The following is a 288,358-nucleotide window of genomic DNA, read 5'->3' on the forward strand; positions in this document are numbered from 1 at the left end:
CAACTTTACTTTTATAATAATTGTTCAATGTATTATTAATTTGATTTGATTTGTTGTTGATGGTTCTTTAATGTACATAATCCAAAAATAAAGTCATGGTCTTGCGGTTTACTCCTGAAATATCCATCTCCATATCGGAGTAAACGAGAAAGTCTAGGGGAGATCGCTCCCAATTTTTTACTCCTTGGCCCAGCTTTTAACCAAGTTTATTTTATTATTATATTTTATATAAGGGTAGTGTTTTGTCTAAGGTGACTTAGAAATTTAGGATACACTACAACAGCTGGGGGGCGGAGTGGTGGCTCTGAGGCTAAGGATCTGCGCTGGTATCCCGAAGGTTGCCAGTTTGAATCCCCGTCACTGCCAAAAGAGATCCTACTCTGCTGGGCCCTTGAGCAAGGCCCTTAACCTTCAATTGCTCCAGGAGTGCTGTACAATGGCTGAACCTGCACTCTGACCCCAAGGGGTATGTGAAAACTAACAAATTTCTAATACGAGAAATTGTATAAGGTGAAATAAAGAACAGAAAAAAATGTCTTATGATTGAACTTGGGCTGATTCAGAGATTTGTTCAGAGTCACACAGTGAGGCAGAGGCAAAAAACAAAAAGAATGAAATTAAATGAAAAAAGAGAAACAGAAGCCTGTGTTCAGACCAGAAATGCAGGCAATTTAGCACTGTGCAGGTGTGACAGTGCGGGTCCTGCTCCATGCTCCCTCTTCTAGATTTGGGAACTTCTCGAACCCAACACCATCAATAATGTAACTGAATGAGCTGGCAGATCAGGACAAATCACACATGGAGCAAGGGGAAGGTGTAAAGTGTGCAAGTGCTTTTATTAAAAACAAAAAAACAAAAAAAGTGTCCAAATAAATAGTGCAATTTTCAAAGTTCACAAATAATCTATAAAAACAGTGAAAAAACGAGTGTTTAAAAACCAAGACTGAAAACGAGAGTAAAAACAAAACAGTGCTTGCTCAGCTGGCGGAAACTTCAGGAGCTGTGGTCCTCTACATTCCAACCCCTGTCTTGACTGCCTCTGTTGGTGTCTGCCAGACTGCTTGGGCTCAGTTGTCCTCTTGTCTTTCTTCTCACACATGCAGTCTTTCCTCAGATCCCTGGAGAGGACGGCACCTTGATCACACTCACTCCTCAACTGATTCAGTGGAGATGATCTGTCCCTAGAGAGCTAATCCTTCGCTCCGCCGCAGGAACACTGTCCACACTGCCTTTCCCCACACTAGCAGGCTAGCTTATTCTCTCTCTTCCTCGATGCTGCTCTCGTTCTCTGCCTCCATTTCTTTCTCCCTTGTTTCCCTCCTTTCATTTCTCTATTTTACATTTCTTTCTCCCCCTTTTTCCTGTGCTGGCCTGTACTTATACGGCTCTGTAGGCACAGCTTCTCAATCATGCACCACAAGAAGTCAATGAAGCAATTGAGAAAGATTGCACCCTCATGTGCAGGTGCTACTCATCCCATTTACCTCATCAACTCCATACACCCGTGTGAGCGTGTCCATGAACACTTACACAGCCAATGGATTATTTAAAAACCCGGCCATTCTTTCAGAGCCTCGAACCTGCTATACCATAGCAGGACAGGATTACGATCTCAAGATACCACAGAGAGTTGTAACCTGCCGATGACTCTAGACCACACCCGATAGGGGCTTTAAACCCAAATACAGTATAATGGCTGGTGCCTGGAATTTAATTACTACCGGGATATAAATAAAAATAAAGAACAATGAGGGATGACAAAAGTGAAACAAGTGTTTTGTTTGTTTTTCAATGTGTTTCTAACAATTTTGAAAATAAATTATTTCTGGTAGTGCTATTTTATTTTTCTGCTGGTTGATGTTTTGTGTCTTTGTTGCCATGACTTTGTTGTGCAAGAGGACCTAGACATTTCAACACTTGCAAATGACATGTCATTACCACTCTGGTATAAAGGTCAGCATCAAGCACTTCTGCTGATACCAGCATAGGTGAGACATCTCCACCCACAATTACAGCAGCCCATGTGAGCAGAGAGCTGAAAAGACTTCGTGCCAGCAAAGCAGCGGGTCCAGATGGTGTATCGCCACGACTGCTGAAGGCCTGTGCGTTGGAACTGGGGAGTCCTCTACAGCGCATCTTCAACCTGAGCCTGGAACAGGGGAGAGTCCCAAGGCTTTGGAAAACATCTTGTATCACCCCTGTCCCAAAGGTATCACGTCCTAGTGAGCTGAATGACTTCCAGCCTGTTGCTCTGACGTCACATCTGATGAAGACCATGGAGAGGCTGCTGCTTCACCACCTGAGGCCACAGGTCTGTCACGCCCTCGACCCTCTGCAGTTCGCATACCAGGTGGGAGCGGAGGATGCCATCATCTATATTCTACACCGATCCCTCTCCCACTTGGACAGAGGCAGTGGTGCTGTAAGAATTATGTTTTTGGACTTCTCTAGCACCTTCAACACCATCCAACCTCTGCTCCTTAGAGACAAGCTGACTGAGATGGGAGTAGACTCACACCTGGTGGCATGGATTGTGGACTATCTTACAGACAGACCTCAATATGTGCGTCTTGGGAACTGCAGGTCTGACATTGTGTTCAGCAATACAGGGGCGCCGCAGACTGTACTTTCTCCGGTCCTGTTCAATCTATATACATCAGACTTCCAATATGACTCGGAGTCCTGCCACGTGCAAAAGTTCGCTGATGACACTGCTATTGTGGGCTGCATCAGGAGTGGACAGGAGGAGGAGTACAGGAAGCTAATCAAAGACTTTGTTAAATGGTGCGATTCAAACCACTTACATCTTAACACCAGCAAAACCAAGAAGCTGGTGGTGGATTTTAGGAGGCCCAGGCCCCTCATGGACCCGTTATCATCAGAGGAGACTGTGTGCAGAGGGTGCAGACCTTTAAATATCTGGGAGTGCAGCTGGATGACAAATTGGACTGGACTGCCAATACTGATGCTCTATGTAAGAAAGGTCAGAGCAGACTATACTTTCTGAGAAGGCTGGCATCCTTCAACATCTGCAGTAAGATGCTGCAGATGTTCTACCAGACGGTTGTGGCGAGTGCCCTTTTCTACGCGGTGGTGTGCTGGGGTGGCAGCATAAAGATGAAAGTTTAACATCTGTGGCAGAGCGACGGGCATTAAGCAAACTCCTGTCAATCATGAATAATCCACTGCATCCACTGAACAGTGTCATCTCCAGGCAGAGGAGTAGCTTCAGTGACAGACTTTTGTCACTGTCTTGCTCCACTGACAGACTGAGTAGATAGTTCCTCCCCCACACTATGCGACTCTTCAATTCCACCCGGGGGAGTAAATGCTAACATTACTCAAAGTTATTGTCTGCTTTTTCATTTTTATTACTATTTAATTTAATATTGTTTCTTTGTATCAGTATACTGCTGCTGGATTATGTGAATTTCCCCTTGGGATTAATAAAGTATCTATCTATCTATCTATCTATCTATCTATCTATCTATCTATCTATCTATCTATCTATCTATCTATCTATCTATCTATCTATCTATCTAGCTGTGTAATCTGTATGTCCTTGACTACAATTTACATCTCACATTTCGGCTCTGGTTATGTGAATTATTGTGGTTATTGACTTCTCACTCTGTTTCTTATGTTTTGATTTAATTTTCACGTCCTGAGCTGGTTTATTAGATTCTTTGCCTATTCCAGCGTTTCTCAACCTTTAAGTATTTGCGACCTGAGTTTTAATAACAGTTTTAATCGTGCCCCCCTAAGGTTTTTTTGAAAGGAGCCCACTAACACAAATTTGTTCTTTTTTAATTAATGATATATCATAGATGCATATTTTATTATACCTACTTAACTTTTATTCCCATTTATCTAACTCTATATTTATTTTGCTAGTATCAGAATGTAGTTTAAGTTAATTTGTTTTGGTTTCAATAGATATATTTTTCATATTTTCGATTCTTGTTTTCTTTTTTTCACATCTTCATGCCCCCCTTTTTGTTACTTTGCACCCCCCTAGGGGGGGCCATCCCACAGTTTGAGAACCACTGGCCTACTCAATTATGAACTTGGCTTTTTTTTTCTAAACTAAGGTTTGTCTTCCAATTCCAGTTTCATTAAACAAGTGCTGCCCCCCAGTGTAGTCAGTACACATAGGGTTTATTTACGTCAGCAATCAGTTTAACTCATAAACCTCTGGGAAATGGAAGAACATCAGAATACCCAGAAACAAAATTAAGTCAAGTCAAGGGAGAAAATGCAGATTCTACAAGGATAGTGAGCAGAATGAGATTAAAAGCTGGGAGACTGGAACTGAGGTAGCAGAACTACTCATTGTACCACTGAGTCAACTAACCTGAATATAATTCAAAAAATATGAAATAAATATTTTGTCTATACCCGGGTCCTCCCTGTGTGGAGTTTGCATGTTCTCCCCATGTTTGTGTGGGTTTCCTCCGGGTGCTCCGGTTTCCTCCCACAGTCCAAAGACATGCAGGTTAGGTGCATTGGCGATCCTAAATTGTCCCTAGTGGGTGTGTGTGTGTGTGTGCCCTGCCCGGGGTTTGTTCCTGCCTTGCACCCTGTGCTGGCGGGATTGGCTCTAGCAGAGCCCTGTGACCCTGTGTTAGGATATAGCAGGTTGGACAATGACTGACTGAAATGACTGATTTTATCTATAGAAAATGTTTCCATGTTACTGGCTTATTTACGAAGAAATATGTGTGTAAACTACCTACAATTTTAAGGTGTGCTTTCATATTAAAATAAAAAAATTATATTGATTTTTTGTTTGTGGTTGCCATAATGACAAACTGGTTAGCAATGTTGCTTCTTGGATCCAGTGTTCTGGATTTGAACCCAATGGCCAATCTTTGTGAAGTTTAAATGTTCTCCCTGTGAATATAATGGCATTCTTCATCCCCCAAAGATATGTGTACAAAGTGAATTGGCAATTCCAAGTTGGCCCTGTGTGGATACTATGATGGATTAGCATCCTGTTCAGGGATGGTTCCTATGTTGCACCTTGTCATGATGGGCTAGGTCTCTGGGTATCCACAGTGCTGAATAGGCTTGAGAATGTTGTACTATATTTAATTTGTTTTTACTTTATTTTGGTAGAGCTGGACATAGTTTTTCCAAATGGTGCTGCAAAGCTGAAACACAAAGTCGCCCAGAAGAAGCACTTGGTCAATAAGTCTGTGTTTTATTTCCATACTTTAAAGGTAACAAAAATCTGCTTACTCATTTAAAATGAGAAATACAGAAAAGAATGTGGCTCCTACATATTTAGGACTTCTGTTTGCCTCCAAACCACTCATTCCTCCTTCCTGGAATTCAGAGTCAGTTTTGCCACAAGGTGGAGACATGAGTCCACAAACCAAACACTGGGCAAACTGCGGTGCTTTTAATTGTCAGTTTCTTTGCCAGCTAAGTTAGCCTGAGAGTGTAGGGTGGGTGCTACAGAGTGTTTTCATATTTTATGGCACTTATCCATGACCCACATCAAAGACATGATTAGACTTGTGGGTAAATTGTGTTTTATTTTTTGATTTTAAAATGACTGACATTTTGGATCCTTTGTTGTTTAACGGTATACTGTCCAGGGTTTAATTAATACCAGTCTACTAATGTTGCTTGGAAATACTCTATCTATGAATCTGAATTAGATTAAAGTAAGTTTGAAAAATGGGTGTCTTTAGTGTCTGTTGCCAGCATTACAACTTTAGTTTGTGCCAGAATGAGATGCCTTTACTGTTGAGTTGGCATATCTCCTCAGTGTTTGCATTAGTTATGTTCAGAGCAAAGGCGGCCTTAGGGGTGTGCAGAGCCTAGGGCTGACTAACCCCACATGGGGCTGGTTACATCAAACGCCGTTACCGGTAGGCTATGTGTGGACTGTATAAACTTGCACATGAATTTAATAAAAATAATGTTAACATACATCAGATTTTCTCATTTCAGTATTCAGCTAAATTTTTGCAAGATAACACACAGACTTTATCAAAATATAACTGGAGAACATAACTTGACAAATCTGCTCAAACAGGATGTGCGGACCTTAAAAGTGGGGCCCCCTGAGACACGGGGCCTAGGGCGCTCTCCCCACTTGCCACCCCCAAACGCCACTCTTGGGTCAGAGACTCCTTTTTTATCTTCAATTCAGGTTCATGCTGTTAGGTTGGTTAGTGACACCATATTGTTTGGGTGAGAGTTTGTTACTGAGTAATTTCTGTGATTGTCTTGTATTCCATCAATGCTGAACACCTTACTTTTGATTATTGCTGTTGGGATAGGCTCTGGCTTTTCCTGTTTCACTCTAAAAAAGTGGAGGACATACAGTATATATAAAGTGTTTTTTTGATCTCACACTTGATCAGATGCAGGACTTGGATGTGTATTTATTTAGGTCAGTCAATGTCTCACACTTTTTCTTTGTCATCTCTAAAAAACTGTCAACTCTAACAAAAATTTTAGGATCTTCCGCATAACTGAATTTGGTTTTGAGTATTTTTAAAAGTGCACCACTGCTGTCAAGAGCTTCAAATAAATAACATTCAATTTCTGAACCTGCTCAGTTCATTTCTTGGTTGTAATAACATCAGAAGTGTGGCAGGAAACAGCCCTTGAAGGAGCACTAATCTATTGCAGAGTACACAAACACCCACACACACCGGGTCAGTGTAAAGTCTCTAAGGTGGACGTGTTAAGATTTTGTTAAGAAACTAGAATATCTAGTTAAAACCCACAGGAGCATCAAAAAAATATGCTTACTTCTCTGAGACCACAACCGGGTTGTGATTTAAATCCAAATCCCTACTGTCGTGCTAATGGCTGCACCACCCAGGCAAAACTGATATTAAATGTAGCGTTCCTAAAAGTTACCTCTCTCAGGATTGTTAATCTAGGTGCAGAATCCAAGGGGAGATAACCTGCATTTCAAAGAAGTTGCAGCCCGCAATAGTTATGACATAGGTCACAGAACAGCCACAATGTCACAAAATGGCATCCGAGTCAGATAACCCTCCCACAACCCTCATCTTAACCATAGGGTAACCGGGCATTCGATGGGTATTTCATGACTAAAGTTTTGGCATTTCATAATTTAGGGTATTATGAGACTGACCTCATAGGTACTACGGACACTCTGTTATTTCAAAGCATTTGAAAGTACCAATTTCTTTGCTGCCCTCTGGTGGCTGCATCTCAAATTGCAATTTTGGTTCTGCTAAGGCTGCATAAGGTCTTCACCTTAAATGAATATGCTGCTTCCTGATTGTGTCCTGTTGGACACCTTTACAAACTGGTGTGAATCCATCCATCCATCCATTATCCAACCCGCTACATCCAAACTACAGGGTCTTGGGGGTCTGCTGGAGCCAATCCCAGCCAACACAGGGCGCAAGGCAGGAAACAAACCCCGGGCAGTGTGAATGCAGACTGATATTTGTAGGATATATTGACACTCTGTAACTTTTATGAAAGTAGACTCAAATGCTACTAAGGTAAAACAGTTACCTGTCTATTCTTACAAGTCCAAAAGAGGATGTTGCGATCGGACCTAAACTACCTTACACAAACTTTCTTTGTTAAATTATTCAGTACATAGAATCATTTAAGTCTTGCAATTTGAGGCACCTAATTTCCATTTATTTTGTATAACACTATTCATTGAGTACACGCTCAGACAGCTCTTACTTTCAGCTGTAATGCATTAACAGTTAATTACAAACACGGTAATAGTTACATTCATAAACATATAAATTACATTAAAAGCTCATTAAAACAGATAATTTTCTTTTTTGTATTGAAATGTTTGTTGAAGCTAAGCAAGAAAATAGCAATGCAAAACTTGACATCAGTAAAAGATAAGTAGTGAATGGTATACAACACTTCCCTCTTATGGCACCCATTTCACCCATACTGCCCAAACTGCTATGTATTGTAGAGGATCAAAAGACCTTGATGTCCATGCATACTGGGGAGAGGGGCATGGCAAACATAGCAAATCCAAATCTAGAGGATAGATATTGCAAAAGAGACAAATTAGAACTGTGGTGGGCTGGCACCCTGCCTGGGATTTGTTCCTGCCTTGCACCCTATGTTGGCTGGGATTGAATCCAGCAGCCCCTCGTGACCCTGTATTAGGATATAGCAGGTTGGATAATGACTGACTGATTGAGTGACAAATTAGAAATGAAGGTGAGTTAACAATGGAGGAGAGGAAAACCAAAACTGCAGTCAGTAATATTCATGAAGAAAATAAAGCATATTGATTTTAATTAAAATACTATATAATATAATACATACTAGACATTAAGCCCATTACAATAATGGGCGCTAGAATAGTAGTGCATAAACATTAGTAGGAACAGTCTATATTAAATGGCAAGGGACCTTGTATGTGGCTGTAATATGCGTCACTGTATTGTGTGCCTTTAATTTTCTCTCTAAGTAATACTGGTTTGTATTTCCATAAAATGTCTGTAATTTTCTCTGACAGTAATACAAGTGGAGCCTCGGTTCACAACCTTAATTCATTCCAAAACTCTGGTCGAAACCCAATTTGGTCATGAACCGAAGTAATTTCCCCCAACAGGATTGTATGTAAATACAATTAATCCGTTCCAGACCGTATGAACTGTATGTACATGTATATTTTTTAAAATTTTTAAGCACAAATTTAGTTAATTATACCATAAAATGCACAGTGTAATAGTAAACTAAATGTAAAAACATTGAATAACACTGAGAAAACCTTAAATAACAGAGAAAACTAACACTGCAAGAGTTTGCGCTATAGCGTCACAAACTGCTAGCTAAAAACACTTTTTTAATGAGTTTTAAGCACAGGGAAAAAAAATGAACATTTGAAAAATCCGTAATTTAATAAACTACCAAGAAAAGTAATATTGCAACAATGCACGCGCACGCCTGTGTGTGTGTGTGTCTTTCGCGCGCCTGTGTGTGTGTGTCTATCTCTCTCTCACACGTCTGCGTGTATGTGTGTGTCTCTCTATCACGCGCCTGTGTGTGTGTGTCTGTGTGTCTCTCTCGCGCACGCGCCTGTGTGTGTGTCTCTCTCTCTCTGCACAGGGAGAAACTGAACACATGCAGCCCCGCGCATGCGCACTTCACCAGAAGACACACACACTGACACCTGGTCGCACACAGGGGTTTTATTAAAGAGGATAAGTAAATGTAAAATATTACACATAGGAAATAAAAATGTTAGATTTGAATACACAATGGGAGGGTTTGAAACTTGAATGTACACCTTATGAGAAGGCTCTGGGAGTCACAGTGGACACACCACTATGGACATCCAGACAGAGTACAGAAGGGATCAAGAAGGCCAACAAAATGTTATATTATACAGCGTGATGTGTAGAGTACAAGTCAGAGAAGGTTATTCTTAAGCTACATAACTCACTAGTGAGTCCTCACCAAGAGTACTGTTTTCAGTTTTAAACTGCTAGAGAAAATCTAGGACTAGGTTCCAGGACTGACATATATGAGGTATAAGGAAAGATTAAGCGAGTTAAGCAAATAAAGATTAAAAGATAGCATGAATGAATTGTTTAAAATTATGATGGTAATTAGTTCAGTGCATCCCAGCTTTAATCTTAAAATTAATTTTTCAATAAGAACACGGATGGAAAATTGTTAAGTGCAAATTTCTCATAAATGTTAGAAAGTATTTCTTCCCACAAGAAATCATAGACAAAGGGAATAAATTACCAATTAGTGTGGTAAGAATGGTACTTTAGGGACCTTCAGAACTCAGTATGATATTATTTTGGAGAAATTAGGTGAATAGTATTGGCAAGCTTGATTTGCTAAATGGTCTTTTCTCGTTAAAACGGCACTAATGTTCTAGTAAACAGTAACCATTTTGATGACATTGGTCAACTGCCCCCTAGGAAATTATACACAGTAAAAAGAAGAAGATGAATTCATTTTATTGTTAAATTCCAAAGCTCCCAGTTTATTTAGTGAAGAGAATTAGATGTGGAAAGGTCGTAGTGACATTCCTGCATGCGCAAGTGGCAACTAATAGATTCTCAAAATTTGTGGGCACCTGGCATAGTCAGGTAAGTTTATATTAGTTGTCCTTATTGAGGAATATGGTTCTTCTGGGCCTCATTGTTGCCATTGCAGCCACAATACAAGAGGCTGCACAATGTCCAGGTAATAGATGCACAACTGTCATCCAGCTGTATAATGAAAATACGTGGATATTGCTGCCTGCCTGCAACTAGTTTCTCCTCACTCTTATGAACACCTCAGTGTTTTGGTTAACCTCCCTTGAGGGTACTTACTTTTCCCCGTCCAAGTGCTGATAAGCATTTTCCTACATGGCTGTTTCTGGGTTTCTATAAAAGAGCTGCAGGAAGCCTATCAGTACTTTGTGTAAGTGCTTGAGGTGGGAGTGTGTGTAGGGCCAGTTCTTTATCACCCACAGCAAGCAGGGTTGGATTCAAGTGTCTGAATCAGCCACATAGAGTGGCAAAAGTGGAGCCACGTGTTCTTTGCTTCGTCACTGCAAATGGGCGTTGGTGATACTGACAGGGTCTTTGCCCATAGCCATATTTCAATGCCTGATGAGAAAGGCCAGTCCATTAGTATTTCATTCTGAGTCCCACGCAGTTTCTCTTGGAACACATTAAATGTAATCTAAAGCAAAATAAAATGTAATTAAAAAGAAAAAAAAAAGATGAAAACCAAAGTCACAGTTAATGCACACAAGATTACATAAGAAAAATGCTGTACATAACTCTGTGGTCATTTGTAATGATTTCTGTATTGATTTTTTATGAAGAAGCCCCTGTAAGTGTTTAATAATGAGCTGTTAATGTTTTCACAATGCATGCCAGTGACTGGCTGTAATTTGACTTGTCGATATGCTGCTTCATGCACTATTGCCTCACTACACTCTAATTTGGTGATTTCCCCCCTCTTTTTGTCTGCCTGCCTTCAGAAAACGTATGCTATTTGTTAAAATTCTGAGATTTTATGTATTATGTATTTTATGTATTTTCTCTCTTTCTAGCAGTATGTTCACTGCTGTGTAATACAGGTACTTCGCAGCACAACAGTAAAATCAAATCTGTTCTCTAGCTCTCGTTTATAGCGCACAGTACATTTTTAAAAAATGGAGCATGCCATGTATTTTCTATGCAAAGATAAAATAAAATGCACCAGTAAAAACAAACAGAACAAGGGAAGCCCACCTCTTGCCATTAACTTTAAGATTACAATCTCCAGGATTGTCATCATAATTAGTAAAGTGGACATCCCACTACCAGAACAAAAACATGTCTCACAGCTCAACAAAAAATATCTGCACATAACAGGAAATGACCCTTGTAAAAGAATGACATGAATATATCAAAAAAGGTTTGGTAGAACCACCCATATATTGTGACCTGGCTGCAAAAGGTTAATTTTGGTGAGTTGTGTTCAGGTTGCAGTCCAAAATAGAACTGATTTTGGTTTGATAAGATGGTGGCTTTAAAGGCGGTGACAGGATGTGGCGGCATCTGAACCGGAACCAGAAGTGATGTCATTGAGACTGGAAGTGACATCTACTGGACAGGAAGTGACATCATCCATGATGCCAGTACAGAAGTGATGTCATCAATAGCATCGGCACCTGGTGGGATTTCCCTGAGATAGTCAGCAGAGGGCCTCTAGCTTCTTCTATTTTTTAGGGCCTCTAGCTGCCTCCCAATCGCATGTGTGTGACACCCTGTTTTTTTTTTCACTACAGAACTTTAAACACTGAATGCCAGGAAATAGCTTTCTCAATTCCCACACAGGAACTTAACACTTTTCTTGTCATTATTTATGCTGGGATTCTTGGATCTTATTGCAAAGCAAACCATAATTTTGCATGAACTGGTGGCTCATCATAGTCTTCATTGTACCTCTGTGGACTGAAGAAACATCAAAAAGAAGATTCTTAGAGTAAGTTTCTTGTTGTTTTGGGTTTTATTTTTGCTTTTCAATTTTAAACTTTTAACCTTTGAACTTTTTGATTAGATATGCTTACTCTTGTAAACTGTGCTTATTATTGGTAACAACTTTGTCAAGCCCCTTTTGTTATATTTTGCCCAGGGTTCATGCTTGGCTGGTGTTTAAATACCCTTTTTATATATTTTTTGTTCGTTTGTGATTCTTTTGTTTATTTCTGCTGGTGTTAATTATTTGCATTATTCTGTGTTTCTCATTAGTTCTGTGTATTATTTAATTTCTCTGTTTCAGTGCTTGTTCTGTTATGTTTTGTGTGTTTTGTGGGTGGCCATTTGCATATCACCATCAAGGGGTTGCGTTCAGCCTTATAAAGGCTGAGCAAACAAGCAGACCCCGGTGGTCAATAAATGGGTAAGTTGTGTTGGATTTTAAAAAAAAATGTTTGCTTTTGTGGATTCTTGGGAATTTTACCCCTTTGCTCGTTTTTTTTTTTTTTTGTTTTTTGACTATCATGGGTATTATGTATTGGGACTTTGTTTACTATTGGATTACTTTCTCAGGCAACTCCTTGCAGAGAATGTTTGTGAAAAATAAATCTTTTATTTTAAAAAAGTTAATGCTTGCCCTTTCCTGATTAGCTGGAGTTTGATGGTTTTCCCCCTTTTAGTGGCTGTTTTGAGATATTTATAGACTTTTGTGCTTAGGAACCCCAAGTTAATGACATCTTTAACATTAATTTCATCTGCTGGTCAATGCCTCTCTCAAAATGAAACTCAAATAATTCTTATAATACATATTTAAACCTTGGATGGTTGTTCAGTGGTTAGCACTACTAATACTACTCAGAGCTCTAGGAATCTGGGCTCTAATCCTGTAGTTTTCTCTGTATCTCTGTGGATATTTTTTTAGGTACTCTATTTAGTATTCCAGAACCTCAAGGTGTGTGTGTTGTAGGATTGTGCCCTGTGAAGGACTAGCCCCCTATCCAGGACTGGTAATTGACTTAGGCTTGATGTGGTTAATATAGACTTGGTCATCCTCTAATTTTAAATAAGCAGGTTCAAGAAGTGGATTAATGAACATTTACTCGTTCCATAGCCTGTAACACAAGTGCATTATACAAAATGACACTTATCTTTATGCCAGGATACTTGCCATCTAGTACAACTATAAGTATTGCCCACCCTGCCATGATCCTCAGTTCACACAACTGGACTGCACATCTTTAAATGGTACCACACAGTTTAATCACTTGTTCAATATGACAAGTGCTTATCCATTCATTGAACTTTCCAATGTTTATGCTTTCCATTACAACATTACAGAAATATTAGGCACCCACGAAAGGCTCCAGTTTCGTTCAGTGATGGTTGCACACTTCTCAAGGGAGGAGTACCTGTAGATACTGTGAAAGAAACAGCCAGACACACAACAAAGGTTTGGGGCAGGCATATGTATAGTTCTCTGGCTGCATAAGGCTTTAAGTAGCGTACAGTGTGTACAGGTTAGAGTCCAAACAGAACTATTTAAGTATTGAGGATGAAGGATTTTTATAGGTGGTTCACAGAGAGTGACATCCTCGGGGCCAGGACAGTAAGGATTTCTTGTGTTTGATCTGTGGAGAGAAAAGAGCGGTTTAGTGCACACCCCCTGGCCTGGTGTGGAATTGGTGTTTCCTGGTCCCTTTGGTTGACTCCCAAGCGCACTTGTGTGACAGTACATAATACACCACTAAGACACCTGCCTGTATTATGTAGTTTGTCCTATCCACTGGATTCTTCTCTCTCAATGTCCAACAATCCTGGAGGCACTTATTTCCAAACAAGACTGTATTTAAAATTTATATGCCAAGAATCTTTGGCTTATTCCATCAGTCTTCCACAACAAGTAGTGTGTGTTGCATTGGACTCTAGCCTCTGGAGTCCAATAATCCTGTTCACTACTCCAACATCCAGATAGGACATTTCTACTGGTGCTTTGGCCTGTCACCGTAGCAGCCAAAATCCTCCACAGGTTAATTTGCTGTGTTGTGTGACTGACAAGATACCCTTCCTTTGTTCCCTGAGGTCAGTGGCATCAAGGCTCATTGCACTGACTTTAACAGGTTACCATCAGAAATTTGGCATCTTTTGTCCAGGGATGGACCCTGCTCATAGTCCGTGTTTTACATTCTTTTATTTCCAGCTACACTGTTTCTTGACAGGTTTTATAACCCCAGTTGTTTCTATGCAATCTATATCAATTAAGCTCTCTGTTTGGGTTGCTGATCACTTCCACTGATTGAAGAACTGCTGTGGCATGCCATCCTCTTTCCCTGTAAAGAGTGTAGCTCTGCTTTCCATCGACATACTGTTGTGACTGGCACTGTCATGCCTACCATCACACCATTCAGACACACTGACCATTAGCTGTAAAACTCCAGAGTCGTTTTCTGCCAGGCGGAAAGCCAGCACAAAGATGGAAGGGGAAATCCACAACATATGAAAGAGAACAGGCTGTTTAAACTGTGTGTTATTAGTAAATTTAGGTAGTTGATAAGGGCAACAGCAAAAACGGGAGACATTCTGAAATGGTTTAGAAGCAAGTTTGTTCACGATGAAGCAAACTAGGAAATTATCAGTACGTTTTGCTGTGTAGATATATTTAATTTCCCTTTGGATAAATTTTCCTTACTTTTTCTATTTGAAGGTAAAATTTTATGTATTGTTTTCATTCAGTTCAGGCACTGTTTTAATGATTCTGTTATGTGTTTAATGTTACACTTTGTATGCAGAGACACGTTCTCACTGCAGTATGTATCTAGGCATTTTGTGGTTGATAACATGTCAGATGCTAACTTATTTAAAACAGACAGAAGTCAATAAATTCCATCCAATACAGTAAAGACTCAACATAAAAAGGCAGGTTTGTTAACAATTTCAGTTAGTGGCTAAGCTCTCATGACTACAATTTTGGGTTTGCCTTTTAACAGATTTCATTGATTGATCGACATCTATTTATCTGAAGCTTATTGTTTCTGTTTAATGTGTTCTATATTCTGCCACTTTGGAAAAAATGTCTATCAGTCTTTTTACAGAATGACACTGTTGAATTAGAAAGAATAAATAATTCTGCAAAAAGTCTCAAATTCAAACCTTCCAGATGCTAGGACAAATAATGTTAAAATCTTTTATAGATTCTCTAAAGCACAATATTAGAGCACCTAAGTGATGTTGTTTTCTTTATCTCTCCATTCCTCCTACTGTACCTCATGACTGGTGAGTAATAGACATTACCAAAAAACACAATTAGATGGACAGAATCAGAGGCAAAAAACTTGTGTAAGTATAAACAGAATATGCGAGTAACAGTTCACGTACAGTTAAAAAAAAAACAGTGATGAGCTCAAGAACAAGTTGTATATTATTATCATTAAAATTACACCTTTATCCAAGTCAACTTACAACATTTGAGAGATACAACTGATTACTTTTCTTTTGTTTTTTTTGTCTCAATTGAAGCACAGGCAGTGAAGTGATTTGCTCATGGTCACACTTTGTCAGTAGGATTTGAGCCCACTGCCTCAGAGTTTGAAATCCAAAACTATAACCACTATACCAAACTGGCAGACTGAGTGGATATTTGGGGGGGCCTGGGGGGGTTGGTCAAAAATGGAGATACGGGAATGGTAAGCAGTACAGCAGAGCCCTGAACTTTCCTTCCTACTGTGTAGTAATGTCTTGGACTGTCCAATGTTAGTTGGCAGCGTTATTGATAGAGCTTTGTTGTGATGCTCCAGGAAAACTGTGTGCGTGGCTCTCTGCTCTGCAGATTTTCAGCATGTGTGGAATGGCTCCCTCTGTTCTTTTCTGTGCCAGAATTAAGTTGTCTACTCCTTGTAGTTTCCTGGGTAAACTTATATTATTTATGGGTTCTATCAAACTCCTGATGTAGTAGTGAAGTGTAATGAATAAGGGGCCTGAGTTGCCTCAAAAGCTTGCATATTGTAATCTTTTTAGTTAGCCAATAAAAGGTGTCATTTTGTTTGACTTCTCACTACATCCATAATAGATAACATGGTACATCACCCTAGTATTACTTGATGTGTGGTAGAAATCTGTGGAATATGGAGCTTGATGGACTAAATATTTTTTTTCTCATTCTTAAAATTTTTTGTTTTTATGGATGTTTTCATAATTCCTAATCTAACACTTAAACTGAAAAGATAATTTCTGGAACTACTCCAGCTTGTCCATGAGAAAGTTAACATTCCAGTTTCAGCACCAGTGCCAAACATATCTTTATTCCCTAATAGCTATTATATTATTTGACCAACCTGAGCATTTCCAGATATCCTTTCCATAAAATCCAATTGTTTAATTGCATAAGCCCTAGCAGCTCTCTCCTTCTGGCACAGGGAACTGTGGTTGCTAATGCTTGACTTAGGTGCAGAGTGACGTTTCTGTCTTCTCTGTAGGAATTGGAAGAAGGCTCTTGTATATGCCATATAGAACATCAGAAGTCCAGATCCTGATGATGTATAATGGCTAATGTATTTTTTTAATTTCACTTTTTAGACAACATTTGTAGCTGAGATAATTTAAAGAGTTTGCTCGAGACAGTGGAAAAGTACAAAAAATGGATCTTCTTGTTTCCACAAGCAATGCCAGTCGCATGTTTCTTATCACACACACTGTTCAGTTTCAAACAGCTGTACACAGATGAGAACAACAGCAACATTCATTATATTAGCCTCTCGTCCTGTTCACTGCAAGACAAACATATCTCTGCATATTCTCTTTCTTTTCCCAAAACCCATCATTCCATGCATCCCTTGTCAAGATAGTAAGATGTGTGTTTAAACAGGGATTGTGTCTCTCTATTTCACTCACATGTTTTAAAACAAATAAACCCAAACAAATGCAGTTTAAACTCAGACTAAAAAATAAGATTTATTGTCATTAAAGAACCTTTACTGACTGAACTACTGAACTACTGTATGTCAGAAACAAGGAGGGCCACAATGGACACAGGTTTTTATTTTCGGAAGACAAAAAATTATTAATTGGAAAGCCTTACATGTTCTTTATACAGTATAGCTGTTCTCTTAAAGTATATCTGCTATTTAAATAGCCTAGCATTGAGAGTTAAAATATTAGTATACATTTGTTATTCTTGAGATCAAGGACATTTACAGCCTCGTCATTTTCAATTAAATCACTTACTGATTCCAACCTTAATAAGTAAGGTTATTTCCAATGTTCAGGAAAAAAATGAACAACCAAGCAAACACATACAGGTATATGAGTGAATTTCCATTGTAATCGACAGGCATGTCATCAAGAGGTGGTTTCAGCTTTGCACATAGTTCTTCCAGAGCAGTCCGTGCAAATAGATGAAAGAATTAATTAACGAGTACTACAATAATGTATAATCTGAATACAAACTGAAGATATCACAAAAATTTTCATGAGCTATATACTATATAGTACATTCACAGTTTTATTTTGGACACTATCACGCTGCCTGTTTGTGTGGTCTGAAATAGGAGTATGGGGAAAACCTAACAGGGGAACACCATATTCTTCAAAACATGTTCTACTTTCTTTCAGGAGAGGACAAGAAACCCCAGGAAAAAAAGGTCTCATACAACAAGTTCTCCAAATGTAGAAGAGGAGATAGCATGCCCCATATAGTCTCTAGAAAAACAGACTGAACGTTTGGACACAAGATCTAGGAGCAGGATAAAAAAGAAGGAGATGATAGTCCACTTCCAGCCAACGACCCAGAAGGAACTACAGCCACGTGGGGAGAGAAGGAGAAGAGAATGTTAGCAACAGTGCCCCTTCTCGCCCTGAACTGAAAAAAGGAGCCTTACTTTGATAATCAGGTCTGAATCACATAGAAAAACAGTGAGACATTCTAATATATAGGAGAACGGTGCCTGTTAAAGGTGCCCAACTCCTAAACCGGAATTGAAAAATGTTTATCTCTGTTTATTTGATGTTTATTAAGTGAGTCACAACTAAAAAGACTCACTTGTATAGGGATGGAACAAAACATGACATAAGTATTTTCTTAGCTTCTTGGGATGTCCTGTTTGGTCACCACCCCTAAAATATATCATGGAAGAACAGTTAAACAACAAGTATAATTAACAAGGAGCTCTTGTACAAGCACATACTAACCAGTGTTTATAAGATGGGCTCCAGTGCAAACTAAAAGCCACTACAACTATTTGTGCTGTCCTAGTGGTCAGCTGTATGCTGACTCCATGTTGCTGATGCACCATTCTTTTATTTTGTGAGATGCTACAGAGGTGGGATCAGAGGTGGAAATAGAGGCAAAGTAACAGATCATCTTCTGGGTTACAGTTTTCTTGGCGGAAAACATATTGAAAATCAACAACTGAAATCTCTCATTCATAGAGATATTCAGATCCTTTGCTGCAGCACTCCAAAATTTGGTCAGGTGCATTCTTTTTGCTTTAACTATCCTTGAGATGTGACCAGAACTTGGTTGGAGTCCACCTGTGGTAACATTAATTGATTGGACATTGTTTGGGAAGGTACACGTATGTTTATAAGAACAGGATTATCAGGATTCACATCAGGATTCTCTGTAGACTCCCACAATAAATTTGAGGTGAGGCATAGATTAAGGCAGGGGGCTGAAACCATTTTTAAAGCTTTCAGTATTATTGGGAGCACAGTGGCCTTAATAACAGTGAAATGGAAGAGGTTTGGAACCACCACAACTAAGTAACCAGGCAAGAAAGGCTTTGGTCAAGGAGGAGACTAAAAGCCTAATGGTGACTCTAACAGAGGATGAGAACTCCTGCCAGAAGGATAACTATCTCAGCAGCACTACATAATTTAAGGCATTTATGGTAGAATGGCTAGACGGAATCCATTCTTACCAAACAGTATTTAAAGGACTCTGAGAGCATGAGGAAAAACATTCTCTGATCTGATCAAACAAAAATTGAACTCTATGGGCAGAACTCCAAGCACTATGCACTGCTCTTCACCTGCCTAATACCATTACTATGGTGACGTATGGTGGTGGTAGCATCATGCTGTGGTGGTGATCCTCAGTGGCAGGGAAAGGAAGGATGAATGCAGCCAAATACAGAGGGAACTTCTCCCAGATGCACATCACATCAGACTAGTGCAACGTTTCACCTTTTAGCATGACAATAACCTGAAGCACACTGCCAAGACAACACCGAATTGGCTTCAGGATAATTCTCTGACTGTCTTTGAAAGGTCTACTCAAAGCCCAGGCTTTAGCAACAGAGAATGTCTGTGGAGAGACCTGAACATGGTAGTTTATAGATGTCTCCCATCTAATCAAATGGAGCTTGAGAAGATCTGTCAGTCAGAAGGAAAAAATTGCCCCAATCTAAGTGTTCACAGCTTGTAGAGACGTATCCATGAATAATCAAAGCTGTATTTGCTGCTAAAGGGACTTCTATAAAGTATTGAATAAAGGGTCTGAGTAGTTACATGAATGAGAGATTTCAGCTTTTGACTTTTAATAAATTTAATTCAAATTTGTCTGAAAACATCCTTTTACTTTGTCATTATGGGTTATTGAGTGTCAACTGATGGGCAAAAATGGCAAATATATCACTTTAAAGTTAAATCTACAAGACAATAAAGTTTGCAGAAAGTGGAAGGGTATGAATGCTTTTTGAATCCTCTGTATATAAAAATGCAAATTGGTTATCTTTGTAAGGTAAAATCTATTGGACTGATTTTATTCAGAATAAATACACTTCTCGAATTTTACACTGCTAATAACGATGCCAAGTTTTACTCAGATTGCTGGATCATTTATGAGATACTGTGTGAACAGACTTTCATCACCAGAAATACACATAGACAGACATTATTGGATAAGCTGTGAAGTTGTGTTCAGAAATGTAATTCTGTTGAAACAGAAGTTGAAATCTTGACCCTAGTATAGTACTTTCCTTATAGTTTATACTGTACATATACTATATATATATATATATATACTGTATATGCAGGGAAAATAAAAATACGTTATATAGAGCATAATCATTAGCACTGTCACTTTCAAATGCGAGGACTTGGGTTCAAACTCTCGCTTGGGGTATAGCATTGCACCTTCTCTCGGTATCTGCATGCATTTTAGGTATACTGGTTTTTCCACTGAATTACATAAACATGTGTTAGATTAATTAGGGATTCTCTGTAGAGGTGGCGAGATGGAAGATCACTTAGGAAAAATGAATCCAAGGTGATAAACAATTCTATACTATTGTCACATTACACTTTAGGTGTTAAGGACTGAATCTATCCTGAAAACTAGGACAGGTAGCTCAAAAGCACCCTCAACATGTTCCCTCTGGTTTATTTTAGCTGTGGATGATTAATACATTTACAGTGTATATGAATGAATGAATGAACCCATTCATTTGGTATATTTATTTTTTCATACAAATGAAAGATAAATGTCTTATCAGCCTTCCTACTAATTAACTGTCAGCCGTGACATTTTAGCAAATCATTACCTTAGTGAACGAGCTTAAACGTGCTAGCGTAGCCATTATCAGGCCAAGTACATGCAGATGTGATCTTTCTTTCCTTGCCACCGATAAGACAAGCAGTCCTTATTAAGCAGCAATGTTTATAATGAGATAGCTTTGCAAATGCTTGTCCATTAAGCCAGTGACAACCACTTTCAAATCAATGTTTCCCTTTTCAGGTTTTACTTAGAATACAAAGAACATGATTTCTGTTTTCCTGATTCATAAAATCCATATCTGTAAACTCTAACATGTTGTGTTAAATCACTCCATAACTGCACTAAGAAACATCCACACATTGCCACCTGGTGCTATGGTCTGAACAACTGCTAGCATTTTTTGCAATTAGACCCTTTAGGAGAAATGACAGGTGATTATGGGTTTTACATTTGGTTTAGGATGATTAACTGCATGGCATCAAAACTCTAACTTGTTGTGAAGAGGCGATGCTTTGCAAGCACTGAGGAGTGCTAATTTTACACTGCATAATTGTCTGCTTATGAATATTAGGCATGCTAGAAATAACAACAAAGATGCCAATGAATCATGAACTGTGGGTTCAAGGAATTGTATTTGTGCAACTGTGTTTTGGATTTATAGTACCAGTGGTTTTAGGAAGCCTAATAATCCCAATGGGGTTTGATTACTTTTCATTCATAGGTGAGTATCACAATTCTATATTTTGCCAATAAAATGTGAGCTGCTAATTTAGTCAATTCTCATTTATTGCAAATACCTTTCAACTGTTGAATATTTTGTTCAGGTGCATCCAAGACAAGTTCATCTACATTCAAAGCACAGGTAAGAGACACATCATATTTCATAAGAGGACAAGGTACTGTATTTTAAACAGAAAACCCCTCCATATTACCTACAGGTTTGCAGAATGTGACAGTCCTTGTTTCATATCCCTTATTGTTAGTATTTCATTACATTCATCCAACATGCATACCCAGCTGTAAATAAGATATTCTTATTATATTTCACAGATTGCATTGAGGATTAATAATGCATCATCATCACATTTAGAAAATGATGAATTGATCAACCCTCTAAGATATTCATGTAACTATTTTCTTTATAATGCACTGTGTGCTGTTTATTTTCAGTGCAAATACATATGTTTTATGTAAATGCACCAAGTTAAAAAACACACTGCATTTTAAAATGTAGCCTATTGTCTGCACAGAAACATGCTGGTCACAGTCTTGGTGTCTGATGATTAATTCCTGTTAGGAGTTGTCTGGAGAGATATGGAATTAATGAGTGAATGACAAATGTGAACTTATTTTTTCTCTCCACAAAGAGAATTGTAAACATATTGTTGTTAGCACTGTAGCTCAAAACAACAATTTGAACACAGTTAAGTCCTGATTTGATATTATTTTATATATTTTACATGATGGTGAATTGATTAGAAGCCTCCTTAAATCATTCATAAATTTAAGTAATTAAATGCATAAGTAAGAATTAATTCAGTGCAATACAGTAACAATAAATGAAAAAATAAATACACTGTAGTGGCTGCTTTTTTAGCTACCCAGTAGGACCCCTTTTGCCCCTAGGTCAGGGGTCCTCAATCACAGTCCTGGAGAGCCGCAGTGGCTGCAGGTTTTTGCTCCAACCCAGTTGCTTAATAAAAGGCACTTATTGCTAAAGTAACACTTCTGCTTCACTTTAGTGATTTTGAGCCCTTATTGCTTAATTTTGTCTTAAACAGCTATTTTAATTGCTCCTTATTATCAATAACATGCAAATGACAAGAGAGAGCAGCATTTCTCCATTTAACTTATTTACATTTACACCTGTGTGTATTTATCTGCACTATTGGGTTTAATTAAGTACTTGGAAGAAAAATGAAGAGAAAAAAGTGAAGGACTGAGAATTACTTGTCCATTTTAGCCTTCAAATCATTTGCATGATAGAAAGGGAAAGAAAATCTAGGATATGAGAATGACCTGACATAGCAGAGTTAATTTAATTTCATAGCTTGTTAGTGCTTTATTGGCAAGAATTGCTTTCTAATTAAGCAACCAGGTCAGAACAAAAACCTGCAGCCACTGCGGCTCTCCAGGACTGGGATTGAGGACCCCTGCCCTAGGTCAACCATACACTTCAAAGAGTGGATTTAGCAAAGTTCTGGAAACATTCCTAAGAGATTTTGTTCTATGCTGAATCAATAGCATGAATCAGTACTTGTCAATGTTTGGCTGCATATTCATGCATTAAATCTCCTTTTCATTGCAAAGATGCTCTACTGGACTGAGACACTGTGCAGGCCATTGGAGTAAACTGAAGTCTCTGTAATATGGAGTTTGAGATGATGCATGCTTTTTTAATGTATACTGTAGTACTGTTATTTGTTGCAGATAGATAGATAGATAGATAGATAGATAGATAGATAGATAGATAGATAAAATACTGTCTTTATACTGTATAATATATATTAATAATACACCAACTGGGCCGTCCCCTTTCAGTAGTCCCTTTTAATAAGTCTTTATAGCGGAGGGCTGAAAAAGGGCAGAGACAGTTGCCCTCAAAGGACTGTAAGGGTAAAAAGTAATTTTACTATCAGCAACAGCAGCTCCTCATGTACCGGATATATATATATATATATATATATATATATATATATATATATATATATATATATATATATATATAACATAACACCGAGAAACCACCTGCCCTGTCTGGCTAGTGTTATGTTAGGAGCCCAGCTACACAGGAGGAGGCATCTTTTGCACTAAGAGCAATCTGCCAGATGGAGCTTCACTGACTGATCTCTTATTCTACGGCAAAGAGCTGAATAATTTGTTGTTTTACCCTAGAGGCTATTTACTGTGAAGTCAAGAGGCATGATTCACTTTTATTAAACGCGACAACCCAGTTGGTATCCCAACTTTTCATCTATTCGGTGACCTGTCATTCCTGCACTCTGACATAATATATAAGGGCAGTACGGTGGCTACATTTCTAGGAGCTAGAACACAAAATCTTAATACAGCTATTGTCTTTGAGGAGTTTCTGTACCATTGTTTGCTTGTTTTTGGTTTTTTTTTTCTCCTTATATCCTGCTTTACCTCCACATTTCTAAAAACACACATTCCAAGATAACTGGTGACTCAAAATTGCCCAGTACTGGGTATCTTTGAATGTTCTTCCTTTATGAACTGATGTCTCATCCAGGAATTTGCTTCCATCTTGCGTTCTAAGTTTCCATGGGTAGTCTATCTTTTGACTCTGAACTGAATCGGCAAGTTACAAAATACAGTGGATTGAAGGATGGATACATTGATTTGAGTAGCTGTAGCAGCACTCACTTCAGAATGATGGGGGACTGAAGCCCATCCTAGCAGACTTGGGTACAATGCATGGACCGCACAAAGAGGGTACCAGTCCACACCCATTCACACCACACCTGTTTTTACCTACAAATAAATTTAAATGCATATTTTTAGGATAAGGGAGGAAAACCACACAGTCAGGAAGAATGTGTGAACTGTACACATTGTTCAAGTCAAAATCTGAACCCATAATGCAGGATCTGACAGCTGGCACTGCTATCCAATCCACTGAATACACACTCATATAGTACTTACAGTATAAACTGACAAGACACAAGCATATTTATATCTGTGTGGCAGGTAGAATGGTGACTAATGAACTGGACTTTTTACCATTAGGTTGCCAGTTAAATTTCAGTTTCTGACAATGTGATATCCAATACGGCATTAAACAGCCCAGTGCTCCAACTGAAAGAAAGCAAGTGTATATACTGTAAAAAAAATTGCCTGCAATTTAATAGTTAAACAAATGCCACCTAAGTCAAATCACTGTCAGGGGATAGACCAGTATATGGGTTGTTTTAGTAAAATGCTTGCTGTCAAAAATTACAATTTTGTTACTATTAATATAAAATTGAACTGTTTAATTCCATTTCTAATTGCATCTTACGGTTGTCTTCAATTTATAATATACTTATAATACATTTTTTCCTGCATTAGATTAAAACCAACACTAAACTATATTGAAATTTAAAAATATGTAAATAGACAGTTGGTTTAGTGATTAGACGTAATAATTAGATGTATTTCAACCCAACTCCTGTAGTCCAGTGGAGCAGAAAATGTTGATTTTCTGATAGAGGATTTATTACCCTTTCAGCTTCCATAACCACAAATAGAAAACACTGCAAAATTATTTTAATATTGGTAACCTTCATTAAATTGTTCCTTCCCACAGTGCAAAGAGATGGGGCTTATAAGGAAAAATTAGCAACTTTGCTGCGAGGTGGGCGTTCCCTTATGCAAATAAGCTAACTTTATGCAAATTTAGAATTCTGTACCATTGTGAGTTTTCATCAATGTATCAATTATTCATAAAATAATCTTGTACACTGAAACAACTAATGGATATTAACAGCTAAAACACTACTTAAATGTATATTTTCGTGAATTTACGCATTTAATATTATTTTAACCGTGTATTGTAAAGCAGTTTTTAATGTGAAACTACACGATAAATGTAATGTATTTTGGCTGGTTTTTTGCATGTCGTCTTGGGTAAAATGCATCCACTAAACATACAATAAATGTCCGTGCAACCATTTTCTGAAACTGCTAAAACCAATAATTGTGTTTTGGGGAGTAAAACCCGATTAGCATCACAGGGCACAACCACACGTTCACCGAACCTCACTTCTACCGTGCCAAAGTTTAGTTTCTAATTAACCCATTATGCGTGACCTTGGGAAATTGTAAGAAATCAATAGATTTGAATAACACCCACTAGCACACGTGAAGGGCGTGAAATTTTCACAAAGAAGCTGGAGCTCTGCGACAGACGCACTTACTCGTCTGAGTGTAATTAAATATTCCGTACCTGGAGAGCCCCCTAAACGCATATAAACCAACACACAGGAATCATACGCGTCTCTTACTGCACTATATAGCGGAAGATCAGATTCAGCTCTATAAATAAACGGACCAAAAGTCCGACTGTAAATCCGTGTAGTACATTCAAAATCAGGCGAAGTCCAGCATCATAACTGCGCTTACAAAGCAATCGAGAAATTCGACAATAGTGCTTATGAATACAAGAGGGGATAAGCAGATCCTTAGAAACCACTTGTATGAACAAAATCGCACAAACCGAAAGCTATCTAAATTAAGTTAATGTACACGTTCCTCCAGATAAATACCATCTCCCAAATTGAAGTGAGTAATGTTCAATCAACAAATCCATAAACATGAGACGCTTGGCAATTTAGTGGCGTTAATAAAACGTACTCTCTTGAAATAAAACGGGAGGAATCCATTTTATCGATCAATAAATACAATATACACATATGATTTAACAGAAAAGCGTAGTTAATCGTGTCTATAGATCCTACACACGACTTTGCCTAGTAAGGTCATATCAGGAATGAATCGCTGCTCTGAGAAAAACGCGACGGGTAAGTAAATAAGTAGGCACTCGACTGCTACCGCATCTGACAAATACGTGCCATCAATAAACTGTAAAGGAAAAGACGAAATGGTAAATAAGCGCACAACGGATACAGTGATCGCAAATTTAAACCTGTTGCTTTGCAGTGATTGAGCAACCAATTCAAATTTCAGTTTGCACACCTTTGTTATGGTTAGGCGCGTTAAGTGAATTATTCATTCCATTTTTTCCCCGAAGTTGACGTGGATGTTTATCAACAGGTCATTTTTCTTTTTCTTCATGCAGAGCCCTTAAAGAATCAACAAACCTCCAGATAAAAAGAGGCCAAACGGTGGGCACATCACATCGTCTCGGACCTGCGCAATGGCTACATGTTCACTCAATTTTCTTTGAAACAGGCAGACCGTGAGCGTTAGATGATGGGAGGGGACAGCAATTGGGTGGGGTGAGGAGTCTCAAAACGCAGACTGAAATGACTTCGTCTCTTTGCAGGAAAAAAACGGGCTCCCAAGGCTTTGGAAAAGACGCAACGTAAATACACACATACATGCTCACATAAAAAAGACACGCCACCCGGGTGGCACAGGCAAGCCGATCCGTCAGACGCGCTCATCAGGTTGCAGACGGCTGTAGTTCCCTTGAAAGTAAAAGCAACACCGGCGCCTATTTTTAGAACATCTCCCTCCCCAGTGCGATTCGGAGACTGGAGGTGTGGGTGGGGAGAAGGGGAAAGAATGAGTAAGTGAGAGAGAGAGCGCGGCTATGCAAGCTGGAAGCGTCTTCCTAAATTTCTAGCGCTGTTACCGTAATCACGAATGCGACGAGTGGAATTACAGTTTCACGTGTGGGGTGGGGGAGGCTTAAGTGTCTCTGGTGGCTGAAGAGATAGCCTATATAACAGCAGGGCGTGTTTATTTTCTCAAGGAGTTAACACTGTCCCTGCGCTGGAGTATATGATGTGTGCTAATTGATCGCGAAATCTGTTCCGTCTACATTGAACCTACTGTTAAATATTCTGGAAGCGGAGAAGCCCCCAAAAGAAGAGACGAGGCGGCGCATTTTGGATTTTTTCCCTCTCTTGTTCCCTTGTTGCTTGTATTCGTTTTCGTGCCGCATTTGTTTGTACATGTACTTATTCCATCTGACGCGTCTAGGCTACTGGAAATAAGGATTAAGTCAATCTGAAGCAAAATATTTCTGTGGAAAAGTGACTTACTTCTCTTTCTGACACTTTGCAAACGATTCAGTCATACATCGTGAAGACTTTTTAAGTTTTAACAAATAAATGCAAGTCTGAAAGCCTCCAAAATATTTTTTGGTTACTTTTAAAAAGGTGTAGCGGATCAACAGCGGATGATGCAGAAGAGACTGCGCTGAGCTTATGTGGAGATAGAGGATACGTGCTTTGGGGGGTGTGATACTATAGTTTAGTGGCTACATTCTATTTCAAAATTCTATCGGAATTACGAAAAAGTTGGGGGATTCTATGAATTTATTATAAGGTATTTATGCTTTTTAATATAGTGTCCGACCCTCTTGAACGCTGAGACGAGTAAAGAGGTGAAAGCGGCATCGAATCGACTTTCAGCCAAGTAAATTTATGTTACCTCATTTTAAACATATATGTAACAAATGTATTGCCTCTAATTTTGCTGTTAAGAAATTATTTAATTAACCGTTGTAACCATAACTAAAGTATTTTACTACACATATACTGTAATAATACATACAGTTCTATTTTTTTACTAGAGGACGTTCAAAAGTTTAAAAGAATCCAATTTTGATTTATGAATACACATATTTTGATTACCTCTATAGGCATTTATTTTTGTTAGGTTTATTCACAGAATATAAGATTTTCATTTCTATCTTAGCTATTAGCTTATTCAGCTGACCTTAAGTTATTAATGAATTATCCTGGTGTTGCTTAACCAGCAATTTATTCATATTGATAGTTTTATTAAATGCTGCTTTTTTACATGATTTCAGAAAGAAACTGTAAATCAAAGGAAAAATTAACAAGAGAGTCAATTATATTTGGATGGGGGTGTACATCCTGTTGCAGATCGGTTATCAAGGTCAAATGAGAGACACGTCTTGGCTCACAGACTAGGTGAGACGGTCATTAACTAGTAGACACAATACGACTGTAAAAGGGTGTAAAAGGTAACCAGCCCACCTAAATCTATGATCAGTTCAGTGTGTGTTTCATCCTATCGTGGACGCAAGTCTGGCAACAAACCTCCCTCTAAAACATGTTTGAAAGAAGAAATGGGAAAGGGGGACGAATCCGACAAAGTCATAATCAATGTTGGGGGCACTCGGCATGAGACTTATAGGAGTACGCTTAGAACGCTGCCAGGCACGCGGTTGGCTTGGCTTGCAGACCCAGATGCCCAGGGTAATTTTGACTTTGACACACGGCAACATGAGTTCTTCTTTGATCGCCACCCGGGCATCTTTGCCTATGTGCTTAATTACTACAGGACAGGCAAGCTACACTGCCCAGCTGATGTCTGTGGACCCTTGTTTGAAGAAGAGCTGGCTTTCTGGGGTATCGATGAGACAGATGTGGAGCCTTGCTGCTGGATGACCTACCGGCAACACCGTGATGCTGAAGAAGCCTTGGATATCTTTGAGGCTCCTGACCAGGAGGACAGTGGTAGTGGAACCGTGGATGAAGATAAAGAAGTGACCAGGCACCTGGGTGTTGAGGGTGGCCCAGACAGGCATCGAGGCTGCTGGGAAGTCTGGCAGCCTAAAATATGGGCACTCTTTGAAGACCCATACTCATCACTGGCTGCAAGGGTAAGTTTGCATGCAGCTGCATTTTAAAAAAATGAATTAAAAAAAAATGTGCCACTCTTGATTACTGTTGACAGCTAGATAGCTTTGCACTTTTCATCCTCCTCACATTTGCATAACAACCCCCCCCCCCAATTCCATCCTTCAGCCAACCTTTCCTAAATGTTAGTGATTCCTTCTATTGTGGAAAATCTCCCCAGTTAAAGATGTGTGGTAAACAGCATGCAGGCAAGACAGCAGGCGCCTGCATGCTGTGCAGTTATTCAAAACACAATCATCTGAGTCATTATTTTATAAAGGTGATACAAAATTGAATTGTCCTGAATCACCTGGAAAGTCACAATGACTGCAAGACAAATCGGTTGTCTATGTTGCAGGGATCACTGGGTGGCAGAAACCGACAAAAGTAGAATAAAATAAGTTATTGAAAGATTTTACACCACACCTGCAGGGCCTTTATATTTATCTGTTTGTTTATCCATTTGAATACCATGATGGTGTCTCACCACTCTATAGACATAGGCTTGATTCCCATGCCACTCAGTTTACCTTCAGTATCTGAAGTATGTTGTACATCTATGTTAGGTTTATTGGTGACTCTAAATTAGAAAGGTATGAAAAAGGCCACGTGGTTGGTCCCTGAAAGTACTCAGCAGTGGAGTGGAATCCCAGTTAAGCCTGATTTGTTACTTGCATTTAATGCTGCCAACATGGACTCCAGTTCCAAAAACTTTTTGTATGAAATTAAATGGAAGTGTATTGATATGTACTTGCATCTGTGTATATCAACTTCTTTATTTTCAGAACCCATTTTTTCCTGCTAGAAAAAGACTGGGTTCAAATCTTTGACTACTCATTGTCGGTATGGGATTTCCTCCTACATGCCAGTGGAGTGCATGCTGGGAGTTGGCAACTTTGGAGTTGGCACTGCATGAGTGAATGTCCATGTATCTTTGGTTGTACTCTGTAATGTATTGGTGCCCTATCAAGGTTTAATTCCTGCTTTGCAGTCAGTGCTGTCAGAATATGTTTTATCCACTTGCAATCTTAAAATTGGTTTGTTATTTAGAAAATTAGGTAGATTATCAATTAATAACATTATCATCTTGATGTATGAATTAGTGATTTATTTGTCTAGGTTAAATTTGACTTATCTGAAATTACAGCAAAGTCATTAGTAAAGCTGCCCCATGTCTGCTGATTCCTGTATTTCAAATCCAAGATCCAGGTGTTATCTGTGTGGAGTATAATTGTTCTTCCCATGTCGTTGTGAATTTTTCTCCCAATTCCAAAAAAGATACTATTAGTTTAACAGGAAACTTAAAACTGGTGTGAAGGTGGCGTTGTGTGAGTGTGTGCATTATGTTGAACTGGTCTCATATCCAGGGCTGGTTCTCAACATGAGCCATACTGCTGCCTGAAAGTGCACCAGCTTCTTGTGAAGCTAAACTAGATAAGTGGGTTAGGCATTAGGTGGAAAGATTTGATATTGGCAAAAGCACATTTTAAATGTGAATATTGCATTTCTAAATAAACATAACGCTTAACAGTAAGTAAGAGCCTAGTGGCACAGTAGTTAGTGCTGGTATTTCACAAATCCTGTCTTAAACAGAATTTGGAATCAACAGGCTGCAACAATTATGAGTTGCAAAATGACTGATTAGACACTCCTAGACAAATACAAAAAACACTGGCAATGACTTAGATAAAATTTTCTTTGTTCCTGGGGGAAATTTTGACTTTTGACATTGTTATGAAGGAGCAGACAATTCTTTTTGCATCAAGAAACAAAGTTCTCTTCCTGACCTCTGTATTCTATCTCATCCCCCTTATCATTATACCCCTTAAGTGCAGAATCATTGTAGAAATTCTGCAGGTGAAGTGACATGGTGTTATACAGTATTTACAGTTTGAGGTGTACAGAGTAAAGTGAAAAGGAGACAGGACTGCTCCTTGTGGTGCTCCAGTGTTGCTCATGTCCATATCAGAGACACAGTCTTCTGTGTTAGAAAACAACTGGGCTTGGGATTCAATGTGGAGCTTGTATGTTCTCTCATTATTTGCAAGGACTAATTTGTTTCCTCCCATATCCCCAAAGACCTGCTGGTTTGCTTCACTTGTGACTCTGTGTGGGGGTGTGTGTCTGCCTTACAGTGGACTGACACCCTGTTTAGGGTTTTCCCAGAGAGAATGTATACATGAGTGACTAAACAGGTAGGTAGATAGATAGACAGATGTTAAGAAAGGGAATTCTATCTATTGTGACAGATAGGGGGCGCTGTTGTCCCCTTGAATCGCCAGACACAAGATAAAAGTCCAATAATTATTTTTATTAGGATAATAAGGCGCACAAAGCACCCTCCACTCCACTATACTCATAAATCTACACAATACAATAATCAATAAACAATCCTCCTCTCCCAGACGCATTGCCACCCTTCATCCCGACTCAACTCAACCCTGGGATCTCCCACAGTCCTTTAAATAGTCCTTGACCTGGAAGTGCTTCTGAACCCTCAGTCAATGTGACTTCCTAGCATTTCTGGGTCAGATCAAAACTCCTCTTCTTCATACCAGAAGTATGTAATTTCCCCTGTCACTGTCACTGTCTAATTATTAGTACCTTTCTGGAAATTTACAAAATATAGAAGTATATTGTAGTGGTTCTAAAATCAGGCTTGTTAATTATATTCCTCTTTTTAGATTTTTAAGGCAAAAGTGTGTAGTCTTATTATTATTAGGAAAGTGATATAACTTTATACCTAAAGAGACTATGAAATTGTAGCTCTATTTTTTTTCTTTCCATCTTGTTTTGCCCTCTTAGCAACTGATATTGTAGGTACTTGGTCAAGCTAGGGAGACAATATGCTGTCTAAAGAGGGGAAGATTTCCTTTTAAATGGGTGGGATTTAAAATTCTTTATTTTTATTAGCAAGTGTTATGAGACTACCTTGCATTTCTCCTCAGACTCAGCTGTCCCTTAACACAGGTAACCTTAAACCCAAGCCCACCTTTATTTCTGAAAATCAAGTGGTGAGGGGAAGAATGGTGGCAGAACTGATGCCTAGGACTTTTTACAATAAGTATTCCACACCTTATGTTCTGGATCAGGTGGTGAGTTACTATAGTGGCAGGTAGTGGAGTGGAGCCTAGTTCAAATTCTAAAAGATATCAGCCGTTGAACATTGGTCATTGATCTCAGCTGTTGAACATTGGTCATTATCTCAAATGCTAGTTGTTTATTGTATTGAATATGGTCAGATGGCACTTTCATTGTTCTTGCCCACCTGTTTTTAACTCTATTACTGACCCTAGCTATTGTTCTACACTTCATACATGCAAAGAGTCTGGAGTGTTAAGAACTTACTGTGCAGGGTCCTGAAGATGCAGGAACCCCCTTTTTTTATTTTAAATATTGCAATGTTTAAAGGAGCACTCTGTTCTTCTTATTACTCCATTTTCACATATTTTTCACCCTGGGTTTCCAAAGTACTGGAAACACAGTTACATGATAAATATAGACTAAATTCCATTCATCGGCTCTCTTCCACATGTCACTTTCTCCTAATTGAGTTAACCCTAATTCAACATGGGTGGGCACATTTTATCAATGTGGAGTTACAGCTATATCTGGCATAAAGACACCTACTGTATTCTGTATTTGCTGGTTGGATTTGTTGCACATCTGTCTCAAGCTACAGGTTACTTCATCAGTATTTCAGTCTGATTGTTCTGTTATTTGCGCTTTGATGTTAAAATGGCCCTACATTTTGAATACCCTTTTCAAGATGCCTTCTCTTGTGTTGTGCTGATATGACAATTGCCTGCTTGGTGACAGCTCAGGGGCCCATTCTGCATGCAGCAGATTAGCAGGCTGCACAAAGCCTTGGTGAATAAAGCCTGCATTTTGGTGGAAATTGGATCTGCTGCTTCCTCAATGAAATTCTCACGGGAGCGCTTTTCATTACTGTTGCCCACCTCCAATAGAGAATTACACTAAAGCTGTGGGTGAAGGATTGCATTTCTGCGTTGACATGTATTTTACAATAAGTCACATAGAGATAGTAAAAAAAAAAACAAATTTGCGTTACACTCTGAGTATTCATAAAGCTTTTATGTGCAAAAATGAATTCATTGAGGGTGGGAAATATATACTTATGGGCAGTGTTTGTAGTGTGAAGTCAGAGTGTTTTTCAGATAAGCAAGAATAGAGATTGTCTTTCTCTTGGTTGTGCCAGGAAGACCAAGGATGGAGAGAATGGAGTCGGAACCAAGGTGGGACAGACAACATTATGTCACTTTAGAGTACAGTATCACTAGGAGGCCATGGTAATGTACATTAGTGGCTTTGACACTGAATTTTAATATGAGGTTGCCTATTCAGTTTCCTCCTCTGTCCACTATAAGGCCCTGTGCTAGTCACTTAAACTGCCTGTGTTTCTATGATCTGTAAACCACTGTAATATATTCTGATCTTGTAAGCCACACACAATAAATGTGTCTTCTAATACACTGTGATGGAAATGGGGGCTTCCATGAGACCCAAACCCCAACGTGGATGCACACAGAGTCCCAGGTTCAAATGAAGGGTGGTTTTTATAACAAAAATACCTCTTCCAAGTAACACAAGCACATATTTTCTCTCCTACAATCAGCTCTCCACAATTCCCCTCACAACCGCACTACTCCTCTCCAGTTGAGTGTTGCTCTCTGTCAGCCCTGACTTACCTGGATGAGGGAGTGTGGTCCCTTTTTATTGAAGACCTGGGAGTACTTCTGGTGCCAGGGATGCTGCCTGTTGGAAGTACTTCTGGGCCATATGGATGTCCAATATAGCAGGGAGCAGCTCTCCCTGCAGCGCCCTCTTGCGGCACCCCCAGACACACCAGCAAGGCTGTGCTACCAGGTTATAACTCCTGGTATTCTTTGCTGGTTCCTGAATGGGCGTCGATATGGAGGGTTGCTGCCATCTACCGCCTGGAGCAACTAAATATCTTTGTGACAGTCCTTCCCTGTCCTCTTCTTTAATCCCGGCTAGGGAAGGTACTGGAATCATGTCCGGCCGGGACACCTGTCCATTTGCCTGGGGCCTCTCATTCCAGGAAGGAAATCTTCTCCTGCTGGGAAGTCCATCTATCCCTTAGGGCAGCCTTGTCTAGGATGCCTTTCTGTACTCTCGGGCCTCCCATCCATGTAAGGGATCTTCCTGACTTCTTGCTGGGATGCCAGTCCATCCTATATGCCCCCTACAACACTAATAATAATAGGTAGAGCTATTAGATGGCAGCATATCACCCCAGAAGTCACCACTTTGGGTCAAACATCAAGAGATATGGTCTTTAATGTGTTTCTTTCAGGTGGAAGTGTGTTCACTATGTTAGGAAACAAGAGACAATGATATGAGAGGGAAAGAAGTCTTGTCTGCTGGGTTTTACACTGTTAAAGAGCTGGGTCTACTTCCCATACTGGGCCAGCAGTATGTATGGATTAGCTCTACTCCAAAATTGGAATTGGACATGGCGCCCCATGGTGCCAGCATTAGCATAATGTAGTCTAGCTTCCTAGGCATTGGACCATAAATCACAATCTTACCCTTCAATTCCATGTTACAGCTCATCTTGTGACCAATTCATTAGATTACCTAAAGGTATGAGCATTGGTAGTGTGTGTGGTCTAATGAGTAAGACACCATGCTATAGCTCTTGCTCCAGTTAAAAAAAAAAAATACATATACAGTTTGTCTTGTATACTGCCCTTCACAGAGTGCTGTCATAAATTCCCTGCTAAAATGCAAGTATTGTACAAATTACTAAATACATAATTAGTATATAAAAAGATACAGATTTTTAGAGAAAACAAAGTAGAAACTGATTAACATTAATGGAAACAAACAATATTTGTCCATTAATTAATTGATGAACTATGGCTATTTGACAATGGAGGAAACAGAATTTTAAGAGACAAAGTCCAAGACCTTGGTCAACTGGCTGCCTCCTCGGCATTCTTGTAGTAGAGGCTGTACTGAACCATCCAATCTATTGACAGAATCTTTCCATGATTCTGATGATTCCAATGCTGCTTTTTTCTGAAATTATTTTTCCATGGGCAGGCAAATAGCTTGGCAGTAGAGCAGTGGCAATAAATGCCACATCACAATACCAAGAACAGGAACAGAACAGAGAAGGGTTGGTAACGTTTTTTTAAAATATTTTATTACTTCTGTTTTGGTACAAATTACTAACAAACAAAAATGCAGTGTGCACAGCTAATCAGCAGCTCTAGTCAGGGTATACTAGACTAAAGTATACATCTTCAGCCAGGATTTAAAATCTGAGACTAAAGGAACATCCCTTGTAGTATTGGGCAGATTATTCCACAGCTGTAATTAAAAGCTACTCCTTACTTTATTAATCATTAGAATCCTAAGTAGGCTGGCATCTTAAAGGTGTTAATGTGTTCTCTGGTTTTAAAGTAATAGTAAGTTCAGATAAGTAAGCAGGGCCTTGCCCATTTAATGCTTTATACTGTTAAAATGATGATTTTGAAAGTATAACTGTGAGTCAGTAAGAACTGCGAACTGGAGTTATGTGTTCATTCTTTCTGATTCTTGTAATAATTCTTGAACAGCATTTTGAAATAAATGGAGACTGCAAAAAGAATCATTTGAACTGTCAGTAAATAATACATTGCAGTAATCAATCCTACTATAATGCATGAATTAATTTCTCAGTATCCTGCATATTTAGAAACAAATTTAATTGTCCAACATTTTTACCATGGAAAAAACATGTTGCGGATAGTTTCATAATGTGTGTTGTTTTAAACAATATGCTAGTGTCAAAGGTAATGCATATATTACCCACTGATTCAGCAATGCTAATGCTAATAAATATGACAGAATGTTGTTTCAGTCAGCATCTTTCCCTAGAATAATTAATATCTTTGTTTTCTCTGCAATCAAAGACAAGTTCTCATCCATCCCCTCCTTTTAGTTCACTAACACATCTAATTAAGGACAACATCTGAGAAACGTTATTTGGTCTAAAAGAAAGGTAGAACTGGGTGTCGTCTGCATACGAGTGAAAATTAATGTTATATTTGCTAATGATAGATCCCAGTGAAAGCATGTAAAACGAAGACAGTCAAAGTCCCAGTATTGAGTCCTGTGGGACACCATTTTAACTTCTGAGTATAATGATGGAGTACTGACAGCACATTTCTGCTTGTAATAGACTAAATTTTAAAATATGAGCTCAAAAAGGCAAGTACATTGCATATGAGCCCAATTTGATTTTGTAGCTTATGTAATAAAATAGAAATAAAATATAGCTATAAAGATTATTTTTTTAATACTTTTTTTAGCACTCTCTGTCCTTGCAGTTCAGAAGACCTGCAGCTTGGTTACTCTCCATCTACTTTCTAATTTTTGATACTCGAAGAGCTTGAGTATTCTCATTAAATCAGGGTGAGCTTGTTTGCTTTTCAATAACCTGTGTTTTAATGGGAGCTACTGTATCCAAAAGCCTCTTTTAAAGTCACATTATAATTTTAATGCTAGTTGATCTAAATTCTTTTCATTAATCATGCTTGAGTTTCTCAAAATATCCACAACTTTTGATGCAGTTACAAACTAGATGTCGCATTGTCTTTATATTAAACAGTGAGTGTACTGTATTGGAGAGGGCATAACCAAATCACACATAATGAAGCTGGGTACCCTGCTTATCCAGGGCAGGGTCAAAGGACAGATGAAGCCTACCCTAGCAATCATTAGGAACAAGACAAAAAGAACACCTGGACAGTGCACCACTCCATCACAGGATGAATACATGCGCGTACGCACACACACGTCAGTGGGCAATTCAACATTGGCAGTTCATCTAACCTGCCAGTCTTGGGGTCATGGGTGGAAACTGCAGCAGCTGAAGAACACCCACATGGCCATGGGGGAAGCATGCATATGCCATGCAGGAAGCACCCAGCGCATGAACCCTGCTCTCCTTATTGCAAGGTGGTAACACTATCCCTGTATGTTTGATTTTTATCTTTAGTTATTCAGATGGCCTTGTACGAATAAGAGCTGACAACCAGTCAATGGTCATCTAGAAGTAAAATGCATAGAATTCGGGGACAAGGAATAAGGAATGTGGGTGCTTTGGACTTCACAAACCGAAGAGAGGCTCATCTGTCTAATGTCTTGTGTGTTACATATCAAAACAGAGTGGGGGAAAAAAAGAGCAGAGCAGAGAGCAGAGACTATGGCTGAACTCTCCATACCTGTTAACTATTCATACAGCATGGGTTCTATAAACCTGCACACTATTGGCTGTTACAAAAAGGGGCAAGCATGACTGTGCTGGAAGGTTGACACGCAGTCAATAAAGTTGACATGCCCAGCGATACTCAGTTGTATAAACTGATGTGGTCCGACGATGAGATCAACCAGTGCAGTCAGCAAATCAGACATACCCTATGACTAGGAGTCGTGTATTGTGACATCAGCTATTTGTTAAAAGACCTTGGAATGTTCTTTACTATAGCAAGTGTGCTATTTTTTTTTTTAAAAAAAAGGTCTAGTGCCCTGTGTTAGCAATGCTTTCATAAAGTATGCAAAAACATAACTTGCTAACTAACTAACACAGGAGATTGAGAGTTTTGTGATGATTTATTGTATGATTTGATTAAGACATTAATCACGTAAATTATTCTTATTGAATCAGGAATTCACCTTAAGTGACAATCATTCATTTAAACAGGAATGTAACAAATCAGAACCCAATTCTTGCGCAGAATCACTTTCTGAGAAAGGCATTTATTCCAGGTGGCAAAACATCTGACTACTCGTCTGTCATCACAAACGAGTCCAGAAATACGAAAGATAGTTATTGCTTTGCACATTTCTATTTGCTTTGCAAGGGCCCTCAATTACAGGTGATTTGAGAGTCAAAATATCAAGTTCATTACATCTACACTGTGAATTACAGCAGAGAGCATTGTGAAACATTGAAAAGCATTCCAAGTAGATTTTAATAATGTGGTTGGATCTTTCAGTCAGTGCTAGCCTACTGTACATGATCCAGGATGGCTATTTTCTCAGTGCTTTAACCAGTAATGCTCTTGTAGTGAGGTTGAGGAGTAGTATTTAGATGAATAATCTTTTTGCAAAGAAAGTTTTTCAGGCTTAGTTCCAGTAGAAATAAAATATGTTACCTCTTAAAGAAGGCTTTGCTTGATGAAGCTACTCTCATACATTTAGGCAAGTCCATTTTTTATCTCCATAAAACTCATGAGAACCATACAACTTCTTGGCAGAATGCAGGTTGTGGAGGATTCAAATATGCAAGAAGGGGGAAAAACAACTTAGTATGTATATAAATTGTGTTCATGTAAATATTTGTCATGTGTATATTTTCTTTCCATTTGCTGTTGACCTCACAGATTTGCCTAATTCCATTAGACTGCTCGACACACATCTTTTATTTACCCACCACTGTTTTCTTTAGAAATCTTCCTTGAAAAACTTTGTTAAAACAAGTTTCTTATAATATTTTCTTACTGAACCTGTTTGGGACTAGCTCATCTCTGTCAACGGAAACATTTTAAAGGAAGTTTAAAATACAGCTTGAAGACTTTAACTGTTAAAATTTTGTGTGTAGCCACATTTTTTTATCCATCTGTCAACTTTCCTAACCAGATTTATCAAAATTTGTGGCCCCAACAAGTAAAGGGCAAGAACTTTCACTGGATGGGTCTCTGATCTGTCACCAGCTACACCCATGCATCTACACAATCTAACACATATATTGGGCCAATTAATATTCATCAATATATCTAAAATGCACCTCTTTAGGATGTGGGCTGAAAATAAGAGAACCCACAGAAAAAAAAAAACATGGACGGTGACATGAAGCAAGCATCCACATATTCATCATAGAATTCCCCTCCTGTGTGGATTGCAGAATTTTCGCGTGGGCTCTTCTTTCATCCTCTTTGTCTTACTCCTGTCTGCTGAAGTGCCAGGCCCCTCTTGCAAAGGCTAGGCAGCCTGATCTTCAGGTTACCTGGGGATTACTGCTTATCTCATTGCATTCCCCAGGTGATCTGGAGTATTTCCAGCATGAAATTTTAATTTTAAAGCCTAGTGGACACTTAGGAGTGCTGCCTAACAATTATTTTATGCAGTGATCCTGAAATTCTGGCCTACACCATTTAAAGCACTAGGCTATAAGATCTGTCTCATGGCTGTCTGTGCTCCTATTCAGATAGAAGAATCTTCAGTGCTATCTATTCTATGTCCATGTCCATGCGTGACTATACACTGTTGGTACATATAAAGATACAAGCACAACCCAGTGGTTAACTGCTGCTTTAGTTTTATGGACTATTACACTGCTGTGATGGAGAACACAAAATTATGGTGTGGTATACAAGACTTGGATTCCAGATTAGCACCAGAGATTAGTGCTTTCCTAACCAAAAGGTATCACTAGATATAAATCCTTGTTGTGAGTCTGTTATTTGTTATAAAAAATTTTGCAATATCTATTGATTTGGATGTATTTAACATTGAGGCACTGATGACTATGTTACATTTTCAGGATGGCAATGTAAAGAAAGAAGGCAGTAAAGCAGCTGGTGAGAGCAAATAATGGGATTTGTTTTCAGTAGATGCCTCTTGATATGTACTAAGTGTGACTGTTTGTTGCTATTTGACATAATAAAGATATGCATTCTATCCATCCATCTTCTAAACCCACTATATCCTGCGCAGGATCACAAGGAAGCTAGAGCCAAACCCAGCCAGCACAGGGTACAAGGCAGGAACAATCCCTAGACAGGACACCACTCAAGCTATGTTGTAATATTGATAATTTAATCTATATAATGTATTAGTCACAGTACCCAGCATTGCCAGGGTATCTTTCTTGAATTGGTTAATGAAAGAAAGCAAAGGTTTATGTGCTTTTTAAATGTTTTTGTTTTTGCGAGCTGTCACATATGCCATACTCCGTGGCCTCTCTATCAATGTGTCTGGTCTCATTCATTGAGAATTTGTACTTTTTGGGTCTGATTGGATTCCATGCTTGTAATAACTCCTTGCTGGGTTGTCCCCATGAATGTTGTCATGTCTGACCTGTCCTCTTATTTTAAGGTGGACAGTTTGAAGTTCTTAAATTATGAAGAAAAGCCAATAAAGCAGGAGTTAAAGAACAACCCTTTTGATTTATTTTGCACTGTGCAGCACTTCCACTCTTGGTGTAGCCTCGCCCAACCATCCCCTGCAAAAGTGCAAGATAGTTCTTTTTATGTTGTAGTACACAGCATTTCCTGGGTAAGTAATGTTAAGCTCTGGTCATATATATACACTAGCCGTCCCCCGCAGCTCTACCTGCGTAGTAATGAAACAGGACAGTGAGGAGGGCCCTGCCCACAGCCTCTGTCTCAGATTAACGCAAACAAATCACTCCTGCAAGCAAACTATGATTCTTAGCGCAATGAGAGAAGTCGCAAAATCAGCCGGAATTTTAAGCAAATTGCAGAAAAAAACCTGATCTAAATCTGCTAAGTAGTTCTCTCGTTCACTAACTAAGTGGATGTAAGATGCACCTTGAGGCTGGCATGTGAGTGAGGAGGGCCCCGTGTCTCTCGGCTTCGTGCAAATAAATCAGTACTGCAAGCAAATTATGATATATAGCGCAACGAGAGAAGTTGCAATTTGTTCAAGCAAATTATAGAAAAAAACCTGATCTAAATCTGCTAAGTAGTTCTCTCGTGAAAAGACATACAGAAAGACATTGGATTTAATTATATATATATATATATATATATATATATATATATATATATATATATATATATATATATATATATATATATATATATATATATATATATAAATATAAATCTAAATATGTCTTTCTGTATGAGAACTACTTAACAGATATATATTTTATATATATTGTAACAGAATAAGATGCTTCTCGCACCCTTGCACCCTCAGACACCACGTCAGACACTAGGTAAAAGTCCAATAATTATATTTATTTTATAATAAAGTGCACAAAGCACCCTCTACTCCCAAATACTCCAATAAACAATGAACAATAACAAATCCTCCACTCCCAGACGCTTAGCCACCCTGCCTCCCAACTCAGCTCATCGTCTGGGAGCCCCACAGTCCTTTTATATTCCCTGACCCGGAGGTGTTCCTTCCCAACAGTCCACAAGTCCTTATTCCTTCCGGGTCAGGGTAAATAATGTTTCTCACCCCGAAGCCGCCGCTCTTCCTATGACGAACTTCCGGGTCATAGGGCATGAAGAATTCTTGGTCCTCCCTGCAGCTCCTCTCGTGGCCCCATGGCATCCAGCAGGGCGGTGCACAAAAACTACATGGTCCATAATGCCCTGCTGGTCTTCTGGGGACCTCCATGCTGCAAGGAGGGCTCCACCTGGCGGCTTGGGGTATTGGCCGGGTACATGGCCGCCATATCTTACAGTACTCCCCAGCGGCAATTATAAAGATTCGGAGCGGCCTGCCCCGAGGGAAGTCTTCCTCCAAGAGGACGCTCATCCGGGCTCTGACTGCTGCCCCTGTCCTCGAGCAAACCTTGGGGGGACGGTGTACCTCCTGTCTCCCCGGGGACATTGGCGCCACTCGTGACCCGGTCGCTGGCAATTGTAGCACCGACGCAGTCCTCCTGGTTGGCTCTTTTCCCGATACCTGAAACATCTCGGGAACTCGGTCAGCTCCACCTTTCCCCGCCAAGGAGGGTTTTCTGGCCGCCTCGCTGCTCTCCGCCTTTTTCCCACCTTGTCAGGAGACCCCTCTTTATTCTAAGGATCTCCAGTTTACTCTGGGGCTTGTCCACAGTTTGGGTCTCTATTTATGAAAGAGAGCCCTTTTACTGTCTGCACGCCTTTGATTTATAAACAACATGGGTCGGGTCTTTAGGATCGAATCGCTCCAAGAGACAGCACCAACCAGCTGCTCTGGCTCGTCGGTCCTTCCCCGGCCGCTTGTGAAACATTGAAAAGCATTCCAAGTAGATTTTAATAATGTGGTTGGATCTTTCAGTCAGTGCTAGCCTACTGTACATGATCCAGGATGGCTATTTTCTCAGTGCTTTAACCAGTAATGCTCTTGTAGTGAGGTTGAGGAGTAGTATTTAGATGAATAATCTTTTTGCAAAGAAAGTTTTTCAGGCTTAGTTCCAGTAGAAATAAAATATGTTACCTCTTAAAGAAGGCTTTGCTTGATGAAGCTACTCTCATACATTTAGGCAAGTCCATTTTTTATCTCCATAAAACTCATGAGAACCATACAACTTCTTGGCAGAATGCAGGTTGTGGAGGATTCAAATATGCAAGAAGGGGGAAAAACAACTTAGTATGTATATAAATTGTGTTCATGTAAATATTTGTCATGTGTATATTTTCTTTCCATTTGCTGTTGACCTCACAGATTTGCCTAATTCCATTAGACTGCTCGACACACATCTTTTATTTACCCACCACTGTTTTCTTTAGAAATCTTCCTTGAAAAACTTTGTTAAAACAAGTTTCTTATAATATTTTCTTACTGAACCTGTTTGGGACTAGCTCATCTCTGTCAACGGAAACATTTTAAAGGAAGTTTAAAATACAGCTTGAAGACTTTAACTGTTAAAATTTTGTGTGTAGCCACATTTTTTTATCCATCTGTCAACTTTCCTAACCAGATTTATCAAAATTTGTGGCCCCAACAAGTAAAGGGCAAGAACTTTCACTGGATGGGTCTCTGATCTGTCACCAGCTACACCCATGCATCTACACAATCTAACACATATATTGGGCCAATTAATATTCATCAATATATCTAAAATGCACCTCTTTAGGATGTGGGCTGAAAATAAGAGAACCCACAGAAAAAAAACATGGACGGTGACATGAAGCAAGCATCCACATATTCATCATAGAATTCCCCTCCTGTGTGGATTGCAGAATTTTCGTGGGCTCTTCTTTCATCCTCTTTGTCTTACTCCTGTCTGCTGAAGTGCCAGGCCCCTCTTGCAAAGGCTAGGCAGCCTGATCTTCAGGTTACCTGGGGATTACTGCTTATCTCATTGCATTCCCCAGGTGATCTGGAGTATTTCCAGCATGAAATTTTAATTTTAAAGCCTAGTGGACACTTAGGAGTGCTGCCTAACAATTATTTTATGCAGTGATCCTGAAATTCTGGCCTACACCATTTAAAGCACTAGGCTATAAGATCTGTCTCATGGCTGTCTGTGCTCCTATTCAGATAGAAGAATCTTCAGTGCTATCTATTCTATGTCCATGTCCATGTGACTATACACTGTTGGTACATATAAAGATACAAGCACAACCCAGTGGTTAACTGCTGCTTTAGTTTTATGGACTATTACACTGCTGTGATGGAGAACACAAAATTATGGTGTGGTATACAAGACTTGGATTCCAGATTAGCACCAGAGATTAGTGCTTTCCTAACCAAAAGGTATCACTAGATATAAATCCTTGTTGTGAGTCTGTTATTTGTTATAAAAAATTTTGCAATATCTATTGATTTGGATGTATTTAACATTGAGGCACTGATGACTATGTTACATTTTCAGGATGGCAATGTAAAGAAAGAAGGCAGTAAAGCAGCTGGTGAGAGCAAATAATGGGATTTGTTTTCAGTAGATGCCTCTTGATATGTACTAAGTGTGACTGTTTGTTGCTATTTGACATAATAAAGATATGCATTCTATCCATCCATCTTCTAAACCCACTATATCCTGCGCAGGATCACAAGGAAGCTAGAGCCAAACCCAGCCAGCACAGGGTACAAGGCAGGAACAATCCCTAGACAGGACACCACTCAAGCTATGTTGTAATATTGATAATTTAATCTATATAATGTATTAGTCACAGTACCCAGCATTGCCAGGGTATCTTTCTTGAATTGGTTAATGAAAGAAAGCAAAGGTTTATGTGCTTTTTAAATGTTTTTGTTTTTGCGAGCTGTCACATATGCCATACTCCGTGGCCTCTCTATCAATGTGTCTGGTCTCATTCATTGAGAATTTGTACTTTTTGGGTCTGATTGGATTCCATGCTTGTAATAACTCCTTGCTGGGTTGTCCCCATGAATGTTGTCATGTCTGACCTGTCCTCTTATTTTAAGGTGGACAGTTTGAAGTTCTTAAATTATGAAGAAAAGCCAATAAAGCAGGAGTTAAAGAACAACCCTTTTGATTTATTTTGCACTGTGCAGCACTTCCACTCTTGGTGTAGCCTCGCCCAACCATCCCCTGCAAAAGTGCAAGATAGTTCTTTTTATGTTGTAGTACACAGCATTTCCTGGGTAAGTAATGTTAAGCTCTGGTCATATATATACACTAGCCGTCCCCCGCAGCTCTACCTGCGTAGTAATGAAACAGGACAGTGAGGAGGGCCCTGCCCACAGCCTCTGTCTCAGATTAACATATATATATATATATATGTATGAGTGTGTGTTTTTTAACTGGTTAGTTAATTGTGTTTGATGGCATTCTTTGAGAAATAAGAGCACACCTTACTAATAACAGCTCAGTGTAGCTCCTTAGTTTCCCACTTCCGCATTGAGAGTCTCATTATGGTTCTTTTTGTTACAGTCTCTAAAGCAATTAAGTCTACATCTTTAACAGGTTTCAAGTATTTTGTTTTCTAAGTTAAACCTGCTATAAACATGGTTTAAATGGCAAATTACTGTACAAAATGATTCATCAGTTGAAACACACACGAACACTTCTACTAAACATTTAAATCTGTTATACGAGTGATACGTCTGTAAAGTGAGTGATGTCCTGCTTTAAATTGCCTCCTTAGTTTCTGTCAGCTAGAAATTGCTCTGCTCTCAGCTTTGCTCCACCCTGAGCAAAATTCTCCACAGCTTCCTCATTTACAGTATATATAATTGCTGTCAACAACAGTGTTAATTAAACATTTCTTCAATTTCACTCTTGTGCAATAAGGGAGGGCATCTGCAGAATCAGCACATCCATTTCCGAGTGGATTTTTCTCCAGGTAGTTTAGTTTTCTTATGACATCCCAAAGATGAATGTGCTCTGTTAATTGGTGAGACTAAATCTGATGATTGTGGACATGTACATTCTGATGAACCAATACCCCATCTAGGGCTGTTCCCCACCTTATGCACAATCCTGCTGAGATAGGCACTGGCCACTTGTGATCTGAACTGGATAAGTGGGTTCAAAATTAGATGGATGAATAAACTATCACAGAAAGGCCAGGTAGGTAACGAGTGACATTACTGCTGCAAAGCACTTGGGTTTCAGCTTGATTCCTTGTTGAGATTCCAGTTGTGTGTGGTTTATATGTTTTCTCTATTGCTAAGCACTTCAGTTTCCTTCTACAGTCTAAAGAATTTTGCTAATGTTAATAGGCATCTCTCAACTACCATGACACGTTTGAGGTTGAGCTGGATTGGAGTGGCATCATCCTTAAGACTGGTTACTACCTGGCATATGAGAGTTTGCAGTAAAGAATGGAAAGTTTAATGTAGAAAGACCTATTTGGAAGGAATTGACATTGAGTGGGACACCATTGGATGGCAAGACATTCTTACTCTTCCAGTTTGCATGGCCCAGTCAATTTAATAAGTAACTGTACATCTTTAGGATGTCCAACAAACTAAGAAAAAACCCACTCAGGCAAGAAAAGAATGTGTAAGGACAGCGCTGTCAGGTAAGAGGAAAAGGGGAAAGCCTAAGAGAAGGTTTATGGATGTAGTGAGAGAAGACATGCAGGTGATGGCTGTTACAGAGCAAGATGCAGAGGACAGGACAATATGGAAAAAGATGATCCGCTGTGGCGATCCCTAACGGGAGCAGCCGAAAAAAGAAGAAGAAGAAACTCCACATGAGTTTTCAGTCAATAGTGTACCACCACTCTCTCTCAATTTATTGTTCAGCATGGTAAAACACAATATTTCACAGCTGTACTTTTTCATCTATTATTAAACTGCATCAGCAAAAGTAGTTACATTCAACATTTCAGTGTAATGCACAGACTAAATACGGCACTTCACACTAAAGCACCATCTGTCATATTAAACCATTCAATTTGCCAAGTCGTTTAAAAAGTGGGTAAGTAGAACACTTCACTGTCACTTGCCATCTGGTTATTGAAGTGCTGCTGCAAATCCAGGAAGCCAAAACCAGTCAGTGACAGTTGTGCACAATCTGTTGTATTTAACGGGGCACCACAATACCTAGGGGAGGATGATGGTACAAGCATAAGGAAACTGCTTGGACACCAGGATGATACAGGGAACAGAGCTGGTATGGCAACTATTGCCCTGATTGTCTTTTTGTGGCACAGAAGTGACAAAATCAACACCCGAGTTCCATAAAGGATGGGCTTGTCTCATAGGCTTAGTAGTAATACAGTCTTAGCCTTTCATCATTTTTAGATTTTGTTTTGTATTATTGTGAAGATGATATGTCAGTCAATGACGCCTGATGAATTTATTATCAGTTGTGCCTCAGTAGTGTTGTGATTAGCACTGTTATCTCATAGCTCTAGGCTGATAGGTTCAGCTTTTAGTCTGTTCACTGTCTACGTATGGATGGTGCATCCTGTCCTTGTTCATGTAAATGTTTTTCTGGGTAGTCTGGTTTCCTCCCACATCCCAAAAATGTGCAGGTTAGGCAATGGAAAACTGGCCTGATGTGAGTGAGAGTGGGCAAGGTGCCGGCCCATTTCAGAGCACAACCTTGTGCAAACTTCCATGAATTTGGTGTTCCTAGGTTAGTCTCCATCTCCCCGACACCCTGTTTTGGAATAAGCAGGTTCAGTACATAACTGGCAGTACTTAGCAAGTCTCAAGTACTAGGAGGTGACTCTCCAGTGTCAAACTAAAAATAATATTGTGGGTAAATAATAAGTCTGCTACTGAATGTGCCCTTCTGCCACAGAAGGACACTCCAATTCCAAAGAAGGAAAATGCCTCAGGAATAGCTTGATCGTCTGAAGGGATTTGGCTGTATTTTTTTTTTTTGTCTGCCCTGCTATTTATGGAGTAGCATGTTGCACATTGGTTTGCTCTGTTGCCTCAAGGCTCCATGGACATGGATCCAATTCCTTACCTGATCATTGCCCTATGAAATTTGCAAGTTTCTCTATGTCCATATAGTCTTTCTGTTAATAGTGTAAGTTATTTGGATAAATGTTCCCAGTGATAAACTGGGTGCCATCCAAGGTTAGTTACTGCTTTACCCCAGATGCTCTATAACCTTCGAATGGACAGAGCTGGTTAATAATAATAATTATCATCAGAATGATAATAATAATGACAACTGAATGAGTGTCATAAAATACTACAGCATAGTCTGTCATTTTATGCTCACAACTGATGACCACTCCTGGACCACCTGTTCATACGCAGTAATTACATTACAAGTTGGAGTCTCAGTCATCCTACACACAACTTAAGCTCGCCAATACTTTATAATAAGGCACAATTGGAAATTGAATGCTATGCACCAGAAAATGACTGAGGCCATCATTGTAGCAAAATGTGATTAAGGGGAATCTATATTTGCATGATTAATTCTTTTTATCCAGTCAGAATACTCCTTCCACTTCAGTCATGGTTTCCTGTGATTCTATGTGTCTACTAACATTAAATAAGGTGCAAGGTCAGACCTTGCAAATAGTTGGCAAAGAAGCTGTGGTCAAACTGATTTTCTCCTGGACCACCATGCTGTATGTCTAATGGTCAAGGGTCACTAGTGGTGTTTATTAGTGCCTCTGACAAAGTAAAAAATGTAGGTTATGAGGAAGCAATAAATTGACTGCTTCCTCCCCAACTAGAAAATGGTACAAATCAGAATCAATTGAATCAATGATTTGGAAATTATTACTATACTATAAACTGGGTGGAATAATGTGCAGATTCAGTCACCGAATTTCCCAGAAGAACTTTTGGCTCCAAAACCAAAATTTCACTGATGAAGCCCACCATGGGGTGAAACTTTTCACACCTGTGCCAACTCCCCAAAATGCCTCCTAGGGGAATTTCCCTAATAAAGCGTGGGTGTGGTCACTAAAAAAAGTTCCCCAAGGGGAAACATTTTGGAATGAAGCCTAGCCTATGGTCTCTCCCTGTACAAATGGGGAATCTTTGCGAAAACTGGTGGAGATTCGTTCAATAGTGTGAATTTACATCAAAAACACATCAATGCACATTCATTTTTATTTATTAGACCTCCAGACAGTCCTAAATCACCGTGGTAGATAGACTTCTTTATATTCAGCATTCTGGTACTCAAAAATGGTTTTATAAATTACCTTCAAAAAGTTTAAACACATTTCTTCTGAGCTTTTTTAAGTGCACATGAAGGATGGCAGTACTATGATCAGAAGATGTGATTCTGTTTCATTTTTGTGTGTCTTTTACTTAACTGTTTTATGAATGCTTTGAACTCACTTCAGTTTTTCTTTTTTTTTGTTTGAGAAAACCCCCTCATATGATATACCATTTGACTCGTTTTGGTATGTAGTTATACAAGATGTCAAGCTGTTTGGAGTTATCCCCATATTTCTGTCACTTTAGGCCTCAAAAGTATTTTTAGTCCATTTTTTGACAACATTTTGTGCAGGAAATGACACTCTTATGATAAAGAGTAAACCAGTAAGTGTCTGCAGCAACAGCAAAAATGATCAAAAGGACTTGTAGTTATTCATACCACATCAATTGACCCCAGGGGTTCACCTCCTAAGGGGTCAAAAACACTTCTTTTCACAAAACTTCAAAAAAAAATTATCAGTGATACAGGCATGTGGAGTATCATTTTATGCAATTTTGAAGTTGTTAATCACAATTACGATAATAATTTCGATATCTGATGCTTTACTGGTGGTTCTTGCTCTCTAAGAGCCACTCCCATAAGATTAAAAATGATAAATTTCAAACCTAACCTTTTGGGGTATTGTTTAAGGCGATTTCAAGGTCAATGATTATAAATATGATGTTATTTTTGATGCAATACTAGGAATATAGCTCTCTATGGACCTGTAGCTGAGGCTGAATGAGGCTGAAAATGTCAAATGGCTATTACATTGAAAATATTTAGGCTTTCCTAATTAAAACTGAAGCACACATTTCTATATTTCAAATATTCCATGAAACTATTTTTTGTATGCACAAACGTATCACTACATTTCTTATGAATTAGAGTGGGCTACGCTAACAGTCTTTTTCAAAGATCAGGGATCTTTTATTGTCATTCCAGCATTCATGTGCAGAAACTAAATTTGGTACTCAGGTCCCAGTAATTAACCAGTGTCCACGATAACTCCATAATAAAAAGTATTAAAAACTTCATCATATAAGCATAGTATACTAAAAGCTATGCAATAAAAAATAGCCCTTTAACCCCATAGACTTTGTGATAAAGGTATCACAAGTAAACAATAAATAGAACGGAATAACACTTATACATAAATACAGTAAGGTAACTGTGGCTAAAGTAAATATTTTCGCAGTATGCCTGTAATTAGCACTAAGTTGAAAGGTAGTAGCAGTAGTTTAGTACATGACACTACTGAAACAAAATGCAAAGTGCTGAGTAAGTCACACAGAGGGTACAGTCAGATTTAGTGATGTCGTATTCATTAGTCTAAGATGATCCAAGAAGAAGCTGTTCCTCAACCTGGTAGTGTTAACCCGTAAGCTGCACAATCTCCTGCCCGATGGGATGGAGGGCAAATAGTCCATGTCCAGGATGAGTGACATCTTCCATAATGGAGGAGGCTTTACTTTTGCACCTGCTGGTGTAAACGTCCTCAATACTGGCTGCCAATGATCTGCTGTGCAGACTTAACCACCCATTGGGGTCATCTCCTGTCTGTGGCTGAGCAGCTGCTGCACCACACAGAATGTAAGGATGCTCTCTAAATTCACCTGAAAAAGGAGTTCAGAACAGAGGGGCACAGACCAGCCTGCTTCAGCCTCCTCAAGAAGTAGAGGTGTTGGTGGGGCTTTCTTTACCAGACAGGCTGTATTGTAGCTCCAAGAGAGGTCATGTGTAATATGTATACGCAGGTATTTGAAGCAGGTGACAATTTCAACCTCTTCTCCATTGACATAAAGGAGGGGAAGGAGGGACAGTGACAGTCCACTGAAAATCCATAATCTTTTCCTTAGTTTTCTTGACACTGATGCAAAGGTTGTTGTCCTTACATCAAGCCTCCAGTATAGCCACGTCTATCCTGTATACTGACTCATCATTATGAGTCCTACCACCACTGTGTCATCTGCAAATTTCACTATGTGATTGTTTGGATAGTGTGATATGCAGTCGTAAGTAATCAGAGTATATAGTAGGGGGCTCCAAAAGCACCCCTGGGTTGTGCTGGTGTTGAGAATGATGCTAGAAGATGTAATGCCATGGATTCTGACTGACTGAGGCCTGTTTGTTAGAAAATCCAGAATCCAGTTGCAAAATACTGTGTTTAATCCATGTAGGGACAGTTTGTTCACCAGTGTTTGGGGGATGATGGTGTTAAAGGCAGAACTAAAATCCAAGAAGAATAATCTGACGAAGGAGCCATTTCTCTCCAGGTGGGTGAGAGCCAGATGAATCACAGAAGAGATGTCGTCAGCAGTGGAGTGGTTCTTCCTTATAAGCATATTGATGGGGCTCAACTGCAGCATCAACAGTCTTTTCTTATCTCTTCTTCTTTTAGCTCTTTTCACTTTTCTTTTTTTATTGAAATTATTAAAAACATTCCATGCAGTAAAGTCAAACTTAACAAAACTAAATTCAATTAAATCCCCACTCAAAACAAAGAGAGAAAGGCTGACAGCCAACCTTCCCCCCCCCGATATAAAAACTTATTGTAAAATGTTATTAATTAGATCCTGTCAGGTTTTAAAAAAGTTTTGAACGGATCCTTTTTTTATCACATCAAATGAGGGCAAGTAAAATTTAAAACAATGTTTTGAAACAATACCTATGCAATAGTGGATAACTAAGCTACTTCTATAGTATATTACATTGTAAATGTCATTATTTGTCATAAAGGTCTGGCAATATTGGTGTACATTTAAATTTGGCTGACACCTTCATCCAAAGTGACATACAACATCATTTATTATACAATTAGTTCTATTTCCTTTGGTTTTCCAGTTAGAGCAGAGGCAGGTCACATGACTTACTCATGGTCACACAGTGTTAAGATTTGAATCCTCAACCTCATGGTTTAAAGTCCAAAGACTTAACTGTTGTCTGACAAGGGGGTGGGGGAGGTTGAGAGCATGCGCTGATTATAGCACGTTGCCGGACCCACCACACGGCCCACCACCCGGATTGACATCAGAGTGCAGCCGTGACGCCTCAGCACCACACTGAACAGTGTGAGTTTTTTTTTTTACAGTGGCTGGAGTGCCAATCCTGCCACCATTGCCCAAGTTTTCCCTGTAAGTTGGAGGACCTGCTTGCAGGGCTGGTTGTAGATGAACATCATACCCAGGATGAAGCAATTGTAGGTTAAGGGCCTTGCTCAGGGGCCCAATGGAGTAGAATAATTTATGGGATTCAAACTGGAAACGGATTCCTAGCCTCACAGCCACCACTCTGCCATGGTCTGTCTGATAAGGGTCTCCTATATTCCTAAACAATGTCCAATCAACTCAATTTCCCTGATGCAGTTACAGTATATAAGGTATTGTACAACATTTGAGATACAAGCAGTTGCATTTCTTTTGTTTTTCCATTTGGACCACAGATTTGTAAATTGACTTGCATATGGACACACAGTGTCAGTAGTGGGATCTGAACACACAGCCTCAGAGTTTGAAGTCCAATGCCTTAACTACTACACCACAGTGTAGAATATTGTTGATCAAGCTGATGACACTTTCTGTAGGGCGTCTAAGTTGCTTTGATAATGATGTGGTTGTGCATAGTGCCACAGCAGGAATGAAAGGAAGAAGAAAAAGAAATTGAGTCAATGATTGTTGACCACACTAAATGAGACAAATTATATGACACATGAGCACAAGCCATCACACAGCTGTACAATTCGAACTGTGCAAAGCCATCTCTAAACTAAGCTAAGTTGTAAACCTTTGCATTTTTTAATCAAGCAGTAATAATACTTAAGAAAATACATCCATCCATTATCCAACCCGCTGTATTCTAACTACAAGGTCATGGGGGTCTGCTGGAGGCAATCCCAGCCAACACTGGGCGCAAGGCAGGAAACTAACCCTGGGCAGGGCGCCAGCCCACCACAGTAAGAAAATACAATACTGAAAAATTTGTTTTAGCAGCTTTCAGTAATGTGCTATAGTCCTTGCTGGATATATCTCTATTGGTGAAATATTCACTGTTGTCAGAGATTGGATAATAACTTTTGCCAAAAACCCCCGATGGCAGGAGTTGCAGTGTGTCTGAAATGGAGACAAATGGTTTTTGGCAAGTCCAGTATTCCACCTCTTAGGTTCTTACCATCACCTGGTAAGCCGTGTCTGTCACATCCATCTATCAAACCCATTCCCACAGTTGTCTACTCACCCTACACCCAATGCTGCCATTGCAGGTTCCAATTCTTCACCACAATGAATGGGTGTAAATAACTTCATAACAAAGGTGGTTAGATAATATTTTTGTTCACTTCTTTTTAAATCGTGTTTGAATCGTGTTTCTTTGTGTTATTATTATAATTATGTGTGGTATACTGGTTAGCACTGCTTGGCCTTATGGGTACACATGTCATAGGTTCAAACCTCATGCCCAGTTGTAGTCTGTATGGAATCTGAATGTTTCTTCTGTGTCTCTATAGATAGATGTACATCCATAGATGTACATATCCCATTAACTGGTGAGTCTGGCTTGGCCAATGCATGAATGGCAATAATCATAGATGGTAACCTGACCTGGGCTGTCTTGTGCCTTGTGCCCAGTGCTTTTAGAATAACTTAATTAAGTGTATATGGAAATGTTTTGTTAACATAATTTGTTGTGTATTCAGCTAACTCCTTTTTAAAAGGCCACAAGTTTAGGATACATTAAAATTGTTTTTTTACATTCTTTTATAAAATTAGAACACAGGCAGGTTAAGTGATTTGCTCAGGGTCAAACCGAGAGATGGAAGTATTATGAATTGCACTGATTTTCAAATCTATCTTGTTTCTTTCCAAGCTAATTTATAAGTGTTTGTATTTGGTAGTTTTGTAGAGGATGACATTTTTTTCCAACTTGTCTCAAATTGTGTTACCACATTAGGCATGACTGCTGCAAGGTACATTGCGTTAGCTCATCACTGAGCACCATGAGGCTCACATAATTCAATCATAGGAGAGAAAGTCAATCTTAATTTTCCATCAGCTATCATGCTGCTTGCCATCTAGAAAATAAGGGCAGCAAGCTTAAATAAATTAAATAAAAATGCCAAACAGTGATATTTCTGAAGGTTCTCTTAGTTACTTATTGTTTACTTGCAGAAAAATAAAAAGAGTGGATGAAGACAACAGATAGTTTATGTATGATTAATCTTTAGTAGTGCAAGAATATAAAGACTTGTCGACCTAAGGCCAAATGGTGTCCACACCACATCAGGTCATGCTGTTATAAGTTAAATCTCCATTGTTTTCATCTATCACACAATAAAGGTGATGTCACCAGAATCATTGTAGAAGTACTGCTCCTCAACCCAATGATATGTCCAATGGGAACACTGGGAACACTGGGAAATGTGGTGGATCACCATTGAAGGAGAGAACCTACAGTAGCAATGTTAATCCTCTGACTCATAACCACTAATTTTATCATCTGTACTGATTGAAGAAGTATACTTCCTGAAATGAAATGGTAATATCCAGTAAATCTATAAGAATATATTATATACTAGAAGTAGCACTTGGCATTGCACTAGTCAGTAATTCTGAGCTCTGGTCCATTTGTCTGCTAATCTTGCTTTTGACTGGTCTTATCAAATGATGGAGGTGTGCAAATGTTTTGCAGAGATTGCTCCCACAGTTAGGATTTGTATACTAGACATTAGGTTTTCAGAAACCAGGGACTTTTTAGAAACTCAGGAACATCTGTAACATTCCCACTCCAGGAACTTTGGTCGTTTGTATTTCCTAGTAGGTACATCTTGGTCATTTGTTTAGCTCATACTCCAGGGTATGTGCTTTTCGTTCCACCAGCAACTACCATGGGTGAGGCATGGCAATGAATTGTGCTGATTGGTTGACCATCATACAAATCTGTAAACAGTTTGGAGTTGAAGAGTAATCAGTTATCCTTGGCTTGCCATGCTATGCACTGTATCGAAGCAATAATCTCCAATTTGAAGTCGTGATCAGTTAGAAACATAGAGGTTTGGATGTTCCCCATGAACTCTCGCACATGTATCACTGTTCTTTGCTTGTTACATATTTTGCATAAAGGTTACAGTTCCTGCTGTGTGGTGGGAACACAACTCACGAAAGTGACCAGAGACCACAAGTGGCTTGGGCATACATTGTACAGGAACTCATTGGTTGTGAAAAACAAAGTTCCTGTGCTGATAAAAAATCTGTACATACACACATACACACACACACACACGCACACACACACAGAAGGTCCACTCCTGATCAAATAAGGAAGGTGTGAAAATTTTGACAGAGATTGGTCCAGCAGTGTGGATTTGTATACAAGATGTGCGCTCACATAGATTTTGAGCTATATATTCAAGTACAGCTTTGTCAATAAGCACCACTAGTAAATATTCTGAATATTAAAATTTTAATACATGTATTCATTATCTAGCCTGCTTAATCCAATATAACCACTCAGGTGCTCCACTAGGCCCCAAATCACAGACACAGCAATGACCAAATCAATTCCAGGTTCAAATAAATTATTTTTATTTAACAAACCTGTCACAATTTCTCCTTTCTCCTCCAAGAGAGCGTCACCTACTGCCTTCCGAATCTGACATGATTTCATTGAGGAAGAGGACTTTCTTATAAACTAGATCCGGGAACTGCTTCCAGTCTCCTGTCCAGGTTGTCTGAAGCACTGGGTCATGCGGAAACCTGGACTGTCTTCTCCTGGCAGTACCCTCTGGTGGTCCCCAAAGGTGTCCTGATCGGGTTTTGGTCCTCAGGAACACTGCCACCTGTCATGTAAATAAACTGATCCAGATTCTCCCATGCCATCCATTATGGCCTCCTGGTTGGGAATGTATCCTTCTTTTATCCTGGCCAGGATGCTTGTCCTTCATCTTTGGTACCAGCACCATGGGGGCCAGAGCTATTTCCACCTGCACTCGGTTAAAGACAAGAAATATCTCTCTGCAGGTTGCAGGGCATTTTATCAAATTTAATTTGCAAGAAGCTACAGTCTTTGCTGAAACCTTTGATGAAACTTTGGACACAAAGCAGGAACTTTCAATGGATTAGGCACCAGTTTATTACATGGCACACTCATGCACTCACAATTTAAATACAAAGATTACAAAGAACAATATACATGGTGGCCCATATTTATATATATGACATTTCACAAGCTGTGGCATTTAATCTACTGCGTGAAAAGTATTGAAAATGGCATCACTGTGTAGTCGGAGAATGGGAGTAACAATGTGCTAGATCCCACCAGACGTTTTCCTGTGGTGTTACCTAAAAGGCAAGGTGTATCAACATTGCATCCACAATGAGACTGAGCCTCATTGACAGAAGAATTTCAGAGGATACCATTACAGATGAGACAAGTCACCTGTGACAACATTGCTGTTCGTCTTCAGGCGTGTATCGATCTGGATACCGCATTGTTGGACCATGCCATGGAGGACAGGGGATGAAAAAATATTTAAGGTTCTTAATGTTCCTTTTCCATTATGTTACTTGATAATAACATTGGTAGTTTCCTGATAATAACACCTTTTCAATAATATACATAAGCCACCCTGTATTGTAGGAACAGTAATGATGATGAAAGAAATTGTGGAATATTTATAAGACTCTTGAAGAGAATACATTGTGAAACAGATTTAATATTACAAAAAGCCGACATCCATTCAGCATATAAAGCAATCCAGTATAAGACAGAGGAAATAAGTAATGAGAAGTGTTAACATTGCTAAGAATACACACATTCTCAAACTTACTTAATCCAGTTCTGGTTCATGGGGAGCTGCAGCCTCTCTTGCCAACGCCAGATTTAAAGCAGCAACTAGACCTGGACAGGTTGTCAGTTCATCAAACAGAACCAATTAACTTAATATGCACTTCTTTGGGAAATGCTGGATCAGCACAGAAACAGTGATAGGCAGTGCACCACCATGCTGCTCCTCAAATTAAGAACAGTAGAATACATATGAAAAGAATGAAATTTAGGAAGCAGATCTAAATGGCAAGCCAGACCAGTAGATTTCCAGTCTTGATGTGAATATCATGACTAATGAAGCCTCATTGACAAACCTAATGGGATGCTTCCCTAAGTCCCTGACTGAGTGTTCCTCGGGATCACTTAACAGACTCAAACTAGAAGGTCTTGGGTGTGTATTATGTAACACTAGCAAAATACCCGCGCTTCGCAGCGGAGAAGTAGTGTGTTAAAGAAGCAATGAAAAAGAAAAGGAAACATTTTGAAAATAACGTAACATGATTGTCAATGTAATTGTTTTGTCACTGTTGTGAGTGATGAGTGTTGTTGTCATATATATATATATATATATATATTTACACACACACATAAACATATATATATACATATCTATACATATACACATATATACATACATATATATCTACATATATACACATACATATACATACACACACACATATATAAACATATATACATATACATACATATCTACATATATACACGCACAGCTATTTCATATCAGTGCAATACGCTGCTTGTTAAAATGGATAACTCCCGCTCTTACGTGCAAGTCTGCGTGGATATTATGAACTATCGTATTTGTTCAAGTTCTATTTAAATTTTAAATAGAAGGAATTTTTATTTAGTCGACAGAAATATCTTTGGTAGGAATGGTAAAAACAGACAGGAATATTATTCCTGAATAAATCAACTCAAACCTTAAATAACTTATAATATTTTGCTCTCCATAAAAATATATCCTGTCTAAATTATACAAGTTAGAAATAAAGTAAACATTAAAAGAACAAACATTCAAATTTCTTTACTCTTATGTAATTTTATATAAAAAATAAACTTAGATTTTAAATATCCCAAAAGATTTTGCTCTCCATAAAAATATATCCTGTCAAAATTATACAAATTCAAATATGAACATGCTGCATAACAAAACCTGGAAATATAAATAAAATGTGTTCCTTTCAGCAATAACAAATCAAATCATTCAGTTGTCTTTGCTCATATGTCATTTTAGAGCTGGACGCCTGGCATCTTTTTTTGGCCACAGGTTCGTTTATGTTTGCTGTGAGGTTCTGTGTTGTGGAGATTCTCAGGATGGATTGCAGGTGCTCATCAGTGAGGCGACTCCTGTGTGCTGTTTTGTTAGTCTTTATCACTGAGAAGAGCTTCTCACACAGATATGTGCTACCAAACATGCACAAGGTTCGAGCCGCATGTAGACGGACTTTTTTTGTTCTTCAAAGTCACCAAAGCGCCGTGCAAACTCAGTGCGCTCAGTTTATCAGCAAAGTGCGTATTTGGGAACACCGTAGTGACGACTTGGTTCAAGATTACTTGGCAACAGGGAAAGTAGGGCAAGTTGCACTGGTGCATTTGTGTCTCCCATAAAAGTAGCTTCACTTGAAATCACTTCACAGCTGAAGCGCTGCATTATGGGATCTGTAGTTTATTGTGGTACCAGCGCTTCATATACCCGGGCCATTAATAACAATAATACAGTATATAAAATGATCTCGCGGGCCGGATATAATTACACGCCGGTCGGATGTGGCCCGTGGCCCTTGAGTTTGACAAATATGGACTAAATAGAACTTGAAAAGATATATTTTTTGAAATGTGATCGCGCAATTCAGATAGAGTTGACGTGTACTACAGCCTGCATCCTCCCCTCGCTCTTACTTTTTTACCGTTCATCTAATGAATACACTGAGTATGGCTTTACCAAAACAATCATTGATGGCGAATAAAGTATCCATTATTCGAATATGTAGATCGGGATATATATATACATATATATATACCCGCGTATCGCAGCGGAGAAGTAGTGTGTTAAAAAAGCTAGAAAAAGAAAAGGGAACATTTTAAAAATAACGTAACATGACTGTCAATATACAGTATTTGTTTTGTGAGTGTTACTGAGTGTTGCTGTCATCAAGGATTTGATTATCATTATTTCTTTCAATCAGGTTCGTATTTGTAGGATGTGTTGTGTTCAAGTTACATTCCGTGTTTGTCAATCGTTGTAAAGATGACAGGTTTCTTTCATCGATTCGTTTCTTACTGCATCAATAAACAGCTCGTCTTTTTCTTTATCTGAGACCTGACACACTGCATGCACGGGTTTTTTACACTGTCTTCCTTTAGCGGGACATTGACTTTTTCCACCGTGTGCTTTGTTTCCGCAGTAGCTGGATTTATGAATATGCTTATCAGACGCTTCATATTTTTTGCTGCCTTTTCAATTGTGTAATTCGGTTTTGTTCAGCTCTTTGGAACTGTTGCCTTTTATCTGTGCACTGCGTCAGTTCACGTGAGCCGCTCGGTGTACATGCATCGAAGGTTCCCAGCTGTGCTGGTGCCATCTCGTGCTATGTCCATGGCTGTATTTAATGTTACCTTAGTCCTGGCACTTAAAATTTTCTCTCGCAGTTTCGCTGAGTTTGTGTCAAACACCACCCTGACCATCTCATCTTCCTCTCCATAAGCACAGTCCTTCACCCGTGAATATTTACCCGTGGCAGTTTGCTATTGGATTGCCGCTGACGGACGGCCTTATATGGGCAGGCACTAAATTACAAACGCCAGCAGCAGCCTGTCTATGAACTTAATTTAAAGTGTAGGTTTACATCGTGCTTTGTTTCCGAAGTAGCAGAACTCATGAATATGGTTGTATATGTCACTCGCTCGCTTCTTATTGTTTCGCTGCCTTCTAAATTATATAATGCATGTTTTCTGCAGCACTTTTTGGAGGTCTTCCTGGTTTTCTATGTACTGCGTGATTACGTGGGAGGTGTGATGATGTCACACGAAACTCCCCCCCACGGCGTTGAAGCTCATCTCCATTACAGTAAATGGAGAAAAACCGCTTCCAGTTATGACCATTACGCGTAGAATTTCGATATAAAACCTGCCCAACTTTTGTAAGGAAGCTGTAAGGAATGAACCTGCCAAATTTCAGCCTTCCACCCACACGGGAAGTTGGAGAATTAGTGATGAGTGAGTGAGTGAGCGAGTGAGTGAGTCAGTGAGTGAGTGAGTGAGGGTTTTGCCTTTTATTAGTATAGATAGACTGGGATTTTCAAGTGTTGGACTTTGTAAGTTGCTAAAAGAATTTTAGACATGGTAGACAGGTCAGTAGTTTAATAAAGCAAGGTGAATTATTGTGAAGTGACTGCTTTTTCTAAGATAACGCTGTGCCAGCAGCTTTTTGAATCGGTTGCAATGCAACAGTGGGATACATGGGATTTGAATCCAGGAATATGAAGAGTACTTGCATATCATGACATTTTCTAAGCCTGCTTTATCTTGTGCTGGGTCACTGGGGGCATTCGTTGAAGCCTATACCAGGGAAGTCGGTCCATGGAAGGGGCACACACTCGCACACACACACCACACACCCACTAGGGCCAATTTACTGTTGTTTTTCCACCTGATCTGCATCATGTCACATATTGCTGTATTACAAGTAGTTTCCTGTTAATATTTACTAGCCTGCTATTGTTTCATTTAGGATTTATTTTGACCTTGTTATATAATCAAATTCATTATTATATTGTCTTTAATGACAAATGCAGTATATTCTGAGATTTTTTCATGTGAGAAAGACAAATTTCAAGAGAGAGAGAGAGCAAGCAGTCTAAGTAGGACAAAAGCCCCATGTAGCCATGCAGTGACTGATACACATAAATATGCTGCTTTTCAACCAGCATGAAGAACAAGTGTAAGGATGAGTCATACATGATTTCCATTAGCTGCTTCCAGAATGTTCTTAGAATACCCACATAACTGGCTTTTGCTTTCGTATATAGAGCCCATATCGTGGTGATCACTTGTTTTTTTCCATGTGTGTTATTATGCACATGACAAATATTTTTTTGCTCTGTGCCCCTTTTAAACACTGGCTTTGTCTGGATTTATTTAGTTTTGAGAAATATGAAGTCATGGCCCATAGACTAAGTATACCTACTGCTGTTTAGAATTATGACATCTGTTCAGCGTGACATAGAAACTTTTTGATCTGCCATGTGAAAAGAAGTTGAAAGAAATGTGAGCTGTGTGTAGTATAAAATTGTTCCAATGGAATCTGTAAAGTAACTAAACTAACCGCACTGTAATAATTTCCTCCATATTTTCCCTATGAATAAGCTGTTGCTTCTGTTTGATATAATTGTACACGTAAGACCCCCTTAAGTATCTTAGTTATATTTGGAAAAGCATATGGAATGAACTGCGGTGGGCTGGCAACCTGTCCGGGGTTTGTTTCCTGCCTTGGGCCCTGTGTTGGCTGGGATTGGCTCCAGCAGTCCCCTGTGACCCTGTAGATAGGATATAGCGGGTTGGATAATGGATAGATGGATATGGAATGAACTGGAGAGTCTGCTTCTGGCAGGGGATGTATATTAGGTAGTAGCATTTTGAGGAGGTGGATGGAGAGTCAGCATTTAATCACAGAAAACATCAAAAAGGCTGATAAGGTATAGGGCCAGATATCAAAAAATGACACAAATTTGCTTGATAGTTTGTATGTTTTTCATGTGAAAATTAGAACATGTCTCCTAGTTTATGATAGTGCTGCTACTCCAATTGCACAGATAACATGCATAATGTACATACAGCCATATACTGAAAGCGTATAACAAAAATCATCATTTTGAATTTTTTTTTATTTTTAAAGTTTACAGTTCTGCTTGAAAGTATATGAACTCTTTAGAATGTTCTATATTTCTGCATAAATTTGACCTAAAACATCATCAGATTTTCACTCAAGTCCTAAAAGTAGATAAAGAGAAACCAGTTAAACAAATGAGACAAAAATATTATACTTGATCATTTATTTATCAAGGAAAATGATCAAATATTACACATTTGTGAGTGGCAAAAGTATGTAAACCTTTGCTTTCAGTATCTGGTGTGACCCCTTTTGCAGCAATAACTGCAACTAAACATTTCCGGTAACTTTTGATCATTCCTACACACCGGCTTGGAGGAATTTTAGCCCATTCCTCCGAACAGAACAGCTTCAACTCTGGGATGTTGGTGGGTTTCCTCACATTAACTGCTCGTTTCAGGTCCTTCCACAATATTTCAATTGGGTTAAGGTCAGGACTTTGACTTGGCCATTCCAAAACATTAATTTTATTCTTCTTTAACCATTCTTTGGTAGAACGACTTGTGTGCTTAGGGTCATTGTCTTGCTACATGACCCACCTTCTCTTGAGATTCAGTTCATGGACAGATGTCCTGACATTTTCTTTAGAATTCTCTGATATAATTCAGAATTCATTGTGCCATCAATGAAGGCAAGCCGTCCTGGCCCAGATGCAGCAAAACAGGCCCAAACCATGATACTACCACCACCATGTTTCACAGACGGAATAAGGTTCTTATGCTGGAATGCAGTGTTTTCCTTTCTCCAAACATAACGCTTTTCATTTAAACCAAAAAGTTCCATTTTGGTCTCATCTGTCCACAAAACATTCTTCCAATAGCCTTCTGGTTTGTCCGCGTGATCTTTAGCAAACTACATACGAGCAGCAATGTTTTTTTGGAGAGCAGTGACTTTCTCCTCGCAACCCTGCCATGCATACCATTGTTGTTCAGTGTTCTCCTGATGGTGGACTCATGAACATGAACATTAGCCAGTGTGAGAGAGGCCTTCAGTTGCTTAGAAGTTAGCCTGTGGTCCTTTGTGACCTCTCCGACTATTACACGCCTTGCTCTTGGAGTGATCTTTGTTGGTCGACCACTCCTGGGGAGGGTAACAATGGTCTTGAATTTCCTCCATTTGTACACAATCTATCTGACTGTGGATTAGTGGAGTCCAAGCTCTTTAGAGATGGTTTTGTAACCTTTTCCAGCCTAATGAGCATCAACTCTTTTTCTGAGGTCCTCAGAAATCTCCTTTATTCATGCCATGATACACTTCCACAAACATGTGTTGTAAAGAGCAGACTTTGATAGATCTCTGTTCTTTAAATAACACAGGGTGCCCACTCACACCTGATTGTCATCCCATCGATTGAAAACACCTGACTCTAATTTCACCTTCAAACTAACTGCTAATCCTAGAGGTTCACATACTTTTGCTACTCACAAAAATGTAATATTCGATCATTTTTCTCAATAAATAAATGACCAAGTATAATATTTTTATCTCATTTGTTTAACTGGTTTCTCTTTATCAACTTTTAGGACTTGAGTGAAAATCTGATGATGTTTCAGGACATATTTATGCAGAAATATAGAAAATTGTAAAGGGTTCACAAACTTTCAAGCACAACTGTACTTCTGAATTAATATAATGGTAGTTGTTGACTTACAACCCATGCGTCTTATGACTATTCGACTTACAACCGCTACGTGTCTCATGACAGTTTTCGCCACGCCAGCTCTGTATCCTGTGACTCGCTCATCTCAATCTAAGTTTATTACCTGCAGCAGTTTTACTTCTTTCAGTTACATTTGTCTTGCAATTATAGGAAAAAAGGCAATTTTTCTTGACACATTAATGAAGGTGATGAAGCAGTATGAGTAAGGAAATAAAGTGAATGCGATCGCATGTGACTTGTTATCACATTGTAACCAGTGTTCACCGCAACACTGTACTGCTGCACTTTTGCTTTGAATCTGGTTAACCTCCTAAGGCTTTGCATTGCGTCTCACGATGTGAAGCTTCCTACAAACTGCTACAAAGGAGTAATCAAAGCAAACTGAACTCCTTTATTTGTTAATATTTATCATTAAGAGGCTGAAATGTTAAAACAGAAAACATATGAGTGCTCCAACTCTGCCAGTAAAGTTGCTCCTCTCACAGGTAACACAATTAACATTGGGAGAGGCTCACACTGATGACTTAACATAACACAGACAAAGAAAGAATTTGTGAAGCTGTTAAAGGTTTGGCATCTATGCAAGCAACAGTAATAACAAAATAATACAAATTACAAAAAAAGATGAAAAGTCTACACAATGTGCTAAGAATGATGATAAAAAAGGATATGAAACAAACAATATGACTTAAGGGACTTATTATACAATACAATACATATAGTCAGGTTGGAATACATACATTGATCTGTCTTAAATCGAGATTGACTTGTGACCAGTCTGTCAGAAGTTCCAAACTTGGTTGTAAGTTAACCACTACCTGTAATGCAAATATCTTTTAATATTTTAGAGAAACTTCTTGATATTTCATAAATTATCCTTTCAAGGAATTGTGCTCCTCTTTCAACGAGGGTGATTCCTCCTGCCAAGCTCCTTTCTTCTCTTTCACAAAGAAAAAATCTCTTGTTCAATCCATTAAAAAAATGACATCCAGGTGGAAAAATAGAGTTCCCTGTATTCTGTGCATATGTGGAGAGTAGTCAACAGTATTAATGCTTGTAGGACTGATTATGTGTTCACAGTGTGTAAAAATTGTGCCAAGATGTGCACATTGCATTTATAGAACTGCATTCCATTGGTGATCAATTGCTGTGCAGTTCAATTATGACTTAATGTGCAGGAAACTTTATTCTTTAGCTACGTTAAGGTTTATGTAATTGTGTGGAAAAGGTTCCATTTATTGTAGGTGAATGGCAACTTATTTCCACAATTTCCACTGATTGCTACCCCAATCATGTGGTGGCATTTGTAACTACTTTTCAGCTATCATTATGGACATATTTGCAGGTCTTCATGGCTGCTTACTTGACTGCGTGATGGTGAGTCATATACTCAAATTGTGGATGTTTCTGGCAACCGCAGTCCATCCCCTTAAATTATAACTAGCATAACAAATTTTGAATTGCATTGACCCAGATTGTTTTTACAAATGCAAAACATCAGACTACAAAGCTTTCAGGAAACAACTTGCTGACATCTTATATTTTCTACAGGCTGGCTGTGAATAACAAATAATATCATGATACAGCACTGGTGCTGCAATCCTGCTGTTCATTCTTTATGACTACATAACATAGCTGAAAAAAATGTTTGTCCGTCTTAATTAGCATAAGTAGGTTTGGTTAGAACACTGATGACAATTTAGAGATTCCTAAAAGTGAGCTTAGGGATAGTTGGAAGAGTACTCAAATTGAGAATTGGATATTTATCCTTAGCCCTTTATAGCCGGGATGCCTTCATATTGGAAAGTCCAGGGGAGAGAGTGTGCATATAGCATTATCTCTGCTGGTATGCTAGATGGCAACCCCCTGAATTGCTGCAGAGCTTTGGATTCCCACAGGGCTTCATGGGAGATGGAGTTTGGTTACTCAGTCCTGTTGGGTCCCATGGGTGCTGCCAGGAGGAGCTGTAGGGACCGCTGAGCCCTATTTTGTAGGGGTCCCACCTCTTCCAGAAGTGCTTCCAGACCACAATTACAGGACATCGGAAGTACTCCTGGGCTTAATATAAAAGGGGCTGCTGCCACAGAAGAAGCTTACCAGGAGGAGGCAGATTAAAAAAAGGCAAAGAAAGAGAGAAGAGTGCTTTATTGCTGTGTGTTATAGTGCTTTGGTGGTGGGAAACGCTTGAGAGAAGTGTTTCCCACAGCAAAATAACAGCCTGTGTGTTGCTGGACTTGTGCATGTGTCTGTCTGTGTCAGGTTTGGCGAGTTGCAGCACCCCCTTCAGGCCACACCTTCTATGTCAAGAGTTTTAGTTTGACAGACATTTTAAAAAAGGCAGACCCTCCTTCATGAAGATGTTATCCTTAAGGATTGTTGTGTGGATGTAATATGATAGCTGGATTATTAAAAGCACTTGATCATATTATTGAGCAACAAGTACAACTGATACTAGTTAGTCATATTATTGACCAAAAAAGTTGGCCCTGAAATGTGCAAACACATTTGAATGGAGACTATGAAGATTAAGGTAGCATGAATAATTTTTATGAATGAGCCTATTCCAAGATGGGGTTATGTATAGCCAGAGCCTATCCTGGCAACATGAGACACAACAAGAACCAGCTTTAGGTAGGGCACCAGTTCTTCACAGGGCACACCCTCACAACAGATAAAATCAAATTTTACACAATTCTGATCATATTTTACTTTATCCAGACAAGATAAATTGTTCAATAATATTAATGTGGAGTGATATTTCTGATTTTCATAAAAATTGTGCAAATCATTTTCATAATAATAAAAGATTGCAAGCAACTATACAAGCTTCAAAGTTTGGCATAGCAAGCACAGCAATTTAACACTTAATTCCAATAATTAGCCGTGGATTTCTGAACTCTTCTTTTTGTACATTACTTTCTATTAAGAACGCACTCCAATAGGTCCTATTTGAGCTTTACTGCTGCGAATGATTACATTAAGCTGAAAAGTGATCCTCATCTACAATGACATTTTAAAGGCACAATCAACAGAACATTATCTCACTGACTTAGAAACGTTTTAATATGTATGTTGATTATATACTGTAAAAGCTGCAGGATTTACCTTTAACACACCAAATTATACAAATTAAGAGTACAAGTGAAATCACAGTTTTGCATAAACTCTTCACATTTATAAACCTTATCATTATCTTATAACAATTGTACTAATGACTTATACAAGAGTCAAAATGACATAATTATTCTGTGCTTTTGTTTAATTAGCACAAAACTGATGTACTGCTAAATGAGGAAATTATCAAAGAAAGAAACTTTCTTAGTGAACACTGTCATTCAGTGATCTGATTTAAAATGCACACTCATCACTAGCATACATTGTGTACTCACTAGTTTAGTAGGCATGTTATATTTTCAGCAGGTTGCGCATTAAAGGTGCTTCAAATCGGGAACTATGCCAAATATCATATTTGGCCTAAGAGTTAATTATTAAGCTATACTTAAGCATTATGAGTCTGTAGTCAATGCAAATAAATGTAGTTATATCTCCAGGCCTTGGCATGTTGTGTCAGAGTAGGTTTTCCACTCAAAACACAATGGTAAGTATTTTAGGTTTTCTGACAACTCTGCATTTGCCCTTTGTGAATGAGTGCACTGTATACCCTCTGATGGACTCACATATTATCAATGTTTGGTTTCAGCCTTACAGCCAGTACTAATGAAATGGGCATCTGGTCAAACAAGTCCCTGAAATGGATAGGTGGGGTTTAAAATGGCTAGATGGGTGGATGGAGTTTATATCTTTTACTTGGTTATAGGTACTGGCGCAGTGAAGCTCATAACTTGGCAATGACCTCCAAATTTTATGATACAGTTGGACAGAGTTCAATCAATCAGGATTTATCAGAAGTACAGAATCATGCTATGAACTTTCTTAAGAGACAAAGTTAAAGAATAGTTAAAAGCCAAAGCTAAAGTCTCTCATACCAGTTTTGTTTGGAATAGATACTAAAATCAAAACTCTAAACAAAAATCAATAGTCAAAACTAAACAAGACTCTAAATTATTAATTATAGGTACAGTTTTTTTTCTTTATCTGAGCACTAGTTTCTTATGAATCTTCTATCATATTTCTCATAGTTAGGGCACAACTTAATATATGTGGCCATCAATAATCATACGGATGTGTGAGGACTCCATCAGTGCCTCACCCCGTTTGCATTATATTTTGTATAATGTGTTTTTATTTTCTTTCTTATCATGTTTAATTTTGTATTTTGTTGGTATATCCCTAAATACTAATTTCCATCATCGTTCTGATTTTATGGGGAATTCGTTTTCTTAGATGTTGGAAAAACCTAACAATACTATATGAGTCTGCTACTAAGCACAGCCACAGTGTGTTCTGTCCCTCCCACAAATGCTCCTTTCCTCTGGAATTGGTTTATTTTTCTTTTGTTTCTCTTCAGACTTTTGTTTAGAGTTATTATATTTCAATATTCTGGACTTTTGTGTATGAGAAATGTGTGAATTTTGAATAAGTTTCAAACAAAATTGGAATTTTGGAATTTGTATTTTTGATTTGGATAATACGTAATAACTGTTGTGACATATAAGGGGCTTTATCATCCCCTTGAACCCTCAGACCATATGCCAGACACCAGGTAAAAGTCCAATAATTTGTTTTATTACAATAATAAAGTGCTCAAAGCACCCTCCTCTCCACAATACTCATATAAATAATCAATAATCAATCACAATGCAATCCTCCACTCCCAGACGTGTTGCCACCCTTCCACCCAGCTCAGCTCCACTCTGGGATCTCCCACAGTCCTTTAAATAGTCCTTGACCCGGAAGTGCTTGTGACCCCTCAGTCCATGTGACTATCCAGCACTTTCAGGTCAGGTGAAAACTCCTTTTCTTCATCAGCCCGGAAGCACTTTATTTCTTCCAACCATGTGACTGGGATGTACTTCCGGGCTGTGTGGAAAATAAACGTCTCTGTGCCTCCCTACAGCGGCCCCTGGCGGCCCCGACGTTATCCAGCAGGGCTGTGTATTAAAACTCCAAAGTCCTTTGTAAGTTTTGATGTTTCTTGCATTTTGCAATTTTATCACTTGTTTTATTTTTTCTTTTCAGTCTGTTTTCCTGTTTTAATAAAAAAAAAATTATCTTCAATTAAGCATTGAGTTATTTTGTCACTTTAGAATTAAGGGTAGTGGTGCTTCCCTTAATGGTTTGTATTGATGGATATCTCTAAGGGGTAATCACAACAACATGGATTTACTGCTTCCTAGTTAGCTACCATTTTGCATTAAAAGTTGTGACTAAGTTTAATGATGTTTATAAGTTTAATATTTTATTACTGGGTCTATTTGGGGTGGAGTGTTGGCTCTGTGGCTAAGGATCTGTGCTGGTATCCAGAAGGTTGCCGGTTCGAATCCCTGTCACTGCCAAAAGAGATTCTATTCTGCTGGGCTCTTGAGCAAGTCCCTTAACCTGTAATTGCTCCAGGGGGTGCTGTACAATGGCTGACCCTGCGCTCTGACCCCAAGGGGTATACGAAAACTAACAAATTCCCAATACAAGAAATTGTATAAGGTAAAATAAAGAACAAACAAAAAAAAATCATCTGTGCGCGTACCACTTAGGCTGGTACTGCCACCTGAACCTGACACAGACAAGCGTGGGACACGCTTTTTTACCTTGTGGGAAATGCCTCCTCCTGTCTTCCTCCTCCCTACTCTGGCTCTCCGAGTAGTGGCTGCTGGCTTCTTTAATAAGGCTCCCAGAAGTGCTCCAGGTGCTTGATGACTCATTTCCGGCAGCACTTCCAGGTGTGGTGGAAGAACTGCCCATAAGGGCTCAGCAGATCTTGCGGGAGTCCGAGGCATGTCTGAAACCAAGTCTTACTTTCCAGTATGGGCGGCACGGTGGTGCAGTGGTAGCGCTGCTGCCTCACAGTTAGGAGACGCAGTTTTGCTTCCCAGGTCCTTCCTGCATGGAGTTTGCATGTTCTCCTTGTGTCTGCGTGGGTTTCCTCTCACAGTCCAAAGGCATGCAAGTCAGGTGCATTGGCGATCCTAAATTGTCCCTAGTGTGTGCTTGGTGTGTGTGTGTGTTCCTTGTGGTGGGCTGGCGTCCTGCCCAGGGTTTGTTCCTGCCTTGCACCCTGTGTTGGCTGGGATTGGCACCAGTAAACCCCGTGTTAGGATATAGTGGGTTTGAGAATGACTGACACACTGACTGACTTTCTAGTACAGATACAGGTTATCGCAGCCCTTTCTCCCATGCAGTCACCAACAACCTCTCATACTGCCTTATTTAGTTATCATGTGACCAAACCAGCATGTCTTCCAAATGTGAGAGAAAAACTGGTGGAAAAAATAGGAAAAGAACTCCCCATGATGCAAGTAGATTCTATTTGATGAGATTATACTTTAGAGCATCCAAACTCACCACAAACAGTGACTGGATAGCTGTGAGACAACAGTGCTAAAAACTGTGCAACTAAATAAAGTCAATCCCTTCAGATTAAAATGCTACTGTTAAGATTCTGCTTGGCTCTGAAGCTCAAAATGAGATCTAGCTTCAAAAATGTAACTCCATGCTTCAAATGCAACCTAGTGAACAGGGATCAATCTTACTCCCAAACTCAAGCAGACTTTTAGTTTGCACAGGCCCAGCAGAATTTCAAAATTTGAGGAGTGGGAACTGTAATAACTCCTGGTTCAGAATGACAAAAACTTCAAGAAATATCTTTATATTTGAAAGATTTGGTAAGGAAAACATTCTAAAAGAATCATAAAAGCAAAACCCAAAATTAACTACAAAAGAATGCTAGTCCACAGTCCCAAATAGCTTCTTCCTAAAATGAGCCAGAGTTCATTATACCAGAATTAAAAAAAAAAACCAAAACACATAAATACACCTGCAGCCATCTTACTTCTGTTGTAAACTTAAATAGCCCAGATGCAGCATCGGGGGGCCTGGCCCTTTTAGTCTAAACATATAGAACAGAAGAAGCATACTGGGAAAGATTCATAAATACATAATTAACATAGTACAACAAATTAATAGTAAAAAAACACATGGAAATGTAAACAACAAACTACAGTATATCAGTCAATACACTGAGTTAAAAGACAAAAAGAAACCGAGCCAGAAATAAAACCCTGGCAACAACAGCCACCCCTTATGCATTGTTTCGTTTGGAAATTCCCAATAATCTTAATTTACTGTTAATATATTTTTCTTTACATTTGAAGAGTTAGTTTTGCTAATAATTTGGTATTTGAGGTGTGAAAGAATGAAGTAAATTTTTTGTTTCAATCTTACTCTACTTAATAACATCATACAACCTCTGATTTGATAGCTTATCATCTTTGTCTGTGGAAGTTGGTTTTGGTGTATATTTGGTCAGAATTCTTTTCATGTTAAGGATTTTTATTTTTGAAAGGTAATGTGGGGAGTTATTTTTTAATTTGAGTTTTTTAAATTTATTTTGTAGCGGAGTCTGATTTATTTCAGTTGTGTCCTTTGTGAAGGTGCAAAAGAGCAGAGGAGTCCTCAGAAGAAGTTGAGGGACCAACACAACCACTGAATTTAATGTTAAAATCCAAGAAAATTAACTAAAACAAGTGTTTGTTGGTGCAAGAACAGGAAATAGGCATAAACACTGCCTAAATAGCCTCTTCAGATGGTGAAGCACTGTTGAGCAGGTCAAGTTTGGGAACGTCTGGCATGCAGGATCTCTGCTTCTGTTTCTGACACCATTTCTTCTGGGAATATCGATAATTATAGTGCAGGACTGGAAGGGGTGGGGTTTCTGGACGAGGCTCAGTTGCCCTCACTGTGTGGTTTCTCAGCGCTGCAGAGGAAGAAAGGGATAATAAAGTTGGTGTAGGTGAAACCTTGCTAGTCTGAACAGAGTCTGGTGTTATTATTTGTTATTGCTACAGTGACATTGAGTATAAATGGCTGACTTTAAGGATCATGTTTTTGAGGACTGTCTTCTCTAAGGGAATTATACATTTTTGCTGGGCTTAATAATCAAATGACTGCTATTGGTGTGTCTAGGAGTTCTTAACTCTCTTGTTTATGTAGTGAAGGAAGGCAGTTGCCCAGGTTCATCTTCATAGACCCTGATCACTGGCTTTGATCCCATTCTTCATAGTAAATCATTGATAGTAGACACCATAGGTCAATGCCATGGTGAAGGACTGGCAGAAAGATGCCTTCTTAAACTTGTATTAGACTTAAGAAAATGTGTCAGAAAGTAATATACACTGCATGGTTTATCTTTTTAATCCATTAGATGCCATGTTGAAAGAGCAGGATTGTCTTATTTATAAACCAAAGAAGGTATAAATAAGCTTTATTCATTGTGAAGTGCTGCCTGTTTCTCCATACCTCTGTAGCAAGCTGCCCATTCCAGGGCAATCTGTTTTCACATTGACTAATTAATGTGAATAAGGAGCATCTAGCATGTTAACAGACGTAACTGGGGAGCTCAGCTGTTTAATTATAACAGTCTGCTAGCCAGCAGTTAAGGCTCTGGTTGGAGATGAAGGACAAGAGAAGTAAGCGATGAAAACTGAGAAAAAGAACCAACAGCTTTGATAATCTAACCTACATTAGGAAATACATTGCCTTAAAAAAATTTACAAATGTTTTATCTATGTTTTTGCTGAATGCTATAAGCAGATCTGGAGTTAAAGTAAGGATATAGACAATCCATGCTTCATCTGATGGGATACAGAGATGGTGGTTTGATCCAAAAGATTCTTCTAACAAACGTTTCAGTTTATATTTGAGTGCTCATTGCCAATGAAGACTTGTGAGACTGAGTTCACTGACATGTAAAATGTGGCTTAAAGAGTGTTCTTTTGATAATATGCCTTTTTTAAGTAAATACTGTATAACTATTGGTAAACAAATTTAATACTGTGTTTAAATAATGTAAACTGTCCTTTGATTAATTATTTATTTGGAAAATGGGGGCATTTGTAAGGGATAGTGGGGCATCCTGGTAAACAACAGGAATTCTGAGTGCCATTATATTGTCTGGATTCATTTCTTGTCTCAGTTTAGTGCCAGAGCATTACTATACTCAGCATAAAAAGAAATGTCCCTTTTTCAGGACTGTGTATTTGAACAATAATGTTTTAAAAATCCAAATAACTTTACAGATCTTCATTGTAAAGGGTTTAAACAATGTTTTCCATGCATGTTCAATTAACCATAATCAATTAATTAACATGCACCTGTGGAATGGTCGTTAAGACCTTAACAGCTTACAGAAAGTAGGCATTTAAGGTCACAGTTCTAAAACGCAGGACACTAAAAAGACTTGTCTACCGACTGTGAAAAACACCCAAAGAAAGATGCCCAGGGTCCCTGCTCATCTGCGTGAACGTGCATTAGGCATGCTGCAGGGAGGCATGAGGACTGCTGATGTGGCTAGGGCAATAAATTGCCATGTCCGCACTGTGAGACGCCTAAGACAGCGCTACAGGGAGACAGGAAGGGCAACTGATCATCCTCGCAGTGGAAGACCACGTGTAACAACACCTGCACAGGATCGGTACATCCAAATATCACACCTGCGTGACAGGTACAGGATGGCCACAACAACTGTCCGAGTCACACAAGGAACACACAATCCCTCCATCAGTGCTCAGACTGTCCGCAATAGGCTGAGAGAGGCTGGACTGAGGGCTTGTAGGCCTGTTGTAAGGCAGGTCCTTACCAGACATCACCAGCAACAATGCCGCCTATGGGCACAAACACACCTTCGCTGGACCAGACAGGAGTGGCAAAAAGTGCTCTTCACTGATGAATCACGGTTTTGTCTCACCAGGGGTGATGGACGGATTCGTGTTTATCGTCGAAGGAATGAGTGTTACACCGAGGCCTGTACCCTGGAGCGGGATCGATTTTGATCGATGGCTAGGGCCATTCCCCCCAGAAATGTCCAGAAACTTGCAGGTGCCTTGGTGGAAGAATGGAGTAACATCTCACAGCAAGAACTGACAAATCTGGTCCAGTCCATGAGGAGGAGATACACCGCAGTACTTCAAGCAGCTGGTGGCCACACCAGATACTGACTGGTACTTTTGATTTTGAGCCTCCCTTCATTGAGGGACACATTGTGAAACATTTTTAGTTTATGTCTTATGGTGTTGACTCTTTTAGTGTTCATACAAATATTTACACATTAAGTTTACTGAAAGTAAAAACAGTTGAAAGTCAGAGGACGTTTCTTTTTTTGCTGAGTATATTTCAGTGGGTCTAAGCTGTATTATGGAATCATTTCTTTGGGTGTTATTAAAAAAGAGTCATCTGTAAAAGTAAGGGTAGCCAATTCTATCATCTCCATATATGCTCTGTGTCTTATGGTTACTGCTGCCATCATGGGTTCTAGCATCTCCGACTCTGTTGTGACAATTGATGGCTGGAAGCCTGTATACTGTAGAAGTGTAGTCAGCTGTGCATTCATTCAGAGGAAAACCAATTCCACTTTTAATCATGATCCAGTGCTACAAAGGAAAGTCTAACATTGTGGCATTAATTTCTACCCACAAGCTTGTGCAGGTGACAGTTTATACAGTAGGCCTGGCAGTTGGTTAACCTTTTTCTAGCAGATTGGCACTACTATCCTTGGTTTTCATTGGCTTTTGTCGTACTCCCTTTTTATTACTGCACAGAAAAAAAAACTTCTAAATGGATTTTTATGAAATTTGTTTGGAAGGTGTAGTACAATTTTTTTTTTACCACTGTCTTGAAGTAAAATTGTGTTTGTACATACACAATAAGTCAGACTACAAAACACAAACTAGTGACTGCTTGATTACCAGGTCAGGTTAAGTATTGTTAATAAGAAAGAAAAAAAAATATGTATGGTTATTTTATCTTTCCAAAATTGTATAAAGAGACATAATTAAAGATTTAAACTGTTCACCAAAATAAGATTGAACTGAAAAAGTTTTAATGGGCTGTTCTAAGCAAAGTCATGTTATGTCATCAAAATTGCCTTAACTAGACTTACCAATTTCAGATCAAAAATAAGTTCCCTCTTTGAGTGTCCTCTGCCATAACAGTTCTTTTGCTGAAGGGCCAAACCTTGAGAAAATCTTCTGTTGAGTTATAGAATTACATATTCTATGGCCAGATTTATGTAGCATGTTTGCAAATAACCAGCAGCAGGGATCTGCTTATTTTTACCCCTAAAATAAGTAAAATTGTAGTGTAGAAACTAGGGGCATGTACATCTGCCCCACCCCAACACTGACAGGTAGAGACACAGGTGCAACACACAACACTCTTTATTCACAGTGGGGAGACACTTGTTTTGCTCCCCAGATCACTGCACAACAGATCACCACAGTAGACAAAGACAGTCCTTTTCTTGCCAGTCCTTCCGTCTCTACTCCTCCTCACAAGCTTCATCCTTCTTCCCCCTGACCCTGCCCCTGCCCCTGAGTAGTGGTGGCCGGTCCCTTTTATAGTCCAACAACCGTTTTCTTGCAGTACTTCTGGGTTGACAGAAGTGCTGCCAAACAAGGCCCAGTAAACATCTTGGTGCCCCCCAGCGGTGGCCACAGGCCCCAGCAGCATTGAGCTTCGATGCTCTATACCCGTGGACCTGCTGCAAACCAGGGGGGCTGCCCTCTATTGTTCCAGGGGAGATAATGTCCTGGAGAAGTTCTCTCCCCCAGTCCTTCCATTTTCAATGCATCCCAGGCAGGTAAGGGCCCCGGCCATCCACCACAGTAGTTTACTGGGACTTTGTTCATGAAGGTTCATTACCTGACACACTATATACATACATTCCCTAACCTGCTTAATCCAGTTCAAATTTCAAGTAAAGAAACAACCCTGGATAGGGTGCTAGTCCATCATATGGTACACACCCACACACAAGGGGCTAATTCAGTGTGATCAGTTAACCTAGCTTGAGCGTCTTCTGTATGCGAGTGGACAATTGGTGTACATAGAGGTAAAGCATTGCTGATATGTGGACAATATGCGAACACCACACAAATAACAGCTAGGAAGAGGATTCAATAGTGTAGCCAAATGTGCCACCATGTTGCCCTGACACTACATAGTATATGTACATCAGACCTCCGTGGCTATGATTCTTTATCCCAAACAGCTGGCACTATAATATCCTTTCATCCATTTCTGAACAACCTTAAATCCAGTTCCAAGTTATGAGGGTTAATGCCCATCCTGGCAGCATAGGGCATATTGCAGAATCCAAAGCTGGATGGGGTGGCAACCCATCACATAACTCACTTGTCCATTGTTGTGATGTGAGATTTTGTTGATAAATATCTTGTATGTCTTTATTTGTAATTTAGGCAAAGCAATTTAATATTAGTGTTACATTAGTGAGAAGCATTCATGTTTACCCCTGCCTTTTAGGAATGGGTCTCTTTGAATTTTACGACAGAGTTGGGGGGAAGTGCCTTAAATAAGTTTGGCTAATGTTCCTCTGAAGTCTCTCAGTCAGCCCCCATATGAAAGTCAGGCTGCCTAATCGGCAAACTTTAGCTCAACAAATGGTTTTGGGGGGTGGCAGGTGTGAAGATTGTTCTATTCCCCCATTGGTCTGAGGTATGGCTGTTTGGGACTGGCTTGTATCAAAAGCCTTTAAGTATCACAACGTCCTATTGGCTCTAGGGGCTGGACAGAGAATCGCTCACTCCCTCACTCTCTCTCTTGCCAAACTAATGAATGACCATCTCACACCATGAACTGAAAAGGACAACATAATGAAGAGCATAGCTAGGCAGCCATATTGAGACATGCATGTGGCCTGTTCTGAAGAAAGCTGACCACAAATGAACTAGAGACATTATTAAGTAACTAACAAGTCTGTGTGCCACCTGAAACTACACATCAACATTTATCAGGTTGTATGGTTGCCAATATTCAAATGTACTTTGCATATTGTTATTATTTATTAATACATTGGAACCTCGAGATACGATCACCTCTGTATACGAGAAATTCAAGATAAGAGGAAAGTATGAGTGAAAAATTCGGATCTAAATACGAGCATTGGCTCGCGAACGAGCCACGAGCCAGGCTGTGGTTATGCGTGATGCGTTTCCCGATCCGCCTTGACTCGGGGATTCACCCAAGCTGACGCTGTCCGCCTGTCAGCTCACTCAGTGTTCCTTGTTCTCCCGTAGTGTGAGGATCTACACGTTTGTGCGCTTGTGATTTCATTGTTTTTTTTGCATTTATCATGAAAATAATTATTCCACGATGCCTCTCAAGAAGATTGTTGCCTCAGGTAGTGCCTAAAGGAAAAAAAGGAAGCCATGGCCGTTGAAATTAAGAAAGAAATCATAGATAAACATGAGCGTGGTGTAAGAGTAAAGAAACCTGCAACTAAAAGAAAGTTAAGTGATTCTGACCCAGAACCTGCTTCCAGTGGGGTAAAATTCCCAAGAAGAGAGAGGAGAGCCTTCCTGAATCAGAGGGGGGCTCTCCTTCCCCACAGTAACCCGTTTTATTTACCAGTATTATTTATTAAAGGTAAACTTTAATTACTTTAATTAAAGGTAAACTACAGTATATATCATTTATCAGGAAAATTGATTTTTATGTTGATATTTTTGGGGGTGCGGAACGGATTAACTGGATTTCCATTATTTTCAATGGGGAAGTTTTGTTCTAGATACAAGAAATTCGCTATAGGAGCTCAGTGCTGGAACAAATTAAACTCGTATCTAGAGGTTCCACTGTATTATCAATAATACATTGTTTAAATTGTAACTTAACTCCTGCTTGTCTTTTACTATACCTAATTGTCTGAGGTTATAGATATAGAAGGGAAGGTGGGGATAAGTTATATGGTACAATACCTTATAAACAGTGGTAAGTCTGTGAGATTTGAGGCATTCTGACAAAGGCTACATATTAATAATACAAAAGGGGAAAGTGGAGCAATATATTTCTCTACCAAGACAAAACACTCATATAGGGCAATTGTTTTGAGTTACCAGTTAAGTCTAAGCCTATATTTTTGGGATGTGGCAGGATCCCCAGAGTACCTGGAAAGAAACCCAAAGGAAGAATTTTCACACTTCACAAAGACATTGAGTGGGTCTCTGTACATGAAGGACAGTGGTGCTAAATTCAATGGTACTTGAATTTTCTTCTAAAAATTATTTGTAATGAAATTTTTAAGTAGTATTTACCAGTGCTTATATCAGGTACATCTGCAGTTTTATTCCTTTTATTGCTTTTTTATTTCTGATTATAATCATTGTAATGTAATTATTGTATTAAGGAAGGTTTTATTAGTGTTTATTAGAATTTCTGATATAAATGTGAGCAACAGTGGAGCACTACAATGAACAATCCAGTCTCCTTTTCTCTTCACTCCACACACCTCCAACTATAAATATAACACAAGCTTATGTCACATGTAGAAATTCTCAGGTGATTCTACACTAATGGAGTGCATTGATAAGGAGGATGAGACAGAGTATAGGAGTTGGATGGAGAACATGGTTTCTTGGTTGCAGAAAGAATTGTCAGCAACTTAACATCAGCAAGAATAAGGAAGTGGTTATTGACATTCGCCACACCTCTACGCCCAGTCTTTATTCAAGGAGTGGCTTTAAAGGTGGTGCACTCGCACAAGTACTTGGGAGTCCACATCATTAACAAGTTGAACTGGTCTTGTAACACCGAGGAAGTATATAGGAAAGGGCAGAGCAGGCTCTTTTGTCTTAGGAGACTGCATTACTTTAATATGGGTAGTGACACACATCCTTCACATCTACAGTTCTATGATGGCCACTGTGATTTTCCATGCCATGGTGTACTGTGCTGGTAACATCACCTCAGGAGAGGCCCATTGAATCAACAAGCTAATTATAAGAGCAGACTCAGTTATAGGGCACACTCTGCACCCCCTTGAGGTAGTAGTGAAGGAGAGAATTAAAACAAAACTAAGTGCCATTATGAACAATTCTTCACATCCTCTCTCTGACACACTAACACCTACTGCTTTCATCCAAGAGATCATTTAGCAGAAGTGTGTCAAGAAATGCTGCCACCCTTTTCCGGCAGAGAACCATGGCCTCAGATTTAGAGGTGCTGACTCTAATCCCCGCTGCTTCACACTCGGCTGCAAACCGCTCCAGTGAGAGCTGGAGGTCAGTGTCCGATTAAGCCAACAGAACCACGTCATCTGCAAATAGCAGAGACAAGATTCTGAGGTCACCAAACCAGACCCCCTCCGCTCCTTGGCTCCCCCTAGAAATTCTGTCCATAAAACTTATGAACAGAATCGGTGACAAAGGGCAGCCGTGGCGGAGTCCAACCTCAACAGGAAATGAGTTTGACTTATTACTGGCAATGCGGATCAAGCTCCTGCTCCTCCTATACAGGGACTGAATGGCTCGTAACAACGAGTCTTGTACCCCATACCCTTGGAGCACACCCCACAGGATGCTTTGAGGGACACGGTTGAATGCCTTCTCCAAATCCACAAAACACATGCAGACTGGTTGTGCAAACTCCCATGCCCCCTCCAGGACCCTGGCCAGGGTGTAGAGCTGGTCCAGTGTTCCACAGCCGGGACGGAATCCACATTGTTCCTCTTGAATCCGAGATTTGACCATCAACCAAAATCTCTTCTCTAGCACCCCGGAATAGACCTTACCGGGGAGGCAGAGGAGTGTAATCCCCTTATAGTTGGAGCACATCCTCTGGTCACCCTTCTTAAAAAGGGGGACCATCACCCCAGTTTGCCAATCCAGAGGCACTGCCCCCAATGTCCATGCGATGTTGCAGAGAAATGTCAACCAGGACAGCCCCACAACATCCAGAGCCTTGAGGAACCCAGGGTGAACCTCGTCCACCCCAGGGGCCCTGCCACCTCAGAACTTTTTAACTACATCGGTGACCTCGGCCCCTGATATGGACGAGCCCCCCCTGGAGTCCTTTAGCTCTGCTTCCTCTAAGGAAGACATGCTGGTGGGATTGAGAAGATCTTCAAACTATTCCTTCCACTGGTCAATAACGTCTGCAGTTGAAGTCAGCAGGGCCCCATCTCCACAGTGTTGGTGGAGCACCACTTTCCCCTCCTGAGGCGGTTTGCCAGAACCTTCTCGGTGCTGACCAAAAATCATTTTCCATGGCTTCCCCAAAGTCCTCCCATGCCCGAGTTTTTGCTTCTGCCACAGCTGATGCCACCACACGCTTGGCCCAGTGGCACCCCTCAGCTGCCTCTGGAGTCCCACTGGTCAACCAGACCTGATAGGACTCTTTCTTCAACTTGACAAGCTCTTGAACCTTAGGTGTCCACCACCGGGTTTGTGGATTGCTGCCACGAGAGGCATCGACAACCTTGTGGCCACAGCTCCGTCTGCTGCTTCGACAATGAAAGGCTCGGAACATGGCCCATTCAGACTCAATGTCCTTTGCCTCTCTCGGAATGAGGTTGAAGTTCTGCCAGAGGTGGCAGTTAAAGATCTTTCTGACTTGTTTCTCTGCCAGACGTTCCCAGCAGACCCTCATTATACATTTGGGTCTGCTTGGTCTGTCCCGCCATCTGATCCAACTTACTACCAGGTGGTGATCAGTTGACAGCTCATCCCCTCTCTTCACCCGAGTGTCCAAGACATAAGATCGCAGATCCGATGACACGATTACAAAGTTGATCATCGAGCTGTGACCTCGGGCATTCTGACGCCAAGTTCACTTTTGGACACCCTTATGCTCAAGTATGGTGTTCGTTATGGACAATCCATGACCAGCACAGAAGTCCAACAACTGAACACCGCTCGAGTTTAGATCGGGGAGGCTGTTCCTCTCAATCACACCTCTCCAGGTTTCACTGTCGTTGCCGACATGAGCGTTTAAGTCTCCCAGCAGGATGATAGAGTCCCCAGGAGCTGTGCCTTGCAGCGCCTCTTCCAGGGACTCCAAGAAGGTTGGGTACTCTGAACTGCCATTCGGCGCATAAGTGCAAACAACAGTCAGAGTCCTTCCCCCAACTCAAAGGCGCAGGGAATCAACCCTCTTGTCCAACGGGGAGAACCCCAACGTGCAGGCCTCGAGCCGGGGGGCGATAAGCAACCCCACCCCTGCCCGACTCCTTTGACCCATAGCGACTCCAGAGTGGAACAAATTCCAGTCTCTCTCAAGAGGAATGGAAGATGAATGGTTCCAGAGCTCAGACCATGCGTAGAGGCGAGCCCTATATCTAGCCGGTATCTCTCAACCTCTCGCACCAGTTCTGGCTCCTTCCCCGGCAGAGAGGTAATAATTGTATATAATGTATAATATATATAATATAATTGGATTACTATTATATACATATATTGTCTAACATACAAATCTGTTTTTGCAGCAATTGTGAGGCATCTTCAAATAACACAGGTTTTATGTATAGACATGTGAAAAAGTCAGCCATCTCTTTCACTTTTATGGTTTTACATATCAGGACATAATTAACAATCATTTAGTTGTCATCAGGTCTTAAAATGTATATAAATCTAATCTCAGTTGACAAATACAGAACACATTTTTGTTGAGCACATAATGACAAAGTAAAATGTATAATGTATTGTGTCATTTGAGGAGATGATGGTTAATTATGTCATTGTATGTAAAACCATAAAATTAAAAGAAGGGGTACTAACTCTTTAATATTTGACTCCTATATTTTACAACATTTTTGCTTTGTTGAATTAATGATGGTAAATTGTAATCTGTTTGTCAGTAAAGGGGAGATGCATCTAATGTTTAGATTTTATGAAGAATAGATCTCCTGATATGTAATACCATAAAAGTGAACGAGAGTGTGGGTGCACTTTTTTTTCACATCACTGCATGTGCTTGTAATCAAAGTTTTTTTTCCCTCGGTTCATCGTTCCATTTTTTTTCATGGTATGGCTTTATTAGGCAAAAATCATTCCTTGGATTTCAGAGCCAGAAGCAGTTTATATTAATGAATAACCTTTTCCATAATGTGTTTTTCCTTCTAAACAATCAACCTTCATGCTGATTCTGTGGGCTCTTTCCTGCAGTTACGGAAAGGATACAGTGTAATCTCTTGCAGCCTGGGGTATCATACAAAAGCAAGCTCTATGAATTTACTGGAGAGCGGCTCTTTAAGGTCAGCTCATGCTGTGCTGCTGAGGAAACATTAGCTGCTTTTTTCTGTGTATGTGTTTGTGTGCGAATTTTGTTCATCAGCATTCTGGCAAATATTGCTCCTTATTGAATTATTTGTTATCTTTTAATTGAATTACATTTCCTACATTTCACTCTATGTTGGAAGACACCAGCAGCACTGTATATGCTGGTCAGATTTGTTCTTTTTGTGATAAAGTGTGTGTCTGTAATGTTCTTATTTTATGAATCACTCAAAATGATTCCCCCTTTAATTGCACTGAGCAAATTATAATAGAGAGAATGTGGCAGGTTGACACTGTGTTTACTAATAAAGTTCATTGCAGTGAAATTGTATATTGAAAATTTTGACTACTGGATTTAGTAATTAGGCAGCTTAGATTCCCCCGAGCTCAAAGCACAAAGAGTCTTTATTTGTGGCAAACTCTTCCCAATAAGTGTTTCCCACCACAATCACAGCCACAAGTACAATAAAGAACAATAGCATAATAAATTACTCTTTGTCTTCTCTCTCTCAGTCACTGACTGCCTCCTCCACTCATCCTCACAAGCTTTGTCCACCTTTACCCAACTATGGCTCATCCATGTGTGGCAGTGGGCTTCCTTTTATGCCAGACCTGGGAATGCTTCTTGTGTCTTGCCATGTCTTCTGGGGAGGACTTCTGGACCATAATCAAAATAGGGAGGTCCTCCCCTGACAGCACCCTCTACTTGAATGTAGGGATCCCTAAAGGGCTGCAGTTCCGGACTCCATATCCCAAGCACCCCGTGGGTGTCCCAACTGGGTTCCCATATAAGGACTGCAGTCACCTTGTGTATGGGGGATGGAACCTCTCTTGAATCTCAGCTTCCGCTGGCTGTCCATTATCTCCTGCAAGTCAGACACAAAGTTATTTCTCCACTCTACTGGTCAATTTGTCATCGTTCTGGCCTCCCGTTTGGACACTATATTTTTCCTTGTCCCATTGGGGAAAATTCTGTTATAATGAAAATGGGGCAAATACGTATAGTATTGTGACTGGGGCCGCTGGCAATTCACCATGTCTAACGGCAGTGGTGCAAGGACAGCTCCGTAGCTGCTCTGTTGCTTCTGGGAAACAGTAAACCAAGGACAAAACAATTGGTTGTCCTCTGCAGGATCAGGGTTACCGCTTTTCACACAATGTTTAACATTTAACACCAGGCTTTGAACTGCTCTTTGTCACAATCTCCTGATGTCTCTTCTCCAGACCACGTCTGCCACAGTGGTGATTCTGAGCCACTGGTGCTCTTCTGATCTGAAGATGGGAGCTAAAGCAGGATGATCACCTATGCCGTGGCTCCTAACAGCTCCTGTTATGACCGAAGTCTTGAAATTGTACTGGCCTTCTCTATACAGTAATAAAGTACCTGTATTTTCTTTGAAAACTTGGACTTACTTTTCTGTCACTTGTGTAACTGTGTGACCCAAGCTTGACAATACCTGAATTAAAAAAAAACAAAAACACAACAACATCAACAGCAACATTTATTTATATAGCACATTTTCATACAAAAAAGTAGCTCAAAGTGCTTTACATAATGAAGAAAAATAAAAGACAAAATAAGAAATTAAAATAAGACAACATCAGTTAACATAGAAAAAGAGTAAGGTCCGATGGCCAGGGAGGACAGAAAAAACAAACAAAAAAAAAACTCCAGACAGCTGGAGAAAAAAATTAACTCTGCTGGGGTTCCAGGCCACGAAACCGTCCTGTCCCCTAAGAGCATACTACCTAGTATAAATTAAATAGTCCTCTTTTTATTTAGGGTTCTCACGGAAGGAATTGATAATGATAGTCATGTAGATTTCTGGCTTTTAATCCATCACTGTTGGAACATCACGGTGCTTTGAGTAGATGGTGGTGGCAAAAGCCACCACCAAAAGGACACCGGAAAAAGAAACAGAAGAGAGAGTAGGGGTTAGTACAGATTTTAGGGCCACCATGAATAGTTATTATAATGAATTGGATATACGGAGTATTAGGATTAAATTACAGTGAAGTTATGAGATGACCATGTTAAAGTAATGTGTTTTCAGCAGTTTTTTGAAGTGCTCTACTGTATTAGCCTGGTGAATTCCTATTGGCAGACTATTCCAGATTTTAGGTGCATAACAGCAGAAGGGTGCTTCACCACTTCTTTTAAGTTTTGCTCTTGGAATTCTAAGGAGACACTCATTTGAGGATCTGAGGTTACGATTTGGAATATAAAGTGTCAGACATTCCAATATATAAGATGGAGCGAGATTATTTAATGCTTTTAAACCATAAGCAGAATTTTAAAGTCAATCCTGAATGACACAGGTAACCAGTGTAGTGACATCAAAACTGGAGAAATGTGTTCGGATTTTCTTTTCCTGGTTAGGATTCTAGCAGCTGCATTCTGCACTCGTTGCAAACAATGTATGTCTTTTTTGGATATTCCTGAGAGGATTGCATTGCAGTAATCTACTCGACTGACAACAAACATGTGAACTAATTAAAGCAGTGCTTCTTAAATTGCAAAATATATTTTATTTGAAAATGAGACATTAGATTTAACTTTTTTTATATAGAAATACAGGCGCTCAAATACAGAATGAAAACAAGACTTTATAAATATATTTTTAAATAGAAATACAAGTATGAATACAGAATGGAAACAAGACGTTAGAAATAACTTTTTTTAATAGAAATGCAGGTACGAACACAGAATGAAAATGAGAAATTAGATGTAATTTTTTTAAACAGTAATACAAGTATGAATATTGAATGAATACAAGTATTTAGATGAAGATGAGGGCATGATTCTAAAATTCTTTTGCTACATCATTTTTCTTCTGAGATTTACATTTCGTTAAAAATATTCTATGAACATTTGCCTGAGACCCTAAAAAGTATTCATTATTTTGAAAATTTCGTTACTTCGGTATTCTCTATAACAGGATTTAACCTGTGTGTGTGTGTGTGTGTGTGTGTGCGTGTGTGGGTGTGGGTGTGTGTGTATGTATGTGTGTATACATATATTTATATATTTAAAGGGGTGGGCAACAATGGGTTTACAGTTCATTCGTATGGAAAAAGACATGCAGGCTATGATTATTACAATAGCTTTGTTAATTTCAAGGTAATAATAGTTTCATTAACTCATATTATTGTGAATAATTCAAAATTTAGTAAATAAATACTACTACAAGAATAAACTCTGTGTTTTGGGTACACACAACTGTAAACTTACTTTTGCCTACCCTTGTACATATACATACACAAACTCACTGAGTAAATTCTTAGGGACACCTGATTTTAACTGTGGCAAAATTGTTGGTGCCAACCAGACAGTCAGGTGCCAGATAATCTGGTTTGAGTATTTCTGTACCTACTGGTCTCCTGGGACTTTCACACACAACAGTTGAATGCTGCGAGAAACAAAAAAAGTCCAGTGAGTAGCAGTTCTACAGATGGAGTGCCTTGCAGATGAGAGAGATCACAGGAGAATATCCATCTCAAAATGCACAACATGTCCAACCTTAAAGTAGATGGGCTACAACAGCAGAAGACCACGCAGGGTTCAGCTCCTGTCAGCCAAGAACAGAAATTTGAAGATGTAGCTGAGGACTGGAAAAATGTAGCCTGATCTGATGAATCTCAATTTTCAATAGCACGAATCCATGCACCCAATCTGTCTTGCGTCAACAGTTCAGGCTGGTGGTGGTTTTGTAATGGTGTGAGTAATGTTTTCTTGGCAATGTCTGGGCCCTTTAATAGCAATCAATCATTGCTTGAATGCCATGACCTATTTGAGTATTGTTGTTGATCATGTGCATTCCTTTATGGCCACAATAATGCACCATGTCAGAAAGCAAACGTCATCTCAAACTGGCTTCATAAATCTGACAATGAGTTCAGTGTTCTTCAGAATCTAATAGAACATGTTATGGGATGAGGTAGAATGGGAGAGTCTCAGCATGAATATGCAGATGATAAATCTGCAGAAACTGTATGATGCAGTCATGTCAATGTGAACCAGAATCTCAAAGGAATGCTTCCAACATCCATGCCACAAAACATTGAGTCAGTTTTGATAGCAAAAGAAAGCCCTACCTAGTATTAATATAGTGTTCCTAAGAACTTGTCAGCAAAAGTATACACATATGTGATGGAGAGGTAAAATGAGTCATATCTACAGTAGCATATAGGTTGAGCAATATTTAACATTTAGCAATATATAACCTGGTTCTGCTTCAGCCTCACTACAAACAAAGAGTGAAGGCTCTACCTACAACCACACGATCATTCAGAAAGTGGTCCCCTGAGGCAGAGCAGGCTCTGAGAGGCTGCTTTGGAACCAATGACTGGGATATCCTGCAAGGGTCACATAGTGAAAATATTGAAGAGGCTGTTGACTGCATTACTGATTACATCAACTTCTGTATGGACATTGTAGTTCCAGTAAGAACAGTACACTGCTATGCTAACAACAAGCCATGGATTACAAGTGACATCAAGGGTCTTTTGAACCAGAAGAAAAGAGCTTTTAAAGGCGGTGATAAGCATGAGCTGAAGCGCGTGCAGAAGGAACTCCGAGTCTAGCTCAGGGTGGCGAAGGAGCAGTACAGGAGAAAGCTGGAGCACAAGTTGCAGAATAACAGCATGAAGGAAGTGTGGAATAGGATGAAGATCATCACTGGCTGCAGCTCTAAGCAGGGTGCCACCATCAAGAGAGATGTGGAGAGAGCAAACGAAATGGACAACTTCTTTAACAGGTTTGACCACCCTAACCCACTCTCACCTTAGAGTACTGCATCCTCCAACCATCCTTCTGCTGATACCAGCATAGTAGAGACATCCCCATCCACAATTACAGCAGCACAGGTGAGCAGAGAGCTGAGGAGACTTCGTGCCAGAAAAGCAGTGGGTCCAGATGGTGTATCGCCATGACTGCTGAAGGCTGTGCGTTGGAACTGGAGAGTCCTCTACAGCACATCTTCAACCTGAACCTGGAACAAGGGAGAGTTCCGAGGCTTTGGAAAACATCTTGTATCACCCCATTCCCAATGGTACCACGTCCTAATGAGCTGAACGACTTCTGGCCTGTTGCTTTGACTTCACATGTGTTGAAGACCATGGAGCGGCTGCTTCTTCAACACCTGACGCAACAGGTCCGCCATGCCCTCGATCCTCTGCAGTTTGCATACCAGGAGAAGGTGGGAGCAGAGGATGCCATCATCCATATGCTACACTGATCCTTCTCCCACTTGGACAGAGGCAGTGGTGCTGTAAGAATTATGTTTTTGGACTTCTCTATCGTCTTCAACACCATCCAACCTTGGCTTCTTGGGACAAGCTGACAGAGATGGGAGTAGATTCACACCTGGTGGCATGGATCGTAGACTATCTTACAGACAGACCTCAGTATGTGCGTCTCGGGAACTGCAGGTCTGACATTGTGGTCAGCAACACAGGAGCACTGCAAGGGACTATACTTTCTCCGGTCCTGTTCAGTCTATATACATCAGACTTCCAATATGACTCGGAGTCCTGATGACACTGCTATTGTGGGCTGCATTAGTAGTGGGCAGAGGAGTAGCTTCAGTGACAGACTGAAGAGATTGTTCCTCCCCCACACTATGCGACTCTTCAATTCCACCCGGGGGGGTAAACACATTATTCAAAGTTATTGTCTGTTTTTACATGCATTTTTATTACTCTTTAATTTAATATTGTTTTTTTTTGTATCAGTATACTGCTGCTGGATTATGTGAATTTCCCCTTGGGATTAATAAACTATCTATCTATCTATCTATCTATTTGTCTGTATTTGTAATAAAAAAAAGAGTCAGCAAGCTGGACAAACCAAATTTCTACCCCCAGAGTTTCATTAATAGAGAAAGCACCATCTAGGCCACTTTTCTGGTTTAATTGTTTAAGAAGTTATCCATCCATTATCCAACCCGCTATACCCTAACTACAGGGTCACGGGGGTCTGCTGGAGCCGATCCCAGCCAACACAGGGCGCAAGGCAGGAAACAAACCCCAGGCAGGGCGCCAGCCCACCGCAGTGTTTAAGAATAATAATATTTTATTAAATGCTAGATTGGGGGTTGAGTTGCTGTGAGATGTTTCATTAGTGAATATTACATTTGCACTGTAATGAAGCTAAACTGGGAAAGAGGTTGTGCATGACATTTTTCATTGGTAAATGGCCAAAGAAAGTTTCCAAGTGGATGTGTGCCAGGAGATAGAGGGGGGCAATAAGAAGAAGGCCTACAAAGGCATGATCTCTCTGGCATTTTTCCACCTTGAATTGAATGTAACTACAGGTTTATGTGCTGCCTGAAAGTACACAAATAGTTTGGTTTGGTTTATGAACAATATTCCTTTTTGGAAATATTTAGTCCTTTGCAGTTTTCCCAGGAAATTAAGAACGTTGATGTCGATTTAGCTCATTTTCCACCAAGGGGACTCCTAGAGACTTTTTGATAGCTGAAGTTCTTTCAGGGTTGGTGTGGAAATGCTTAGCTGTTGGATTCCTGTCATACATGTGTGCATGATTATAATCAACAGGTTATCCTGAGGATCACTTATCTAAAATGAAACATCTTTGTCTAATTCAAAGATTAGTAGTTAGAACTTTATTGATTTATAAAGTTCTGTTTAGTTTAAAAATATAAGAATAAGAGTTGAACTGTTGGTACCCCCTCTTAATTTTACAAACTAGTCATGTGCAATAGTGCAATACTTCTGGGCAAAATGGGAATCAGTCATTTATTTTAGCATGGCTGTCACAAGAAGCGTCTTCCCCAGTGGATGTGATTGCAGATTTGCCATCTAGATGTAGCAACAGGCAGTTTATACAGCTGTAGTATGGTTTGGTTGCATAGAACAATTGATCAAATCACCTGAATTTTGGAGCCCCCCCCATTTCAGGATACTGTATCAGGAGATAATCGATATATAAAACTGCAAAAAATTTAAGCAAGGTCATGGGTCATTGAATTGGAAGGACGTCATTGCTACTGTGCAGATTATACACTAACAAGAAAGAATGAGTTTCATTTTAGCAGCAGCCAGCAGACAAACTAGGCAATCAGTGGATGTCAGTCACCAGACAATCGAAGGATTTAGATGGAGGCATCATATGGCAGAGGTGCAGTCTGGCCGACTGCTTTTTGATATGCTGTGGAATTGAGGTGATATATAGGTGAAAGACCCTATGACTCACCATTCACTTATATATGTTAAAGTACCATCCTCAGGCTTGCTTTACTTTTATAGTTACCAAAGTAAATGTGCAGAGATTATTGTCGAACCATAGACCACCAACAAAATCTTTATCATTAGAGGACATGGACACCATGTATCTAGGATCCTGGCCCCAGGTTAGCTGCCACAGAATGTGTCTCAGAAATGGCCTTATGGCAATTGAGATGTTTTTTCAAGTAAAACGCACCTTCTCTTTGGTGAACAGGGGGTTTGTTTCAGAAAGAAGCAGCCGTGATCATTTAAGGCTGCAGTGACTACAGACTTTCTTTAAGACCCACATCTTAATTAGATACAAATTATTTGGTTTATGAAAGATCAATTTTGATCAGATATTCTGCATCTCATTACCTATTATCTTGCTAATGTGTCCAGAAGTTCTTCCCAGCCTAAACAGGAAATTTGCCAGTGTTGAAGTGTATACATTTTTCCATCTGTATAAAGTTTTCTGGGCTACTTTAACACTGTAAGAGGTAGTGATTACATCTTGCCTAAAGAAGGGGCCCAAGTTGCCATGAAAGCTTGCATATTGTAATCTTTTTAGTTAGCCAATAAAAGGTGTCATTTTGCTTGTCTTCTCACTACATTCATAATGGCTAACAGGTTACAACGCCCTAGGTACAATTTAACATCTATAATTTTATATAAAACTTTTCTGGGAAAATAAGGAAAATGCACTGGGCAGATTGAAAACTCCTCAATCTTTGAACTTTTTTCTATTTTTTTTTCCCAAAATATTTCAATAAAAGGAGCTACTTACTATCTATCCATCCATTATCCAACCCGCTATATTCTAACTACAGAGTCATGGGGGTCCGCTGGAGCCAGTCCCAGCCAACACAGGGCGCAAGGCAGGTGTAAAAGAAAGCACAGACAGTATAAAGGGTTGGGGTTTTCCGGCCCCATATATTGCGGACACTCCACAATAATCAAACAAAAAGGTCAAAGATATAAACAAAACAGTTCATATGCGCGACGCCGTTCAGAGGCGTCGGGCCATTTTATAGGTGAGGAGCCGGAAGTGGAGGAATGCTAGGAAGGAACCGTGAGGGAGGATGGGACTGCTGACGTCAAGGAAGATTGCGGAGGAAGGGTGGAAGTGGACCTACTGCGGGGAAGATTACAATGGCGGAGCGTCTTTTTTCCTGGAAGACAAAGGAGAAAGGTTAGTACCCCGCCACTCCCTACCGGCGAACATCTTTCGAAGCGGTGCAAGGTCCGTCCGCGGCCTCCTACTCGCGCATGCGTGACACAGGAAACAAACCCCGGGCAGGGTGAGCACACACACACACACACTAGGGACAATATAGAATCACCAGTGCACCTAAACCTGCATGTCTTTGGACTGTGGGAGGAAACCGAAGCACCTGGATGAAACACACACAGACACGGGGAGAACATGCAAACTCCACGCAGGGAGGACCCAGGAAGCAAACCCGGGTCTCCTAACTGCGAGGCAGCAGCGCTACCCACTGCGCCACTGTGCAGCTCCAGCTACTTACTAGTAACCATAATAACCAATTTAGCAGGTGTCTACCATTTTATTTGAAATGCATAGTGCTCTTGCTTTCTGGTTAATAAATAAAACAATAAAGAACTTAATATTCTTGACAAGCATTGGTCTGAAATGAAGCAATAAAAGAGAGTTAGAAAATTAAGAGACTCTTGTTCACTAAAAGTGAAGGAAGCAGTAAGCATCTTTCTCAATTTCTGAGGCAGCAGAGAGAGAGCTAAAGAAAGCTGTCTGGTTAAACGAGGAATTCATTTGACAATATTGACATCAAATTACAAAATTTGCTGTAAATAAAAGCCTGAAGCCACTGCCTCCAGGACCAGGATTGCCCATTCTCATCCATTTCCTTGTGACAAGCATTCTCTTGCTGCCCCCTGCTTAAATGGGCCTATTTGCATAAGAGATGGATGAATGCATTTCCGACTCTGAGCCCATCAGAGACCCCAGGGTATGCATTGATTGAGTTTGAATGTGTACAGTGTATGACAGAAATTATTTAATAAGATGGCAACGTTTGCTAGTTATAGACAGCATATGAAATAAATAATTTAGCATAGTGCTAGTATTTGTTAATAAAGGAATCATATACAGTTAAATGTTACTTTTCAAAGCCTTTTGTGGATTAAACTTGCTATGAAAGGTGCTATATAATGAATTGAAAGTTGCAAATGTTGGATGGCAGGGGGCACCCATGAGTCATCCTCAAAACCAAAATGAATGGCAAGAAGGCTAAAGTTAATAAAAGAGGTAAACAAATGAAAACAAGTAAAGTCTTAATTAGAGTACGCTGCCCTAATTCAGGGTGTTCACAAGAAATGTAATGATTTACTTCATGCGGTGGAAGTACATAATAAACAGGAAGAGCTGTATCAGATATTTAAAATATTAAAATGTGTGTTTCAATTAAAATGAAATAGAGTCTAAATGTCCATCCATCCAACCATCCTCTTCCGCTTATCCGAGGTCGGGTCGCGGGGGCAGCAGCTTAAGCAGAGAGGCCCAGACTTCCCTCTCCCCGGCCACTTCTTCCAGCTCTTCCGGGAGAATCCCAAGGCGCTCCCAGGCCAGCCGGGAGACATAGTCCCTCCAGCGTGTCCTGGGTCTTCCCCGGGGCCTCCTCCCGGTTGGACGTGCCCGGAACACCTCACCAGGGAGGCGCCCAGGAGGCATCCTGATCAGATGCCCGAGCCACCTCATCTGACTCCTCTCGATGCGGAGGAGCAGCGGCTCTACTCTGAGCCCCTCCCGGATGACTGAGCTTCTCACCCTATCTTTAAGGGAAAGCCCAGACACCCTACGGAGGAAACTCATTTTAGCCGCTTGTATTCGCGATCTCGTTCTTTCGGTCACTACCCATAGCTCATGACCATAGGTGAGGGTAGGAGCGTAGATCGACTGGTAAATTGAGAACTTTGCCTTATGGCTCAGCTCCTTTTTCACCACGACAGACCGATGCAGAGCCCGCATCACTGCGGATGCCGCACCGATCCGCCTGTCGATCTCACGCTCCATTCTTTCCTCACTCGTGAACAAGACCCCGAGATACTTGAACTCCTCCACTTGGGGCAGGATCTCTCCCCAACCCTGAGAGGGCACTCCACCCTTTTCCGGCTGAGGACCATGCTCTCGGATTTGGAGGTGCTGATTCTCATCCCAGCCGCTTCACACTCAGCTGCGAACCGATCCAGAGAGAGCTGAAGATCACGGCCTGATGAAGCAAACAGGACAACATCATCTGCAAAAAGCAGTGACCCAACCCTGAGTCCACCAAACCGGACCCTTTCAACACCCTGGCTGCGCCTAGAAATTCTGTCCATAAAAGTTATGAACAGAATCGGTGACAAAGGGCAGCCCTGGCGGAGTCCAACTCTCACTGGAAATGGGCTCGACTTACTACCGGCAATGCGGACCAAGCTCTGACACCGGTTGTACAGAGACCGAACAGCTCTTATCAGGGGTCCGTACCCCATACTCCCGAGCACCCCCACAGGATTCCCGAGGGACACGGTCGAATGCCTTTTCCAAGTCCACAAAACACATGTAGACCGGTCGGGCAAACTCCCATGCACCCTCCAGGACTCTGCTAAGGGTGAAGAGCTGGTCCACTGTTCCGCGACCAGGACGAAAACCACACTGTTCCTCCTGAATCCGAGGTTCGACTATCCGACGGACCCTCCTCTCCAGAACCCCCGAATAGACTTTTCCAGGGAGGCTGAGGAGTGTGATCCCTCTATAGTTGGAACACACCCTCCGTCCCCTTTTAAAGAGGGGGACCACCACCCCGGTCTGCCAATCCAGAGGCACTGTCCCCGATGTCCATGCGATGTTGCAGAGACGTGTCAACCAAGACAGTCCTACAACATCCAGAGCCTTAAGGAACTCCGGGCGTATCTCATCCACCCCCGGGGCCCTGCCACCAAGGAGTTTTTTGACCACCTCGGTGACTTCAGTCCCAGAGATGGGAGAGCCCACCTCAGAGTCCCAGGCTCTGCTTCCTCATTGGAAGGCATGTTAGTGAGATTGAGGAGGTCTTCGAAGTACTCCTCCCACCGACCCTAACGCCCCGAAGTGAGGTCAGCAGCGCACCATCCCCACTATATACGGTGTTGACACTGCACTGCTTACCCCTCCTGAGACGCCGGACGGTGGACCAGAATCTCCTCGGCCGTCCAAAGTCGTTCTCCATGGCCTCTCCAAACTCCTCCCATGCCGGAGTTTTGCCTCAGCAACAACCGGCGCGTTGCTTGGCCTGCCGGTACCTATCAGCTGCCTCCAGAGACCCACAGGACAAAAAAGTCCTATAGGACGCCTTCTTCAGCTTGACCGCATCCCACACCGCCGGTGTCCACCAACGGGTTCGGGATTGCCACCACGACAGGCACCGACCACCTTGCGGCCACAGCTCCGGTCAGCCGCCTCAACAATAAAGGCACGGAGAGGGAGGCCACCCTCTCGTCCACCGGGGTAAACCCCAATGCACAGGCTCTGAGTCGGGGGGCAATAAGTATGCCCACACCTGCTCGGCGCCTCTCACCGGGGGCAACTCCAGAGTGGTAGAGAGTCCAGCCCCTCTCAAGGAGATTGGTTCCAGAGTCCAAGCTGTGCCTCGAGGTGAGTCCGACTATATCTAGCCGGAACCTCTCGACCTCGCGCACTAGCTCAGGCTCCTTCCCCTTCAGAGAGGAGACATTCCACGTCCCAAGAGCCAGTTTCTGTAGCCGAGGATCAGACCGCCAAGGTCCCCGCCTTCGGCCACCACCCAACTCACACTGCACCCAACCTCCTTGGCCCCTCCCATAGGTGGTGAGCCCATGGGGAGGAGGACGCACATTACCTCTTCGGGCTGTGCCCAGCCGAGCCCCATGGGTGTAGGCCCGGCCACCAGGCGCTCGCCATCGAGCCCCACCTCCAGGCCTGGCTCCAGAGGGGGGCCCCGGTGACCCGCGTCCGGACAAGGGAAAACGTCGTCCACAGTTTTTATTTTTCATTGGAGGTTTATTAAACCGCTCTTTGTCTCATCCCTCACCTAGGACCAGTTTGCCTTGGGTGGCCCTACCAGGGGCATAAAGCCCCGGACAACATAGCTCCTTGGATCATTGGGACACGCAAACCCCTCCACCACGATAAGGTGACGGTTCAAGGAGGAGGAGTCTAAATGTTCTCAATTGTAATAGACCTCCAACAGAAAATGAAAAATAAGTAATTTCTATTACAATTGAGTCTATATGTTCTCAATTGTAATAGAAATTACTTATTTTTCATTTTCTGTTGGAGGTCCATAGAGGGATTCCCAGTTAAGGAGCAAAAACCAAAAATAACATATTCATAATCACTGACCTTGAAATAGTCTAAAACTATATCCGATATGCTTATGTCTGAAATATGTCATTTTTAGCCTTCTTGGGAGTGTCTCTTAGAGGGTTAGGACCACCAGTATAGAATCAAATATCATAAATAGTATCATAATTATGATCAGCAACCTTAAAATAGCATAAAATGACACTCTTCATGCCTATATTACCAGAACCCATTTTACTGAAGTTTTGCAAAAACGATTAACTTTGAACTTCTCATATCCCATTAAGAGATGAACCCTCGGGGTCTCTTGGTGTGGAATATGCAAACTTAAAGTCCTTCTGACCATTTTTGCTGAAGGCACCTATTGGTTTACGCTTTATCATAAGGGTGTAGTTTCCTAGCCAAAATATGTTCCAAAAATTAGTGAAGAGACAAAAAATATGAGGAGAACCCCAAAAAAAGCCCAGAATCTTGCATAACAAGACATTAAGCCGAGTTGAATGGTATATCATATGTGGGGATTTTTTCCTAGTGGTGAGTCAGGAGGCAGCAGACAAAAAGAAACTGAAGTGATTTCAAAACATTCTTAAGTAATTCTTATAAATGTAAAAGAAATAAAATAATAAACTCTAACACCTCCCATGCCCTGTCTCTCTAGTGGGGTTGCTGACTCACATCCCATCAGTATCACAGTAAGATTAAAATTTCAATATTTTTAATGTTTTTTTTTTAAATTTAGATATAAAAATAACACCCACAGTGCGTTTTTTTATCTTCATTTTTTTTTTTTTGCTGTAGGTAACGTTTTCATTAGAGTTATACTATTAATGCATTGGCTATCAAGCCAATGTAATGGCAGCCCTAGCCCAAACTGCAGTGCACTTTTTAAAACAGATTTTAACATAAAAATGGCACAACTCTCCAGTCTATCTAAAATAAATAAAAACTCACCCGTGACATTCATTATTATTTCATGTCTTTCAAGCAGTGACAAAGTGAAAAAAAAAAGAAATCATGGAACCTTGCTGGCTAATTTCGGTTTTACAAAACTACCTAAACTGTCTAGTGCTGTTAACATTAACACCAGTGAATGCTTCCAGTACAAGCTCACCACACTGTATTTTGGAAGTTTTTGGTCAGCCAGCTGAGACTACTCGGCAGAATAGATCTACTAACCACATGAGGGCTGTAGAGAAACAGGCTGATGCCACTGTAAGCCCATTCCACACTGATTTAACAGAATATATTAAAATCCAGTTTTATGGAGAGAATAGAAAGAGAGTATTCAATGGCTGGTCATCAAAAACAGACACAGACAGACTTCTGCTTTCGGAGCACTGCATGCATCTAATTGAGATGTAGATCAATGCAGAATTAAACATCCAGACATAGAAAATGCTATAAAAGAAAGGTTTCAAAGGATTTTTATGGACTATGTCACATAAAAAGGGCACCTGAGATTGCAGAGATTAAGTAAAAGGAGTTTCACCAAACAAAGGAACTTGAAGTTAACTCTAAATTACATCTAAAATGTCGTGCACTTTTATTGCCTAATTGCTTATGATTGCTATCCAATACTAACCCTGCTCTACCCGTACTTCAAAATCATTTGGTGCTCTCCTCTATTTACCAAGACATAATCTGTAACCAATGCCAGTGCTAGGTTATTTTGCAAATTAGGCCAAGTTTATTAGTGTGCCAAACAACTGTTCGGTAGCTAACCCATGCAGCTGGATTCACCCCCTTTGTGATCTGTGCCCTAGGCAAATGCCTTAACAGTGGCGCCTGCCCTGTCTGTAACCTGCTAGAATGCTACCAAAGAGTGGTGAGGTTTGCATCACCTTACCAGCAGTTTTGTACTTCCATTTTTTGTCTTGTATGAATGGACAATGACACATGGCCATCCACATCACCTAATAAAATCACTATGACCAGACTGCTCTCCCCTTATAACAATCCTAGTCCACTGCTGAAAACGGACTGATTTCATTTACAGGAGTTAGGCATTTAATATATAGTCATCCAGGCAGAAAGGCCTTCTTACTTATTGTATGGTGGCAAATGATGTGCCCAAATTATTTTGTAATCTTTTACAGAACGCTTTAAAGACTAAAAAAGCATCATTCCTTTCCTTCAGGAGAGAGATTATCAACATCATAGTGTGAGAGAGAGTTAGCAGTGTGATGTAGTGAGCTAGGCACTATACTTTAAGCCTCAGCAAATCATTTCAACTTCCTGTGTTCGAGAACAATAAATAGATATGTTAATAAGTGTATTGAGGTTATATACTTGTAGATTACTTCAATATGGTGCTCCCTGTGAAATGGTGCTATCTCTATATATAAAATACTATGGTCTGTCCATCTGTCACACAATTACTTGCAAACTAATAGAGATAGAACCTTGATCTTGGTCTTATTTGAAATGTTATGACCTGATATGTTCTAGAAATTCAAAAATGTTTAGGTAGTGCCAACCTAGTGGCCACTTTAACAATGGCAGGCGAAGTTTATTCTAATTAAAGGACAGTCCCTGCAAGCCTATCCATTGATAATCCCCCTCGATAAGATACTGTACATATACTGTATGTTCAGAATTCATAATCAAGTATAAGTATTGATTTTACGCATTATCAAACATGAAACTTTATTAAACGTAAAGGATGGAAAAGTAATCCTGTATGTATTGCAAAGTAATAGAAATACCAAGTTTATTCGTATGTTCTTAGCCCTCCTTTCATTCTCTCAGGTGGGGTTTGAATGGTTGATTTATTAGGGTTTGCAAGTCATTTGTTGTATAAGTTCTGCCAATTTAATTTGCTTGATTGTATTCTAAGTCACTTTTTTGAAATAAAAGTATTTAAATAAAAAAACAAGTGATAATCACCATAACAGCTGAAAGAAAAAGTAGCTGACAGCTACTGAACATTAAGCAAATTATGTAAAGAAGAACAGGAAACAAGAAAGAATACAAGAATACAAGATGCTAAAGCACATTGACAAGCAAGAAATAATCCTGAATATAGAGCAATTGAGCAGCAGGTAAATATGGTGGCTCATGGGCATGCAAAGCAAAGTCCAGGATACAAGATGCAAGAACAAGAAAGAAACAGAAATGCATGGCAACAATCAAGAAAGTTGTCAAATTGTTGAAACGTCTCACCATATGACATTGCTTTTAAATCCTTAGATCAGTGTTTCTTTAAAGACCACCACTTAGCAAAGGTACATCAGCAATATGATCAATGTCAAGTTGTATTTATTTTAATTGTGAAAACAAAAGAATGTGTAATAAACCCTAACCCTACCCCTAACCAAATTAAATTTCTGCTTTGTAAATTTGATACACCAGCAGGAATACAATACATTTTAACTCCTAGAGAAACTGAAAGAAATCACTATTTAGAAAACATGAGAAGTATTAACAGCTTTTTATCTTTATCTTATTTTTATTTGCATTTTCTTTTTATTACAGTAGCTCCACGTGTATTACTAGTATACAATATTTTGACATGTTGACTTTCAAAGAGTACATTGCATAAGTTGATTTTTCCTTTATAATGCATGAACAGATATTGTTGTTTTTCTTTTATGTTAATTAATTTCTACTTTGTTTTTGATTATATTTGAACAGATCTGGATTTAGTGAGCTGTACAGAGTATCCTTGCATTTTACCTTTGTAATTTGTAATATTGTATTGTATTTCTGAGGTGGCAATAATAGATTGACCATCTAGCTCTGTAAAGAGGATAACTTGTGTTCTGTTCTATATGTTGTATTTACCCCATGTTATGACACCCATTGCACCCCAACCTACCTGGGAGGATGTCTCTCTCTCTGAATTGGCCTTCCCAAGATTTCTTCCATTTTCTTTTTCCTAAATGTTTTTTTTTTGGGAGTTTTTTCTTGTCTTCTTAGAGAATCAAGGATGTTAAGCTGTCAAACAACAGGGCCTGTTAAAGCCCATTGAGGCATTCCTTGTATGATTTTGGGCTATACAAGAAATAATTGTTGTTGCATTGTAAAATGGTTGTTGAAATAAACAATTATAAGTCTATAAAGAAGCAAATATTTTTTTTGTTAGGGAAGAGAAACATATTTCCTATATTCTTGCAGGTGGAATGCTCAGTGTGAGTAATGAAGCACATAGAAATTTCACTTGTATAACTTACTTTCCCAACAATATGCAATGGTTGGACCTAACTGAACTGCTGCCTTGGTGGACCTTACATAGGCCTTAGCACAGTGGAAATGTGAATTCTAGTAAATGAAATGTTATGTTTATGTGGCATCTTTGAGTCTACAGTTAAAGCACATATTGACTTTCAGATAGTGATACTGTAGGACACAATGTTAGGATGCACTTCTTCACATTAATAGTTTTTTGGTTACACTTCTTCACATTATCAGTTTTTTGGTTACAGCTGAGTTTCTGTATATGTATCTCATTCTTTCTCTGGGATGCCAACTAACCCCACAAATGGCTTTCTCATTAAGGAAAATCTTTTCCAGCGACATTCTTTCAGCTTAAGGATGAATCACGTACTCAAGGACATCAGTGATAATTAAGGGGAAGTGTATTTAATACTGAAGCCAGGAAGCACTTCAAAGAATTATAGGACTCTGGAACAAACTACCAAAACATATGGTTGAAGCAGAAACCTTGACAACCTTTAAGAAAAATCAGGATGAGGGATTGGGGCAGCTTAACTATTAGATGGAATAGTCTCCTCTCATTTGTCTAAGTTCTTATGTTATTTGTTATGTTCTTTTCAACTCCAGCATGTCACATTCAGTCCTAATCAACTCTGCTCAGGAAATAACAACAGCGATCCCAACAGCAAGCAAGAGATACTATTTGTCTTTTATTGCAAAGTGTCTGAGTCATCCTCTCAGATCACTCTTCATTCTGACATCCTAGTTTTGTGTTTCTCGATATTTAAAGATTAATAATGTACATACGACAAAATGTTCTATGTCTTAATGGCTAAGGCAATGACTGTAAACTGCAAGGTTGCCATTTCGGTCTCCCGCACTGTCTCTGTGTGTGACCTTGAACAAATTACTCAAGCTGCCAAGTCTCTAATTGTAGAAATATGGACACCAGGATAAACTTGCCTGTTTATTGGCTGGGGTGTTAGGCCCTACTATTGAGTGTCAGGATGGCTGCAGGAAAAGTAATTGCACCTGTAAAGCATCATGATGTTGGTTTTTATGGAAATAGAAAATGTAAAATAAAGGTATTATTGGTGTTGTGTAGTTTTTCTGCACATTACAGAAAATTTTAAACGTCCAAATGAGTATAAATTATTTTTCAAAACATTTTAGATATATATTACAGTTTTAAAAACTGCTATAATAAAAATACAGCTATTTTCATGTATGAACACTGCATTAGTTAAGATTTTCATTAACCATATTTGAGGCAGTTGAATTTCACATTAAGCTAATTAACTCTCTCTTTAACATATCATGAGCCAGAGGAACATTACTGATGATGCGTCCCAATATTCTACAAACTTCTCCAAGTCTACCATTCACCATTCACAGACAAGCATAACTGAACCTATTGTAAGTGCTTGCACAAGGATAGTAACATCTCATTCTGTGTTTTGTAATCAATCTCTAACTTAATCCAATTTAGGGTTGCATGGAGTCTATTCTAATAGTGTTGGACACAAAGCAGGAGCCAGTCCTATACATGCTGGCAGTCCATTGCTGGTTTTACTCACATATGCATCTATAGCCAATCAAATGTATTTATATCTTACAAATTACACATACAGTAAAATATGTAGTGAGATTCTTACTTTCTCAGCTTCAATGATTGTGCCTTTAAGATGAATATAAAAGGACAATAATAATACATGGCTTTAAAAATATCAAACTTCATTAATGCAAGTGTAACTAAATAACTAAATAGGTATTGTGTAGATTTACACACTTCTCTTATTTAAGATGTGAAGGGACTGTGGGAAAATGGTCCTCCTAAGTCTATCTGAAGTAGACTTTAGGCGGCAGTAATGTTTACCTGGCCACAGCACAGAAAAAGAGGCCATTATTGGGATGGCTGGCATCTGTGATCATTTCCTTTGCCCTGGTCTGACATCACCTGGGGCCTCATGTATAAACTGTGCTTACGCACAGAAATGTTGCGTAAAAACATTTCCACGTTCAAATGACGATGTATAAAACCTAAACTTGGCGTAAAGCCATGCATATTTCCACGGTACCTCATACCCTGTTGTATGCAATTTCCCCACTCGGTTTTGCAGACTGGTGGCACCCAGCATCAAAGCAGTGCTACTGTTCCTGTGTGGTTATTCTTTCTTTTCCTGACGCGGCTTTATAAATACAGTGAAATTAACCGCATATTGGTTATTAGTTTAATGCATCTGATTGTAATTAACCAGTAACAATATAATGGTCCACAGAATGATCAAACTACTCTAAATACCATAGCTGCTTTAACGTTGTTACTCTCACTGCACCTTCTTCTTCTTCATTCAGCTGCTTCTGTTAGGGGTTGCCACAGCGGATCATCTTTTTCCATATTACTCTCACTGCAACACTCGGAGAAGCTGATCAGAAAGAGAATTATCGGTATACAGCATCAAGCACACACTGTCTCAGCCATGCTTTCTATTTGAACTGCTTCTCATATGACAAACGCTTCAAACCTTTCCTGTACGGACCTCGCAGTTCAGAAATAGTTTCATCTCAAGAACTCTAAACGAACTCAATCAGTCCATCAAGTGCTCATTGCAGAACTGTTAGTACTTATTAGTACAGTTACCTCACTGTAAACTTGCAGTACAGTTATAATATTGCACAACCTGAGCCACTTTATAAAGAGTGTATTTACATATGATGACGATATCATTTTTAAGATGAAATACAGCAAAATATGTGTTTTATATTATACAGATAAAACTTTAACTTCATTTAAGTAATCTATATTGTTAATAATTAAAGGACACGTTGTTGTTACGCTAGCAAGGATCTGGCTCCGTTTGCACTGTATGCTTCACTGGGACTTGCGTGAAGGATAGAATAATTAAACATGTACTACGAAGATATTTCAATGTTCCTTAAAAGTTCTGAAGAATTGGCGTTATAAGCTTACAGATGGCTTAACGTCCATTACAGAGCTTATTGTGAGGCGATCGATTACTTGGAGAAAGAAAAGTAAGGACAGGAATTTGAGGTTAGTACGTTTGAAAGAGACAATACTGCACAGGCGGCCTTAGGCATGTGCAAACTGTGCACCTGCACAGGGCTGCCAAATCCCAGGGGCCGCCACACCAATATATATTGAATGTAAAACAGAAAGAGAAAATAACGACACAGCTAAAAGCGCAGCGGCAAATTTTGGCAAAAGTTAAACACTTGTGTCATGAGCATGAGGCGACAATGCAGTGTCCGCAACAGACGTGACCATCCGCCATGCATAAGATACCATATTGACATTGGCGGGCAAAGGAGCCACCGATTCTTCCTCTGCCCAGGGCCGCCACAAGCCTAGCGCTGCCCCTGAGTACTGCTGCAATAAATTATTTCATCGAAGTCCTGTCTTCTACACCCTAACTCCGACTAACTTGCTGGGTTTACAGCAGTCCTTTATATAGTCCTTGACCCGGAAGTGCTTCTGGAGTTCCAGCCCCGTGACTTTGGAGTACTTCCAGGCTATGTTGAAACTAGCAACTACCAGGTCTCCCTGAAGCGTTTTCTGGTGGCACCCATGGTCCCCAGCAGGGCTGTGAAGCCAAACTCCAGAGCCCATGGTGCCCTATGGGAATCCAGGGCACTGTTATGTCACAGGGAAGCTGCCATCTAGAGTCCTGGGTGAGGCAGTGTCCCAAAGCAGCTGCCTTTCCCCATCCTTCCATTCTTTGGGAATCCTGGTTGGGTTGAGCTGCCGCCCATCCATCAAAGGTGTCAGTAGTTTTGACCAAGTTAGCTCTTCTATGATGTGTCCTCTCCATCATCTCCACTTGAGTGCTGTGAATATGGTCTGACTGTCCATGTCTGTTATTTGACATCAATTATTTTAGCTTGTTTATATTGCTATCTTGCTCATCCGATAGCTGTTTCTGACAGCAAAAGACATCCTCAACACAAATAATTGAAAAAGAAACCAAAATCGAGTTCAGAACTATATTACATTCTAAAATTCTGTTAAAGAATACGTATTTATACTCTTCTAATACATGTAATTACATTTTACTCACTAAAATCTAAACAAATGTTATATCTGTCTTTAATGAAATAAATGAACAAAACTGTCAATACAGTTAACCAAATCCCCAAACAGAATGTTACTCAATGCACACATTTTCTAACTTTTTATTTTATTTAGTGCTGTCACAGGGAGCACAATCACAAGCTACTTGACAGAATGGAAGCTGTCTGTCCGTCTCTGTGGCAAGATACAAGTCAAATGGTTTACTTTTGGTTTTGTGAAGTTCTGGGGCCTCATGCATAATGCTGTGCAAAGAATTCGCACTATAACATGTTCGTAAGCACAAAAGCCGAAATGTGCTTACACACAAAAAATTCCAGATGCAGGAGTCTGTGCATTTGCCAATTTCCACGTTCTTCCGCTACATAAATCCTGGTCAGCGTGAAAAGTCACGCTCATGCACGTGCCTGCTGTCCCGCCCCAACTCCTCCCAGAATTATGCCTCTTTGAATATGCAAATCAATATAAATAGCCATTAAGATCAGCCTTCTGTGAAAAGACAATGGGAAAAGCACGGGGGAAAATAAAAGAATTTCAGTGAATACCAAGTGGAGGCAAGTAAATACGTACTATTTGTTGGTTTAAACAGTGGTATAAACAACAAAAGGAAGTTGATCGAGTGGCAGAGTGTTGGAGAAACTCGAAAGCTCAAGTTCACAAAGTCGGACAGTGCCCGAAATAAAAAAGAAGTCACATATCAAAGTCGCCTTGAAAAGGCGAGTTGTAGCCCACCTGCTGAGTGTCATATTAAAGCTTATTAGGGTACAGAGGAAAAAAAATAGGCATACGGTAGGCGAAAAAGCACAAAATGTCAACTTTAATCTCGAAATTTCCACTTTAATCACGTAGTTTATTTTGTCATTAAAGTAGAACATCATAAACTTCATCTTACAATTGTTTAATTTATTACTTTCTCAAATTTCATCGTAACTAAAGTAGCAAGTTAAATGCTTTGTTTTGTATTTGATCTTCTATGTGCCTATGTGTGTGAATCACTACTTGCTTCTTAAACCGGCTCTCTTCCTCCAACAGGACACAGAATCCATTACATTCATGATATTACAGCTCTCTGAATAATTAAAATACTGTGATGTACACATGATATCATTTTCATGATGATAGGAGTTAAATCATGTTATTAAACATGGGAACACGGTGGCGCAGTGATTGTTCATGTCTCAGATGCTTGCTGCGCCATGTGCAACCTTCGATGAAATGCTTTAGTACAGAAGTACTATGTCTTTCAAACGTACTAACCTCCAATTCCTGTCCTTACTTTTGTTTCTTCAATTACCCAATCGCCACACAATCAGCTCTGTAATAGACGTTAAGCCATCTGTAAGCTTAGAACTCCGATTCTTCAAAACATTTAAGGAACATTGAAATATCTTCATAGTACGTGTTTAATTATTCTATCCATCTATCCTTCCAGTGTCGCGCCAGTCCCAGTAAGAATACAGTGCAAGGCAGGAACAATCCGTGAATGGAGCGCAAGCTAATAGCTAGTGCTGCGGCACTGTGTCCTGGCATGTTTCATTATTGACAAAATAGAGTATGTAAATGAAGTTAAAGTTTTATCTGTATAATATAATAAACATATTTTGCTGCATTTTATCCTAAAAATGATATTGCCATCATATGCAAATATGCGCTTTATGAAGTGCCTCAGGTTGTGCAATATTGTAACTGTAGTGCAAGTTTACAGTGAAGTAATTCTACTTATAAGTACAAAGCATTCTACAAGGAGCACTTGATGGACTGATTGAGTGCGTTTATAGTTCTTGGGATGAAACTGTTTTTGAACCGCGAGGTCCATACAGAAAAGGCTTTGAAACATTTGCCGTGTGAAAGCAGTTCAATAGACAGCATGGCTGAGGCAGCATGTACTTGATGCTGTATACCAATAATTCTCTTTCTCAGCTTCTGTAGATCTTCGATTCCTCACTTAGATACAGTGATATAAATACTCTGAGTGGTGCAGTGAGAGTAATATGGAAAAAGATGATCCGCTGTGGCAACCCCTAATGGGAGCAGCTGAAAGAAGAAGAAGGTGCGGTGAGAGTAACAACGCTAAAGCAGCTATGGTATTTAGAATAGTTTGACCATTCTGTGGACCATTATATTGTTACTGGTTAATTACAAGCAAATGCATTAAACTAATAAACAATATGCGGTTAATTTCAGTGTATTTATAAAGCCGCATCAGGGATGTTGATTTAAAAAAGAAAGGATAACCACATAGGAACAGTAGCACTGCTTTGACGCTGGGTGCTGCCAGCCTGCAAAACCAAGCGCAGAGCTTGCGTACGACAGGGTATGAGGTACCGTGGAAATGTGCATTGCTTTACGCCAAGTTTAGGTTTTATACATCGTGATTTGAATGTGGAAAGGTTCTTACACAACATTTCTGTGCGTACTCACCGTTTATACATGAAGCCCCTAGTGTCCTGTATAGGGGCCGTTCCTTTGAGTCCAGTGCAGCTAGGCTAGGCTTTGGATTCATGTAATTGCAAATTTGATTCTGAACTTGGATAGGTAGATTAAAATTTGCTTTCCTTTAGATGTTTTTCTTTTTATTTATTTTGTAATTACACACAGGAGTTGGCATAATAAACAGGGTGACTCAGTGGCTCTACATTTAGCTATGCTGGAGCCCATCCAAGGACCTGGGCCCAGTTCCTGGGATTTTGTAATAAAATGGGAAAGATATAAAAACATTAGGTTTCATAGGTGCTATTACTTTAGACAACTTATTCCTCAATGATGAAAATCCAGAAACAAAGAGACGGACCATTACATGAAGAGAGCTGGACAGGGCCGTAGAAGGGCATCAGCCCAGTAGCAGGACCAGTATCTGCTCCTTTGTATGAGAAGGAACAGGAGGGACACTGCCAGAATCCTGCAAAATGACATCCAGCTGGCTACTGGTGTGCATGTTTCTGACCAAACTGTCAGAAACAGACTCCAGGAGGGACCCGACAACCTCTACTAGGACCTGTGCTCACAGCCCATCACAGTGCTGCTCAATTGGAATTTGCCAGAGAATACACAATTGGCAGCTCTGCATTCTTCACAGATGAGAGCAGTTTTACATTGAGCAAATCTGACAGACGTGAAACAGTCCAGAGATGCCACAGTGAACATTATGCAGCCTGCAACCTCATCCAACATGACCGGTTTGGTGGTGGGTCAGTGATGGTCTGGGGAGGGATATCCTTGGAGGGTTTCACAGACCTCCATGTGCTAGGCAAAGGTACTTTGACTGCTGATGAAATCATTGTTCCCATTGTCAGACCTTACGCTGCTGTAATTGGCACTGGGTTCCTCCTGGTGCAGAACAATTCCCTGCCTCATCTGGCCAGAGTGTGAAGACAGTTCAAGAATGACTAAAGCATTGATGTCATTGATTGGCCTGCATGTTCCCCGCACCTGAATCTAATTAAGAACTTCTGGGAGGTATTGATGCATCTGACGCTGCCAAGTAGCACCACAGACTATCCAGGAGCTCACTATAAAATGACCTCCAGGTAGCTACTGTTGTGCATGATTCTGACCAAACTGTCATAAACAGACTCCATGTGGGTGGCATGATGGCTCAATGTCCTCTATTGGGACCTATGCTCACTAATGCCCTGATCCAGGTCTGGGAGGAGATCCCCCAGGACACCATCCACTGTCTCATCAGGAGCATGCCCAGACATTGTCTGGAGTGCATACAGGCATGTGGTGGCCATACACACTTCTGAGTCACAATATGAGTTGCCTTGATGAAATTCACACAAGTTGGATCAGTCTGTGATTTCAATTTTTGACTTTAATTTTCAGTGTCATGTTAAATCCAGCCCTCAATGGGTTGGTGATTTTAGTTTCCATTGACTGTTGTTACATCATTTTGTTTTCAACAAATTGCACAGTATTACTCTACTGTAAAGATTTTCCGCTTGAATGTTTTATTAATCAAGATCCAATGTTTGATTTGAATGTTCCATTAATTTTTTCAGCAGTGTATTTGTGAACATTGAGGAAGAGGTAGGATAACTGATAAATAGAAATTAAAATATGAATGAGGTAAACATCATTGGTATGCATGTCTTTTAATTGTTAGAAATAGAGGTTACTGAATTGAGATTTACCTGGATTAGAGCAACACTGAAAGTGCAATCATTAAATAGCCTATGGCCTATGACTTTTATTTTAAGGATAAATGTGTGGCTTTATTATATTGGGTGGGAAGCTCTGCTGACATATTGCTATGAGAGTGTCAGAAATGCCTTTGACTAATTATTACAATGAATCTAAAGGAAGCATCCAACCTGAGATAGTTCTTTATATTAATGCTTCTGTCAAGATAAACAAAAATTAACCTATTCGGCACCAGTCAGCCAGGTACCCCAATTAACCACGGAGCGAAGCGTGCCTGCACACACCTGCATCCGATTGAAGCCTTGCATGTGATTATTTCTTAAAATGTTTCCCACCGTCACAGACCACTTATCATAGCTGCCACTCAGTTTGTAGCAAGATAGAGTGTTTAACAACATATAAGAATGGAGAACATCTAAAGTCTAAGTGACATCTTTAGGGTCCATTGAAAATGGTGTGGAAAAATAAAATACATCTAGTGATTATCAAATCTGTGGGCAAAAACGTCACCTTAATTTCAGAGGTCAGAGAACTCATTCAGGCTAATTAAGATAAGGGCCACAAATTCTACAGTAGCAGCTTTTTACATTAGTTGTTTGCTGAAAAACACACAGTGTATCAGACCTTGAAACAGATGGGTTATAGCAGCAGATGATCATGCCAGGCTCCGCTCCAGTGAGCTAATAAATTGAAGATGGGGGTACAGTGGGTATGTGTTCACCAAATATGGATGACTGCAGATATGAAATATTTAACAAATATTGATTTCTGCTGTGAAAAAAAACCATCATGAATCCATGGATCCATCCTGCCTTGTGTCAACGTTACACACTGTGATGATAGTGAAATGGTGTGGGTAAATATTTTATTGGCCCACACTGGGCTTTTTACAGTGCATCCAAAAAGTATTCACAGCGCATCACTTTTTCCACATTTTATGTTACAGCCTTAGTCCAAAATGGATTAAATTTATTTTTTTCCTTAGAATTCTACACACAACACCCCATAATGACAATGTGAAAAACTTTTACTTGAGGTTTTTGCAAATTTTAAAAAAATAAAAAAACTGAGAAATCACATGTACATAAGTATTCACAGCCTTTGCTCAGTACTTTGTCGATGCACCTTTGGCAGCAATTACAGCCCCAAGTCTTTTTGAATATGATGCCAGAAGCTTGTCACCCCTATCCTTGGCCAGTTTCGCCCATTCCTCTTTGCAGCACCTCTCAAGCTCCATCAGGTTGGATGGGAAGTGTCGGTGCACAGCCATTTTAAGATCTCTCCAGAGATTTAAGTCTGGGCTCTAGCTGGCCACGCAAGGACATTCACAGAGTTGTCCTGAAGCCACTCCTTTGATATCTTGGCTGTGTGCTTAGGGTCGTTGTCCTGCTGAAAGATGAACCGTCGCCTCAGTCTGAGGTCAAGAGCGCTCTGGAGCAGGTTTTCATCCAGGATGTCTCTGTACATTGCTACAGTCATCTTTCCCTTTATCCTGACTAGTCTCCCAGTTCCTGCCACTGAAAAACATCCCCACAGCATGATGGTGCCACCTACCATGCTTCACTGTAGGGATGGCATTGGCCTGGTGATGAGCAGTGCCTGGTTTCCTCCAAACATGATGCCTTGCATTCACACCAAAGAGTTCAATCTTTGTCTCATCAGACCAGAGAATTATGTTTCTCATGGTCTGAGAGTCCTTCAGGTGCCTTTTGGTAAACTCCAGGCGGGCTGCCATGTGCCTTTTACTAAGGAGTGGCTTCTTTCTGGCCACTCTATCATACAGACCTGATTGGTGGATTGCTGCAGAGTTGGTTGTCCTTCTGGAAGGTTCTCCTCTCTCCACAGAGGACCTTTGGAGCTCTGACAGAGTGACCATCAGGTTCTTGGTCACCTCCCTGACTAAGGCCCTTCTCCCCCAATCGCGCAGTTTAGATGGCCGGCCAGCTCTAGAAAGAGTCCTGGTGGTTTCAAACTTCTTGCACTTACGGATGATGGAGGCCACTGTACTCATTGGGACCTTCAAAGCAGCAGAAATTTTTCTGTAACCTTCCCCATATTTGTGCCTTGAGACAATCCTGTCTCGGAGGTCTACAGACAATTCATTTGACTTCATGCTTGGTTTGTGCTCTGACATGAACTGTCAACTGTGGGACCTTATATAGACAGGTGTGTGCCTTTCCAAATCATGTCCAATCAACTGAATTTACAACAGGTGGACTCCAATTAAGCTGCAGAAACATCTCAAGGATGATCAGGGGAAACAGGATGCACCTGAGCTCAATTTTGAGCTTCATGGCAAAGGCTGTGAATACTTATGTACATGTGCTTTCTCAATTTTTTTATTTTTAATAAATTTGCAAAAATCTCAAGTAAACTTTTTTCATGTTGTCATTATGGGGTGTTGTGTGTAGAATTCTGAGGAAATAAATGAATTCAATTCATTTTGGAATAAGGCTGTAACATAACAAAATGTGGAAAAAGTGATGCACTGTGAATACTTTCCGGGTGCACTGTAATTGAGCATCAGTTTAGTGTGTTCCATTGGTTATTGTTCAGGCCAAAGTCCCTGCTTTGTGTTTGATACTTTTAGGTCCAGGTGTAGCACAATGTAACTCATAAAATCTATTGCATGATGGATTTCAACATTCATCATTTACATCTCTATAATGATAGATGCTGATCGGTGGAAAATAGTTTATGCTTAACCTCCTTAACTTTAACCTCGAGCATGATTCCGGCTTGAAATTTTATGTAAATACGGTTAACTTCAAATCAGATTTGTAATGATCTGCTTTACAGTGCTGAGGGTGAAAAACTCTTGAAGAAAGTGTTTTACTACCATCTAATGAATGAAATAACAGTAAAAAAAATCCAAAAAATCATAAATATTTCTATGTGCTCTGCCACTTTATAATACCTTTGTTGTAACTCATCAATATTCGTCAGGGGGGCAACACAATGGCAAACAAAAATCTGTAAAACCAGTTTTTGAACAAACTGAAAACGAACCATTGCTTGAAGCGAGCAATAGTGACAATGTTGTGAATTGGTCATCAGATATTGACATGGACAGTGAAACTGATGCCTATTTGGTAGATGCTGACCTACCACTTTTCAGTGATGTTGGTGTTTGGTGTCGGCTTCATGCTACTGCTGACAATTCTGAACCTCCTTGTTGCCCATTTACAGGTAACCCTGATCTAAAGATATCTGTTGATCATGATTATCTGGACTATTACTGGTCCACAAACTATTTGTTGCAGGCACCCATTTTTGCCGAAGTTACGAGTGAGTGTTGTTTTTCACTGATTATGAAATGCTTGCCTTTCACTGATAATGATGACTGTTGTGGAGCCGATCACCCAGTACTGAAACTATACGAACTGTGGGCTATGTATCAGCTGATCATCAAAAATATGAACAAGGTGTACAGTATGTTTCTGATTTTGACATAAATATTAATGAAAGTCTCATGTTACAGGGGAAGGTTGTTGTGGACACAGTACATTGCACTCAAACAGGCATGACATGGTATCAAGTTCTACATGTTGTGCAAAGCAAGCTCTGGGTACATCTGGAATTCAATACTTTACTCTGATAGAGGGACCATTCAATATGCCATCCCTACATCATCTGTGCTATCATTGGCTGACCCTTTACTTGACCAAGGTTACTGTATAAAGATGAACAGTTTCTATACCTCACCTGAATTGCTTGAGATTTGACTTCAAAAGAAAAGTGAATCATACCACACTGTCTGACAGAACCACAGTGATATGCTTAGTGAATCTTGTCATGTGAATGTGTTAAGATGCAGCTTGGTGCAGTAGCTGTATAGCAAAAAGGCAAAATGATTGTAATCAAGTGGAACAACAAAAAAGATGTCTACCTGCTAAGCACTCTTCACAATGCAGCAACTGTCAATGTGTATGTCGGGGAAATGTGAAAGTTTCTATGCATTGCACTGTAGTAAGCTACATTAGCCCAATGGGCGGTGTCGATTATGGATCACTGACATTCTACCCTTTCATGAATAAGCAACAAAAGAAATATTACAAAAAAATCTTCCAGCATCTGCAACAGTGCCTGACTGTTTCAAAACATATCACATGAAGCATGTGTATGTGTACTAAATCTGCATCAGTACAGCAGTGGGGACTAGATATACCTTTCTTACTGTTTGGTATATACATATTTTTTGCTGTTAAAAACTCTTTGGCTAGTTTTTCCAGGGCTAAAAGTAATGCTAGGGAGGCTATTAAAAAGCATAAATGTCTAACTTTAAATATTATTGACATTAGAAGTTGCAGATTTAGGTACATGGATAGGATGAAATGCGCCAGCAGTGTTCAGCAAGTTCAGTTTGTAGACTACATGACCTTTGGTATGAATTTTGCCTGTATTTCCTGTTTTCATGTATATTTCCTGCCACACTCCATAAGTATACCCACAGTCTGATAATTGACTTTAAGTCACCCTAGTGTGAGAAAACTTGTGCAAACGTATGTCACTGTGCAATGAGAGCTAGTTGTTCCCCACAACAAAATTGTTCCTATCCCCACCAAGGCTCAACCACGTTGTTAATGAAATGCAGACAAGTAGCATGAAAAGGCAAACCAATCCTAGGGTAACTCAGACAGAAGGTGCAAAGTGTCTGCTCTGCTTTATCCTTCCCTGAAGCATATTGCTTCTATCACTGTGTGGAAGAGAAAGGGGGACAAGGGAGCACATCTTATAATGTCAAGTCAAACTAATGGATCGACATGTGTGTCCATCTCTTCAGGGTAATGCCACCATAAAACATAATAATACATAAACAAAAGTAGCCAGAGGCAAGCTTACCTTTCTTTAAGTACAAAAAATATTATTATACTCAGTGAATAATGGCTTGTCAAAAGTGGGAATGACAGCACAGTGTCAGTTTTGAGCTTACAGAACAAATTTATATCAAAAAAGGGAAAACATCCATCCAGTGATGTGTTTTTGCTGTGAAGGAATTGACTGTTATTTTTTCTCTGGCTATTATGAACATTTTCCCAGTAGAACCTAAGTAATGGAATATTGTATTAAAGTAAAAATTTAATCTGTAACAATCAGTGACAAAGACAGAGAGGCTGATAGAGGAAGAGAGGTGGAGTTTATTGCATAATCACCATAGCATTAATTTGATCAGAAAACCATGGCCAATGGCCAGTCTCACTGCAACAAATACACACACACATTTCTTAAAGTCAGCCAAGCATTCATTTGGTATCTAGATTTCAAATGTAATCTCTTGTAAAAGTAGATGGGGTGATGCTTAACACTGAACTTGAAGCAGCAAACATGTTAGTTCGGTCCCCACCTGTGTTACATCTACAAAATGTTATATAATTCTAAAGCACCTTTGAGTGGTATTCACTACTTCAAGGCAGTGATCACTGTTTCAAGATAAAGGATTTTTGTGTTTCATGCAGCTATGCAAGTTTAAGTCAAAATATAAGGAGCAACAATGGTAGCATCATCAGCTGTGAATTAAATTGTTTTTTAACATAAGATGCCACCACAGGAAACTTGTAGACAAAAGGAGGTACTGGCACATTAGCACAGATGACACTTCAGATGGAGAGGGAGAGTGAGGAAAGAAAAGGCCAGAAGACTAAGCATATCATCCACTATTGGGCTGAGCACAAAGTAAAACTATATATTTATCAAGAGTTGGACAAATCTTGATTCTGTTTAGCTCTGTTAATATTGATAAGAAAGATCATGTAACGCCTTCAATACATTTAATATTTTTTTACATGTACTAGGGGGTTCACAAATACAGCTTTTTTTTTTTACCTCCTCTTTGCTCGATCAGCTGCTGGATTGGAATAAGAATCTGAAAATCTAACATCATCACATTAAAGTTCGATAAATTCTGGAAAGAATGATACCAAACATATATATATGTAAGTTTTAAAATAAGCCCGATTTAAAGTGTGACAAAAAAGTGACATTAAAATGTCACATAAAATTGTTGCACAAAATCATTGCACTTTTAAGTTTAGGATTTTATATATATATATATATATATATATATATATATATATATATATATATATATATATATATAGAGAGAGAGAGAGAGAGAGAGAGAGAGAGAGAGAGAGAGAGAGAGAGAGTAGATTTATACTAACCCCCCTAATAGCCTGCATGCTTGTTCCTATTCAGAACTTCATTTTTAAGTGGACTTGTTTTAGTGCTCCAGCTAAAGTGTTTTGTGTGTGATTTCCTTTGCCAGGTGCTTGTGTTGAGTTTACATGTTGTCATGTGTGAATATGTTTTCCTCTGGGTACTCTGGTTCTTCCACAATCTCAAAAACATGTTTTTAGGTTAATTGTCAAATCCAAATTGACCCCTAGTGTGTGTGAGTGGGCCCTGCAGTGAACTGGCACTTCATCCACTGCCAATGCTGTTGGGATAAGATCTGACTTTTAAATTGGATTAAGCCGGTTTAAACATTTTATGTTAAAATCTGTTCCTGTGGTAAAATATAAAACTTTTTGGTAAATCCCATGTTAAAGGAAAATAGACTCAAGATAAGAAGTTTCCATTTTGGTACATTAAAGGAATACTCCACCCGAGAATGATATTTTTTTATGTTAGTTACCCCATGTAGTTTGTAGTGATGGCTAAGAATATTTTTAATCTCATGTTTTAATGCAGAATAGAGATTAACAAGTTCATACTTTTTTGCTAAAATATTGTTGAAGGCCCACTTCTCCCCATCATCTTTTGGTCAAGAGTCTTGTCTGCAGTTTTCAAAAGTAAAATCTATGACTCATTAGTTTTCTGTTTATGATGTAATTATTTAACAATGCTTTATGAAAAATACATGCATTTTGCTCATTGTGAGCATACATGTGGATTATGCAACATGAGTAATGTGAATTTTTTTCTTTCCTCCATGGTTCACTATTGGGTTCTATTGTATTATAAACTTTTTTTCTCTCTATTTTGCATGAAAAAAATGAGATTTACAATTTTTTTGGCCACTGAAACAAATTACATAGGGTTAGTAATATGTAAAAAATATAATATTTTTTGGTTGAAGTATTCCTTTATATGTAGAATGAAAAAATAAGACGTTCAATTACATTATGACTCCAAGTATAGGCAGAAATTATCCTTTGATTCGCAAACTGGTTTCAGCAAAAAACATAAGACAGGACTGAATATAGTAAACACTGCAATTCAGGGCTTCAGAATTCTAAATCCATGAACTTAAGCCAGTGACTAGGGGCCTCATGTATAATGATGTGCATAGAATTCGCACTATAACATGATGTAAGCACAAAAGCCGAAATGTGCGTATGCACAGAAAATTCCAGATGCAGGAATCTGTGCATACTCCAACTTCCGCGTTCTTCCGCTCCATAAATCCCGATCAACGTGAAAATTAACACACATGCACACGCCTTCTGTCCCGCCCCATCTCCTCCCAGAATTATACCTCTTTGAATATGCAAATCAATATAAATAGCCCTTAAGCTTAGCGTTCTGTGAAAAGGCAATGGCAAAAGCAAGAGGGAAAATATAAGAATTTCAGCGAATACCCAGTGGAGGCAAAGAAAAACGTACTATTTGTTGGTTTATACAGTGGTATAATCAACAAAAGGAAGTTGATCGAGTGACATAGCGTGTTGGAGAAACAAGCTCAAGTTCACAGAGTAGCACAGTGCCCGACATAAAAAAGAAGTTGTCACATATCAAAGTCACCGTGAAAAGGCGAGACGTAGCCCACCGTGTCATATGGAAGCTTATTAGGGTACAGTGAGAAAAAAAGGCACAGAGCAGGAAAAAAGCACGAAATGTTAACTTCAATCTCGAAAAATCCACTTTAATCACGTAGTTTATTTTGTCATTAAAGTAGAACATAAACTTCATCTTAAAATCATTTAATTTACTAGTTTCTCAAATCCCATCGTAACTAAAGTAGCACGTTAAATGCTTTGTTTTGTATTTGATCTTCAATGTGTTGTATGTGTGTGAATCACTACGTGCTTTCGTTCTTTCTCTTTCTCCGACAGGACACAGAATCCATTACATTTGTGATATTACAGCTCTCTGAATAATTAAAATACTGAGATATATACATTATATCATTTTCATGATGATTGGAATGAAAGCATGTTATTAAGAACACGATGGCGCAGTGATTGTTCATGTCTTATAGAAATGCTGCTGCGCCATGCGCGACCTTCGATGAAATAATTTATTGTAGCAGTACTGTCTCTTTCAAACGTACTAACCTTCAATTCTTGTCCTTACTTTTCTTTCCCCAAATACCCAATCGCCACACAATCAGCTCTGTAATAGACGTTAAGCCATCTGTAAGCTTACAACGACGATTCTTCAAAACTTTTAAGGAACATTGAAATATCTTCATAGTACGTTTTTAATTATTCTATCCATCTATCCTTCCAGTGTCGCGCCAGTCTCAGCAAATATACAGTGCGAGGCAGGAAGAATACGTGAGCATGCAAGCGCTGCGGCACCGTGTTCTCACATGTTTAATTATTAACAATACAGATTATTTAAATGAAGTTAAAGTTTTATCTATATAATATAATCAACATATTTTGCTGCATTTCATCTTACAAATGATACCGTCATCATATGTAAATACAAGCTTTATAAAGTGGCGCAGGTTGTGTAATATTATAACTGTAGTGCAAGTTTACACTGGGGTAATTGTACTTATAAGTACAACCCCTTCTACAAGGAGCAATTAATTAGGTGCTTTTATAGTTCTTGGGATGAAACTGTTTCTGAACCGCAAGGTCCGTACAGGAAAGGCTTTGAAACATTTTGCCGTGGCTGAGGCAGCGTGGGCTTGATGCTGTATGCCGATAATTTTCTTTCCGATCAGCTACTGCTGTGATTCCCCACTCAGATACAGTGATATAAATACTCCGAGTGGTGCAGTGAGAGTAACATGGAAAAAGATGATCCGCTCTGGCAACCCTTAAAGGGAGCAGCTGAAAGAAGAAAAAGAAGATGGTGCAGTGAGAGTAAAAACACTAAAGCAGTTATGGTAATTTGAATACTATGGCTATTCCCTGGACCATTATATTGTTACAAGTTAATTACAATCAGATGCATTACACTTATAAACAATATGTGGTTAGTTTCAGTGTATTTATAAAGCCGCATCAGGAAAATAAAGAGTAACCACACAGGAACAGTAGCACTGCTTTAACGCTGGGTGCCGCCAGCGGAGAACTTGCGTACGACAAAGTATGAGGTACCATGGAAAAGTGCGTGGCTTTACGCCAAGTGTAGGTTTTATACATCACGATTTGAACGTGGAAATGTTCTTACGCAACTTTTCTGTGCATACGCACCGTTCATAGATGAGGCCCCAGCTCTGAATTGAGCACTCCAAAAACAAAAAAATAAATATTATTATTTAATAATCAGTTAGGGTTAGGCTTAGGGTTCTCTTTTTTTTTTTAAAATCATGTTGATGCAATTCTATCATAGCACTAGAGAACTGCATCCAAATCTGGGTCACTGACTTGTTTTCAGGTCCACTTTTTTACTTTCACATAACATAATGTTTTGGCCTTATTTCCCACTCTGAATTGGCCCTTAGTGAATGTGCTCTGTGTCTGTACTGGAATGGCGCTCCCCTGCCTTGTGGTCAATGATGTCCAAATGGACTCTGTGCCTGGAGATAATAGTGAATAGAAGGTGATTTTCTATTAGTTGGAGAATGCCTATCAAATGTTTGGGGAAAAAACAAGCAACAAGGAGTGGCAAGGTCACACAGTGCATCAAAGATACCAGAATGAGTTTCAAAAGTGAAACAGACATTTTCCTGTTGTTCAATAATTCATTACTTTCTAAATGCTAAATGTAACCTCTGTTACATTGATCTAGTCCAAAGTCACTTATAATTAGTTCCAAACTCGCCAAAACTATGCACAAGGCAGGAATCTGCTCTGGACAATGTGCCAGTACATTGCAGGGCACAATGACACACAGTCCTATATTGGCCAAGTTTAAAGTTGCTTATAAACATATGGCAATCATTTGTGGGAAGCAGAGGTCAAATTTCATATAATCTCACATCTGACTGCTGTTTTGTGCATCACATATTGTTGATCAGTGTCAAAGGTCTCTACATGTACAACACAATTGATAAAAAGACTGGCTCATGTTTCACAAAAAAGGAATGTTTGTCCTGGAGAATTATTAAAGTGGAGCTCAAATGTAAGGAGGTAAGTTCAAAGAAGAGTCAGTCAGTAAGCATATTGATTAGTTCTTATCTGTTATGTTACCTGCAGAAGCATAAAAAAATAACAGATCTTTTGCATTTCATATTTTAAATTATAATATTTAGAATGACAACATTCGCCATAGTTCAAAGCCCGTAGTTGTTTTACTGTCATGAGAATGTGGCACTTGCATGTACTCCATTTACTTCTGTTGGTTTTCTTTCTCCAGAGTTCGGTTTTCACCCCACATCCCAAATTTGTTTGTGTAAGATTAATTAGCGAGAGAGTGTGCACTATTGACCCATCCAGTTTTCATTCCAGCCTTGTGGCAATACTGCCTCGACCAATTGGGTTAGGGATAATGTGTTATTTGGCATTGTATGCCATTCTAGCTGACTGCATTTCTGACAAAATTTTAAAAAGTAATACATGCACAAATAAATAAATAAATAAATAATAACAACATAAATATGAGTATAAATATTTAAATGTGTCACAAAGTATTTATTTTTGTTGCTTATGTCTTTAGGGCGGCGCAGTGGTAGCGCTGCTGCCTCGCAGCTAGGAGACCTGGATTTGCTTCCTGGGTCCTCCCTGCGTGGAGTTTGCATGTTCTCCCCGTGTCTGCATGGGTTTCTATGGCGTTATTTCAGTGCCACTATTCTGAGCACACGTAAAAAAATATTGAGCACACATAAAAAAGATTGCAAGTGCAAGTGTTGCATTTTGAAGAGAAATTTATTTTGAGTGTACAAAAGCTGAATTTGAGTGAACAAAATTCATTGCTGCGTGCAAAAAATGTATTTCAGTGTTTGCGCTTATCCATATATAGCACCCCCTCTCGCTCAGTTTTTTCATTTGCGCTTGCTTCTCGCAATGTGTTGCTAGCTAGCTCACAACATTCTCTGCTGCGAGCGCTCAACTCTCTGTACACCGTTATAAGTGTGCCACAAAACCAACCAATCACAGACTTGGTTTCAAAAATTCTGATTGGCTCTTACGGTCTCCAATTAGCTCGCTAGCTGCTGCATTCCAGAAACAGTCCAATTTGCGGATAATATCTTTAATTATTTTATTTTAAAATTGGGGTTTAATTGAGTTTAGCTGGATTTAGCTACATTTCGGACTGTTTCGAGGAATGCAGACTGAAATAACGCCATAGGTTTCCTCCAGTTTCCTCTCACAGTCCAAAGACATGCAGGTTAGTTGCATTGCCGATTCTAAATGGTCCCTAGAGCATTAGAACACTCTAGATGAGAACAGGCTATTCAGCCCAACAAAGCTCGCCAGTCCTATCCACTTACTTCTTCCAAGAAAACATCAAGTCGAGTTTTGAAAGTCCCTAACGTCTTACTGTCTACCACACTACTTGGTAGCTTATTCCAAGTTTCTATGTTTCTTTGTGTAAAGAAAAAAATGTGAAATATGCAAAATTTACCATTAACAAGTTTCCAACTGTGTCCCGTGTTCTTGATGAACTCATTTTAAAATAACACTCTTGATCCACTGTACTAATTCCCTTCGTAATTATAAACACTTCAATCATGTCACCTCTTAATCTTCTTTTGTTTAAACTGTATAGGCTCAACTCTTTTAATCTTTCCTCATAATTCAACCCCTGTAGCCCTGGAATCAGCCTAGTCGTTCTTCTCTGGACCTTTCCTAACGCTGCTATGTTTTTTTTATAGCCTGGAGACCAAAACTGCACACAGTACTACAGATGAGGCCTCACCAGTGCATTATAAAGGCTGAGCATAATCTTCCTGGATTTGTACTCCACACATCGTGCTATATAACCTAACATTCTGTTTCCCTTCTTAATGGCTTCGGAACACTGTTGGGAAGTCGATAGCTTAGAGTCCACTATGACTTCTAAGTCCTTCTCATAAGGTGTACTCTTGATTTTCTGACCGCCCATTGTGTATTTAAACCTAACATTTTTACTTCCTATGTGTAATACAGTACTTTACATTTACTGACATTAAATTTCATCTGCCACAAATCTGCCCAATTCTGTATGCTATCCAAGTCCTTCTGTAATGATATAACGGATTCCAAATTATCTGCTAATCCACCTATTTTGGTATCATCTGCAAACTTAACCAGCTTGTTATTTATATTCCTATCTAAATCATTTATATATATATTAAAAATAGCAGCGGCCCTAGCACTGTGGAACACCACTCTTAATATCAGCCAGTCCTGAGGAGGTTCCTCGCACCATCACCCTCTGCTTCCTGTGTCTGAGCCAATTTTGCACCCTTCTAAAAACATCATCCTGAACTCCCACTTCTTTTAATTTGATGCCCAAACTCTCATGTGGCACCTTATCAAATGCTTTCTGAAAGTCCAGATGAATAATATCATAAGCTCCACTTTGTTTGTATCCTTTTGTTGCCTCCTCATAGAATTCCAGCATGTTAGTAAAACACGACCTCCCTCTTCTGAACCCATGCTGACTGTTCAGAATAACTCCTGTCCTTGCCATGTGTTGCTCAATCTTATCCTTAATAATTCCTTCCATTAATTTTCATGTGATGCCTGTTAAGCTTACTGGCCTATAGTTGTTTGGATCTGCCCTGTCACCTTTTTTATATAATGGGATGATATTTGCCATTTTCCAGTCCTTCAGAATCTCTCCAGTGCTCAGTGACTTCCTAAAAATATGTATCAAGGCTTTATATATTTACTCACTAGCCTCCTTAAGAACATGAGGATAAATATTATCTGGTGCTGGTGATTTGTTTGATTTCATCTTATTTAATCTGAGCAGCACTTAACTGTTCTTTTCTACTAAAATAATGAAAGAATCTCTTTGGGTCATGTTTCACCTTATCTGCTATATTCCTCTCCAACTGTCTTTTAGCTTTCCTGATTTTCTTCTTAATGGTTGCCCTCATGTTCTCATACACTCTACAATTCACTTTGCACTCATTAGTCTTATATGCCTTATAAAGCAGCTTTTTCCTTTGCAACTTCTTTTTAAATCTTTATTAATCCACCGTGGAGTTTTTTTTAGTTTCCTATTAATTCCAAATTTAGGTATGTATCTGTCCTGCATTACATGTAAAACATTTTTAAACCTGTTCCACTGCTCCTCAACTGTCTCCACATTTAAAAGCTTATCCCAGTCTATCCTACTTAGACTTTGTCGCATCTGCTCAAAATTAGCCCTACCAAAGTTCAACTTAACAATTTTAGTCTTTGCATCTGCACTCTTACAAAATACTGAGAATTGTATTACATTATGGTCACTTGACCCTAGTGGTTCAATCACCTCTACACCCTCAATTCTATCCACAATTACAAAATACTAAATCCAGACAGGCTTTACCCCGTGTTGGTGCTTTAACATGCTGTGTTAAAAAACAGTCACTGATTACTTCTATAAACTCCTGCTCTTGTGCTCCTCCATCTGCAAGGTTATCCCAGTTAATATTTGGATAATTAAAGTCCCCCATGACTATAATATCTCCCTGTAAACTTGCCTTTTTGATATTACTAAAAAGATGTGTGTTGAAATTACTGTCTGAATTGGGTGGTCTATAACACACTCCTAAAATAAGACCTTTTCCCTAATATTTTCCAGGCGAAGCCACATGTCCTCACTAAGATGGGGCTCATCATCCAACTGAAGATGACTTACATTTAAACCCTGTTTGGCATAAACAGCAACCCCACCTCCTTTTCTGTTCTGTCTATCCTTCCTAAAAAATGTGTATCCCTCTATGTTACACTCATCCCCATCTTTGTTATTTAGCCAGGTTTCCGTTATTGCTATAATATCATAATTATGCTCTGCTACATACAACTCCAACTCACTTACCTTATTTTTGATACTTCTAGCATTAAGGCAAGCTATTTTTAATGTGTTAATCCTTCTATATTTAAATGTTTGCTTAGAATTTACATTACTATGCATTTTTATTTCTACACCATTGTTTGTTCTTCCATGTATAGATCTAAACCTGGCCTGTCCTAAACTCCCAGCCCCCCATTCCCTAGTTTAAACAATCCTTGACTAACTTACTCATATGTTTCCCCAGTACATTGGTGCCCCTCCAGTTCAGATGTAACCCATTACAGCGGAACAGGTCCCATCTGTTCCAAAAGGAATCCCAATGCCCCATAAACCTATACCCTTCTACCCTGCACCAAGATTTGAGCCACGCATTAAGCCTTCTAATCTCCTCAATCTTACCTGGACTGGCACATGGCATAGGCAGAACTTTGGAGAAGACTACCTTGTCAGTTCTGCTCCTCAGCTTGGCACCTAACTCTTTGAATTTGGATCGCAGAACTGACAGACTACCCTTATGTATGTCATTTGTTTCTGCATGGACAATGACAACTGGATGCACCTCCGGTCTGGCCAAGAGCCTATCCATCCTTCCAGGGAGGTCTCCCACCTATGCTCCCAGAAGGCAACACACGGTGCGAGTCTCTCTTTCTCTGGAGCACACCTGCGCTTCAATACCCATAATGATTGAGTCCCCAACTATCACTACCTCTCTCTTTTTGGGAACTGGTTTTGAGGTGGCCTGTTGGGGCTCCGCAAGGACATAACGGTTTGACAATTCTAATTCTGGGGTTGATGCCCCCAGACAGTGTGCACCCTTTACCTTACGCCTTGTGACCATGACCCATCTATTTCTACCTGTCTGGTCTGGAATCTCCTCCCGTGCCAACTTGGGGGTGTACACTATCTTTCTAAAGGACACCTGAGCCCAGTCCGCCAATTCTCAATTAGAACGCATGTCAGCCAACTCCTCCTCCAGTTCAGCGACCCTGAGCTCGAGGTGCTGGATCAGCTGGCATCTCTTGCAGATGTAGCCCTCATAGACAACTGGCTCTTTCAAACCGTCATCTAAAAAGTTCAACATCCAACAGGACTTGCATTGCACTGGTCTCATTATTAAAATTTGATGTGGGATTACTAAACTGCCTTAACATTTGTTTTTTTCTTAAAATTAAATTTCTTCTTCTTTCGGCTGCTTCTTAACTTAAATGGTAACACTAAGAACTGCTACAGATATTTGACACCTTTTCCCCTTAAGCTTCTGTACTGTCCTCCCTCTCAGCTGCCTTCTATTTGTCTTTCTATGAGGTTAACTTTACTTTTCTGTGTCTCTTCTAACTTTGCGCTCCTCTTACTTGTAAGCTCTTCACTCGCACTGTTTGTATTCCCTGTATTAATGAACCCTTACGCTGTCGCCCGCTTAACTGTTCTACCTATGGACCGCTAAGGACTGTTTAATCTAAAATAAACAAATAAATAAAACTTTACTACCTTATTTGCTGCTACAGCCCCTTGTGCCTGATCGGCGTCTTAGCGCGGGCTGCTTACCTGCGCGCTGCTGAGCCTTCCCCTTTTACTGCTTTGAAGTCAGCCGTCGCCTTTTTTTCTTTTTCTTTAAACTAAGGAATCGCTGTTACGACAACGCGGTTATTTGCTTACAAATGCCGATATCAGTTACTGCTGCTCTCTACCCCACCTCCTCGATGCTAATTCAAATACTGATAACAAGAACAAGTACAAATAACGTTCCCAAGCGCGCCTCCAAACACCCAGCTACTTTTGCTCTTGTGTGGACGAAAAAGAGGCAAAAAAGATTCCTACACGGTTCCTTAGCGGCAACCCAAACACAAGTTTTTAAAAGCAAAATGTATTTTTTTTTATTTAAATCTCAAACCACAGAACAGACCAAAAACTCTCAACATCCTCTAGCGTTTGCAAAGCACACGTCAGCACAAAAGCTTGGTGTGGGTGTATGTGTGGGTGTGCCCTGCGGTGAGCTAGGGCAGTGCCCAGGGTTTGTTTTCTGCCTTGCGCCTTCTGTTGGCTAGGATTGGTTCCAGCAGACCCCCCATGAGCATGTAGGTAGTATATAGCGGTTTGGATAAAGGATGGATGCTTATGTCTTTATGTATTTATATTATTATTTGATAACCACATGTAACATGAAAACCTGCCACTGTCATTCAGCAAGAGAAGGTGGGCTCTAGCACGTATTCTTCATAGATCTGTAAATCACCAGTAGATTGCATATAATGTGCTTGGCGTGACTTGTTTGCTCACGCTCAGTTGTGACTGTAAGATACAAGTGTAAGAAAATATTGCCCAGAATTAGTGTGCAAAGTAGCTACTGTGGACCACCAGGCTGTGCACCAGCCACCCAAACTCCAACACAGACAGACATGGGATACATGTGCAAACATACGCTTTTATTTTTTTTTTCTCTTTTCCATGTGGCAAATGTCTTTCCCTATTTCACACCTGTACAGCACAGTTCAGGCACAAGCACAGTACACCAAACATAGTTTTCTTCATCTTTTTCTTCCACTTTCTTTGCCTCCATTCCTCCTCCAGCAAGCTTCATCCTTTTCCACCCAACTCTGGCTCCCAGAGTAATGGCTGAAGGCCCCTTTTATAAAGCAGTACTGATTTACCATCTTCCTGTAGCAAGCGGAAGTGCTGCAACCCCCTGGTGGCACCCATGGACCCCAACAGAGCTACACCAATCCCCAATTCCCATGGAGCCCTCTGGGTGTCTGAGGCACCACTGCAACCCGGGGGGGCTGCCACTTAGTACTCTGGGGGAGGTGATGCTCTGGATACACTTCCTTCTCCGATCATTCCAGCATAGAGGCATCCTAGCTGGGCAAGGACCCCAGCTGTATGCCACACTATTTTAATTCAAGACGATAAATTTTAAACTTTAGGATTTTGCATCTGAAGTGTCTACTGTAGATGTAGCACTTAATGGCCAAACGTTTACGCACACTTTACTGATGGCGATTCACCAATCAAAAAACAGTACTTGGTAGGAACTGCCCTCTCAACTTTGACGAGTTAAAATGGCAGTTTTCATTTCAGGGCTTATTTCATGTTGTGTGCATGTCAGTAAAATAAATAAATGAATAAATAAGTAACACATACTTTATGTATTATGTGATATATTTAATTGTTTGTACTAATATGCGTTTAATATTGTTATTCATTATTTACACAGTACATTTATTTACTTAACTAATTTTTTCCTAAATTTTCCTCTGCAGAAGTAAAAGATGGACAGACAGTGCCCATTATTAGATAGCTTTTCTAAGCAGTCTGTTAGTCTTAAAGAGTCTTACATTAAAACTCAACTTAATTCAATGATCTAATTTAGTACTGTGAAAATCAAATTTTAAGTAATTTTTTGGTAATACTTTAGTTTAGGTAGTGAATGCATCTGTTACTCATTTCCTCTTATGTAACAAGACCATAACAAAGGCTTCTTTAGGTCTTCCTAACACTTACGAAACACCAGTAGATAGGTCATTCTGAATGAATGACTCATTCGTTTCTGTGGAGTGTGTCATAAGCACATGATGGCAAAATCACTTATTAACAAAGATTCACAGGTCTTAAACTAAATATGTAATATCAAGAGAAATGTACCTTTTAAGCCATGTCAGAGCACACCAAAGTGATGTTTTGTTACCAGGTCGTATTGCAGAAACAAATAAACACTTTTCTGATGGTTTGTAAATGTTATGAAGTGTTCTTCAGTCTATCTGAAAAACTAAAAACTAAAAAAATGCTTACATTTCCCTCAGGATCAATAAAGTATCTATCTATCTATCTATCTATCTATCTATCTATCTATCTATCTATCTATCTATCTATCTATCTATCTATCTATCTATCTATCTATCTATCTATCTATCTATCTAATATAGTTCCTTTCATATCTATCTATCTATCTATCTATCTATCTATCTATCTATCTATCTATCTATCTATCTCAGTTTGTTATGGTTGAGTCACATAATAGTAACTGAATAATAGATGGATTTTTGTTGTACCTAAACAAAAGTGTTATCAATTCGTAAGTTGTTTTCAATTTAGTTATTTAATTTTTTATCTAAACACTATGAATGAATCTCATTATGCATTATGCGGTGTTATACACCACTCAAGGGGTTAAAAGATTGATCGATGGTGCAATTATATACAGTATATGCAGCTGTCTTACATTAAAACATAACTCAAATTTTGATGTAAAATCCACTGCTATGTAAAACTAATTTTATACAATTATTTTTTTACTAGATAGTTAGCGAATCTTTTATGTGAAACCCTTTTTATTTTATAGTGCTCACTTAAGAGTTTTTTTAACCAAATGGTATGCATCAACTTTGATGGGCTCCACCATAAAGTGCTGTTCAAAGCAGTCATTAAAACTCCTTTACTTAGAACACTTTCCGCACAGAATGCTACAGCAGACCATGCTACAAGTGAATTTAATGTAGTGATCACCATAATGAAAATACACAAGATTAATATAGTGTACATTACATAATAAAGTAATTTTGCATTTATAGTTACACAAAGGGTTAAAGAATGATACAAATTTACTAGCATGGAATATTTCCATTTACTTTGTATTTTTTATAATTAGATGCTAAATTTATTTCATTTGTATCCAATGAGTTGATTTAGTCTGTTATTTTTTTTTTTTACCTTTAGAGGGTGAATCTGAGTGGCTGCTATTTTTAAAGCACGGCTGTCGCTTCCAGAGAGAAATTCCTGGTGTGCCCATGTGGACTGTTGTTTTTCTCAAAGCCTTTCCAAGCAATTGCTCCAGGGGCCAATGCAGTAATTAAAATCTTCCAATGAACCTCAAAGATTAATTCTCCTCGGCCTTGGAGTACCCCTATTTAGCTTTGTGTGCTTGTTTGGCATGTTGTGCAATTCTATGGTTTTCACTGGACAAAATGACATGTGACATTTAAGGAGATGATTTATTCAAATAAAAGGACCAACTGGATTGTGTGGGTGCTGTTTGATAGTGCAATGCAAAAATGGCTGTTTCCAATAATGTTCTTAAATTTTTGTCATCAGCTATGTTCTGTTTTCTTTAAATGAATGAATCCTAATACATTTTTTCAACAGCATAAACCCTTCTAGCAAATATCTCCAAAATTTAGGCTTTGGACTCACAATGGCTGTCAGTGTTTGGGGGTCAGATTAACTCCATAGTTGCACCTACAGGTAGAAAAATACTGACTGTGTTTAGTACCATATTTTACAAAACAATACAGTAAATCAATACACTAATGACAAGTATCACAATTTTATGCACTTATAGAGGCAATGCATTCTATTAGTACTCCCACAGCTAAAATTCCATACATTATTATTGTTATCAAACGGAATCACTTCGGTATTCCAATAAATCTATACTAATAAAAGGCAAATCCCTAACTGACTGACTGACTCACTCAGTCACTCATCACTAATTCTCTAACTTCCCGTGTAGGTAGAAGGCTGAAATTTGGCAGGCTCATTCCTTAGAGCTCACTTACAAAAGTTAAGCAGGTTTCATTTCGAAATTCTACGCATAACGGCCATAAGGGTCGACAACGTCCGCCATGTTCAACTTTCTTATTTATGGCCCCATCTTCACGAAATTTGGTAGGCGGCTTCCCTGCGCTAACAGAAACCAATGTACGTACTTATTTCGGTGGTATGATGCCACTGTCATCCGCCATGTTGAACTTTTCAATGGTCTTTGTTCCTTATGGGCCCATCTTCAAGAAATTTGGTATGCGGGTTCCCAACACTAACTGAATCCTACTTATATACATATATACGTCCATAGCCTGCAGCTCGGTCACCATGTGAGGCGGCGTTGGGTCCCCCATCCCAACGCCTCCCACGTTGTTGGCTGCCTGCCTATATAAGGCCATCCGTCGCTCCGGTCTCTAAATTCCCTTCCTTGCTTCACCACGGGATTCACATCTCCCTGCTGATAACTACAGCCTTTTTATTTAATCCACAGCTTCTCCACTGTTTTATTGTTCATTTATTACGATTATAGTTATTGTGTAGGTATTTTCGACTTACTTTACATTGTTCAGGTACCCATTTCCTTTATCATTCCAACCGTACCCCCATTAACATGTCTATCGAGGTGATCAGCATCGATCAAAGAACTGTCACTTACCGAGTAGTTTCCATGCCTGGAGATGGCGCCTGTCTTTTCCATTCTCTTTGTTACATATTGCACGGCCATATCAGGCTCACTCTTGATATCCGGAGGAACATTGTGTCTTATGTATTGAATGGCTTTGACAGGTTCAAGGTGTGGTCTGATGACGGTACAGGAGATAATTATACTACACAGGAGCACTATAAGAGTGAAATGCTTAAGCCCTTCACCTATGGATCTGCATGTGAGTTGATGGCTGCCGCTGAATTGTTCGGTTGTCGCTTTCAAGTGTACAGAAATGGCCAAATATTTTACACCTTTGGACAACCGCCAAATCCTCTTAAACATCTTAGATTCACAGGTGACAATTTCAGTAGTGGACACTTTGATGTTTATGAATGTTTAAACTCTCAAAAGCTGGATGTGAAGTTATCGATGTAACCGGTTGTATGCTTACAACGCTTGACAGATGCCGAATGTCACTTCAACACAAGTCCTGCAAATACTGTCGTAATTAAAACAAACCATGAAACTCACACTGATTAGGACAGCAGCAATCCAAGCTGTGAGATTTGAAATAAGATTACTGTTCACGTGGACAACTATACGTTGCATGCTCAAGAGTAAGGTCAGCGCACAGCTTGGTTATATTACAACCAGAGGGTCGAACTGACAACGTGGTATACAAAGAGATCCTTAACAAATAATTATTGATATATTTTCCCTCAGTTTAAAAAGGTTTAATTTTCTTAATAAAAATTTTAAGGCAGTACTTCGCCGCTGCGAAGCACGGGTATTTTACTAGTGGTATATAATTATGAAACTGCATTGCCTCTAAATTCCCATAGATGATAATTCACTAGCTGCTGAGTTTCTAATACAAAATGTCCTCTCCATATTTTAATATTTTTTTGGGTTCATTTTGGTTATCACCATTTTTCAGAGAAGAAACATTGCCAGATTAGTAAAATCAAATGCTTTGGTGCGCTACAAACTAGGACAGTATTTTACATACAGACGACCATAGTGTTTGAATGCTGTATTCTCCAGTCGGTATAGTTCTGAACTACTCGAAAGGTAGGTTTGGTATTTTTCAAATTGAAGTTATTTCTACAAAATCATAAGAACATAAGAAATTTGACAAATGAAAGGAGACCATTCAGTCCATCGATCCTGTTTGTTTAGTTAATAGCTAAGCCGTCCCAATATCTCATCCAGATTCTTCTTAAAGATTGTCAAGGTTTCTGCTTCAACTACGTGTCTTGGTAGTTTGTTCCAGAGAATCATGTTATTTATTAGTTTATCACATGTAATTGTGTAGTAAAGTGCAGCGTATTTTATAAATTGAACAAAATTAGTAGCCCACTCTTGCATTTTGTAATGGAGCTAATGGGTGCCATGGTCTAATTGTAAAGAAAAGCCTTCAAACTTACTGAAAATGTACACTATGAAGTAGCAAACGATTCAGTTTAAGAAAGCATGCATTCTACCAAAAGTAAACTGGAAATTATTAATTTGATCGCAGATTCCGAGTAGGGTCTAGCTGCAGTTTGCAATTTCTATGAAATAGATCAGGTAATACCCACAACGTCAGTCACAAAACGCCCTTTGACTGAGATAACCCTCCTACAACCCTAATCATAACCATAGTGTAACAGGGCCGTAATGTTAATTATAGTCTAATATGATGAGTGTTACGTGACTGACGTTGTGGGTGTTTCATGATGTCGGAGTACATGACTGACCTCATAGGTACTGCAGTCTGCAGTCACACTCTGTTGCAGATTCCTGGTACTATTTTCTCAAGGTAATGATAACAACAACATAATTTTATTTCTACAGTAAGATGTTGCTCAAAGTGCTTCACAGAATGTGAAAGAAATAGACCCAAGAAGAAAAAAACACATTTAAATGAATTAAGAATAATAAAGAATAAATAAATACAAATCTTACATAAAATAGATAAAAATGAGTAGATCTGTGGAGTCCTTCTATACATTATCGTATTCTAAGGGCTTGTTTATACTTCACGCTCAGAACATGTATGCGCACTCATCATGGCTGCCACACGTCGGGGGTCTTTGTTTACTATCTACATATGACAGAAAGTCACTTTGCGGATCCTTCAGGATCGATGTGCATGTTTCAAAGCAAAATGCCGACATACAAGTGCACTCGCGGTGCTTACATATTAATGCATTGCATACTCCCCAAAATAATGACACAATACATTTTAAAAGTGTCACTTACCATCTTCTGTGTCATCTTTTTTTTTTTTGTGCACCTTCACAACACGTAGCCACAGAGAAAAAAATTATATATACTGTGAAAATGTCTATTTTGTGATTAAAGTGGAAATTTCTGCTTTAATCTTGAACTCTCCATGTTAATCACGTAGTTTATTTTATCATTTAAGTAGACTGTTGTAAAATCTAAAACTGACCCAGTTGTTAATCGCTATGTGCTTCTGGGAATTTCCACAGTGTGCTACCATTTCCTTCCAAGGACATGAAGATTATGGGGATTGGTGATGCTAAAATGACGCTAGTGTATGTGTGTGCTTGTATGCACTTTATGGTGAGCTGATGCCCCGTGCAGGGATTCTGTTTCTTTCTCACGCCTGATGCTTGCTGGAATGGGCGCATCCCTGGATGGATGGATGTAGTCATTAAACATCCTTTTCAGAGGTATTGTGGCAAGGTGTCCTTGGAATTTAATGGATGTTTCAGGCAATTAACAACACTGGGAATCTCACCTTGATGATATCTCATGCTGCCATTTAGTGGCGTAGCTAGAATTCGTGCCGCTCAGGGCGAAGCTTCAATTTGCTGCCCTCCAACATATTTGAATATGTTAACCTATTTAATTAGAAAATTAAAATGACGTATAGCGAAAAATTAAAATACATTTTGTAATGATTTATTCATATATATAGAGAAACAGCAATAATTTTTCACATATAATTATTTATAAGCATCAACTAGACAAGAATATAGTATAGACGCACTAATAAGCCGTGTGCAATTTATTAGTTTAATATAATTACGCGGCGAAAACCAGAACAAGTGTAGCGTACAAGTGATAGGTGGGGATGCTTTCTGTGCAGAGCAGGAACGCATCCAGATTGATAACGAAATAAAATTATAAATTGTAAATTAGTTGTTTATCTTCCTAGAAGATTATTATCGGTGTAATGTTTATGTTTATTTTTGTTATTTCAACTGCTGTATCTGATGCCGTCACAGAAGGACAGTCTGAAAATTATTTTTGAAGCATTTGTGGGTAAAAATCAGAGAATTTTAGTTATTTAATTCAAGATTGATATTTTTCCAAACCCTGCTGCAGCTTACACACGAATTGTACTGAGCCTTTTGGCCAATAATGGCACCCCCAAAATGTGCCGCCTGGGGCGGACCGCCCCTCTGCCCGCCCCTAGCTACGCCACTGCTGCCACCTGGTGAAATCTTCCAGATTTGCATAAAGTACATGCGCAAGTATAAACAGTACACCACTTGCTTAGAAGTAGCGTCTGCTGGAGCATGCATAGAATTGTGTGAAGTAAAAATTAACCCATGTCTCTGAGGATGAGTTTAATGATAAGCTCAGATGTCTGGGAAGGAGAGGGAACAAATCCCAAATAAACTGCAAAAAAACCTGCGGGGGTTTGTTACAAGGCCTAAAGACCACCCAGCCCCCAGTGAGCATTCTACTTAACATAAATTAAGTTGTTCTTTATTATTTTCAGTAGAGTAGCTCTCATAGTCAATAATATAAGAGAGATAATAAAAGCACAGCCCTCTAAGAATGTAATACAGTACATTAGAATGTTAGCATTAAAGAGGAAGTCCATCCAGTGAAGTCCATGTCCAATTATGAAGACATGTATAGTCTCCATCTTTATCTGCATCTGCATCTGTGCAATGTACCACCTGTAGAGAACAGGAAAAAAGAAAATGGATTAGTTACTGAAAAAATGAAACTAAAACAAAACATTGAGCTGCCAATTTTAATCTATTAAAGCATGCATATATGTTAGAATAAGGAAAGGCCAGATTAATTACATGGGTCTTTAAACATTTTTTTCCATAACCAGCCTGGCAAAACTCAATCAGCAGTGCATTCCACAATTTAGGGACCTAAGTGTGAGAAGTAGCTTCACCAGTTCTGTTGTGTCTGGTATATTGAGCAGACCACTGCAGATACACTTCTTGCTTGTGTCTCTGCTTGCAGCGGCAATTGTGGGTGGAATTATTACACACCCACATGGCCCCCTCCCCAGTGTAAGATGCACACTAATTGCCAGTGTGGTAAAAAGAGCACATATGAGTTTGATTGTACTTTATATACATAACAATAAATCTGAACTGATCATATTACATTGTATCCTTAATAAAAGCCTTAGAATTTTGAAAGAACTGAACTACCTGCACATCTCACTTTTTAAAATTTAAAAGGCGGAGTGTGCCATTGAGCAGATTGAAGCATTTTAAAGCAATTATCAAATTTTTTAATGCATAATGGGTTGTTCTCGCTGAAGATTTGGCAATACTGTATAAGAAGTAAAACATTGTTTTGGATTGAAAATTCACTGATGTTCTCTGATGCTAATTAATTCACTAATACATGGGGAGAACATGCAGACCGTGCAGACTTCATGTAGAACCTGGTGCTGTGAGGCAGAAATGACAGCTCCATGTTACCACCCTATGATAAAACATCTGTACAAAACTGACTAAACTTCAGCCTGATTAAACTTAGGTGAATTGGCATTGGCAAAGTGGCCCTAATGTGTGTGTGTGTCCATCCTGTGATGAACTGGTGCTCTAGGGGATTGTTCCTTCTTTGCACCCGATGCTTGCTGGTGCTGATGTGATGCTGCTTCCCCTGCCTTGTATAAGTGGGTTGGGAAGATGGATGGATAGAGACCTGTAACATCAATTCAATTCTTGTCATGCATGCTACATGTGTATTCAATATATACTCAGATAGGGATCTGAATTCAATGTTAAGTCCATCAATATAAGAGGAACAAATAGGAATATAATACAGAAATGAATCTTAGTATTTCACATGAAAAATTTCAGCATTATCATAAAGTGATGTCCCTGATAATTGAACCACTAGCTGACTGAAATGTATGCAGAGACATCTGGCTGTTAAAAAATGGAAAATGCCTTTAGGTACAAAAATTTAAAAGTAATAATATTAAATATAAAGTCCTTCATCCCCTGTGTGACTGAACTATCCAGATTTTTTTAATTTCTACCTGCTAAATATAAGACAACTTTTCTTCTTATTTTAACACAATTATTTATTTCCAATCTAGACACAGTCCCTCACATCAAGTGGCCACATCAAAAAATGTCTAAAGAGCTACCGTATTGTAAATGAAAACACTCAAATGCCCAAGGAAGAAGAAACATTTAAAAGCTGATATGAAATTAGGTAAGCCAAACAAGATGAGAATGTCTGTTCTGAGAGAACTGTCCCTTCAGATGGCACCAAGTTAACTACGCCCCAAGGTTCTATCACTATCATCTCAAAACCCAAGTTCTTACATCTGGCTCACATCTATCAGCCCAAAACTAACTTGTTCTACTTCACTGAGGGCCTAATAAGTGTTCACTTCTGGCAGTATATGAAAGAAATATTACTGGTTATGTATAAGGGATCTTCAAGTCTAAAACAGCCTAGTAGTTCTCTTTAGAGTTTGGGATGTGAATAAAAAGCTGTACGAATGAGCTTTCCACCTTAAAGTGGAATGTTTATAATCTCTAATAACGGTTACTGTGTCTATGAAACATGTACAGTTGTGAACGGAGTGACGCACACTAGTCTTTGTACATCTTTCTCTAGCCAGCCTCCACCTTACCTCTTCATTTGCCTCTCGTTTATTGGCATAGTGGTGCAATTTATGGAAAGTGCTTTGAATGTATGTAACGCCCATTTACTGCTCATTTCAAATAGTTAAACTGATATGCTCTTCTTTGAAATATGGAAAAAGCCAAAATACCAGGAGACACAGCACGTGTGAGCATAGAGTGAGCTGTGAAAAACTGCACACAGTAGGGAGCTGGGAGCCAAACCTAAATCCCTGGGGTTATGTTGTTTTTGGGTTTACGTTAACTTAATTATATAGCATAATTCAACACTTAAGGCAAGTCAGTGTAAAAATCAGCACATATAGATTTTTGGACTACAGCTTTTCCACATTCTTTTACTATCTTAACTTGTTATTGTGTGAAATTATATGTACATTTGAATACTTTAAAAACAAACCAGCAGCAGAAGAGATCACACATCAGCAAACTATATGGCAATATGTTACATTCCAGTTTGGGATTGTAAGGAGTTGGCAATAATAAGATGCAAATGCAGAAGACTGACGGATCCTAAATATTCAGATTATAGGTCTCTGATGACATTAGCAGCACCCGGGTTGTGAAAACTATCAGCAAATAAAAAAGGGGAAAGGAAGATAGTGAGCAAAATCCAAAATAAGAAGCATGTGTAGTGATTTGAAAATATTTATTTCTGCTGCCTTTTTCTACCAGGTCTATCTATCTATCTATCTATCTGAAATTATATACAAATAGTTTACTGTATATTAAAATAGCAGAATTATATGTTAACGTGTCTTTATTAAACATACAGTTTACTAAAGACTAAAGGGACTACATTTTTTCTTTCTGAAGTTTTAAAATCTTCTACACAAAACATCCTATATTCTATTGGAATTAAACTGAATACTGTGGACTTGTTATACTAAAAATTACAATATATCAAGGGTAGCATGGTTGAGCACAGGTAATACTACTGCATCGCAGTAAGGAGGACCCCTGTTCCCATATATTGTCCTTCAATGTGGGAAAGGGTCTCATTCTCATCCCGGCTAATCCTGGTTGGCATTTACACACTGCTGATACACTTTACACAATAATAACCATTTTATTTATCAGTTTGGCTGCAATTGTTATCTGATTATCAGTATCATCTGGGTCAGTTACAGTTTTCAATGTCATTGCCAACATGCTTTCACTTCTTTCTAACTTCTATTTTTTCCTCTTCTGTTTTTATTATTATTATTATTGTGCGGCATGGTGGCGCAGTGGTAGCGCTGCTGCCTCGCAGTTAGGAGACCCGGGTTTGCTTCCCGGGTCCTCCCTGTGTAGAGTTTGCATGTTCTCCCCGTATCTGCGTGGGTTTCCTCCGGGCGCTCCGGTTTCCTCCCACAGTCCAAAGACATGCCGGTTAGGTGGATTGGTGATTCTAAATTGGCCCTAGTGTGTGCTGGGTGTGTTTGTGTGCGTCCTGCGGTGGGTTGGCACCCTGCCTGGGATTGGCTCCTGCCTTGTGCCCTGTGTTGGCTGGGACTGGCTCCAGCAGACCCCCGTGACCCTGTGTTTGGATTCAGCGGGTTGGAAAATGGATGGATGGATTATTATTATTATTATAGTAATTATCAGTAGGTAGGCTTAATATGTTTTGTGTGTTGTTCTATATTTGAAATTTGTTCCAATTCCAGCATTTTCAACCCCTCTTCTGGCTGATGAGTTTTAATTCAAATACAAGATTGGACTGTAGTGTCTTTTTTTATATGAATCCTTTATCTTCTGACTAGCGCCTATGGTGCCACCAACTAAACAGCTCAAACTAGCCACTCCACCAGACATCCTCAAGTCCCACAAAGTGTGTGATCCACCAACTGTGGCACCCTCACCATGTCAGAGACCCCTCGGGCACCTAAATCAGAACCTGTATTGGACCTGAGAACAGTCAAATGTCCATTTCAGATACAGAATCTGACTCATGTGCTGAGGCCTGGGGATACCAAATAAATGGTGATGGTCAGTCAATGTCAGAAACATCCTTTCTCCATTACATTATGATGGAACTTTTATCTACCTAATTTATATTTTAATAAATCCTCCAAGTCGAAATTTGGCAAAACAGTCATTGCTGGAATACCTCAGGGTCATTTGGGGTGTGCCAAATCCTTAAATGCATTTTTTACTTAAGGTAAACTCCAGGGATGGTGCACCTCTGCCACTCCAGGAGAAAACTGTCCTTTCACTTTCATTTTTACAGAGCCAAAAACGTTGGTTAACTGGTAGTTTTCCTCAATTGTTTTTCCCTACACCTATTGCACCAGCCCATTCTTTATAAGACTTCAAATTATGCACTTCTTCACAGCCTCAAAGACCCTTGGCTTCTGGTGGCTGATGCTCTCTAAGATGGTTGGAGGGGAGTCTCTACTGTGGGCTTGTTTGAGGGTGATTTACACCATAGCATATGGAAGTGTCCTCCTTTACCTGCTGTCATGATGAACAAGCCTCTTTCTCAACAACCCACTTCCGAAATCTAATTTCACTTATTTTCTATTTCTTGCATGCACATTTTTTTCTCTCCCTGTCCTCATCCCGCTTAATTCTAACTGCTAGTTTTATAACACATTCAACACTGACTTAGAATTACATTCTTTCCTGCACTTACATCATCCAAACCTCAATGTTAATTATACTTTCTAGTTCAAGGCTCCCTTCCGCTTTACAGGGTACAAGAGTGTCCTTAGTCCACTTATACCACTTGAGGTGCCAATGAATCACCCCCATTCCACTCTTGCTTGCTTACATCCTCAAAAACAATCTATAGGGGAGATCACTGAGGTACCCATTCTGTTTGCCTGGTGGTATCCTACTCGCAACTGTCAAAATAAATCTTGAGCCACCACCAGGATTTAACTGTTGCAAACAGAAAAGGTCTTAATTGAAGATACTCCTTTGAGGAGACACAGACACAGGGGGCCAATGTCATCTGTGATGCTGTGTCCACTAAACCTTAGCATTGAGCTGACTATATAGAGACAGGGTCACCAAGAGCCCTTGTAATCTCTACACTGAAGGCACATGAACAATAGTTGCTCAAGCTACACTTTTAGCCTCAGTGCCTAACACATTTATTCAGCGTTTTAATAAAAAGGCATCTGAAAGGTTCTAAACAAGGAACAGGGAAGCTTTATTAATGACCAAATGTCTAACATTTTCTTTAGGCAGTATACATAGCTTTAACTTTTTCTTGCTTGTGATTTTAAGAACATCATCTTCTGGAACATTAGGTCAACAGCAATTCACTGCTGCTTCAGTCTTATAGTTAACATACTTTACCAATGCACGTTACAGAAAGGCACTATATTAGTGCATAATAATAGAACAAAATCCACGCTTGCCAGGGAAATGATTGCATATTTTTGGCTGACATCTTTGTCCACAATGACTTACAAGAACAGGAAACATTAAAACTATTTAAAGGTATGTTTATAGTTGAAGCACAGGTAGGAATTAAACCATTAACATTTTGTTTTTGAGGTCTAGTGCCTTACTCACTATAACATACTGCCCTATTGCATTAGATTATGTTGCCTTAAAGATCCGAGTTAAGCAACATGTAATTTCAGATAAAAATAGCAATTTTCCACTTCCAGTGTGTGTGCAATTTATGGTAATCCCTCACAAAGCTGCTGAATTACCCTTCTATGACTGTGAGATATCATTTTCATGCAGAGCAGACTGAAAATTGTACTTTTAAAATGTAGAAGACAGTTATTTAATTACTGATTTTATAACAAAGTTATCAAAATGCAAAGAACCTGTACAAAGCAATATGCCATTTTTGGGTTAAATAGCACATTGTACCGACCTCAATGTGTCAGGCTCAAAAAGGAAGAAACACAAAAGGACAAAGAAGAAATCACAGAACAGTTTAATCGAAGACTTAAAAAATAAAATACAGGGTGAGCCCAAATGAAGTACCACATTTCTCAATGTCAATTGCGCGAGGTAGAAGCAGCCGATGCGTTGGGGTGGGGGTCCTTTGATAGGCGATCCCTTGTAGTTTTCAGTCAGCAACATGCCTTGGTCCGGTGCTCACCGTGCTTTTGCTGTCGAATTGTTCTTCAAAAACAACGAACCCATCATCAGTACGCAACGCACCTTCCAAATGCACGTCAGCATTCCCCCTTATGGTGATGTCCAAAATCGGAAAACAATTCTTCAGAGGGGAGCTAAATTTAGACAGATGGGTACAACATTGAACAAAAAATCTCCAGGCCATCCTCGGACTGTACGAATGCCTGAAAACATCCGAGCTGTAAGGGCATCAATTTTGCAGTCTCCTAGACTTTCAACGCTTAAACATGCTTCTGCCTTAGGCATTTCCAACACGTCGTTGAGGAGGATTTTGCATGAGGACCTTAATTTCCATCCATACAAAATGATGGTAGTGCAGGAACTCATTGAGAGAGACTGGGACAACTGTAGAGAGTTGTACATGAACTTTCTGCAAACCATTCATCAAGATGCAATTGTCATGTGCAGTGATGAGGCACATTTCCATTTGAATGGTTGTATAAATAAGCAAAACTTTCTCTATTGGGCTGAAACCAACCCTCGTGAACTTCATTAGAGACCCCTGCACAATGAGCATGTTACAGATTGGTGTGCCGTTGCAGAATTTGGCATTGTAGGCCCTTACTTTTTTAAGGCGGAGGGAGCAATGGTCACCGTCACTGTGGAACGTTACATTGAAATGCTAGAGAATTTTTTGCAGCCCCAACTGGAAGAAATGGATGTGGTGGATACCTGGTTTCAACAGGATGGAGCAACAGCTCATACAGCGCGGAGATCCATGCAAGTTTTGCTGGAGATATTTCCGGGGAAGCTGATCTCCCTGGGTGGAGATGTCAGGTGGCCTTCACGTTCGCCTGATCTCACTCCGTACGATTTCTTCTTGTGGGGCTATCTCAAGTCGAAGGTATACACACCGACCGCAAAACCTTGAATCCCTCAAGAATGCTACTCGTCACGAAATTGCTGCCGTTCCCCTTGAAATGGCCAAACAAGTCATGGGAGCCGTTCAGAAATTGTCTTGAAGAGTGTACTGCTAATGATGGCCACCACCTTGAAGACATAATTTTTAAAACATGAAAAAAACATGTGAAAAAAATCTATTTTGTATATTTGGGTTATAGTGAAATTTATTTTATCTGGTAGTGTTTGTGTAGAATAAACGTTTGAAGTGTGGTACTTCTTTTGGCTCACCCTGTACATGATTACTAAAACAAAATGAATGACTTTGAAGTTGAAATATTTATAATTGTTTATGAATCTCTCATTGTTATGGCCCTAAGAGAAGCCATCAATGGACCAAAAAATAAAACCGTTGATTCCACACGTGTATGTATCCCTGTCCCTCCGTTCAGGGTGCTGTCCCTTTTCCTCCAATTATTTATGTCAGTCCTCCATGCCGTTCTCTGGCCTTACCCGCTTCAACCCAGCCAGGATGCTATATTATAATATTAATGCATTATATTTATGTAGAGAAGTAAGTAGTGAAGCATAGGTGAATATTGATGGGTCACACTGAGCTTTCTAATCAGTAGTAGAATTTCTTTGTTCTTCCCATTTAAAAGCTTTAAGTTGTTCAGTTATCTTTTAGTTCTTCACTATAAAGATCAAGAAGTGAACTCATTTAGTGTTATACTAAGAATCCTTGTAAATATGCTTCTGACATTTTGGCCACCTGAGATGTTTTGTGCATCATTTATGACTGTTAGGTAAAAAGAAAGATATAAAATTGTGTGTCAATTTTCCCTAAATAACTTTATCATTATACTGGAATGTTCAAGTTGTTTCCATTTACTTTGGTGTTACTTAAACTCTCCTGTTCGTCATTTTAGTAATCAATACATCTGAAGTATTACTGACAAGCATACAGAAAGATGCAGAGCTTACTGTTAAAATTATCTGTACTAATAAAATAATTACAGTAGTAAAATCTGTTATGTGTTGTTTGTTACCTAAGGTTGCATTTGTCTGTTTTTTGGATCCGGTAAAGACAAGAAGATTGTTGGTTGTGGTACATCCTGAATTACAAACACAAAACCATTGAATTGAAAGGGGAGGTATGCAATTTTTTCACATGGCGTTACATTATGTATGTCAAACTGACTACCATTTTAGAATTGTGTCCTGCCATACAGATATAATTTTTTCAGTTAATTGACTTTGTAGAAAGTTAGCCATTAATCTAGTTAGTTATTGCACTTGTATTACAAAGGGAGTGTGTATAACATATACATATCAAACTCATAAGTTCAAGATAATTAAGCCACCCAATAGGGTTTCTGTAAAGCACATAAAAAGGACAAAAACAAAACTAAATTGGTACTCATCACAACAGGACCCTGCATTAATTAACTGGACACATTTTACCAGCTATAAATGATATATTTATATTATCGTCATCATGAAATACAAAGAGAAGTTAATCATGATATAAGGAAAGGATGAACATTTTCTCTGTGCCTTAGTCAGTCTCAATGTGAGCACCACTTGCAACTTGATATATGTCACAGATTTTCAATCTTTCATTGTCTTTGGTTGGATGACTGCTGTTGCTGTACCCATTCACTCCATCTCTGTCTCTTGTAGAGGATACATAGTATAGACATATTGGTCAAAAACAGTGTTATATACAACTTTTGGTACACCGTATTAATCCTGAACAGGAAATTGTCTTTTTTGAGCTTTGGAGGTCAGAATACAGGATTAGCCATTGCACAGCACCTCTGGAGCAATTGTCAGGTTAAGAGCCTTGCTCAAGGGCCCAACGGAGTAGGATCCTTTCTGGCAGTAATGGGATTTGAACCAGCAACCTCCCAGCTAACTCTACAAATCCTTAGCCTCAGAGCCACCAGTTAACCTTCATAGCTGTGTTACTCAGTTACTCCAGGCTGCTAGTTCTAAAGAGATATTTGGCCTGGGCAGTGTTTAAGGTCAGGTTTAAGGCTACTTCATCATTTAGTTGGATTGCACCCTCATATTCCACCTAAATATATCAGGTGTATATCACCTATGTGAACTTAGTGAGACTTACCAGAAACATTTGTTGGATTCATCTGCTCTCACCCTTAACACACACAAATACACAGAGATCCGATCCAGACAAAGTCTCAAGTGGTGCCAATTGTCACTCACTCCTTAATATTCCACATAAGTCTCTCTAAGTAGGAATTCACAATCACTAGCTCAGACAAAACTGCAGGTATTGTCGCAACACACATTAAAGCGTACCTCTTTTGGTTATAAATGCTGCTTATTAATCAAACAATGTTTTACTTTTGTTCTATTTATTGAGGAGTAACTTCAATAACCTTGATAAACCTTGTGAATAGGACAATGGCCACCTAACTCACACTTGGTATCCATTTATTATTTCAATCACTCAAAATCAGGGGTGTCCAATTGTGATCCTGAAGGGCCACATTGGCTGCAGGTTTTCATTCTAACCATTTCCTCAATTAATGAATTGTTTTTGCTGCTATTTAACTTCCTTTGGCTTAATTTTAATTGGCTTGCAATTAAAGAGTCCTTATTTTTTTCCTAATTAGCAGCTATATCTCAATAATGAGAAAATGAGTCATCACATGACAAGCTAACCCGTGTTCTTTGTACAATATTTGCAGTAAGGAGATTGTGGTGTCTCTTCTCAGGTGTGGAGAGCAATTTGAGTCATGAGAAAATCACTATATAAATGTAAAGAATTATTAATTATTTTTATTAAAGAATGGTAAAGATCTCAATAATGCTGATCTGCTCAGCTTCACAAAATATTTTGATGATGCTCTTCAAAAAAAGAAAATTAACAGTTTTGGAAATGTCTGCTGTGGCAGAATGATAGCACCAACAAGCCACAGAATTAAACAAGGGGTTCAATTAACAACAAGAATCAGCTTCTCATTGAAACACTTGTGGTAGTGAAATCGTTTAGCATTTGAGGCCATAACTTAGTTGGATAATTTGTTGACTCACTTCACATCTCATTTTTTTTTTTATTTTGATTTCAATTCATATATTTTATTAATCCCTGATGGAAATTGTTTGGCTGCCTTTTAAAGAAAAAAGAAGCAATTCTGAAGACTGAGTCTTAAAAACTAAAGGGAACGCAGGGAAAAGAAGGCAATTAAAAATAGAAATTGGTCACTGATTAAGAAAGAGCAGGAAGGAAAACTTGTAGCCACTGCGGGGCTCCAAGATCAGAGTTGAACACCCCTGCTCTAGATAAAAGACAAAGTATAGAAAATATAAAAGCAACATGTTGTTTATTAATGTATAACAATAGCACATAGAAGAAAACATAATAGAAAATTAAACAGAATAAGGGCAACATGGTGTTGCAGTGGTAGCGCTGCTGCCTCGCAGTAATGAGACCTGGGTTCGCTTCCCAGGTCCTCCCTGCGTGGCGTTTGCATGTTCTCCCTGTGTCTGCATGGGGTTTCTCCAGGTGCTCCGGTTTCCTCCCACAGTCCAAAGGCATGCAGGTTAGGTACATTGGCGATCCTAAATTGTCCCTAGTGTATGCTTGGTGTGTGTGTGCCCTGTGGTGGACTGGCGCCCTGTCCGGGGTTTGTTCCTGCCTTGTGCCCTGTGCTGGCTGGGATTGGCTCCATGACCCTAAGTTAGAATATAGCAGATTGGACACTAACTGACTGAAACAGAATATCAAAGTCTGAATTAAAACAATCTTAGAAATTCTTACAGAGAATCAGAAGTGTCGAGTGCACGCAACTTTTGGTTAAGCGATTGGTGTTGTTCATAGTTACGTTTTCTGACAAATCTGATGATCTCACTTTTCTTGATCTCTGACATCACCCTTCTGTTGTTCCTTTCTTTCTCCTTCTTTTCTTCTTTAAGGTCCATCAGACAAGCCATTTTATGTTAACATATACCCTTGGGGTTTCGAGATAAGTGACATTGCACACATTTGATTGGCTATCGCGTCCTGATGACAAATGACTCTGATCAAATTATTTGATCTTTCAGGTAGTCCACACACTTCATTTTCTCAAGCTGTAAACTAATTCTGTCACTCCTAGTCATATGGCATTCATCCATTCATTGGTTATCAGTTATTTAAAACAGATTCTGTGCCTCTGTGATATTTTCCATTCTTAGGTCCAAAACTAATTGGAAAAGAAAACTGACTGCAACAAATTCATACAGTTCAAAAGAATACTTGCAATGCCTATAAATTTAGTTTATCCTGGTTTGGATGAGGAAACTAATTTAAATTTAATATAAACAGTTTGCAATTGAAAAAATGATTTTCCAACCCTGAACAACCTGTTCTCCAGGTGATGCTTTACCGGCCTACTGATCATTGTCCAGTTCTTCCTTCCCTCCCTCCCTCTCTTTTGAATTGATACTCTTGAATTCACTTCTAAGGGATGTAAGGCACTTGCTCTCTAGTGGCACCTGTCTTCCTTCACAGGAACCTTTCATATGTCAGTGTAAATTCTCTTTTGCTCTTTCTCTGTTCCTGTAATAGCCCAAATGCATGTAAGAACTGGGGGTTGATACACTGCAGCTTAAGAAGCTGTTCCATCTGCAGAGTAGGAGTGTGTTCCCTTTAGTCACTTGCTGAGATGGATGCACATCTTGGTAACACAAAGATCCCAGGTTCATGACTGGTGGGCAGCAATTATCTGTGACAGCACAGAGTGAATTCCTGGACTGAGATATTCACAACAGCCCTTGCCACCTTCACTTTACAGTATATGAAGAGATATAATATTATAAAATCTGTGAGTCCTTTTTATATGCCATTGTGTTTATGTGTGTGTAAATATATATATATATATATATATATATATATATATATATATATATATTGTGGAGCTTCAGCCCGGACATAGACAGGCAGACACCAATGGTTCCAACACACACGCATTTTATTCATAATATTTACAGTTCTCAACACAGTCCTGCACAGCACACAGTGTTCGTGCACCAATCTCCTTCAAAGTCTGGGCCTTCCAATGATCCTTCCCTTGCTTCACCACCTCCACTCCTCTCCTCCGAGCTTCGACCTCTTCCTCCCAACACCAGCTAATGATTGAAGGAAGGTGACTCCTTTTATTTCCACCCAGATGTGCTCCAGGTTCCCCTTGATGATCTTCCTGCAGCAATTCCTGGTGTAGTGGAAGTGCTGCTGTCCAGGGTTGTGAGATGGTCCAGGCACTATATATATGTCATTATATCATCTTTCCAACTTTAAAAATAAGACATTTAAAGTCCTGTTTAAGTTATTAAAGCCATTTTTTTGTCTTAAGTTTATGTTTACAGTACCTGGAACATCATCAAAGTAGTCTTTCCAAGGTAATTATTTATAGTCACCCAGTCAAATTTAATGCATAAATTTACAGAATATTACATCTTTTAATGATGATCTACAAGCATTCATTAAAAAATAAAATTGTTTCTTAGATTTCTTAATGGGGCAGACTTTTTCATACCAGCTGTGAAGAATTTGAATCCATTTTTGTGAATAATGAACAAAACAGTTCTTTCTCTCAGTTTCTGTTTCATGGGAGAGTTTTGCATGCCTTTTAGACAATTCCTGGTGTATCAGGTCAGAGGTTCACTTTAAAGCTGTATGGGTGAATGTAAATGACAGCCAGAATGATGACTTTGATGTTGTTTCTGAGAAAACAAAAATTTGTGGAAATCATAGTACTGCGTTTACACACACTCATAGTACATTTACTGTATGTATAAATAGCAAGATAAAAAACATAAAATTCAATTTCACATTTAATTGTTTTGCTTTCTCAAGTTGATCCGGGGTATGTTTCAGTTGATTGACTTGCGTCTATTCTTACTAAGGGCACTTTTTTTAGAAGCCCTGGCGGCTCTCTGCAGTGTCGCCTAGGGTATTTAAGGAAAGAAAAAAAAAAGATGTCTGTTTTTGAATTCAAGCACCGAGTTAAAAGTCACCATTTGCAAATTTGTATGTGAAAATGATTACTAAATCTCCAGGTGGTCTGTCTTCAGTGTTAATATAGCAAGTCACAGCAGTTTGTCACTTCCAATATGCATTGGAGGCTTGGATACAGGCCTGAGAATGAATTCTAGCAAAGGACGTTGGAGAAGATGTGTGGGGAGGCTAAGAGAGAAATATATTGTCAGTCATAGCACAGTGAATCTAGAGATTTAGTGTGTGTGTGTGTGTGCGTGTGTATGTGCACAGGGCTTGCTAATGGAACAGATGACACAGGCGGTTGTCCAAGATGCAGCAGAGGTGTCTGAACATTGGACTGACAGCTAACAAAGGATTTTCATGCAGCTGCTTAAGCTGTATGTTGTGGTTTTGGAGTGCCAAACTATACCTTAAGTGGTAGTGAATTATGGGAATGGATTCTACATATCATCAAGATATTAGACAGTAAATTCCAGAGGATAGGCTCAATATCTAAAACCATAACCATTTTGATGATGTAGTCAGGAACATCCATCTTTCCCTCCAAAATGTATGGGTTGACAGCTGACCTGGAGTTGGTCCTACACTCTTAACACTGAAGGTGCCAGGGTGATTGTTCAGAGCAATGTCATAAGGGGGACCATTTTTGGTTCCCAACAGTCCCATCCAAATCAAGGTTCCAGAAAGAACCTTAATTTATTTAGATCTGTAACAGGCTCCATGAATAAACGGGATGTCACAAATCTGTTACCAATGGGTCCGTGATTTGAAAAGGATCCTTGCTGCATACAATAACACAGGCTAAGTCTAGGATTTCTTAATCTGTTAGTGTCCTGTTATTCAGCCTGTAATTTTTTCTACGGGTTAGGAAGTTTTTCAAAGCATAAAGAACCAACATCATTTGCAAAGAACCCTACACAGAATGAAATGGTGCCTTAACAAGCAAAGGTTCAATGAGGAACCACACAACCCAGTAAAGAACCATAAGTGTCGGAGTTGGTCTTGTCCGTTACAGGAGATGGACGTCTGAAGCGGAGCTCCATTAGCAGCGGCTTATTTTTTCTCTTATTTCTTATTATCTCGAGGTATCCTGTATTTACCCAACCCGTGGAGTTTCTACTACAGTATATAAAAATATGTAACAAGAAAGGTGGTCAGAAACAAATGGAAAAAAAACTTAAAGCTACACCCAAGTCTAGACAGGCATCAGGCACCAGTATAAGGTACGGCCTTTCAAAGACTGACCTGGAACAGGCAGGCGAAAGCACAGACTTCCCAGGAACCCGCTCCACTGCAACATCTCCAGTTGAGAGCGAAATTGGGAGCAAAGGAGCAAGTGATGCAGGTCACGATAGCTCGCTGATTCCAGAAGATCACTTGAAACTAGAGATGGCCTTGCAGTCCGCGCATTCATCTAATCCACTCGAGCCAGAAGCATTGGCTGTAGTGGGGTTTGCCACTTCACCCATGGAGCATAAAAGCCAAAACGATTTGTCCGAACTGAAGGAAATAATCGCAACATAGGCCATGACCAGAAGTGAGCTCAAGAAAGACATTCAGAAAAATATGAAGAAAGAAATAAATGGCTTGCTCAAGACAAATGAGCAGACAAACAAGAAGCTGAGGCTGGAGCTGCAAGTGATGCAACAGGAATATAAAGACTTGGAAAAACATATATACTGTATAATCGTTTTGATGCAGTCTTTAAAGATATGCTGAGAAAAATTGAGGTACACATTCAGAAAAATGTGTCTAATCTGAGAGAACTTGCCAATCAGCTGGAAGACGTTAAGCAGACATTCATGGCTCGATTTGAAACAGTGGAACATTTGGCATCTAACAAAAAATGGAAAAGCTACAGGTGCAAATTCCGAATGCAAAAAACTCAGGGACAGACTTGCGGCTCTGGAAGATGGAAGCAGAAGAAATAATATTAGAATCGAAGGTCTAACTGAGAATCGTGAATTTCCAAACCCAGCGAAATTCGTATTTGAACTATTCTCAAAAATATTTGGAGAGGACTTTAAATCATACCTTTAAATACCTTTAAACCTAGGTCTTTAATTGTCCGCTTTGAGAGATTACAATTTAAGCTTGATGTAATGGGACTTCTCAGACACAAACAAGAGATTATATTTGACAATAATCACATTCGTATTTTCCCTGATTTCTCACCCTCAACAGCTGCTAAACGTGCAGCTTTTTACAACATTAAACAGCGGTATGCCACTGTGGTGGGCTTGTTTTTTTTTGGACGTGCTCTGTCTCTAGGTATGTCAGAGGACCGGGACTTTGTGAAGTGGGGTCCAGCCTCATGTGGGGAGGCAAAATGGGTGGGGGTGGGGGGATAAGGGGGAGAGAAAGAGAGCACGCTATATCTAATCTATTATTTTAATCCTTAAAATTATAACTACCAATGCAACAATAAGCTGCATTGGCAATAACTTGTGGGAAAATTGGGAATTAAGGTTAAAGCTGTCTCACGTCCAGTTAAGACTACAAAATGACATCAACTGTGTCACATGTTTTGGCCTGCACCAAATTAACAGCATTCTGGACAAAAAATTTTAAGTGCCTTTCAGACAGCCTTGGTATCACAGTCCCTCTTAACCCATTAACAGCTGTGTTTGGTGTTCTGCCAGATGGCATTGAAGCGGAGAAGGACAAACAAACTGTGATTGCCTTCACTACACTATTGGCAGGCAGACTTATTTAGCTGAACTGGAAGAATCCTAACTGTCCTCTTTTAAGTCAGATGGTAACTGATGTTTTATACTATTTGAAATTGGAAAAAATCAAATTCTCAGTTAGAGGATCTGTGCAGAACTTTGTCAAAACCTGGCAGGATCTAATCAATAATATTTTAGAATAAGCTCTTAAAGCACTGAGGAAATAATTGGTGGGAGTTGGGTTGATTTGTTTTCAGTCCTATTTTTTTGTAAAAATTGATTACAATAAAATCAATAAAATTAAAAAAAAAAAAAAAAGAATCATAAGTGCCATTCAAGAAATAATATTTTTAAGAGTATATGTCAGAGAGTGTAGACAGGTGTAATTTATTGGCGGTACTACTACTGCTACTAGTGCCGCTGCTGGGATAGGAATCACTGGAGAGATCTGAGAATAAGAAGCAGGTTTTGGGCAGGAGAGACAAGAGAGACAGTATTTCCACCATGTCTTGGCTCTGAGGCTAGGGATCTGCACTGGCAATTGGAAGGTTGCCGGTTCGAATCCCATAAATGCCAAAAGGGACTTTGCTCTGTTGGGCCCTTCAGCAAGACCCTTAACCTGCAATTGCTGTGCACTTTGAGTAGTGAGAAAAGTGCTATATAAATGCAAAGAATTATTACCTATAACCATTTCTCTATAATTGGCCTTCTGTCTGTTCTTGCATGGATACTATCACCTGCTGCTCATTTATGCTTATTGACTTAATTTTTTAATGTGGCTCCTGGTGCTAATTTTGTTCAGAGAATTCTCTTGCTTTTTATTATCATTGAATTTTATATGTGCTTTTCTGGTTTCGACTCCAATAATTAACAGAAATAACAACTTAAACATGTTCACTGACATATATGGGATAGTACCATACCACATTTGCAAATTGTTAGGGTCCAAGTACTTTCCCAACAAGTGGAGGTGTTTAAAAGCAAGAGAAAGAAGAGAGAAGGAAAAGGACTGTTTTGAAATGTGCTTGGCATTGTGCTGTGTAAGGTGGGGAGTGACGGAAAAGTGCCACCCCACTGAAATAAAGCCTCCGTTATGCTGGGACTTGTGCCTCTGTCTGTTGTGTCAGGAGTTTGGTGGGCTGTACGCCCCCTGGTGTCCACAGTGTTTATTGATAGTCTAGTAACTAGTGCATTTTTAGCACCTTGAAACATAAAGCCTGGCAATATTCCTAATGAGGAAGAAGTCTTAGTGATACAATTAATGTGAGAGTTTAAACTCAACAACAGCATTAATTTATATAGTACATTTTCATACATGAAAATAGCTCAAATTGATTTACAACAGTAATAGTTAAATAAATAAACGAAAGTTGAAAATTAAAACAAAGTAATTAATAGATTTTTTTAAGACTTAAAATTAGAAAGCAAATATCCATATCTTATTAAAAAAATGCTGTGTGTGATGTCCACACATCCCCACTTGATGAGAATCAGTCAGTCACTTTGAAATCCACTTAATCCAAACTAGGGTCAAAGAGGTGTTCTGGAGCCAATCACAGCCAGCATAGGGTGCAAGGCAGGAACAAACCCTGGACATGGCACCAGTCTATTGTATGGCGGACACACACACACACCAAAGATACAAAAGGGGCTATTTAGTATCACCAATCCGCCTACCCAGCAATCCATCTTGGACTGTGGGAGCATCTGCAGAAAACCCATTCAGGTGGGACCTGGGATGCAAACTCTGGTCTCCTTACTGTGAGAGAGTCACCTTGCTGCCCATCCGCTGATGAGAATGCTGAAGAAAATAAACTTCTAGAGATTCCAAGGTCAAAACACCACTCAGCCCCTTCTGAATAGCCCCCTTCTAATAAATGTCAGTCAGGCAGTCATCATCTAACTCACTATAACCTAGCACAGGGTCACAGGGTTTTGCTGGAGCCAATCCCAGCTAGCACAGGGCACGAACAAACCCCGGGCAGAGTGCCAGCCCACCGCAGGGCACATACACCAAGCACAATTTAGGATCGCCAATGCACCTAACCTGCATGTCTTTGGACTATGGGAGGAAACTGACGCACTCAGAGGAAACCCACGCAGACACGGGGAGAACATGCAAACACCACGCAGGGAGGACCTGGGAAGCGAACCCAGGTCTCCTTACTGCGAGGCAGCAGCACTAACACAAATGTGTCAAAGGTTATTAATTATATCAGTATCAAGTGAATCTTGTGCAGCATTCTTCATTCTTGGTTGAAATATGCTTTGACCAGCTAGCAATGGCACAGAGTGCCACCACTGAATACTAGAATTGGGAAACACACAAAAGTAGTGATTAGAAGCTAGTTTATTAAACAGTTACATTTTCTGTTAAGACTCAATCATCTCTTCAACTGTCCCTATGCATTAATGCACCCTAAGATGGCATCCTGTCCGCAGTTGCTTCCTGACGTTCATTCAGTGCTGCTGGGATAGCTTGCAGTTCATGTGTCCCTGAATTGAATCAAGCAAATTAATTAGAAGATTGAAAAATAAAGTCAGATTAAATAATGCTCTGCTGATGGTCAACAAAAGATATTGCATTGCAGCAGGTATTACTAGAAATAACATGCAAGCACTGAGTAAACGGGAATGTGTCTGCAGTGAGCCTTCATATGGACCTCTGCCCAATCATTCATTTAATTAACATGCTTTTCAATGACAGCACCTGTCCTGACAGCAGTGGGCACAATGCAGGAGCCAACTCTGGATACAGACATCCTGAGGATAAGTAGACAAAGTGAGATTCATAGAAAAGGTGTTATAAGATCAGCAATTCTCCAAATTTTATTTCATGTCTGCACTTTTTAAAAGTTAAAAGTTAACCAGTCCTGTGTAATCAATGTTAATCTGCAACAGTTTCCTATATTTTGCAAAGGCACTTCATCTACTTTAGGGTCATGGGGTGTTGAAACCTATTCTTGCAGCATTTGTTGCAAGGCAGTGGCGGTCCATCACAGGGCCAACTGACATACACACTTAATAACCTAACTTATCCTAACCCTAGGAGATTATGCAAACTCCACACAGACAACAACCACATGTGAGATGAGAACCCAGGATGCTGGATCTGTAAAGAGGCAGTTCTAACCACCCTGCTATTGCACTGACCAACCATAGAAATATAGATTTCTGAAATAACACTTATTTTCTTTTCTATCTCTATAAATACTCCCTGCCTATATATAAATTAGGTAGGTTATTAAAAAATGTCTACCCATCTGAAAACAAAAAAAGACTTTTGTAATTTACTGTACATAATCACCCAACCAACTGATATGTTCTTGTGAAAGTGAGATCCTCTTTTTATGAATACCTTGTGGAATATTCCTACCAAATTATTACATTTTTCATATAAGGATTGCTTAGAAAGCGTCATTCCCGGAGTACTTGTTATAGCACTGCAAAGAGGTGAAAAGCTGTGGGTGATATCACAGTAAGATGAGCACCAGAAGAACCGAGAAAATTCAAATGAGAAGATACTAAGCACCCTGCTCACAGTCATAACCTAATGTCCAATGATTTTTCCCTTTGTCCTGTACTGAAACAAGTAGAATGGATTCGGGAAATATGTAATGTAGAAGAACACTGTGGATTGCTAGCAGCAAAATCCGAATAATCTTGAGGTATTTCCCATTTTCCGCTTGCTTGTGCCCTTACATTTTGAAGAACCCTCCTATGACCTTCCTTAAACTTAAATTTGATGTATGTGGGATTAACAAGAGATTTCATAAAAAGGTAAAAGAAGCAATTCATGCATTTTACACAACTATACAAAGGAAGTTATAGTTAAGGAAATCATTATGCTGGCAAGTGTTATTGCAAACAGCTATAAAAAGGTAGCTCTCAAATCTCTTGGGTTTCATGTGTGCCATTTCAGGCACTCAGTGACTAAGAAGTGAGGTCGCAAGAGAGCAGTAACAGTGTGAAAGAAGGGGTGAGGAAGAGCTGTTAAGAAGACGCTTTCCTTTCATTCTGCTTGGAATTGTAATATTTACTGTATATATCTGTGCACCTGATGGTATCTGGGTAATTTCTTAGAATCAATGAGTGAAAGCTGGCATCAGGCCTGACCAGCCAATCATGGTTTTCAGACAATAACACAAACTCACAAATGAGTTCATAGGGCACCTTTTGAGTCATCTTTTTAAAACCACTTTTCCTGACTTGTGATATCCTACACTATTCCCAGGGGAGTATTTTCATTCTTCAACTCACTTCCTTATGTCTAGCATGCATTACGCTACAAAATGCTGACCATTAAGAGCTCAGATTCACTCCACAGCTTTATTGTAAATATGGGGCATATACCTCACAAGTGCAAAGTGTAACCAATTCCATATTTTTAAAAATTAAAACACAGGCAATATAAGTTTCTCAATATGTGTCACACATTCAGTCAGTGTTAGTGAATGAATCAGCCTCCGCATGATTTATAATCCAGAAACTTGTACGATGACAGCCATTACTTGGCCAGGAAGCCAACTGCATGGAAGGAGAGCATCAGCAGTGCAGTACCTTCCCTAAGACACTAGAGGGCAGCTCTCCTGGGCAGCTGTGTCACCATAGATTCCCACAGGGCATGCTGGGATTTGGAGTTTAGCACAGCTGTGATGGGTTCCATGGGGGCCGCCACGGGGTAGCTGCAGAGCCCTACACTGGACTCCCACCACACCTGGGGTGATTCCAGGTTCAATTAATGAGCTACCAGGAACAGTTCTAGGGCCATCATAAAAGGAGCCACCTCAATCCATTCAACGAGTCAGGAGGAAGAAGGACAAAGCTTGTCGAGGGGAGGCAGAAGAACTGGGTATTGACAGCTGAAGAAAGAACTATGTTGTGGTGCTGGATGTACTGTACTGTACTTTGGGGAGCGAAGAAGAAATGAAAATAAAGATGTGTTGCGTGTCGAGTTAGGGTGGCTGTAGGGTGGCCCCGTTATTCCACACTTGATTGTGTCATTTTCAATTTGTATGTGGCTGACACAGCTGACACTGGCCCTGCTGCTTTAAAGTCCTGGAATCCTATTTGTGTGGACTCTGAATGTTCATCCTGTGTGCTAAGAAGTTCTCACCAGCTATTATTCATTTCTTAAGCATATTCCTAAAAATGCGGTTAGGTTCAAGATGGACTTGGTCTAAATAAAGGTGTGTGAGTGTGTGAGTGAGTGAGCACTGTGATGGATTGCTACCACATCCAGGGTTGAGTCCTGCCTTGTACCCAAGTGCTGTCATTATAAGCATTAAGAACAGGAATGTCTGAAACATTTGTATAAATGGATTGGAAAACCATTGTGTTCTAGTTATCAAAGTATCAGTTTGTGTATTTTCTCCATAAAAGACCTGGCTACAAATAAATTATGTTAGATATACTACAACTGAATATAATGCATGAGAAACGGATCTTATAAGAGTAAATCAAAAAGTAAAAGCAATTTCAAAATTACTCAGTAACAGCAGCGGATAGAAGCTGACGCAATCCAGCACGTTTGTGATGGCTTATGGGTAGTTCGAACACAATCAGCGCAGCCCTCTGCTGTAAGTCTAGTTCAGGGGTCCTTAATCACGGTCCTGGAGAGCCGCAGTGGCTGCAGGTTTTTGCTCCAACCCAGTTGCTTAATAAAAAGCACTTATTGCTAAAGTAACACTTCTGCTTCACTTTAGTGATTTTGAGCCCTTATTGCTTAATTTTGTCTTAAACAGCTATTTTAATTGCTCCTTATTATCAATAACATGCAAATGACAAGAGAGAGCAGCATTTCTCCATTTAGCTTATTTACATTTACACCTGTGTGTATTTATCTGCACTATTGGGTTTAATTAAGTACTTGGAAGAAAAATGAAGAGAAAAAAGTGAAGGACTGAGAATTACTCGTCCATTTTAGCCTTCAAATCATTTGCATGATAGAAAGGGAAAGAAAATCTAGGATATGAGAATGACCTGACATAGCAGAGTTAATTTAATTTCATAGCTTGTTAGTGCTTTATTGGCAAGAATTGCTTTCTAATTAAGCAACCAGGTCAGAACAAAAACCTGCAGCCACTGCGGCTCTCCAGGACTGGGATTGAGGACCCCTGGTCTAGTTGAATCCAAGGTCAAATGAAAATGGATTACCATACCATACCATACCATATTTATTTATTGAGCGCTTAAAAACACAGCATTACAACTGACCAAAGCGCTGTACAGTTACAACAGGCAGGACTAAAAGCAAAATATTAAAAATAAACATTAAGAGAGAATTAAAACAGAGATACTAAAAACAGGTCAAGGGACCAAATAAAATAGAGAAAATAGCGAAAGGCAAGTGGAAAATGAAACAGGTTAAGAATTAAAAGCCAAAGTGAAGAAGTGCGTTTTTAGGCGAGATTTGAATGTGGCGACTGAAGCGGCTTGCCTAACCACTAAGGGCAGGGAGTTCCAGAGCCTGGGTGCACAGACGGAGAAAGCCCTTTCACCACGAGCTTTAAAACGTGCCTTGGGAACGGTTAGGAGCAGCTGATATGCGGATCTAAGAACACGAGGGGGATTGTGACAATGGAGCAAGACACTCAAATAGGCGGGGGCAAGACCGTTTAATGCCTTATAGGTTAGGAGGAGTATCTTAAAATCGATTCTGAATCTAACCGGCAGCCAGTGTAGGGTTTTCAAAATCGGTGAAATGTGTTGGATTCTGCTACTTCCAGTTAGAAGCCTTGCAGCCGCATTTTGAGCCAGTTGGAGTCTAGAAAGCGTGGCTTTACTGATACCAAAAAGGCAGGAATTAGAGTAGTTAAGCCGGGACGTAATGAATGCATGAATTACTGGTTCCAGGAGGTGGTTAGACAGAATAGGCTTGAGTTTGGCGATTTGCCTTAGATGGAAAAAGCAGGATTTTACTGTGCTGTTGACTTGAGCATCCATTTTCAGGAACGTATCCATTTTGATTCCAAGATTGGAGACAGACGAAGTTACTGGAATGGGAAGAGAAACGAGGCCAAGGGGTGGAGCCTGTTTGCAGTCGGGACTAAAAACAATGACCTCAGTTTTTGAATCGTTCAGGTGAAGGAAGTTTACAGCCAGCCAGTCCTTAATGTCAGATAGGCAGTCGAGGAGAGGTTTGGTGGAGTCAGTTGGCTTGAGGGAGAAATAAATTTGGCAGTCGTCAGCATATAGGTGATATGAAATTGCATGTTTTCTAAAAATTGCACCTAAAAGCAGGATGTAGATTGAAAAAAGTAGTGGCCCTAAAATGGAACCCTGGGGGACCCCACATGGGAGTGGGACTGATTCAGATGAAAAATCGTCTAGCATGACTCTGAGAGTCCTGTTGCAGAAATATGACCTGAACCAGTCGAGGGCTAAGCCAGATACACCAGCCTAGGATTCGAGTCGGGAGATCATGATGTCGTGGTCGATTGTGTCGAAAGCAGCAGATTGTTGAACACTGCTCAATAGTGAGATTTCTTTGGGCAGTCAGAGTGAAACCTTTTGAAATTCATTGAAGGATGTTGTCTTTTGAAGTGATGTTACTAGCTGAGCGCAATACAGCATAAGAAATTGTCCTGGCCATTACAAAGTTATAGAAAATGTAAAGAATGTTAAAGCCCAATTGAAGGAGCACAGTCTCCTTAGATAAATAGTCTGTTCTGTCCTTAGTTCCCCTGAGTTATGAGACCAGCCCAGTCTGTGACTTATGTGGATCCCCAAGTACTTTTAGCAATGTACCACCTCCACATTGGGTGTAGATGTAGATTTGGTGTGGTGAAAGTGAATCACCAGTTCCTTGCTTTTACTGTAGAGCTGTAGAATATTCTTTTTGCACCAAGAAACCAAGATCTATGCTCCATCTCAACCCTCTTGTCAATGCAGCCTATTTCTGTAAGTGACAAGTTCTGGTGTGATATTTATTGTCAGAGTTGTGCAGGATGAGGTGACAGTTATTGAGTCTTACAGTCTTCTGGACTGTCTGTTATCCAGGACACCCTAGGCTCAATCGGCTATTTACCTCTGAGTTTACCTCTTAACAGGGATGGCTGGATGCTATTGAAGGCACTGGAGAAATCAAAAAAGCACAATCATCACAGGGTTGCCAGCTTTGTCCAAATGGAAATAAGCCTTACAAAGCAGACAGATGATTATATCTTCTACTTGAATTTTTGTCCAATAGGCAAACTGTTTTGGCTCCAGGTGGTTTTTCACAAGAAGGTTCACAAAGGCCAAGACTAGTCTCTCGAATATCTTTGTGATATTTGACATAAGGGCCATTGGTCAGTAATCCTTAGGTAAAGAGACCGTATAATGTTGAAGAATAGGATGAAGATTTGGAGTACCATTTGGGATTCCTGTTTATCTGAAAAAGATGACTATCATAAGGTAGCATGAGAGCACACTGCCAACTCAGTCTAAGACATGATCCATATTCCCATGCTTTTTTCTATGAGGACATTTCTTTTACTGTGACTTGGTAGTTATCAAACAGCAATCTTCTTTAGGGGAACTCTTCTCATAGATGTAGTAGGCAAAATAAAGATTGCACATCACACTTCCTCTCTTTGAGGTGATATAAAGGAAAGACTCATTAGATCGTTGGCTGCCCTGTCACTCCCTGTGCTCCCAGCAAATGCAGCACAATTGCCACACACTTGACTTGGTAAATCCTTATTGGTGTTGCTTGATATAATCTACTGATAATAAATTATTATTTCCACTTTAAAGAGTCAATATTTCAGAGATTTCAAGGATGGGTTGCCAAACAAAATACTGCCATAAAACCTTAATAAATTGTCTTCCTGTTACACAATACTCAAAGTTATCTGTTCACTTTTCTTTTCCAATTAGAATCCCAAGAAGGAAGTATATTTTCAAATATCAGTTGATTTTTAACACAATATCCAAAAAGTAACATGAGAAACATTTGGCACCATCTTGGTGACCTTTATGCATGCAGAAAGATTTACAAGGAAAATCAATTGGCCTGCCAAGAGTTCAGTATTTGCTGCCAGGTTAAAGGAGACACATGGAGGCCCCTTGTGTAACACTTCTTGGTTTCCAGCACTCAAATGTTATTTGACTTCTGAATTGTTTTTGGAGAGAAGAAAGCAAGAGACGCCATGAGAGAACCCTTGGGAGAGTTCACGTCCTTGCTGTCTGTAGTTCTGCAAAGGGAAAATCCTCTTTATCTAGATGTAATGTGTATTATTTTAAAGAAGTAGATGGCGTTTGTTTAATATTTGGTTTATTTATTTTCATTTCACAAGGCTACGCAAATTAACTTTTACCTTAGATTTTAAAATCGCAAGAAAGGATCATGATTTGCATAATTATTTTTAAGCTCCAGCACTTATTATTATTTTCTGTTTGATATGTGACCTCATCCAATGCAGCCCACAAATGAAAACCATTATATATATATGTATATTGTGGAAGTCGGCCCAGCCACAGACAGGTGGACATGTTCAGGTCACCCAGCACACGTTTAATAACCATAATTTTATGTACAGTGCAGCACATAACCCAAAAGTCCCGGCCACCAGTCCAATGCCTCACTTCTTCAGGCTGCCTCCTTGCCTCCTCCAAGACCTTGTCCTTCTTCCACCCGACTCAAGTCATCATATGAAGGGAGGCAGCCCATTTTATACATACCCGGATGTGCTCCAGGTGCTTCCTGGCAATCTTCCACCGGCACTCCCCAAGTGTGGCGGAAGTGCCGGCTGCATCCCCGGAAGCACTCCAGGTGTCCCTGATCGTCTTCCCCCCAGCACTTCCGGGTGTGGAGGAAGTGCTGAGGTCCTGGGCTCCCAAGGCATTGGCGCAACCCCTGGTGGTGACCATGGGCCCCTACAGGGTTGAGCTTCAAAGCTCTGTACCCATGGTCCCCATAGGCACCAGGGCGGTCACCCCCACATGGTCTGGGGGAGGCTTGAGCCTTCCTCCGGTCCTCCTGGGCATCCCAGTCAGGTCGCCCCTCCAGCCATCTGCGACAATATATATATATATAAATACTATATATATATATATATATATATACTCAGCAAAAAAAGAAACGTCCCTTTTTCAGGACTGTGTATTTCAACAATAATGTTTTAAAAATCCAAATAACTTTACAGATCTTCATTGTAAAGGGTTTAAACAATGTTTTCCATGCATGTTCAATTAACCATAATCAATTAATTAACATGCACCTGTGGAATGGTCGTTAAGACCTTAACAGCTTACAGAAAGTAGGCATTTAAGGTCACAGTTCTAAAAACGCAGGACACTAAAGAGACTTGTCTACGGACTGTGAAAAACACCCAAAGAAAGATGCCCAGGGTCCCTGCTCATCTGCGTGAACGTGCATTAGGCATGCTGCAGGGAGGCATGAGGACTGCTGATATGGCTAGGGCAATAAATTGCCATGTCCGCACTGTGAGACGCCTAAGACAGCACTACAGGGAGACAGGAAGGACAGCTGATCATCCTCGCAGTGGAAGAGCCCGGATCTCAATCCCATTGAGCACGCCTGGGACCTGTTGGATCGCAGGGTGAGGGCTAGGCCATTCCCCAGAAATGTCCAGGAATTTGCAGGTGCCTTGGTGGAAGAGTGGGGTAACATCTCACAGCAAGAACTGACAAATCTGGTCCAGTCCATGAGGAGGAGATGCACTGCAGTACTTCAAGCAGCTGGTGGCCACACCAGATACTAACTGGTACTTTTGATTTTGAGCCTCCCTTCATTCAGGGACACATTGTGAAACATTTTTAGTTTATGTCTTATGATGTTGACTGTTTTAGTGTTCATACAAATATTTACCCATTAAGTTTACTGAAAGTAAAAACAGTTGAAAGTCAGAGGACGTTTCTTTTTTTGCTGAGTATATATATATATATATATATATATATATATATATATATATATATATACGAGGTGCGATACAAAAATAACCAAACTGGTAAAAAATATATATTTATTGATGAATGACAGCATTCTAAACATTGTCACCTTCTATATACCCCCGCTCCCCAATCTCCACACTACACCATATGTATCTTCCATTGATTGAAACAGTGCTGAAAGTCTTCTTGCATGAGACTCTTCAACAGGCTTGCCGTTTCTGTCTTCAGTTCATCCATTGAAGAGTCAAGCAGTCAAAAACTGCTTTACGGATAAAGCAGTATGATCATTTCAAACAATCTGATTCATCGTTTTTGATGTTTTTATCCAACTGAGATGAGTGTTGGTGACCTGGGGCCTCATGTATAACGCCGTGCGTAGAACTCGCACTATAACATGGCGTAAGCACAAAAGCCGAAATGTGCTTACGCACAGAAAAATCCAGATGCAGGAATCTCTGCATACTCCAACTTCCACGTTCTTCCGTTACATAAATCCCGATCAGCGTGAAAACTAACGCTCGTGCACGCGCGCATTATGTAACGCCCAAATCCTCCCAGAATTACGCCTCTTTGAATATGCAAATCAATATAAATCGCCCTTAAGCGCAGCCTTCTGTGAAAAGACAATGGGAAAAGCACTGGGGAAAATATAAGAATTTCAGCGAATACCAAGTGGAGGCAAATGAAAAACATACTATTCGTTCAAATAAACCGTGATATAATCAACAAAAGGAAGTTGATCAAGTGACATTGCGTGTTGGAGAAACTTGAAAGCTCACATTCACAAATCGCACAGTGCCGGAAATAAAAAAAGAAGTCACATATCAAAGTCGCCGTGAAAAGCCGAGTTGTAAGCCCACTGTCTGAGTGTCATATGAAAGCTTATTAGGGTACAGAGAAAAAAAGGCACACAGTGGTGAAAAAGCACGAAATGTCAACTTCAATCTCGACATTTCCACTTTAATCACGTAGTTTATTTTGTCATTAAAGTAGAACATCATAAACTTCATCTTAAAATCGTTTAATTAACCAGTTTCTCAAATCACATCGTAATTAAAGTAGCACGTTAAATGCTTTGTTTTGTATTTGATCTTCTATGTGCTCTATGTGTGTGAATCACTACTTGCTTTTTAAACCGCTCTCTTCCTCCAACTGGACACAGAATCAATTACATTCGTAATATTACAGTTCTCTGAATAACTAAAATACTGAGATGTATACGTGATATTATTTTCATGATGATAGGAGTTAAAGCACGTTATTAAACATGTGTTTCACTTCGAAGAAATAATTTATTGCAGCAGTACAATCAGGGGCGCTCTAGGCTTGTGGTGGCACTGGGCAGAGGAAGAATCGGTGGCTCCTTCGCCCGCCCGTCAGTAAGGTAGCTTATGCACAGTGGATGGCTGCATAGCCGCCCGTGCTCATGACACAAGCATTTAACTTTTGCCGAAATTTGTCGCTGTGTTTTTAGCTGTGTTGTTATTTTCTCTTTCTGTTTTATATTCAATATATATTGGCGTAGCCGTCACTGCAGTCAGTGCTTTTCTTTCCCCAAGTAACCGATCGCCACACAATCAGCTCTGTAATAGACGTTAAGCCATCTGTAAGCTTAGCGCCGATTCTTCAAAACGTTTAAAGAACATTGAAATATCTTCGTAGTACATGTTTAATTATTCTATCCTTAAGGACACTCCCAGTGAAGAATATAGATTATTTAAATGAAGTTAAAGTTTTATCTGTATAATTTAATAAACATATTTTGCTGAATTTCACCTTATAAATGATATCGTTTCTGTTTCTGAACCGCGAGGTCCGTACAGGAAAGGCTTTAAAACATTTTGCAGTGGCTGAGACAGCGTGTCCTTAAAGCTGTATACCGATAATTCCCTTTCCGATCAGCTGCTGCTGTGATTCACACTCAGATACAGTGATATAAATACTCTGAGTGGTGCAGTGAGAGAAATATTGAAAAAGATAATCCGCTGTGGCAACTCCTAACAAGAGGAGCTGAAAGAAGAAGAAGAAGAAGTGAGAGTAACAACGCTAAAGCAGTTATGGTATTTGGAATACTATGGCTGTTCCCTCTACCATTATATTGTTACGAGTTAATTACAATCAGATGCATTACACTAATAAACAATATGCGGTTAGTTTCGGTGTATTTATAATGCCGCTTCAGGAAAATAAGGTGTAACCACACAGGAACAGTAGCACTGCTTTGATGCTGGGTGCCGCCAGTCTGCAAAACCGAGCGGAGAATTTGCGTACGACAAGGTATGAGGTACCGTGGAAAAGTGCATGGATTTACGCCAAGTGTAGGTTTTATACATCGCGATTTGAACGTGGAAAAGTTCTTACGCAACGTTTCTGTGCGTACGCACCGTTTATACATGAGGCCCCTGGACATTGAACGTCTTCCACATTTTCTTGTCCTTCCTTGAAACATTTGTGCCACTCAAAAACTTGTGTGTGAGACGAACTGCTTTCACCATACACTGTTCTTATCATTTCATAAGTTTATGTGGCCGTTTTGTCCAGTTTCGCGAGAAATTTGCTGTTGATTTGCTGTTCGATTTTTTCAACCGATTTTATAGCGGCAATTTGTGTAGCGATTGTTGTGCAAATACTGACTGGGCTATTCACAGTATAAACCTAACCGGTCGGTGGTTTGAGAGGGCATGTAGGAGGGGATGTAGTTCTATGATTCACAATCAGCTGACATCTAGGAAAGCCCTAAGCCCATTCTGGTTATTTTTGTGTCCCACCTCGTATACTACTGGTCAAAAGCTTTAGGACACCTCAGTTTTTCCAGTTAAATCAGTTGAAATGCAATGAATAATCTAGAATGGTGACAAGGTAAGCAATAAACTTGTAGAAGTTAGAGTTTAGGTTAGCAAAAACTGAAAAAAAGAAAATTTCAGAATATTACACATGGGCCTTCTTTAGGGAACAATTAATAGGTTACAACCTACAGATGCTCTGCAGCAATTAAACTAAATTAAGCCTTGCAAGCTGAAGCAAACAATTTTAGCAGGTGTCCTAACTTGTGTTGATTTCTTAAAAATCCTCTGTCTGTCTTAAATCAGAGTTGGAGCAGCCTGTGTTAGTAAACCCTCCAGTGATAACTCCAAGAAAACAGCAACTAATGAAATGAGACAGAGCATTATTACCCTTAGAAGTGTGGGACTATCATTTACAGAAACTGCAAAAATAAAAAAAAAGTCAAAGTGTCAGTGAGTATGGTATCCTACACAATTCAAAGGCAATTGGAAACTGGAAAAAACTCTTTTAGGAAGAGATCATGACAATCCAATCTGAAGACAAGTTTCTGGGGGTCACCAGCTTGCATGATAGGTGCCTCACAGTGCAACAGCATCAAACACAGGTTTTGCTGTGAAGAGGAGACTTGTCCAGTCTGCAGTAGTCCACCGCCGTATTTGTCCTTTAAGGAATGCCTTCCTTACTGCCACCCACCCTGTAAAACCTGCAGCACAAAGTCTCCTCTTCACAGTACAATCTGAGACTTGCTTTTTTTGACCACTGTTAAGCTGTGCGTGAAGCTGTTCTTAAACCTGTTGTGCTATGAGGTGCTAATGCTTTTTAGATAGTAAGTTGTATTTTCATACTCTTATAAAGTCTAGTCTGTAAACAGCTGGATAGTTAACTTTTAATTTTTTCTGTTGCATGCTGAAAAAACTAACATGATGCAACTTGATATTTATTCCATCTAACCATGTCAATCTATTTCTCATTCTTAAAGTGACAGGACAGCACACAAGACTATCCACACATACACACTCACACTTTATAAGATGTAAGTGTCTGGAAGGAATAAAGAATCTGTAACCACCAAATATCTGTATGGACCACAGCTCTCCAGCAAAGACATATTTACTTTAGACTGATTTTTAAAAAGAGGTGGCATGGTGATGTAACAAAGGGCATTGCTTCCTCATAACACAATATCACTTAAAGTTTACCTCATTATATTGTGTGATTAAAACAAGTCTAATTTTGAGATTTTTAATGTTTGCTTAGGTTTGCATCACAGTTTTCTCTCAAAGACAGAATGTTAGGTGAATTGTCAGCTGCAAGTTGTTTGGGTGGAGCAGAGTGTGTGAGTGTGTGTTATATGATGAACTGGCTTCCCATCCAGAGTTAGTTGCTATAAGCCTTAGCTGCTGACCTAATGACCTGAGTTTAAAAGTGGATGGTTGAATTTTAAACGTATTGATGTAAAACATCTTAATTGGAATTTTAGCCAAACTGATTACTCGTGGCAGCTGAGATAATAGCACTTGGAACCAAACTATAATTTTTAGCATTTAAACTAATGGATAATTGCTTTTCAATTTATGAATTTTTAAAGCTTCCTCAGCTTCACCATCGCATTGCTACCCAGTGAAATAACTTGCAAATTGGTTGCTGCTTGTATAAATTTATTTCCAGCAATTGCAATGTAATCGTGTTCTGAGTTAAATTGCTTTTCTATTAGATATTGAAATCTAATAATGTCACTGAACATTATACTTGGAGACAGGTATATTTAAATCATGGCAGGAGATTTTGCATAAGATCATATTTATAGTGTGTTCTGTCCTGTCCTATTTAGATTGTATTTGTTTTTTACCTCATTTGTTGAATTCAGTCTGTCAATGAAGCTGGAGCTAAAAAAAAAAAGAAACTAAACATACTTTGTAATTTCCTCACACTGCCATTGAAATAAAAAAGCCAGAGCAATGGCAACACAAAAGTGACTTTCTAATGGCTCGCAGAAGAATTTGGTCAACATAAACTAAACTAACAAACCCATCTTTAAGGCAATTATTTAAAAATGTTGTTAGAATAAACACCATGCACTTAAAAATCATATTATTTTAAATTCTATTTATTTCCAATGTAAATACTTGCTAGCTTTGATCTGAAAGATCTACTGAGCAAATGCCTAAAATCAGACAGCCACAGGCCATATTCTCTAGTGTCACTTCCACTGATTTGGAAACTCTCTTTGAGAGAAGTTACTGGTTAGAATAAAACAGAATGTAAAAAATGGTAAATGTTGTAATGGACAACTCTTCATGAAGAAGGCAGTCTATAGTTACAATTACTTGGTTTGCTGAGATGCCAGGAAGTGAATTGCCGACCTTAGCTTTCACATGATTATATTTTATTGTTGGTGTCAGGGTGGTGCAGCATGTAGTGCTGCCTTCTCATTGTTAAGGTCAAGGGATGGGAAAAGAGACAAGAGCTGAGAAAAATCACATAATGAGCAGAGTTACTATACTGACTCAGGCGCCGCCGTGAGTGGTAGCTTTTGCAGCAGCTCCGTGTACGACTTTATTTTTCTACCTTTTTTATGTGAATTTCCCCTTGGGATTAATAAAGTATCTATCTATCTATCTATCTATCTATCTATCTATCTATCTATCTATCTATCTATCTATCTATCTATCTATCTATCTATCTATCTATCTATCTATCTATCTATCTATCTATCTATCTATCTATCAGTTAATATATTAATTGTTTTATTTAAGAAACCAACTAATTCATGCAAGGAACTTAAATTGTTTAAGAAGAAATCAACAACAAAAGGAGCCCTTCAAATAAATACAATTGATAAACTCTGCAAATGGCTAACAAAGCACAAAATAAAAAGGCAGAAAACACACAAAATTTGAAATATTTAGTGATTTAAATATGAAAAAAAACCCTAAAAGTTTAAACCAAATATAAAACTGGCATAAGCTTAGACTCAAAGGAATCCTAAGGATATTAAATGCAAGGTTCTCAATACTATTACCATACTGTAGCCTCTAAACTACTGGAAGAAAAATCCCAAACTTTCACAATAGTCAACAATGTGAGAACAAAATAACTTGTGTTTAGAGTAAAGGGGCCAAAGGACAAGGAGGGAACTCAATGCCCCTGCAGTTAGGCTGAGTCTGGTAACTTAACTTTAAACAGAACTTCCTGCCTTAATGTCAGTGCGCCTGAATAATTAGGAAGCCCTTTAACTACAACAGGACATACAACAAATAAAATAACTAAATACAAAGAAAAGCATTGACAATAATAACAAAAAACGGATTACAAATAGTGAATGTTATTTGGTGCAAATGTATATCATGCTCAGCACTTCTTAGTGAGAAATACTCATCTATACAAGAATAAATAGGACTGAACTTTTTTTTTACCTGAAGCTTCTGCATAACCAGCAATGTAGAAGTCTTATGTTCTGCATTAAAGTGATACTTTTATAATTAAACTGCAGGGCACAAGTGTTACCTATTCATTTATTATTTACAAACTCTGCAGGTGTTTTGTTCAGTGACCATGGAAAATACTATAATAAATAAAATCCCCTTTATACATAGAATAACACATGACAAAAATATTTACCTATGATACACGTCTTACAAGAATATAAAAATGATTAGCCTAATTAGTCATACTTCTAAGAAAATCTTCATATTTATTTTATATTTAGTTTAAAGTTTACATGAAAAATCAACTCATTTTTTTAAAACATTTAATTAATTTTATTAAAATCACATAATATTCCATACAAGCAAGTGAAGTTTAACAAAACTAGGTTTAGAACAAATCAACCCCACCCATGTGAAAAAGATCTAGGTCAGCAGAGTAAAACATTAATAATAGTAAAAATATGTAGATAAATCTATACTAATAAAAGCAAAGCCCTCACTGACTCACTCACTCACTCACTCACTGACTCATCACTAATTCTCCAACTCCTCGTGTAGGTAGAAAGCTGAAATTTGGCAGGCTCATTCCTTACAGCTTACTTACAAAAGTTGGGCAGGTTTCATTTCGAAATTCTATGCATAATGGTCATAACTGGAACCTATTTTTGTCCATATACTGTAATGGACTTCAGCTCGATGGCCGAGGGGGGCAGAGTTGCGTGTCAAATCATCACGGCTCTCACGTAATCACGTGAACTGACTGTGAACGCAGTATGTAGAAAACAAGGAAGAGCCCCAAAGAGCGCTGAAGAAAAACGCATACAAGCTTATTCATAAGTGCAGCTACTGCAGAAACAAAGCACGGTGTAAACCATAAGTTTAAATTAAGTTTATAGACACGCTACCGCTGCCGTTTGTCATGCCTTCGTCGAATACTTTATTCCCGAGATACAAGTTTAATGAGAAGACACGAGGTATAAACGAGACTTTGGATCACTTTGTAACGGAGTTAAAATTGCTGTAGCGAGAAACTTTTAAGTGCCGGGTCTTAGCTAACATTAAATAAAGCCGTGGACATCGCAACATCACACAAAAGAGCAGCTCACGTGAACTGACTGAACGCAGTACGAGCGATCACTTCCATGCATCAAACCTGTTCAAAAAACGCATTACACAATTAACAAGTTAGGAAAAGAATATGCTCCGAGCTGAGCTCCACAGCTAACGCGGTCTTGCGGAAGCAACTTCGTCACGCTGCCACCAAATACTCACAGAAAAATCCACAAGTTAATACCCACGCTGTGTCTAGAGTTTCTCCACACTCAATGTATTCCTCGCATCCCCTTTATACCCTGTAGGTAGAAGGCTGAAATTTGGCAGGCTTATTCCTTACAGCTTACTTACAAAAGTTGGGCAGGTTTCATTTCGAAATTCTACGCATAAGGGTCATAACTGGAAGCTATTTTTCCCATATAATGTAATGGAGTCTTGAGTTGGAGATGGCCGTGGGGGGCGGAGTTTCGTGTGACATCATCACGCCTCCTACGTAAGTACGTAGAGAACAAGGAAGAACTCCAAGCACAAAACGCCATTTCACAATTGAGAAGGCAGAAAAACATTATGAAGCAAATGATGCATATGCGGAAACAAAGCACGGCGTGAACCGTAAGTTTATATTAAATTAAGTTCATAGACAGGCTGCCACTAGCGTTTGTAATTTAGTGCCTGCCCATATAAGGCCGTCCATCAGCGGCAATCCAATACAAACACTGCCGGTAAATGTTCACGGGTGAAGGACTGTGCTTATGCAGAGGAAGATGAGATGGTCAGGGTGGTGTTTGGCACAAACTCATTGAAACTGCGAGAGAAACTTTTAAGTGCCGGGTCTTAGCTGACATTACACGAGATGGCACCAGTACAGCTGGGAACCTTCGATGCAAGAACACCAAGCGGCTCACGTGAACTGACGCAATGCACAGACAAAAGCAACAGTTCCAAAGAGTGCTGAACAAAACCGAATTACACAATTGAGAAGGCAGCAAAAAATATGAAGCGCCTTATACATACAATCATATTCATAAGTGCAGCTACTGCGGAAACAAAGCACACGGTGGAAAAAGTGAATGTCCTGCTAAAGGAAGACAGTGTAAAAAAACCCGTGCATGCAGTTTGTCACATCACAGATAAAAGGAAGACGAGCTGTTTATTGATGCAGTAAGGAACTAATCGATGAATGAAACCTCTTATCTTTACAACGATTGACAAACACGGAATGTAACTTGAACACATCCTACAAATACGAGCCTGATTGAAAGAAATAATGATAATCAAATCCTTGATGACAGCAACATTCAATAACACTCACAAAACAATTACTGTATATTGACAATCATGTTACGTTATTTTTAAAATGTTCCCTTTTCTTTTTCATAACTTCTACTTCTCCACTGCGGTACACGGGTATATATATATAAATGTATATATATACCCGATCTACAATACATACTTTAGCATAGACAAGCCACACGCTGTGGCTAATTGTAGAGTCTTAAGCCTCTAACGCCGACATTCGAGGTTCGATTCCCGAGAGGGGTGTACTGACTATGTACGCGCTACCTGATTCATTTTACCTTGCATCTCCTTGGTTTGGGACGTATGAAAAATATTAGGTTAACGCAGAATCATGTTACGTTATTTTTAAAATTTTCCTTTCTTAGCACAAGCACAGCTGAGAAGCTTCGATGCATGTACTCCATAACGTTAAAAATAACGCATTTAATCACACTTTCAATTCCAAGCAAGCGGGAACTTTTGTCAATGCATGATTTCCTGGTACATCCATTACACTGATGCACACATCACAGCTACAAAAATGTTAGAGTCGGAATAAAGCGCGTTCCTCGACTGATCATTTCGACTACCCCGAAGCCTTGATAAAAGCATGGTTTTGTGCACACTGAAAAGCAAGCAAAATTAGATGCATTACAGAAAGCGGACTTTGTGGCTCTTACTGGGGATCATTGGACTTCCGTGACCGTTAGTAATTCTAAATACATCTAATTACAAAATGTTCAATGATCACACTGTTTTAGCCTAATGTACAAAATAATTTTGGCTAATGTTACTCAGAGTTTAAAGAGTAAGCTGGTCAAATTACCTTTCATGTTTCTAAATTATTTTTTTAAGAAGAAAACTGCACTTTATGTTGAAATTTTGGTTATTATTATTTAAAGACAATACTATTCTGAAAATGTACTTAAAGTACTTAAACTACCACTTTATTTTTAAGTCTGCCCAATTTTAACCAGGGATGATATTTTTGTTTCTGTTTTGAATTCAAATGCAGTTTAAAAGCTTTTTTCAGAAATTAAAACAGCTTCAGTTTACAATATTCATGTCCATGTCTATTATTTGATTCTGTAAGCCCACTAAAACCGTTTTAAATTAAAAAAAAAAACATTTGCGATTTGGGGCAAATTTACGTGCGATTACATACGATTAATCAAGATTAATTCTTACACAGCCTCTAATTAATTGGATTAATTTTTTTAATCGAGTCCCACCCCTAATATATATACATGTAGATATATATATGTAGATTTGTATATATATGTGTATATACAGTATATATGTAGATATGTATATGTTATATATACAGTATGTATATATGTGTATAGATGTGTATATATATATGTTTATATGTATATATATGTTTATATATGTGTCTGTGTGAGTATATATATATGCCAGCAACACTCATGACAATGACAAAACAATTACATTGTCAATCATGTTACGTTATTCTTAAAATGTTTCCTTTTCTTTTTACTTCTCCGCTGCCAATCGCAGGTATTTTGCTATATATATATATATAATATAAATAGATAGATATGACAACAACACTCATATCAATGACAAAACAATTACATTAACAATCATCTTACGTTATTTTTAAAATGTTTGCTTTTCTTTTCATAACTTCTTTAACACACTACTTCTCCGATGCGAAGCGCGGGTATTCTGCTAGTACTGTATATATGTGTGTGTGTATGTATGCATGTGTGTATATATATGTATGTGTATGTGTGTATATATGTGTATATTTATCTGTATGTATGTATGTGTATATGTATATATGTATATGTGTGTGTGTATGTATGTGTGTATATGTATGTGTATATATATATATATATATATATATATATTTATATGACAGCAACACTCATAACAGTGAGAAAACAATTAAATTGACAATCATGTTATGTTATTTTTAAAATATTTCCTTTTCTTTTTCATAACTTCTTTAACACACTACTTTTCCGCTGCGAAGCGCGGGTATTTTGCTAGTAAATGAATAAAAATAAATAGATTAAAAAAGAGGGGAGAGAATCCGCTTCCTCAATGCTTTAAATGCTTATTCTAAAATTTTATTGATCAGATCCTACCAGGTTTTGAAAAAGTTTTGAACAGATCCTCTAAGTGAGAATTTGATTTTTTTCAATTTTAGATAATATATAACATCAATTACCCACTGACTAAAAAAAGGTGAGTTAGAATTCTTCCAGTTGAGCAAAATAAGTTTACGTGCCAATAGTGAAGTAAAGGCAATTACAGTTTGTTTGTCCTTTTCCACTTTAAGCCCATCAGTAGGTACACCAACCACAGCTGTTAATGGATTAGGAGGGATTGTTGGTGCATGGCCAAAACATATGACCCAATGAGGTTGGAGCTCGATTGCAACATTTACAGGTTGGATCTTGCCCTGGAAACGTTTTGAACAATTTTAAATGAGACAAATGCAGTCAATATATAATTTTGAGTTGAATAATCGCATGCTTTGCACATATGGAGCTTGAGTGAATTCTGTGAATTGCTACCTTCCATTCCTTTCCTGAAATGTTGAGTAAGTGATTCTTTTTCCTACTGTACTCTGGGATCTTTGTAAGGGAGGGACTTTAAAATGTTTTTATATATTCCAGAAATCCTGTCTGAGTCTTCAAGGCTGACCAATATTTTTTCCGGCATAGAGGTTGGTGGGAGGTGAGGAAAATTGGGTAGGTTTTGTTTGACATTTCTAATTTGAAGGTAGTAAAAGAAATGTGTTGCTGAAAAGTTAAATTTATAGTGTAATTGTTCGTAGGATGCGAAGACTGTCTATTTATAGATGTCTAAGTGATTTAATCCTGAATGTTTTCAAAACAGTAAAGACTGTGTACATTTGAGAGGGTGGAAAAAGGTGGTTCTCGTGCAGAGGTGCCACAGATAAAAGCTTCTCTATCTTAAAATACTTCCTACATTGGCTCCATATTCTGAGCGAGTGAAGCACAATTGGGTTGTTAGTATATTGGTGATAATTTGTATTTATTGAAGTGCATAGCAGTGCATATAAAGTAGTACTGCAAGATTTTATTTCTGTTGTGGACCAAGTCTTTGTCTCTTCATCTATTTGTGTCAATGTCCAGGTTTTTATACCTTGTATATTTGCCACCCAGTAATAAAATTGAAAGTTAGGTAAAGCCAACTCATTTTGCTCTTAAGCAGACAAGCCTATTGTTTACTAAGCAGCAAGGGTGAATTCTTCTTTATCTGTTCTTTTTCCTAATTAAAAATGTGAGCTAAACACAAGCTTGCTTACCATCTACACTCAGACAAGGAGACAGGACAAAATGAAAAAGTCTGAACTCATTCTCTTTTAATTTCTGCTGAAGACGCACCTCTCTTCCTCTGCCATTCCTTTCCATACACAGGATGACTCCTTGGATTCCTTTTTCTTAGTTTAGTACTCCACTTTCTCTAATGTGAAAGCCAGTATTCCTGCCTTCACTCCCTCCTAAAGTCTTCCTGTCCACTCTTGGTTTACAGAACGTTCGACAACAAAATAACACCTGTGATTCCTCAAGTACTATAATACTTTGTAGCATTGCAACTAAATTACTAAATTGCAATCTAGAAAATAGTTTAGCAGTCACTGATCAAGTTATTTATGGTGGTCTTGCTCAACAGCCAATCAATTAGATCTCTGCAACCTTTTTTGGTACTTCCATATCCTTCCATATCACAAAGATGTTAATTTTGCAAGAATTGTTGACTGTTATGATTTGTGTTTGTTTTTATTTTTTCTTGTTTTATTCTGAGGCTTGAAAAAATTCATCTGGTGTTGTTTTAAGAGTTTTAAAATCCAAGGAATCAAATTCTACAGTCAGAGTTTTCATTAGAGCTTCCATTTTGATGTTGATTAATTTTTACTGTTTTTTTTTTTTACACTGTTTAGGTTTGACAGTGGGTGCCACCATTTTGTGACATTTGTGTCATCTGTTTCCATGGGGATTCTCCCATGATGCACTGGGGCTGCACCAGTTGTGATATCATCAGTGTGCCAGTATAAAAACTCCCTCAAAGCAGTCACTTCTATCCAAGATTGGACCACTTTAGTTTTATTTTGATTACTGATCACTGAAACAAAGCTCTGCCTTTTGACTGATTTTTAACTCACAATTTGGCTCTTTCTTTTTTTGTTTTTATGCTGTTCCTCACTCCTGTTTTTGGACTGACTACACTTTAATAATCAGTAAAGTACCTAATCTGGTATGATTTAGTATGGATATTTACATTCTATTCAGAGTTGGTTCCTCTGTTGTGCCCAATCCTGTGGGAAGAGTGTGGAGTTCTCCCACTACCCTTTATTGGTTAAAGTAGGTTTAGAACATTGATGAAATTAAATATGTGATTATATGTTTAATAAGTATAGAAAGCACATGAACACAGTTGGATACTGAGAACTGGAAAGATGGAGCCAGTTAAGCCACAGTTGCTGGTGTCTGGTCTTGGTAACGTGAGACCGAGTTTCCTATTGACCAGCTCAAGTGACTTTTTACAGGCAGTGGTTCTAGGTTTAAATACAGAGCTCCTTTGAAAACATTTTGTCCTCCTTGAGCCTCATCCCAAACATACAGTTAAATCACCCAACAGTTTGTGAACATCTGAATAACGTCTTAGCTTAACAGTTTTATGGGATCTATCTAGCTGTTTGTTCAAGGAGTTGCTTCAATTTAATGTTTTTCATGAAGACAGCAGCTAAGGTTAGTAGAGAGTTAAGCAAATGATTGAAGGGCAGATACACAAAGCCTGCATTAAATAACTTTTTCCACATAGGTGTGGTTTATCAGTTGATCAAAGTATTCAGTTAGTCAGTATAATGATCCTACCAAGCAGAACAATTTGATTTATAATTTCACCTGAGAGCCATTTTGCTGATATTTTCTTTCTCTATTTCTTTTAGGTCACTGCCTTTGTCTCCTTATTCTTCATCCTTGTCTCTATTACCACCTTCTGCTTGGAGACTCATGAAGCCTTTAACTTGTTGGTCAATAGAACAGAGGAGCAGCACATACTGAACTACACCCAAATGGTGATTACTATGGAGGTAGTGACAGAGCCCACCCTGACACTTGTTGAAGGCATCTGTGTTGTCTGGTTCACCTTTGAATTTCTAATCCGCATCATTTGCTGCCCAGATAAGCTATTGTTCATTAAGAACTTGCTCAATATCATTGACTTTGTAGCAATCCTTCCCTTCTACCTGGAGGTGGGACTGAGTGGACTGTCTTCAAAAGCTGCCAGGGACGTGCTAGGTTTCTTGCGTGTGGTACGTTTTGTCCGGATCCTGCGGATCTTTAAACTAACTCGTCACTTTGTTGGGCTGAGAGTGCTTGGCCACACTTTGAGGGCAAGTATCAATGAGTTTTGCCTCTTAATCATCTTTCTGGCACTGGGAGTCTTGATATTTGCCACCATGATTTACTATGCTGAAAGGATTGGTGCTAGCCCAAATGATCCCACTGCTAGCATGCATACACATTTCAAGAATATCCCCATCAGCTTCTGGTGGGCTGTTGTGACAATGACCACACTGGGGTATGGTGACATGTACCCCCAGACCTGGTCTGGCATGGTGGTTGGCGCTTTGTGTGCTCTTGCTGGTGTCTTGACTATCGCCATGCCTGTGCCTGTCATTGTAAACAACTTTGGGATGTACTACTCTCTGGCAATGGCAAAGCAGAAATTGCCCAAGAAAAAAAAGAAGCACAACCCAAATCCAAATACCCAATTAGAGTCACCTACCTTCATCAAGTCGGAGGCAAACTCTTCTCGAAACAGCATTCAGAGTGACACCTGCCCACTAGCAACAGAGGAGGGAATGAGGAGAAACCGATCAGGTAAAGAGTTCCATTTTAATTAGTAAAATTCAGTGACAGCCTCTCAAATCATTGGATTGTTATACCTCAGAAAGAAACTATTGTCTCCTTAATGAACAGTTCACAATTTATGATAATTTACAACACATGCTCCTTAAGCTTTATTTTAACTAAATGATTTTGTTTCACCTGTATTCCTCTTATAACCCAGAACATTACAAGCCCCAAATGTACTCAACAACTTAATCAATGCTAAACCCATTTTATCTAAAGGAAATCAACTAATTAATTACTGAACAGATATTGCCAGCTAAACATCCCTACAATTTACCATCTAATTAAATTCATGTTGAGACATTGAGGCATTCCTTGGAGTGACAAAAAACAGAAGTCCTTTAACCTTTTTTTAATCTATATGAGGATTCAAATTCTCATAGTTTCTTCAAAGTTTAAAATGTAAGCACATAATAGCACTTGCGGATTGATGTGCTTTGCATTAATTAAGTTGGCTAATAGGAGGCAAAGAAAACCTAAAGATTTTCAAGTGCCATTCCACTATAAACCAATTTAGAAATGAGCTTATACAAACGTACTGTACCTGTATATAATCTGTTCTTATCTTCTTATATGATTTCGTGAAAGATCATAAAGTTGAGAACATTTTTTACATTGTGTTTACATAATCTTTTGGAAACAGGAGCTTCTGTGTATTCTCATCAAAAATGTTTCAAAAACAAAAACAATATCAGAAATGTGAGAAAGGTTGCACAAAACAAATGCATTGGCTTTTTCAGCAAAGCTACTGAGATAGGAAAAATTAAAAATAAAAAAGTGTGAGGATAACGCACAGCATACATAATTAATTATTTATCAAGCTATATTTTATTGCTACCTTGAAAAAAATATGAGTTAATAATGAGTGAAAAACACATCTGACCAAAACGATAAGATTTCTGCCTGTCCAATACAGGCCTGCCAATCACCCTTTTTGTCTTCAGAGGAAGCATGCCTACTTCCCAATTCAATACAACACACTTTCTTTTTCTTACTTATTAACTTTATCTTACCTTTTGATCTCAGTCTTCTTGCCTTAGACGTCTTGTCTGAAGTAGTGGAGGGCAATTTACTAAACCAAACTTGGGCCTCTTTGGGGTGTGACAGGAAGAAAGATTAAGAAAAAGCATCCACGCTTAGGAGTCATCTACGTAATAGTACTGGCAAACACTGAAAAATTACCTCCGTTATCTACATTGGAGGTCCCCAACTTCGGTCTTGGAGAACCACAGAGGCCGCAGGTTTTCATTCTAACCCTTTTCTTAATTAGTAATTTTGCTACTAATTAACTTCTTTGGAATTAATTGACTCTTTTTTTAATATTTGTTCCACAGAATGTCTTCATCATTCCTCTGAATTGCTTCATTTCTTTCCTTAAATGGCACCTAAACAGAAAGAAATGAAAAGTGAGTGAGCCAACAGAAGTCCAACTAAGTGAGGGCCTCAGACTCTAACCAATTTCACTCCAGCTAGTTGCTTAATTAGGCGCAGAGTCTTGTTGTTAATTAAACCCTTCTTTATTTCCATGGCTTGTTGCTGCTCTCACTGTGCAATAGCATAGATTTCCAAAATTGATTTTCTCTTTTCTAAGAGCACTGTTAAAATGTTTTATGGATCTGGGCAAATCAACATTCCTAAACCTCATCTTTCTTTACTTTCAGATATTGTATAATGGACAAAGTTTGCTGGTCATGTTTTGGCTCATTTTGTATCTCTTTATTGTTTGACTGCAAATTAAGGGAAAAGAAGCAATTAAGAGGTCTGAGTCTTCAAGAGCAAGTCAATTAAAATGAATTCTAAAGAAGTTAATTAGCAGCAGAAAAAGGGTCACTAATTAAGAAAGGGGTTAGAATGAATAACCTGCAACCACTGTGGTCTTCCAGGACTGGAGCTGGGAACCCCGATCTACATCACACTATTGCTAGAACTTGGAAAATTCTGACCCTCAAATGTAGTAGCAGTAGTAGTACTGTCACATGTACACAGTATAGTGAAATTCTTACTTGCATGTACTGTATGACCAATGTGCTAGCACTATATATATATATATATATATATATATATATATATATATATATATATATCTATACATACAAGACACTTGATATTCAGGCTTTACATGTGCTTTATTAGCTCTAGATCAAGGTTCCCAAGTTCAGCCCTGGTGTACTACTGTGGCTACAGGTTTCATTCTGAATTAAGTCTCATTAATCTAATTCAAAGGTTCCCAATCAGGGGTAAAGGGGGTAGATTTGCTCAGAAAATATATTAAGTTCATCCATCCATCCATTATCCAACCCACTATATCCTAACTACAGGGTCACGGGGGTCTGCTGGAGCCAATCCCAGTCAACACAGGGTGCAAGGCAGGAAACAAACCTCGGGCAGGGCGCCAGCTCACCGCAGGGCACACACACACACCAGGGACAATTTAGAATCGCCAATGCACCTAACCTGCATGTCTTTGGACTGTGGGAGAAAACAGGAGTACCCGGCGGAAACCCACGCAGACACGGGGAGAACATGCAAACTCCATGCAGGGAGGACCTGTGCTGCCCATATGTGAAGTTGAAAAGAAAATCTGAATTAGGCCTATTTTGTGAAATAGTATTATTATGTGCTATTATTATTGTTATTTGAACTTAAAATAAAAAATGTTAAGAACAGTATCTTAAAATATCCCCTTTGTTGATTGCTATTTATGGTAGAAGTACACGTTCAAATTACTGAATAAATCAGAGTAGGGGTGAATTTACTTTAGAAAAGTTGCCAAATGTTAAATAAGTCAAAAGGGTTTGGGAGCATCTGATTAATTTTTAGCTGTCCTTTTTGTTTTCTTATTCTGCATTCAGAAAAGTGTTCTGCTATGATATTTGCATCTAGAAGAAATTCAGAAATGTGTTTTCTTTGACACAGTTTTAAACACTTACCTCTCTTTTACCTCTTTTAATTTTTATTTCAATTCACCTTATTTCTGCAGCTTTTGGTCCTTAAATTGTATCCAATTTCACCATTCTCAATAAATCTTAGATATTGTTGTGTGTGAAAAATCTCATGAGTCAGCAGTTACAGAAATACTCAAACCAGACTGTCTGGCACCAGCAATCAAGCCACAGTTGAAATCACTGAGATTACATTTTTTCAACATTCTGGTGTGTATGTGAATATTAACTGAAGCTCCTGACCTGTATCTTCATGATTGTATGCATTGGACTGCCACATGATTGGCTGATTAGATAATCACATGGATAATCAGTTGTAGAGGTGTTTCTCAGGTAGCAGTAGGGGGCACTATCGCTCCCTTGAACCCTCAGGTACCATGCCAAACACCAGGTAAAGTGCCACATTAATTATTTTTATTATAATAATGTGCACTAAGCACCCTCCACTCTACACTATTCATTAATCAATACAATAACAATAATAAGTCAATCCTCCACTCCCAGACGCGTTGCCCTCCTAGCACCCAGCTCAGCTAATTGTCTGGGAGTTCCCATGGTCCCTATTTTAGTTCCTGACCTGGAAGTGTTCTCATCGTTTAGTCCATAATTCCTTATCACTTATATCACAGATAAAAGTCCTTTTTTCTCACCCCGGAAGTACATCATTCCTTCCGTTCATGTGACTTGAAAGTACTTCTGGGGAATAGGGCAAATAACACTACCCAAGTCTCCCTAGAGCGGCTCCTGGTGGCCCCCATGGTATCCAGCAGGGCTGTCCATTAAAACTACAATGTCCATGAGGCTCTGCTGGAATTCGAAGACCTTCCATGCTGCTGGGAGGGCTCCCTCTGGCGGCCTGGGGGTATTGGCCGGGATACAAAGCCAGCCATGGACCACACTCATAATCTGCTCAGTGAGTGTACTAATTTTGTGTGCCTGGGTAATGTAAAAGAGGTTCAGTTCAGCTTACTGTATGAAAATGGAGTGTATTAGAACTTTGTCACTGCTCTGCTCAGATTAGGCAAATAATGCATAAATAACTGACTGATAAATTATCAAATCAGTTGAAACAATACTATTTGAATTTTATGTACTAAGGTAAAATATCAGCATCATGTATAGTCATCTGATTCACGATGCCTTAATGCACACTCTCAGGCAATTTGGGTTGTTAAAGAGCTGGTTGTGGGATTGCTGTCAGTGGTACTCATTTTTGTCATATTACTGTAGCGCTAGAAGAAGAAATGATTTGCTATTTGCTGATTTACTATATATGGGGAGCGTAAATAAATTACAAAATACTAATGTTGAACACAGCTTTACTTATTTGTTGGTTGGGATCATTAAGCTAAAAACGACTAATTTACATCATATCATTTTGATCTAATTCAGGCATTTTATTGATTCCTCCATTTAACATGTTGGAGAAAGATCTTCATTACTTGAATACTCAGTTATGAGGATATAAAACTTGAAGGAAATGCACTTAAACATTTAGGTTTAAGTAATTTGAGCAGTGTAATAACAGTGACTAAGGATTATGCATATTTTTATCCAAGACACAAGCACACCATTCTAGTTTGTAAGGATTCTGGATCTGTGAGGCTGCAGTGCTAACCACTGTACTTCTGTGAAAGGCCCAAATATTCCAAATGATCTAAAATTCATGATAAATTCTTTTCCCGTAACAGTACCTCTTTTTGTATTAAATTGAAAGATGCTAAACGGATTTGCTCAGGAGTTTTTTTATTGCATAGTTCTATGAATTACTATCACAGGTGATTATTTTTTTAATGTGTATGAAACTTTTCTTTATAACCAAAAATAATGTATTTTTATGATAATTTTTATGTCCAGCTAGTGGTTAAATGTGATAGAGTAAATCAAAAGCAGGAAGGGTGCTTCATCTTGCAAATTTATGATTTATGTAGTACACTATATACACGATAAATGTTTTAGCATGGTGGATGACAATGAGCTTAATTTTTTCATATGACAAGAGGATTGCCTTAGCTAGTAGGATGAATGATTTATTATGAAGTGGCAAAATACAAATTACTTTAGCATGGATAGTATAAATATTGTACTTAGTGCTATTTAACTACACTTTAAAGGAAATAACTGATAGGGTTCATTCCCCTGAGTAAGGTGAATTAATTGATCATGCATTCTTAATAGAGACTTAATACAAAATGTTAGCAGGAGTACAGATTGCAGTATTCAAGCCCATTGCTCTCAATAGGAAAGTTCAAACTGAGCATATGAAGTGATTTTCCAGTTAATTAGAATTCCAATACACAGTGATTTATATTGGTGAGCTTATTTTGAGGCTGTTTTGCAACGTAAGTCTAGGAAAGGTCTTTTGTTTTTCTGCTCTCCAGAAAAGCTGCTTTATTCAAAATAACTTTGAAAGTAAAAGAGCATGGGAGACACCTTTAGGAAGAACAAAGGAAAGGAGGCTGCAAGGCTGAATGAATGATGAAATGGTCTGCCTTCAAGTTAGTGTGAATAATCAGGCAGTGTGGCCTTTTGGTTACAGCACTGGACTTCAAAACACAAGGCTGCAGGTTGGGCTGTTCACTTTGGCACACTCTGTGGTCCAATTGTAAAAAAACAGATTTAAATAATTGTATTGAATCCTAATTCTGTAAGTCGTTTAGGATAAAAGTGTCAGCAAAATGCACTATATAATAATGAAAGTGGTGAGCAATATGTGAAATATAAAATTATGACATACAGCCAGAGCTGAAAGCAGGGTAGCTGCATGATTTGAATTCAGGAAGTGGGGGCTACACGATTAACAGTTTAGCCTAAACTTAATATATCTTAATGTTTGAATGCATTTCTTTTTGTGTTTTAATAGCATATCTTAGCAATTCTTGGAGGGCTTGAAGAGCTGGCACGCCCAAGTCAGAATACTGGGCGTCACTTATAACCCTCTCCAATCCAATGCTGTGTATAACCCTTATGTTCTTGGATGTGGCTATTGCAAACAGACATGTCTGCATGCAAATGTTGATGGCCAAGAGTAAGTCTTTACCCAGCCAGCTGCAAGAAAGAATATACTGAAGCACCTAAAACATTAAAATGTTAAATTACAGGGGACTTCAATGTAAAAACATGTTTAAAATGACATCACTGGACTATGGGGCTGTGACTATTTAAGAGGAGCCTGATCTTTCAAGACTTGAGTGGAGTTGTCTTTAAAGATACTTAATTTGGGTTTTCAAAAAAAAGTTTTGCTTATTCTACAAAGATATTCTAAATGGTCTGGAAACATTTGTTGGTAAACCTAGAAAAGATATTAAATAATTGAAGTTGAGGGATTTTTCAAAGTAACTGTTTTCTTGAATTAGTAATACACATGTCTCTAATTGTGTAATCAGTCATTTTAGCCAATTTAAATGGAGAAAAGAAGTCACTCTACTGTTAGGTGTCATTGTGTGTCCTACACTGAACATAGACCAGAGAATGGAAAGGAGAGAATTTTCTAAGGAGATCATAAAGTAAATTATAGACAAGCTTGTTAAAGGAAATAGCTATAAGACCATCTTCAAGTAGCTTGATATTCCTGTGACAATAGTTGTGCATGTTATTAAGAAGTTTAAGGTCCATGGGACTTTAACCAACCTCCCTGGATACAGCCACAAGAGGAAATTGGACCCCAGAATAGGCAGAAAGATAGTTAGAATAATAGACAAATAGCCAAGGACAACTTCCAAAGAGATACAAGCTGAACTCCAAGGTCAAGGTTTATCAGTGTCTGGTCGCATCATCTGTATCTTTTTGAGTGATACTGGGCTCAATGGAAGAAGATCCAGGAAGACTCCACTGTTGAAAGAAAAACATAAAAAAGCGTGAATGGGATTTACTAAAATGGGTATTGACAAGCCACAATGTTTCTAGAAGAATGCCTTTTGGACAGATGAGACAAAACTAGAGCTTTTTGGAGTTACATCAACTTTATGATGTAAAGCTTCGCTGTGTCTAGCACGAGGTGCCTTGAGTCTGTACAGAAAATAATGAAATCTCCAGACTATCTAGACATTCTGGAGCGAAATATACTGCCCAGTGTGAGAAAGCTCTGTCTAACTTGCAGGTCATGGTTCCTCCTGAAGGATAATGAACCAAGACACACAGTTAAAAGCACCCAAGAATGGCTAAGAACAAAACATTGGGCTGTTCTGAAGTGACCTTCTATTAACTCTGATTTGAATCCTATTGAACATCTGTGGAAGAACTGAAACATGTAGTCTGCAGAAGGCACCCTTCAAACCTGACACAGCTGGAACAGTTTGATCAGGAAAAGTGGGCCAAACTACCTGGTGAGTGGTGCAGGTGTCTCATTGAGAGCTACAGTGATTGCCTTTATAGGTTGTGCAACAAAATATTAGGTTAGGGGTTCCATCATTTCTGTCCATTCTATTTTCATTTGATTTATTATTTGAAATATTTTGTTGAATGAAAACTCTAAAGCAAAGTCTGATTTTTATTAAATGTGGAAAAAATTACAATTACTTTTGTCAGTTTCAAGTTATTTCAGAGATAATTGTGGGTTCTTCTTTTTTCATGGAGGGGTACCAACAAATTTGCCCATGTCTGCATGCATTCCCTGTGATGTACTGGCTCCTGCTCCAGGGATGGTTCTTGTATTGTGCCCAAGACACAGTACCACCATGCATCCTTAAATAAAGACTAGTGTGGCAGAGGTTAAGGCCTTCAATGATACTGATTTTTCCCTTACGTACTTGATAGGATAAACTGGCTGTGCCTAGGAGAAATATTATTGCAAGTGTCAGATATTTTATAAAGCCCTTCTTCCAAGAGTGAAGGCCATATAGCAGAGCTGAATCTTGTTACTACTTTTTGACACATTATGATAGCGTAATGAGATTCTAAACCACAAAACACAACATGAGTCAAAACCAATAAGTCTTTCCCTAGTTAATATTCTTTTTTGTGACTGTTGTTCATATGCTAAGTCTTTATGAAGGTCTTCTTCTTATATGTGTCAAAGCTCTATCTCTTCTGAAAGACGGAGTATAAAATTAATACTAAATGTATAATATTTTCTTTAATAATTGTCATCAAAAAAGAGAAAGATATTAAACACATCAATGACATCTTCCAGATGCTAATTCCAAACACTTGGACTTGTATAACTGGATAAATTGGATAACTGATAAATGCATGTGTGCATGCTTACTGCTTGTTTGCGTTCTCGTGCGAATGGCTAGCATTACACAGACAAGTGAAACACTGCAAAAGACAGGGGTCACCATAATGAATCCAAGATTTAAACAGTTGCCTCTTCAAGCACATTCTCAGTTTATTACAAAATGGAGCAGCGGTTTGAACCAAAGGATATCATTTGACAATCTGACAAGACAGAGGCACTGGATCATGTTTAAGCCCCCAAAATGCTATTGAGTGCGAAATCACATACATCTCTCTTGACAGGCTAATAGCTAGTGAAGACAGGCTCCATTATTGGGGAAGAGAGCTGAGATCTGGAGTTTCTCACTGGAAGGTCTGTTATTGTGTTTTTTAATACGGGGCAAACTTAAGATCTCGAGCAACAAAATCCTGAGTAGCGGTACCATCCATCCATCCATCCATCCATCTTCTTCTGCTTATCCGAGGTCGGGTCACGGGGGCAGCAGCTTGAGCAGAGAGGCACAGACTTCCCTCTCCCCGGCCACTTCCTCTAGCTCTTCTGGGAGAATCCCAAGGCGTTCCCAGGCTAGCCGGCAGACATAGTCCTTCCGGCGTGTTCTGGGTCTTCCCCAGGGCCTCCTCCTGGTTGGACGTGTCCGGAACACCTCACCAAGAAGGCGTCAAGGAGGCATCCTGATCAGATGCCTGAGCCACCTCATCTGACTCCTCTCGATGCGGAGGAGCAGTGGCTCTACTGTGAACCCCTCCTGGATGACTGATCTTCTCACCCTATCTTTAAGGGAAAGCCCAGACATCCTGCGGAAGAAACTCATTTCAGCCGCTTGTATTCGTGATCTCGTTCTTTCGGTCACTACCCATAGCTCATGACCATAGGTGAGGGTAGGAACGTAGATCGAGTGGTAAATTGAGAGCCTTACCTTACGACTCAGCTCCTTTTTCACCGCGACAGACCAATGCAGAGCCTGCATCACTGTGGATGCCGCACTGATCCACCTGTTGATCTCACGCTCAATTCTTCCCTCATTTGTGAACAAGACCCCAAGATACTTGAACTCCTCCACTTGGGGTAGGATCTCGCCACCAACCCTGAGAGGATTTGGAGGTGCTGATTCCCATCCCAGCCGCTTCACACTCAGCTGCGAACCAATTCAGAGACAGCTGAAGATCACGGCCTAATGAAGTAAACAGGACAACATCATCTGCAAAAAGCAGTGACCCAATCCTGAGTCCACCAAACCGGACCCCCTCAACACCCTGGCTGCACCAAAAATTCTGACCATAAAAGTTATGAACAGAATCGGTGACAAAGGGCAGCCCTGGCGGAGTCCAACTCTCACTGGAAACGGGTTTGACTTACTGCCGGAAACGCAGGCCAAGCTCTGACACCGGTTGTACAGGTGTATCAGGGGGTCCGGTACCCCATACTCCCGGAGCACCCCCCACAGGATTCCCCAAGGGACACGGTCGAACACCTTTTCCAAGTCCACAAAACACATGTAGACTGGTTGGGCAAACTCCCATGCACCCTCCAGGACTCTGCTAAGGGTGTAGAGCTGGTCCACTGTTCTGCAACCAGGACGAAAACCACACTGTCCCTCCTGAATCTGAGGTTCAGCTATCCAACGGACCCTCCTCTCCAGATCCCCCAAATAGACTTTTCCAGGGAGGCTGAGGAGTGTGATCCTTCTGTAGTTGGGACACACCCTCCGGTCCCCTTTCTTAAAGAGGGGGACGACCACCCCGGTCTGCCAATCCAGAGACACTGTCCCCGATGTCCATGCGATGTTGCAGAGATGTGTCAACCAAGACAGTCCTACAACATCCAGAGCCTTGAGGAACTCCGGTGTATCTCATCCACCCCCGGGCCCTGCCACCAAGTAGTTTTTTGACCACCTCGGTGACCTCAGTCCCACTTCCAAGTCCCCAGGCTCTGCTTCCTCATTGGAAGGCATGTTGGTGGGATTAAGGAGGTCTTCGAAGTACTCCCCCCACCGACCCACAACGTCCTGAGTCAAGGTCAGCAGCGCACCATCCCCACCATATATGGTGTTTACACTGCACTGCTTCCCCCTCCTGAGACTCCTGTGGACAAGAATCTCCTCGAAGCCGTCTGAAAGTTGTTCTCCATGGCCTCCCCAGACTCCTCCCTTGCCCAAGTTTTTGCCTTAGCAACCACCGAAGCCGCATTCCGCTTGGCCTGTCGGTTCCTATTAGCTGCCTCCAGAGTCCCACAGGACAAAAGGGTCTGGTAAGACTCCTTCTTCAGCTTGACGGCATCCCTCACAGCCGGTGTCCACCAACAGGTTCGGGGATTGCCGCCACGACAGACACGGACCACCTTGCAGCCACAGCTCCGGTCAGCCGCCTCAACAATAGAGGCACGGAACATGGCCCATTCGGACTTAATGTCCCTCACCTCCCTCGGGACGTGGTCGAAGTTCTGCTGGAGGTGGGAGTTGAAGCTACTTCTGACAGGGGACTCTGCCAGACATTCCCAGCAGACCCTCACAACATGTTTGAGCCTACCGGGCCTGACGCATCCTCCCCCACCATTGAAGCCAACTCCCCACCAGGTAATGATCAGTTGACAGCTCCACTCCTGTCTTCACCCGAGTGTCCAAGACATGTGGCCGCAAGTCTGACGACATGACCACAAAGTCGATCATTTAACTGAGGCCTAGGGTGTCCTGGTGCCAAGTGCACATATGAACACCCCTATGCTTGAACATGGTGTTCGTTATGGACAATCCGTGACGAGCACAGAAATCCAATAACAAAACACCACTCGGGTTCAGATCGGGGGGGCCATTCCTCCCAACCACGCCCTACCAGTTCTCACTTTAATTGCCCACGTGAGCACTGAAGTCTCCCAGCAGTACGAGGGAGTCCCCAGAAGGTATGCCTTCTAGCACTCCCTCCAGGGACTCCAAAAAGGGTGGGTACTCCAAACTGCTGTTCGGCACATATGCACAAACAACAGTTAGGACCCATCCCCCCACCCCAAGGCGGAGGGAGGTTACCCTCTCGTCCCCTGAGGTAAACCACAATGCACAGGCTCCAAGTCGGGGTGCAATAAGTATGCCCCCACCCGCTCGGCGCCTCACCTGGGGCAACTCCAGAATGGTAGAGAGTCCAGCCCGTCTCAAGGAGATTGGTTCCAGAGTCCAAGTTGTGCGTCGAGGTGAGCCCGACTATATCTAGCCGGAACCTCTCTACCTCACGCACTAGCTCAGGCTCCTTCTCCTTCAGAGAGGTAACATTCCACATCCCAGGAGCCAGCTTCTGTAGCCGAGGATCGGACCGCCACCCAACTCACACTGCACCCGACCTTCTTGGCCCCTCCTATAGGTGGCGAGTCCATGGGAAGGGGGACCCACGTTGCCTCTTTGGTCTGTGCCCGGCCGAGCCCCAATGGGTGCAGGCCCGGCGACCAGGTGCTTCCCATCGAGCCCCACCTCCAGGCCTGGCTCCACAGGGGGGGCCCCGGAGACCTGTGTCCGGGCGAGGGAAAACGCTGTCCAAATTTTTTATTCATCATAAAAGGTGTAATGAACCGCTCTTTGTCTCATCCCTCACCTATGACCAGTTTGCCTTGGGTGGCCTTACCAAGGCAAAACCCCAGACAACAGAGCTCCTAGGATCATTGGGATGAGCAAACCCCTCCACCACAGTAAGGTGGCAGTTCGAGGAGGGTAGAGTAGTGGTACCATTGTTCAAAATTTTAAAGATAATTTAATAGCAAAGTATTCATGTTGACATCTTTTAATCTTATTTTAAATACCATTAACAAGATTTAAACAATTCACTCTCTAAACAAAACAGAAGATATGTTAAATTATTTATTTACACATGACAATGACTATGGTGGAAATTAACCATTTGGAAATAAAGTCGAGGACAATTTTATTCTCTGTTTAAGTGGTTTTAGTTTAATTTAGAGAGAGGTTGGGAGCATGTACTGATACAGCGAGTTGCTGCATCTACCACACGACAAACCACCTCAGGATCCCAAATTAGGACCCAAGTGCAGATGTGCAGTGGGTGACACCTCAGCACCACACTAGTTTGAATGGAATAGAACAGCGTGAGATTATTTGACAGTAGCAGGAGTGTCAATCCTGCCATCAACCCCTGAGTTTTCCCTGCAAGTTTTATTTAGGCAGGGTGTAAAACCATAAAACTTACATGAGTGGTGGAAAAGGTGAAACCACTAAATTATTAGGGAAAAAATCTAGACTGAAGCATAATTCTTTAGGATTTCCTTAATGTACTCCATTTCATCCCTTAAGCAAAGTTCACAAGGACAGGAAATGCACTGAGATCCTAGTAATCAATCCACATGCTCACCAAGCACCACAAAGAAGTAATATGAGATAATGAAAGAGAAACTGTGAAAATAAACACAAGATTAAAAAAAAAACTTGCACAAGATAAAATAAGTTACACGTTAGTCGTGACAGGTAGTAGCTTTTTAGACAGTTAAGATGTCATGGCATACAGCCAGATGAGCATTTTAAAGTGGAAGAAAATAAGACACAAGTGCTTAAAGAGGTGGAACAGAACGTGGAGAAAAACAAAAGAGGCTACTCACAGAGGATTTGATGGGATCTACGCCAAAATTCTGACAAGCAATTTTGTTTTACAGTATCTGTTTCTGTGCAGCCATCATGCTGTGTAGCACTTGTGTGTATATATAGTGCAATGAGTAATAAGCACCCTGCTAAAGTCATTTGTAAGTAATGAGCAAAAGTAGAAATAAGCCAGCAACACCAATTGAATGGTGGCAGAGTGACATCACCATTGGTCTAGAATGAAAAGGTGATGGTAAGAAGCCAAGTACAAAGCTGTCAGAACCAGGTGGTGTGTATACTCTAGCACAGGCTCGTTTATTTGGAGGACTTAAAACCTGGCTACACACATTGTATAGAAAACTGAGAAATTATTGGAAGCTGGAAAAGATCAGTGCTAGTGTTCATCTGCAATATGCGTACAGTGTTGAATGTAACCTTTTTTCACTTTCTCTACGTAGTTCATATGCATATATGCAGTGGAATTATTGTGAAAGGGTCAAAATTTTGACTTCAGGTCTTCAGAGAGTGTACTTGTTTTAGGCATCTCTGAACAACTTTCAGGTCGGTCTGATTTTATTTGAGTGTCAGATTGAAAGTCCATGTAAGCCAGAGGGTCACCTTCCAGGCGGAACAGAGGAAAATGCTGTCATTAATAGTCTTGTCTCCTTTTTCCCTTGCAACATTTACAGTAATGGAGTCAGAAAACCCCTGTCCCTTTTGGTCTGGTAGATATTAAATGGAGGCATCTCATTTGGATCCGAGAGCCAAACTGTTAGTGACGACTCCAGACCAGCCCTTCCTAAGAATGCAACTTGAGGGCAATAAGAGGCTATTAACCAACTGTTTATTGTAGCACCAGCAGGTTCTTTTTTCTTTTTTATTTAAAACTAAACAGGGCTTGGCACCATAAATAACTTGGGAATTGCTCTGCCCCACTACAATGGACATAGCACCTCAAAAATTAAACTTGACAGTTATAGTAAAGACCAATAGATTTTGAGAGAAATTACTCCAGTTGGGTTTTCTATAAAGATATGAGTCTACATATTATTGGTATATATTGCACATATGCTGATATATATATATATATATATATATATATATATATATATATATATATATATATATATATATATATATATATATATATATATATATATATACTGTACTAGCAAAATACCCGCGCTTCGCAGCAGAGAAGTACTGTGTTAAAGAAGTTATGAAAAAGAAAAGGTAACATTTTAAAAATAACATAACCTGATTGTCAATGTAATTGTTTTGTGACTGTTATGAGTGTTGCTGTCATCAAGGATTTGATTATCATTGTTTCTTTCAGTCAGGTTCGTATTTGTAGGACGTGTTGTGTTCAAGTTACATTTCGTGTTTGTCAACCATTGTAAAGATAACCCATCCATCCATCCATCCATTTTCCAACCCGTTGAATCCGAACACAGGGTCACGGGGGTCTGCTGGAGCCAATCCCAGCCATCACAGGGCGCAAGGCAGGAACCAATCCCGGGCAGGGCGCCAACCCACTGCAGGACACACACACACCAAGCACACACTACGGACAATTTAGAATCGCCAATCCACCTAACCTGCATGTCTTTGGACTGTGGGAGGAAACCGGAGTACCCGGAGGAAACCCACGCAGACACGGGGAGAACATGCAAACTCCACGCAGGGAGTGCCGTGCCGCCCTTGTAAAGATAACAGTTTTCATATACATATATATGTTTGTGTATATATATACATATATATACATCTATACTAATAAAAGGCAAAGCCCACACTGACTGACTGACTGACTGACTCACTCACTGACTCATCACTAATTCTCCAACTTCCCGTGTAGGTAGAAGGCTGAAATTTGGCAGGCTCATTCCTTACAGCTTACTTACAAAATTTAGGCAGGTTTCATTACAAAATTCTACGCGTAACGGTCATAACTGGAACCTACTTAGGTACATATATACCGGCCATAGCCTGCAGCTCGGTCGCCGTGTGAGGCGGAGTTCAGTCCGTCATTGTCATGCCTCCCACGTAATTGACTGCCTGCCCATATAAGGCCGTCCGTCAGTGGCAATCCAATAGAAACACTCTGCCGCTAAATATTCAAAGATTAGATGGTCAGGGTGGTGTTTGGCAAAAGTTGGGCAGGTTTCATTTTGAAATTCTATACGTAATGGTCATAACTGGAACGTATTTTTGTCCATATACTGTAATAGAATGCAGCTCGATAGCCGTGGGAGGCGAAGTTTCGTATTAAAATATTTAACCAATCACATTTCAGCCGTCATTTGTTGCCAGGCAGAGAGGCTTTCACAATCTGTTGTGGAGGCACTCTAACACAGAATAAATGTCGATTAACCTGTTGCTTCAACCAATCAGATTTTGAGTTGGTGTCAGTAGGGCCCTCCAGCAGGCGTACGGCAACGTCACCGTATTCAGACCCATTGATTGGATAGAAAAAATATATCTTTTCAAGTTCTATTTGTATATAAGTAGGTTCTATTTAGTCAACAGAAATATCTTTGGTAGGAATGTAAGTTGAATTTAGTCTTTAAATTTCTATGGTGAAGAAAAATGTATGCAATGATGACTAAATTTAACTTCCATTCCTACCAAACATATTTCTGTCGACTAAATAAAAATTACTTATATTTAAAATTTAAATAGAGCTTGAACAGATATGATAGTTCATAATACCCATGTAGCACAAAGTGCACATAAGAGCAGGAGTCATCCGTTTTAACAAGCAGCGTATTGCACTGATACGAAATAGCCTGCCCATTTAATTATTTAGGAATGGATAGATAAATTAAAATTTTGTACAAATAATGTTTTTCATTTTTCTTACTCGATGGATTCTGGCACCCCCAGCAACAGTTGCTCGCACCCCAAAGGGTATACTGTATATGTATGTGTGTGTATATATAAATATATTTAGACAATCATGACAATCATTTGACAATCATGTTACGTTATTTTCAAAATGTTTCCTTTTCTTTTTCATTACTTCTTTAACATTAGTACTTCTCTCTGAAGCTTGGTATTTTAGTATATATATATATATATATATATATATATATACACACATATATACTGTATATATACACACACACACATCGAAGCTTCTCAGCTGTACTTGTGCTATCCCGTGTGATTTCGCGATGTCCACAGCTTTATTTAATGTTAGCTAAGACCCGGCACTTAAAAGTTTCTCCCGCAGTTTCGCTGAGTTTGTGCTATATACAGTATATATATATATATGTATATACACACACACACACACACACATATATATATATATATATACACACACACATCGAAGCTTTTCAGCTGTGCTTGTGCTATCCCGTGTGTTATCGCAATGTCCACGGCTTTATTTAATGTTAGCTCAGATATCCGCGCTTCGCAGCGAAGAAGTAGTGTGTCTGAGACATCACACACTGCATGCACAGGTTTACCTTTCCCAGTCCTGCAAAGTCAGTTCACGTGAGCCGCTCGGAGCACATGCATCGAAGCTTCTCAGCTGTGCTTGTGCTATCCCGTATGATTTCGTAATGTCCACGGCTTTATTTAATGTTAGCTAAGACCCGGCACTTAAAAATTTCTCTCGCAGTTTCGTTGAGTTTGTGCCAAACACCACCCTGACCATCTAATCTTTGTCTGAATATTTAGCGGCAGAGTGTTTCTATTGGATTGCCACTGACGGACGGCCTTATATAGGCAGGCACTCAATTACGTGGAGGCGTGACGATGACGGACGGAACTCCGCCTCACACGGCGACCGAGCTGCAGGCTATGGCCGGTATATATGTACCTAAGTAGGTTCCAGTTATGACCATTACGCGTAGAATTTTGTAATGAAACCTACCTACATTTTGTAAGTAAGCTGTAAGGAATGAGCCTGCCAAATTTCAATCTTCTACCTACATGGGAAGTTGGAGAATTAGTGATGAGTGAGTCAGTGAGCGAGTGAGTGAGTGAGTCAGTCAGTCAGTCAGTGAGGGCTTTCTTTGCCTTTTATTAGTATAGATGTATACATACAGGGTAGAGCACAAAAAAATTAGCCCTGTGCAGAGTAAGGAGCAACAACCTCTATAGTCAGGGGAAGCTCATGCACATTCTGATTTGTTTTGTCAATTCTGTTGTCCTTTCTGGAGAGAATGCATGACATATTTATTGGAACAATTGCATTTTGATTCCAGAGTTGTATGTTCATTCAAGTTTCTCCTAGTTATCGCGTGAGGAATTTGCGGAACAGTATCTCAACAGAACATACAATTCTGTAATTAGTGAGAAAGTGGCATACTTCATGTTCTGTGAGCAACGCACCAAAACTAAGAAACCATTCCATCTTTATTCCAGAGGTTGTCCTCAACATTTTAACTTGCATGGAAAGATGTCTTCATGAATCGATTGGGTTATTATTACAAAAGAGGAATGTGTCATGAAGGTCATGTTAATGTTGTTAATGTCCATTCCATGACTTGCAGGCTTCGGCATGTTACTAGTATTTTTGAAATTATTAAAATGATAAAATCCATCTTGGCGATTGCAATGTATTTTGACATTTTAGGCATTCTTGAAAGCAATGTGACCACTTTTGCATGGATGTTTGTCTGTGTTTGGGCAGCACGGTGGTGCAGTGGGTAGCGCTTACCCAGGTCTTCCCTGCGTGGAGTTTGCATGTTTTCCCCGTATCTGCGTAGGTTTCCTACGGGTGCTCCGGTTTCTTCGCACAGTACAAAGACATGCAGGTTAGGTGCATTGGTGATCCTAAATTGTCCCTGGTGTGTGTGTGTGTGTGCCCTGTGGTGGGCTGGGATTGGCTCCAGCAGACCCCCGTGATCCTGTAGTTAGGATATAGCGGGTTGGATAATGGATAGATGTTTGTGTTGTGTAGATGTGGGACTGTGGCTCCTCTATGTATGGTAGCTCAGAAATAAGTCTTGTACAATTGTTAGCATTGCAAAAGTATTTCGAAAGATTTACATACATGATAAACATTTTATTGAAGTGCCCAGAAAATATTTTTTTTTTCATCCAGATATAATTCTTCCATTCTGTTTCATTCCACATAATAAAATGTTTCTGGAACATCAGATTTTTTGTTGTTGTCGTTGTTGCTCTTGGTCACATCTTTTTCCATTGCATGGCAATGGAAAAACTAAAGCTGCTGTGGTAGAGATAACAATTTTTAGTGACAGAAATAGAATTTGTTATGCACAAACAAACTCATAGTCTTTTAACAAACAGGGGCATTTCACCATTAAAGTCAACTAATGTATGAGAAAGCCAAGCTTCGGATTGTCCTGATGGGATTTGCCTAAATATTCACTACAGGTTCTAATAGAAAGCATTTGCAAAGGATTAAATGTGCTTTGGGTAAACAAAGTTTAGACTAGAAAGTCATATGGGATTTCCGCTTTTATAGCCATTGTGGCGACACACACTGAAGCATAAACGACACATGTGACACAGCACTCATTCATCTGGAGGTAGTTACCTGTAAAGAGATGATAATACAGCTAACACAGCAGAAAATAAATTTAAAAGTTTTAATCTCATCAATTCAATTTTGTGTTGTTAGGCAAAAGGCAGGAACCAGGTTTTAATGAGGTTATTTTTCCTTCAAAGAAAATTTTAACTTAACTTTGATATGTTAAACACACAAACATGAAATGAAACAGGATCATAACAGGGGCCTGTCCCATCAATAACAGATGCAACACGGGCATTAGCCAAAGGCAGGCTGCCTGTGCATGCAGGACCCACTATTTATTCTTACCAATTCAATTCCAAGCAATCCATCAGTCTTTCCTGTATGTCTTTAGTATGCGTAAGGAATACCTGGAGAAAATACAATGTAGGTAGAAGATCACATGCAAGGTTCACATGGACAATAACCATTAACCCCTTAACATGCACACGTACCGGTCCCGGTACATAACGACGATTTTACGACGTCACAATCATCTCACAGCCATGTGTGCATGCCCCTCTGTCATGCACCTCGACATACTACATCTCAAATGAAAATTCAGAGTCTCGTCTTTCCGATGATATAAACCATTTTGACACACAACAACCACAGCACTGACACTAAATCCTTTTTTACAGAGAAGTAAATACTTTTTAATAGCTGACTTTTCCTACCTTTGACTACCTTTGAAGGCTCTCTGCAAGTCAAACATCAATATTTCCGAGCAATATTTCTGTCCGTAAGGCTCAAAGGAATATAATCCAGTAAAACGATTAGGTCCAAAACACACGATAGATCCTCAAAGGGACAAAAACTCCAGAAAACGTTTTTTAACTCGAGACTAGCTCCGACATTTTTTCATTTCTATTGATCATATCAGACGTAATTTGTTTCTGTCTGCAATAACCATGCTAAAGCATGTTACACGGAAGTGTTAGCTTCTGATTGACACCTAAGTTGGCCAATTACGATGGGTCTGGGGGTGACTGGCACCTCAGATAGCCAACGAGTGTCACAGACAGCTGAACGATGACGCACAACTCCAAACCCTGGTAGAATCTACCAGTTTGATTGGACGCTGTGAGTGTCACTCCAAACTTACAGCCAATGAGCAGCTGAGCATTTCGATATGTAACTTGCCATACCAACTTGTAAACAAAACCGATCGGAGCTGCGCGAAGCTGGCATTTGTGCCAGTCTGCAGACTTGGTGCGTGGTTGTTTATTGTGATTTCACCTAGTTTTTTTCACATTTTAAATATGGAAATAGTACAAATAAACGTAAATACACTCTCGATTAAATAATAGATGCATGTACGCGGCGTGAAAGTGATCAATCGGACCAGGTGACGTCTAATGGCAGAGAGCGACATTTGACACGCCCTTGTGCTTTCTGTCTGCTAACGATTGCTACAATCAGTGGCACGTGGAAAAACGCTGAGCTGTATTGTAACAGTTTGTAACAAAATGTATATAGTTTGTGTGCATTTTATTAAAAAAAAAGTAAAAAATAATATATATATATTTTTAGCCCATAAGACTTGTTTTGACTATTTTTATATTGAAATGTGTATTTTTTATTGTTTTTATTATGGAATATGAATTTCCATAACTAATAGAGTGACACTGTATGTAGATATAGATTCCTTTAGGTGTAAGCTTTCAGTAGAGCCCTCATTGATATATGTGGTTTGAAGCATTCAAAAGTTATTGCACTTTTTCCATACGTTCCAAAATGTGGATAATGGTCCCTCTAAAAAGCCCCTGGGCATGCCCACATAAAAACTGGTGTAGAAATGTCATTTTTACAGGTAATCTTTTCAAATTTGAAATGTAAGTAGTCAACAAGTTATTCTGTTGGTACATAGTGTGTTTCTGTCCCCACCTACCTACTGCAGCTATAGAGGCCTTTATTTTCACAAAAAAACTTAGGCGAGAACAAAAAAATTCATTTTTTCTGTGAGTTCTAATGTGCATAACTTTTGATCAGTCACACCTACAGTGATTCTGAGGGAGAAACTAGAGAATGTCACCTTTACAAAGAGACCAAACATGTGTGTATACTCCAGATAGTTCAATAACAGCAATGATTCTAATTTGGAGAGGTCAAATTACAAGCGATTTAGCAAAAATGACCCCGCTTGATAAGGCATGATTCAGCTGTTATAAACTCTTTGCCATCATTACTAATGAAAGATAATTTTTCTCTAAAATAATAAAAAAAAGAAATTAGAAACACCATACTTTTATTCCTCTGGAGAGAAATATACAAAGAACATTTACAGACGAGAGACGGCTGGAACAACAAATCCAGAGGATATGGAAAGAGTAGAAGATTAGAGCTGGTGTGAAAGCTGAGGTGATAAAAGAGTAAAACTGAAAGAGAATTTTGTGTTTTCAGTGTTGGGGGAGTGAACATAGTTTTAAAATAAGTTTAGATTTTTTGTTTTTTCTTAAATAGTTGAATGTGAAATCTTGTGACAGAATCCAAACAGACAGTTCAGTAGGATTGTGGTAAAGAGTGTCAAATCACAGAACAAATGGAAAAAATAACACTTAGATTGGCTGGAGGATTTCTTCCCTGGCTTCTGAGGATTCTTTATAATTTTTAACTAAACATTTGCAGTTGGGTGAATTTGCACAAATGAACAGTCTTACCTGCTGCTGTCTTGGATGTCAATGGTCATTCAGGATCTCTTGTTCTTCTTTTAGGACTTCAAACCCTGAGGTTGTGGGTTCAAATCCTGCTAGTCACTTGACCTGCTAGAGCTCCAATTGGAAAACCCAAAAAAATGTAATCAGTTGTATCATGAATTTTGTAAGTCACCTTGGATAAAGGCATCAGCCAAATAAGGCAACGTAAATGTGATGTAAATGTCATTCAGGCCAGTTTTCAAAGGAAAACCAACCACACTGGAGTATGGAGTAAACTGATTATGAAGTTATTACTAACCTTTGTGCTTTTAGATGGGTTCAGAGCACATCATACAATCATCATTTAGTCTGTATTTTTAGAAAAATAGTAAGGTAATGTGACGGACTGACATCCCATCTTGAGTCAGTTCTTACTTTGTACTCAGTATGGCTGGTGTAGGCATGACTGTCTGCAGACCTATACTAGAAGAAGCTCTGAACAGTCAGATTCTTCCCATATAACCAGAGACTGGATAGTCAAACTGAGTTTCTATTTAATTGATCTGTGGTTATGTACCCGCTTAAAGTACCTCACCTTAAATCTTTAACAGTATTACAAGTTTTAATAGTATATTTATCGAGGTGGACTGGATGAAATAATCAGGTCAAAGACAGTTAGCCCAGTAACAGAGAAATAATGGAAAATGCATAAATCACCACTGAGGTGCATTTGAAAGCAGCATTAAATTGTCCGTGTAAACATCACATTTATCACCTACTGCTATATTTCAGCCAGGATTCCTCCTCTGGCTGGTGTTCAAAATTTAGTTTAATGCCTTAGTTGTACATTTTTGATTTATTTGAATACATTAATGTTTTGTTTGTTTATGATTTGCATTATTCTTTATGTTTTATGCATCTGTCTTCATGTTTCTTTGTTATGTGTCTTGTGTTTTGTGCCACCCACCCATCACCACAAGGGACTGCCCTCAGCCCTATCAAGGTGGGGGCAACACACAGTCTCCTGCTGTTCATTTGAATGCACTTGGGAGTTGGCAAGTGTTTCATTGTGATTTTTTCTATGCTTTGTGATTTCCAGAATTTTGTCCTTTTTGCTCTATTTTTTTTCTTCAACATTGGATTACTGCATTGGAAGTTTGTTTGCCTTGGATCGCGTTTTTGTGTTCCATGGAGGTTCATGTTATTACAAAGCAATTTTGTTCAGAATTAATCTTTTCTTTTATGAAGATCCTGTGTTTATCCTTATTACTAGCTGGGGATTAATGATCATATCCACCTCTCGTAGGCATTTTTGGATGTTTCTGAGGTTTTGTGCTTGGGAATTCTTCAGTTTTGCAACACCTTCATTTTCATTAACAATAATCTTTTTTCAGGGGTAATTTTTTTCTTTTTAGCTTCAAATAATTAGACACAGGCTTTCTTTTTTCTATTTTGTTTTAGAGTTAATGCGGCATGGTCATATATTGTCTATTGTAGACTTAGTTTGCATCCCAGCCAGGTCACTGTCTGTTTGAAGCTTACATGTTATCCATGTGCCTAATTGGATTTTTCTCTAATTTCCCCTCATACATCCAAAAGTGTGTAAGAAAATTATGTTCAATTTTATTTCTAAGCTAGTATATTGTGTGTAAGGATAGGTGTGTGTATGAGTGTGAAGAGATATCGTATTCTGGGTTGGTTCTTCCATGCATATGATTCTGCTTGTTTAGGCTCTGGCTCCTGTGACACTAAAGTGAATTAAGTGAGTTAAATTTTAGATGATTTATAAGCTACATGGTGTAAATAATATAGGGTGCACTGAAACTGTTTCTCTAATTCAAGGGTGTTTTATTAATACAATAACAGCACAAGGAAAGGAATAAAAATGAATATAGATCACGGAAAAGAATACTTTGACTGTTCCAAGGGCCCAGCTAACATAGGCTTTTCACCCCATCTATCCAATATGTTTCCTTTCCCCAGTATTAAACCTTTTAAGCCTTTCCATACATCTTACTCTACCAACTCTGGGATTTTGCCGTCCCCACCAGTCAGGTCTCTGTCAACATTTATCTTTCTAATTCCAAACTTAATTATGGAATGATCAGAAATGGCTTTTAAGCCCTGTCCAGGAGCATCCCAGTAATAAATTATGGCATTAGGAATTACTTTTGGAGCCATTGTGCCTGTTCTCCCAAAACTCCAACTCGTAGCCTCAAAAGTCACTAATCCCCTGAGCTCCAACTTCTGATTTAAAGTCCAGGCAAACCTCAGGTCGTCTGTCCATTGCAATTGTTCAAAAGGGGCCAGGAATGAGTTATCAACATTATCTGCTGCCATCCATCAAACTGGGATCTCCTATTATATTATTTATTGTCCCCAATGGACATTCTGCTGTATTAACAGCCAAGGAGTGCTTAAATCTGGTACTTTCCCTACTACCCCCTAGTGTATACCTATTATTGGCAGGAGATAAGTGAACCTTATCAAACACTGGGTCAGTTGCCCTCTAGCATTATGGGAACATCCCATCATAATTATAATGGATCACATCCCATGGTGGTTATAGCCAAGTTTTGATGGCATGGTCGCAAGTTTGGTTATTGCCAGTATGCCTTTCATCCTATGTCTGTGTCTGTTGTCCTGAAAGGAGTAAACTGACCATCATTGTAAAATGATGTAAATAGCCAGGGGTCTGGGTGGAAAACTGCTTGAAAGAAAGTCTGAGGCAGAGTTAGGTACAGTCACATTGTGAATATGACAATGCTCTAAGGATACTGCATCATAACAGACTTACTTACCTTCAGGTGCACTAACACCTACTATACCATCTGTCTGCATTCAGTCAAACACAACTTGCAACTTAAATCATGGAAGAGTTCAAATAAACAATCAGACTCATTTCCTTGTCAAAAAAAGATCATAATTCATTAAAAGTCCTTCTTGACCATCATGTAATCCAGGGGTACGCAACATTGGACCTGGAGAGCCGCAGTGGCTGCAGGTTTTGTCAACGACCAAATTGATTTAGAAACCAATACTTGCCAATACCTTATTTAATTTTATGGCTTGTTAATCTGCAATGTAATGTTCTTATATCGTAGATTTTGTTCATTCCAAGAAAATCATGACAGAGTGGTGGCTCTGAGGTTAGGGATCTGCACTGGCCCTTAACCTGCAATTGCTCCATCCTGGGTATGAAGTTAATCTGTAATCAACCCCTTCCTTTTAGGCCCTCCAACTTGCAGGGAAAAACTCCATCTGAACTAATGTGGTGCTGAGGTGTCACCTGTTGCATGGCTAAACTTGGGTCCTAATCTGGATCCTGAGTTGGTTTGTCATGTGGTGGTCATATCAGCTTGTGCTGCTAACCTCTCTCTCTCTCAAGAAAATCTTTTGAAGCCTAAAATGGATAATTTTTAGTCTGTCATATTTTTCTTAGTACATGATGAAGCCACACAGACGTAAACTGAAACAAGCTAGATGGTGAATTGCCATAAGGATCAATTAAAAACACTAAATGCAGCTTTTTTAGACTGAAATAAGCAATTACGGGTGGGGAACCTTAATAAGTGAGACCATTAAAATGAAGCAGAAAAATGTCACTTGAGCAATAAGTGCATCATTAGCAATAATTGACTTCTCATTAAGAAACTGGGTTGTAACAAAAATCTGCAGCCACTGCTGCCCTTAGGTCTGATGTTGCCTTCCCCTGATGTAATCTTAGGTGGCAGCAATTAAAGTACACACTAAAAGTGTGCAGTAATTCATTGTGGTTCCCAGTTTTTTTAAATGAGGATGCAATCCCTGTACAGTGCCAATAGCGTATATATTGTCCACTGAAGAAGAAGAAGTTTGTGTCCAGTTTCCCTCTGTGTTTAGACTTTGTAACATAATGCAATATTGGTTGACTGTTCCATAGAGCACATACTTTGTTAGATACTAATACTTGGAGAAGTGCAGTACACAGCAGAAAATGTGTTTCTTATTTTCTTCTTTGAGCAGTTTTAGACATGTGCCATATATAGGGTTGGCAGCAGCTTTGCACCTAATGATGCTATGTTAAGTTTCAGTTTCCTACAACCCTAAATAGGGCAAGGCGGGTCAGAAAATGAATGGTTGGTTGGGTCAGTTTAATTAGATTTTGCCCACTGCAGTTGGATTAGTGCCGTTGACACTTTCAGAATGAAAGAACATTCATTTTGGTCAAACTGAGCTTCTGAAACCCCTGTTAGTACAGGTTTGTGTATATGCAACACAGACAGCCAGTGTACAGAGCAAATATAAAGGGGACATCTGTATTGAGTTTCACCCTCTATGGCTGTCTGCTATTTTATATAAAACTGTGTCATAATGTCTTGTATTCAAGCCTGAGTTAAAAACCCCCACATGCCCCTGGGTGACTTACGTTTTAACAGAAAGTTGATAATACTATTAACTGTGCATTGCACAAACTCTGGGTTGTTTAATGTAGCGAGTTGTTTCTCACTTTTGATTTCAGCACGAGACTTGGTCATTTCGGTTTGTGGATACTCAATTGTTAAACAGAGTTTGATCCACCTTGATCATTTCAGCACATGGATATTCAATCTTTTAAATAGATGGGGGCAAGTTGGTGAAAAGGCCCCCTGCTGTCATGACACCCTGGGCGTACACCCAAAATGCCCTGATGGTAGGCCTGCCCCTGTCTGTGTTGGTTATACACAGACAGAATTTCTAAAGAAAAGTATGCAGTCTTGAATAACAAGCAGAGTGTTGTGCCTTCACCGTTCGTGCAGTAGCAGTACAGACAACATTTTCTCTGTCTCTCTATACGCAACATTGAGCATACAATGCAGAGTACTTTTGGACAGGATGAGAACTTGTTAATTTTATAGTGACTGTACAAAATGACCCAAGTTCAACAGGCCCAGCTTGTAAATGGGATTCAGCAAAAGCCTGACAAATCAAAATGATTCAACAGACAAAATATCTTCGTTTTTAATAGCTTTAGTAAGAATTCAAGGTAAAACAGTTCACACAAAAAATAGAAAATTGATATAGCCAAAAAAAAAAAGAAAAGTTCTTGTTCAGAAAAGTTCTGTTCAAAGCTTAAATCTTGTTTCATTTCTAATCATTACAAAATTACTTCTAAACGTTTCTGAACAATTTAAGAATGGTCAGAAAACTGTATGCCTATCCCATGTCTATGCTGAAAATGGGTCTTTTAAATCCCTTTGCACTGGGACCTATTCTAAACAACAACTGACTCTATTAACACACTGTATCTTAATTATAGCAAGAAGGTTCTATCTCATACTAACTTACAAGGGGAAAAGACTATACCATTGTCTATGACTATGAACAAAATTTATATTCTATTCAAATTAAGCAGACACTAACTCAAAGGTTTAACTTTCTAAGATTGGCTCTTACAGTGACAATATGCAGTAGGAATAGAGTGACTTCCCGTTTTCTGTTAAATGCATTGGTCTATACAGTACTTGTTTCATTCTGACATCAACCATGTTGATTCTCAGTGTTTTGGCATTGTGTACAAAGATTTTTCTGAACTCACTTACCTAAGACCACAAAAAGGCTTACAGCATTAGCCTATGAAAACCAGACATTAGTCCATTGCAGACACACTTATCCCCTCATAGTCTATTTAAGGTTTCCAGTGAATCTCTTTGCGCTAAAGGAGGAAGCCAGAGTCACTGGATGAAGACAATGAAACAAAAGTAGACCATGAAACGCTACCACAGGAGACACCCAGTTAGGAACTGAAGTAGCATCTAAGCACTGTGAAAGAAAATAACCACCTTTTGTGTTACCATGTGTAACTGAGACTAAAATTAGGCTTAGGAATTAAGAGGACTAGGGTAAGGACTGCATAGAATGAGTTTCTTTCTTGAAACTTGCTTGGTTGATGTTCTTTTTTTTGCTGCTGTTTCACTTTGTTGCCATGCATTTGCAACATCTGGTATTTTGTGATAACTGCCTGCACAATATCTTTAAAGTACAGGTTTGAACTGCTTATAAGATGATTTTACATGCATTTCGCTCTAACCCCAACTGAGTCCCCATTCCACCTCTGTTCTTTGTGAGATCTGCTTCTGACTGGTTTTAGAAGCAGCACGTATGACTGTGAAGTAGCATCTTGATTATAGTGATTAAACTGATTATAGTGTTATTAAAAACTTTTGTAATAAATGCTGTACAGACTATGGATCTTTAAATATGAGATAATATTTATTGGGAGTTTTTTTGTCCATTTATTGTAGCTGAAAGCAAGTGTATTTTTCTAATTATTATTATTATTATTATTATTATGCACTATCTCAATGTTATGCTGATTTGTTTGAGGGTGCTGTCATTTCTAGGGGCCTGTCATCTTGTGTTTCCCTAGATTGTAGAATTTGACATCACTAATGTGGAGCCGGTGCAGCACCTCTATCGCTATCTGAAATCTGGATAAAAACAAACAGCTATTGTGCATGTTATACTTTGTACTGTTAGTTTTGAAATTTCTAGTATTCCCTCTTGACTGTTGTTGTTGTTTAGCTTTTGACAACAGATTTAGTTCTTTCTAGTTTTTAACTTGATTTTGTCTTTGACAATGCTCATCTCCCGATCTGCTTGCAAAATTTTCACTATTCAGTTCGCTAGCCTCTGTTTCTGACATATTTCACAATCACTGCTTCTGCGTACAAAGCATGCTTTGATATTCAATCTCTGACGTCAAAAGATTCGATGTAAGTTCTTTATAGGAAATAGAAATTTCATCTTATGAGCCTCTTGAAAGGGGGGCAGGATATAATGCATAAGCCTTACCCCTTCCACAGGAAGAAAGCCTGGGGGACCATGAAATAGTCATAGTTTTAGATTTGATGACCCATTGATAAGAGTTCAGTATTTCAGGGAATAAGGAAGTAAGCTTTATAAAGTCAGACAAGAGTTGATTAGGGAGGCATAGAAAAGAAGAAGAGTAACAGAAAGAGAGAAAGAGTGTCACAGAGAAATCTCAGAGGAATGGCACAAGTCATCAAGAATGCTTTACGTTTTTGACAAGATTTTACGTAACAATAACATAAGCACTGCCTACAGTTGACAGGCACACACATATTGAATGTGTTGCTGATCTTCATCTGATCTCAGACTTACAGGACAAACCAGGTTGTATAGTGTGGATTGCTACATTCTGTTTATTTATGGCACTAGTAATGCTTAAAGTAATACTTAAATATTAAAACTTATTAAACCTGTTATCCCACTGTTGTTCTATTTTCCACCAAGGTTTGGGAATCAAGTTCTTTACTTGGCTAGATCAATCAGGGGTGAGGGGCAGAAAAACTCCCAATAGAAAAGCTATAGTAACAGTCATAGATGGTGAAGTGTGAGCATAGTAATCCTGTGTGCAAGTGTATTTCATTTTTGAACTGTTTATTCCTAAAGGTTGGTAAGTGTGAGAATAAGCAAACAGGAGTAGCAACAGAGGTTTAACAAATAACTATATGTCTACAAGAAAAGAATATGTGCATGCAATTACAGAGGATTTATGTTTTAAGGTGAGGTGTTCTCAAAAGGCTTTCCCATTAAACACCATGCCACTCAAAATAAAATGATAAAATATACAGTAACTTTGAAATGTCATGATAATCAATTCACACAAAAAACTAAATTCATGGCAAAACTTTTATAGTGCAAAACATTTTGCACAGCTATGGTGTTTCATGCCAAGTAATATTCATGCCACTGACACATGAAGAAAGGGGGTTTAATATGTAAGCTCCACTTTCCCCCATACTTCCACCTCTGTGGATTCCAGTTTTGTATAGGAAAATGTCTTTGTGTCTCATGTCAGTTGTGTTTAGCCATGTCTCGCTTACAAAAACCTTTATTTTTATCTGGGCCTTTTTCTGAAGAATATATGGATACAAAAGGCGTGCATAATGTTGCCATACCCTTATAGCGCAATATTCTCTTTTTTCTACCCCAAAAAATCTTTGAAAGCTCCAAAAAATCTTTTCAGGGAGTTTTGAATTTTGCAGTTATGAAATCAGATGTGAAACAAACTAAGCATGAATTCTGCAAAAATGTGTGTGAAATGAAACATGAGTGTTTTGCTCATCACATGCAAAATGACAATTTTGAGCTCATAAAGAAAAAAAAAATCAACCAAAAAAGAATGGTTTCTTAAATTTAGGACATACCAAAGAGTATACCAAAAAGTAAAGGCAGTAAGATAACTAATCTTTCCCCTGAATGGATGAGTAAGATAATATGAAAAAAGGAAATACAGTTTTCTATCATTTATAAAACAACTGACAACAGCCTTACAAATGCATAAGATCAGCAGCTTAAAGGGATGAGTAAAGCCCAAAGGCTACTTGTGTAGTATTTCTCCAGGCAATAGAACCATCAAAGAGGAGATGAATTGTCTTAGAACAGCATGGGAAAAATAAAATACATTTAAAGAATTTACAAAAGCAATATATAAGCAGGTTCAAAGATATTCGTCTTCAGAATATTTTTTTTATATCTGGGTGGCAGAGAATTGAAGCAGGCAAGTGTAGAACAAGAAGTCACAGTAGAGGAAACTATGAAGTAACGTCAGAAGGCCTAAACTAATGATTTATTTTATTCATCTAGATTGAGAGAGTTTTATCCTAATTTTTATGTAAAGTACAGATAGGCAGTTCCTGCAGCCCCTCATACTTAACATCTGATTGGCCATTGAATGTGTAATGTGCCCAGGAAGAAGAAAAGATTACAGAAAGAAAAGGTTGGGGTGCCAACTGGGTCACCCCTTTTACTTTTAATGATAACTTTGGTTGTTGGGCCCAGAAACGAAACAACTCAAGGTGGCTTCAGTTAGCACAGTTACAATAATAAAAATGAGTTGAGATGTGTCCTCACTCAAATGGCAGATCTGTTTAAGATGCCACCTTCGGGGAATGGCTAGGTTTTATCGTGTCAGTGCAGGAAGAGGCAGAGCCTATTCTGGGCACTGTGGGCAGGACTAGGCATCATCCCTGAGTGGCTTTTCAGTGATATGGGGTAAAGAGTAGATACTATTAGCATTAGTAGCCCCTCTCATCCTGGTGTGGAACTATTTACCTCTTCAGAGCCTGAAAGTTGGTCTCCAGGTGCACATGCATGACAACTGACACATACACAGTGTCCACAGTGTAAGAGTGAAGTCCTGAAATGTAAAGACCAATATGAACATAGAATAAAGTCATCAACAATGCCACAAAAAGAACAAAAACAAAAAGGAAATTATTTTCACAAACAAATATAAAAAATTACCCAATAGGAGCAAAATGAATTATTTACCTGGAGATGATCCTGACATCTTGAACAAGCTGATAATTATATATACTTAGGCATAATGTGTTTTTTAGAACTCATGAGTAAATAAGGAAATTATTGAGGTCTTGGGGTAACTGTAATGTGTGAAAAAGGAAATTGTGGCAGTTACAAGCCAGCTAACATAACTGACATCACAGGAAAATTAATATTAGTAACTTTAACAGCAAGACAGAATTACTATTATGTTCTGAAGGAGTAGGGTCGGACGCTGATGATTTAGACGTGCATCCTAATATTTTTAACCTGACCTGTTGTTTTATATTGAAATAATAACAATATTTGGCAGCAATGGTAAATAACATATTACTTACTATGTGTATATATATATATATATATATATATATATATATAGTATATATTATATTTACTCAGACTTTCCAAAAGTGTAAACACCATTGCTTCAAATTGGGGTGGACAGTTGGTTACACAGTTTAGTTTCAGTTTAGACAGATACTTTCTGAAATTATATGACCTTGAACTGGTTAGGCAGTTTAGAAAATCGATGGATGGGCTTTTTTTAATTAGGGGATGTCAACGTGTCATCCTGAAAGGGTCATCATAAGAGCTGCTGCTCTTTTTTTTTTTTTTAATTACCTCAATGCTTTGGTTGTGAGATAACTGAGAATGTATGTAAATGTGCAGAGAGAATAGTGAAAGAGCAGAATAGCAGTCTATTAAATGAAATTAAATTAGTTGATCTTCAGATCTATGATGATATGACTAGAGCTCCCTGAAGCCTTATGTAATCTGGGTGTACTAATGGATAGTGGATTTATGTTAGATAAACAAACTCAGTAATTAAAGCTAGTTTCTTTCAATTGAGCCTTTATACAAAGTTAAGACCTACTATTTGTTTCACGGTTTGGAAAAAGTTCTAAATGCTTTTATTTCATCCTAACTTAACTACGATAATGCCTTTTATGATAGTGTCAGCCAGGCTCCTATCTCACATTTACAGTTGGTCCAAAGTGCTGCAGCTTGTCTTTTAACAGGAACACTCAAGCAAGAACACCTTTTCCCTGTGCTAGCCTCCCTGCAATGTTTACCTGTTCTTTTTAGAATAGATTTTAACATTTTATTCTTTGCTTATAAAGTACCATGTGGCTTAGCTCACTCTTACCTCTCTGAACCTTTACAATTATACATTTCATCAATGTCACTCAGGTCTGCTGATTGGTTCCTTCTGGTGGTCCCTAAACCAAGACTGAAGTGTAGGAGAGCTAATGCCTTTGCTGTTGTAGCTGACAGACTCTGGAATGAAATACCACTTTATATTAGGCTATCCCTGACTTTGCTTATTTTTAAATCAATTCTTTCTACACACACACACATTTATATTCCTTGACTTTTATCTAATTGTAAGTGCTGTGTTTTTCTATTTTATTGTCTTATTGTGTATTGTCTTTTGAACTGTATTATTCTTGATTGTACAGCACTTTGGTCAGCTATTGTTGTTTTTATATGTGCTATTAAATACATTTGATATTAATATGTGCCAAATTATGGTGGTGCAGTGGTTAGAGCTGCTATCTCACGGATCCATTGTCCTGGATTTGAATTTTGTTGTTGTGTGGAGCTGGGATATCTTGGGTTTTCCTTTTACATCTTTAAAATACGCCTGTTTATATTTATTGGCAAATTAGATGTGATGGTGTGTGTGAATGGCCCTGCAATGAACTGGTGCCTCACCTGGGACTGCTTTCTGCTTTGTTTTCAATAGTGCCAAGATTGAACTGGATTGAAATGATGCTTAAAATATTATATTGTGTGGCAAATTAAGTCATCTATAAAGATTTAATGTATGTCTTAAATTGATTGCAATTTTTTTTCATGATAGTCTGAATGTGGCTGTGGGTTCAGCGATGTAAAGGCATCCTGTTTTGAGTCTGATCATGCCTTGCACTCAGCATTGCTGGGATAGACTACAGCATGCTTTGAGCTTAAATTGGATTAAGCGGGTTTGAGAATGTATGAATAAACACAAATCTTAATGTAAAGCAGGGGTCTCAATCCCTGTTTATTGCAAGCAGCAGTGTTTGAAGATTCCATTCCACTCAATGGGGCATACTTTTTTGTCTTAATTTTATTTGAATGTGACTTATTTTTATCAGGTGCTGTCAGTCAGATAAACATGTTTTCTGAAAAAGAAAGCAAACAACAGAAATGCCTGATGTGTCAGACTGAGCTCACCACCACTCTCAAAATCAGTTCAATTTCATAATTACTATAGATGCCACTTTTTTGCTGTAGATGGTTCATTACTGTATTTGTGGTAATGCAAAGTTTGTTCCCTTAGCAGCAGCAACAAGCTACAAAAGTGGCTGGAATGAAAATGTGCAGGCAATGCAGTCCTCCAAGAACTGAGCTTGAGACTCCCCATGAAGAAGAGGGAAGAATATTAGATAGAATTACATAATGGAGTGTTTGAATTGAAAGTAAATCCTATAACAAGCCTCAGGATACACAGTGGACTCATCACTGTCCACATTCATAAATGACTAAAAAGGTAAATAGGCTGAGTTATATAGTGAGTTGTGATGGAATACAAATCTTTAAAGATATATAATATGTTTAAGCTTGGTTGGCCTAAGCCAGAATACAAGTTCTGGCGTTACGTACTCAGAATACAAACACTGAATACTTTTAACCTACATCTCCTAAAAATAGTCATGCATAGTCAGCCCTCTGTATCAACCATGGATTGAAGATATTAAAAAACCAAAAAATTCCAGAAGATTCCAAAAAGCAAAACTTGAATATGTCATGCACTACGCTGAATCCACACAAATGCAGTGATGTGTAGGCATACCCTGCTATAGCCTTTCAACATTTCATAGATTCTCGGTCTCTAGCTCTCATTGTTTGAGCATTGTTCACTTCGCGTCTTGTTCATTCACTACTTTTGTTGTGTGTGTAACTGGTTCATTTAATACCGAAGCATTGGGAGACTGGGCCCTAAATGTTTTCTATTAAGAAGCCTAGTGCTTCCTGTCTCTCTGATGCTGGAAGCAGCAGCGCTGAAGATGCAAAACGGTTTATGACATGCCTCTAATTCTGTTTGCTGACTGTAAATATGCTATGGTAGCAATGCATTTGTGTTTTAATGATAATTTTATTTAACTTTGTTTCTTAATAGAAGAACAACCCAAAAATGTGAAATGACTAAAACACACTCTGAGTTCCAGTCATTCAGTACGTTCAAATTAGAAACTTTGTTAAACAGAACCTGCCCAATTTTCCTCACTTCCCACCTACCTCTATGCTGGAAAAAATACTGATCAGTCTTAAGGACTCAGACAGCATCTCCGTAATATATAAAACCAACTTACAGTCCCTCTCTTTCATAAAGATCCAAGAGGACAATGGGAAAAGGATCTCTCACTCAACATCTCATTAAAGGAGTGAAAAGTAGCCATGCACAGAATTCACTCGAGCTCTATATGCGCAAAGCATACAATTATACAACTAAAAATGATATATCGAGCATATCTCTCTCTTTTAAAACTGTCCAAAATGTTTCCAGGGCAAGATCCAACCTGTAAATGCTGCAATCGTGTTCTGGCCTCATTGGGCCATATGTTTTGGGCCTGTACCAAATTAACGTCATTCTGGACTAAAATCTTTAAATGCCTTCCAGATAGCCCTGGCGTGACAGTCCCTCCTAATCCATTAACAGTTGTGTTTGGTGTACTTCTAGATGGGCTTAAAATGGAGAAGGACAAAGAAACTGTGATTGCCTTTACTAAACTATTGGCACGTAGACTTATCTTGCTCAACTCTCCTATTCTAAGTCAGTGAGTAACTGATGTTATATAGTATTTGAAACAGGAAAAAATCAAATTCACACAGAGGATCTGTACAAAACTTTTTCAAAACCTAGCAGGATCTAATTAATAACATTTTAGAATAAGCATTTAAATTCAGGAAGCAGGTTAACTCCTTTTATCTTTATTCATTTATTAATTACTTATTTTTACTAGCTTAAAGTTTTACTCTGCTGGCCTAGCTCTCTTTCTTAGGGCTGGGGGTTGATTTGTCTCAAACTTGAGTTATTTGTATGGAATGTTATTTGATTTTAATAAAATCAATAAAAATCACAAAAAATAAATAAATAAATAAAACACTCTGAGTTACAGTCATTTTTGTTTTCAAATATTTAACTTTTACTAATGAAAGGTGAACTAAACTCTTTGTAAAAGCTGTATGTTCTGGATGCGGTGCTGTAAGAGCAGGTCAGTGGAGTCCACTATTTCACCTTACCAGAATCCAACATCAGTTCTTCTTGACTCTTCAGTCCTCCTCAGGGACTTGGCAGCATAGCAGAGGAATCCTCAATATGTAGAAAACACACAGAGATGGTCATACCAGTTTGTGGACTATTTGCCAATTATTTTCATGACACAACAGTGAACATATAACACTGAGCTAAATCAACCACTTAATTTCATTTCTACACCTCCCTTTATTAATACTTTCTCTATCATGAACTACTGCTTATATCTTTCACAAATCCATCCATCCATCCATCCTCTTCTGCTCATCCAGGGTCGGGTCGCGGGGGCAGCAGCTTGAGCAGAGAGGCCCAGTCTTCCCTCTCCCTGGCCACTTCTTCTAGCTCTTCCGGGAGAATCCCATGCTCCCAGGCCAGCCGGGAGACATAGTCCCTCCAGTGTGTCCTGGGTCTTCCCCGGGACCTTCTCCCGGTTGGACGTGCCCGGAACACCTCACCAAGGAGGCATCCAGGAGGCATCCTGATCAGATGCCCGAGCCACCCCATCTGACTCCTCTCGATGCGGAGGAGCAGCGGCTCTACTCTGAGCCCCTCCCAGGTGATTCACAGATCTTGTTCTCCTTATCCAGATTTCTGAAAGTGTGTATTGTAGCTTTATATTCGTTCATGCTTTAATGAGTCACAGTTAAGTAATTATTTGATGTTTTAAGCAGTGGCGTTGTAGTTGTTAAGGAAATGTAAAAATGGTTTGCAACACATTACTGATTCTGGCTGTTCTGTTTGCTGTTTAGCCTCTTGAGCCTAATTTCAGCTTGAAACAAGCAATACATTTAAAAGGGAATTTGAACAGTGATCTGTGGTTGACTTAATTTGACCAGATAACACGTTACACAATACAGAGCATACCATCTAGACTTTACATGCATGTGTGCTTGCTTCTTATTGAGGAAGATGGCAAGAATGGAGGGACCAATGCAAAAGAAGGGGTTATATGTGTACTCTCTGTGTCTGTGAAAAACTGGCTCCAAAAATCAATTAAGTGATCAAAGCCATCCATCAAAGTCTAGGCGGAAGTGTAAAGTGCTATCTCTCAACGGGAAAATACAAATCTTAAACCTTTTGAAAAGCGTTACTTGATTTGTTTCAAAGCATACATGAGGCTGTTTGTGGGTTTATATGCAAATACTGATATTGTAGTGCATTATTTAATTAGGTATAAGAATACTACGTGAGAAATGCATAACCTGACATTGTTTTTTTAATGATAATTTTGTTTAAGCTTGTTTCTTAATTGAATAACAACTCAAAAATGTGAAATGACTAAAACACACTTTAAGCTATACTGTAGGCATTTTTTTTTCAAATATTCAACTTTTACTAATAAAAGATTCCAGAAAAAGTTGGTTTCTCTTGTTTTCGATAAAGAGTAGAAACAAAGCTTCTATTTTATGTGAGACTGATGTGCATTTTCAGGTCACAATTTTAAATATCTTTAAATTGTTACACCATTTTTATGAACTAGGTGTGGAGACTGGCCTGGACACAGACAGGCAGACATGTTCATTTTACCCACCACACGGGTCGCCACCCCAGCCTTCTCCGACAGTGCTCCACCGAAAGCGAAGTCCCATCGGTTAGAGCGACTCGTCCCACGAGGGCAGTTCATCCACAAAGTGGGTCCTACTCCCGAGGCGCCGGGTTCCGATCCGGCACCCCGGGGCCTATTCCTTCGGCACCCTCTCCGAGGTTTTTGTGCCCCTTTGGTCGGAGCCACTTGCCTCTCCGCAGCCTCCACCAGCGGTGGCAGCACCCCCCTCGCCAGCAAAGAGTCTTCTGGCCAAACGACCCATCTCGGGAGGGTAGGTCCCCAACGAAGCGGGTCCTACTGCTTGTCCAGGGTCCAGTCCTGTAACACACAGAAAACAAGGGGCAGAGCCGCTGCCTGGACAACCTCTCCCGGTGTGCCTTCGTGCCGCGCATTGGCAGCGCTCCCCCCTCTGACTGGCAACCCGCAACTTGCCTGTTCGGCACCCCCTCTGCGAGTTCCGTATCCCTCCTGTCGACACAACGGACGGGACCATCTGCTCTCCATTCCTCTCTGCTGGCTTTGTGGGTTCCCTCTGCCCCTGCAGAGGGCGGCCAGCAACCGGACGTGAGCTGCCTGCCTCATGTCCTCCCTTATCGGAGGAACCGGCATTCTTCCCTCGATTCATCCTTTTCCTCTTGGACGCCGTGACGGTCTGGGTCTGTGCATGGCAAACCCCTTATGCTGTACAGGGTCGGCTGTACTTACCGTCCCCGCCGTACCTCTCCGGCCGAAGAATCCAGCGTTGCGCCATTCTGTCCGCTGACACAACAGCTCCAGTGATGTGACCGCCTTCCTCTACAACTTCAGCAACTCTGTCCGGAGGGCACGCAGCACCTGCGAAAACTGTTGCTCTGCAGGCTGAAGGCAGGCCTCCAGCTCACACAGAGCATTTGGCAAGGACAGGAAGTTAGCTGACGGTGAGCTCACCTGTCTGTCAGCAACACACGACTTACTGTGGGCCTCTTCCTCCGGCCCAGTCGGGTCTCTCCCTGGCCTAAGATAGACATTCCTTGGTCCCGCCTCTCTGCAGTCTTCCGGTCCACGGCCATTTTGGCTCTTTTCCTCCTGGTGCGGCACCATGCTGGCTCTTTCGGTTGCAACGTCTCCTTCTCGGCAGCTCCCAGAGCTGCTGCCGCGCTGCCGGAGTCCCGCAGACCGACATGCGCCCGCCACTGACGTGGATCCGGGCAGCCCCTGCTCTGCAAACACAAAATACACGCAGCCCCCCAGGGCTGGTTGCCGGCAAGCAGGGAACACCTCCCGGATCCTGTCTGTCCGAGGAAACATCCTTGGCATTGCCTCACTGGTCGACACGCAGTCCCGGGTGCCTCCAGAGCTGGCTCGCTCATCGGAGCCCGCTGCTCTCTTGCCCTGGCCATTGTCTCTCTTCTGCACCAGGTGAGAAATATCCCTCCGCGGTACTGTAGCTGTCTGCTGGGCAACTCTTACTCTCGGGGCCGTGGGCACGCCGCACCTGTGCACGTGTGTGGGCACACCTGCTGCTCTGGGCCGTCCACAAAATTGTTTTGTAACGGGAACAGGCGGAGAGTCTCATCTGGGATGCCATTGTGGAGACTGGCCCGGACACAGACAGGCAGACACGTTCATTTTACCCACCACACGTTTATTTACAGCTATTCACAGTAACAAGTGCACCACAAACCCCAAGACTTCCCCAAAGTCCAGGCCTCTCACACATTCTGCCTTTCTCCTTCTTCGGGCCGCCTCCACTCTCTCTTCTCCTGCTTCGTCCTCTCTTCACCCGACTCCAGCCTTGAATGAAGGGAGGCGGCTCCTTTTATACAAGCCCGAATGGGCTCCAGGTGCTTCTTGACACTCCTCCGCGGACACTCCCCTGTGTGGCGAAAGTGCTGGCTGTGCACCTGGAAGCACTCTGGGTGTCCCCAGCCTTCTTTTCCCCAGCACTTCCGGGTGTGGCAGAAGTGCTGAGGTCCAGGGCTCCAAAGGCATGGGGGCGCCCCTTGGCGGTGACCATGGGCCCCTACAGGGTTGAGCTTCTAAGCTCTGTACCCATGGCCCCCAAAGGAATCAGGGTGGTCACCCCCACATGGTCTGGGGAAGGCGTAAGCCCTTCTCCGGTCTTCCTAGGCGTCCCGGCCGGGTTGCCACCCCAGCCATCTCCTACATAGGCTATTCATGAAGTATTCAGAATAAGTTACACATTTTAACAGTTTGATCAGAATACAAATCAGAATACATTTAGGACTGTATATTCAGTATTCAGATCTAAATAATTTTTAAAGTGTTCAGCCCAACACTGCATTTAAGGGATCACACTAGAATACTTGGTCTGTATATAATAAAAAGAAAATAACGGAGAAAAGGCAAAAATATCATTTCAGGATCAGAGCTGGAAAAATCTGCAGTTTTTGTTTTTTTCAGTCTAAACAATTGATCACTAAGAGAAAATGTAATAAAATTGTTATTCCATGGGTAATTATTCCAAGGCTGATTCCTTGCTTAACGAACTGTGCATCAGGAACATGGGGACACAACTGAACACAGGTTAGGAGTGAAGCCTGCAGCAATGTTAGAAAATTCAGTACATTTCCTCATACACAGAAAAGTAGACACATGGAGTAAATTCTTAACAGAGCAAGTAAACATTGCACCACCAGGAAGTTCTAATGTGGGCTCAGTGTATATTTGTATTGTGCCGAATGATCTTTTCTAATCAAATGTTTCTCTAATATACACCTTAGGAAAGTCAGTTGCATGGAAAAATAGTTGCTATTAAGTTTAGGCCTGCTTTCTGTTTATGCTAAAATAAAATATTTGTCTCATCTAGTTGGTCAAGAAAATAAATGGGAAAGTGCTAGAAAGGATCAGCAACAGCACATTAAAAAAAACGCAAAAGTAAGTAGTGATTGGAAAGTAATGTAGTTCATTCAAATATCCACTAAGTGCAGATACGGACAATTCATACATTAATGTTATGATTTTAGCACTCTCAGGTATGAGTTTGTCTCTTGGAATTGGTCATTTAAAAATACCTACATCTGCGGTGGGCTGGCGCCCTGCCTGGGGTTTGTTTCCTGCCTTGCACCCTGTGTTGGCTGGGATTGGCTACAGCAGACCTCCATGACCCTGTAGTTAGGATATATCGGGATGGATAATGGATGGGTGAGGAAAATACCTACATGTACTGGGGTCAGATTGCACAATGTCTTGACTTTCTTTATTGTCACAGGACAGCTCCTGATTTTTTTTCTTTGCTACTGAACACAGTCCTCTTCTCTCCACAGTAAACCAGATAATGATTCAGCCACCCTAGGTGACATTTTATTTCTGGTGTTTTTCAGTTCGACTATGTTAAACTTGCTTCATCATCATGGTTGGTGAACACGCTACTTCGTAATTGTTGCTAGCTGTGAACCATATGTCATGAAGCTATGAGAAAAATGGAGCTCAAATGGAGGACCTAATTATAGTGACAAAGTAGGGACTTCATAATTGTTTGGGATTTTTAATTAATTTAGTACAAGCCTTAATATTTGATTTTATTTTTCAGCTCCTTAATTAGGATGACACCAAAGGACACCTATGGTAAAACATGCTGTCACACCTTCAGCTCCAGGGTTCTATGCTATAGCCAGAGTTTCAACCCTGACTCAAGTTTCAGTTCTTTTTGTGGGCCTTTAAATATTATTTTGTAAACTTTGTTTGTGTTTTCGTTCTGTTTCTGTTATATTTTTCTATAGGTATAGTTTTCTTGCATCTATATATATATAGTAATTGACTAAGTCACTCGACCATGGGGTACGCACGACAGAGACCATGGGATACGCATGACAGAGCCAAGCCCACCAACTCACATAGCCCCGCCCCCAAATCTAACCCTCCTCCCGGGTCATGGGATATCACGACAAAGCTCCACGTGCCAACTCTAACCCTCCTCCCACGTCCACCCTCGCTCTCGAGGCATGTACACTGCCTGCTTATGTGCCCGCACGCAACACCTCACCAAACACAGCCTCAGTTGTTTTCGTCTCTGCTACAGTCCATATGCACCTCTGAGCCACATTGACTTTTCATTGTTCTTTTCGGTTCCGGTTGCTTTTCTATATATATAATCGACCAAGTCGCCCCACCATGGCGTACGCATGACAGAGCCCCATCCGCCCACTCTAACCCTCCTCCCGCGTCCACCCTCACGCTCGAGGATTTATCCCTACTGACGAAGTAACTTTCAACAGTGTTGACTCCACCGTCACAGATGATCCTGCAGATCAACTTTCATTCCCCAAAGAATTTCTTAGCAGTTTTACTCCCGCTGGCATTACTCCACATAAGCTCAAAATTAAAATTGGTTCAGTCGTCATGCTCTTCAGAAACCTCATGCCAGCAAAAGGTCTCTGTAATGGCACTAGACTTTCTGTTACCAGCATTCACCACAATGTACTGGAGTGTAAAACTATCAAAGCTGCTACCTCACAAACTGTCCTTATTCCCCAGATTTCCCTGACCCCATCAGATTCAAATTTGCCTTTTACTTTTACACGCAGACAATTTCCTGTTAGATTGGCCTTTGCAATGACAATTAATAAGGCACAGGGCCAAACTTTCAAAAAGATATGCCTGTATCTGCCAAAACCAGTTTTCAGTCACAGACAATTGTATGTTGCTCTCTCCAGAGTTCCATCTTTTCATTCACTCACAGTCGTATCCTCAAACCCACCCCATTTGGACAACTGTGTCTTTCAGGAAGTGTTCACCCATCAATAAATAATTATGCAGCGTATAGTACGCCGCAGGTTGGCTATTTATTATATTTTATTACTAAATCATGTCAATTATAGTTCTTTATATTAACTAAAAACAGCTGAAAAGAAATAATATTGTGAACTATGTACAATGTCCTCCTCCTCTGTTTGCTGTCCATGGGGGACCCCTTCAGTGAGCTGTTTAAACCTACCAAGGCATAATGTCACTTCTGGCTTGTGTTATGCAAAGGACTTGATGGGGGCTGGTGTTCTGTAATGATCATTCTGTGTTTGTACTTTGCAAGTGCAACAACACATCGCAGTCAGGCCTCAAAAGGAAACACCCCAATTCTCCACAATATTGCATATGTTTTACCACCAAGCTGTGTCCCCAACCCCCGAAATTTATATAAATAAGAAACCAGACTGGCTTGAATTTGAATGTATTTTATAAAGCATTGTGAGAAGTAAGAAGAAGCCAACAGAATAAGGAGTACTGCATGTACCCAAGAGGGCCATTTGCTACACATGTCTTCTGTGAGTTTCGCCTAAACTTTTTTATTCCCTTCACATCTTATTTTTTATGCATCTTACTAATTCGTCTCCTTTTCTTGTACATGGTAGCTGTCCTTTCACACTCATCACCAGTCCCATTTCTCTGTGTGATTACAGCACCAGCTTGTACAATGGCGCTATTCTGCCTATGGAATTGATTAGCCACACGAACTGCACAGTCAACCCTCCGCTGCACAAAAGGATGTGCTGCTCAAGGATGCTCCACTTGTTACAACCTTATTACCAACAAATATCAAAAAAAGAAGAAAAAACACATGTTGGGTAATTTTCTTTATTCTGTAACATCAGCCAAATTTCAATCATTTTGATATTTTGGGGTATTTGTTTTTTTATATAGTTTTCTATAGGGGGAATATGACAATGTGCCTACCCAGGCATTATCAGAGGAAGAAAGGGAAGAAGAATATAAAAGGGAGAACAGTATTTACCTTTCTTATTTAGCAGAAGAGAAGGCAAGATGACGCTTTCGCTAAAGTTTCAGTGCTACTTCAGCGGAGCAATGTCGCACGTCACTGGCACTTTAGGCTGCACAGTTCCACAGAAGCCTACATGGCTCCATGCGCAGCCCAGTTCCTTGTCAATGGCTTGTTGTCACCCACCGCTGAAGTAAAAGAAAAGAGGTGCAAAGCATTTAATTAACCGTGGGAAGTGAAAAGGATCCCAGAGGTTAATCTAATAGTACTATTTGAAGGAGAAGTATTAACTTACCCTAGATATGGAGTTAAAGTGCTCAAGCTTCATTCCCAAGTGTGTGTGTGTGCGAACATATGCCAGCAAGGCCACTGGTATTTTAAGAGAGGTCTTGCAGAGACCGATGTGACGTGATGTAAGAACGTGCCCGCATCACCTGCGATTGGCTGGAAGGTGACTCAACGCTAGATGATTGGTCGGCTAAAGGGCACTTCCTGCCTGCGTGGATTGTCTTTGACCTGTGATTGTTTGGCGTAGCTCAATTGTAAAAGTGCATCAAGCATAGGGGCTTGTGCCTTATATTGTATATATTTTCTTATTGTACACATAGATATAAATATCTCCTAGAAATAGCATAATTTTATTGATATGATATGATGCGGATTTATGTACACATTTTGTATATACACTGATTTTTTTCTTTATATATTTTTGTAAATCTTATAGTTGTAAGGACTTTGTTTTTGTCTAATATCTTCCTGCCTACATTTTTAATTAGGAAGATTAATACATTTTTTGTATGTATATATATTTTTCATTTTGTTTCTTTTGCATTTGGGGACTTGCAAAACTCACTGTAAATATTGTACACTTTCACTTTTTTGGGGGGACATTGCTTCTTTGTATTTTTTGTGTCATTTGCACTGAGGACTGAGTAAAAAAAAGCTTGCCTGGTACTGCTTTTTTTCGTGTACCTGTAAATAAAAACCCACTTTTGTTTTATGCAATACAACCTTTTTGTGTGTGTGCCTCCCTGTTTAACACCTATTACTCATTTCTGATCTCAATCAGTCCCAAAGTACAAGACACCCAATGTCAAGTCTGGTGCCATCTGTTACACTACACAGGGTTTCACAGAGGTTTACCCCTAAATATTTATACATCAAAATGTCATTTCTTAGTTGATACCTACTGACTTACATGTACAGTACCATTCAGCCAAATTTCAGTTTTCTTACTAAACAGGAAATAGTGTTTTTACTGGTGAGAGATTGTTCTGTCAGCAAAATGGCAGACAAACTTCTGAGTAAAAAAAATATAAAGCGATATGAAACCAAAGCCCAATACGAGAGTTAATTGTTGAGAAAACAAGGGGGTCAAAACCAAAATTACATGTGGGAAAAAAAACAAAGATAAACTTTTTATCTCACCTAATGCTTTGTATCTCTGACTACTTCAGAGATTTGGTACCTGCAGAATGGATAAGGATTTGCACTCATAACCATCCTTCTATCCTACTGAGATGATTACACGTTGGTCCCGACCTCAGGAAGTGGACCTAACATCTCTATATATACAAAATCCAATGTCTGGGTGTCTGTTCGAGAGAGGCGCAGCGGGCTGAGAGAAGAGGAGGCGAGGCCCTCCTCACTCAAGTGCCAGCGTATCTTACATCTGCTTAGCTAGTGAATGGGAGGACTACTTAATTAATGTAGATCAGGTTTTTTTCTAGAATTTGCTTGAACATAATTTTGTGACTTCTATCATCTCGCTAAGAATCATAGTTAGCTTGCAGGAGCAATATAGTCGCACTAATCCGAGACAGGGGCTGCAAGCCAATGGGAGGGAAAAGCGTGATGTCAGGAGTGGAGAGTTGGTATACCTCTGTGTTTTAGAGCATAACTTGCCTCCGCTTAGCTAGCGATATCTTTTTGTTTATTTATTTTTAAAGTATGTCCTGTTTCACTACTATGCGGGTGGAGCCACTTGAAACGGCTAGTCAGAAATAAATACTGGCATTTGAGGATCCAAAATCATACCAGATCATGTCAGTGACTGAGTGAGTCGGTCAACACAACATTTTTAATGTTGTATTATTATTTCTGTCTTTGCTTTTGTTCTTTCTGCATTTTATTTGTTTGATATTGTTTATTATTTTTATTATTTTGTTAACATAACATTTGATAAGTGCCTCTCTTTTCTAAATAATTTTTTCTAAATATTTTTTATGCATGTATTTTGATTACATTTTTAACTTGTAAACATATGAACTTAAATAAATTATGTTTGTCACACAGTTTATTTAAGTTCATATGTATATATTGTGGAATATAACTTGACCACAGACAGACACCGAGACATAAGTTGCAAAACACACACTTTTAATTCTTCTGTCCTTTATACAACACAGTGCACAAATCAGCCACATATAACTCTGTCCCTTTTCTCTCTTCTCTGCTGCCTCCACTCCACTCCTACAATCCCCGTCCTCTGCCTCCTGACTCCGACTCCCTGAATAGAGTGAGGCGGCCCCTTTTATAATGCACCCAGATGTGCTCCATGATGACCTTTCTGAAGCAGTTTCTGGTAGTCATTTCTGTAGTCATCCGGGCAATTCCCGGCGGTGGTGACAGGTCCCAACAGGGTTGAGCTTCTAAGTTCCGACCCTGTGGCCCTGACGCAAATCAGGGGGGCCGTCCTCTTGTGTGCTGGGGGAGGTATTGTCCCTCTCCTGGTCCTCCCATCTTCCAGGATATCCAGCCGTCTGCCACTATATATATATAGTAAGATATGGCCGTCCATTCATCCCAGCCAATACCCCCAAGCCGGCAGGTGGAGCCCTCCTTGCAGCATGGAGGTCCCCAGAAGACCAGCAGGGCATCATGGACAATGTGGTTTTTATGCACAGCCCTGCTGGATGCCATGGGGGCCACAGGAGGGAGCTGCAGGGAGGACCGAGGGCTTCTTCGTGCCCTGTGACCCGGAGGTTCGTCATAGGAAGAGCGACGGACTTCCGGGTTGAAGAAAAGAACTTTACCTGACCCGGAAGTGATTGAGAATCACATGGACTGGAGATAGGGAACACTTCCGGGTCAGGGAATGTAAAAGGACTGTGGGAGCTCCCAGACGGGGAGCTGAGTTAGGAGGATTGCTATTGGTTTATTTGTGATTGTTTATTGAGTATTGTGGAGAGGAGCGTGCTTTGTGCACATTATTATTATAATAAATATCATTATTGGACTTTTACCTGGTGTCTGACGTGGTGTCTGAGGGTGCAAGGGTGCGAGCATACCCTTAATCTATCACATATATATATATATATATATATATATATATATATATATATATATATATATATATATATATATATATATACAGTATATATAGAGAAGTTACTTACTTAGTAACAATACATTGCTGTGCACTGGGAGGTCCACAATGGTTTGAATTTTGGCTTCTATTTAAAGAGGCTACTTGTTTTGATTTGTGTCTCACTTAGAGATCATTGTCAAAAAATTACTTGTTCCTTCATTCATTGTTTCAACTATTTTGTTTTTTATATTTCCAGGTTCAGAGCAAAATGGTGATGCCAACGTGGTGCTATCGGATGATGACACAGAGGTACTGACTCAGCCCCTATCTCCTGGAGAGAAATGGTCAATGAGGCATTCAAACAGCAAAGAAAAAAACAAGAAAGATGCCACCTGCTTCTTGTTGACAGCTGGAGATTTCTCCTGTGCTGCTGATGGTGGCGTTCGTACAGGTACCGGGAGCTGGGAAAGAAATGGAAAGGAGAACTTTCTATAGGCTATTGATTCGCTAAGCCCAGCAAAAAGCCAGGATGCATCAATACAGCCAGCAGCAAAGCAGCTCTTTTGAATGAGTTCAATGAAGAGTGCATACGTACATAGAGAGAATGTGGAAGAGAAATGGGAAAATGCCCTTGAGCACAAATAAACACAAAAGCATTCTGTTTGAGATCAGTCCACTTTAGCAAAGGCCACTTCATGGTGTTTTCATGATGTAAAGGAAGCATAATAGAAGCGTAGAGAGAAGGAAACATTATAATTAATAGATATTAAAAAACAACAACCTCATAACAGTCTTTGTAATGGCCAGTGTGTAACTACATTGTGTGAACTCAACCACCCTTCACATGATACAATCACTGAAAATTGTCCATGTTTGATGCTCACCCTGTTTATCAGATGGGATAAAGAATGTTTTTTTTTATTCCTTATAGCAGATATCAGGACTGTGCTGTGTTTGTATTACTGGTTTAAACATAATTGAAAACTTGTGACAAATTTAAATATATATGTAGATATGGAGCATAACAATATATATATATATATAGAGTACATATATTTATACATATATATACACATATATATATACATATATAGTACATATATAATGCATAGAAAATTTATGGCATGTATACATTTAAATATATATGTATAAAAATGTATAAATAAGTATAAATAAAATTAAAATCCAGCAGACTTACTATAGCAAGTACAGCTTACAATGAGTGTGTTGATGTGGATAGTGCTGCTGCTTCTCATCTCCAAAGTCCTGGGTTTCTGACCTCGATACTGTCTGTGAGAAGTTTCCAAGTTCTTTCTGTTTCGATGAAATTTTAACAAACTTTCCAAAGAGATGGCATAAGAGTGATTGGAAACACTAAACTATTCCATTTGGGTGGGTATAGGAGTATGTCTGCATATGCTCTGCAATGGACTCTTACCTCACTCAGGGTTGGTTTATGGCATGTGCCTGTTTCAGCTGTGGTGGGCTCTGGATCTCCCGGATTATATATTATAATAAATGGGTCAAGAAGAGGTATACGTGAATCAAAATTTCTGATTTAATGCTGCATATACTGAATGTTACTGCTAAAGAGATGACTGTTTTTGGATGTTCTTCACTATAATGCTGCATCTTACAGATACTTTCATGAATGTTGTATTTACTGTTTAGTTCATTTAGGTTTTTCTAACTAATGGTCCATGCATTCTGTTAAAGCTGCTTTTGAGCAGATAACCACTTTACCTCTTAGTTTACCTTTTAACTCTGTCCTACACATTACACAACTATAGCTAGCAATCATAAAAACCCATCAGATTAAAGGAGAGATTTTTTTTATTTCAGGATTTTTCCACTCCTGTCTTCCACTTCACCTTTGCTATAGCAAAGCGTGAGTCATTTTCACTTAACAAGATGACATACTGTAGATCACTAGACATTTGGATTGTGTCACCAATGTCACCGAGCCAATACTTTCAAGTTTAGAATTAACAATGTCTCAGTCTTCTTCCACTTAGTCCTTTTAAAGTAGTGGACATCAAACCCAATAAGTCCAAAGAATGCATGTTTTGTCTAAGGGAGATTTTCTCTTTTGTTCCCAATCTATGTTGCAATTTAGGTGATTATTCTATGACCTGTTACAAACTCCCTGTTGAAACTTGGTGTACCTTTAGCTGTCAAGTCTGATCCATGAAGTTCATTAGTGCAATTCATGCCCCTGTTGGAAATACAGATGTTGTGAGATGGACGTAGATTATCTCATTACTAAAGCTGACTTGGAGTTTAGCTTCACTGTCTCTGTGGATTTTGCATATTCTTGCAGGCTTCTCTGGGCACTGGGCACAGACAGGTGTTTATAAACTGGCCAGGTGTGAGTGAATGTGGGTGTGTGTGTGAGTATGCCCTGCAATGAGCCGGTTTCTTATTGAGGGTTGTTTACTGGCTTTCCATTAATTCTGCCAGTAAAAGCTTTGGTTCTCCATTACCAAAAACTTGGAAATGTCTGCATGGACTTTGCCATGGAGAGTTTAGCTTCCTTCCACATTCCAAAGACGTATGTTGACTTTAATATTTCAAACAGGGTGCACACTTATGAAAATGAAGTTCAGTGTAAGCAAGTCCAAAGGGCTATGTAAGACACAAGTAGCATTAATTATAAAAGCAGGATGATAAACTACAGGAAGCAACATTTGAAAGAATGCAAAGATTTGTGTTGATCAATATTCTGTTTGTCAATTGACAATTATAAAGGCAAATAAAATGTTAGGATACATTATAAAAACCATTAAATATAAATAAATGTTTATGCTCAGACTGTATAATGTGAGACTATGTACAGTTCTGGTCACCACACTTCAAAAAAGACACAGCCATCTATGCAATCAAGTGATTCCTTCATCTAAAGCCTATATCCTAGTCTGTCAAATTAAATCTCTTTAACATTGCCCCAAAAAAAGTTAAGTGGTCTTCAAAATTCTCAAAGATGTCATAAAACATTATGACCTGAGTTCCTTGAGTTAAAAAGCAAATTACACATTTTGAGAGCATTGGTGGAAATTAAAGCAAAATGCCTTTAAAATGAAAGCTAGGAAACGTTTCTTCACACAAAAGTGTCATGGAAATCTAAAGCATGGTGTGGAGTCATTGTAGTTTGAAGCAGAAACGTTGATGACTTTTAAGAAAGTACTTTATATGGATGAGGTATTAAGTTGACTTAGCTATTAGTTAATCAAATGTTCCTGATGGACCAAATGGCCATTTGTCAGACTTGGGGTGTTACTAGTTTTTGCTGTCTGAATGAATGAATGAGCGTAGAATTCAATGGACTTCTGTTCAATTTTGTGTTGCTTTCTACTTTCAATGCACCCCATGCTGCTGGCATAGGTTCCTCCATGATTCTGATTCTCTAAGTAAGTGGATAAATGGATTAATTAAGATGTCATGTCATGCCATTTGCTAACTCACTTAACCCCAGAGTCACAGGGGTTTCTAGGGCCAGCTAGCACAGGGCACAAGGCAGGAACAAACCCTGGAAAGAGCACCTGTCCATCACAGTAACTTGAAGTCACTTTGTTAATTGTGTTTCTGTTTCTTTTTGTTTAATTGTTCAAGATGGCCAACCTTCCAATTTGTTATAGTAGATCAGGGGTTCCCAAGTTCAGTTCCGAGGGATCTCCTGTAACTGTTGGTTTTTATTCTAACCAATTGCACAATCAATGTCATTTTCACTTTTAATTGTTTATTGAGCTATCGTTTTTATTGTCTAACACTAGAAATTCAGAAATATTTGTATAATTTACTATAGCTTTAAATGATTTTGTTATTTTTTCCTCTCTTAACTATATCTGAATGCTTATGATTAGCGATGAGCAATCTTGACTGATTTGCAAACAAACACTAAATGCTGAAGTGGAGCTTCTACTTCATTGCCATTTTCACTTATCTTCTTATAAAAACAGTTTTTTAAAACTGATCAGACAAGTGAATATGACATGGAAGTAATTGCTTCTATTTAGCATTAGGTGTTATCAACATTTGGATACAAGTAAGGATGCAAACTGTTTAGATAAGGGTGAATTAAAATGATAATAGTAAAGAAAACTTATAGATTTAAAGTTTAGTTAAACATACAAATATTCCTAATTTTCTTAAAATAAGAGGATAGAAATAGACAACTCAGTAAAGAATGAGCTCAATTAAACTTAAACACACTGATTGTGAAACTGAGGCTGTTGGCATCCTCCAAGACTGTATTTGGGATCCTCTGTAATATAACACTAGCTTTATGATCATGTCAGATTGTTAATATTAACTTTGTCAACTGAATCATCTGTGTGGACTTCCTCTAGGTACTTCAGTTTCTTCCCACAGTGCAAAGACATGCAGGTTAGGTGGATTGGCAATCCTAAATTGTTTGGTGTGTGTGTGTGTGTGTGTGTGTGTTTGCTCTGTGATGGACTGGTGCACTGTCTAGGGTTTGGCCCTGCCTTGTGTCCCGTGCTACCTTGAATAGGCTCCACCTCCACCCACGACCCGGTCCAGGGCTAAGTGTGGTTAGAAGATGACTGATGATCTGCAGATTTACTGGACTGTTCTTGAGAACTAGAGAAATATTAGAGAAAACAGCTGAAGCTTTAGTCACCTGACGGTAACATTCAGAGTTCACCTTCAGATAAGAAAGCTGCCATTCTGAGAAGCAGACATCTGGATCACATTTGCACCTGTCTGTCCTTGGTGAAACATTATGATCACTTGTTGTTTTCTTCTTGTTGTGCCACTTTGGCCTGGACACTGAGGTACAAATTATGTGGGTTTTGTGATCCCAAACTTTTTTAGACTTTAATGGTCTAGTTGGTTTCAGAGCCCATATGGCTGACAAAAGTGCAATTTGCAATTGTCTTGTTTACTATTTAATTATTTGGTAAAATATGGCTGCAATTGGATTTAAATTCTCCATGTGTACAGAACCATTCTAAGCAGCATATGTGCATGTTGATATCCACCTAAATTATTGCAGGGTAGCAGGAGCTGGTGCATATACCAGGAGTATTGCAAGGTAGAAACCAAACTTGGACACGGAGTCTGCTGAATATTAATATCCTTAGCTGAGAGCTCCCATTGAACCAAACTTTTTTATAAGCACAGATGCCTGATATGAAACTCATTGGGACCTGAACACTGCAAATCTTTGAGACTACCAGCTCAGTCCCATACTCTTCAACACTGATCCTTTATTTTCTATAGCATCTTTCATATTCAGTGCTACATCATAATCAGAAATACTTTTAAAAGGGAGTAAGGTGAACTATTGAATACGCACATGTGTTTACTAGGGTCCTCATTATGTAGACAAATATCTGTGGACTATATGTATGATGACGCTGCTTATGCCCTGAGCCTGACAGTATTATAATTAAAATATTTATTACTCAGTAAAAGTACCAATCTTTATAGTTATATCGCGATCATCCCAAGGCACACCTAAAGTTCAAAGCAAATATCCAGAAAGTTTTTATTTCTAATAGCTTTGTAACCCAACATCTCACAAAACATGAGCTCAGTACATTTTCTTTGTCCATCTGACACTGAACCTGCTTTATTCTGGATCACATGGCAGCTCCTCTTCTAGCAGCAGTGGGTACAAGTTAGGGACTCCAGTCCATCACAGAGTGCCCAATGGACTGAGGTAGAATGCTCAACAAACTAACACGCACATCTTTTGGATGTGGAAGGAAACCCTCAGGGAGAACGTGGCAGGGCCATCTTAACAGCATCATAGGCCCCCCAGGAAAAGTAGTACGCTGGGGCCCCTGTTTTGACAGCCAAACAAAAACATACCTAGGCATCAGAAACATCACGGGGCCCCTATGCTCCTTGGGCCTCCGGCCAGTGCCCATTGTGCCCATACACTAAGAAGACCCGGAGTGCAAACTACTCAGACAGCAGCCAATCCAGCATTTGAACAAGCTGAGGCAGCAACACTAACCACTATCCTACACAATATTTGTGTTATTGCCAGTATTATTGTACATGGTAGGGAGTTTTTAACTTGTCAGCCTTGACACCAAGTAAAATGTAAGCCCTGTTTTTTTGGATATGAAGTCCGATATTATAAACATTTTTCCCTTTGACCAACAACTCTTTTAAAGGCAAAATTATTGTGCTTTGGTAACATTCCTTTTATTTTTCACTGACATCACATATTATAAGGCCTCCAGAAAATGTACAAATAACTTCACCTTACTTATTTGGTTAATTGTTCCAGTCGCATCTTAAAAGACAACAGGGCGTCAGCTTCCGCAGCAAGTTCTTTTATGCCTTAAAAGGATATTTGTTTTGCAGTTTCATTCCCAAACGATTGGATCTAATATTTTTCTAATGCATTTTTGATAAGAGTATTCACATGAATTTAGTAGTCATGCACACTTGTACTAAATCTGCTAGAACAGGTGCTCATTTACAAAGAAGGAAATGCATTTACCTAAAATGAAATCCTTTTAAGTCTATCCAGCTTTAACCTCAGTTAATAATAGTCAAAAGCACCAGATGATCAGAAGAGGGGGAAACTTCACATAAGAGCCCAAAGCAGATGTGTTGTACCTTCATTGCTGCTAAGCATCACCAATGCATAATTCAGCATTGTATTATGGTTCATTTCATTCTAAGAATAAACTGCCAGCTGTATTCATTGTTTCGTACTGAAATTGTGGCTCATACAGTAAGTACAGCACAATTTAGTCACTTTAGTCACTTTCTCACATTTTTGTGTCATGTTAGAGTGTCAGGTTTATGGAAGGAACCAAACCTGGAATGAGTGCCAGTCGATCACAAGGTTCTATGCCATCATGCTTATACCAGGAATAGAACGTAAATCAGGGCTTCCCAGACTCTTCCCCAGTACTGCTCAAATTAATGTTATCCTTTTTGGGACCCGTCTTATTTTCATTAAATATCTTGTACAATTAGACAGTTTTGTTCAGCTCTCAGGCTATATAGGAAGTAGCCATACACCTTAATATGATTCCTGATTGAAGTGTCATCATGTGCGTGTAACTTGCATATTCCTGCTAGAACTGTGTGAGTTTCTTCCAAGCTTTCTTGTTTTCTTTCACGTTCCAAAGAAAAGCCACAGGGTAATAAATGTTTAGTGGCTCCAGATTGGCCCAGTATGGCTAATTGTATTAATATCTCATAAACTCCTGGCTCTTTCGTGTCTCTTGATACTGCAATCCTGCACTAGAATAAAAACATTAACAAAATCCCAAGTCAGAATACTTTTTACTGCATATTGTGTTAATTTTAGCAATTTACCAAAGATGAAGGTTAACTGTGAAGAAAATTATTTTTATAATCTTTCATCCACCTGTCATTTCTGTGAATCTGTCTAATCAAAGGGAGTCAGAGTGTCAGATTAAAGAGTAGACACATAACCATTCATAGGGCTTTTAAAAGCTTTTTAGCCATTCACTAAACGATCATATATGCATGTGCTAAAATAATCTAATCATACATTAATTGATTTCCCATAAGCAAAATGAAAGAAACTAATCTATTTCTGTATTCTAAAAATGACACATATATATATATATATATATATATATATATATATATATATATATATATATATATTGCGTGGTCGAGTAATGGACTGCAAGTTTCACGAGGAAGTGTTGGGATTATCCCCATTTAAGGCACAGTGGCACAGTGGTAGTGCTGCTGCCTCACAGCATGGAGATCTGGGTTCGCTTTCTGAGGCCTTCCTGCATGGAGTTTGCATGTTCTCCCCTTGTCTGCGTGGGTTTCCTCTGGGGTCTCCGTTTTCCTCCCGCAGTCCAAAGACATGCAGGTTAGGTGGATTGGTGATTCTAAATTGGCCGTAGTGTGTGCTTTGTGTGTGTGTGTCCTGCGGTGGGTTGGCGCCCTGCTCCGGGATTGCTTCTTGCCTTGCGCCCTGTGTTGGCTGGGATTGGCTCCAGCAGAACCCCGTGACCCTGTATTCGGATTCAGTGGGTTGGAAAATTGATGAATGGATAATTAATAAATAATAAATAATAAATAATTAATAAATAACAAAAATAATAATAATTATTATTATTAGTTATATTGCGTTTATCACAAAAACATTGCCTTCTACTTTGAGTGTAACGTCGTGCATGCAGATGCTCCAATGACATTTTAAAATAAGTAACTATAGATCAAATTTAATTACTTTTTGTTTGATCGTAATGAATAAGTGATAAATACAAATTCAATGTTATTCCACATAGTGAATAGTGTTTAAAAACAGGGTAACTCATTCAACACAGAAAGGAATATGGACTAAAATGCAGCATAAATAGTGATATGTAGCACCTGAAGTTTGCAATAGACAAATTTTGAGTGAATTATCTTGGAGCAATTAATAATTGTCTAGGAATCTTACTATACATGCATAGATGGAATGGAAAGTGAGAAACAAGTACAGCACAATTTTCGCAGGATTGTCAGATGAGGGCTTTCATTATTAAAGAACTTCGATCAAGAAACACTGAAAAATCATCTTCGATGCAGAGGATAGAAAAGTCCCATCCAGCACTTTGTCGTTGTGCAGTGTTTGGGATCCCAGTCTTCTGTGGTGTGGTGCTGTAATTCTTCCCTGCCACAAAATAGTTTCCTCTATAAGTAGACTCAGCAAATGACAGAAAAGCAAGTTTACCTTGTGTATATTTATATATGTATGTTTGTGTGTGTGTTTGTATGTATATAGTGTATACGTGTTTTATTGAAAATGGATGGAAGGATGATAGATAAATGATGTATCCCAGCAATGGAAATTTATCCTCAGCAGCACAGATTTCAGACATCAGAAGTCTATTTGCAGGTTTCTTACTGATGTTCAAATATGTCCAGCCATCACTGTTCCTTTTACTTAGCACCTACCCTGCTGAAGCTAAATGACAAGTCATTCCAGCTAAGAAGCTCTATTCATTTTCTGAACCAGCTTAATTATATCTTTTGTAGATCTACAGCTAAGATGAACACACCTTGTGAAAACATTACAAGAGTGTTACTCTCCAAGGGTGTTTAACTTGTTATAAAGGAGAAGGACAACCCCATCTGCATTGGAACAGATCTCCCAAAATAAAAGGTCAGGTCTTTGGTTTACTTCCTGTCGCCTTATATTTCCTGAACCCCATCCACTCCCATCTAATATCTGCAGCACTTCAGAATAAAAGTATAGTAACTCCACCTCTGAGATCTTGACATTTATCCTGCAAAGAGAAAATGGTGTCACCTTAATAGTGACTGGAGAGTCTTCTAGAGCCTGGCCCACTCTCCACTGCAGTGATAAAAGCTGTCCAGATGACAGTGTCATTGGGAATCTGGGCTTCAGCTCCAGTTAACTGCATTCTCTGTTTAGGGCAAATCAGTACTCCTTTAACATAAGTAAAGGGGGAGACCTAATTTACCAGTTCATCTAAACACATACTGGTGGTGGTACCTTCAATCATAGACTGGAACCGATAAACTTTTAAGAAACCCCCTCAATAAAATGGTGGGAGAAAGGAAGGAAAGGCAGAAGGTACAAAAAGTAATTTAAACATTGGGATCAAGAAGCAAGCCTCTTTCTATTTGCTGAAGGTCAGACATATTTCTTCCAGGTAAAGTCCAATAGATGGACACCTCATTATGTTGTTTTGATTGTATTTAAATTGCAATAAGGCAAAAACATACAGGGTTCTGCTTTCTGTATGCACTATAACCCTTGTCTTGTAGAGTTTACAATTACATGGTTTCCTTTGCACAAATAAAAAGTGGATGCTTTAATCCAGAGGACCTAAAGTTTGGTTCTAGAAGGCCATGGTGACTGCAAGTTTTTGTTTTTATTCAGAAGCCAATTGTTCCTGCATTTCGCAAACAACATTTTTGTGCTTCATTTGAGTTAATTTTTCCTTTTAGTTCTCAATGTCTGAATTCTCTATTTTAATGGCCTATTTTCTTAACGTCATACCAATTAACAACGAGATGTGAATCACAGTGTTACCAGCATCTTACCCTCTCATTTGGTCCTTCTTACACCTGTGTGTGTAAAATATTTGGAATGAAATGGAAGAGAAAACATGAAAGGACTGATAATTTGGGCCCATTTTGATGATATCCTTGAAAAAGACAAAATACAATATAAGAATGATCTGAGGCCAAATGAAAGCCATAACATGAAATAAAAAGTTCTGATAACAGCAAGGATCAGCTTCTAATTAATAAATTTTGTTGGAAGTAAAATCTGCAGTCACGCTCACCCTCCATGACTTAACTTCAGGACCCCTGTTTTAATTTATGTTATAAAAACGTCAAGATAGCAAAACTGTGTGGAGTGTTTTTTTTTTTTTTTGTCGCTATAACAATTGCAGTAGATGTCCTTTTATCATTTATACATTTTTATTTTGTTATCCATTTTATTCTGTGACTTATGAGAGCAGGAATTTAGCAGAATTGGCTACTATATTTTAAGAATGGAGCAAGAGTGTTGAGCCAGCACAAAGTTCAGAAACCATATTGTATCCCACAATTCTGCTGCATGTTTGCATGAGAAATTAATGTTCAGAATATGTAATGTACTCTCTCTCTGTGTACATGATATATATGCAGTTATGACTCATACACTCATATCTATGCATATACAAACTTACACTTGTATATACAGGACATATGTGTTTGTGTGTGTCTGTGTACATGTGTGTGTAAATATACAGTATACTGTATATATATATAACATCTATCTAGGTGTATTTGCAAAATGTACTAACATTGTTAACATTGTTGTTAACTTTTATCATGAGTTCATGTTACTCAGCAAAAGGTTTATTAAAAATTATAATAAGACATTAATTAGATATATTTATCTTCACTGGTATTTGACAATGTACCCCATGTGCAATAAGGCCATCAACCACCAATGATGCATTGCCTTTATTTTTGAAGACAAACAAATAAATGAATAACTAGCTGACTGTGATGAAAGTGGTGCTTTGGTTTTTGTCCATCAAGCTTTTGTGATATGTGTTTGGTGCACACCACCGTGAAATGTTTGTTTTTGTGACTGTTAAAAGTTCATTTATTTGTCCTCTAACTGGAAGAAGGTGTGCATTAAAAAGTACAGTAAGTCCTAACTTTCCAACCTTTATGCTGCCTTGCTTCACTATGTATTACGATGGCAGACTCCTTTACTCAAAGTGGCATACGGTTTCAGTCAAGTGAGGTGACTCCATCATGGTGACACACATTTTACACTTTGTACTCTATTTTTTATTTTAAAAAAAGTCTTTATTCACATATATGTAGAATATGTATATGTACTATATATAAACAGAGTTTATTACAATCACAACTACGTCTGATTTCTTAAGGCTTAGTTATGAGCGAGGTACTTTACCGAAAACACACAATACATTTACTTCTCAGAGGTGCCAACAGTAGCAGCAGAAAGAGTGAGTCGAAGGTGGTTAACCCTCCTTTGTAGTGAGCATAATGTGGCTATTTCCATTAAGTGTTCTCATTCTTCCAAACTCTCCGGGAAAGAATAGTCCCTGAGTAGACTGTGGATGTACCTGCAGCATTCCTGGATTGTCATCCTTTCCTTTTTCAGAAAGAATTGGTTCCTGGCAACCCAAAGGGCATTCTTTATGCAGCACATGAGGCACCATGCCTCCTTGGTGGCTTTGAGTGAATGGGTACCTGGGAATACAGAACATTAGAAAGATTCAGACAAGAATTGGCCATTCAGCCCAACAAAGTTTGCCAACTCTATCCTCTTAATTCTTCCAAAATATCACCAAGTCTTGTTTTGAAAGTCCCTACTATTACACTACTTGGCAACATATTCCATGGGTCTATGGTTCTCTGTGTGAAGGAAAACAATCTAATGTTTCTGTAAAATTTACTCTTAACAAGTTTATAACACTGTCCCTGCATTCTTGCTGAGATCATTTTAAAGTAACAGTCTCCATCCACTGTATTAATTCCTGATAGCACATCTTATTCTCTTTTTGCTCAATCTGAAAAGGCTCAGCTCTTTTAATCTTTCCTCATAATTCATCCGCCAGATCCCTGGAATCAACCTAGTCACTCTTCTCTTGACTTGTTTTAGTGTTGCTATGTCATTTTTGTAGCCTGGAGACCAAATCTGCACTCAGTACTCCAGATGAGACCTCACCAGTGTGTTATAAAGCTTGAACATAACCTTCTTGGACTTTTACTTTACATATTGTGTTGTATGACCTAACATTCTGTTAGCCTTCTAAAAGACTTCCGAACACTGTTTGGCAATTGACAGTATTGAGTCCGCTATGACTCCTAAATCCTTCTCATAAAGGTGTATTTTCAATTTTCAGACCTCCCATTTTGTATTCAAACCTAACATTTTTACTTCCCACATGTAATACTTTACTTTTACATTAAATTTAATTTGCCTTAAATCTGCTCAAGACAGTATGCTGTCCAAGACCCTCGGTAGTGATTCACTGATCTACCTGGCTTGGTATCAGCTGAAAACTTAAGCAGCTTATTATTTATATAACTATACAAATCTTTTATATATGTTATAAATAGGGTGGCGCAGTGGTAGCGCTGCTGCCTCGCAGATAGGAGACCCGGGTTCGCTTCCCGGGTCCTCCCTGCATGGAGTTTGCATGTTCTCCCCGTGTCTGCGTGGGTTTCCTCCCACAATCCAAAGACATGCAGGTTTGGTGGATTGGCGATTCTAAATTGGCCCTAGTGTGTGTTTGTGTGTGTCCTGCGGTGGGTTGGCACCCTGCCCAGGATTGGTTCCTGTCCTGTTGGCTGGGATTGGCTCCAGCAGACCCCGTGACCCTGTATTCGGATTCAGCGGGTTAGAAAATGGATGGATGTTATACATAGTAGCAGCCCCACCACTGAGCTCTGTAGGACACTGTCTCCGAGAACCACTTTTTCTAGATCCTGTTCCATGGTGTCCAACAGTGACTGCCCCTCCAACATGCCACACAACAGACAATCTCTGTATCTGCACAATTTTCTGGCATTTGTGACTGAAAGGAGCAGTGAGCTCCATTGGACAGATATTCCCTCTTTGTCCTTGTGTCTGTTGTTGAGTTTCTAAGAAGCTTCACCACCATCGCTGTGGTGACTGGGAGAGAACCTTGTACTCTATTGCTGTAATTTAAGCTTACACAGACATTACACTCCCCACTGAAGTGGCTCGATTATCAGGTCTCTTTGAAGGGCAACCTCTGTCAAAAGTTTTTTTTTTTTTTAATTCTAATACTATTTAAGATCTTTATTAAGGATTCAAAACGAGGATTGAATTGTCATCCTTATGGTTTGTAATCCAGCTTCTTTCCTGTTCAGCCACACTGCAATGCCTTTTTAGGCAGACTCTCCAGCGAAGTGCATTCAAGTGGACTTGAAGAGTACCCTCATTTGAATGTGTGGGTAGTTGCTTTGTGGAATAACATTGAATTTGTTTTTATCTAGAACACACGGAATATCAGAAGTGGGACTGAATTAACATTCTTTTTATTTGCAGCCCAGTGACTTAGCCACTAGGCCACACTTGACAGGCTTCACACTCTCCACTAAAGTGTACTGATTATTGAGCTATCTAATTTGGATGTGTAGGTGTTGTTTATGGTATAACAGTAGATTTCTTTTATTCAGGACACCCTAATACTGGAATCAGGGATTGAATTGACATCCCTGTGGTTTACAGTACATTCCTTTGCTGCTAGACCACATTCCAACAGCTGCTTGAACAGATGCTCTTTTGGCATCAGTCTCCTTGAAAAGTAGCCTTGTTTGCATGCATAGATGTTGGTGTTGTGTGTAGAATAACTTCCATATTTTTTTTTTTAATTCAGGATTAACAGTGAAGTCAGGTAATTTAATGTATACATAGTGACTGAATAGAAGCAGTGTGTCTGCTTTAAGTAATTATATGATATACTTTTGCCTTTTACTTTGTTGAGAAGTTGGTGGGTGAGGCTGAACATGCTGCTGCAAGAAGTGAGATGAGGGCTGTCTACAAGATCACTAAGAAACTCAGTTGCAAGAACACCAGCCAGTCTGCCCCTGTCAAAAAAAAGATGGCAAAAGCCTCTTAACAGAGTAGGAACAAGCTGCCAGATTGGTACAACACTTTAGTGAAGTGCTCAATCACTTACCACCAGATGACCCTGCTGACCCTGCACCAGCCGATACTGTCCTGGATACTGACACTAGTCCCTCAAATGAAGCAGAAGTCAGGCTCCCTATCAAAGCCATGAAGAGTGGGAAAGCTGCTGGTATTGATGACATCCATGCTGAAATGCTGAAAGCAGACTTCATCACCTTAACAAGGATTTTCACTGATCACTTCTGGAAGATCTAGGAAAAGGATATAATATCTGTGGACTGGAACAAGAGCTTAATAGTTAAATTTCATTAGAAAGGCAGCCTCCAGAATTGTGACAACTGGTGAGGCATCATACTGCTTTCAATTCCATTCAAAGTTTTCTGAGGGATTCTTCTTGACAGAACTGATGTAACATTTGACCAGAAGCTGAAACAGGAACAGACAAAGTTTAGAAGAGGAAGGAGATGCATCAATCAGATCTTTGCTCTGAGAAACATCATTGAGCAGTGCATAAATTGGAATTCCCCCTCATACATCAACTTCTGCACTTCCGGAAAGCCTTCAGCAGCCTGTAACTTGACACTCTATGGAAAATCTTATGGTCATATGAAGTTCCTCTAAAGATGGTAACACTTTATGGGTATGTTCTACTGTCAGTTTCAGTGCAGTGTCATAGTTGATGGTGGTTTCCGGTGGAGTTTGGTTTTGCGACAGGAATGTATAATCTCTCCCAATCTCTTTCTGCTTGCCATTGACTGGATCATTTCAAGGACAACAGCTGATAAACCTAGAGGTATTCAGTGGACCCTGTTATCGCAGCTTTAAGATCTTGACTTTGCTGACAACATATCTGCCCTCTCCTCAAAATTACACCATTTGCAGGAGAAGACTGATAGACTGAGTAACTTTGCCAAGCAAACAGGCCTCAACATCAGTGCCTGTAAAACACAAGTGATGTGCATAAATGCCAATCCTAGTGCAACTATCACAGTAAATGGTGCTCCACTTGAATACCTTGAGGAGTTGACATATCTTGGCAGTCTTGTTAGTAAGGTCAACGCAGCACAAAAAAGACATCAGAGCAAGACTTGGGAAAGCACACAGTGCATTCACAAGACTTCAGCCCATCTGGAAGTTCAAGCAGTACAGCCTGAGAATAAAGATCAGACTTTATAACAACAATGTCAAACCTGTTTTGTGGTGTGGCTCTGATTGATGGTATGCTGTACATTGAGACATGAATAAGATCAATGCCTTCCACAATGGATGTCTCAGGTAGATCTGTTATCTCTTCTGGCCCGAGAAGATCTCTAATGAAGTCCTTTACAAGAAAACTAAGAGCCAGAGTGTGGTATTGGAGATAAAGCACATACACTTAAGATGGCTTGGCCATATCATCAGAATGAGTCAGAACCATACACCTAAGGTTGCTCTGAGATGGACACCACCTGGGGAGTGAAAACGAGGCTGTCATAAAACAACCTGGCGGCGAACTGTGATAAATGAGCTGAAGGAAATGTACCTAACATGGGGTGAAGCAGAACATTTAGCTCAACACAGGACCAGGTGGAGGCAAATCATCAATGCCTTATGTGCCTTTTGGCATGAAGAGGATTAATCTCATCTAAACCTTTTGCCATTTACTGCATGACATTTTTAACAATACCTATTAATACATTCAATTTCGCTAGGGGCATTGTGTAATAGCTGACCCTGCACTTTGACCCAAGAGATATGCATTAATTACATTTCACTGTACTTGTACAATGACAATAAAGTTGAATCATCATTATCATCATTGCAAAAGGAAATATGCCATATAGGGATTAGTTAAATTGTTTTACCCATTCTGCACATTGTTGGGATCAGCTGGAGTCTGAAGGAGGATATATTTACTTTCTAGGTATCCATTGAAAACAGAACATTCATAAGATATAGAGTTCTACCAAAAGTAAACAGTTTATATGACCCCTCCATCAGGATTTGCAGCTCCAGTGGTTTTAGAAGGAACAGCGTCATCGTGGGCTCTAACAGATGATATCTGACTGGCACACACCTCAGTCTCTAGGAGAATTTGACTGCAAGGACCACTATAGATGTCAGGGAAGCAAGTTCATTTGGGACAGGTGGCATAAGCAATAGCTGACTACTCTTCAGGCATGAAAGAAATGTCAGTTTGACAAACCTACCATTATTCCAGATTCTTGTAAAGAATTCACGGATTAAAGGCAGTGAGGAATTTATGGGATGTGTTACAAGAGTGTTTGCAAAGTTAAAACTGAAGCTGTTAAAGAAGAGGGTGCAAAGCTCCGATATGAATGAGTTGCTTTTACTTCCTAGGGACTAAATATTATTAAAATGAAACTGTGGTATTTAGTAATACCAGGCAGAAAGTGTGATGTTTAATTAGGCTCTGTATTTAGAATACTGCCAACTAGTGGTCTTATGTGCTCCTATTTACAACACTGCCATCTGTCAGTCTTTTGTGGCACTGCAGTTCAATTAAATATGTGAAAGATCCTCTTATTTTCAGTCAGTAGTAACTATTAAGAAGGAACATGGTTGTGTTTATTTACTTAAACCCCATCCTTCTTTTTACTGCTCAAGCCTCTCAAAGCATTGTCAGCATGTTTAATGTTCTTTATCTATTTATTGTTGGGTGTAATATTTCTTGTATTAGAGTTTTATATTTAGACTTTTAATTTCAGTGTGATCCTGAGATGTGCTTTATGCTCTCTTAACAGTAGTAGGCACTGTCAATATTAATATCATTCATCTTCTTTATGTGTTATCTTTGTTTTGTGTAGGTTAATATTTAGATATTTCTGTCATGCTTCCAGCTTTGTGAGTCTAAATCCTACACTTGGTTGTGGTTCATGTTGTTCACGTGGGGATTGCACATTCTCCTGTCTCTGTGTGGGTTTTATTCCCATATTCCCAAAGACGTGCAGATAAGGTTAATTCATAAGTCTAAATTGGTGTAAGTAATGTCCGGTGATGGACAAGGACTCAACAAGGGCTGTTTACATCCTTGTTCCCAGTGCCTCCATGACCCTGAATTGGATTAAGCAAGTTTAAGAATGACTGACCTTCTATGGTAAAGCTTTGTTCTTCCCAATCGATTTTTTAACCATTACTTATTTAAAAGTGGTGGTCCTTTACTGACACTTAAATCTATATACAGTAAATAAAACTGTAAGCCATTTGGATTTCTGTTTGTTTTTCTCTTTGTTAGCTAGTAACACAAAAACTGCTAAACTGATTTTCACTACATTTTACCTCGCCTTTGCACCAATTTAAAATATACGAGGTGTGGCAGAAAAGTAATGAGACTGGCAACACTGCAAGCGATCTGGCAACGCTGCGCTGTTGTCCTTGATAGAGCACGTGTATCAGTACCCTCCCATAGCTCAGTGCGAGTTTCAACTCCTTCCGTTAACTACGTGATTTTTGTGACTGCTATTAGCAAAGTTTGTTTTTGGTTGTGCATCACAAAAGGGGAATCGTCCACAAAGAATTTGTTCCTCCAGGACAAACTGTCAACCAAGTTTTTTATAAAGACGTCCTTGAAAGGCTCAGAAAAGGGTCATTCGTGAGACCAGACATTGCAGACAAATGGATGCTCCATCATGACAACGCCCCATGTCACACTGCCCTCTCCATAACAGAATTTTTGACCTCAAAAGGCATTCCTGTGGTTCCCCAGCCCCCTTATTCACACACCTTTTTCCTAAACTGAAAAATGTCCTCAAAGGACGCCATTTTGGGACTTTAGAAAACATCCAAAAGAGTATAACGGACATGCTGAAGACCATACCGGTTGAAGACTTCCAGTGCTGCTACCAACAGTGGGAACAACGTCTCCATTGTTGTGTAGCTGCCCAAGGGAACTACTTTGAAGGGGATAACATTGATGTTTGAAAAAAATAAAAACTTTGGTAAATAAAAAATCAGACTTTTCTGCCACACCTCGTAGACTATATGTCATATTGGGAAGTGAAACTATAATGGGAAAGAGGCAAGTTAAAATCCAGCACGGACGCAAGGACTGTAATTCTCATCTATCAGCAGCAGTGCACTGGAGTTGAGGTAAAGGATATCGACATGCATAATGTTTTGTACCGGCCAAAGTGAAATCTCATCTAAGACCAGATGTTTTTATAGCATTTCCTCCTCATTTATTTGGATAACAATTTCCATGTCTTGCAGGATACAGCTTTCATTTATAAGTAAGTCTTTTTGTTTCATTGGAGGTTGTGTTTAGCCATGTTGAATTTCCAAAAGAAAATTTTTCTCTGTTTGTTTATGCTGGCAATGCCGGGTATTTCTGTTAGAAGACAAATAAATAAATAAGCAATTGAAATTTCATTTAGAATTTCATTAAATTGTAACCCCTGAGTACTCTAGCTTTCTTTCTGCAACCCAAAGAAGTGAGGATGGTTGACAAATCTAAATTTTCTTAGTTTGGGACAACATGCTTTTGGGTGTGCACATGCCCTGCAAACAACTGCCACCCTGTCCAAAGCTTCTTGCTGCTTGCCCCTGAGACTCACAGCCCTTGGTTCTCCACAACCTTCAACCTGAATAACCAAGTTCAGAAAATGAATGACATTCACCTTTCAGCTTTACACCTAACACTACAGCCATAAAACCTGGCTTCCTGTTGCTTGGTAATGAAAAAATAAGTGATTGGCAAATTATATATTTATTTTTTGTATGAAGTTCACAGCAAAAGATGAATGTGGCTTCTTGGCATGCTGAGATTCCTATAAGGGAACAGAGTCCTTGCTACTAGTCTGTGTGTGCCTTTGCATATAAAGGGACACTAAGACTGTGTCAGCTCATATCTTCAAATTGAGAAAAAGAGGTGAAAGTTAGTTTTTATGTTGAAAACTTAAAGTAAGATAATATTTTTGAGGTTCAGTCTTCTGCTGAATTAAGGACAGTGAAAAGGAAATAAGCATACAAAAGTAAAACCTAATTAAAGTGAAGAGAACAGAGTATGGTTTGGCACGATTAAAATATAGGGGAGAAAAGTGTGCTGACAAATGCATGCAAGTGCTGAAAAATTCACCCAGGTATTCACATTACATGTTTGACAGAATGGATGCAAAACTGTCTATCCAGCTGTGCTGGCAGTGGATTGTTTCTTCCATCATGGACAGTCATTGTGGAGAAAAGTGCAGGAATTTAATTTAGTCAATTAATTGACTTGCATGGAGCTTTCAATCAACAACAGCAACATTTATTTATATAGCACATTTTCATACAAACAGTAGCTCAAAGTGCTTTACATAATAAAGAATAGAAAAATAACAGACACAGTAAGAAAATAAAATAAGTCAACATTAATTAACATAGAATAAGTAAGGTCCAATGGCCAGGGTGGACAGAAAAAACAAAAAAAAAAAACTCCAGACGGCTGGAGAAAAAAATAAAATCTGTAGGGATTCCAGACCATGAGACTGCCCAGTCCCCTTTGGGCATTCTACCTAACATAAATGAAACAGTCCTCTTTGGATTTAGGGTTCTCACGGAAGGACTTGAAAATGACGGTCACGTAGACTTCTGCCTTTTAATCAGTCCATCAATTTTGGTGCATCATGATGCCTTGAGTAGGTGGAGGTGGCGCAGGCCACCACCACAATGAAACCGGAAAAAGAAACAGAAGAGAGTAGGGGTCAGTACGGATTTTAGAGCCACCATGAATAGTTATTATGATGAATTGAACATACAGAGTATCAGGATTAAGTTAAACTGAAGTTATAAAAAGGCCATGTTAAAGTAATGTGTTTTCAGCAGTTTTTTAAAGTGCTCCACTGTATTTGCCTGGCGAATTCCTATTGTCAGGCTATTCCAGATTTTAGGTGCATAACAGCAGAAGGCCGCCTCACCACTTCTTTTAAGTTTAGCTTTTGGAATTATAAGAAGACACTCATTTGAGGATCTAAGGTTACGATTTTGGATATAGGGTGTCAGACATTCCGATATATAAGATGGAGCGAGATTATTTAAGGCTTTATAAACCATAAGCAGAATTTTAAAGTCAACCCTGAATGACACAGGCAAACAGTGTAGTGACAACAAAACTGGAGAAATGTGTTCAGATTTTCTTTTCCTAGTTAGGATTCTAGCAGCTGCATTCTGCACTCGTTGCAAACAATTTATGTCTTTTTTGGGTAGTCCTGAGAGGAGTGCGTTACAGTAATCTAGTCGACTGAAAACAAACGCGTGAACTAATTTCTCAGCATCTTTCAGTAATATAAGAGGTCTAACTTTAGCTATGTATTTTAAGTGAAAAAATGCTCTCCTAGTGATCTGGTTAATATGCGATTTAAAATTCAGATTACAGTCAACAATTACCCCTAAGCTTTTTACCTCCGTCTTGACTTTTAATTCTAATGTATCCAGTTTATTTCTAATAGCCTCATTGTATCCATTATTGCCAATCAGACATATTTGAGACTACAATCACAGGTATCTAATATATTTGAATTTAATTGTTGATATCTAAAATGCCATTTTAACAAGTCAAAGTAATCTAAGATATCTGCATATATAATTATAGATGTCTCATATTCTTTACAGGTAATTGATGGAAAGGTTTGCCTACACTTTAAAATGTTATTAGCCTTTAAGTTTTGTGCCCTGTGATTATGATCTTAATCTCCGCCTGCATTAGTTTGTGTCAACATTTTGTTCTGCCAGTTTTGTTTGTGGTGCTTTAAACTGCACAGTACAGTTACCCTTTTATTTTTATGGATTTGTGTTTTCTCATCATTTGTCTCTCCTGGCATTTTATGATTTGGTAAACCATCACTGGTGGGACTGGTTGGCATTGGGTCTGACAAGAGGAGTATCACCCCTTCTTGATGGTACAGAATTTCCATCTGGAGATTAATTTGGGCCTGTCCTTTAATCTCAGCCACATAGACATTCAGCACTGTAAAGCAGAAGACCAGAGAGTGTCAGAATGTTGGGACGCCAAGGCAAAAGCTCCATTTACTTGGCAAGCTTTAACTAAAAAATAACAAAAAAAACAGCAAGGATTGTCAACCCTTAACAATAGGTGTTCAGCCTTTAACAAAAGAGGTCTATCCTTTCTGGATCAGGATGTAAAATGAAAGTCAACTTCGGGTGGCACATCAGTTTATAGCTGGGTCGAAGCTTCAAGCTGTGGGGTGAAAGTGACATCAAAAGTCACCTGCAGTCTTCCTCCAGTCTAGGGGACCTAAACCGGAACTTTCCTGAAGGAAAATCCTTCCTGTCTGTGTTTTCTTTTCAATGACAGGAATGCTCCCTCAGCAACACAAATATCCATTTGCACTCTCGTTAATGTAGGGGATTTCTCACCTTTGTCTATCATCAACCTGGTAGACGTGTTTATGCATGGAACATCTACAGCCAACACATTAGGATGAACAATGGATGTGGTAGGCCGTGTATGCACCATTGCCTCCAATTAAAGCCGGAACATGGCAGTAATTTACCTCACCCAACTGACCAACAGGAAATATTTTTGAGGCCAGTGGCATTCCTTCTATATCCATCCCTTGCCATCTTCCAACAGTGTACTATGCAGATTCTTCCTTGAGAGTCGTAGAGAGTGAATTGTGATTCATCTCTCCAGAGAATATATTTCCACTGTTCGAATGTCCAATGTCAGCATGATTTACACCACACCAGCCAATGCTTGGAATTGCCCATAGTGATCATAGGCTTGTGTGCAGCTGCTCAGCCATGGAAACCCATTTCATGAAGTTCCCCCCAGATAGTTGCTTCCAGAGACAGTCTGGAACTCTGTGAGGCTTTCACTTCACAATAATATCACTTAGAGTTGATTGGAGCAGATCAAGCAGAGCAGAAACTTCATGTACTGACTTGAAGGAAATGTGTTTTCTTATGACAGTGCCACATTTCAAGTTACTGAGCTCTTCAGTAAGACCCATTCTACTGGCAATATTTGTCCATGAAGTTCGCATGGCTATTCTTACGTTTATGTACCTGTTAACAATAGGTATGGCTGAAGCATTTCAACTCAATTCTGACCATATTGTGTATATATAGTATTTATAATATAGTATGTATGTATAATAAATATATAAATAGAAAACATAAAATCTTTTTCTTGTAATTTAACTTGCCCCTTTCTTCTATGTTATTGGAAACATTCACAGAGAGAGAGAGAGCGAGGTTGGGAGCATGTGCTGATACATTCACGTTGCTGCACCCACCATACGATGAACCACCTCAGGACATAACCAAACTGCCGACAGATTCCTACTGACTCGAATGCTCTCTAAATGTTGCCACTCAACTATCCTAGACTAATCAATCAGAATGTGGCGTTAACTTTTTTTACATAGTTTTTAAAAAATATGTCTGCCAAATAAAGCCTCAGTAAATGAGAAAGAGAATCAGATTCCACTGCTTGTCATAGGAATATGAGTACATCAGAATGACAGACTTGAAAAAGTATATAAAGATCAAGCTTGACAAAGCCACACAACGCAGCGAAAGGCAAATACAGTGCATGGTGATATTAACGCTATGCATCCAGAATGCCACGGGTCTTCAGAACAACTGGTGTGGGCATGCCTTGGCCACAAGCTAATCTCTAGGTGATTAGGCACTCTGCAGTTGCTAATTATCAATCTAGAGGTGACCAGAACAGTGAGGAATGGAATAAGGAAGTGTGATATGAAAGTGCTGGTAATGTTAGGTTAAATTTCCCAGAATCAGACACAGTCCAGAGGTGGCCCTTCTTAAACCAATCTCCCTGGAAATCATGCAAGGTAACGACAAAGTTCCCTACTACAGTCTTGAATAACAAAATTCAGTAATCTACATTGATTAATATCATAATAATAATAATAATAATAATAATAATAATAATAATAATAATAATACATTTTATTTAATAGGCGCCTTTCTTAGCACTCAGGGTTACCTTACCATAAAATTAAACAACATCAGTAAGATAAAAACAAGAGAATGATAAATCAAAAAGCAATAATTAGAAAACAAACAAAGATAACAGGCAGTAACAGTGTAGAATTTACAATTGGTGTGCCAGCTTGAAAAGATAAGTTTTGAAATATAAAATATAAAAAAAAAAATCAATATTTTTCTTTTTGCCAAGGGTTAAGTGTTTCTTTTTTTTTATTAGACATTTTATTCTTATTATTTATTCATAAAAATGATTTTCCCTGACTATGTTGTTCATTTCTGTTAGTGGAAGATACAGACATTTGTACACCATCCTCAATCCCCAAAAAGTCAAATGTTAATACACAAGCAAGGTGTTTTTAACTATTATAATAATACAGAAAAGAAAGAAGTTAACAGAAGAACTTAATAAAAGTAAAAATAAACAAGAACCAGAGAAATGGAAAACCTGATCCCCCTCCTGGTCTATCTTCAAAGGACTTTTCCCTGAGTATTTAGCTAGATTTGGCTGATTCACTGTCTTCCACTATAGTGCTGCATCTGCACTCCCATGAAGATTCAAGATTCTAAGCAGCCTTATTGGCATAACAAGTATTAAAATGTTTTGCTAGATTTAACAAAAGTGAAACATATAAAGGCTGTTAAGGCCATGAATGTATTTGGACAGTGACGCAGTGTTCATACTTTTGGCTCGAACACCACCACAATGGACTTGAAATTAAGAAATAATTACGTGATTTAAGTGTAGGGTTTTAGCTTAATTGAAAGAGTTTAACTGAAATATCATATGAGCCATTTTGGAATGGCAGCCATTTTTATACACAGACCCCTATTTTCAAGGGCTCAAAAGTATTTAGACATCTCACTGACAAGCTGTTCCAAAGTCAGGTGTAAGCAGGTCCCTCATTATTTCATTAACTATTAAGCGACAGAAGGTCTGGAGTTGATTCCATTTGTGGAATTTGCTTTTGGAAGCTGTGAACTCTCAATATAAGGTCCAAAGAGCTTTCTGTGCAAGATAAAGCAGTTCATGATTAGGCAAAGAAAATAAAACAAACCCATCCAAGATATAGCAGAAACACCAGGAGTGGTTAAATCAACCGTCTGGTACTTTCTTAAAGAGAAGGAACTCACTGGTGTGCTCAGCAACGCCAGAAGGTCTGGAGAACCAGAGAAGGCAACTGTGCTGAATGATTGCAGAATTCTTTCCTTGGAGAAAAAAAAAAAAACCCTTCACAACCTTTAGCCAAATCAAAAACACTCTCTGGGATGTACACCTATCGTTGCCAAATTCTATAATCAAGAGAAGACTTCACAAAAGCAAATACAGCAAGTGTACTACAAGGTGCAAACCAATGGTAATCCTCAAGCATAGGAAGGACAGATCAGACTTTGCCAGAAAACATTTTTAAAAAACCAGTCCAGTTTTGGAACAGTTTTATCTGGACAAATGAAATTAATATCAATATGTACTAGAATGATGGATAGAGAAGAGTATGGAGAAGAGAAGGTATTACATATCTATTGACTATATTTATGTATCTAGACTGCAAATTCTATACATTGCATTAATGTTCATATTGCTAACTACACATCAATATTGCTGCTACTTCTTTGTCTTGTTTTTGAACAATGTCTTGTCTTGTTTGTGTTTTAATTTTAAATTTTAATTCTATTTTTAATTTATTATTTGCACTTCATGTTGTTACACTGTGGACCCTGAGCTTCGCAATTTCGTCTGTCTGTATACTTGTATATGGTTGAGATGACAATAAAGTTCACTTTGACTTTGACTCATGATCTGTAGCATATCACATTATCTGTGAAACATGGTGGAGGTGGTGTTATGCCATGGGCATGTGTGGCTGCCAAGTGAGTCACTGGTGTCTATGATGTTATGACTGCTGACAAAAAGTTTCAGGTTGATTTCTGAAGTGTATGGGGCTGTACTGTCTGCTGAGATTCAGACAAATGCTGCAAAACAGATAGGATGGTGCTTCAGAGTACAGATGGCCAATGAGCCAAAACATACTGTGACAGCAGACCAAGTTCTTTTCAAGGCAAAGAAATGGCATATTGTTCAATGACCAAGTCAATTAACTGACCTCAACCCAATTGGACATGCATTTCACTTGCTGAAGACAAAACTGAAGGTAGAAAGTTGAAGACAGCTGCAGCAAAGGCCTGACAAAGTATCACTTGGGTGGAAACTAAGCACTTGGAGAAGGCCATGGGTTCCAGACTTCAGCATTGAAAATGATTGTTATATTCATAATTATGTTAGATTGTCCAAAAACTTGTGAGCCCCTGAAAATGGTAGGACCGTGTATAATATGACTTTTCTTTTCTAAATGGCTCATACATTTTATTTTATTAAATGCCTTAAATTAAAACTGCAAGTCTACACTTCAGTCACATCTTGATTGCTTCATTTCACATCCATAGTGGTGGCGCACAGAGCTAAAATTCTGAAAGTTGTATCACTGTCCAAATACTTATGGACCGAACTGTAAGAAACATCTTGGAAGCTCCAAAAAGGCATCTGATACCAACCCAAACAAAGAAGGGGCGCTCTAATTAACAACATGCCCTCTTCCATCCACAGTTCTGACCAGCCTTTCCACCATTGCTACCAAGTTGTACCCCTTCCAGGCCGATAATATACTGTAAAAGCCTCAAGTTCACTGGAAATCAGTGTTTATTGGAGGACCACCACTTAAAGATGAAGGATTGGTCCCTCACCTTTCCTTTCTCTCCTTGACTGATGTTTTACACCTTCAAATTCCTTTTTCTTTGCCTTTCATCACCCATTCATTGATAGATGGGGTTGTCATCTGGTACCCCAAACCTTTTTACATTTCTCATCTGATCTTCTCAAATTACAAGATAAAGAAATAAAAAGATAAGAGAAGTGCAGAGGAGAACAACAATACAATAATTTATCTTTCAATCTATCTATCTGGGTTGGTGAGGAAGGTCTTGTGGATGAAGTAAGGTGCGTTAGATGGGAAGAGGTTGCCTGCACAGGGGTATGTGACTAAACTGCCTGCCAGCACTGTTCTGATTTTCTGGAGCCATGGGTATGAGTTTCCTTTCTTCACAGCTGAGATGAAGGGTGTTAGTTCTTCCTCATACCACACCAGGATTCTTCGTGAGGTTCATCCCAGAAGCACCACAGGCCTCTTATGATTTGGAACAGTGAGTTGCCTGTTGATGGGAGGGGTGAGAGAATGATCAGCTGTCTGGGTCAAGGTTTCAAACACTATCATGATATCCACATCTCTTAAACCATTTACAAAATCTGTGTCTTTGATTTTTCATCCAAAGGCTGAAGCATTCAGGCCCTGGATGTTTCAGCTGATGATTACTAGGGAACTCATTTTTCATCTATATTTTCACAGAGATTAAACAGTGAGAGGTCTTCAGTAGATGTGGTACCAGTAATTGTGAATCAGATATCTGTATGGAGCTAGAACACTGTTGGTTCTTTTGACTCAACTTGTTTTTCACCTTTACTCTCTATGTCTTAAGCTCCTTCCTCAGGCTGCCTATATCCTTTTAAATGTCACTCATGACTGCCTTTAACTCACAAGTAGTGCTACTGCTGTGTTACTCTTTTAACTGTTGCACCTACTTTCTGAGTTACTCTGCTCTTCTTATAACAGTATGTCTTCTCTTTCTCCCTGATTTAGGTGAATCCTCTTTCTACCTAAGACAGGAGTATTTTTGACTATTCTAGGTGACAGGGAGTGATGTGGGGAGTTTCCATCCTCCTTTATATCTTTTGCTGTGTTTACTGAGATTTCTGTTGATGATCTGATTTTATTTGTGTGAAGTTCATTCATCTTGAGTTCAACCAAATTTTCTCAGTATCTGGAAATTCCATTCAAAAATATCCAGACTACTTTCTCTCCCTTGTACCATTACTGTCCCATTGTTTTATATTGTCAGGTTTATTGTGGTGTTGCCTGGGTTGTCTTCTTCTGTTATGGACAATTGCCTCCCTGCTTCAGTGCCTCTTGACGTGGTTTTAGTACTCCAGAAAAGTGCCATGGCAGATATCAGGTTTTGCACTATAAAAGACAAAGTTTATCCTCATTTTGCTTTCTCTGTTGGTAAAGTCTGCAATCAGTGTCTCCAGATGACATAGCACTTTTTAAGGGTTTTACTTGTATGTCCTCTCCTTGTGTCTTCAGAGTAGACAATCTGGAGGTGTGGAGCCAGTGACATTGGAACAGCTAGGCCAGACAGATCACATTCCCCAGCCTGCAAACTTAATTTCTCCATTTGTTTTGTGATATTTATTAAACTATATTTTCTGAGCAGAGCAATTTTAAAATATTCCTTCTTTAGTTTTTTGTCCTCTTCTGCAGTTTCTCCTTATTCTTTCTTTATCCATTTTTGTGTATGTGGAAAGGGCTTAGCATTTGCTTCTGGTTTGTATAGATCTTGTATACCTGTTTTCTGTTTCTCTCTATTTGTTTTGTTCCAGTGAAGGTATTTTTTTTCTTAATTTCAGATGATATAGTGCATCCGGAAAGTATTCACAGAGCATCACTTTTTCCACATTTTGTTATGTTACAGCCTTATTCCAAAATGGATTCAATTCATTTTTTCATTAGAATTCTACACACAACACCCCATAATGACAATGTGAAAAAGGTTTACTTTAGATTTTTGCAAATTTATTAAAAATAAAATAATTGAGAAAGCACATGTACATAAGTATTCACAGCCTTTGCCATGAAGCTCAAAATTGAGCTCAGGTGCATCCTGTTTCCCCTGATTATCCTTGAGATGTTTCTGCAGACAGTATGTCTCTGAACACCTCAGAATTCATTCAGCTACTTCTGTCCTGTGTCACATCATCAATAAACACTAGTGTTCCAGTGCCACTGGCAGCCGTGCACGCCCAAGCCATCACACTGCCTCCACCATGTTTTACAGATGATGTGGTATGCTTTGGATAATGAGCTGTTCCACGCCTTCTCCATACTTTTTTCTTACCATAATTCTGGTAGAGGTTGATCTTGGTTTCATCTGTAGATTTTGCCACTCGTAATATTGTAGAAATTTCTCAGATGGGTTTTTTCTGTTCTTGCAGATTAAGGATGGCTTCTTTCACCTGCATGGAGAGCTCCTTTGACCGCATGTTGTCTGTTCACAGCAAAATCTTCCACATGCAAGCACCACACCTCAAATCAACTCCAGGCCTTTTATCTGCTTAATTGATAATGACATAACGACGGACTTGCCCACACCTGCCCATGAAACAGCCTTTGAGTCAATTGTCCAATTACTTTTGAGACCCTGAAATGAAGGGATTGTGTTAAAAAAATGCTTTAGTTGCCTCACATTTTTATGCAATCATTTTGTTCGCCCCACTGAATTAAAGCTGAAAGTCTGCACTTCAACTGCATCTGAGTTGTTTCATTTCAAATTCATTGTGGTAATGTACAAAATCAAAATTAGAAAAAAGTTGTCTCTGTCCAAATACTTATGGACCTAACTGTATATATATTTTCATACATGTGAGATTAGGAGGCAGTCAAAGAGCCTAAAGGTGAGTGAAACATCGCGAGATAAGGGGTTGTCACGTGGTGCTTACCTGAACTTCTTTTCATCAACAGAAATTAAGAAGAAAAATAATCCCTGCAACTTCCGGGTTCCAAAATGGCAGTGATGATGTCACTTCCGGCCAACCCTGATGACGCCACTTCCGGCACCCACAAATCACCTCACCTCCAGCTCATCAAGATGACGTTGTTTCCGGTTCCAGCTGCAGCATCACACCATGCCAACCATTTCCTATCACATGTTCCTGCTTTGTTATATAACTGCCATTTTGTCCCAGTAAATTTGTTTATTGTATTCCAAGACTTTGAATCACTTCTTTTTTTTTCTTATTGTCTGGACGACAATATACAGGGACGGTCCCCAAAACTTTGTTTTGTCCTTGTGAAGAATTATTTTTTCACCACTATATATATATATATATATACATACTATATATATATATATATATATATATATATATATATATATATATATATGTGGCAGTAGGGGGCGCTAGTGCTCCCTTGAACCCTGAGGTAGAATTCCAGACACCAGGTAAAAGTCCAATACCTTTTATTTTCTTCACACAATGTGCACAAAACACCCTCCACACTACTCATATATTTAACTACTAACTAAACACAATAACCTCTCCTCCTCGCCCAGACACTTTGCTCCTCTCCCACCCAGCACAGCTCAGTGTCTGGACTGAGGCACCATCCTTTTATAGCCCCTGACCCAGAGGTGTTCATGTCCCAGCACTCCACAGTTCCTTATTCCTTTCAGGTCAGGGCAATCAGTCTTTTACTTCACCCCGGGAGCACGCCATTTTTTCCTGTCACATGACCGTGACGTACTCCCGGGTCATAAGGCACAGAAGAACCCATAAGCCCACCCCACAGCGACTCCTGGTGGCCCCAAGGTATCCAGCAGGGCTGTGTACAAATACTACAAAGTCCATGAGGCCCTGCTGGACCTCAGGGCACTATCCTGCTGTCAGGAGGGCTCCTCCTGGCGGCCTGGGGGTGAGGACCGGCATGAGAAGCCGGCAGTCCTCCACGATATATATATATATATATATATATATATATATACATATATATAATAAGCACAGAAAAAGAGCTCTTTATCAGACTGCTTTATTGCCACAAGAAAACGATTGTGACAGCTGTTGTCGTATTTTTTGTGATTCCAGATTGCACTTACCAATAAAATATCCAGTTTTTCTATTTTTCAACACTCTCTTGCTGAGGCACTAGACAATGCTTTTATAAGGCTGGGGGGAAATCTGCATAGGGTAAATTTGTTATATCATTACAGTAAACCCTCGTTTATCGTGGTCAATCCATTCCCGACTCTACTGCGATAAATGAATTTCGGTGAACTAGGATTCTTTATTTATAAATTGAATATTTTCACAGTTAGAGCATAGAAAACATGTTTACAACCTTTTAAATATGTTTTTTAACATTATTAGAGCCCTCTAGTCATGAAATAACACCCTTTAGTCAAAAGTTTAAACTATGCTCCATGACAAGACAGAGATAACAGTTCCGTTTCACAATTAAAAGAATGCAAACATATCTTCATCTTCAAAGAAGTGTGCGTCATGAGCAGAGAATGTCAGAGAGAGAGAGAGAACCAGAGAGAGAGAAAAGCAAACAATCAAAAATCAATAGGGCTTATCGGGCTTTTAAGTATGCGAAGCAGCGCCGGGAAAAGCAGCTGCAAGGAAGGGAGCAATGTGAAAGTAGTCTTTCAGCATTTTTTAGCAGAGCGTCCGTATCATCTAGGCCAGTGTGTGAACAGGTCCTCTGCTCACACCCCCTCCGTCAGGAGCAGAAAATGTCAGAGAGAGTGAGAGAGACAGAGAAAAGCAAACAATCAAAAATCAATACGTGCTGTTCGAACTTTCAAGTATGCGAAGCACCGCACGGAAAGCATATCGTATATCATTGAGGAGTTTTATTTAATACGTATTATGTGCTCTGATTGGGTAGCTTCTAAGCCATCCGCCAAAAGCGTCCCTTGTATGAAATCAACTGGGCAAACCAACTGAGGAAGCATGTACCATAAATTAAAAGACCCATTGTCCGCAGAAATCCACGAACCAGCGAAAAATCTGTGATATACATTTAGATATGCTTACATTTAAAATCCGAGATGGAGTGAAGCCGCAAAAGTCGAAGCGCGATATAGCGAGGGATCATTGTACATGTATTTTCTACTACATATAATTTGCATATACAACGTAATGTTTTGCACAAATACATCTCAATTTCTATCCTCAAAATCAAGCACAAAAAGCCTGAAACTGCCATCTAAATAGGTCTAAACCCATCAGATACGCTTCAGCTCAGAAAGCCCTGCCTCAAACTCAAACAGCTGGCTTCATCCTGAAAAGGAGCAAATGTAAAAATAGGCTTTGCCTAAAAGGGCAAATCTAAAAGCAAACAAAATCAAATATTCAAAGCAGGGAACAGTATTGTTAAATAAGAGCCAATTGTCAAATCAAGAAAATCCAAATGAAGCAAAGGAAAAAAATTACAAAAAATAGAAACCTAGAACACAAATGCTTTGCTGAATTTACAGTACAATCTGAAGCCTCTCTATAAATACTTGTCATGATTTAGGCTGAATATTGATGTGTTGTAGCCTTTTCCTATTAGAGAAGCCATCTTGTATACTGTTGTCAGGGTCATGCCCCGTGTTTCTAGGGGCGTGGTCTCTGGGATCATGACCTTGACTTAATCAACAAACAGCATAAAAGGTCAGCCTTTTGCTCTGAGCCTTATCAATCTGAGGATAAAATCCTTATTTTCAATTTGACTTCTCGTGTGGTTACTTTTCATATTTTGCCTGATTTTCGGCTTATTGCGTGTTGTTTGACTTCGGGTTATTTTGAATTTCTTTTGTTTGCCTTTTTCTTGCATTTTCCATTTTTTTTTAAGAAATTAGTTATCTGTTTTCCTGCCAAGTCAGGACAATACTAGCTTGGGCAGTACCCAGGCTTCATGATTAGATGGTCCCGTCCCCCTGCCTCTGAATACAGGAGACAGGGCAGATAACTAGAAAACACTAAGTATAATATTAGCACAACAATAACAAAGTAATTAATAAACACAGTATCAAAAAATCTATATAATTATTACAATGAGACAAAGAGAAACACTAAACAGAATTAATAACACATTATACAGAATTATATTTAAAAAATAACAAAATGATTAAATAAACAAAAAATAAACTTAAGCCAGGAAAACAAACCCAGCTGAAGCAACTTCAAGGTCATATAAAAATACTGAGTATAAAATCTTTATTTTTTATTTGTTAAAATTTTCTCCCAAAGAACACATTTGTAAAGTATATGTCTAAAATTTCCTAAAAAAATAAGCATTGGATGGAACATTTAGCAACATCACAAAATAAAAATTTTGACAATTGCAAAAGGCAGTGTCTAGTCCCAGGAATTACAATGGAAATATATTGTGCATGGTGACACAAAATAAAAATGAAAACGATGTCTAACTTGAAACGGCTCAGGATAATCAAAGCATGTGCCATTCTATCATCTAGAATTGCATGACACGCTGATTCTCATTGCATCACTGGTATCATGTTTCCTCCTCTGGCTGGTGTTCAGATTCCTTTTTTATGTCTTTTTTCTTCAGCTTTGATGAATCTATTTGTACTAATGCAATTATATGTTAATTAATTGCATTATTCTGTGTTTTTATTAGTTTTGTATATTATTTTATTTCTATATGTCCATGCTTCTTTTATGTTCCTAATATTTGTGGGTGGTTCCTCAAGAGGTGGGGCCATTTGTCCATCTCTGTCAAGAGAGTACAGCAATTCTATATAGGATGGGGAACACACAGTCCCTTGCGGTACATTGTATGTGTTGTGTGTTGGTTGGTGTGTTCTCTGTGCTTTCTTTGATTAACTGGATTTTGACATCTCTCTCTAGATTTGTGTATTGGGGCTTGTTTGCTACTTAACTGCTTATTTTTGAGGGCAACATCTGTACCTTTTGTGACCCTCAGAGCTTCTTTAGTTACACAGATTTTATAAAAATAAATCCTTTATAAGTATTCCTCCTCTGCTTAGGGTTCATATTCATGTTTTATGTGCTTTTTCTTAATTTTTGAATAATTTATTGATGCTAATATTTCCTTTGTTTCTCATCATAATTGTTTACCATACCTTGGTTATGTTACATGTATTTTATGTGTGGTCTCCCAAGAGGTGTGGCCACCTGCTAATCACTGGTAGGAATGTCCCTCCACCCTACAAATCCAGAGGATCTCCCAAAGTTCCTAGAAATCCATTGTGAATGCATTCTGGTGCTGGATGACTTCTTATATTTCTTTTTGCTTTGTACCTTTTTGATTTTGGATTTCTCAACCTTCTGTTCTATTATTTATGCAACTCTTCTTTGCCTTTGTGCTCCATGCAGCTTCATTCTTGTTACAGAATGATTTTGGTCAACAAATATTATATTTACAAAGATCCTGTATTTACCCCTCTAGATGGCATTATTGCTTTTTGGGACCTACATACTTTGGAAATCCTAGTTCATGTTAGAAGGTTCTTTGTTTGGTCTTTGTTATACAAGCTGAAGGTTGACAGACCCTTCTACCTGTTCGACTTTTTGCAACAGTTTTTGGAACTTTGTGGTTAAGAACTCCCAAATTCATGACAGCTAATTTCTTCAAAGGTTTTTACATGCTTTTGATCAACGATGCTGACATTGTGACTTTCGGTGTTAATTCTGTCATGTTTTTAGATCAAGCATTATTTGTGTCTAGAGTACATTTTCTTTTGCATGTGATTGTGGTCCTGCTATAAACTAGGCAGATTTTCTAAAGAATGCATGTATTAATCAACTTATTTGTAAAACAATTTGCCATTTTTCACTTCCAGTATGCAATAAGGATACTCTACTTTGTGCTCTTATACCAACGGAGGATCCTAATAAGCTCCTTCTCCATCACCAACAGCAATTTGCAGCAGTTTTATGTCACCTTTCTATCAGTTTTAATCATTGTACCAATTACAAGCTTCAGGCACTGGAGTCTTCACTGCCCTCAGTACCTTCCTTCCTGTACCTATGCCCCTTTGAATGTTATTTTTAGTGTTAGTCCTTTCAAAATGATCACACTGTCACATATGAATTCCTTTTAAGTGTCACAGTGGTTGTATTTTTAAGATGCTGTATTTCCAAATATGGTCTCTGCCTTTTACTCCAGGCATCATTACTTTTGTTTTACTGTTTCAATTCCATCCGCACATCACTTTCTACAATGTCTGAATCTTTCTTTTTAATTTCAGTGCCGTCTTATGTTTCAGTTTCAGACTTGCCTACTCTAAATCTAAGGCTCTTGTCTTCGTAATTCCTTTACTTTATTTTGGTGTCTTCTCAGTTCTCCAATGTTTTATTTTACTCCTTAATATATATTTGGGTTGTTTCAGCCCTGTTGCTTTTTGAATTAGTTCTCCTTATGCAGCTGTACATTCTACCTGTTTTTCCTTGTTTTTCTAAAAGCTCAAAGATGAGTGTTTTCAAATTCCAGGTTAATTCCTAAAGTTTAATTCTCTGCTTGTTTTTGAAGCAGTGCTAATATGTCCTTGGCTTGCAGTGAGGCCTAGAGATTAAGACATTGGACTGAGAGTCATTTCAATATATGTACAGTATGCCCATTAAATTTAGGAGCACAAATTTATGGGTTTGCAAAGTGTGTTAGAATAGTGTTCACCACAGAAAGATTTTTTTATTTTTTTGTATTAATTGGGGGTTTTGTTTTCCTCTCCTGTAGTAATTTCGGAGATTCCCCCCTTTAAAATTGTTTTTGTTATTTTTATTTTAACTTTTCCATTTTTTATCATTAAGATGATATCAATTCAGTGCTTTTTGAATATTCTCTTTGGTTATGGGTGCTGCTTCCATGTGTTTATTTTATATGACCAAGGTCATATGGTTTATAAATACAATAGCAATTGGCAATGGCCTCACTTTGCAGATGATGTCATTATGCTAGTGAAGTGAAAAGACACTAGTGCACTTAGGAAAGTATCCGAGTAGTGGATCCCTTTTTTAATCTCTTTGAATTTCTTTAGTGTAGGTGATGCGAAAATAAGCTTCCAATAAGATCTTAGCATTAGGACCTGTGGCTTTGTGCAGTGAGTTACACTGCCATGGACTAAAAGCAAGAGCCATATCATTTAGCAGATTTCCAATGCAATAACAGACGGTGGCCAGAAATGAAACCCATGGCATATGGTTTACAACAACCTACAGAAACAGACACTTATTAGCTTGAGACTCTTGGCCAATGCTGAGCAGATACAACTTCTGAACAGTTCAAATTTAGTGGTTGCTTATGACATCACTTGAGCTGCCTACCCAGTCTCAAACATTCTGCACAGCTTCACAGTACACTCATACACTTTTGTATAGTAGAAAGCCAGCCGACTACACCGAGTGATAGGCTGATAAGAGTATGGACTTCAGGTCTGAAAAATTTTATGAGGAAAGACTGGGCGAAGACTTGGTTCATAAAATGAAGCAAATGGTCAAAACCAGAGATTAGAGAGAGAAAGAAATCGCAAAAACAGAAACACTAACCCAAAAAACAAATGTAAAAGTCAAAGTAAATTCAGAGCCAAAGTCAATTTCAAACAATTCTCAAAATAATGCACATAATGTATTTCATAAAGGATGAATCTAATATTAGATAAATGTAACCTTTAAACGGTCAGGTCAATTACATCACCTTCGCTCAAACCAGGTAAATTGTGGGAAAGATTCCTATGACAATAAGTGATAAGCTAAACTCAACATAGCAGTGCCTGGACGAAAAACAAAATGGTGTTGAAATAAAAAGTGGGAAGAAATATAACCTTCAAGCTAAAGACAAAATAAAAATTGGATGCCAGAAAATGGATCTTTCGGTCAGAAAGCCCCAAAATACATGCACTATCTGTGTTATTTTTATTACTTTGGGTAAGCCATGGAAAAATGAAGCACAAACAACAATTATAACAGTAAGAGACTGATTCCAAAGGCCATTGTAATCCAGAAATTAAGTGTTGAAGACTGGCCACTGGTAATTACAACAGTGCAAATCTGCAAAAAAATATTGGCTTGTGGTATACATCCACAGCAATATACTTGGCATAGTTAACAGGCTTTGCACTGTTGAGGGGTGGAGTGTGTACTGGGGGCTGAGAAGACAGCTCAGCTGACATCACTAGGAAGTTCACCTCTTTCCAGTGTTCAGAAGTTGTACCTTCTCAACCACGGCTTTGAGTCTCCTACTAGCTCAGGCCGATTAGAGACTGCTCTTGAAATCTGTTTTAATCCAGATTTCATGAGTTTGTGCCTGAAGATTGGCATTTATCACAGTATAAATCTGAGAATTGAGATGGCTCATGGTTTGAGTCCACGGCAATACATGGGTTTATGTGATTGCTTCTTCTTTCTTACTGCAACTGCCAAGGAATCCCACAGAGGTTTACCCTGTTCCATTTCTTGTCCTCAAACAAAGAGACTAATTCTGAACCAAGGACTTCAGAAGTTGATACTTATCCATCTTAGAAATAAGGAAACCTTCCTCCCCACAACTGAACAAGTAGACCTGTGACCTCCAAACTGCAGCAGGAAGGGGTTCTTGTTACAGGCCCTCTCTACCCCTACATTTAATGCAGGTTTTTTGACTCCCTCCCTGTCTATTATTATGTCCTTCTTCTTTCCTTTGTGGTTCTCTCTCTTTCACTATATACAATTCTTATGTAAATTTTACATTAACATGATTTTGTTCTGTTTAACCATTTAGATGTGTGTGTTTACAGTTTATACTTTTAAATATGTTTATGTATAAAATAAATGTTTCTGTACTTTGCTGTTATTATAGTAGTAAATATGCTTACATGTTTTTTAAGAAACATTTTTTAAGTTTGGATACAATTCTTTAAGGAAAATTTACTGGACTGAAGGGTGTATAAGGTTCATACAGTGGAAAGGGAAAACTTTGTAAGCTTTTAGGAATTCCCATTATTTCTGTATATTTGCTCATAACAATGCAGTTTATCTTCAATTGGGTCACGTTAATAGACAAATGCAGTCTGCTCAAATTAATTACACACACACAGTTGTGCTTCTCCATGTCCGTACTCAACATCTTGTTTAAACATTCATAGAACAGGCTGGAATAAGTATGTGTCCCTACAGGCTAATGGCTTCACCAAAATATCATTGGAGTCAGACATTCCAGCCAATGAGATGAGTTTGGGGGGACCCTGCAAAAAAAAAAGGTACACAAAGTTTTTATATTGACAGTCTGATTTTCTCAAGAAAGGTCTGTTTATGTGATTTAGGTGAACTGGTGATGCTACTTTTTCCCTTGATGTGTGTGTGTGTGTGTTCACCCTATAATGAGCTGGTGCCCTACCCAGAGATTGTTCCTACTTTGCGCCTGATACTTGCTGGAATAGGCCCCAGCTTCCCCTCAATCCAGTTCTGGGTAAGCAGGATTAGAAAAGGGATGGATGAATAGATCTGGATAGAGTCATGTTATAGAAAGAACAATTAATTCAAAATGGTATCAAGAAATTTTACAGGAAAATGTCAGGATGGTGGATCTGTCATGTGCATGTTAAAAGAAGATGAGTCATGCAACACACAATGACTCAAAACACAGGAGAAAGTCAACAATAAAGTGGCTTAAACAGAAGAAAATGCCAAGTCAAACTACAGACCTCAACCCAATGGAGATGCAGTAGCATAACATGAGGAGAGCTGTTCATGCAAAGATTTCGAGAAATATGAAAGAACTAAAACTATTGTGTAAATAAGAACAGTCTTGAATTGCACCTAACCATTGTGGAAGTTGCTTAGAAGCTGAAGGAATGTTTGGTGGAGGTTATTGTCTCTGAAGAAGGTTCCACTAAATGCAAAGGTTAGCATGGCATGATCAGTATTTCTAAGAAGTTTTGTTTTTTGTTTTTACATGTTACAAGGCTGTGGTGGGCTGGTGCCCTGCCTGGTGTTTATTTCCTGTCTTACTCCCTGTGTTGGCTGGGATTGGTTCCAGCAGACACCCATGACCATGTAGTTAGGATATAGCAGGTTGGATAATGGATGGATGTTACAAGGTTTATAGGGTCATTATTACCACATGTACAGAGTACAGAGAAATTCATACTTGTATGTGCTAATCAACACGCAACACAGGGCATTGTGAAAACCAAGAAATCAGCTGAAGCATGATGAAAATATGTTCTGAGTTTACCAAATAATTAATGTTGTGTGAGATAGTTCCACAAAGATACATGGGTAAAGGTGAACCTCAATCTTAGTTTTAAAAGCTGCAGTCTGATGGAGTCTTCTAAACCCACTTATGGGTTTCAGAACTTTTAGAACTTGTTATCAGTAAAGACATACTACAACTTGAAGCTGTGTAGCGGAGAGGAGAGCAATCTGTGCTTCCCAGGACTTAAGAAGATGTCCTACTCTGCCCAGCTCAGAGAATTAATAATAATAATAAACATAATACATTTTATTTATATAGCACCTTACTCATGCTCAAGGCACTTCACAGAGTTTAAGAAAGAACAGCAGGGTATACAGTATATAGCATTGTAGTAAACCAGATAAATAAATAAAAAAGAGTTAGATAGGCTTTATCTCTGAATTTACTAACAGACAACATAATTGATGGTTTAGCACACACACATACAGGTTACATGAGCATCTTGACAGATAGGTAAACTGAGAGAAGGCTAATAAAGTCAAGTAGAGCTAAAAGCCATCCTGAACAGATGAGTTTTGAGTTGTTTTTTAAAAGAATTCATGGAGTCAGCTGATCTGATTAATTTCGGTAGGTCATTCCAGAGTCTGGGCGCTATACAGCTGAAGGCCCTGTCACCCATGGAATGTAGATTAGTGTGGAGCACAACAAGATTACCAGAATCAGAGGACCTTAGTGGGCGGACAGGCACATAGTGATGGAGAAGGTCACTGGTGTAGTTTGGCACAAGGTCGTTTAAGGCTTTGTAGGTTATTAATAGAATTTTATATTCGATTCTGTAAGATATGGGGAGCCAGTGAAGGCGGAGCAGGATGGGTGTTATGTGCTCACTGTTGCTGGTTCGAGTAAGGACTCTTGCAGCCGAGTTTTGAATAAGCTGGAGCTGAGGAGACTGCATGGGGACCTAATCCATGTCTTCAAAATTCTCAAAGACATTGATAAAATAGATCAAGCCAAATTCTTTTAACAAAACAGCAAATTATAAAAACAAGAAGATTCATGGAAATTAAAGAAGAGTACATTAAAGGCTGAAGCCAGGAAGCACATAATCATTCAATAGAGTTGTGGAATCTGGAATATTAGCACCAATTCAGCACCCTGATTAGTGAGTATAACAACCTCAGTTTAATCAGATTGTATTCTTCTGCTATTAACACGTAGAATTCTAAAGTGTTTACAAACGTTTTTCTTACAAATGTCATTTCATACAAGAAAAAAAAAAAAACTAAAACGTGGATTTCTAATATGAAGAACCAATAATTCTGAATAGATTTTATATAAGGAGGCTAATTGTTATGGTGTATAAAATCTACAAATTATTCTGTATATTTTTATTATTACTAGCCGAAGCCCGCCATAGCATACGGTGGTGTAAGAATAGGAATGGAAAACGGTGAGAAAGGAATTCAGTAAAACAAAGGCTTAGAAAACCACCGTCACTGTATAACGAAAAAAGCAAGGAGTGAAACTAATGCCAATGGTTGAGAGAGTACCTTCCTGTAGCAGGCTACGGAAAACATAGACATACAGTGGTGTGAAAAACTATTTGCCCCTTCCTGATTTCTTATTCTTTTGCATGTTTGTCACACAAAATGTTTCTGATCATCAAACACATTTAACCATTAGTCAAATATAACACAAGTAAACACAAAATGCAGTTTTTAAATGATGGTTTTTATTATTTAGGGAGAAAAAATCCAAACCTACATGGCCCTGTGTGAAAAAGTAATTACCCCCTGAACCTAATAACTGGTTGGGCCACCCTTAGCAGCAATAACTGCAATCAAGCGTTTGTGATAACTTGCAATGAGTCTTTTACAGCGCTCTGGAGGAATTTTGGCCCACTCATCTTTGCAGAATTGTTGTAATTCAGCTTTATTTGAGGGTTTTCTAGCATGAACCGCCTTTTTAAGGTCATGCCATAGCATCTCAATTGGATTCAGGTCAGGACTTTGACTAGGCCACTCCAAAGTCTTCATTTTGTTTTTCTTCAGCCATTCAGAGGTGGATTTGCTGGTGTGTTTTGGGTCATTGTCCTGTTGCAGCACCCAAGATCGCTTCAGCTTGAGTTGACGAACAGATGGCCGGACATTCTCCTTCAGGATTTTTGGTAGACAGTAGAATTCATGGTTCCATCTATCACAGCAAGCCTTCCAGGTCCTGAAGCAGCAAAACAACCCCAGACCATCACACTACCACCACCATATTTTACTGTTGGTATGATGTTCTTTTTCTGAAATGCTGTGTTCCTTTTACGCCAGATGTAACGGGACATTTGCCTTCCAAAAGTTCAACTTTTGTCTCATCAGTCCACAAGGTATTTTCCCAAAAGTCTTGGCAATCATTGAGATGTTTCTTAGCAAAATTGAGATGAGCCCTAATGTTCTTGTTGCTTAACAGTGGTTTGAGTCTTGGAAATCTGCCATGCAGGCCGTTTTTGCCCAGTCTCTTTCTTATGGTGGAGTCGTGAACACTGACCTTAATTGAGGCAAGTGAGGCCTGCAGTTCTTTAGACGTTGTCCTGGGGTCTTTGTGACCTCTCGGATGAGTCGTCTCTGCGCTCTTGGGGTAATTTTGGTGGGCCCGCCACTCCTGGGAAGGTTCACCACTGTTCCATGTTTTTGCCATTTGTGGATAATGGCTCTCACTGTGGTTTGCTGGAGTCCCAAAGCTTTAGAAATGGCTTTATAACCTTTACCAGACTGATAGATCTCAATTACTTCTGTTCTCATTTGTTCCTGAATTTCTTTGGATCTTGGCATGATGTCTAGCTTTTGAGGTGCTTTTGGTCTACTTCTCTGTGTCAGGCAGCTCCTATTTAAGGGATTTCTTGATTGAAACAGGTGTGGCAGTAATCAGGCCTGGGGGTGGCTACGGAAATTGAACTCAGGTGTGATACACCACAGTTAGGTTATTTTTAACAAGGGGCAATTACTTTTTCACACAGGGCCATGTAGGTTTGGATTTTTTCTCCTAAATAATAAAAACCATCATTTAAAAACTGCATTTTGTGTTTACTTGTGTTATATTTGACTAATGGTTAAATGTGTTTGATGATCAGAAACATTTTGTGTGACAAACATGCAAAAGAACAAAAATCAGGAAGGGGGCAAATAGTTTTTCACACCACTGTATATAGATAGACGCTGTATTCACTGTGTTGCCCAGTCGACACAATAAGTCAGCTTATATTATTAAACTAATACAGGTAGATGTGGAAACCGTGTTTTCTGATGAAAAAACAATAAGATTTTAAACAGTATCGTTTACATACAACAGATTTTGGTGAATTGTTTACATGCAATTATTTATATCCATTTATATATTAATAATGGCAATTATTAAATAATAATAATAATTATTATTATTATTATTAAATAACTCCTCCCATATAAGTAACATTTCTCAGACTGCTTTCTTCCATCTCCGAAACATTTCTAGACTTCGTCCTGTTCTTACGCAATACAGAACTAAAGTATTGGTTAATGCCCGAGTCACCTCACGTATAGATTACTGTAATGGTATTTTATCTGTTATCCTACAAAAACGTATCCATCGCTTACAATTTATTCAAAATTCTGCTGCCAAGATAATAACCTGCTGTTCTAAATCCACTGAACATACTACACCTATTCTCTCTCAACTTAACTGGCTCCCTGTTAATTATAGAATACAATACTAAATACTGCTCTTAACATTTAAAGCTCTCCACAACCTCACTGATCTCCTACAGACTGACGCTCATCTCGCTCACTCAGATTCTCATCTGCAGCTGTACTTTCTGTACCACACATCAAACTCTGTGCTATAGGAGCTCGAGCGTCTCACAATGTCCTCCTCAACTCGGGAATTCTCTTCTCTCTCATATACATCAGCTCGATTCAATAACAAATTTTAAAACTACCCTGAAAACTTATCTTTCAAACTGGCATACCAATTGTGAATTTTGTACTGTTACTGCCAGTTATCTTTGTTTGTTTGCTAATTATTGCTGTTTGATCGAGAGCGACTGTGGACGCAGAAGTAGGATTAGAGATGGCAGGCGGGGCTCTGTCGTGCATATCCCATGGCCTTAGAGTTGGTGGGCGGGGCTCTGTGAGTTGACGGGCATGGCTCTCTGTCTTGTGTGCGCTCTCTGCCTTGCTTGCCCTTAGTTAGAGTTGGTGGGCGGGGCTCTGTGAGTTGAAAATCGTGGCTCTCTGTCTTGCATGCGGTGTAAAGTCGATGTGGCTCAGAGGTGTATGTGGACTTTTGCACAGACGAAAGGGACTGAGGCTGTGTTTGGTGAGTTGTTGCGTGCCTCGAGAGTGACGCTGGACTCGGGAGGACGGTTACAGTTGGCGTGTGTGGCTCTGTCGTGTGTATCCCATGACGCAGTAGGAAGGTTAGAGTTGGTGGGCGGGGCTCTGTTGAGCATATCCCATGATCTTAGAATTTGTGGACGGGGGTCTGTCTTGCTTGTGCTCACTGTCTTGCATGCCCTCAGTGTCTTGCTTGCGCTCAGTGTCTTGCATGCCCTTAGTGAATTATATATACAGTGGAACCTCGGTTCACAAACTTCTCGGGACACGTACAACTCGGTTCACGACCACAAACATGGTATACAAACAAGCCAGCTTCCCTTTCGGTTTGTGTGCGCCGATGATTTCCGCACGTGTTGCATTGTTCTCGGTCAGACGTGCCGGCCTGCTGCTGAGAGAGAGGGGGAGGGGGAGGGTGCGTGCTGCTGAGAGAGAAAGAGAACGAGCCTGCACGTGCTTGCCTGCCTGGCTGGTTCATACGCGCCGATTATTGTATTTAAGCAGAGCCGCTCCCGGTTCATTGTTCTCAGTCAGACGTGCGTGCTTTACCTGCGCTCTCTTTGTGCTCTACAGTATTTTGTGTGCTTTTGCAGTTAACTATGGCTTCTAAGCAAGTGAAGTGTCTATGATTTTGACTATTCTAAAGCAGAAAGAATCTATTAAAGCAGCTGATGTTGCAAAAGGATTTACAGCGTTAACCAGGCAGAGGCTTCAAGTGCTGGAAGAGGTGGAAAAACTGTTTACCAGTTTACTCATTTACCAATTTGAGAACCCTCGTGCTTTCAAGCAGCACAATGTAAACAAAGCCAGACTGCCAGTAATGTGGAGGACAAACACGAAGGGTTCGGTCACAAGGACTTTGTTTTTGGAATGGCTGCATGAGGCTTTCGCTCCCACCAGCTAAACAGCTAAAAACACCAGAAACCCAAGAAATCACAACAGAGAAAACACCTGAAGGAAAACATCCCTCCATCGCGGAGCCGGACTCTCCCTCAAAACTGTAACCACCTCTCCACCCATTTCCTCCTCACTTCATGCCAGAACTCGACTCATGCAAGGTTGGTTTTCTTGGTGGTTTATACAGTAGTTTTTGTATTACGGATTTTTCAAAAGTTATTTTTCAGTTTGTAGCGTGATTTGTTGCAATGTTACTTTTCTCTTTTTTCAGATGTTTGTTTTTTTCCCTGTGCTTAAAACTCATTAAAAAAAAGTGTTTACATGGAGTTGTTCATAGCATGATTTGTTGCAATGTTACTTTTCTCTTTTTTTCAAATGTTCATTTTTTTCCCTGTCCTTAAAACTTTTTTAAAAGTGTTTACATGGAGTTGTTCATAGCGTGATTTGTTGCAATGTTACTTTTCTCTTTTTCCAAATGTTCCTTTTTTCCGCTGTGCTTAAAACTCATTTTAATAAAAGTGTTTACAGCGATCGGGCTGTAAGGCTATTAGCATGAACTCCTGCAATGTTACTTTTTTGGTTGCTTGTGGCTGGTTTTTAAGTTAAAGTTCGGATTTGTTCAAATGTTCCCCTCTGTTTAGATAGAGAGAGAGAGAGAGCGCGAGCGAGCGCGTGCTGCTGATAGAGGGGGAGGGTGCATGCTACAGAGAGAGAGAGAGAGGAGAGAGAGAGAGAGAGCGAGCCAGCCAGCTTGTATAGCTGAGCAGGGAGCCTGGGTGTTTTGTGTCAGTGTTATTCAATGTTTTTACATTAGTTTACTATTACACTGTGCATTCTATGGTGTAATTAACTATATTTGTGCTTAATCTTTACATATATTTACATATTTACATTTTCGTACAGTCTGGAACGTATTAATTGCATTTACATACAATCGTATGGGGGAAATTGCTTCGGTTCACGATCAACTCGGTTTACAACCAGAGTTTTGGAACAAATTATGGTCGTGAACCGAGGTTCCACTGTATAGATATTTTGCTCAATCCTAACAAGATGTAGGAGGCATTCTAATAAAAAGACATATCATCTTCTCTTACACCTCACTTTTATAACAGTTGTTCACACCATAGTGCTAAATTGGTATTACAGCCTGGGAAAGGAAGACTGAGCCAAGTCTCAGGCTATTGATTACTTTATGGATGGACATCTGGGACAAAAAATTGGTTTACAGCCTGGGAAAGGAGGACATGAGGCAATATCAAAAAACTTTATTGTCTGGGAAAAGATAGATTAAAGAGTTTGATCAACATTCACTCATCATATTGACAGCCAGCCAATCAGGTGCATGCAACTATCATGTGTTGTGAAACCACAGCATGAAACTTTATAATAAATATGCCTCATTTTGAAAGCAACGTCAGAAGAAGAAAACAAAGACACGTGTGACCAGTTTTCATCTGATCATCAGTTAACAGCATTTTCATGAACATCGGCTGCTAAATCACACGCCCTGGGACATTTATCCTTGTTATCTCTACTTTTTTTGTAAGCTTTTTCTAATAACTATATATATACAGTATATCCAGACTTTCCTATCAGTACCTATTTTCTATTATTCTTTGTTCCAGTGGTATTATTATTATTCTTGTAATAAATACCATGCTGCTTTTAACTTTCTATTCTTTGTTTTAATGTCCATAGAGTGATTGAAATAATAAGTTAGATTTCTTTGAGCACCTAGTGCAGCTGGAGATTTGCCATTACCTCTGTGCTACACGGCTTATTAAGGCTGCGAGTGAGAGCTCCACTCAATAGTAGGGAACAGTATTTAAACAAGATATTCTTGGCTGATAAATGGCCTATACTCAAGAGTGATGAGTCTTTGTATGTTTAAATGTATTCTTGTAGACCAAAAGTAATATTTAGGTCCGAGATATCATTAAAACATCGTATGTTGTTCATGCCTATAATAAGTAACTCTCTTGAAGTGCTGAGTGACAGGCTGTTATTCCTAAAGCACTTGTGTGGTTTAAAGTGATAAAGGTTAATCAGCATATGTGTGTCATTCATGGGGCAATGTTGTGTTTAGGGTCTGTGTGTGTGTTTATAGCTTTTTATGTGTGTGTTCATTTTAAAGTGCAACAGTTGACCACCCCGATAACGAACTTGATGAGTACACTTACCCTTGAGAAAACAGGTAAAGGGTAAGAAATACTATGACAATACACTAATGAAGTTCAGTATTGACAAGATGAAATATAATTGTTTTTGTTTGTAATAGTTTAAGCAGGTTGTGTTTGTCCGTTATTGTGACGTACCTGACGATTACACTCCATTATAAATTATACGATCTAAAATCTTTTTCTTGAAACCGTTTGGCATCACCGCCTTTTCCACATGAGTTGTATCATATTAGAAAAAAATTCTGTGAAAAGATTAAAAAAAATCACAATACCTCTTGTATCCCATAAAGATCCTTTGACAGCTTAATAAGAAGACAACTTATAAAGGCCTTTTGATGACTGCAGTTCTCTACGCACGTACTGCAGCAGTAGCATAATGGTATCAGCCGCTTACTGGTATCCAAAAGCTCATGAGTTCGATCCCACATGGTTTAGTAAACTGAATGTACCAATGCTTGCGAACTGAAGTGCCTGCGTGCACTTTTCTGGCATTACACGTCTATTTTTTAGCATGCCCGTGTCGCTCAAACACAGGAACATATGTTGGTGTACAAGAATAAAAACAAGTGCACTTTTATTCTAGACTATAAGTGAAGAAAAATAAAGCAAGTTACAGTAGGCGGTTGATACGACAGCTTGCGTGGTTTAAGAACTGCTGATTTCCGATGAATTAAAAAAAGACTGAAATCAAATGTATGTTTTATTCTAAAATAGTTAAGTACATGCAATATTATTTGAAAGCGAACAGCGTCAGATCGGGTTTGAATACACGCTGCGCTGAACTCCCTGTCTATCTCATAGTAATAACAGTAATTTTATTATTATATAGGAGCTTCCCTGTCTGCCTATCATATAGTGCCTTTCCTTCCTACCTATCTATATATCTATCCCCTTAGCTGTTTTATATATCTATTATACAGTGCCTTCCCTGTTTATTTATATATCTAGTGCCTTCTCTGCCTGTTTGTCTGTCTGATTGCATATAGCGCTGAACTTACTGCTCTGTACTTTTCTGTCCTCTGCATGTCCTGGAGTGGGCCAAATAAAGAGCTCTGCTTGGAAAGATTTGTATTGAGCTGAGACTAAAGAGTCAACAAAAAGAGGAAATGAGCAGCTTTCTTTGTGAAACAGTGAATTAAATCAAGCTCTGAAATGCTTAAATAGAATTTAAGGATTGCTCAACAACTGTTTTTTTGCAGAATAAATCTGTTTAATCTAGTTATGGTTCTTGCCACCTTCAAACTTTACAACTAATGTTGTTTTTTTGATCTCTGGGGAAAAAGATTCAACAAGCTTCTAATTGGTTTTGGCCTGTTTAGAGTTATTGACCAATTTGATTTTTGAACTGAATGCAGTCCGGAAAAGCTGGGAAATACAATAAACTGTTTTTACACTCATATTAGAATTTTGCTCCATGCTTGTCCCTTGACAATGAAGTAAAATAAATTATTCATCCTGCAACAAGAAGGCAATTTTTTGAACTTTTGGTTCACAATGAAACTTACAAATTCACAAAAAAAAATGAATATGAGAATAACTTCACTTTTTACTTCATAACTTCCACCCATTCATTAATTTTTAAACCTACTTAATCCAGTTCAGGGTTGTTATGAGATAAATGTTTGCTACATTTTTTACTCATTAATTGTTACAGATGTGTTTGTCTGCCTGCCGTTTTTTTTATCTGGACATGTACTGTTGTTACTATTTTGGTAACCTTTAGATGTAGTTGTGTTCACTAGGGACAGAGCCACAGGCATTGGAAACCTGATGTTAACTACATGATAGATTGAAAGTTCACCACATGATGCACTTCCTTATCCAAGGTTGTGGATATAAGTCAATCTTAATGTGCTCTCTCTTTTTTGCTTTCTCTGTTTTGTTTTTTTACATATAATGTTTCAGTCTATTGAAACTGGACTTTTTCTTTCTGTTACATTAATATCTCTGCTTCTTATCTGTCTTATGAAATTCCTCTTAAAATCATCAGAAGTATCACAGGGCTGGAGCCTGCACCAGCAGAATTGAGTACTAGGCAGAAACCAACCTTGGATGCTGCATCATTCAAGTTTATATAAATCATAAAACTATCAAATTAATTTACATGTAATATGTGGTTGTCTGTGTAATAAGCATAAGTTTAATATGCCACTGTACTGCCTTTTTCTACTCACAAGCACAGTTGACACACAGCCAGATTTGGCACAGGGGTTCACCATATAGAACTGCAAGCATTATAATATACTGTAAGACAAGATAGATAGACACAACTGGGAAAGCAGTAGTCATACTGAGGACTGCTACAGTATATACTATTTTTGTCTGTCAAAGTCTGCATGAAACTGTATCTTCTTTTGCCTTGTTTGGAATGGTATGATTCACATAAGTGGGGGCCTGCATGTGAAGAAAGAATATAAAGCCTTGGAAAATTGCCCAGCACACCTTTGAAGCTGATGGACAGGTAGGAGATCCTAAAAATCCTTCCACTGCAACAGAGAAAATGGCAGACTCTACACATCAGGACCCCACTCCCAATTGTTTTTTTGTCAATGGTTTGCTTCATCTGTTATGCAACATAAGCCGAGATTAAACAAAGCTATTTCTCCTATGCGATTTCTTGCCATTGTATCAGTAAGGGAGGGTTATCGCCTTTTTATATTATACAGTGCATCCGGAAAGTATTCACAGTGCATCACTTTTTCCACATTTTGTTATGTTACAGCCTTATTCCAAAATGGATTAAATTCATTTTTTCCTCAGAGTTCTACACACAACACCCCATAATGACAACGTTAAAAAAAAGTTTACTTGAGGTTTTTGCAAATTTATTAAAAATAAAATAATTGAGAAAGCACATGTACATAAGTATTCACAGCCTTTGCTATGAAGCTCAAAATTGAGCTCAGGTGCATCCTGTTTCCCCTGATCATCCTTGAGATGTTTCTGCAGCTTAATTGGAGTCCACCTGTGGTAAATTCAGTTGATTGGACATGACTTGGAAAGGCACACACCTGTCTATATAAGGTCCCACAGTTGACAGTTCATGTCAGAACACAAACCAAGCATGAATTCAAAGGAATTGTCTGTAGACCTCCAAGACAGGATTGTCTCGAGGCACAAATCTGGGGAAATTTACAGAAAAATTTCTGCTGCTTTGAAGGTCCCAATGAGCACAGTGGCCTCAATCATCCATAAGTGGAAGAAGTTTGAAACCACCAGAACTCTTCCTAGAGCTGGCCAGCCATCTAAACTGAGCGATTGGGGGAAAAGGGCTATAGATAGGGAGGTGACCAAGAACCCGAAGGTCACTCTGTCAGAGCTCCAGAGGTCCTTTGTGGAGAGAGGAGAACCTTCCAGAAAGACAACCATCTCTGCAGCAATCCACCAATCAGGCCTGCATGGTAGAGTGGCCAGACGGAAGCCACTCCTTAGTAAAAGGCACATGGCAGCCCACCTGGAGTTTGCCAAAAGGCACCTGAAGGACTCTCAGACCATGAGAAACAAAATTAGATAGATAGATAGATAGATACTTTATTAATCCCAAGGGGAAATTCACATAATCCAGCAGCAGTATACTGATACGAAAAACAATATTAAATTAAATAGTAATAAAAATGCATGTAAAAGCAGACAATAACTTTAAATAATGTTAGCATTTACTCCCCCGGATGGAATTGAAGAGTCGCATAGTGTTGGGGAGGAACGATCTCCTCAGTCTGTCAGTTGAGTAAGACAGTGACAAAACTCCTCTGCCTGGAGATGACACTGTTCAGTGGATGCAGTGGATTATTCATGATTGACAGGAGTTTGCTTAATGCCCGTTGCTCTGCCACAGATGTTAAACTGTCCAACTTTACTCCTACAATAGAGCCTGACTTCTTAACAAGTTTGTCCAGGCGTGAGGCGTCTTTCATCTTTATGCTGCCTCCCCAGCACACCACCGCGTAGAAGAGGGCACTTGCAACAACCGTCTGGTAGAACATCTGCAGCATCTTATTGCAGATGTTGAAGGACGCCAACCTTCTAAGAAAGTATAGTCAGCTCTGACCTTTCTTACATAGAGCATCAGTATTGGCAGTCCAGTCCAATTTGTCATCTAGCTGCACTCCCAGATATTTATAGGTCTGCACCCTCTGCACACAGTCACCTCTGATGATCACAGGGTCCATGAGGGGCCTGGTCCTCCTAAAATCCACCACCAGCTCCTTGGTCTTGCTGGTGTTAAGGTGTAAGTGGTTTGAGTCGCACCATTTAACAAAGTCTTTGATTAGCTTCCTGTACTCCTCCTCCTGCCCACTCCTGATGCAGCCCACAATAGCATTGTCATCAGCGAACTTTTCCACGTGGCAGGACTCCGAGCCATATTGGAAGTCTGATGTATATAAATTGAACAGGACCGGAGAAAGTACAGTTCTCTGCGGTGCCCCTGTGTTGCTGACCACAATGTCAGACCTGCAGTTCCCAAGAAGCATATATTGAGGTCTGTCTGTAAGATAGTCCACGATCCATGCCACCAGGTGTGAGTCTACTCCCATCTCAGTCAGTTTGTCTCTAAGAAGCAGAAGTTGGATGGTGTTGAAGGCGCTAGAGAAGTCCAAAAACATAATTCTTACAGCACCACTGCCTCTGTCCAAGTGGGAGAGGGATTGGTGGAGCATATAGACGATGGCATCCTCCGCTCCCACCTTCTCCTGGTATACGAATTGCAGAGGGTCGAGGGCGTGGCAGACCTGTGACCTCAGGTGGTGAAGCAGCTGATGAGACAAAGATTGAACTTCTTGGTGTGAATGCGAGGCATCACATTTGGAGGAAACCAGGCACTGCTTATCACCAGGCCAATACCATCCCTACAGTGAAGCATGGTGGTGACAGCATCATGCTGTGGGGATGTTTTTCAGAGACAGGAACAGGGAGACTAGTCAGGATAAAGGGAAAAATGACTGCAGTAATGTACAGAGACATCCTGGATGAAAACCTGCTCCAGAGCGCTCTTGACCTCAGACTGGGGCGACGGTTCATCTTTCAGCAGGACAACGACCCTAAGCACACAGCCAAGATATCAAAGGAGTGGCTGCAGGACAACTCTGTGAATGTCCTTGAGTGGCCCAACCAGAGCCCAGATATGAATCAGACTGAATATCTCTGGAGAGATCTTAATAAGTTTTCATGATGTGGAGACTACCGCCGTATGAAACTGAGGTAAGATGTACTCCTAATTTAATAAAAGTAATACTAGCTTGCGTCCTGAGAAGTTGTTTGATTGTAATGATAAGCATGAAGGTAAAGAAGTAAGTTGTTTGATGGTCGTAATAAGTATTGTGGCAGTAGGGAGCACTAGTGCTCCCTTGAACCCTCAGGTACAACTCCAGACACCAGGTAAAAGTCCAAGACTCTTTATTTTCCTTTTTCAGAGTGCACCAAGCACCTTCCACACTACTCATAAACCAATTAAACTACGTAACTCACAAAACACTAACCACTCCTCCTCGCCCAGACACTTTGCTCCTCTCCCACCCAGCACAGCTCGTTGTTTGGAGTGAGGCACCGCCCTTTTATAGCCCCTGACCTGGAGGTGTTTCTGTCCCACCAGTCCACAGTTTCTTATTCCTTCCGGGTCAGGGAAATCAGTCCTTTACTTCATCCCGGGAGCACGTCGTTCCTTCCCATCACATGACCGTGACGTACTCCCGGGTCATAAGGCACAAAAGAGCCCATAAGCCCTCCCACAGTGACTCCTGGTGGCCCCCAAGGTATCCAGCAGGGCTGCGTAAAAACATTACATAGTCCATAAGGCCCTGCTGGAACTCGGGGCACGATCCTGCTGTCGGGAGAGCTCCTCCTGGCGGCCTAGGGGTGAGGGCCAGAGCACGAAGCCGGCAGTCCTCCACACTTCCCCCCCCTCAGCGACGACAACTGGGGCGGAGCGACCGGCCCCACGAGGAACGTCCTCCTCCAAGAGGATGCGTCAGCCGGAACCTGGCGGCGTGGTCCATGTCTCCCAGCGAACCTTGGGGGAACGTTGTATCCTTTATCCACCCGCTCCCCTGTCCTCCGGGAACAGTCTTGCCACTCGTGGCCCAGCCGACGGCAGTTGTAACACCGACAATGTCCTCCTGGGTGTCTCCCTCTGCGAGACCAGAAACACCTCGGGAATTCCGTCAGCGTCACCTCTGCCCCTTCATCTGCCAAGGGTATAACGGCCGCTTGGCTGCCCTTTAGCCTTCTTTCTGATGTGTCAGGAGACCCACACTTTATTTTGGGGATCTCCTGTTTCATCTGGGGCTTGTGCTCAGCTTGAGGCTCTCTATGGGAAAGAGAGAGCCTCTTTGCTGTTTGCACGGCCATTGTCCTACGATTATTAGGAGGCGGCGTCATTAGCATCGCTTCGCCCTGGGGAACAGCACCATTCAGCGCTCCTATCGCCGGCGCTACCTCGCACATACGACCGGTTGGAAGCTGGAGACGTGTACGGCTCCGGGCGGCCACGTCACACGCATGCCCCAGACCGTTTACTCCTTTTACCAACCGGTCGATCATTGTGCCCCTCTCTGCTGTCGGGTACACGGTGCTTTGACACCCGCTACTTATTCTCGGCGGTGTCGGATCGCACTGTGTCCCCTTATATTCTACGATACGGGACGGACTCACCTGCACTCCCGCATCGATCATCTCCGGAGCTTCCCGGTGCAGCCGCTGCACGAATCCCATCAGAGCCTTCAACGATGCTGCTGCTGTCGCTCCCAATTCCTCCACACGTTCCTTCAGTTCACCATATTCCTGTAAGAAACGGCGTAGGGGCGCGAGGTATTCCTCGAGCCCCCATAAGTCCAGACAATTAATGTTTACGGCCGGAGTTGTTTGCACTTCCGCGTTTCGCTTACCCTCTGGCTGGAAACCAATGAGCACGTCCCCTCCTGGCACGTGTTCAGCTGGGTCACGCAAAGGCTCTTGGGACTTGTAGTCCTTCGAGGGCTGGTTGGCCGTTGCCGGCCGACTGCCTCCCTCCCCTCCTACTGCAACGGAGGGCCATCCAGTCATTTCCCTCACCTTGTGGGTTTCCGGAGTTCTCTGCGCGGCTTCGCTCGCCTTCTTTTCCCCTTCCAGGAGACTCGGTTTCCTTGGGGAACGAACGACCTCCTCGTAGGACTCAGAGCGACCTCCACCTTCCCGGCATCCATCACGGGCGACCAGTCTGTTCTCCTCATGTGTCACTAGGCGTCTCTCATCCTGGCCTGCCTTCTGGGAGCCGCGGTTATTTTGCCGAAGCATGAGGCAGACATCCGAGACGCCGCTGCGATTCTCTCGGCGGGCGTCTGCAAAACATGATAAAAATGGACCCGAAACATCGGGCATTTTACCTGCAGCTCCCTCCGTAGCGGATGGCGGAACCCCCGGACTATCTAGGGAGTACGACGCACTCGACAGCGGTCCGTGTCCCGATTGATGCGCTACCTGGGCTAGCTCGGCCTGAATTAGTGCTCGGTCCTCCTCGCTCCCGGTCAGGTAGGTCCAGGTCCTCTCGGCGTCCGTCAGGCCCTGCAGCCCGCTGGGACTGACCTTCTTTTTCCCGGTCTTCTTGCCCATGGTCCTGCAGAACGGGATGGCACGCACAGTTGCAGCTTTCTCAGTAGCGGGTGGTGTTTGCACCTCCGTGAAAAGATGGAGAATCCACCGAGGGTTGTCTTCCCACACGAAATTTATTTTTAATGCAGGTCCCCTGCCAACAGACGGCCAGAGAATCCTGCCGACTACACCAGTGTGGCAGTAGGGGGCGCTAGTGCTCCCTTGAACCCTCAGGTACAACTCCAGACACCAGGTAAAAGTCCAAGACTCTTTATTTTCCTTTTTCAGAGTGCACCAAGCACCTTCCACACTACTCATAAACCAAATAAACTACGTAACTCACAAAACACTAACCACTCCTCCTTGCCCAGACACTTTGCTCCTCTCCTACCCAGCACAGCTCGTTGTCTGGAGTGAGGCACCGCCCTTTTATAGCCCCTGACCTGGAGGTGTTTCTGTCCCAACAGTCCACAGTTCCTTATTCCTTCTGGATCAGGGAAATCAGTCCTTTACTTCAACCCGGGAGCACGTCGTTCCTTCCCATCACATGACCGTGACGTACTCCCGGGTCATAAGGCACAAAAGAGCCCATAAGCCCTCCCACAGCGACTCCTGGTGACCCCCAAGGTATCCAGCAGGGCTGCGTAAAAACATTACATAGTCCATAAGGCCCTGCTGGAACTCGGGGCACGATCCTGCTGTCGGGAGAGCTCCTCCCGGCGGCCTGGGGGTGAGGGCCGGAGCACGAAGCCGGCAGTCCTCCACAGTATATAAACATGAAGGGAAAGACGCGTTTAAGTGCGTTGAACGGTGAAACCTTATAAATAAATAAAAAAAACACAACCTCGAGTGAGTTTATAGCATGTGTGATATAGATGTCTGCAAATGAAATACAATTGTAAAAGAACTTTATTCTGTGAGTGAAGTGCAATTGTAAAAGAGAACGTATGAGAATATGGGATGATATTTGAAAGAATGAAGCAATTGCTAAGTGTGTTGAAATGACTGCAAAGAGTGAAAGCTGCTTGTTTTTGAACAGTTGCTTTCTCCAGTATGCTGAATTTTGTTTAAAAAATTTCTGCCTTAGCCAAGTAAACTACTTGGAATGGGAAAAAAAATAGAAGATTAATTATTCTTATTCAGAATCTGGGGTGGCAGATGCTCTTATATGTTATTATTGTAAGTCTGTCTATTAACAGTATATGCTTCTTTGTCTGTCTGTTGACTAACTAATCAATGTAAAGCAAAACCCTAAAAGATGGGAGACGTCCCATATAATAACATAATAGGATAGTAATAGGGGATCATATCAAAATAAAATTGTGTTAGTAATACATGTGAATATCTAAAAATGTTAGCAAATAAAATCAAAAGTGATCATGATTGGTATTGGTAATCCATCTAGTACTTAGTCAGTGAGCCTGTCTTTGAAGCCTACAAACAGATGCAGTGTTAAATAAAGCCATGGCTTATTGACCTAGATGAATCTTAAACATTTTTAACGGAAGGCAGAAAGACAGCCTGTCTCATGGTCAGTTAAAGAGTTAAGAATTTAAAAATTTGAATTTCAATAAAGGTATTATAAACATAAAAATTATGTAACTTTAATAATATAGATGTTCTTTTTCTCCAGATTCATCAAACCCTGTGACCAATGGATGAAACACACAAACTATTTTTTCTATACAAGCTGAAAGAAATAGTTTAACAGCAAGTTTTGGGCAGAGAAATTAGAAATAAATTGACCAAAGTGTGGTAAACGTTTGATTATCTATACTAATTAAAGGCAAAGCCCTCACTGACTGACTCACTCACTCACTCACTCATCACTATTTCTCCAACTTCCCGTGTAGGTAGAAGGCTGACATTTGGCAGGTTCATTCCTTACAGCTTACTTACAAAAGTTAAGCAGGTTTCATTTCGAAATTCTATGCGTAACAGTCATAATGGTCGACAACGTCCGCCATGTTCAACTTTCTTATTTATGGCCCCATCTTTACGACATTTGGTAGGGTCTTCCCTGCGCTAACCGAAACCGATATACGTACTTATTTTGGTGGTATGATGCCACTGTCAACCGCCATATTAAACTTTCCAAAGTCACTAATTCTCCAACTTCCTGTGTAGGTAGAAGGCTGAAATTTGGCAGGCTTATTCCTTACGGCTTACTTACAAAAGTTAAGCAGGTTTCATTTCGAAATTCTATGTGTAACAGTCATAATGGTCAACAACGTCCGCCATGTTGAACTTTCTTATTCATGGCCCCATCTTCACGAAATTTGGTAGGCTGCTTCCCTGCCCTAGCCGAAACCGATGTACGTACTTATTTCGGTGGTATGACACCACTGTCGGCCGCCATATTGAACTTTCCAACGGTCTTTGTTACTTATGGGACCATCTTCAAGAAATTTGGTACACGGGTTCCCAAGGCTAACTGAATCCTACTTACGTACATATATACGTCAATAGCCCTATCCCAACGCCTCCCTCGTTGTTGGCTGCCTGACTATATAAGGCCATCCATCGCTCCGGTCTCTTCATTCCCTTCCTTGCTTCGCCACAGGATTCATGTCTCCCTGCTGATACTGTAACTGCAGCCTTTTTATTTAATCCACGGGGTCTCCTCTGTTTTATTGTTTGTTTATTACGATTATAGTTATTGTGTAGGTATTTTAGACTTACTTTACATTGTTCAGGTACCCATTTACTTTATCGTTCCAACCATACTCCCATTAATATGTCTATCGAGGTGATCACCATCGATCAAAGAACTGTCACTTACCGAGTCGTTTCTATGCCCGGAGATGGCACCTGCCTTTTCCATTTTCTGTGTTACATATTGCACGGCCATATCAGGCTCACTCTTGATATCCGGAGGAACATTGTGTCTTATGTATTGAATGACTGGGACAGGTTCAAGCTGTGGACTGATGACAGTACAGGAGATAATTATACTACACAGGAGCACTATAAGAGTGAAATGCTTACGCCCTTCACCTATGGATCTGCATGTGAGTTGATGGCTGCCGCTGAATTGTTCGGTTGTCGTTTTCAAGTGTACCAAAATGACCAAATATTTTACACCTTTGGACAACCGCCAATGCCTCTCAAACATTTTAGATTCACAGGTGACGATTTCAGTAGTGGACACTTTGATGTTTATGAATGTTTAAACTCTCAAAAGTTGGATGCAAAGTTATCGATGAAACTGGTTATATGCTTACAACGCTTGACAGATGCCGAATGTCCCTTCAACACAACAAGTCCTGCAAATACTGTCGTAATTGAAACAAACCATGAAACTCAAACCGATTATGACAGCAGCAATCCAAGCTGTGAGATTTGAGACAAGATTACTTTTCACAGGGCCAACTGTACGTTGCATGCTCAAGAGTAAGCTCAGCACACAGCTTGGTCATATTACAACCGGAGGGCCGAACTGACAACAACAAAGAGATCCTTAACAAATAATTATTGGTATATTTTCCCTCAGTTTAAAAAGGTTTACTTTTCTTCTTAATAAAAATTTTAAGGCAGTACTTTGCCGCCGCGCGCGTATTTTTCTAGTCAATCATAATTTAACGAACAGCAGTTATTGGAATTATTTCCTTGCATGCTGATTAGTTGTGCAAGTGTAAGGGTATAGCATCCTGTATAATAAAAATGTTTAAATGATAATAATACAGTGGTACCTCGGTATACGTCCTTAATCCATTCCAGACCCTTTGACTTATACCAAACAGGACGTATACCAAATGAATTTTTTCCATAAGAAATAAAGGGAAAATGATTAATCTGTTCCCATGAAAAGAAATCCTACTGTTATTGGTCTATTTTACATTGCTGGGGTTGTGTAAAATAATTTAAACACTGCTTAATACTAAAATTCATAAATACAAAAGCAATTAGATGAAATAAATGAAAATTTAACCTCACTTTACTTTTTAATAATGTCTTTGTTTTTCACAATCGTAGATACCGTCATTCTCGGCATACGGTATGCAGCAGCCATGTCCCAGATACGCATGCCACTTTCATCCTTTTCAACAATCAATTTAAATATACGCGAAAAAACACAAAATCACGCGAAAATTCACAGCGAGTTTTCGCACGGGTTGTTCCCTGAATGCTAGCAACTGGCGTACTGACGCTCGTGGGCAGTCGTGGCTTTGTCTTTAGGGAGAGGTAAACAAGGGTAGCACGCATGTCGTATTCCAAACAAAGGTCATATACCAAGCAAAATTTTTCATGTCCAAACAGGACGTATACCGAGTGGGACTTATTCCAAAGCGGACGCATACCAAGGTATCACTGTAATTGAAAAATACAAAAAGTTAAATGTTGCTACATTAAACTAGACTAATTTCTTTCTCTAGTCTTCATCAAATAACGTGAAGAGGATTTGCATGTTTTGATGTATGTCAAATGATTATTATTATAGTTTGTTAATTTTTTTTTTTTAAAGTTGTGGGTTTTTTTAAATTTCTCAAACAATAAACAAAACACTTCATTTTCCTCCTGGGCAACACCGGGTATTTCAGTTAGTATAATATATATCTTCTAAATTCATTCTCATCCTTTCTAATCTGAACAACATTTTGTGCAATGCAGGAAGCAACCCTGGATTCCATTTTATTGCAGGGCATGACCACCTACACTCATTCAGTCACACCAATTTAGAGTTGCCAATCAGCCTAATCTTATGCTATGTAAGAAGGAAAATGAATATCAAGAGAGAACCCATGCACACATGAGGTGGATGTGTAGACTCCACATGGCCAATGTCTGAACTGCAATTCAAACTCAGGACTCTGAAGCTGTGAGACAACAGCTGTAACCACCTAGACACTATATTTAAATGTTACATGCAAATGTATGCAAATTGAAATAGAAACAGTGAACTTGTCCTATTTTAAAGAAGTTGAAATTTCCAAAAAAAAAAAAAAAAGAAATGAAGGCTGTAAGTAATCTGTCAGTGTCATAGTATACAGTACATGAAGGAAAGAGCATAAGTGGCAGACATGTCTGAGGCTCTAGAGTAAAGCAGTACTCTAACATAGAACAGATAATGGCTAAAAAGACTGGTCTTTTCAACAAACTTAAAAATATATAAAAAGAACTTGAAGTTCAACAGGCTAAGTCAAAGAATTTTTACATGATGTAATTCTTTATCAAGAAACAGTCTTTCCTTTTTTATTTAAAATTGTACATGACAGATACATGTAACCTCACCCATATATTAGACTAGCGACTGGGAGCCCGATCGATCGTTCACGTTTGTGAAATCCATACTTTCTCTGCAAAGAATTATTTCTTTTTTTAAGTCCTTGAAATGATTTTGTTATCATGACACTGATTTGTGCTTAAAATAGACCTTTTCGGCCGAAGTAATGAAGAGCTTCCTGTTTAAACAGGGCTGCAACTGCAAGATGTGAACTCAGCTCTTCGGCGCACCTCATTTGATTTTTTCCGGCAAACAAATTTTCAAAACAAACCGTATTTTATGACTCTAATCAGAGTTGGAGTAATAATTATGTTGGTGTGGTCATTTTAGAACTGAGATCGGCTAAAATGTAAACAATGACCGATGTTAATACCCAGCTGTCATTACTCAGTTTGCCAATAGATGTCAGAAGGACGGATGCCAAAACCGAACTGCCCAAAGATAGATTTCGATGTACCAAGCAAATGGCGATACATTCTAAATTACTTATGGTTCCGGAGCTGTCGAAGGGTTTAAGTCAGTTGACGATGTTAGTCCTGGAAAGTACGCTCCACCAAACCAACGTTCCAAAAACCAACCGAACTTACTGTTATCTGCTCGAACCAACACCGACTTATTATACTTGGCCGTCCAGCGGCGTCACTGAAGCATTCGAACATTTTTAGCCAATCATGCAATACTGCGTCCGCTTTTGCCACGTTATGTTCTAACTACAGAGGCAGAGTCCCATTGCATGGTCCTAACTTGTATTGAGTCGAGGTATTGACACGAACACCATACATACGGATAGTATCAAATTATATATAAGGATGGAGAAAGCTACATCACAAATTGACACATTTTAGGACATTTAGGTAGAAAGGCTTAACTAGCAACTAGTTCAAACAAACTGGACATAAATGAGTGGAATATCGAGCCAAATGTAAACTGATAAATAAATAATACACACATACTGCACTGTGCATTCTCAAACCCACTTAATGCATTTCAGGGTTGTAGGAAGTCATAGTCTACAAGTATTTGCAGCACAAGGCAGGAAACACCCTGGAAAAAGGGACAGTCCATTACAGGACCTACACAAATTCATACAGAGGTAAATTTAGAGACATCAGTCCACCTAACATGTATGTGTTTGGGAATGTTGGAGGAAAATCAGAGTATCCAGAGAAACACCCATGCAGACTAGTGGAGAAGGTACAGACACTACACAATCAACAACCAAGTGTGGGATTCTAACTTAGAACTGTGTTGCTATTAACTGCACCGCTCAACACCTTCCAGGCTTGTCTGTGGTAATCACTACCACCAGCGGGTGCAATCACTGACTTTTTTTTATCACCCGCAGCTCAGAAAAGACACCCATTGAGTGGCGTCTCACTCAGGAGATGAGTTACCCATATTACTGAGCTCCAGCCCCATGACTGGACTGCTTTTCATAGCCTATGGATTTGAAACCAACGGGTAAAAGATTATTTTGTTAATACATTGTGCTATCAGGTGTCTGTTATTTTCAGTCCTTTTACTTTACATTAAACATTGTGGTCCAGCTGGCACCCCAAAGTTTTTTATGCCCAATGACAACATATAAAACAAAACTTTTTTCTAAGGACGTTTGCTGTGAAAAAGTACAAAAAAAGCACCAATATAGTCTTAGGAACAAGCAGAATCTGCCAACCAGAGCAACATGCGAAGCAAAGAAGAGCAATTTTACAATAATATACATTTCTAAAAATAGAAACAACTGGCCAGTAAATATTTAACATTATTTTTTTAGGACTGACAAAGTGAAGCATTTGAAGTTTTATTTAGTTACATTGTGATAATGATTAAATGTCATTATTTTTCCTTATTATTTCTCTCACAGTATCTGTGGGATTTTTTCCTGTGGCTTTTTGTGCATTCTGTGCAGCTGCTGAGAGCTTCAAAGGGAATGTGGTTTGTGTGAATTTGATTGAATACAACACACTGTGACAGCCTATTGTCCAATCACATGGGCATCTGTGTCACAATTCATAAAACAGAGCAGCTGATTTACTAATAGTCTACTTTCTTTAATGGGAGAAACTAGAGGAAGACAATTCAATTTCTTTTAACATGAGATTCAACTACAGAGTGTATAAGAGGCTACTTCAGTAAATAAACAGTAAAAAAAAGTCATGTCTGAAGCGCCTGCTGACGATGAATAAATTGATAATCCGTCTTGCTTAAAATATGATTATCAGCAGCTGAGCCAACTACAAGCATAAACACCATTTACTCTGGCTGTCTGCAAAAACACACTCAGATTGCCAATGTATTATTTCTTAGCAGCTGAAGTGCTAAAACCTTGGCACCTCATGCCACTTAATAATAAAGTGAAGCTTGCTTTTAGGCACCTTTCGCTGCCTGCCTTTTCATTTGGAAAAACCAGTGTAAACTGCCAAAAGTTTTAATAAACGTAGACGTGGGACCCCCTCCATATACCAGTTGTTTTCCATGTGAAACAATATTTAACTTAATAACCTGACCTAATTTTAATTGGAACTTTAAGCAAAAGATTGGCCCTTCCAAGTGTCAAGACAGTCATACTTCTGATAATCATTTACAGTGTCATTATTCATGTTTGACATAAACTATAAGGACTGTGTCACCATATAAAGGCTTTACAAGATTCTGTGCTACAGGAATGAAAATGAACAGGCTCATCAATTAGAGCTCATTGTCAACCAAAGGTGTTTTTTTATCAGTTGAAAAGTTCAGCTGATTAGCCCCATGCTGTACATAGAAAGTGCACAAGATCAAAAACAACTAACTAGTATGCCACAGTGCTACCCACATCCATCCAATTCAGGGTCACACCTCTAACAGAAGATCAAATTAAATGTGAGCGTCATTCTATGTTGTTGTTATATAGTACAAGTTATATACTGTATGTGCATATAAACAGGAAGAGTATTATAGGAACACTCCATGACTAGAATGGACTACAAGTACACCAAAAATATCAAGATGGTACCTCGACTAGCACCTGTAGTTCACAGGGAGAGATATATAAAGAATACATAAATAAATGTAATGGAAATCACACTCTGCAGTCTCTCTGTGCCTACTTTGACAGAGGTTAATCCTGGTCTAACAAGTGAGGTGTTAATCTCACAAAGAACCGTCACTGTAATTCATCTATCTATCTATCTATCTATCTATCTATCTATCTATCTATCTATCTATCTATCTATCTATCTATCTATCTATCTATCTATAGTACCATAGATAGATAGATATAGATAGATAGATAGATAGATAGATAGATAGATAGATAGATAGATAGATAGATAGATAGATAGATAGATAGATAGATAGTGTGGTTTTGCAAGTGTGAGAGACAGCTGGCAGCTCAGCCCGGCCAGGACATCCCTAAAATGGAAGGATGGGGGAAGGCTTCTACATGTGGACACTGCCTCCCCCAAAACACTAGATGGCAGCTCCCCTGGAATGTGGCGGTACCCCAGATTCCCATAGAACGTCCTATGAGTTCAGTTGCTCAGCCCTGTTGGGTACCGTGGGTGCCACCAGGGGAAATTGTGAAAGGACAGGAGGAGTCATACCTCATCCATAGCCCGGAAGTACTCCCAAGTCATGAGGACGGAAGCTCCGAAGTACTTCCCGGGCTGAAGAAAAAGTCCTCCATCTGACCCGGAAGTGCTGGCAAGTCACGTGAGAGGAAGAACAGAAGTAGTTTTGTGTCAGACTATTTAATGGACTGTTGTGAACCCAGCAGATGAGCCAGAGTTGGGTGAAGGTGGACGAAGCTTGCTGGGAGGTGTGGAGGAGAGATTTATAGAGAGAGTATTGTGTGTTCTGTTGATTATGTGCCTGTTTATTGGTAGCTGTGGTGCTTAGGGCACTATTGATAAAAAGAAAAAGTATTAAAATAATTCTTAGTGCTTTTACCCTGTGTCCTGAGCGTCTGTCTATAGGATTTAAAGGGGCAACAGCGACCCTACATAAGGTATGACACAAGTCTAAAGAATAAATGTTGCGGTGCCAATAGGGTTGCCCGTTTTAATAATGGTTTCACAACAAAAGATACAGCACAAGCTCAGATAAAGAAAATAAAAAGTAAGGCTGCATTAGTGACTTTATGACGGACATTAGATGACATTAGTTCTCATCTGAGTGGTCAGTTTGGGATAGAGCTCTGTTCTCCGGTGGTTCTACAGTTAAATGAGATGTGACATTCTGGGAATGTCTCAAATTTATAGGCCTATGACCAAAAAGGGTGTAGTCAGTTGCCCTCAGTGGGCAAATTCTCAGAGCTGTGGGCAGAAAAGGAGATAACAGTGTTAGTGACCACACCCTCTTGTGTCCGGGGTTGGTATTATTTCCCTTGAATGAGCCTGGTGCACATGTGTGATAGCATTTAGATAGATAGTACTTATTTATTGCAGGAGGAAATTTAGAAGCTCAGGATGCTATCTGGAGCCCCTAAAATCTCAGCTTTACGTAATTCTTAAAGAATCAAGCGTCTTAGAGAGCTACTTAACTGCTTTGGTTTAAAGGGCAGCATGCTCCTATTTTTTTCAATCAGGAAACTTGTATAGTGGCCTAACAGTATGGAAGACAGCTAACCTTTAGTCCTACCCCTTAAAATGACAGCACTTCTCACAATCTGGGATGATGTGTTGACCTCCATCACCCAGCAGGTGTTCTGACCTACTGTCAGTCCTGTTTCTGGCTATCCTTGGATGATTAGGAATAGCTTTCACCAATATGTTTGCCTGGACTCCAGTGTCCTGTAAGCATGTTGCCCAGTTCCTCCCAGGTCACATATCCATGTCCATATCTTCTACAGCCTTGAGAGGCCATGTTACCATCTTGCAGAAATCTTTCCTATTTGGTAACCCCTTCTACAAGCTTTGCTGAATCAACCTTCATGGCCATGGGAAGCAGGAGCCTATCCAGGAAACATGCACTAGGTGAAAGCATCCAATATACATGTTTTAAGATATGTAAGACAAACCCACATTGAAATGGAGAAAACATGCAAACAACATACAAGCCAATCCATTGCTGTTAATAAAAGGTTTGTTTGTAATGTCAGATGTATTTACTAAAGAAAAGTGTCATTGTTCTGACAATCTAGTGTCCTTGTTGGCGGGATATATCCCCTTGTAATCATGTTATCACACAAGTTAATATTTGGAATGTACATGTCAGTGAATTCCAAGAGTGATACGGCTACCAATTAGGGGTAATTACAATACAATTCAAATTGACCTTCCACTTGTGTCCTCATTTCACGCAGCTCACAGAAGATGATGTAGCTGTGTTGCTGCACTCATGATTGCCATATTCAAAGTATAAACAATTCCTATTTAAATTCAAAGCTGAAAAAGGAGTGAGGTTGTGAAATACTTTCACAAATGCAGTGGATAGCTTGACTCCACCATTCATAGGCAAATAGACTATTCAATCTTTCCTTGTGACCTGATCACAAAATTGGCTGCTTTAGTTTACAGTCTGGGAATATCATTCGCAAGACACTGTCTCTGTAGATGCTAATAGGTTGCCATGGTGATATCGAACCCAGTTTCCTTAGAGAAACATTCTTCTCCTCAAGCCAGGTCACATGGCAGATGAGGTTTTAACCCTTCATGTGGTGCCCCAAAGAATACCAAGAGGTGTAGCCCACAACTAGGCCTATAGATGGATATATGAAACCTTGTAAAAACACTTCTGTACTAAAATGAATGTGTTTAATAGAATTTTCATCATTTATGTTTTTACAAAGTATTTCTGTTCAGAGCTAAAGTGACTCATTAAGGAAAAGCATTTAATTTTTCCATGCGTCTTGATAATCCCAGCATCAGTGTTGATGACTTTTATTATTGTTCTTTTTGACTTACTTCTTTTTTCTTGGATTAGTATGTTTACAGACAGATAATAAGAGATAACCTTGTTGCATCCTTGTCAGATTTTCTGCACATACACATTCCATACAACAGAATGGATGTGAATTGCTGTGTTTCTTTAATATTTTGTCAAATCTCTGACCTGACAGAGCAAACACTACCAAACCTACCCTCGGTTGTGTGAACATGAGGTGTGGTGATGTTAAAGACGATGGGTCTTGGCACTAATCAGCCAATTCAGGTGGCACCACAGTATATTGTTGTGGAGCTAATATTAAGAAAAATCCACCTGTTTTTAAATAGAGGCCCAATGAAGTGATAAGAAAAATATAACAAAAATATATTTATGCTCATTCTGATTCTGATTAATCAGTGAGGAGAACAGCAGGTAGATACCAATGCTAATTTAATGTAATACTAGGGGTGACAATTCTTAATTTATTTCAGTACAATAAATTTTTTTATATAGCCCAAAATCACACAAGAAGTGCCGCAATGGGCTTTAACAGGCCTTGCATTTCGACAGCCCCCCAGCCTTGACTCTCTAAGAAGACAAGGAAAAACTCCCAAAAATCCTTTTAGGGAAAAAAATGTAAGAAACCTTGGGAAAGGACAATTCAAAGAGAGATCCCTTTCCAGAGAGGTTGGGTGTGCAGTGGGTGTCAAAAAATGGGGTAAATACAATGCAATACACAAAACAGAACACAAGTAATCCTCAATACAATATAATAGAAATGTAATAGAAATATTGCAAGTACAGAGCAGAATTCAATAGTAGATGATATCACATAATACGATTTGGATTTGAGTCCTGGAGACCTAGGCCATCAAGCTGACTCCCCTTATTGGCCATTCCACAACTGATCAGTGCTGGGCCAGCCAATCCGATGAAAGAACACCTCTACCTGATGATTCCTGCGATCCTCCATCAGAGATGACTTTACCTTAGGCAGGCAAAACAACTTGGCAGGTGGGCAGTTGCATCAAGTGCTACATTTGAGTACTGAAAAGAGAAATAGAACAGGTCATATTATTTATGTTTTAGTGCTAATATATTGCACAACAGAGATGCAGTCTGTACAGTTCATCAGCAGTTCTAGTCAGGATATGCTAAACTGAAGTAGTGAGTCTTCAGCTGGGATTTAAAAGCTGAGACTGAAGGGGCATCTCTTATAGTAGCAGGCAGATCATTCCACATTTTAGGGGCCCTGTAACTAAAAGCTCAACCCCCTACTGTTATTTTATTAATCCTTGGAATCATAAGCAAACCGACATCTTGAGATCTTAATGAACTTTCTGGTTTGTAAGTCATGATTTTGAACCCAGTGTAAGGATTTAAGAACTGGAGTTATGTGTTTGTATTTTCTTATTCTTGTAATAATTCTTGGAGCAGCATTTTGGATTAACTGGAAGCTGTATAAAAAAAAAATTGAACATCCACAGAACACCGTATTGCAGTAGTCAATCCTATTAGAAATAAATGCATTAATTCATTTCTCAGAATATATTACAGTATTCTTTGTAATTTTTACTTATAAGATTATTATTTATTTGGCTGACACCTTTATCAAAGGTTGGTTACATATCTTTTAGTTTTCCAAGTGGAGTAAAATAAAAATCAGTATCCTAAACTCTTTATCAGTACAACAGCTATCGTGCAAAAGAAAGGTGAGTAGTTCCAAAATACTGACTTTAATGAAAAGGTCATTTCAAAAGATTCCTTAACAGGTGTTAGTTGGGTAGAATAGACAATGTGAGATCATTCAACAGCATTAGAGCAAGAACAGCAAAGCATGGTCCAGTCTGACACTTCTGGAAAGAGGAGGATCAGTCAGAAGGCAGGCAAAACAAAGACTTCAATAAGAGACATACGGAGAAACTAAAGACATGAGATACTGAGGAGCAGAATGATTCAGAGAACCATAGGTCAATATAAGAGATTTGAACTCGACCCATGCAGCACCAGGCAGCCAATGAAGAGACCAAAGCATGGAAGTTGGAACAGTGAAATGAGGAATAAAGAGCACCAGTCAAGCAGCTATGCTCTGGAAGAACTGGAGAGGTCTCCCCGCCAGGAGATAAAGTAGTTGCAGTAGTCCAGTTGAGAGAGAACAAGTGCCTGAACAAAGAGTTGTGTGTCATATTTAGTGAGTAAGGGCTGAATCCTATGAATTTTATGATGAAAAAAATTACAGGACTGGGTCACTGAAGACATTTATTTGATGAATTAAAGTGAAGAGTCCAAAGTCACTTCAAGATTCCTGACTGTGACTTATGGTGAACAAATGATATCTTAAAGAACAATTCTTGGAGACAAATCTGAGGAAGGAGCTTCAGAAGACAAGTCTGACTTTGAGAAGTTACGTTTGAGGTGATCTATGATGAGGTGGCATAGAAACAGCTGGAGATCTGGGCTGTTGGCTGTGGGGTGTAAGAGGGGAACCAATTGGTATGTAAAGTGTGTTAGCATTAGCACTTGGCAGAGCTTGTGAAATCAGCCAACTAATATTAAACAAAACATCTATGCATCCATCGTTAAGCCCTCTTAATCCAATGCAGAGTCACAGGAAACTGGACACCTTCCTGGCAATATTAGGAGCAAAGAAGGGCACCAGGTATCTGCTGATTATATGGGGGATGTTCAAAACGTTTCTGCACTTTTATATTTTTAGTTTTTAGACTTTTATAGTCGTGAGGCGTAGTAATTGGGGTTTAAAAGGTTGGTACAAGCAACAGTTGTGAATTTCCCCTTGGGATTAATAAAGTATCTATCTATCTATCTATCTATCTATCTATCTATCTATCTATCTATCTATCTATCTATCTATCTATCTACAACGCCGGGAAAATTAAATCGCAAACTAAGGTGACAATGTGGAAAAGTGATGTAATTTGTTTTTGAAATTCTTAATAAACAGTGTTAAAAATGTGAGGGTAGGTACTTACTCACATATACAGAACCCATTTAGAATCAATAATTAATACAGTGGTTCTCAAACACAATCCTGGTGTCCCTGTGTGGCTGCTGGTCTTTATTCTAACTCCTTTCTCCTTCTGACTCCTAGCCTAATTAAGCATGTTGGTTTTTATTTTCAGTTTCTGTGTCAGTGCAGGCTCATAACCACTTTCTCTCTCTCTGTGTTTTGAGATAAATAAACATGCACAGAGAGCAAATTAAAACCGGAGTCCAAGTCCTTGTATGTGTATATATACTTGGCCAATAAAGCTGATTCTGATTCTGATTAAGTTTGGTAAACTTTTATTAGGGTATACAAAGCATGTATGTATGTTACATTGTAAATTGTAGTGTTTTTTCAACTTGGTTTTAAAGATTTTCATCATCATTTTGATTTTCATTCGTATATTCCAGATGTTGTGGTTATTTAATCCATTATTGACTAATTATCATATTAATAGGTTACAACCTTTAGAATTTAGTGTCATTTAACCTGGGTGTCTGCTCTGCTCATTATTAACTGTCATTATGAGGATACAACAAAGGGAGCAAACTATATTGAAAAGGCAAAGTAATAGGAAAACAACAAAAAAGCATTTAAACCTATAGCAAAATAAATATCTCTTAATGTCTTATAAATCTAAAAATCATGCAGCTTTGCTTTTCTGAATGCAGAATAAGAGAAGAGGAAAAACAGCTAAATAAATTAGATCAGTTAGAAGTAAAATGACTCAATGATTGTGAAGCTGGTTGCAACAAAAAATCTGTAGCTGCGTGGGGTCCCCAGGAATGAGTTTTAATCACTGAATTAGTAAAACCTAAATGCCTGTAAGATACCGGAGGCAACTGAAAACTTGGAGAAAAACTCTGCATAGACATAAAAAGATCATGAAACCTGCACAATGACAAGGATTTAAACCCAGCAACTTGAGCTGTGATGCAGCTTCCTTGTGGCTGAAGCAATGCCTTCTTCTTTCTTTCATTGACAATGTAAATCAGAAATAATAGTCTTGGGACAAGAAAGGTTTAACTGATCTATCCAAAAATCATTCTATTAAGAGAGTTTCCCATTTATATATCTATCCATCATCCAACCTGCTATATTCTAACTACAGGGTCACAGGAGTCTGCTGGAGACAATCTCAGCCAACAAACCCTGGGTAGGCCCCCAGCGGGCACACACACGAAGCACATGCTAGGGACAATTTAGGATCACCAATGCACCTAACCTGCATGTCTTTGGACTGTGGGAGTAAACTCACGCAGACACGGGGAGAACATGCAAACACCATGCAGGGAGGACCTGGGAAGTGAACCCAGGTCTCCTAACTTCGAGGCAGCAGCACTACCCACTGCGCCACCATGCCACCCTTTTCTCTTTATTTTAGGAAAAATACAGAGTCTAAACTATAAACCTTGTTTTTTAAATAGGCTGTCCCTGATGCCTCATCATTTGATGCATTAACAACAGACTGCAATAAGGGAGCATCCTTGAATGTAAACTGTGACTTGAAATACATCATGACATTGCCAAAAAAGAGACCATCAAAAGAATGGAAACAATGAATTCAATTAATTTTTAAACGCATGAAATATAGACAAAATCAATGAACAACACCAAGATATATTTAATCTATTGAAGATCTTAACAAAAAATTCATTACCACAATTTACATTCCACCAACCTGACCTCAGAGGAACAACTCTTTAAGTGTAATTAGGGGTAATCTTGTCTCTCTATTATAAAAAGAAATCCTGGTAAGCAGGAAGTTCTCGGTAGACATTTAAAAGACCCGCGAGACAAAAGAGACTTGCCATGGATCGTCTTACGGGGACTGTAAACATGAGACTTGGTGCCAAGAGACTGTCCCAGGGCTGTCTCGCGGTGACGTGCAACATCAGATTCTTGAAAGACACGTCCTACTTACAAAAGATATCATATAAGAGCACACCCATCAAAAAACAGTCAGTTGCAGTAAAAGCACGTATTGCACACAGATCATGTGCTCTCAACACATACAAGCATATCAGGACAATACGGAGAATAGACACCCAAAGGCATTGGAGAGAAATAAAGGCAAATAAGAGATTATGAAAGCAGTGGAATTCGAAAGGCTCAAACAAATGATGGCGCAATACACATGCAGAGAAAGGTACAGAATATGAAAGCAGTAAAATTCGAAAGTATTGTAGCGTCCCAGCCAGGTTGAGGCCTGTTTGATTTTAAGTGGCTGTTCGGTCCAATTGAGGGAGGGCGGAGTACAGCACGGAAGGGAGGGGCGAGACGCGGGGGATGAGGGATTGGAGAGGGTGCTATAAAGTTGTGTTTGGGGTTACGAAGTCAGCGATTATTCAAGTAAAACTTTTGTTACACTTTATCATGTCAGTCGGTACAGTATCAAAGAAAAGATGGAAAAGATTGCATTACCGAAAAACAAAAGGTGATTAATCATCAGAACCAGGTGTAATTGAAAAAATAGCAGGACAAATCAAGGTCAGAAATAAAAGGCAAAGAGTAGACAACAAAGTCATTTTGCATTCGCATCATTAGATGGACAAAATGTTGATTTACACAGTGATAGGCCATACGCTATGAGAATCTGTGGTCCCGGAACAGTTAAAGCAACGACAAGTTGAATTTCAAAGAATACACAATTTGGTCAGGTGTATATTTATGATCATGGAGATGCGATGCAAATTTTAACAGGCAAAAAAAAAGGTAATGTATATATTCCAAGAATATCATTACACATCAAAGGAGATCATGATATGTCATTCGTATCAAAATGTTTACAGTTTACCGTGAGAATAGCTTTAGCTATGACAATCAATAAATCACAGGGACAAACATTAGACGTTTAGTTATTTATTAGAGAAACAGAAACAATATTCATTCACAGGCAATTATATGTTGCATTGTCACAATGTGTCTCCAAAAAATATTGTTTTTAATGAAGCTTTTAAGTAAAAGTGCAAATAATGAAATTGAAACAGTTCCATAGAAAAAAAAATTAAATTGTATATACAATTAACCAAACACAGGGGTTGGCTAGCAAAGTGAAGCCCCCTAGTGTAACAAAATAGAGAAGACAAGCATAAAGGGTTTGGGTCCAAGATGGACTCCCTACTTGATAAAAGCTTACAAATTCCTTGTAAGGACAAGGGACCACCATATTGCATTATTTAAGCTTGGTTAAGATACTCCTGAGGATGCAGTCCTGGCAGCTTCAGATGCGGGTCTGTGATTGAACATTGACATACAGCTTGCTTTGCTCTTATATTAACTGTGATTTCCAGCAATAGAGCAGAAGTGAATTCAGAGGTCTTTGGTGGTTTTTTCTTTAACTCAGAAAGGGAAAAGGCATTAGCAACTGTGTTGCACCCTCTTTGGTCACCAGCACAGAAACCTCAAAATACACTATGAATATACTGTATAAACACATCATAGAGTGCTATCCACTGGTCACCCAGGTATTACTGCAGTCCAATCTTTGGACTTTATTTAAAGGATTCCACTTTTGGCCTCTGACCAACTTTCAACAGAATTTCAATATTTCTGCCTTTGTTCACTTTTATAGGGTGGCACGGTGGGTAGGGCTGCTGCCTCGCAGTTAGGTGACTCAGGTTCACTTCCCGGGTTCTCCCTGCGTGGAGTTTGCATGTTCTACCTGTGTCTGCGTGGGTTTCCTCTGGGTGCTCCAATTTCCTCCCAAAGTCCAAAGACATGTAGGATAGGTGCATTGGCGATTCTAATTGTGTTTGGTGTGTGTGTGTGCCCAGCGGTGGGCTGGCGCCCTGCCCGGGGTTTGTTTCATGCCCTGTGTTGGCTGGAATTGGCTCCAGCAGACCCCCATGACCCTGTAGTTAGGATATAGCAGTTTGGATCGATGAATGTTATCTTTTCCAGGCCCATAAGGATGATTGATGGACTGAACACCAATGACGTCATTTCTGGTCTCCTGAACCCACCTCTTCTGCTTCCCAACTCTTAAAACCAGCTCCTCTGCCATCTTGAGACAGTCTGTTATTGACTTCTGTATTTTCTTGGATTTTTAATCTTTTTCAATTACACAGGGATCACTTTGGTGACCAAAATCTTTATTCTGTTTTTGTTTCATTAATACTATAGTTTGACCTGTCTGAATGATATAATGGATGAAACATATAAAGTGTAGGATGTAAATCATGAGGTTTCTGGATTAATTTCCATCCCTGACTCTCTGTATAATCCTGACCAAGTCTTATAACCTACCAGTACTCTAGTAGTAGCAATATTGGACAAATGGAAAAACTGCTTTTGATTTTTATCTTACTCTGAATAATATTCTGAAGTACATAAATATAATACAAGAGTAAAGCTAAGGTAGGCTGCAAGGAGGACAGAAAAAATGTCTATACGGAATTTACTTTCCAATATTCATTTTGTAATTGTTTACAAGAGCATTCAAAAGTATAAAATCCTCAGAAGAGAAATTCTCAAAAATACTAAGCAACAGGGATCAAAAACATCCAGTTAGGATTTTTTTCACTGATTTTACCAACTTTCATTTTATATCCAGACTTTCATTTCAAAATCTTTATCATGTGGGAAGTTTTCTTCTTCTGAATGATCCATTTCATATTTCTCATCCACAAATAGTTTGTAATAAATTTAAAAATAAAGAAGTGAGAAACAATGTGACACTCTGGTTAGTGCTGCTGCCTCACATATTCTGGATTGAATTACCGAGCAGCTCGGTGTCTGTGTGGAGTTTGCGTGTTTGTACATAAATCCTCCTCACTATGCTACTGTAATGAACAGTAATAAAGAAGTGTTTGAACACCGATGGGCAAAGACTGCATAATTAGAATCTCAAAAAAGAGAAAAAATATGTGGGTAAGAATGTTAAGAGATGGGAGTCTGATTTTGACTACCAGAGATAGTGCTTCTTTTGGCTTTGAGAGATTGTGACAAGAAGAGGCGAGTCCAGGTGGATGGACACCAGAAGTGATGTCAGCAGTAGATAAGTCATCAATCCTCCAGTCTGCAGAGTGAGAAAAAGAGAAGGCATTATCTTAGAGCACCAACCCCTGGAGCAGCGTGGAATTACTGTCACCAGAGTCCTTAAACTGTCCCCTGTGTTCAAACATTAACTTTGAGGTTTACATTGATTACTCAGATTTCATCCAATCTTAGACAGGTAGAACAGCTAGTCTAGGTATAAAAAGGATGTGAGTCCCCAGGGCATGAAACTGATCATAAGCCAGGAAAAGATATAATCTCCTCACAGAGGTCCTATTCCATTCCAGGGCAAACTGTGGCTTGTGTTATCTGGTGTGTCACTAGCAGAAAACATCCCACTATGTAGTCAGACTTGTTGGAGCATACTCTATGTGAGCGAGTAGTGTGATTCATCTATCATAAACTCACAGGCAGGGCTGTATGTTTGTTTGACCCCAAAGGTGATTTCAGACTAGAAGAAATTTAAAGAAGTAGCAAATTTGTAAAGTGAGAAACCTGGACAAAAAGAAGAACGTTAGAGAGAGTTCTTCAGCTGACCTTCCTATTGTTTAAACTTTTAAGTGCACAAAAGCCAGGAGATGAAAATATGGTATTTAATTGCTTTTTCACTTTTGTTAGCCCTCCATCCATCCTTTAATGTTTCTGTCCTCAAAACATAAAAGACAACAGAGCATGGCACTATGCACTTGCCACTGCACCCATG

General features: G+C 39.5%; 1 protein-coding gene across 2 annotated transcripts; it reads left to right on the forward strand.

Annotated features, from left to right (window-relative positions):
* Positions 1 to 26,710: 26,710 nt before the first annotated feature.
* On the forward strand, positions 26,711 to 216,727 carry kcnc4 (potassium voltage-gated channel, Shaw-related subfamily, member 4). Of its 2 annotated transcripts, none has more exons than XM_039748537.1 (3): positions 26,711 to 28,771; positions 169,717 to 170,653; positions 215,954 to 216,727. In XM_039748537.1, the coding sequence occupies exons 1-3, from the start codon at positions 28,151 to 28,153 to the stop codon at positions 216,190 to 216,192; spliced, it is 1,797 nt and encodes a 598-aa protein (XP_039604471.1). In that variant the 5' UTR covers positions 26,711 to 28,150; the 3' UTR covers positions 216,193 to 216,727. The 2 variants fall into 2 exon arrangements, with proteins under 2 accessions (XP_039604471.1, XP_039604472.1); XM_039748538.1 differs by lacking the exon at positions 215,954 to 216,727 and adding an exon at positions 176,492 to 178,125.
* The last annotated feature ends 71,631 nt before the right edge of the window (positions 216,728 to 288,358 follow it).

The sequence above is a fragment of the Polypterus senegalus genome, chromosome 3, assembly GCF_016835505.1.
Source record: "Polypterus senegalus isolate Bchr_013 chromosome 3, ASM1683550v1, whole genome shotgun sequence".
In the NCBI taxonomy this organism is placed as follows: Eukaryota; Metazoa; Chordata; class Cladistia; order Polypteriformes; family Polypteridae; genus Polypterus; species Polypterus senegalus.

Excerpts from the sequence above, each read along its gene's own strand:
- kcnc4 (XM_039748537.1), top strand. The coding sequence starts at position 28,151 with ATGATCAGTTCAGTGTGTGTTTCATCCTATCGTGGACGCAAGTCTGGC. Across the intron at positions 28,772-169,716 it reads ACTCATCACTGGCTGCAAGG|GTCACTGCCTTTGTCTCCTT; the intron begins GTAAGTTTGCAT and ends TATTTCTTTTAG. Across the intron at positions 170,654-215,953 it reads AATGAGGAGAAACCGATCAG|GTTCAGAGCAAAATGGTGAT; the intron begins GTAAAGAGTTCC and ends TTATATTTCCAG.